Here is a 288,358-nt window from a genome sequence, read left to right on the forward strand (position 1 = left end):
TTTCTCTAAAACAGCTAGTTAAAAGCCGAACCCGAGGTGATCAAATTCTAAACCTAGTACTGACAAATGGGGATCAACTGTTATGTTGAGTTGGGAGAGAATTTGGGTTCTAGTGATCACCAAGGTCGTTGGTTTGATATTAAATCAAGAACTAAAAAATCATATACAAAAACAAAAGTTTTAGATTTTAAAAAGGACAAATTTTGCTGAAATGGGGACATTTCTAAAAAATGAACTTAAAGGTTGGAAAAAATGACAGGAATAATCAGTGGACACTATTAACGTCTACCAACCTGGAAGCAATTTGATTATAGGCAAGTTAGTAAGAATAAAACGGAAGAAAAAAACAATATGGTTCCATAAAGAGGTAAGAAAGATGGTAAAGGAAAAAAATAGCATATAGAAGATTCAAGGAAACGGGAGGTGTAGCTGACAGAGAGGAGTATAAAAATAACCAAACACATTATCAGTGCTGCAAAAGCACAGAAAGGAGGAAATTGCTAAGTCTATTAAGAAAGGAGATAAAATCTTTTTTTAGGTACATCACATCGCTAAAATGAAAACTGGGCACAACACATATGTTGAGGGAGACCGTGATGTAGCAAAGCATTTAACCACTTCAGTATCAGGCACATTCACCCCTTCCTGCCCAGGACAATTTTTAGCACTCAGCGCTGTCGCACTTTGAATGACAATTGTGCGGTTATGCAACACTGCACCCAAACTAAATTTTTATCATTTTCTTCCCACAAATAGAGATTTCTTTTAGTGGTATTTGCTCACCACTGGGGCTTTTATTTTCTGTTAAACAAACTAAAAAAGACCCAAATTTTTGAAAAAAAAAAAAAGTTTTTCTCCATTTCGGTTATAAAATTTAGTTTTCTCCTTCACTGACGGGCACTGATATGTAGAATTGATGGGCAGCTAGGTGGCACTGATAGCTGGCACTGACAGGCGATACTGATTGACACGACAGGTGGCAATGATGGGCAGCACTGATAGGTGTTACTGCTGGGCACTGACATCCATTTCTGATAGGGCACTGACTGGCAGCTGATGGGGCTGTACTGATTATCAGCACAGACTCCCTCTCTGACAGGGAGAGCCGCTGATCGTCTCTCTCTCAGCGAAAACTGAGGAATGCCTGGTTCACGCGATGATCAGCTGTGATTGGTCACAGCTGATCACGTGGCAAGGAGTCTCCGTCAGAGGCCCCATACCACAGAGATGCAGTGTGTCAGACTGACACACAGCACCTCCGATCGCCGCGGTGCGTGCCCCCCGCGGCCAGGTTATCCTTCTGGATGTCATATAACACCCAGTCAGGATAACAGAACCACCGCCTGGCCGTCATTCTGCTATAGGCCGGACAGGAAGTGGTTAAACATTTTCTTCTGTTCAGTCTTCTCAGAAATGTATTGTACTATCGATAACAAGCTGGAGAATCATATTGGTTCTAGTAATGATCGCTCATTTCTAGGATTTCTGGAGACAGAGGTACTGGCTAGGTTAAAGCTTAATAAAGCAATGAGCCCTGATGGTATTCATCCCAGAGTTCTAAGATAACTGAGATATAGTTGTTGGACCATTAACGGCTCTTTTTAGTCAATCTCTTCTAACAGAAGTTTCCCATGACTGGTGGACAGCAAATATACCTAACCGCAAGAAGGGCAACAAGGTAGAAACTGGAAATTACAGGCCAGTGAGTTTAACATTAATTGTAGTCAAGTTAATGGAATCACTCCTGAAAAGAAAGATAATTAATCACCTAAAAATACACAACTTGCTGGACACAAAGCAACATGGCTTTACTGAGGGCAGATCACGTCAGACTAATTTGTTTGAATTTTTTGGACTATATTACCAGTGTTTTGGACCAGGGTGGTGCTGTGGACATAGCATATCTTGATTTTAGCAGTGCCACATAATGATCTAATACAAAATTTGTACAAGCTAGGACTTAATCCTTGGGTGGTTCAGTAGATATGCAGCTGGCTAAAGGACAGATACCAGGTTCTGTTCTATTTAACCTATATGTAAGTGATATAACTAAAGGTTTGTTGGGTAAGGTATGTCTTTTTGCTGACGACACAAAGGTGTGCAATAGGGTTGATATCTCTGGAGGTGTCTAACATAGAACATGATTTGGCATTGCTGGGAGGTTGGTCAAAGCAATGGAGACTGCAGTTTACTATTTCTAGATGTAAAATAAAATATTATTTTACAGAAAGGGTAGTTGATGATTGGAATAAAACTACCAACAGAGGTAGTGAGACAGTAAACAGCTTCAAACATGGTTGGGTTAAACATAGATCTACAACCCCTGGCAAAAATTATGGAATCACCAGTCCCCGAGGATGTTCCTTCAGTTGTTTATTGTTGTAGAAAAAAAAGCAGATCACAGACATGGCCAAAAACTAAAGGCATTTCAAATGGAAACTTTCTGGCTTTAAGAAACACTAAAAGAAATCAAGAAAAATAATTGTGGTGGCCAGTAACAGTTAGATTTATAGAACAGGGAATAAATTATGGAATCACTCAATTCTGAGGAAAAAAATATGGAATCACCCTGTAAATTTTCATTACAAACACTAACACCTGCATCAGATTAAATCTGCTTGTTAGTATGTAGGTAAAAAGGAGTGATCACACCTTGGAGAGCTGTTGCAACAAGTGGACTGACATGAAGCATGGCTCCAACACCAGAGATGTCAATTGAAAAAAAGGAGAGGATTATCAAACTCCTTAAAGAGGATAAATCATCACGCAGTGTTGAACAAGATGTTGGTTGTTCACAGTCGGCTGTGTCTAAAACATGGACCAAATACAAACAACATGGGAAGGTGGTTAAAGGCAAGCATACTGGTAGACCAAGGAAGACATCAAAGCGTCAAGACAGAAATCCAATCATCCACAGTCCACGATTGCCTTTCCTTAGCCCATTGTAACCTTGTTTTTTTGTGTTTAGGCGTTAGAGATGGCTTTCTTTTAGCTTTTCTGTATGTAAATCCCATTACCTTTAGGCGGTTTCTTACAGTTCGGTCACAGATGTTGACTCCAGTTTCCTCCCATTTGTTCCTCATTTGTTTTGTTGTACATTTTCTGTTTTCAAGGCATATTGCTTTAAGTTTTCTGTCTTGACGCTTTGATGTCTTCCTTGGTCTACCAGTATGCTTGCCTTTAACCACCTTCCCATGTTGTTTGTATTTGGTCCATATTTTAGACACAGCCGACTGTGAACAACCAACATCTTGTTCAACACTGCGTGATGATTTACCCTCTTTAAGGAGTTTGATAATCCTCTCCTTTTTTTCAATTGACATCTCTGGTGTTGGAGCCATGCTTCATGTCAGTCCACTTGTTGCAACAGCTCTCCAAGGTGTGATCACTCCTTTTTACCTACATACTAACAAGCAGATTTAATCTGATGCAGGTGTTAGTGTTTGTAATGAAAATTTACAGGGCGATTCCATATTTTTTCCTTTCCGGATCAAAGAATGCGAAGCAAGCGGACGCTGAAACAATACTGATAAGGCTGAGACCTGGCCCTTGATAGTACTCAAGGCCAGTTTCAGCTCTAGCCCTATTTGCAGAAAGGCAATAATCCTACCTATGACATACTTCCTAGGATTCCAACCAAGAAACCTATGCCTTCCAGACTCTATAATAAATGACTCTGGGAGCTGGCTTCCTTGCATTAATCAAGGTAGGTATCACTGAGCCTGAAAGCCAAGCCCATGATTCCTTAGAATGTAGGTCTCAATAGCCAAACCGTCAAATTCAGCGCCTGTAAAGTAGGATGGAACACCGGTCCCTGCGGCAGCAGATCCGGACGTGGCGGTAGGGTCCACAAGGCCCCTACCACCATCTACTATTTCTGCATACCAAGATCTTCTGGGCCACAAGAACTACAGACTTCCTTTCCCGCTTGATCCTGCTAAGAAGTCGAGGTAGCAGCAGAATAGGAGGGAATGCAGAAATCAGTGAGAACTGATCCCATGCGGTCACCAACGCATCTGTTCCGAATGTGAGTGGATCCCTTGTTCTTGACACAAAGTTGTCAATCTTGTTGTTGAACCTGGACACAAACAGATCTACATCCGGGTTCCCCCATCTTTGGCCTATAGCCAGGAATATGTTTGGGTGAAGGGACCATTCCTCCGGGAACAGCTGCTGGCGACTTAAGTAGTCTGCCTGCCAGTTCTCTACCCCTAGAATGAAGATTGGCGAAATGCACGGCACGTTTTTCTGCCCTGGTTAGGATATGGTTTACCTCTCCCTAGGTTGCCTGACTTCTGGTGCCCCCTTGGTGATTGATATAAGCCACTGCTGTGGCATTGTCGGATTGAATCCGGACAGGAGAATTCTGCAACCTGAATGTCCAGGCCCTTAAGGCTAGACGCGCTGCCCGAATCTCTAGAACGTTGATGGGCAAGGTCCTTTCGGTTCTGGACCATTTCCCTTGGACAGACGCTTCTTCCAGGACTGCTCCCCAACCTGAAAGGCTGGCATCTGTTGTTACCACCTTCCAGGTAACCGGTAAGAAGGATTTCCCCTTCTGCAGATTCTCGGATATCCTCCACCAACTGAGGCTCTGGCGCACTTTTGGTGACAAACGCATTGGTAAATCTAGTGCCTGAACCTTCCTGTTCCAGGCTGATAGGATACTGTTTTGCAGCAGTCTTGAATGAAACCGAGCATAGGGAACTACTTCAAATGAAGCCACCATCTTCCCCAACAACCTCATAAAAAGGCAAATGGAAGGACCCTTCTTTGCCCTGACCCCTTGGACCAGCTCCTTTATGGCGCTGATCTTTGCCTGGGGTATAAACACCTTCTTCTGGGCTGTATCTATGACCACACCCAAGTACTCCAATCTTCTTACTGGCTTTAAAGAAGATTTCTCTAGGTTGATGACCCAACCTAGGTATTCCAGGTAGTTGACTGTGGTGACTACGCTTTAGTCCAAGCGGACTACCGACCGATCTATTAAGAGCAGGTCGTCCAGGTATGCTATTATTGTTGTAACCTGAGTCCTTAATCTGGCTAAAAGTTTTGTAAACACCCGAGGTGCAGTAGCTAGACCGAAAGGCAAGGCTACAAACTGAAAATGAAGTCCTTCTAATTTGAAATGCAGATACTTCTGGTGAGTGGGGAAAATAGGTACGTGCAGGTATGCATCCTTGATGTCGATTGATGCCAGAAGCTCTCCTCCTTCTAGGATGGAGACTACTGATTGGATTGATTCCATGCAAAAAGAGCGAATCTTCAGGAACCGGTTTAGATCTTTGAGATCCAGAATGGGTCTGACATCCACATTTGGCTTTGGTACTGTGAAAAGGTTTGAATAAAACCCTGAACGCTGCTCTTCCACAGGAACCACCATGATCACTTTTTGCGTCAAAAGTCGGTCTAACGCTAGAAACAGACTTCTTTTTATCTGGATCTTTGGGGACATTTGACCTGAGACAGGAATTCTCGGAACTCTAGTTTGTACCCTAGAGCTATTGTGGAAACCACCCATCTGTCCCGAAATTCTTCCTGCCAGACCTTTGAGAACTGCAGAAGTCTTCCCCCCACTCTAGCGAGCAGGAGCGCCCCTTCATAAAGAGGCTATAGGGTTCTGTCTTGCAGGTTTTTTCCCCCAGGACTTCTTTTGTCCCTGGGGTTGACCCTGAGGTTTACCTCTTGAACCCGACGGTGGAGGCCGTTGCGACTGCCTGGAGGCTGATGCCCCTGGCATTGGAGAAAGAGCCCGTTTAAATGAGGGACGTTTACTCTTTTTCTTAACTGGCAAAAGGGTACTTTTCCCGCTTGATGTTTTTTGGATATATTTGTCCAAATCCTCCCCAGCTTTTCACCGCAGAAAGGAAAACCAGCCAGGAGATTTTTGCATGACGCTTTGGCTGACCAACTTTTTAACCATAAGATTCTACGCATATGTACTAACCCAAGCGTAAGGTGAGAGGTTTGAAGAATAGAATCTCTGATTGCGTCAATTGCAAAGCACAAAGCTGCTGGCAGCTCAGCTAATTCCTGGGCCTGCTGTTCAGGTCACACCTTGAGTACCTGTTTCAAATGGTCTCTCAAGGACTGACATACCCTAATTGCCGCCACTGCAGGTTGAGCCACTGAACCTGCCAGGGAGAAAATGTTTAACAGGAATTCCAATTTTTTATCAGTTGGATCTCTAAGCATTTGCGCATTGTCAACTGGACAAGTCAAACTTTTATTTGCAGAGGATATAGCAGCATCAATTGCTGGTATACTCCACATCTTAGTAAATATTTCCTCCATAGGATAAAGTGTTAAGCATTTTTTACCTACTAAAAAGTTTTCATCTGGGTGATTCCACTCAGAATACATAAGCTTTTCTAGTAATGAATGAACAGGAAAGGCATGCAAGGCTTGCGGAGGCTTTAGTGAACCCAAACAGGAAGTGGGCTCTTCAACCGACTCCGTTAAGGGTAGCTTAAATGTGGAGCGGACCATTTCAGTAAGAAAATGCACCAGCAGCTTCTCAGCATGTGAAGCTGAAGAAGGTCCTTCCCCACTTGATTCTTTGGAAGAGGAATCATCAGCCTGTTCACAGTCCCATAAGGGGGATTCATCTTCCCCCTCCCACAGTTCCTCCGTTTGAGGATCCTGGGTGGTAGAAGGGGACCTAATGCGTTTTCTTCCACTCTGTTAAGATGTGATTAAAGCCACAAATCTTTCCTCTAAACCACTCATAGCTGAGGAGAAAACCTGTTCAGTTATATAGACAGGGGCTGAAGTGTTGGAAGCAATTGCAGCCCCCGATGACTCACTCTGACCAACCTCCTTAGTACGGGATGGTGTTGCAGAGGGAGGGTCCTTAGGACCTGAGGGTGACCCCTTTGTGTCCTTTGTCTTTGTGGCATTTGAACCACCTCCTCTGGTCATAGTGCTGAGCACAAACGCAGAGGTACCACCAAAAAATGCACCCACTGCTAAGCAATAGTCCAGCAACTGCCGCTGCTATTAAGCTTAGCCTGATGCTTTATTTAAATGTGCCTGGGAATGCCTGTGTCACCCACTCACATGCCACCGGTCCGCTCTGTGTCCATCCTAGCTGTATGCACCTGAAAAAGGTGCATTTTATAGCTATACAGCCCGCGTTGGACGCTGAAGCACACCAACGCCGATAAGCCCCGCCCCCTCCCTCATCTATTTTAAAATAGAAAGTTTTACTGCGTGAGCGGGCTCCAATCCTGACCGGACCTCATGGAGGAGGACTGCCGAACCTGGGAACCTCCATAATGGTGGCGGCGCGGCACACCGCCGTCTAATGCCATGCTCCCTCTGCCTGGAGGAAAGCTATCCAGGTGAGGGGACATTCCTGGGAGAAAAGAACCCCCCTTTCCCATGACTTTACCTGGAGCCTGGGCCGGAGGAAGCGTGCAGCTTGTACACAGAGCGGGACTGACAAGCATGGAATCAGGTACGTGCTCGACAGCCCCTGGTGGTGACTATAGGCATGACAACATTTACTTAACCACTTAAAGACCAGCCTCGTTTTGGATTTTAGGTGTTTACATGTTTAACCACTTCCCGCCCGCCCTATAGCGGATTGACGTCCGGGAAGTGGTTCTGTTTTCCTGACTGGACGTCATATGACGTCCAGCAGGATAACATGCCGCAGCGCGCCCCCGGGGGCGCGCATCGCGGAGATCGGTGGAGCGGTGTGTCAGTCTGACACACCGCTACACTGATCTTGGTAAAAAGCCTCCGGCGGAGGCTCTTTACCACGTGATCAGCCGTGTCCAATCACGGCTGATCACGCTGTCAATAGGAAGAGCCGTTGATCGGCTCTTCCTCACTCGCGTCTGACAGACGCGATTAGAGGAGAGCCGATCGGCGGCTCTCCTGGCAGGGGGGGTCTGCGCTGATTGTTTATCAGCGCAGCCCCCCCGCAGATCACCACACTGGACCACCAGGGATCGCCACTAGGACCACCAGGGAAGGGGCAACATGTGGATGGCCAGGTATGTACCCCATGGCCATCCACATGTGCCCAGTGTGCCAAATCTGTGCCAATCAGTGCCCACAAATGGGCACTGATTGGCACCATTATGTTGCAGTGATGCCCAGCAATGCCACCCTTAGGGGCATCACTGCAAACAAGCAGTGCCATCAGTGCCACCTATCAGTGTCCATTCATGCCACCTGTCAGTGCCCATCCGTGCCCATCTATCAGTGCCCATCCATGCCCATCTGTGCCAACTATCAGTGCCACCTATGAGTGCCCATCAATGCCACCTATGAGTGCCCATCAGTGCCGCCTATAAGTGCCCATCTGTGCCACCTATGAGTGCCCATCAGTGCCGCATACCAGTGCCACCTATCAGTGCCCATCAGTGCCGCCTATCAGTGCCCATCATCAGTGCCCGTCAGTGCCACCTCATCGGTGCCCATCAGTGCCGCCGTATCAGTGCAGCCATATCAGTGCCCGTCATTGAAGAAGAAAACGTACTTATTTACAAAAAAGTTTTAACAGAAACAAAGAAAAACTTGTTTTTTTTCAAAATTTTCGGTCTTTTTTTATTTGTTGCGCAAAAAATAAAAACCGCAGAGGTGATCAAATACCACCAAAAGAAAGCTCTATTTGTGGGAACAAAATGATAAAAAATTTGTTTGGGTACAGTGTTTACTTTATTTTACTTTATTTTATTTATTTTTTCACTGTTTAAAAAAAAAAAAAATTTGGATCACTTATTCCTATTACAAGGAATGTAAACATCCCTTGTAATAGAAAAAAAGCATGACAGGTCCTCTTAAATATGAGATCTGGGGTCAAAAAGTCCTCAGATCTCATATTTAGAAAAAAAAGTCGTTTAAAAAAAAAAAATGACACAAAAAAAATGTGCCTTTAAGAGAAGTGGGCGGAGCTGACGTAATGATGACGCTCCGGCCGTCCTATGGTATGGAGACGGGTGGGCGCCATCTTAGCCTCACTCGTCTCCATACTGAGGAAAGGAAAGGACCCGATCGCCTCCACCGCTACCGACGGCTCCGGTAAGCGGCGGAAGGCGCGGGAGAGCGGCGGCACCTCTCCCGCCGCCAAGAACGGTGATCTCGCGGCGAACCCGCTGCACAGACCACCATTATCGTGTACAGAACCGCCGGCCCTAAAGATGGATACCTCGGTTGTGGCAGCAGCTGCTGCCGTTACCGAGATATCCATCTTTAAAGTAATGACGTATATATACAGTGGCCAGTAAGTGGTTAAAAGGAGAAAACCCACAAGAATTAGAAAAATTCCTTAGGAATCTCCCTTACCTTATCCAGCTGCAGGGTTCTGTGGTAACAGACCCAATCTTCACCTCTCATGGTGGGCTCCGTTAAAAAACCTTCAGGGACTGGGACCCCCATTTTATCGGAGGATCCACAGCCCTGGGCCTGTAAAAAGCACCCCACCAGGAATATGGCTGAAAAAACCAAATACTGGATCCTGGCGTCCAGCTCTCTAAAAAGAGAAGCATTACAGGTAAAACCTCATTTCTTCAGATGCGAGACCCGGGTACCATCCAATTCGGTCTGGAAAAGACACTTTGAATGGATCTGGTTGCATGGCTTGCCCCAGTAAGGAATATTCCAGTGGAGCTCAGCAAAGCACATCTTTACTCGTGACCAACACCTAAGACACTGGCGAAAAAATTGGAGGTACTCCCGGTAAGGGGAGGGGTTGTAGGGGGAATTGAACTTCCTGTTTAGGGTGTGCCAGTTTCCATTACCTGAAGATGTCATAAAACCCATATTACTGTGGTTCTGTGTCCCGTGATGTACGCTAAAGAAAGCAAACTTTTTAATAAGGGCCTTATCAAACAGATATCTGTCTGGAAAACATTTAGGAGGTGTAAAAAAAGTTTGTTTTCCAGGCTCTGTTCAGAAAGCTTTGAACTAGGTGCGTGCTAGAAAGGTTTTGCCTTGGAGCCTCTCAAAGATCTTAGACTAATAACATCACTTGTTGAAGCAACATGCTGCACTTCCATACCTAAGATGGTACTAACCACATCAATAAGAACTGAAATCATCCAGTAAGGATTTGGGAGCCTTCACCGCAGAGAAGCTGCACAGCAGAAGGTTCATAGGGCTGCAGCTACACTATATTACCAAAAGTATTTGGATGCCTGCCTTTACACGCACATGAACTTTAATGGCATCTCACTATTAGTCCGTAGGGTTCATATTGGACCCTGTGACCCAGGTCCATATGGAGACTGCGAGCTAGGACTTCTCGTCCAACATCAGTGCCTGACCTCACAAATGCGCTTCTGGAAGAATGTTCAAACATTCCCATAGACACACTCCTAAACCTTGTGGACAGTCTTCTCAGAATACTTGAAGCTGTTATAGCTGCAAAGGGTGGGCCAATTCAATATTGAACCCTACAGACTAAGACTGGGATGCCATTAAAGTTCATGTGCATGTAAAGGCAGGTGTCCCAATATATTTGACAATATAGTGCAGCCACATATAAAAAAAAAAACCCCGAAACTCTTCACAATATACATATACACTTCTACATACACACAGAGGTAAGTCAGTAAATATTGCTACAGTTTACTTCTGCTCTTAATTGTTTGATGAAAAACAAGTCCACAAACCAAGACCAGTTAGAATATATATTTTTTTAATTTTTATAAATAACTTATCTGTTACAAAGACTGTTTACCCAGCTAAATCACAAAACCATAAACTCAAGATATCCAAATTAGGTTTTATTAATAAAACAAGTAAAAACGGATTTGTCAATCTTCACAGAAAACTGCAGATGAAGCTGAAAAATGGTCTTTTTAACAAAAAGTATTGCTTCTAAGTGCTTTGGTTCTGCTGTTTAGCCCCATTACAGTGCTGGAAGGCTTAAACTCATCACAAGCCATTTCAACACTCACGTTACCTAGAAATGTATTCTGCAACACAATGAAGAGCCTTAAAGAGTAAGGCATATCACATTATCGCTCAATGGTACAAAATATCATAACAACAATTTAAGGTGTTCAGTCATTTACAGTGGATGACTTTGGATGACATTTTCTATTAGAAGACTAAGCCACCAAAAACTGCTCATCTAATTGTTTGCTATTAACATTTAAATAAAAAGCAGCAAATATGTACAGGTTTTGAGATGCCAAGCAGTGAGTTTTCCTTTTCAAATAAGAGTGAAAAAACTATGAGATGTGTGGTATTCCTCAAGCTTTAGGGCTTTAAATCTGTATTAAATAAAGCTGTTCAATAAATTACAGCTTTAAAGCCCACAATTATTCTCGAAATGTCTTCAAAATCATAATTGACCATTTTGTTGGGGAAGGCTGAAATGGAATTGTGAATGTCTGTTTTCTAAGTGGCAACAATCTTCTAGAAAGAGGAATGCCACAGATTCCAGGCAATTAGTACAAAAAAAAAAAAAAGGAAAGACAATAATCTTTGTGCGTCCAACGCAACTTTTGAACAAAGCAGGCAGAGTCTCAATCGATCTTTTCAGCAAAATAGTTAATACTGAAAGTACAGTTCTATAAAAAAAAAATTAAAAAGTAACTATATCAATTGCAGCTTTGCAGAAACTGCCTGCATGAAAATTTTAAGTAGTCCATGATGTTGTGTTTGTCTATGATTTGTAATCAATTTAATTAAGGGATGCCATTATTGCACAGAATAATCTGAAGATCTTAAGCATGAAATATTTAGATGTGTGGTATAAAAACGTGAAAACAAACGATTTGGCTGCTGACAGTCAACCACTGTAAAATTCAATGTGTACAGAAAATGACTGGTATACCCTTACAAAGAGATGCCTTCTTAAATCCTTTTTTCACATGTCTTCACAGGACATCAGCATATACAGACATTTTTATGGGGGAGAGAGTGTATGGGAAATTATGCACAATGCTTTTCTCCCTCCTACTACTCATTTAAGGCACTTTTTTCTTAGAAAAGCTTTAGAAAAGGACATTAACTGTGCCAAAAGATTTAAAAGGATAAAAGAAAATGCTAACAAAAACCCTATTACACTATACATACAGAAGTACAGAAAAATAATAAAGGTGGGCAAAAGAAGGGACAACATATCACTTAAAGCAGGCTTCTGAGCTATGTACAATGGGGAGCAGGAGCTGTGGGTAATTTCACTGTATCGTACAGATAATGCATGCAGTCTTTTCTGGTTAGAAATTGATTGTACTGATGCTGGTTTCACAAGTGAAGGGAGGTTCCCAAGGAACCTAATCCACTGAACTCTGAAGTCCTTCCTCTGTTCAGGTGGTAGGAAGAGGCCACATAAAACTGCATTTCCTCCATTTTTTGTGTTTTCATTTGCCACCCGACGATGTTGCCTTGCTTCATGGAGACATAAAAAGCCGAGCCACTTTTGCATCTCCAAACCACTCCAGTAACATTAAGTAGTAAGGACCCAGAACACTGAGCACAGTGAGAATTCTTCTGAGAGGGTCAATTGTAATACTGTACATGGTACAGGTGGCAGCTGGTAACCAGGTTCATTAGTCTTACACCGATGAGAGGATTTAGGAGGAAAAAATCCAGCTGCACACAAAACAACACTGAGGTATTATTCCGTGGCTGACGTTTACCAGTGGTAAACAACCAGATGGTGCATATATTATGCACCATATTTTAAAATGATGCTTTTCTTCTTGAATTTTCTATGAAATTAGACCTACTGGCTCAGTAATGCCTTGGCATGTCGCACTGTTCACAACGGTTTAAGGCAGGATGGTTAAGAAAAGTACATGCAGTGCAATTCCAATGAGCTCCCTCATCTTCCTCCGTGTCTGGAACATTCTTTGGCGTTTTGACAGTGGACCTTTGATCTACAAGGGAATAAAATAGTGTCATTTAAGAAAACTTAAGGGCAATTTAGGGTTATTTTATCTTAACTGTGCAAAGATGATTACTAAAACAGAAAGAGGATGGAAAAGGAGGAAAAAAAAAATAAACGCATACATATGCAAGATCGCTGGAGATCTATCAATATCAGCTTCTAAAAGGTTAAACGGATAAGTTCACTTTTGGATCCCCTACAGCCTTCCTGTGACAGTAAGCCGGGGATCCTCTTTTCCTTGCACCCGCTGTCACTATTTGAAAACAGCGGCTGTGTGGGAGGTTTTCTGCACAGCCGCGTCATTCATTTTACAGTTTCCCATGAATGAATACCTACAAGTACCATCAGCCATTGCGGCTGATGGCTTGTAGTTCTCAATGAGCTGTGAGGATGCTGGTGAGCATAATCGTAGTTCATTGATCTTCCTGCTCTCAGGTAACTGTCAGGTCGCACGAGCAGAGAGCTGTGCTAAGAGTCTGCAGGAACTGGACATTGCATTGTGAGTGCAATGCTCTGCAGATTCCCTAGGAGAAAAAAATTAAATGCACTTTTTTTTACCTGCAAAAAAATGGGCATTTTTTTTTGTTTTTAATTAAAAGGAAAAAAACAACCAACATTCAATGCTATATTTTTAACTACAGAAACTCCAATGAAGATCCATTTATCTGTCTATCACTAGTCTTCAGTATGTTCCAAATTAGATTGGGATTCAGAAATTCTTGAAAATAAAGGTCTTTTAATACTTTGCATACAAAAAGTATTGCTAGGCCTTCTTCACACTATTTGCAGTTTTTTGGAACCTAGTTCTGCAAGGGCACAAATAACAAAATAATTGTTCACTATGTGCCCTGTTCACACCACAACACTGTTCTCATACTTCTACTTTTTCTGCACAGAAATCTGCAACACATATGTATTTCTTTATCGTACATCAAGGGACACAGAGCCTTAAGTAATTACTTAATGGGTTATAGGCCACCTTCAGGTGTTGACACTGGTAAACCCAATCAAAGGAAGTTTACTCCCTATATAACCCCTCCTCCTTCCAGAAGCACATCAGTTTTTTCGACAGTGTCTAAGGTGTTGGTCACGAGTGAAGAAGTACTCTGAGGAGCTCCAGGAGGGATCCATGCTGGATTTAAATAGCCTCCATAGAAAGAAACCAGATCCATCCAAAGTGCCACTGAGGCCCAAAATGGACGGTACCTGGGACCTTGTATCCAAAGCACAAGGTTTTGCCTGTAATGCCTCTCTTTGTAGGGCTGGACCCCAGGAACCCAGGGCTTAGGTCTTGTTACATTAACTAAAACTTCCTGATGGGGTGCTTTGTACAGGGCTCAAGGCAGTTGGAACCCCATTTTAGGGACCCGGTCCTTGAAGGTTTGCTAAACGCAGCTCGCCGTGATGGGTGAAGGTTGGATTGGGTCTGCTCATAGACACAGCCCAGGCAAAAATCAACTCCATAAGAGAACTGGTGCGGAGGGTCAGGTCAAATGGCAATCCCTCCATTCGCCTCTGCATGAGGTTGCTAGGAACCATGGTGGCTTCATTCTAAGCAGTTCCCTATGCCCAGTTCCATTCAAGACTGTTGCAAAACAGTATCATGTCTGCTTCGAACAAAACAATTCAAGCTTTAGACTTACCAATGCAGCTCTCCCCAAGAGTGTCCCAAAGCCTCACTTGGTGGTTACTAACCCAGAATCTGCTGAAAGGAAGATCCTTCAGACCAGTCATCTGGAAAGTGGTAACAACGGATGCCAGACTTTCAGGCTGGGGAGCAGTACTAGAAAAGACAACTGTCCAAGGACAGTGGTCAAAAACCAAAAGAATCTTGCCCATCAATATCCTAGAGATTCGTGAAGTACGTCTGGCTCTAAAAGCCTGGACCTTCGGGTTTGTCCTGTCAGGATTCAATCCGACAATGCCTCAGCTGTGGCCTATATCAATCACCAAGGGGGCACCAAAAGTCTCTCAGCACAGAGAGAGGTGAACCATATTCTAACTTGGCCAGAAAGGAATGTCCCATGCCTTTCAGCAGTCTTCATTCCGGGAGTAGAGAATTGGCAGGCGTTCTACTTAAGTCGCCAGAAGTTATTCCCAGGGGAACGGTCTCTTCACCCCGACATATTTCGGGCTGTTTGCTGAGATGGGGGACTCTGGACATGGATCTTCTACATGCAGTTGGTCAACTTTGTGGCCAGAACAAGGGATCCATTCGCATGCGGAACGGATGCGTTGGTAACCCCATGGGATCAGTTCTCACTGATCTATACATTCCCCCCTATTCAGCTGCTGCCTCAACTTCTTTGCAGGATCAAGCTGGAAAGAAAGCTGGTAATTCTGGTGGCATCAGCATGGCCCAGACGGTCATGGTACGCAGAAATAATAAAGATGGCAGTGAAGGGCCCATGATCCCTCCCACTACGGCCAGATCTGCTCTCTCAGGCACTGATATTCCATCCTTCCTTACGCTCTCAAAATTTAACGGCTTGGCTATTGAAGCCCACATTCTAAAGAAACGTGGGCTTTCCGGGTCAGTTATCTCTACCCTGATTAATGCAAGGAAACCAGCTTCCAGAACTGTAGATTATAGAGTCTGGAGGGCTTACGTTTCCTGGTGTGAATCCAAGGGTTGGCACCCTCGGAGATATATCATAGGCAGAATTCTTGCCTTTCTACAATTAGGGGTAGAAATGAAATTGGCCTTAAGTACTATTAAAGGCCAAGTCTCCACTTTATCGGTCTTATTTCAAAGACCGCTTGCTACTCATTTTTTAGTCCGGGGCTTTATACAAGGGGTGGCGCAGCTTAATCTGCCCGTCAAACCTCCCTTGAACCCTTGGGACTTGAACTTAGTTTTGTCTATGTTACAAAAACAGCCATTTGAACCGATACAACAGATTCCCCTAGTCCTTCTGAAAAGGAAGTTGGTATTTTTGGTTGCTATATCCTCAGTAAGGAGAGTTTCAGAATTGGCTGCTCTTTCTTGTAAAGAGCCATATTTGATTTTGCATGAGAACAGTGTGGTGTTACACCCTTGTCAAGGCTTTTTGCCAAAAGTGATTTCAGGTTTTCACCTGAACCAAGATATTGTTCTGCCATCGTTTTTTCCAAAACCATGTTCCAGGGAAGAAAAGTCACTACATTGTCTTGATAAAGTGAGAGCAGTGAAAATCTATTTAAAGAAAACTGCTCGAAATCCACTGTCGCTAAGTGGATTCGGCAAATAATTCAGACCTATGATTTAAGGGGTAAGATTTCCCCGTTTCAAGTTAAGGCGCACTCTACCAGGTCAGTTAGTGTTTCTTGGGCAGTGCGTCATCAGGCCTCCATGGCTCAGATCTGTAAGGCCGCAACTTGGTCTTCAGTGCATACATTTACAAAATTTTATCAGGTTGATGTAAAGAGGTATGAGGATATCGCCTTCGGGCGCAGTGTACTGCAAGCAGCAGTATAGATTCTCAAGTCTGGGTGTACCCTGCGGGTTGTTTCTCCCACCCCTCAAGTGGCATTGCTATGGGACATCCCGTTAAGTAATTACTCTGTGGCTCTGTGTCCCATGATGTACGATAAAGAAAATAGGATTTTTACTACAGCTTACCTGTAAAATCCTTTTCTTGGAGTACATCATGGGACACAGAGGTCCCGCCCCTCTTTTTTGGGATTTAAGTATATTGCTTTGCTACAAAAACCGATGTGCTCCTGGAAGGAGGAGGGGTTATACAGGGAGTAAACTTCCTTTGATTGGGTTTGCCAGTGTCAACACCTGAAGGTGGCTCATAACACATTACACTTAAGCCTGGGACCATTTTGCTAGCCAAAGACCAGAGCACTTTTTGCGATTTGGCACTGCGTCGCTTAACCGACAACTGCGTGGTTGTGCGACGTGGCTCCCAAACAAAATTTATGTCCTTTTTTTCCCACAAATAGAGCTTTCTTTTGGTGGTATTTGATCACCCCTGCGGTTTTTATTTTTTGCGCTATAAACAAAAATAGAGCGACAATTTTGAAAGAAAACGCATTACTTTTTACATTTTGCTATAATATATATCCCCCAAAAATGTATATAAAAAAAAAATTTTCTCCTCAGTTTAGGCCGATACGTATTCTTCTACATATTTTTGGTAAAAAAAAAAAAACGCAATAAGCGATTGATTGGTTTGTGCTAAAGTTATAGCGTTTACACAATAGGGGATAGTTTTATGGCATTTTTATTAATAATTTTTTTTTAGTAATGGTGGCGATCTGCGATTTTTATTGGGACTGCGACATTATGGCGGACACATCGACAATTTTGACACATTTTTGGGACCATTGTCATTTATACAGCAATCAGTGCTATACAAATGCACTGATTCCTGTGTAAATGACACTGGCAGTGAAGGGGTTAACCACTAGAGGGCAGTGTAGGGGTTAAGTGTGTCCTGGGGGCGTGGCTGTGTGTGACACGTCACTGATCTCTGCTCCGATCACAGGGAGCAGAGATCAGTGACACTGTCACTAGGCAGAATGGGGAGATGCCTGTTTACATTAGCATCTCCCCTTTCTTCCTCCCCGTGAGACGATCCGAGTCTGCGGGACCCATGATCCGACTGATAGAGGTCCCGGCTGGCGCGCATGCGATGGCATGGCGGCAAATTTAAAGGGACGTACCTGTACGCCCATTTGCCTGTCCATGCCATTCAGCCTAGGCACATCGGCGTGCGCCGGTCGGGAAGTGGTTAAGTAATTACTTAAGGCTCTGTGTCCCATGATGTACTCCAAGAAAAGGATTTTACAGGTAAGCTGTAATAAAAAATCCTATTTTTACTGCACAGAAGAAAAAAGTGACATCAACATTTTGGTGTGCACAGGGCACATAGAAAACAATTGTTTTCTCTGAGCCCTTGTAGAGAAGTTATGTTGCATATTTGCGCAGAAAAAAACGCTCATGTGACAGCAGTGTTATGGTGTGAACCAGGCACACAGACTTACGAAGTGAAATACACACATCTCTGCACATGGTGTGAACGAGCCCAAAATATTCTACGCAAGTCAAATCTGCATGGTTTTTCCATAAGTTTTTATGCAAATATGACGTGAACAAGTCCCCAGTCTGCCTCAGGCTCCTAAAGCACCTGTGCCTTCAGAATGCTGATAAGGGCCACATTGAGCATCAGCACAATTTAAAAATGTTTTTCCCAGGATACTAGTGAAAATATTGATCTAGCCATTTTTTCTAATTCAAAAAATTAAAATTGCAAAAAAATAAAATTAATTAAAAATTCTGCATAAAAAAAAAATAAATAAATAAATAAATAAATAAAAAAAGATTCATGCATAAATTGACAAATACAAATTCTTTGGCTGGCAAAAACTCTTGTATACATTTCATTTGTGCATTTTAGCTATCTGCTTTGTGTTCACCTTTCAAACTCTTTAGCAAAAAAGGTTAACAGCTATACTGAAGATGTTTCTGTTGTGGGTTTTAAATACAGAGATTCCATTTGTTTCTTTGTGCAATGGCAAATTGTGATCATAAGAATCATGCAAACACAATATACATTTTTAAATGGTTTGCTAATCTTCCACAATAAAATATTAATTTACATATTGAAAGCCATTTAATAGCAAAAAGTGTTCCACTGTAGTTTTTTTTTTTTTTTTTTTATTTATTGAAAGTGAAGTTGTGCCTGAACATTTCCACTGCAGTAAAAACCACAAGCAGGAGAGAAGAAAAACTGCCAGAGAGCAATGCCAAAACAGCAAGGACAAAGCCTGAGCAGAGAACTTTTCTTCAGTAGCAATACACCCTGTTACACATATTCCAAATATCAAGCTTGTGTAGTGTAAAATATATACAAACAAAATGCTGGTATTTTGGTATATAGAGAATAGAAACATCTTAATTTCTTCAATATTCTCTTAGATCCTGCTTTTTAGGCTGCAACTCCAGAATCAAAACTAAACTTTCACATTCTGAATGTATATATCACCCACGCTCACTTTTACCCAAAATTATCTGCAAATAATGGTACAATTGCAGGTTTAGCAAGTTGTAGTTCTAAGAGAGAAGGAAGGGATGTGGTGGTTCTAGCTGGTCTAAACCACACGGTAGATTTAATGATCCTCGCCCTCTACAGAATAAAACTATTTTCTGGAACTATGCCGCCACCGTCTTGGAAAGAAGTCAATTTGCCATTGCACAAAGAAACAAATGCAATCTCTGGAGGAACCCTATAGTTCCACAGAAGTCTTGTTAGGTAAAAAAAAACTGCTATGGGGCACCTCCTCCCATTTAGAACATTTCTCCCAACTTACGCTAAATAATATTAATTAAAAAAAAAAAAAAATCGCACTCCCAGCCCTTTTAGCCCAAAAATGCTCCAAAATTACAAAAATCATTTAAATAAATAACTAACCTACACATTTTCTGTATAGGACCTTGCACATCAAACCTTTTTTTTCATTTTGTTACCAAGAGCTTGAATTTCCAGCTAATCTCAAAAATTAGTTACTCTCACTGAATAAAAATAAAAAAAGGTTACTACTGTATGCAAAACAAACAAAAAGAGTGTATGTGGACAGCCAGCTGACAGACAAGCCACACTCAAATAAAATGCAGCGCTATCCAAAAAAATCTTTCAATAAAGAAGAATAAATAGTAAAAATGATTAATATGTGACATCTGAATACTATTGTACCGTGCATCAATCAAAACAAAAAATACAAATGTGGGAAAAACAGAGTGCAGTCAAAAAAAAACAAACAAAAAAACCACAAGAACAAATTCCCAGATTATGTATAAATAAAATTGCAATCCACACAATGATCTTATTTAACTTTTTCTGTGTCAGAAACGTGATATTCTTAAAATACTTTTGCTGTGCTCAGAACAGGTGCTCCACCCAACTCATGCCAATCAAACTGCTCACTTTAAGCATAGACCCCTGAAGTTATAGGAGGAGGTCTAATCTCACTTGATGTATAAAGGGGTGAAACTTTCACAGCCAGGTTCAGTTGCGGTTGTGAGATCAACCCCTTTTCTACCATGTATGTTAACACATCTGAACCTGACTGTGGAATTTGTTAACCCTTTATACACTCACCGGCCACTTTATTATGTACATCTGTTCAATTGCTTGGTAACAGAAATGACTAATCAGCCAATCACATGGCAGCAACTCAATGCATTTAGGCATCTAGGCGTGATGAAGACGACTTGCTGAAGTTCAAACCGAGCATAAGAATAAGGAAGAAAGGGGATTTAAGTGACTCTGAATATGGCATAGTTGTTGGTGCCAGACGGGCTGGTCTGAGTATTTCAAAAACTGCTGATCTACTGGGATTTTCACACACAACCATCTCTAGATTTTACAGAGAATGACCTGAAAAAGAGAAAATATCCAGTTAGCGGCAGTTGTGTGGACGAAAATGCCTTGTTGATGTCAGAGGAGAATGGGCAGACTGCTGTGAGATGATAGAGAGGCAACAGTAACTCAAATAACCACTCATTACAACCAAGGTATGCAGAATAGCATCTCTGAATGCACAACACATCGAACCTTGAAGCAGACAGGCTACAGCAGCAGAAGACCACACCAGGTGCCAATCCTATCAGCTAAGAACAGGAAACGGAGGCTACAAATCGCACAGCCTCACCAAGATTGGACAATAGAAGATTGGAAAAACATTGCCTGTTCTGATAAGTCTTGATTTCAGCTCGATTCAGATGGAAGGGTCAGAATTTGGCATAAACAACATCAAAGCTTGGATCCATCCTGCCTTGTATTAACGGTTCAAGCCGGTGGTGTAATGATGTGGGGGATATTTTCTTGGCACACTTTGGGCCCCTTAGTACCAATTGAGCATCGTTTAAAGCCAAGGCCTACCTGAGGATTGTTGTTGACCATGTCTATCCTTTTATGACTAGTGTGCCCATCTTCTGATGGCTAATTCCAGCAGAATAATGCACCATGTCACAAAGCTCAAATCATCTTAAACTGTTTTCTTGAACATGACAATGAGTTCACTGTACTCCATTGGCCTCCACAGTCACCAGACGCCAAACAAATAGAGCACCTTTGGGATGTGGTGGAATGGGAGATTCGTACCATGTATGTGCTGCCAACAAATCTGCAGTAACTGCATGATGCTATCATGTCAATATGGACCAAAAACTCTGAGGAATGATGCCAACACCTTGTTGAATCTATGCCAGGAAGAATTAAGGAAGTTTTGAAGGCAAAAGGGGGTCCAACCTGGTACTAGCAAGGTGTACTTAATAAAGTGGCCAGTGAGTGTATATCAAGTGATACAAGACCTCCTATAACTTAAAAGGGTTAGTTCACTTCTACAAAAAAAAAAAATGCCTATGCAGAAAAGGGACATCTATAGGATGAAAACAAACTGAGCAGCTTTGACCAACATTGGATAATGCCCTTGCTATAGGTGTAGGAAATGTATGTACCTCAAAGTCTGAACTGAAAACTCCCAGGATGTTGCTAAGTGAGCTCCTGCTATTACTGTTCATCTTCACCATCACAGGAGTGAGCTCTTTCTGATTCAAACCCCCTCACATGCGCTTTCTCTCCCCTCTGATGCAGTAGTTCTGAGCTCAGCCTTTGACAGCTCACTCCTGTGATGGTGAACAATAGCTAGGCCTCACTTAGCAACATCCTGGGAGTGTTAGGGTCAGGCTTTATGAGGTACGTAAAAAGTCAAGGCTGCACCATTTGTTTTTATTTTAAGACGTTACACTGCAGTTTGTGTTTTTTTTCTTTGTAAATGTGTGCATTCTTTCAGCATTTGCCACTAGTTTTTTCACATGGCAAAATGTGTGTTTGCTTCTATGTTTGGTGTACCATTACCAACCAATTAATGGCACTGAGAGCGCAACTAGTAATTTTAGGTGTATAAAAGGTGGCCATACACTATACAATCTGATTGTACAATCTCCTTTAGATTTACCAAATTTATACAATAGGAGGAAACACCTATCTAGCCAATCACTATATCCAATCAGGCATGCCCTTGCACTACTACATAATTGATAGTGGATCTAAAGGAGATTGTACAATCAGATTGTATAGTGTATGGCCACCTTAATACGCCTAAAATTACTAGTTGCGCTTTCAGTGCCATTAATTGTTAACAACATACCAAAAAGAAGCAAACACACATTTTGGCATGTGAAAAAATGAGTGGCAAATGCTGCAAAGTACGCACAGTAAAAAACACGCAACCCACAAAAAACGGCAAGATGTCCCATAAGCCACATATAGCACAGCCCATTTAAATTAGCAGGCTGCCCTATGCGTGTCACAGGAAAAACGAGACACAAAATGTTCACTCCCACTATGCTAGATGTGAATGGGGCCTGAAAGTGAAAGTGGTGCGATAACACAAGAACAATGAGGCTCCATTCACATCTGTGTGCTTCCTTGCTTTTCAGAAATAAGCTGCACCAAAAATCGCAGTAAAAAAAAAAAAAAAACACACACCAAGCTCCACTCTTAAAAAGAAAAAACCGCATGTGGGAATGAGAGTTCCTCCTATGTAGAGATGTGAACGGGGCTTGACAGCTGAGTGTTTCTGTCCACTCTCTTCTATGTACTTGTATAAAGATGACCATACACTATGCATTCTGATTGTATATTGTGTATTTAGTGAGAAGGGTGATCACTGATTGATTGCATCTCATTTAAAAAACATGCAGCTGGGTGGATGATGGTGTGTGTGTGTGTGTGTGTGTGTGTGTGTGTGTGTGTGTGTGTGTGTGCGAATGAGGTCAGCTGGTCAACTCCTTACTGTGTCATAACCTACAGTCTATGAGGACGTAAGACAGAAGCAATAGATACGTTTGGGATCATGGATGGAGGACAGTAAGGTCGATCTATGTCGATTTTATGAAAAGCTTTGATAATTTTTACATGAATGCTATATTGGTGCACAGGGGAGCTGGAATTTAGAAAAAAGAAGGTGACCTTAGCCTTTAAGGTGAGCAGAGCAGTTTTATTGCCATGAGATGGAGTCGGGAAAACCTCTGTTCTTCAGCAAATGTTTTAAGATGATCATGCGTTTCTGACAGAAAAAAAGATTACAAAGAAGATGATTACGTGGATTGCCCCATTTATACACGATCAGGGAACTTGGAGTTTTTTTGTTTTGTTGCACAGCACAATGGTTTAGGATGTTCTCTATAAAACTGCAAGTTTATGTTCAGATGTCACATATTACCACTTTAATACTGGGCACTTTCACCCCCTTCCTGCCCAGGCCAAATTTTCAGCTTTCAATACCGTCGCACTTTGAATGACAACTGTGCGGTCAGGCAACACTGTACCCATATGAAATTTGGATCATTTTTTGATACAGATAGAGCTTTCTTCTGGTGGTATTTAAAATCACCACTAGGTTATTTTATTTTTTGCTAAACAAATGAAAAGACCAAAAATTTTGCAAATCAGTAATTTTTCTTCACTGATGTGCGCTAATGAGGCTTCACTGATCATCAGTGCCCCGATCAGCGTAAATGTCCCCTGTAACTGGAAAGCCGGTAATTGGCTTTCCTTTCCACAGACACTGACAACTCTGTGGAAAGGAAATGCAGAATTTATTCTTCTCAGTCTTCACGAGGGAATCGGGGGGCTTCAGTAACCAAAACTGCAGTGTTTATCCTTTTGACACATCACAGGAAGCACCTCCTTGGTTAACAGAGGACAGAATTAGAATTAGACTTGGAAAACTTAACATTAATAAATCACAGGGACCAGATGGCTTGCACCCGAGAGTACTTAGGGAACTCAGTCAAGTAATTGCCAGATTGGCATTGTTCCTAATTTTTACTGATAGTCTACTGACTGGAATGGTACCAGCTGATTGGAGAAAAGCCTTGTAGTACCAATATTTAAAAAAAGGCCCAAAATACATCCCTGGGAATTACAGACCAGTTAGCTTAACATCAATAGTATGTAAACTCTTGGAGGGGATGATAAGGGACTATATACAAGATTTTAGTAATGAGAATGATATAATTAGCAGTAATTGGCATGGATTCATGAAGAATCGTTCTTGCCAAACCAATCTATTAACCTTTTATGAGGAGGTGAGTTGCCATCCAGATAAAGGAAGGCATGCAGACATAGTGTATCTGGATTTTGTCAAAAGCATTTGACACAGTCCCCCATAAATGTTTACTGTACAAAATAAGGTCCGTTGGCATGGACCATAGGGTGAGTACATGGATTGAAAACTGGCTACAAGGGCGAGTTCAGAGGGTGGCGAAAAATAGGGAGTACTCAGAATGGTCAGGAGTGGAAAGTGGGGTACCCCAAAGTTCTGTCCTGGGACCAATCCTATTTAATTTGTTCATAAACGACCTGGAGGATGGGATAAACAGTTCAATCTTTGTATTTGCAGACAATACTAAGCTAAGCAGGGCAATAACTTCTCCGCAGGATGTGGAAACCTTGCAAGAAGATCTGAACAAATTAATGGGGTGGGCAACTACATGGCAAATGAGGTTTAATGTAGAAAAATGTAAAATATTGCATTTGGGTGGCAAAAATATGAATGCAATCTACTGACTGGGGGGCGAACCTCTGGGGGAATCAAGGTGGGAAAACGACCTGGGGGTCCTAGTAGATGATAGGCTCAGCAGTGATATGCAATGCCAAGCTGCTGCTAATAAAGCAAACAGAATATTGGCATGCATTAAAAAGGGGATTAATTCCAGAGATAAAACGATAATTCTCCCGCTCTACAAGACTCTGGTCCGGCCGCACCTAAAGTATGCTGTCCAGTTCTGGGCACCAGTCCTCAGGAAGGATGTACTGGAAATGGAGAGAGTACAGAGAAGGGCAACAAAGCTAATAAAGGGTCTAGAGGATATTAGTTATGAGGAAAGGTTGAGAGCACTGAACTTATTCTTTCTGGAGAAGAGACGCTTGAGAGGAGATATGATTTCAATTCACAAATACCGTACTGGTGACCCCACAATAGGGATAAAACTTTTCTGTGGAAGGGAGGTTAACCCCTTCCCGACCAGCGCACGCCGATGTACGTCAGCAGAATGGCACGGATGGGCAAATGGACTTACAGGTACGTCCATTTGAATTCCCCGCCGTGCCATTGCGTGCGCGCGCCGGCTGGGAGCTCCGTGAGTCGGGTCGCGGGTCCCGCGGACTCGATCGCCGTGGGGATACCCGCGAACGCCTCACGGAGAGGATGAACGGGGAGATGCTGATGTAAACAGCATCTCACCGTTCTGCCTAGTGACAAGTGTCACTGATCACAGCTCCCCGTCATCGGGAGCAGTGATCAGAGTAATGACACTGCTAGCCCATCCCCCTACAGTTAGTAATCACTCCCCTAGGACATACTTAACCCCTCCCCACCCCCTAGTGGTTAACCCCTTCACTGCCAGTGTTATTTACACAGTAATCAGTGCATTTTTAATCGCACTGATCGCTGTATAAATGACAATGGTCCCAAAAATGTGTCAAAAATGTCTGACATGTCCGCCATAACGTCGCAGTGTCAATAAAAATCGCTGATCGCTGCCATTACTAGTTAAAAAAAAATTATTAATAAAAATGCCATAAAACTATCCCCTATTTTGTAAATGCTATAACTTTTGCGCAAACCTATCAATAAACGCTTATTGCGATTTTTTTTTACCAAAAATATGTAGAAGAATACGATCGGCCTAAACTGAAAAAAAAAAATGTTTTTTATATATTTTTGGGGGATATTTATTATAGCAAAATGTAAAAAATAATGCGTTTTTCAAAATTGTCGCTCTTATTTTGTTTATAGCGCAAAAAAAAAAAAAAATCACAGAGGTGATCAAATACCACCAAAAGAAAGCTCTATTTGTGGGAAAAAAAAGGACGTAAATTTCGTTTGGGAGACACGTCGCACGACCGCGCAATTGTCAGTTAAAGCGACGCAGTGCCGAATCACAAAGAACGTTCTGGTCAGGAAGGGGAAAAAATCTTCCGGGGCTGAAGCGGTTAATAAGACACGTGGCCACTTATTAAAATTAGCAGAAGAGAGGTTTAACCTTAAACTGCATAGAGCAGTGGTTCTCAACTCCAGTCCTCAGGACCCACCAACAGGCCAGATTTTAAGTATTACCTTGGGGAGATGCAGACTACAATACTGCAATCACTGCAAATGATATCACCTGTGATGTATTTCAGTTTTCTTGCAAACCTGGCCTGTTAGTGGGCCCTGAGGACAGGAGTTGAGAACCACTGGCATAGAGGGTTCTTTAGAGGCAAGGATGTGGAATTCGCTTCTACAGGCGGTGGTCTCAGCAGGGAGCATCGATAGTTTCATAAAACTATTAGATAAGCACATGAAGGACCACAACATACAGGGATATACAATATAATACTGACATATAATCACACACATAGGTTGGACTTGTGTCTTTTTTCAACCTCACCTACTATGTATATGTCTCTATATACAGTCAGGTCCATAAATATTGGGACGTTGACAGAATTCTAATCTTTTTGGCTCTATACACCACAATGGATTTGAAATGAAACGAACAAGATGTGCTTTAACTGCACACTTTCAGCTTTGAGGGTATTTACATCCAAATCAGGTGAACAGTGTAGGAATTACAACAGTTTGTATATGTGCCTCCCACATTTTAAGGGACCAAAAGTAATGGGACAGATTAACAATCATCCATCAAACTTTCACTTTTTAATACTTGGTTGCAAATCCTTTGCAATCGATTACAGCCTGAAGTCTGGAATGCATAGACATCACCAGACACTGGGTTTCATCCCTGGTGATGCTCTGCCAGGTCTCTACTGCAACGGTCTTCAGTTCCTGCTTGTTCTTGGGGCATTTACCCTTCAGTTTTGTCTTCTGCAAGTCAAATGCATGCTCAATCGGATTCAGGTCAGGTGATTGACTTGGCCATTGCATAACATTCCACTTCTTTCCCTTAAAAAACTCTTTGGTTGCTTTTGCAGTATGCTTCGGGTCATTGTCCATCTGCACTGTGAAGCGCCGTCCAATGAGTTCTGAAGTATTTTGCTGAATATGAGCAGATAATATTATCCGAAACACTTCAGAATTCATCCTGCTGCTTTTGTCAGCAGTCACATCATCAAAAAAAACAAGAGAACCAGTTCCATTGGCAGCCATACATGCCCACACCATGACACTACCACCACCACGCTTCACTGATGAGTTGGTATGCTTTGGATCATGAGCAGTTCCTTTCCTTCCTTTCCTTCTCCATACTCTTGTGGCGAACCCTCTGTATTCACTCTGGTGAAGTCTTCTCTTGATTGTTGACACACATACACCTACCTCCTGGAGAGTGTTCTTGATCTGGCCAACTGTTGTGAAGTGTGTTTTCTTCACCAGGGAAAGAATTCTTCGGTCATCCACCACAGTTGTTTTCCGTGGTCTTCCGGGTCTTTTGGTGTTGCTGAGCTCATCAGTGCGTTCTTTCTTTTTAAGGATGTTCCAAACAGTTGATTTAGCCGCACCTAATGTTTTTGCTATCTCTCTGATGGGTTTGTTTTGTTTTTTCAGCCTAATGATGGCTTGCTTCACTGATAGTGACAGCTCCTTGGATCTCATATTGTTGACAGCAAGAGATTCCAAATGCAAATAGCACACCTGAAATGAACTCTGGACCTTTTATCTGCTCCCTGTAAATGGGATAATGAGGGAATAACACACCTGGCCATGGAACAGCTGAGCAGCCAACTGTCCCATAACTTTTGGTCCCTTAGAAAGAGGGAGGCACATATACAAACTGTTGCAATTCCTACACCGTTCCGTTCACCTGATTTGGATGTAAATACCCTCAAATTAAAGCTGAAAGTCTGCAGTTAAAGCACATCTTGTTCGTTTCATTTCAAATCCATTGTGGTGGTGTATAGAGCCACAAAGATTAGAATTGTGTTGATGTCCCAATATTTATGGACCTGTGTGTATATTATATTAATATATATATATATATATATATATATATATATATATATATATATATATATATATATATATATATATAAAATAACCGGCATTTGTTTACATGTGATCAGCTGTGAGGGACATAGCTCACCACTGATCACCGCGTGCGTCCCCAGGGACGAGCAGTGCAATGTAAACAGTAAGGTGTTAATAATCTTTGCTATTTAGTGAGACTGCTTTAGCAGTCCCACTATTGTTATTCGATTTTATTTATTTTTATTTCTTTATTCTGTACGTTTTTTGGCTCTGCGTAACTTCTGCATACTTTCAGCTATTAAAACCATTCAACTATAATATTCGTCTCTTTCAGCTGATGGACTTTTTCAACTTTTTTTTCTACTATTTATACTTTTTAAAATATTAAGCTTTTTAACACTTTTTTTTTAACATTGAATTTAATGGGAGCATGCTTCAAATCCTTAAAATCTTCTTCCGCTCCCAAAAGTTTCAGCTCCTTCATACTTTCACCTACAGACGCCAAACAAACTTTAAAATGTTCACAAAATACTCAGCTATCTGGCTATATCTTTTCAGTTTGATACCTTTTACAGTTTTTGTGAAAAAGCTGTTTGTTTAGTGGTCATTTCAGGAAATTTTAGCCATTAAACACAGTGTACTGTGCTGCTTATGTTGCCATGGTTACCAAAGCTTCTGTTATACACAGGGGGGGAGGTGGCTGGAGCATCTCAGCTCCGATTACAGAGCCCGGGGGAGGGGACAGACACACCATGTACTGATTTATAATAGAGGAATATGATGGGGGCAGTTTTGATGGTGGCAATATGATGGGGCAGTTTTGATGGCAATATGATGGGGGCAGTTTTGATGGCAATATGATGGGGGCAGTTTTGATGGTGGCAGTATGATGGGGCAGTTTTGACGGGGCAGTTTTGACGGGGCAATTTTGACGGGGGCAGTTTTAGCAATTCAGCTATTCAGCATTCCAACGCATTTTCCCCAGGAAATGCATTTTCTATTTACACTTGGAAAGATTTTTTTGGTCAGCGTTGCACTTGTTTTTTAATTTTATTTGCATCTTATTTCATATGCCAGAATACTTCTATAAGTCACAAAATTAAATACAGTCTATCAAGCATGGTGTTTGCTATTTTTTTTTTTTACTTTGGAAACCAAAGAAATGAAAACTAAAAAAAAGGTAAAGATTTTGTGGTGGTGGTGGTGGGGGGGGGGTCAGAAAAAGGAACAGGAAATTCAATTTCAGGGTTATGCCTTCTATAAAAAAGGGAACCTAAAAAAAAAAAAAAAAAAAAACACAACATTGATCCAAGAAATTGCATCATAACTAATTAAAAAATAATTAAATGTAACTGGAGTAATATATACATTTTTTTTCAAACTGTTAAAATTGTTTAATGGTTGCATGGGCAGTTTCAACGCTTTTTTGATGCGTTTTACCGCATGCCAGTAAAGTTCTGTGCAGGGAAAAAAAAAACGTCATGTTGCACTTTTTTTCTGGAACTGAAAAGCACTGCGCTGGTGTGAACTATACCATTGGAAGCCATATAATCTACTTTGCATGATTTTTTGATGCAAAAAAAACAAAACAAAAAACACTGTACTGCATGTGGTGTGAACAGGTCCTTTAAGTACATGCACACTTCAAAGTTTAGGTCAAAAGGAGTTTCTTTGTTTCACCATCCTGAACTACTACTTCAACGATGTTCAGCAGATTGCTGTTGATAGCCACACTAAGACCCCTTTCACACTGGGGCGGTTTGCAGGTGCTATTGTGCTAAAAATAGTGCCTGCAAACCGACCCGAAACAGTCGCTGCTGTGTCTCCAGTGTGCAATGCGCTAGCAGGACGGGAAAAAAAGTCCTGCTAGCAGCATCTTCGGAGCGGTGTATACACTGCTTGTGCCCATTGAAATAAATAGGGTAGCGCGGCTATATTTTTAACCCTTTCTTGGCCACTAGCAGGGGGTAAAACCGCCCGCTAGCGGCCAAATACCGCCACTAAAACGCTGCTAATAATAGCGCCACTTTACTGCCGACGCACCTCCCTCCCCAGTGTGAAAGGGGCCTAATGGCCATAGGCAGTTTGAATCTCGTTCAGTTCAGCAGGATCCAGCCAAGATTCAAACTGTGTATGGGCAGGCTGAATGTTGAATGAATTGATCGCTCTAACAACTTTGGTACAAACAGTCTGCCTGATTTTACCTGCAATTATCACTAGTGGCTGGTATTATTATTATTATACAGGATTTATATAGCGCCAACAGTTTACGCAGCGCTTATAGACACTAGCAATAATCACTGTCTCCCCCCCCCCCACTTGCACAACCTCCCACTGGGAGAAGACAATGGCTTGGCAGGAGGGATTCCCCTTTGCATATGACTTCAAGGCTCTATTTTCAGTAGCTATTTCTCCAGTGTCCTGATGATAAACACTTCTCTTTTACTAAGCAGAGTAATGGCTGGGTATTGCAGAAACTATTGTATTTGTGTTAGTACAGCTGATGAACAAAAAAGGGGCTAAAACTAAAAATAAACATCTTTCACAACAGGCACAGGACTATATCATTGTACTGAAAACTGAAGATAATTCCATGTGTCAGATTGCCAAGTCTTAGATTTCATACAAAGCGTTACCCACTACTGCCTTGAAAAAAACAATTAATCTAAGACAGAAAGAGAAGCAGAAGGCCCAGATAAGTGGATATGTACATCCCAAGGTCTGTTCTTTAACCCATTTTAGCGTTTTAATTTTTTTTTTTAAACTCTCCTTCTCAGGACCAAATTTACACTTCCCACACACTACTAAACAGCTGCAGTTTAGTGTGTGGGTAGCTGTTTCGGCTGGAGTGAGCCTCAGTGAGGGGCTGGTGTGATGCGCGTTTCAGTGCATCACACAGTTCTTTTATTTTCTTTCAATTTTATTTGAAGTGCACAATGCAGCCATTCATGTCAACGCACAGCAGCTTGGGGAGTTGTGCTGCTGTGTAGAGACAGGTGGTGCCATCCAGTGAGCTGCGATAACATTTTCAGGTGTGAATTAGGGAAATAGACAATTGTTTTCTATGTGCCCTAGAGGTAAATTGAGTTCTTACAGTGACTAGACACCAGTCATTGCATTATGTGTGAACGAGCCCTAAAAATACACTCCCGTGTCATCTTTTTACAGTTATAGAATTTGGTATTTAGTGTGAACTTTTTATAGCAACCAGAGGACCTGTAAGATGTCTGTTTTGCGCCTGCAGTTTCGTACCTCCAATACAAGGATTTTAACAAACTTTGTTGCAGATTCCTACCCGTTTCTGCTCTGAAAGAATAGCTCTTTGTTAGACAATGTCCTATGCACAGTAATTCTGAATGGGGGTACTCAATTCATTTTATTCAGCTGGTGAACTTTGAGTGTTTTGATGATAAAAGTTGTAGTGTCTGCATTCCCTTAGAAGGTAAGATTTTTTTTTGCTGATGCCTAGGACCTGACTTGTATCTTCGTGCAGAGTTCTTCACCCAAGCAGAAAATTACATTTTTAGGGCATTTAGCACAAGAGACTTTATGATCAAAGGGATGTGTTCCTTATGCTGTTGGCTCCTCGTTTAGTTGAAATCCTAATCTTTCAATAGCAGCCCCCTCCCCCACAATCTTCCAGTGTGGCAGGGATTAACAGAACCAAGCGTGCCAACTATGCCACCCTTTTCACCCCTTACGTACTATAGCTAGGCTGTAGGAGATGGGACTTTCATTCATCCGTCCTTTCACTATAGATTGTTCTTCATTAATAAAAACTACAGTACAGTTCTGCAGCCATGAGCTTGTTTTAACCACTTCACCTCTGGAAGGTTTTTTTTACCCCCTTCCTAACCAGAGCATTTTTGCTATTTGGCACTGCGCTACTTTTGTGCGGTCATGCAACACTGTATACAAATGTAATTTAAACAATTTTTTTTTCACAAAAACATAGCTTACGTCTGGTGGTATTTGATCAACACAGTTTTTTTTATTATATTAACAAAAAAAGACAGAAAATTCTGAAAAAAAAAAGATATTTATAAATATATATTTATAAAAAAAATGTAAAAAATAAAATTTAGGCCAAAATATATTCTGCTACATGTCTTTGGTGGAAAAAAAAAATCCCAATAAGTGTATGTTAATTGGTTTGTGCAAAAGTTATATCGCCTACAAACTATGGTCTACATACTGGAATATATGCGGCTATAGATGCCATACTGTAATGGCAGTGATTGGCAACATAGTGGGACTGTGATAGTGTGGCGTACAATCTGGTGCCAACAGACACTGGCTGGGAGGGTCACTAACCGACACTGCTAGTTACACTAATACAGTGATCAGCGATAATGCTGTACACTAATACTGTACTAATGACACTAGTTGGTAAGGGGTTAACATCTAGAGGTAATCAAGAGGTTAACTGTGTGCCTAACAAACGTAACGTATGCAATGTGTGCTGCTTTTACTTACCAATCTGACTGCTTTTTTCTCCCTGCTTTTCAGGGGAGAAAGCCAGATGGCTGTCCCCATTTACACAGAGTTTCAGCCAATTTCAGCTGAAATCACTGGCTGAAATCTGCTGCCATACTTGTGATGTGTTTAATCACAGCACAGGTCGGCAGGGGGTGCGCATGCCAAACCTGGAAGAAGGCCAGTCACGTACATGTACGTGCCTGTTCCCATTATATTTACAGTGAGCGGGCGGAAGGTGGTTATACCCCTCAGACTGAAAGTACATAGTATGTTTTAAAGTGTAAGTAGGTATAGAGATAGATATATATCTAGAGATAGATAGAGATATATACAGGTGCATCTCATGAAATTAGATCATCAAAAAGTTATTGTAAAGATTTGCGCGCCTTTTTTTTTTTTTTTTTTAAACAACATGTGTCATACTTCCCTCCACTATCAGTTCGTTTTGCACAGAGTGGCCCGAACATGACTTCTGGGGTCCCTCGGGGGCTCTTGTGGCTCCTCCTCTTAACAGATAACCCCGAAGAAGCGCTTTCCCGTGGGGTTACCTTGCGGGCAATTCAAAAAGTAAATCTCCTTTTATATATATTACTTTTCAGTAAGTCAACATTTCTGTATTAAAAATCCTTTTTTTTATTGGTCTTATGTAATATTCTAATTTTCTGAGATACTGCATTTTGGGTTTTCACTAGCTGTAAGCCATACTCATCAAAATTAAAAGAAAGAAATGCTTGAAATATATCACTGTGTGTAATGACTCTATATAAAATATAGGAGTTTCCCTTTTTGAATTGAATTCCTGAAATTAATTTACTTTTTGATGATATTCTAATTTTATGAGATCCACCTGTATAAATATCTATCTATATTTATATCTCTATATACATACATCTAACAGTTCCAAGGGTAGCCACGGCATAATGCTTTAAGTAAACGCCCAGGTGCACACCCACAAAGAAATCCATATAAATCCGTCAAGAATCTTTAGAAAGATGGACTAAGCTTCATCGCAATGTTGACAATAAAAACACTGCTGTTTTTGATCTTCCTCCTCTTCAAGACCCGTGAGTGCCACTAAACCAGTTTTGGATCTACAGATAGATATATTAAATTCTATATATAGATATGTATGTATATATATATATTTTAAATGCCCCCCCTCCCCAATAGGATTATAAAACCATAAAGCAAAAAACTTCACCACCACAGTGCCCTGCGCTCATCAATGATTGCTAAAGCACACTCTGCATTACTGATGATCACTAACAACTGAAGATCTTATAAGTGCCCTGCAAATCACGTGACCAGCAGGAAAAGTAAGTATATTACAAAAGAAAAAAAAAGAAAAAAATACACCTATGGAGCCTTAATATCTGTATATAAACATTTTCACTCCTTCAACTTACCAACTGATGCGGTACCTTTAGGTTTGGGTGGCACTGGGCCAAGAAATCCAATGTTATCATAGAAGTTATGAATGGCACTTGGATCGAAATGCGGCCCTAAAGAAGTAAAAGGAAGAAAGTTATTTCTTTGCGATCAAACCTTTCATTTAAAGATTAAACTTTTTTTATTTTTTGGATAGAGTGGTGCGGTATTAGAACCCCATTAGGGAAATTTACCTTCTCTACATGTCCTGCTTACCATGATCATTGAAAGTAAAATGAAATCACACATTTTGGGTTGTCCCCAGAACAGTAAAAAAGGGGAAATCTTCTAATAGGGACATTTGTTCTGGTGACAGTCTGGGATTCCCTCACTGTGGAGGAAATTCAGCTGACTTCCAGTTTTGGCTATGGGATAGGAAGTCAAGAAAAATCTCCCCAATGGGACACCAATAAAAAAAATTGCCTTTAGCTCTACTTTATTCTCCTCACATCTACATGACAGCATACACAGAATTTAAAGCATATCTAAAAGCAGGAACAAAACATATACATATATTGCAGCTTACAGGTCCTTAGATTTCGTAGTGGCTTCATTAATTTTCTTTATTTCAAACCTACAAACAATGTGCAGTGCTCCCCCTACATACTTCCTTTTCACTCAGAAGTGTTTTGAATATATGGTATAGTGTAGACATCCAATATATATATATATATATATATATATATATAACAACTGTATAAAATCTACTATAAATCTTCTATATATTGAAAGAAAAGGTGTCCTTTAAAAATAGTTAAATAATAAAAATAAAATTGTGTCCCTATGCATAAAACATAAGAAGAGATGAATACAAAAATATATAATAAACTTGGGTGTCCATGTTCATAAAATAAAAAAAGTGATGACTCCAGATACGTTTTTTTTTTTTTTTTAGCAAACAACCACCGGCACCCATGTAATTACAAATTGTATGCTTTCGCTGAAAAGGTTGACCTCTTAAATTACAAGAGGTCTGAATCTGCTCATTGAGGATATCATCAGTTCAAAGACCAGTGTAATGGAGGATATTCCACAGAAACTCTCCTCTGCCAGCACCACCTCTACTTAAATTTTTTTCTCAGATTATCTGTCTATCATAGGCGTGCGCACAGGGTGTGCCCAGGCACACCCTAATCACCCTGTGCAGCACAGATTTCCCCCTACTGCCCTGGCTCCCCCCTCCTTCCCTCTGCAGCACTGCCGGCTTTTCCTCCTCTCCTGCGGGGATGTTTTAGGATGAGTGAGGGAAGGGGCTGGTAAATATGTATTTATCAGCCACCTCTCTTTCTGAATGAACATCGTGCGTGATCGGTAGTGTGTGTTTGAGCTTTGGGGTGCACACCCTAATGCAATAGGCTGCGCACACCTATGCTGAGATTTTATATATATATATATATATATATATATACACATATACACATATATACATACACACACACACACACACACATACATACATACATACATACACACACACACACACACACACACTGTATCTCACAAAAGTGAGTACACCCCTCACAGCGCTGTTTCAGGGTCTTGGCAATCTTCTTATAGCCTAGGTCATCTTTATGTAGAGCAACAATTTTTTTTTCAGCTCTTCAGAGAGTTCTTTGCCATGAGGTACCATGTTGAACTTCCAGTGACCAGTATGAGAGAGCGAGAGCGATAACACCAAATTTAACACACCTGCTCCCCATTCACACCTGACACCTTGTAACACTAATAAGTCGCATGACACAGGGGAGGGAAAATGGCTAATTGGGCCCAATTTGGACATTTTCACTTCGTGGTGTACTCACTTTTGTTGGCAGCGATTTAAACATTATTGGCTGTGTGTTGAGTTATTTTGAGGGGACAGCAAATTTACACTGTTATACAAGCTGTACATTCACTACTTTACATTGTAGCAAAGTGTAATTTCTTCAGGGTTGTCACATGAAAAGGTATAATAAAATAATTACAAAAATGTGAGGGGTGTACTCACTTTTGTGAAATAATACACACACACACAAAAAAGTATTGGGACGCCTGCCTTTACATGAACATGAATGGCTTCCCAGTCTTAGTCCGTAGAGTTCAATATTGAGTTGGCCCACCCTTTGCAGCTATAACAGCTTCAACTCTTCTGGGAAGGCTGTCCACAAGGTTTAGGAATGTGTATGGGAATGTTTGACCATTCTTCCAAAAGCACATTTGTGAGGTCAGGCATTGATGTGGACGAGAAGGCCTGGCTCGCAGTCTCCACTCTAATTCATCCCAAAGGTGTTCTATGGGGTTGAGGTCAGGACTCTATGCAGGCCAGTCAAGTTCCTTCGCCCCAAACTCACTCATCCATGTCTTTATAGACCTTGTCTGTACACTGTTGAGCAGTCACATTGGAACAGGAAGGGGCCATCCCCAAACTGTTCCCACAAAGTTGGGAGCATGAAATTGTCCAAAATGTTTTGGTATGCTGACACCTTAATAGTTCCCTTCACTGGAACTAAAGGGCCAAGCCCAACGCCTGAAAAACAACCACACACTAATTCCCCCTCCACCAAATAATTTGGACCAGTACACAAAAGGAAGGTCCATAAAAGACATGGATGGGGGTGGAGAAACTTGACTGGCCTGCACAGAGTCCTGACCTCAACTCAATAGAACACCTTTGGGATGAATTAGAGCAGAGACTGTGAGCCAGGCCTTCTCGTTCAATATCAGTGCCTGACCTCACCCATGCGCTTCTGGAAGAATGGTCACCCTTCTAAACCTTGTGGACAGCCTTCCCAGAAGAGTTGAAGCGGATATAGTTCCAAAGGGTGGGCCAAGTCAATATTGAACCCTACGGACATAGACTAGGATGCCATAAAAGTTCATGCGCGTCTATATACAGTATCTCACAAAAGTGAGTACACCCCTCTCAATTTTGTAAATATTTTATTATATTTTTTTATGTGACAACACTGAAAAAATGACTTTGCTACAATGTAAAGTAGTGATTGTACAGCTTGTATAACATTGCATGCATGCTCTGAACGCGAGTTCTATAGCTACGCCCATCACTCTCCAGCGTTTGACATGCCCTGTGGACGTTACCTGCTGATGTGCCTGCCATGACATCCCTCAGCCTCGGAGCTAGACACCACTGGAGCGCCCGGGGACTGTAAAATCACCGCTGCCCAGCTCGGAACCGAAGGACCATCAAGGACAGCTGAAGCGACCCTAACTTCTATCCAATGCCTATCACCACGGTCAGAACGTGAGTGCATTGTAAAGATAATTAAAGTTGTAATTTTTTAACAATTTACTACACTAAAAACAAAGCTCTTTTTCTGCTTTGTTTCTCACACCCCTAAGTGAAAATATCCAAAATTAGCCATTTTCTCTCCCTGGTGTCATGTGACTCGTTAGTGTTACAAGGTCTCAGGTGTGAAAGGGGAGCAGGTATGTTAAATTTGGTGTTATAGCTCTCATTCTGGTCAATGGAAGTTCAACATGGCACCTCATGGCAAAGAACTCTTTGAGGATCTGAAAAAAAAAATTGTTGCTCTACATAGAGATGGACTAGGCTATAAGAAGATTGCCAAGACTCTGAAACTGAGCTGCAGCATGGTGGCCAAGACCATACAGCGGTTTAACAGGGCAGGTTCCACTCAGAACAGGCCTCGCCATGGTCGACCATAGAAGTTGAGTGTACGTGCTCAGCGTCATATCTTTGTTGTCTTTGGGAAATGGATGTATGAGTGCTGCCAGCAGTGCTGCAGAGGTTGAAGGGGTGGGGGGTCAGCCTGTCAGTGCTCAGACCATACACCGCACACTGCATCAAATTGGTCTGCATGGCTGTCATCCCAGAAGGAAGCCTCTTTTAAAGATGATGCACAAGAAAGCCCGCAAACAGTTTGCTGAAGACAAGCAGACTAAGGACATGGATTACTGGAACCATGTCCTGTGGTCTGAGGAGACCAAGATAAACTTATTTGGTTCAGATGGTGTCAAGTGTGTGTGACATAAAGACAAGTGTGTCTTGCCTACAGTCAAGCATGGTGGTGGGAATGTCATGGCCTGCGGCTGCATGAGTTTTGCCGATACTGGGAAGCTACAGTTCCCAAAATCCAATATCTCAGAAAATGTGATTATTACATAAGACCAATAAAAAAAAAAAGGATTTTTAATACAGAAATACTGGCTTACTGAAAAGTATGTAAATGTACAGTGCATACTATACTTAAAGTGGTGTTTCAGCCGAAATTATGCTTTTTAAATAAAAATATCCCTATAATACACAAGCTTAATGTATTCTAGTAAAGTTAGTCTGTAAACTAAGGTCTGTTTTGTTAGTTTATAGTAGTAGTTATTTTTGATAAACTTCCAGCAGGCCGTGGCCATCTTAAGTGTGGGCATCTGAAGCCAGACTGTATTTCTTCCTGGATCTCATCCTTGCAGATCTCGTACATGCTCAGTGCAGCACAAGCAGTGTAATAGGTTTCAGGTCAGGTTTCCACAGCAACGGCAGTGTCAGAGCAAGTTGCCGCCCCCCTTCCCAGAAGGCATTGCAAACAGGAAATGATGTGATGGGCCACGGCCAGGGAGGAGGAAGTGAAAAATGAATACAGCAGATATACAGTAGGTGCTGAGAAAAAAATAAAAAATATATTTTTTAATAATAATATATTCGTTTACAGTGCACAGTTTAGTGAGGGATGCTGAAGAGTTGTAAAAGTGGGTGGAACTCCACTTTAATACTAGGTCAGGGCTCCTTTTGCATGAATTACTGCATCAATGCAGTGTGGTTTGGAAGCGATCTGCCTGTGGCACTGCTGAGGTGTTACGGAAGCCCAGGTTGCTTTGATAGCAGCCTTCAGCTCGTCTGCATTGTTGGGTCTGGTGTGTCTCATCTTCCTCTTGACAATACCCCACAGATTCTCTATGGGGTTTAGGTCAGGCAAGTTTGCTGGCCAATGAATCAGAGATACAATGATCATTAAACCAGGTATTGGTACTTTTGGCAGTGTGGGCAGGTGCCAAGTTCTGCTGGAAAATGAAAGCAGCATCTCCATAAAGCTGGTCAGCAGAGCAAAGCTTGATGTGCTCTAGAATTTCCTGGTAGAGGGCTGTGCTGACTTTGGATTTGATAAAACACAGTGGGCAAACACCATGTGGAAACTTCACACTGGACCCAATTCTGTGCCTCTCCCCTCTTTCTCCAGACTCTGGGACCTCGATTTCCAAATGAAATGCAAAATTTACTTTTATCTGAAAAGAAGACTTTGGACCACTGAGCAACAGTCCAGTCCCTTTTCTCCTTAGCCGAGGTAAGACGCTTCTGATGTTGTCTCTGGTTCAGGAGTGGCTTGACACAAGGAATGCAACAGTTGTAGCCCATGTCCTGGATACGTCTGTGTAGTGGCTCTTTAAACACTGACACTAGGCATAATCCACTCCTTGTAAATTGCCCCCAAATTCTTGAATGGCCTTTGCTTCACAATCCTCTCAAGGCTGCAGTTACCCCTGTTGCTTGTACACTTTTTTTAACCACACTTTTTCCTTCCACTCAATCTTCCATTTCTGTGCTTGGATACAGCACTCTGAACAGCCAGCTTCTTTAGCAATGACCTTTTGTGACTTACCCTCCTCATGGAGGGTGTCAATGACGGTCCTCTGGACAACTGTCAAGTCAGCAGTCTTCCCCATGATTGTGTAACCTACTGAACCAGACAGAGACCATTTAAAGACTCAGGAAACCTTTACATGTGTTTGCATTATTTCGCTGATTAGAGTGGCACCATGGGGTTAATTTACTAAAGGCAAATCCACTTTGCACTGCAAGTGCACTTGGAAGTGCAGTCACTGTAGATAGCACAAAAAATAAAAACCACAGGAGGTGATCAAATACCACCAAAAGAAAGCCATTTGTGGGGGGGGGAAATGACTTTGGGTACAGCATCGCACGCCCACGCAATTGTCAGTTAAAGCGATGCAGTTCGCAAAAAATGGCCTGGTCAGGAAGTGGGTAAATCCTTCCGGGTTGAAGTGGTTAATTAGTATATTTGAATGTGTGACTTAGCACTATTTTATATCTCACAGTAGAGTTTGCGGCTGTTTGACAGTTTGTATTTTGATTATGAGCACAGTTTCTATCCTGAGATAGATATATACGCCTGGGGGGCTTATTCATACCCCAGCAGAAGCCTTTGGAGGCGAAACGCGTCGGGTCTCTATGACTACACCCCACCGCTACCCACTGCACTGTTTTTATACTGTTTTTTATTCTTTTTTTATATCAATTTTACTTTGAGCCGAGTTTTTAATGCCCTCGCTTGTAAAAAAATTTTTGGAGTGTACTCCTTAATAAAGTGCTCTAACGCTTTTTACAAAATAAGGATTTACACTATGTGGAAGCTTTTTTCTTTTCTTTGCCTATTGGTTCATATGACGGGCTTTTGAGGAAACGGTCATTCGGCGACCGAAACCGAATCCTGGGGGCCCCGGATCCTAATTTGGTACACCATCTGAGGACTTCTGACAAGATTCTACACAAGTCTTCCTACAGATCTTCACCCCATACCGCTTGACGGTGCAAGCTCGTTTGACTCACCACCAACGGCCTGTGAGTCCACCTTATCTGGTAAGGGCATCCTTTTGCTTTTCTTTCTCTGTGTTGAGACCACCCACGAGTCAAGAATCTGCTTGTACCTAAGGACCCTTCCTAAACAGCCTGTAATCATCTTATAGGAAGACGGCTTACGCCCAGATGGCTGTGGGACTAAATTAGGAGTACCCCATCCACCCATTAACCCTTTCATGACTAAGCCTATTTTTGAAATTTGGTGTTTACAAGTTAAAATCCGTATTTTTTGCTAGAAAATGACTTAGAACCCCCAAACATTATATATATTTTTTTAGCAGGAGAATCTAGAGAATAAAATGGCGATTGTTGCAATATTTTTTTATCACACGGTATTTGTGCAGCGGTGTTTTAAACGCAAATTTTTGGAAAAGTGACACTTTCATGTATTTTAAAAAATCCAAAAAATCCAAAAACAGTAAAGTTACCCCAATTTTTTTGTATAATGTGAAAGATGATGTTACGCCGAGTAAATAGATACCAAACATGTCACCCTTTATAATTGCACGCACTAGTGGAATGGCGACGAACTACGGTACCTTTGAATTTCCATAGGCGACGATTTAAAAAATGTTTACAGTTACCAGGTTTGAGCTACAGAGGAGGTCTAGGGCTAGAATTATTGCTCTCGCTCTGACGATCGCGGCGATACCTCACATGTGTGGTTTGAACACCGTTTACATATGCGGGCGCGACTTCCGTTTTTTTTTTTTTACTTTTATTGCTGTCACAAGCAATGTAAACATCCCTTGTGACAGTAATATGTGGTGACAGGTACTCTTTATGGAGGGATCGGGGGTCTAAAAGATCCCCGATCCCTCCTTTACACTTCAAAGTATTCAGATCGTCGAAAACGGCGATTCTGAATACTGTGTACTTTTTAAAATTCGGCGCCATTGGCAGCCGAGTAAACGGGAAGTGACGTCATGACGTCGCTTCCGCATTTACAAGAAGAAGGCTGGAACGAAGCCGCTCGCAGCTTCGTTCCAGTCCGCCCCCAGCCGCCGAAGGCAGCCGAACGGACACCGGGCCTCCCGATCGCACGGGAGGCCCGGTAACAGCGGCGGGAGGGGGGGATGTCCCCTCCCGCTCCTCCGGTATAACAACCGAGTGGCTTTTAGCCACATCGGTTGTTATACTCGGGTAGCTGATCGCCCGCTGAAAACAACGGTACCGGGATGATGCCTGCAGCTGCGGGCATCATCCCGGTATAACCCCGGAAAGCCGAGTACGCATATATGCGTTCGGTCGGCGGGAAGGGGTTAATAGACTTTGAGTATCCATATATGTTTACCCTTTTTAGGGATCTGGATGTCCTTTCTCTTGGCTTTTACCTTAATGAACATTATTTTTGTGGAGCTGCATACTTAGTATATTAAGATACCTTGCATCACTATTTTTCTGTATTATCTTTTTGGAATATGGTTCTGTATGCACGATTGTTTCTTAATTAACCTACAGGTTGTTACTGAGTATCCTACCCCCTTACACATCTAAGTATTCACTATTACTTTATACTCTACATTCCTTTGGGATATTTTATAAAACAATTACCTTTCACTTCATAAGTTTACACTTTAGCTTTATTACTCCTCTATAGAGATCACTACTACTTGACTAGTAGCATGTGTCTCACCACTCATTAGCGCCACACTTTTCATTATTATCTATATATATATATATATATATATATATATATATATATATATGATATAGCGCGAGAGAGAGAGAGAGAGAGAGAGAGAGAGAGAGAGAAATAAAATAGGAGTTTCACTTTTTGAATTGAAGTACTGAAATAAACGTTTTCATGATATTCACATTTGAGGTGTGTGTGTGTGTATACACACATACAGTTGTGCTCAAAAGTTTACATACCCTGGCAGAATTTATGATTTCTTAGCCATTTTTCAGAGAATATGAATGAGAACACAAACTTTTTTCACTCATGGTTAGTGTTTGACTGAAGCCATTTATTATCAATCAACTGTGTTTACTCTTTTTAAATCATAATAACAACAGAAACTACCCAAATGACCATGATCAAAAGTTTACATACCCTGGTGATTCTGGCCTGATAACATGCACACAAGTTTACACAAAGGAGTTTGAATGGCTATTAATCCTTTTGACGACGTAGAGACCTAACGGCGGGGGGGTATTGCACACAATCAGGTGGCTGCAGACACCGGGATTGTGTGTGAAACTGAAGGAAAGCGCCACTGTCGCCCGATCGCTCACACACCCCCGGTACCGGCGCTCTTGCATGTGTGTGTGTGTGTGTGTGTGTGTGTGTGTGTGTGTGTGTGTGTGTGTGTGTGTGTGTGTGTGTATATATATATATATATATATACTCTGAATGCCACGGTGGAACATAAGGTTTGTGACCACTAAGCAGTTTCATCCTAGTATAGTAGCTACCACGGTTTATGGGAAGCTGCATTATGTGCCTGTGCTTATGCTAGTAACTGAGCGTTAAGGTGAAGCTACAGTCTCTTTTTTTGCCTAAAAATAACAAACATGTCATACTTACCTGGGCAGTAGTTTTGCATAGAGTAGCCCTGATCCTCCTCTTCCCGGGTCCCTCTCCGACTCCTGGCGCCTCCCTCCTGTTGAGTGCCCCCACAGCAAGTAGCTTGCTATGGGGGCACACCAACTGTGTCCATTCAGACGTGGAGCCCTGGCTAGGCCCCGCCTCCTTTCCCCTCATTGGCTCTCTGACTTTGATTAACAGCAGCGGGAGCCAATGGCGCTCCGCTGCTGTCTCAACCAATGAGAAGGAGGGTCCCGGGCAGCTGAGTCTCTCGTGCAACATAGCTGGATAGGGATGGGCTCAGGTATTAGGGGGGCTGAGGGGGGAGGCTGCACACAGAAGGTTTTTTTATCTCAATGCATAGAATGCATGAAGATGAAAAAACCTTCTGCCTTCAATCACCTTAACAGGCTAGTGAATGTGCTCCAAGAGGGGCCTTTTATACATTTCTAGTAGGGCTGCGGAAATTAACGATTAATTCCTCGATTAATCGTTAATTTTTTTGATCGATCAAAATTTTTTGATCGGTACTCACCTCTCTGCCGGCTTCCGGGTCTTCAGGGAGTTCTGTCGGAGATCCGGTGACGTCACGGACATCGACGTCACCAGACTCCTCCCCCCTTCCCCAAGTGCCTCCATCTGCTAACGAAGGGAAGGGGGGAGGAGTCCGGTGACGTTGATGTACGTGACATCACCGGACAGCCTAGACAGTGATGGTAAATATGGATGTGGTTAATTAGGATCATTCAGTGAGCTAAGTGTAAGCAAATTTGATAACCTCCGTTTTTAACATTGTTGTCCTTAGAGGCTTATAAGCTGTGATATTTTTGCCATGTGGATCAGCTTCTGCTGTTGCCATGACAGCGGCGCTTGCTTTTGATTGACTGTTCAGTTCTTCAGGGTATATCAATAAAATGCGATCATGTCTGCTTCCAGAAAATGTAAACACTCTGTCTGCGTGACTGGCTAAAGTGATGCCTACTTGCCTACTATAAAGTGACTGACAGTCAATATACTAGATAAGTTTTATAATTAAAGTTAAACTAACTTTCTACGTTTTTCTTAAAGTTTAATAAAAAAAAATTACTTACGTCAGTGCTACAGTTTGAATTTAAAACGTATTTGTGTGAACTGTGAAGTTAAGTCATGGATTGTGAAAACGAACTAGTGTCGGGTGATTGTATATAGCATATACCACATTTACCACTGACTAATGCAGAGTTGCAATGCAAGGAGATCAGCTAAAAGTAGTTGGATTTGTATGTGCATTATAATTAATCAAAATTAGTCGATTAAAAAAAAAAAAAAATCGATTAATAGACCACGAAAATTTTAATCAGTAACAGCCCTAATTTCTAGGCATCAGAGTGGGATTTTTTTTGGCTGTGTTAAAGATGTAAACTATGAAATATTTTATGCCGAAACTCCAACCTATCTACATATCAATTCAAACCCTGCCCTATTCAAATTACATTGTATTAATGGCACTTGCAGAGATCATTTACATGTCATTACACACAAAAGTAGCTACAGCCACTGTCAAACCGAGATTGTCATGACAGTCATTTTGACATCCGGTATTTGGCCCTTGACAGCTGCTGCAGCTCCACTATTGCCAGCAGAGTGTAGGAGATACAACAGAGAAACATGGTTGAGGGTTTTTTTTTTTGTAGGCTGTATCTCCTATGCCCATAATCCTGAATTGGTCAAAATATACTTGTTCCTGCCAGCCAATCTGGTAACAGTGTAAAAAAAAAAAAAGTGGTAAAAAAGCTGATGTACTGGGTGACTACAGAAACATGGATAGCTCCCTCTCTTTCACCCGATTGCTACATAATGAACAATGCAAGATGAATAAAATCAGATCATCTAAATGTCAGCAACTCATTCCCAGCAAGTTGGAAAGGTAAGCAAAACATAAAATAATGCTGTGGATTGGGCATTAATGACTCTGTAGGAAACTCTCATACAACACTACCGCATATTACATTCATGACAGGTGCACTTTAAGCCATGTGCACTAGGCAGAAACTCTATGCACATTGGTATTTGCAATGAACAGACTCAAATACAAAAAAACGTGATACAACATTACACTGTATCCTAGCTACTTACCTCTTGCCTGAAAAAGGTCTATTTCTTTGGTGAGACAGTCTATATCAATCTGCAGCTGTCTGTTACAACTCCTTAACTGCTGCATTTCTTCCAGCTAAAAGAGATAAAGAACATTACTTTATACATAAAAACCATGATAGCACGTTATTGGCCACACAAATTGCTGGCACATGGATTCCACAGTAAATCAGGATTACAGATATCTAACAAGATTTAACATCTTTCTGAACATTTTTTTAAATCTCTCTATATTAAGTATTAGTATTTAGTCTAACTTCTCCGAAATAAAATAGATCATTAAATTATCTGTTCACTGAAAACACCACACCGTTTTTGCCCTTTGGCTTTCTTGAAGCTGTGTTTTGGAGTAAGCCCATATTGTGTTAATATAAGAGGCATATGCATTTAAACGTGAATATTGGTGTGCTTTTTTTTTTTTTTTTTTTTTTTGGGATGTGTGCAGTAATCCAGCATGAAAGAGCTCTTAATTTTACAGGGTGACTGGTCTTGTATACTCCTACCTCCTGTAGTTGTCTTCAGGCATCCTGTAGCCTGTGGGCCTGCTGACTCCTTTCCCACAGCTCTGCTCTCTGTACAGGCTACGTATAGCGCAGTAATAACATCATTACTTTTACAAAGGTAGTAAGTAGTATATTGATTTGCAAAGTCATTTGGTGGAAACAAAATAGATTTATATCATTTGTGGTTATTGGAGAATGCATCTGAATACATTTTTTTGTGCCTGAGTTATGCCCCGTACACACGGTTGGACATTGATCGGACATTCTGACAACAAAATCCATGGATTTTTTCCGACGGATGTTGGCTCAAACTTGTCTTGCATACACACGGTCGCACAAAGTTGTCGGAAAATCCAATCGTTCCAAACGCGGTGACGTAAAACAGGTACGTCGGGACTATAAACAGGGCAATAGCCAATAGCTTTCGTCTCTTAACTTATTCTGAGCATGCATGGCACTTTGTCCGTCGGATTTGTCCACACACGATCGGAAATTAAAGGATCGGATTTTGTTGTCGGAAAATTTTATAGCATGCTCTAACTTTGTGTGTTGGACATTCTGATGGAAAAAGTCAGATGGAGCCCACACATGGTCGGAATTTCCGACAACAAGCTCCGATCGCACATATTCCGTCGGAAAGTCCGACCGTGTGTACAGGGCATTAGGCTTTAAAGAGAGCCTTGTGAAATTTTACATCCATTTTTCTAGGAAAATTTTGCTCCCGCAAAGAAGAATAATGTTTTATGTTATGAATAAAGGGGGCATATAGAAGCCTCCAAAATACAACGGGTTATGCGAAAGAAGGAAATATTCTATTCTGGACTCAAATAGTGTAGCGCTCCATCGTCCTCTTTGATCCAAAGCACGGTCTTGTGGCACTTTCATTTATTTGAAGCAGCCTGGCCAGGGATATACTCTGTCACAAATTCACTTTATCCAAGAAGAACCCAACAGTGCTTGGATTCTCCCCTAATTAAGTGGTTCAAACACTTTATATGAAGTGTGCAGGCCTTAAAGAGGACATAAACCACAATGGGTTTTACTTCCTCTTTTACCCTGCATAGTAAAAGCACAGAGATTCTGCTCTATGCTGGTTCTCTGCCTATTTATCACAGCGCTCCTTCAGTGTCACCTACAACTGTCTCCTCCTCTCCATTGCCCCTTTCTGTGGGGGTCCCCCAAGGCTCGGTTCTTGCTCCCCTTCTCTATCTACACCTCCTCCCTTGGTCACTTAATAACTGCTCACGGCTTCCAATACCACTTATACGCTGATGACACCCAAATCTGTCTACTGCTCACCTCACTCCTTCAGTCTCCCCTCGCATTACTAACTGACATATCAGCATGGATGTCGCACCACTTCCTTAAACTAAATCTCTCTAAAACTGAGCTATTATTATTCCCCCCCGCCTGTGCCCCCCTCCATGACTTTTCCATCAAAATCAACAATGCAACCATCAGTCCCTCCCCTCACGCCAGGGTACTAGGTGTAATCCTAGACTCTGACCTGTCATTTCAGCCTCAAATCCAATCGTTGTCAAAAGTTTGTAGAATTCACCTCCGTAACATCTCTAAAATTCACCCCTTTTTAACAAATGAAACCACCAAGCTCCTCATTCACTCCCTTGTTATCTCTCGCCTTGACTATTGCAACTCTCTTCCCATTGGCTTACCTCTCCATAGGCTATCCCCTCTTCAGTCTATCATGAATGCTGCTGCCAGACTTATCCACCTTACCAACCGGTCAGTGTCTGCCAACCCTCTCCTCCAATCCCTACACTGGCTCCCAATCACCCAGCGAATTAAATTCAAAATTCTAACCACAACATACAAAGCCATTCACAACTCTGCCCCAAGCTACATCACTAATCTTGTCTCCAAATATCACCCAAATGGACCTCTCTGTGCTCTCTCATCTCCTCCTCCCATGCTCGTCTCCAGGATTTCTCCACAGCCTCCCCCATCCTCTGGAACTCGCTACCTCCATCTATCCAGCTATCCCCTACTCTTGCTACCTTCAGGCGATCCCTGAAAACTCATCTCTTCAGGAAAGCCTATCATGTCTCCAACTAATCTCCTACCACTTCCACCAGCTCATTCCCCACAGTTACAACCTTTTGTACCACCTGCCCCACCCCATTTGATTGTAAGCTCTTCTGAGCAGGGCCCTCTTAATCCCCTTGTATTTTATTGTATTATAACTGTATTGTCTCCCTTTTATATTGTAAAGCGCTGCGTAAACTGTTGGCGCTATATAAATCCTGAATAATAATAATAATAATGGGCTAGTATGCATCGCAAATAAGACCATTATGTTGCATTAACCTGCAAATGAAGCCCATGATGTCCCTGCTGGTGGCCGCATCCATCTTTACCCCTCTTTCTTCTGGGGCCGTGGCTCTGTGACTGGCCGGAGCCGCGTTAAGTCACTCCCATGCATGCGCACGAGAGCCGCCAGTCATGGCATGAGCCCCTTAGAGACGGCACGATTCTGCCCTTTCTTCAGTGTGCATGCGCAGACGACAGCACACGCGTATATGGTAAATATCACCTAAACCTGCACGGTTTAGGAGATATTTCCAGTACCTACAGGTAAGCCTTATTATAGGCTTATCTGTAGGTACAAGTGGTGTAACAAGGTTTACAGCCACTTTAAATCTGACATTTGTTACCCGTTAGCTGCCTGACCTCACTAACTGCACATTAAGATGGGAGACTTTGTGAGGTTAGGTAGTTAACTGACCAGCAACTCTCAGACTTCTGGTGACATCTGAGCCACAGAATAACTCAGCAAGGGTACATAAAAGGTCTTAATGAGATGACCACACAGGGAAAAAAATAGAATTTTTATAACAGCTTACCTGTAAAATCCTTTTCTTTGAGTACATCACGGAACACAGAGCACCATAGTATTCACTATGTGGGTATATAGGCACCTTCAGGTGATGGACACTGGTATACCCAATACAGGAAGTTCACTCCCTATATAACCCCTCTTCCTACCAGGGGTACCTTAGTTTTTGTAGCAAAGCAATATACCTAAACCCCAGAAAGAGTGGAGGGTCCTCTGTGTCCCGTGATGTACTCCAAGAAAAGGATTTTACAGGTAAGCTGTTATAAAAATCCTATTTTCTTTATCGTACTATGTGGGACGTCCCATAGCAATGCTATTTGAGGGCAGGGAGAGACAACCCCTAGGGCACCCCCAGACTTGAGGACCTATACTGCTGCCTGCAGCACACAGGCGATATCCTCATGCCTTCTTACATCCACCTGATAAAACTTGGTGAATGTATGTACTGAAGACCAAGTTGCGGCCTTACAGATCTGAGCCATGGAGGCCTGGTGATGCACTGCCCAAGAAGCACTAACCGCCCTGGTAGTGTGCTCTGACTTGAAAAGGTGGAATCTTACCCCTGAAATCATAAGTCTGAATTATAACTTGCCGAATACACTTAGTGACAGTCGATTTCAACGCTGCCTGTCCTTTTTTAGGACCCTCTGGCAGTACAAATAAGACATCAGTCTTCCGGATCTGAGCAGTCGTCTTTAAATAGACTTTGACCGCTCACATCAAGACAATGTAGTGACTTCTCTTCCCTGGAACATGGTTTTGGAAAAAACGATGGCAGGACAATATCTTGGTTCAGGTGAAAACCTAAGACCACTTTTGGCAGAAAACCTGGACGAGGGCGCAACACCACTCTGTCCTCGAGAATAATCAAATATGGCTCTTTACAAGCAAGAGCAGCCAATTAAAAAACCCTCCTTGCTGAGGATATAGCAACCAAGAACACAAACTTCCTTGTCAGAAGGACTAAGGGAATATGCTGTATCGGTTCAAATGGCTGTTTTTGTAACACTGACGAAACTAAGTTCAAGTCCCAAGGGTTCAAAGGTGATCTAACTGGCAGATTAAGCCGCATCACCCCTTGCATAAAACCCCGGAACAAAGAATGCGAAGCAAGCTGTCTTTGAAATAAGACCGATAAAGCTGAGACTTGGCCCTTAATAGTACTCAAGGCCAACTTCATCTCTACCCCTAATTGTAGAAAGGCATAAATTCTGCCTATGATATACCTCCGAGGGTGCCAACACATGGATTCACACCAGGAAACATAAGCCCTCCAGACTCTATAATATATAGTTCTGGAAGCTGGCTTCCTTGCATTAATCAAGGTAGAGATAACTGACCCGGAAAGCCCACGTTTCTTCAGAATGTGGGTTTAAATAGCCAAGCCGTTAAATTTAGAGTTTGTAAGGTAGGATGGAATATCGGGCCTTGTGAGAGTAGGTCTGGCCGTAGTGGGAGGGACCATGGATCCTCCACCACCATCTTTACGATTTCTACATACCAGGACCTTCTGGGCCATGCTGGAGCCACCAGAATTACCGGCTTTCTTTCCAGCTTGATCCTGCAAAGAAGTCGTGGCAGCAACTGAATTGGGGGGAATGCATAAATCAGTGAGAACTGATCGCACGGGGTCACCAACGCATCTGTTCAGCATGCGAGTGGATCCCTTGTCCCGGACACAAAGTTGACTAACTTCACGTTGAATCTGGACGCCAGAAGATCTACGTCCGGAGTCCCCCATCTTTGGCAAACAGCCCAAAAAATGTCGGGGTGAAGGGACTAACTGCTGGCGACTCAGGTAGTCCGCCTGCCAATTCTCTACTCCCGGAATGAAGACTGCCAACAGGCACGGAACATTCCTTTCTGCCCAAGTTAGAATATGGTTCACCTCTCTCTGCGTGACTCTTGGTGCCCCCTTAGTGATTGATATAGGCCACAGCTGCGACATTGTCGGATTGGACCCCGACAGGACAATCCCGTAAACTGAAAGTCCAGGCCTTCAGAGCCAGACACACTGCCCGAATCTCTAGGATATTGATGGGCAAGGCTCTTTCGGTTCTTGACCACTGACCCCGGACAGTTGTCTTCTCTAGCACTGCTCCCCAGCCTGAAAGGATGACATCTGCCGTTACCACCTTCTAGATAATTGATCTGAAGGATTTTCCTTTCAGCAGATTCTGGGTTAGTAACCACCAATTGAGGCTTTGGGACACCTTTGGGGACAGCCGCATAGGCAAATCTAGAGCTTGAACCCTTTTGTTCCATACAAACAGGATACTGTTTTGCAACAGTCTTGAATGGAACTGGGCATCGAATGAAGCCACCATCTTTCCTAACAACCTCATGCAAAGGCGAATGGAGGGATCTCCTTTCGACCTGACCATCCACACCAGCTCTCTTATGGAGTTGATCTTTGCCTGAGGCAAGATCACCTTTTTCTGGGCTGTGTCTATGATCAGGCCCAAGTACTCCAGCCTTTTTAGCGGTTTTAAGACAGACTTCACTTCTAGGCTGAGAATCCAACCCAGACTTTCCAGGTAACTGGTTGTAACGCGCATGCTTTGCTCCAAATGAGCCACCAACTGGTCCATTAGCAATAGATCGTCTAGGTACGCCAAGACTATTATGCCCTTAACCTGGCTAGAGGTGGGGCCAGCACCTTTGTAAACACCCGGGGTGCTGTAGCTAGCCCAAAGGGCAAAGCCACAAACTTAAAATGCTGCTGAACCGCAGAAATCTTTGGTGAGCGGGAAATACAGGGACATGCAGATATGCATCCCTGATGTCGATAGATGCCAGAAGTTCTCCTCCTTGTAAGATAGACACCACTGACCTGATCGACTCTATGCGAAAAGAGCGGATCTTCAGGAACAGATTCTTTAGATCTAGAATGGGTGACATCTCCATTTGGTTTTGGTACCATAAAGAGGTCTGAATAAAACCCCCAAACCTTCTGTGAGGATTTGTATGATCATCTCCTAAGCCAGTAATCGGTCTAGTGCCCAAAACAGAGATTGCCTTTTCCCTGGATCTTTGGGAACGTTTGACCTCAGAAAACGAGACGGTGGAAACTCCGGCGCAGGAATCTTCCCCCCACTCTGGCGCAGGAGAAAGCACGCGCTTAAATGAAAGGCGTTTATACTTTCTTTTGACTGGCAAAAGAGTACTTTTCCCATTAGAAATCATTTGGATGTATTTGTACAAATCATCCCCAAATAGCCGATCCCCATGAAAAGGAAAACCAGTCAGGAGCCTTTTGCACGGTGCTTCGGCTGACCAATTTTTTAACCACAGGATCCTACACATGTGTACTAGCACAAGTGCAAGGCGGGACACCTGGGGAATAGAATCTTTCATGGCGTCTACGGCAAAACATAATGCTTTTGGTAGTTCGGCCAAATCTAGAGCTTGTTTTGCAGGTACCTCCTTAAGGGCCTGTCTAAACTGGTCCTTTAGTTATTGACAGATGCCTATTGCAGCGACTGCAGGCTGAGTAACGGCACCTGCCAAGGAAAAAGAGGATTTTAACAGGAATTTCAACTATTTATCTGTTGGATCCTTAAGCATTTGTGCATTGTCTACTGGACAAGTTAGACTTTTATTCACACTGGAAATTGCTGCTGGTCCATTCCATTTTTTGGTGAATTTCTCCTCCATGGGATAGAGAACTGAGAATCTCTTTGGAGGGAGAAAATGCTTATCCGGGTGATCCCATTCAGCATAAATAAGCTGTTCTAGTAATGCATGGACAGGAAACGCATGTAAAGGCTGTGAAGGTTTTAAGGAACCCAATGAAGAAACAGAACTTTCAGCCGACTCCGTTAGGGGTAGCTTGAAAGTGGAACGAACCATCTCCGTAAGAGATTGTACCTGCAATTTTTCAGATCGCGAGGCTGAAAAAGGTTCATCCACCGTTGTCTCCTCCACAGAGGAGTAATCGGTTTGTCTTTCCTCCTGATCGCTTGAGGGTAACACCTCATCCTGTACCCACTGTTCCCTTGGTAAAGGGTCTGAGGTGGGGGAGGGGGATCTAACACACTTCCTATCCTTTTGAATGGAGGATGCGATTAAAACCGCTAATCGCCCTTCTAGGCCCTACAGGGCGGAGGAAAATGCATCCTCAGTCATGTATACAAGGGCTGAGATGTGAGAAGCAGCTGCACCACCAATTGGTTCCATAGACTCACCCTGGCTTGCCATATCTGGTATTTTTGGAGAGGATGACAGTGTGGAGGCATGACTGGAGTTCCCAGCGCCTGGGGATGGAATTTTTGGTACCTTTTTTTGTGGTGTCTTTTTTGGAAGCCATAGTGCTAAGCACAAAAGCAGAGGCACTAAGTAAATGCACTATTTGCTGAGCAATAGTCTAGCAGTACAATGCCACTATAAAGTTCAGCTTGGTGCAGAGTAAAAATTTATTTCCTGTACTGGAAATGCCTTCCTGCATCCCTTACGTACCCCAGCGCGCCTGTGTCCTGTGTGTCAGACCTCCGTCTCTTCAGTTGCATCTGCTAGAGATCTTGTGTTGATGAAAAGCGTCCGTTTAAAAAGCCTCAGGTGCAAGCTCTGCGTCCCCAGCACCTAAGCCACGCCCCCTCGCCACTAACCGCCCCCCCCTTGTTTCAAATTAACAGCAGTCCGCGCGCGCGGATGGCATTCGGGTCTGCCAGTGGAGACCCGTAGAAGGGGAGGCTATGTCCTTGTGAATAATCAAGTATGGACAAGGGCTGGAGAGTAATAAAGCTTTATGGCTATGTGGGGAATCTTTCAGCTGACTCCATTAGCGATAAATACAACATAGGGAAGCTGCAACTGCTATTGTACCTCCCAGCCCCTTAGTTCCCCCAGGGCGGAGAAGAACATGCAGCAAAACTTTGTTCAAAATTAAGAATCCCCCCGGCTGCTGAGACCACACACATGGTGTTTTAGCTGGACACTGAGCTGACTCTGAGAAGCAATGTACCAAGATATGTGCATTTACTCCCTCTAGTGGAGACTTTAAGACATGACAACATTTTACTCTTGGAAGAAAAAAAACCATAGGTGGACTTTTTACAGTTCCTAGGCTTCTTCCCTTACCTTATCCTCGCTGCAGGATACTGCTGTAACAGACAGATCCAAACTTCACCTATCACGGCGGGCTGTGTTAGCAAACCTTCAAGGACCGGGTCCCTTTTTATCGGGGTTCCACTCCCTTGCACCTATATTAGCACCCCGCCAGGAAAAACTTTAGGTAATGTAGGCATGACCAAAAAGCCCTGCAAGGAGAGGCGTTACAGGCAAAACCTTGTGCTTCGTATACGAGGCCTGGGGGTACCATCCACCTTGGCCTCAGTGGCACTTTGGATGGATCCGGTCTATGGAGGCTATTTAAATCCAGTCAGGATCCCTCCAGTGGAGCTCTTCAGAGCACATCTTCACTAGCAACCAACACTTTAGACACTGGCGAAAAAACTGGGGTACTCATGGTAGGAGGAGGGGTTATATAGGGAGTGAACTTCCTGTATTGAGTATACCACCTGAAGGTGCCTATATACCCACATAGTGATTAGTATGGTGCTGTGTGTCCCGTGATGTACGATAAAGGATGGTAACACAATTGTCTATTGGTAAGGCTGAGGATGTACTACACAGCCCCACACAAAGGAAAGGGTAGATCATGTTACAGATACTGAACAATGGACGTGCATGTGTGGGAGAAGGCAATTATATTTGGCTCCCCAATAAAGGCAGCTTTAGAATTACAAAATGACTAAACTGTCCCTTTTCATGGAACACTTCCGTGACTACTATTCCACAAAGTGCACATACAAGGCTCTGGGGATCACAAAGTATTACAATGACAGGAAAAACTTACGGATGGAACTTGGGAAAGGGAATTCGATCTATTAAGGCGTCTCCGAGTGAGATTGTTTTCCATTTCATTGACCTCAGTTTTAAGTTTATCCAGCTTTTTCTTTTGCACTTCAAGTTCCCGATGAAGTCGCTCCATTCTTGCCTTCTGATGTACCAGTAGAGCTGCAAAAGGAAAAGGAGACTCGATTGTTACCCATCTTTAAATCAACAGTGTTTTCATTACTGCAACTGATATTCAAATAAAACCGTCATCTTATAATTTACCCTAAAAGGCTAAGTGCTCTTTCACATTAAGATATAGACAAACTAGTTTCACCACCCCAGCAAAATGTTAAACTATTTCATTTTTTTTCCAAATAAACATTGATCATACTGCATAATGCACAGGATCAGTTTTAAATTTACATGAAACTTGGCTTGGTCTCTATGAGCTAGACAAGCTCTTGTGAAGAGACACGCTCCTTGCAGCTTCTTCCCCTGAAATGCGTTAATGATTTAATTTCTAGCTGCAAAACAAGTATGCAAACTAGATTTGCTGCATGTTTCTGCCCTGTCACAGTTGTGACAATGCTTTTCATCTAAGCAAGCTCCATTTACCTCTTCCAGTAGCCAAATCCAAAGTTCTCCAATCCAGCTAACCCCGATCGCTAGCCTTTCACATGCTGTAGCCTGTAAGCAGTCTTTCTATTCTATCAGACGCCGACAACTATTCAAACACTCTGCACCTTTATGCATTCCAAGATTTTCAGCTTCTGGACCTATGGTCTGAGCGGGAGTTAGCTGCACATACTTCCACAGGGACATGGCAGTGCTTTCTTGCTTTCTGCAGAAAAGGCAGAAGGACTCGGCACTGGTTTCTGATGATTTCTTACGTGCCTCGGAGTAGCATACTGTGGCTCTGAGACCACTGCGAAAGAGTGTCTAAGGTGGTCAAAAGGGAAGATAAATCAGTTGTTCCTTGACACCTCCTCAATGTTACACACATGTAAAGAGAGTTCCCTGCACATTTGTCTTCTCAAAGGGAAATGCTCTGGCAAAGTCTCAGGTGGGGCTCAGGATCTTTCAGGGCCTCTCCAGTCTGCAAAGAGCAAGACTCACACAATGTAGTAAAATGAGTTTTTACAGCTGCAGAAGATCTAAAAGACCCATGGCCTTTACCGGCAGGCTGTTCCTAAATGCAGGTTAATACACACAGTAAAATTTAAAACCACCCCTTGCATTTCCAATTTTACTGAAGGAGACTACAGTGACCCTAAAACAGTCTCTTTCAACTGTTTGGAACCTGAATCATTTTGGCTCACATTCACAGTAGGGTCAAAGACTCAGGAATGGTGGTGGTGCACATCTAGAACGCTTATGAACAGAATGATTCAGTACCTGGGAACAAACCGCATGTAAAAATCATTAGTAAGACCTCACCCAGAATATGCAGTTCAGTTTTGGACACCAGTTCACAAAAATAATGTTTTTGGGAAACTGGAGAAAGCGCAGAGAAGAGCAACCAAACTCATAAAGGGACACGGAGGAGTTCAGGTATAAGAAAAATTAGCTGAACTGAATTTATTCTACCTTGAGAGGGGGCAATTGGGGGGGGGGGGGGGAGAGAGACAACACATGATCACCATATATAAATAAAAGAGATCCATATAGTGAACCTGGTATAGAGATATTGAAGATATTGATTTTCAGGTCATTACAGAAGTTTTTTTTCCTCCGCTGGAACAAACTAGACCATTCTTTGTTTATTTTGCCTTCCTCTCGATCAACTGTGGGTATAGGCTTATGTATATGGAGGTTTTCTATTTTTTTGATGGGACTTATCATATAAACCTCACTATGTAACCATAAAGTCTCTAGTGGATATGGGGGAGGCCTCGGCACTGCCCAAGAAAGTTGAAATAGACTTCCAAGATTAAGACCTTCTAAAGATAGGGGTCCTAGGTTCCAGATTACAGGTGTTTCATCTGGGGATACTGGGAAAATGCCCCCAGAGGTATAAGGGAAGTATGGGTCGAGAATACCTGTAGCAGCAGGATTAATTTTCTGTGTGACTGAGGACCTGTTGCGCGGAATGTCAGCAACTAGGCCCAATGTGCAAGGCAAGGCCTTAAGTAAATCACAAACCTAGTGGTGATCAGTTTCAGGTGGCCAGAGGTGACCGAGTAGCTGAAGGACGGCAGAGGAACAGAACTGAATATTCGCTTGGTAGCAGTGGTATACAATGCTTCCTCTAGGCTGAATAGCTGGCAAGCAAAATATGAAAAAACACACAGCACTCCACCTCACAGATGACAGCCCCACACAATCCCATAGCCTTAAAGAAGAATTATAGGGCAAAGCTTTTTTGGCTATACATCTATGAATGACATGAGTGTAGCTCGTACTGCACTCGTGACCCGCTTTCAGTCGACAGCAGGCTAAAGCCCACTGTCAGCTGACGTCACTCAGCCGGCCAGGCTTGAGAAAGTTCCTGACTTAACAGTCTGGATCCACCCAGATGCCTGGATTGGCAGATAGCTTAGTCTCTCAGCTGCGCTGCTGGGAGCCCAAGATAGCCGCTTCTTCCCCTCCTCAGCGCTCCAGTGAGCGTTGCAGGGGCAGAGTAGAGAGCAGGTGACTGACCGTCACTGCTCTGTTCAAAACAGAAAAAAAAATAGCCACAACCAGTGCTGAATTGAAACTCCTGTTGAAGGGAAGCAATTCGTTGCTAAGTCACTCAAAACAATCTATGGTAGTGCCAATGTGGTTGAAAGCACAAGCAAATTTATTAAAACAACGATGTAGATTTATAAGAACCAACAAGCAAAGCTCTCCTCACACAGATGGAACGCTAACCAGCATGGATGACACTAATGCCTGTACATACGATAGGATTTTCCAACGGAAAATGTTCGATGGGAGCTTGTTTTCGGAAATTCCGATCGTGTGTAGGGTCCATCAGACTTTTTCCAACGGAATTTCCGACACACAAAATTTGAGACCTGGTTCTCAAATTTTCCGACAACAAAATCAGTTGTCGTAAATTCCGATCGTGTGTACACAATTCCGACGCACAAAGTTCCAAGCATGCTCGGAATCAAGCAGAAGAGTCGCACTGGCTATTGAACTTCATTTTTCTCGGCTCGTCGTACGTCTTGTACATCACCGCGTTCTTGAATTCTTCGGAATTTCCGGCAAGATTTGTGTGACCGCCTGTATGCAAGACAAGTTTGAGCCAACATCCGTCGGAAAAAAAACATGGATTTTGTTGTCGGAATGTCCGATCGTGTGTACAGGGCATAACAGAATCATGGCAAGCTATGAGATATGAACCAGCTGTATAGAGCAGTGCTGGTTAACTGGGCTCCTCATGTGCAGAACAAACTCCACTGTGGAAGGAGAGAAGATGAGTGCAGAGCCAGGTGGATGGAGCAGATCGTCGGGCTGTGAGCACCGGTGGTAGGCAGGGGAACAGCCGCTGGGGGGAAAAGAGCTGACCGGCAGCTGTGTGCACTGCTACGTGGATCGGCAGGTGGAATCGCCCGAGCGTGACGTCATCCGTCCGGGTAAACACAGATCCAAAACGAGGCTTGGTGCACGGGAGTGTAGATGAAGCTTAAACCAAAGGAGAGGAAGTAGAGGTGGTGGATGTCATCCTGACAAGGTGTTTCGGGCCGTGGCCATTCTTCAAAATCATGTGACTAAGACAGCCAATGGAGATTAAATAGGAGCTGGCCGTGGGAGAGATCAGGTTTTTAAAAGGAACCATAGCCTATTTCACCACCACAGCACAGTCTCCATTAACAAAATTTATATAACTATTGTTCCTTTATGATATCTCCTGCGGAAAGCCCCTATTTAATCTCCATTGGCTGTCCCTTTCACAGTGGAGTTCTCTGCACATGAGGATCCCAGTTGACCACCGCAGCACTGCTCTATACAGCTGGTTCATATCTCATCGCTTGCCAAGGTACTGTTACAGTGTCAACCATGCTGGTTAGCATTCCATCTGTGCAAGGAGAGCTTTGCTTGTTGGTTCTTCTCAATCCACATCATTGTTTTAATAAACTTGCTTGTGATTTCAACCACATCGGCACTACCGAGAGAGACTGTTTCCAGTGACTTAGCAACTAATTGCTTTCCTACAATAGGAGTTTCCATGCAGCGCTTCTGGTTGTGGCTGTTTTTTTTCTGAGTGTTATTGATATTTCAGACACCGCTCCTGGTGAGGAAGCTCCACACAGCTGCTTTTTGGTCTCCCACAGGGCACCATACATCGATCCCAAGGGAACCTGTGTCCCAGCCCCCTAGTGCCAGACTTGTCGTTTTATTGTTCTCTGTTCAGAGCAGAGGGAAAAACTGATCGATCGTCAGTGTTTAGTCGCTCAGTTCTCAATGCAGAGGCAGCTGGTGACAGAAGCAGCATCGGATTGATACTACATCCACCTAGGCGAGTATGATTTTAACTGATACTGTGCTAGGATGTTGCCCAATGGTACCAACTACAAGGTAGTCCCATAAGGCTTCAGCCCAACCGGCCTTACTAAGTGAGACAGGGGTCACACCAGAAACTGTGCTACAGCCCTGGATCCGAAAAGTGATCTGTGGCTAAAAGTAAATGAAGGTCTGCAAAAGACAACAATCCAAAGCCCAGTGCTGAAAAGTCACTGGGCAAGCGAGGCTAGCAACCCAGGTTAGCCTAGCAACATCCAGAGGCCTCCCTAGTACGCAAGCCTTCAGAGACTGGGCCGCAGCAGAGATTGTGTTGTGGCTCTATACCTGGACAGCGCTCACTGGCTAACCATATGCAAAGGTCTGAAAAGCCCCACAAAGCAAAGCCCAGTGCTGTGCAGCACTGAAGGTCACATTTCAGGCTAGCCCCTCGATCATCCAGTCCATTGTGATCCAGGTAAAGCTTCTGAAACTATTGCTGAGGATACACTGACCAAGACAGCTGTTGTGCAGAGGCAACATTCAGGAAGTCCATCATTCAAGACAGGGAACGGGGCATGGTTTTTGGACCAGATGCCAGAAAGGCCAACAGAAGACCCTCCGCTCTGACAAGTAGGGGCACACCATCATTAAGAAGAGGCCTTAGCATCAGACGCGGCTGGCTTGTAGGGCCAAGCCCTCTTATGAAAGAATGTTCAGGTCTTAAACTGATGTTGGAAGACTGAGGCACTAAAACTTTTTCCAACATCAGGAATAAAAGACCTACTGGTAGAAACGTGAACATTTTTCTTCTGGGAAATAGGAGTGCTTATAGCCTTGTGATCTCTCTGTACTTGTGCAAGGAGGGACCAAAGAAGCATTCACCCTCAAAAGGTAGCCTCTTAGGGTAGTTCTTGCATGGTAGTTAAGCTGACCAGCAAAGAATCATGTGCATGTGAATGGAGAGAACTATCCTGGAAATTTGGAGGAGAGTATTAGCCAAGGTAATCACATGATAGTGTTAAGGCTGTAGGCAACAGTTCCAGTTGGCTGTGGACAGATGCATCCAAAAACAACTGTACCAGGGTCATGGGCCATTTTATTGTTCAGACAGGGTGGCTTTAACTTTGTTTACTGCCTCCAGCATGTCTTATGTCGGCTGCTATAGCCGGAAATTTTTAAAAAACCTAAAAAGCCAACTGAAAGCTTTCAGATGGGAGAATGATGATTGTGCTCGACGTTACATTTAGCAACGCATAAAAGAAGTGAGAGCAATCTTTTTAGGGCTAGTATTTACAGTCAACTCTAAGATGATGAACTGTAAGGGCTTTGAAAGTGTTGCATATGAATACAATTTTGGGCACTGAAGTTAATTGCGGTTTCTTGGGCAGATACAACTTTAAAGCATGAGATGGTTATTTACTTGGTGCAACTCAATCTTAACATTTTACTGAAAAAACGGGTAATATATTGTGCGCGCTAAAATGAACGCGATTGGAAATGCTTATTAACGAACATGTTATTTTTATCTGCTTTGTGCAATGGTTTTGCACAAAGCAGCCTGACCTTCCTCTCAGGTTTTCCAACGGCTTGACGCTTGCTATTGGGGCACCAATGGCTCTCACTTCTGTCTTTGAGGCTAAGAGGATGGAGAGAGCTGAGAAAGCCGATGCTCTCATGCACAGCACTGAATTGAGAATCGGGTTCAAAGTAGAAGGGGGGCTGTATACAGAAGGTTTTTTACCTTAATGCAGAAAATGCTTTAATTGGGTTTCCTCAGTAGGCGTGGAGCCGAACCACCCGACCCTTAAGTGGCTTCCTCCATCTCTATAACATACACACACACATAATCTATCATGCGACTGCCAGAAGTGTAAATCGGGTTCGTTTACCTCCTATTCCTGGAAGCTTAAAATTACACTACCCTAGTGCAGGGAACACTTCTAAAAACGAAAAAAAAAAAAAAAAAAATATGTCCAAATTTCTGCTAGATATTAAGAGCTCCCAACCAGGCTCATAAAAGGCATTGTCTGCCAATTATTATAAAGCCCCTACTAATATAACTCCTTTGGATGCTGCACACTCATTAAATACATAAAACATTTAATAAAAATCTTAAGCTTCCAAAAACTAAAACCCATCAATTATTATTTCACCTACTACACCTACTTATTTACATAAAATATTTATTTCGACCGATTAACCACTTGCCTACTGGCCAATTTTCATCTTTGAGCACTGTCACACTTTAAATGACAATTGCGCGGTCATGCAACACTGTACGCATATGAAATTTTTATCATTTCACATAGAGATTTCTTTTGGTAGTATTTAATCACCACTGGGTTTTTTACTTTTTGCTATACAAACTAAAAAAACACAGACAATTTTGAACAAAAAAAAAAAAATTTTTCAAAGTTTGTTATAAAATTTTGCAAACAGGTAATGGTAATTTTTGTCCTTCACTGATGTGTGCTGATGAGGCTGCACTGATAACTGGCACTGATTGGCAGCACTGCTGTGACTATACTGAAAATCAGGACACCAGCCGGTTATTGGCTCTAGTCTTCTCTCCTCACACTGTCAGCGTGAGGAAAGACAAACCGATAACTGGCTTGTATTTACATCCTGTGATCAGCTGTCATTGGACACAGCTGATCACATGGTAAAGGCCTGCTGTGATTGGCCCTTAACCCCGATCTCTCATCAGCTGAGTATTATTCCAAGAGATGTGTATATAAGAAGGCCCCTAATCTTTGCCACTTGCTTACTGGGCACCTAAACCCCCCTCCTGTCCAGACCAATTTTTAGCTTTTAGCGCTATCACTGAATGCGGTTATACAACACTATACCCAAATTAAGTTTTTATCATTTTTTTCCCCACAAATAGAGCTTTTGTTTGGTGGTATTTGATCACCCCTGGGTTTTTGATTTTTTTGTAGAAAAATTAAAAAAAAAAAAAAATATGCAAAACCGATTTATATTTTGTTAATAAATTTTGCAAAACAGGTCATTTTTCTCCTTCATTGATGTACGCTGATGAGGCTACACTGATGGGCACTGATAGGCTGCACTGATGGGTACTGATAGGTGGCACTGAAGGGCACTGATAGGTGGCAGTGATAGGTGGCAGTGATGGGCACTGGTGGGCATTATTAGGTGGCACTTGTGGGGCACTGATTGCTGGCACTTACTACTGTGGCACTGATTGGGGCACTGATTTGCGGCACTGGCAGGCGGTACTTGTGGGCACATATGAGGCAACTTCGCCTCTTCCTCTTTGGGACCGATGTCCCTTAAAACAGAGACGGCGATCGGCTTTTTTTCTTCTCACACTGTCAGCGCGAGAAGAAAACAAAAATGATTACAGATCCTCTGTTTACATCACATGATCAGCTGTCATTGGCTGACAGCTGATCACATGGTAAGGGGCTGGGATCGGCCCCTTACTCGGATCTGTGATCACCTGAATCTCATTGACTCGGGTGATCACAGCGCACGCCCCTTCAGGGGGGCGTGGCCAGCTTTGAAAGGGGAGGACGTCAATAGACTGCCTCCCGGCAAAGCTGATCCACGCTGTAGCCGTCATTCAGCAATAGCGCAGATCTGAACAAGGTATAGTGGATCCACTGGAAGTAAAAAAGAATGGGCCGATTCCCCTTTTTGGCAGGATTTTCTGATCATGGCAAGTGTTTAGCTTGGAAAACCTCAAGAGTTAATAAGAGAATTCATAGCAACAGCAACGGGCAAGACTTATGCAATGAAGGATTTAATCTCTTGTTCCACAATAGGGTGGTATAAATGTTGGAGTGCCGTGCTCCATCCAGTATGTGGGACGTACATCCAGATTCATGCAGGTAAGGGAGCACATAAACAGTGTGTCCAAACACTTCAGGGAAGCTCATAATAGGAACCCAAGAGGCCTTACATTTTGGGGAATAGAAAGGGATCATAACAATTGGAGGGGGGCAATTGAGTCTTTTTGGATTTATGAGACCAAAGAGTTAGCCCCCAGAATTTTAAATATGGAGTTTGATTTAAACTGCTTCATTAGGAACGATTACATTAGACCCGTTATACCACTGCCTGGTTATGTGATTTATTTTAATTCACACAATTTAAATTAATTTACCTTACTTTATCAGTAGAAATAAATATTTTAAGTAAATAAAATAATCTGTATAACTGTAGTAGGTGAAATAATATTTGATATATGTGCTTTAGTTTTTGGAGGATTAAGAGATCTTTATTAATAAAATGTTTCATACATTTGAATGGGTGTGCGGCATTCAGGGGTGTGTGTTTTTTTTATAGAGGCTTTATATTATTTGGCAGGCAATTCCTTTTATAAGCCTAGTTGGGAGCTCTTCGTATCGAGCAGAGATTTTGACATGTTTATTTTCATCTTTGTTTTTATGTCCGCTTAGAAGTGTCCCCTGGAATAGGAGGTAATTGAGCGCGATTACACTTCCGGTTGCTGCATAATAGACTGTGCGTATATTTTATGGAGATGAAGGAGGAAGTGCTTGGGTTGTTCAGCTCCCTGCCTACTGAGGATGCCCAATTAAGGGGTGCAACGCATCTACAAGGGAGGAGCCAAGCTTGTGACATCACTGAAGATACAGGAGGAAGATACCGGAAACCACATAGCTGAGTTCTTGTTGGAAAACAATATTTTAAGCAACAGACAGCATGGATTCATGAAAGACAGAAGTTGTCAAACAAACCTGATTTCTTTTTATGAGGAAGTAAAACCTTGGATAGGGGGGTGGCTGTGGATGTAATATACTTGGATTTTGCAAAAGCGCTTCACATAGTTCCCCACACACGGCTAATGTGTAATTTAAAGTCTACAGGCTTGGAGAGATCAGTATGTAAATGGATAGAAAAATGGCTAAAAGACCGTATTTAGAGAGTAGTGGTTAATGATTCATACTCTAAATGGTCTAAGGTTATAAGTGGTATACCCCAAGGTTCAGCGTTAAGACCCTTACTTTCTAATATCTTTATAAAATTATCTAGGGTCTGGAATTAAAAGTACCATTTCAGTCTTTCCAGATGACACCAAGCTATGCAGTAGAATAACATCCTTACAGGATGTCTCCAACTTACAAGCCAACCTCAATGCACTGTTTAATTGGGCGACTAAGTAGCAAATGAGGTTTAGTGTTGATGAATCTAAAGTTATGCACTTGTGGGCCAAGAATATGCATGCATCATACATACTAGGGGGAGTACAACTGGGGGAATCCATAGTGGAGAAGGATCAGGGCATTTTGGTTGATCATAAGCTTAAGAATAGCATGCAATGCCAAGCTGTGGTTTCCAAAGCGAGCAAAGTCCTTTCTTGTATTAAGAGAAGCATGGACTGACTGCAGAGAGAAATATTTTGTCCCTGTACAAAACATTAGTAAGACCTCATCTGGAATATGCAGTTCAGTTGCGGGCACCAGTTCTCAAAAAGGATATCAGGGAACTGGAAAAAGTGCAGAGAAGGGCAACAAAACTGATAAGAGGCATGGAGGAGCTCAGCTATGAGGAAAGATTAGAGGAACTGAATTTATTCTCTCTTGAGAAGAGGAGATTGAGGGGGATATGATCAACATGTATAAATAAGGAGTCCATATAATGAACTTGGTGCGATTTAGTCACTTTAAGGTCATCACAGAGCACAAGGGGGCACTCTTTATGTCTAGAGGAAGAGAGATTTCATCTCCAAATACAAAAAGGTTTCTTCACAGTAAGAGCTGTGAAAATGTTGAATAGACTCCCTCCAGAGGTAGTTCTGGCCAGCTCAGTAGATTGCTTTAAAAAAAGGCATGGATTCTTTCCTAAATGTACATAATATAACTGGGTACTAACATTTATAGGCAAAGTTGATTCAGGGAAAATCTGATTATCTCTCGGGGGATCAGGAAGGACTTTTTCCCCCTGCTGTAGCATGGATTATGCTTTGCTGAGGTTTTTCACCTTCCTCTGGATCAACTGTGGGTATAGGAATGTGTATATGGGATTGTAGGATTTTTTTTTTATTAGTTGCACTAGATGGACTTGTGTCTTTTTCAACCTAACTTTGTCACGCCGAAGTCTCATCGAGTTCTGTGGTAAGCAGGCAGGTGACTGAATCTGGATAGCACTTTGAGAGTTGTTTTCTTGTAAGTGTAATGCTTTGCAGGGTGTTTAAATAAATGTGCAACACTGAGTACACTATTGTCTGTGCCTTTCTGTTCAATATGACATATGACTGGAGCCCTATGATTACATTTGGAAATGGATGATCAAATTGTCCTGTATAAGCTGAGAAGGATTGAGGTGGTGATCCCCGAGAAGTGTCAGTAGTGGGATAATATTAACCAGCGTGTTTTAATAATATTGAGGTGTGCAGGTTTTATCACCTGGTGGTGAAGACGTAGGGCGTTTCTTATTTATGGAAGCTAAACTTGATAAATTTGTGAACACAGGACTCTATATATATAATTTTTCAACCACTTATATTTATACAAGATTTATATGAATATATGAAAAAGTGTCGCGCTACACTTTTTTGCCTACAAGTGGAACAAGATCAGCTGCAGTGAGTTTATAGGAATACCGATGAATATTCTCATTTGCCCTCTGCTTGCTTTTTTGGCATAGCTTAGAGAGATTAGGTCATACAAAATGCATAATAAAGCATCAAATTAAAAGTGAGTTTCTTTACCTTGTGTATATGCTGCATCATCTGACCCCACACTTAGTTTCCTTGCATCGCTTATTCGATCATGTCCTACAACAGGGTCTGTTAAATGATGGATGCCGTCTGATTCTGCAAATGGAAGAAGATTTGTGTGCTCAAACGTTGGCGATACAACACCAGGGGAAACTGCAGGTGGTTTGTTCGGGGAGACGGTTATCTTAAAAGTATATTTTGTATTAGGCTGAGTCACTACAACGCGTGGAGAAGAAGCCGAGCTGTTATTTCCATGAGCTCGGCTTTTTGGTGGATGGTGGTGAATGAAAGCAGGCCCCATGCTTACTTGTCCCGAGACATTCCTTGCTGCACTTGCAGCCCCTGGATTTGTTGAAATGAAGAGGGTAGGCTGATTCCTAACAACCTGGTCATCACCACCAGGAGCTGAGATGTAGACTTTTGGTTGGTTCCGGCTAATCATCTCGTCTGTGCTTGGAGGGCTTGCAATGTAAACAGTGGGCTGGTTCCTTGTTGGGGTGTTCAAAGTAGAGGGATTAGTGGAACTTCGAGAACTTTGGGAACGCAGCATATTTGGATTGCTTCTTTGTGGAGGTTCAAGTTTAATTTCAATTTGATTTTTCCTGGGCCCAGTGGAGATATTTTGAATGTTGTACTGGGTGGAAGGTTGAGAGCCACCTGCTGATGAATGAAGCACTGGTGCTTGTGGAGTTGTGGGTGAACTAATAGGCATATACACATGAGAAGTCTGGTGACCGTGTTGATTAGATTGTGCTGAGGTATGTGACTGAGTATATGAAGAAGGAAGTGTTGTCCAGGGATTTGGTTGTGAGGGATGAAAAACCTGCTGTTGTGTGGGAATCTGAGACATCCAACCAGGTTGCTGGGGTGTTTGTCGTGTTGTGCCACTTTGAGACGTGAAATAAGGTCTAATATAGATAGAATTTCCATGTGGGCTGTTAAGCACAGGTTGTGGCCCGCCATGTATATGCAAAGATGTTGGAGTATTTCGAGTAGATTGAATATTTGGAGCCAAGGTAACCATGATGGGGTTAAATCTGGGAGTTTGTAAGCCAGATGAACTTTTGCTGCCTAAATGGAGTCCAAACTGATGACCAGGGTTTGAAGGGTTATTGGGAACCCCAAAAACATTAAAATTGGAAGGCACATTGGCAGGGGCAGTCTGTGGCTCATGCGGATACAGTTCATTGTTGGACTGCCCTTCTTGAAGATGGCCATCACTTATACTGTGAGTCAAAGTTCTACTGCTTCCATTCATTCTACTTCCATCCCTGACTTCATGGTACTGAGACTGTAAATCCAAATTGAGGGATGTCATGTGATTTCTTAAACCAGCAATGCCAGTTTCATCTGTGAGGGACAAGTCACCTTCACCATATAGGTATTTTGTGCTTTCTTGAGAAAGGACTGCACAGCAAGCATCCAAATTATTGTTGTGCTACAAAATAAAACACAAAACAGAAATTTAAAAAGTGTGGGAAAAAAATATGAAAGCTAAAAATGTTAATTCAAAAAAAAAAAAAAAAAAAAAAAAAAAACAACAAATCAATTAAAATAATTTCACTGTTCATTTCATACGGTAAATAGGCTTTGATCACTTGCTGAGAGACAAAGTAGATGTTCAGAATGATTTTCATTGATGCATTTTGTTCTTTAAAACCTGCTCAAGTTTTGGATGGATCTGACTTATAACATTGTCTGGATATTTGAATGAAAATGTGTATCTGTAACTCAACCTGTATTTCAGGTTTACCCAAATCTTGGGATTAGTTAGAATTTGGGTGAGTAAAAAATTAACGAGTATTAATAAATGTCAGATTATTTATATACTGTACTGGAATATTAATTTGTCGTCAGAAGCAGGTCAAATTTGGATGCATGATTCCTGCTTTGACCCAAATCGATCTGAGCTACTAATCAATAATGAGAAACAATTTGCAAATGGTCTCTCATGTGCACACTATCAAGTAGTTCATGGATTTTTTTTTTACAGTGCACCTAGTTAACATCAACATGGTAATGCAGAGAAATAGTGTTTTTTTTTACAAACGCCATTGCTTTTTTTGCAAGTACAGCTGTGCTCAAAAGTTTGCACCCTGGCAGAGATTGCAAAAAAATTGGCATTGATAATGAAAACATGACTGATCATGCCAAAAATAATGATCATATGAAGCCATGATCACATAGTTGCTTGGCTCCTTTTTAAAACAGAAATCACCCAAATGGCCCTGATCAAAAGTTTGCAAATGGCTAAGTTGCCAGAAAGTATTATTATATACTATTCTACCTTTATAACGTTCCATTACCTTGTTACGCATCTCTTTTGACAGTTTTTTTCTGCTCCCCATGGCTCAGTATCTAGCCTGCTCAATGCATTCACGTGAGAGCTAACAGACTCATTGACTATTTATACACAAATTATACATTGACTATTTACACAGAAACAAATTGCAATTTAAAAAGCCATAAATGTGGGAAATGAACCTTTAATTGCCATTTTAACCTGCATGTGTCACCTTGTGTGTCGGTACCTAGGTCAAACATTCCAGGGTATTTAACATTTTGATCAGGGACATTTGGGTGTTTTAGGTTTTCAATACGATTCAAAAATGAGCCAAACAACTATGTGCTAAAAATTTCTTTATATGATCACTATCCTTAAATAAAAGACATTTCATTGGCATGGTCATATTTTTTTAATATCAATGCCAAAATTTCACGATTTCTGCCAGGGTATGCAAACATTTGAGCACAATTGTATATAACTGATCAACACGCTACTGTGTAGCAGACCATTAAAAGCCAAAATGTCCTATCATACGGATTAAGTTGTGCAATATCCTGAAACTACATAAACTAGTAAGCTTGAAATACTAACCTGTAGCATGCACCGTGAAACAACTACTTCAGGCACCTCTGGGAATTTCTGTCGCAGGTCATTTAAAACCTGAAAGTCAACTTGCGAGCTTCCTTGGGCCATTCGTATATTGCCTGTGCAGAACTGTTCTTAATCGGACAGTTCTAGGTTGAGCCCAACCTCATCTCATTGTTGAAAGCATGCTCTGCTGAAAAAAAAAAAGGCAAAAAAATGCACATTAAGCAGATGAAAATGTATTAAAGAAAAAAAAAAAAAAAGGGGAAGACGACGACGAAGTAGAACAAAAATACATGCAAGGAATAAATTCAACATTTTGGCATTTAACCATTAAAATGCACTGACAACGCAAGCCATAGGCCCCTTAGTTGAGAAAACTGGTAAAATTAACCACTTGTTCTCCAAAATATTTACCCCCTTCATGACCAAGCCACCTTTTGTGATATGGCACTGCGTTATTTTAAACGGACAATTGCAATGCTCTACCTAAATAAAATTTATGTCATTTTTTCCCCCACGAATAGAGCTTTCATTTGATGCCATTTGAAAACCACTGCATTTTTTATTTGTTGCGCTATAACCAAAAAAAGACAGACAATGTTGAAAAAAAAAAAAAACCAACACACTATATTTTTTACTTTCCGCTATAAAACATATCCAATAAAATTGAAAAATTTCTTCATATAATTTAGTCCAATATGTATTCTGCTGCATGTTTTTGGTAAAAAAACCTTGTTAAAAAAAAAAAAAAAAAAAGGAGGCGCATGCGCGGCGCCAAAGGAAATGGACGCCTGACACAGTAGCTCCGCTCCACCCGGGTCTTTAACGGCTTCCCGAGGGCTATTAACAGCTCAAATAACTGCGATTCTTGCACCCTTCGAGCCACCCAACATTGGGGCATGCCGTCGAGGAGAAGGAAATACCGAAGCTCGGCTCAGAACACCCTAACCCACTATCTCCTCCGCATGCAGGAAACATACAGCATGTCTCAAGATGGCGCGGCGGGGAGAGGGGATTCTCCTGCTCCGGCTCCTGCGTCACGACCGAATCCCTCTCCAACCACAAGCAGCACGAGTGAGTACCACACCACCCTCTCTAAGGCTGATCTTGATATCAGTCTGGAAGCTATGTACACCAGACTGGCTACCAAATTCCAGACGGAACTACATAAAACTTCCCACACGCTATCACAAGAAATTGCGGCCTTAGGCTCAGGCACTGAGCTCCTTGAAACCAAGCATGATGAGCTCCCCCTGGCCTACAACGATCTCAGTCGAGAGCATGAAACTCTGGCTACGGCACTCTCTGCGATTCAAGCCCAAGTCGAAGATCTCGACAACAGAAACAGACACAATAACCTCCGTTTAAGAGGTATCCCGGAATCAGAGACTGAATTAATTCCTGCTGTAATGTTTATTTAAATCTCTACTCCCGGACTATGACTCCGCAGCTTTCAAGTGTGACCGCATCCACAGGGCACTTCGCCCAAAACCTCCGGATGATAAGCCCCCCAGGGATGTAGTCCTTTGCATGAAGGACTTTCTCATTAAAGAGGACATTCTGAGAGCTGCCCGAAACAAACAACGGATTACCCTGGATAATCATCCTATCCAGATATCTCCCCGACCACCCTGGATAGACACAGAGGCTTGAAGGAAATAACCACCGCACTCCAATCTGCTCACATTCGCTACAGATGGGGATTTCCATTTAAATAGCTGGGCCCCCACAATGGAACCACCTTCTCTGCTTCTTCCCTACACGAGGGCCAGGAAGTTCTGGTGAAACTTGGCCTCCTAGACGCAGCCGCAATCCGTTGGCCACCATCGACCCCTCGTCCGGCTCCCATCTGGCAAACCCCACCACCCAGGAGTGGGAGAAGGAGGATCCGATATGACATTGGAGAGGGACCCGCTGAGCATCCCCGATGACAGGTTTGCTGCCTATCACTCCACTGTTCCTTGAGACGCATTGCACCGAACTTTCCATCACCTTATTACAGGCGACTGTCCCACGGAGCCGTTGCATGTTCACCCCACCCAGCAAAGGTTCTCTTTGAAACTTCGGGCAATATACTTCTATTAGAATTTTTTTTTTTTTTTTTTTGTGTGTTTTTTTTTTTTACCTTTTGTCAGCCCCACAGGTTTCTCACCCTGCAATCCCACAAGTGGGATTTTGCAGTCCGGCTGGGTACGAGACCTAGTTGTCTCACGCATAAGTTTTCTTGTCGTTTTTTTTTCAGGTAACGTTCTTTACTTTTTACTCGACCTGATCCACTTTTGAAGTTGGACTTCATGTCTATTTACAGTACTTTACAAATTTCTCTTTTTTTGGTTTTGTGCATTTGTACAGCTTTTTTCCTTTTTATTGGTCAGTCAATATATAGTCTGGAATATTTGCTCTCCCTATACTATACTTGCGAGATTTGTATGTTCTTCCTTTATTACCGACTTAATAAGATCAATCTGTACCATATTTACCATTGGTTGTTTGGTGTAATGGCAGCGTCCTTGCTGGGCCTAATATGCTTAGTACTAATTCCTTCCTGCATGGTCAGTTCTGTACCTTTTCTGCCTGATAGTGCTGTATTAACTTAACATGGTAATCACCTGTATTTCACATAATGTGAAAGGATTTAACTCCCCTGCTAAAAGGTGTAAAGCTTTTGATCTTTATGGCCAGATAGGCGCCAAGATTCTTTTACTTCAGGAGACTCACTTCTCTCATTCCTCACACCCAAAATTTTTTCATAGAAATTTTCCTCAATTATTTTACTCCCTTCACTCATCCAAAAGCAGGGGTGCTGCCATTCTGTTACATTCCTCCATTCCTATGGAGATTAAGCAAAGCTATAAAGATAAGGATAGCAGATTTGTCATTATCAAAGGAGTAATGCATAATAGGGAAGTTACTATAGCCAGCATATACGCCCCTAATGACGCACCTGCATCCTTTTTTAAGTCTTTTTTTGACAGATTGGCCTCCTTGGAATCCCCCCATATGATTATAGGGAGGGGGGGATTTCAACCTAGTGGCTAACCCCACACTTGATAGATCCTCCTCCACAACTGCTACCAAAGCCTTCCCCAAGTCGCTAACCCATGGCCTTTTAAACCACCAGCTGGTGGACACCTAGAGAAAGCACAATATGGGCTGTAAGGAATTTACCTTTTATTCACATCCCCATAACAGCTATGCCAGGTTGGATTATATTTACACTACCCCCATCATATTAGCTAATTCCACTGGCAGCACGATCCACCCCTGTGTTTGGTCGGATCATCACGTTACCTCCTTTACAACAGATTTGATAAGACTGGCCCCCATCCCCTACACCTGGAGACTAAATGAGGCTTTGCTATCAGATTTAGTGTCAGAATCTGAGACAGCTAAGTCCATTGAGGAATATTTTTCGCTTAATGCCCTCCCTGAAACCCCGCCCCCGATTGTTTGGACGGCTCATAAGGCGGTTTTGAGGGGCAAATTAATTAGCGTCGCCTCCTCCCATAACAAAAACGCATACACAAAAAATCTATGACCTCACAACGGACTTTGACCGTCTATATAAAAATACTAATTCTTTGGGCTTGGAGTCCACCAGAAAACTGATCGATCAGAAGAGCCTAGAATTAGACTCACTTCTTTCTTCTAAGACCAAAAAGGCTCTCAGATGGTCTAAAGCCAAATTTCTACTTCATAATAACACTGCCTCAACCTCATTTGCCAGAAGGCTCAATCAGTCCTCTCGCCCCCCACATGTTTATAAACTAGCACTGGGAGCAGGCTTATCCACATCCCATCCCAAAGAGGTACTTCGAATTTTTGAACAATTCTACTCTTCCCTACTGGCACCTGTCCAGAAGCCACCCACACTGGCTGAAGATGAGTGGCTCCAAGGGATATCTATACCCTCCCTTTCCCCAGCACAATTAGAGAAACTCAACGCTCCTATCACTACCTCAGAGGTACTCAATGTGATCAAATCTCTGAAGACGGGCTCAGCCCCGGGCCCAGATGGCTTTTCGGTCATATACTACAAAAAATTTGCAAGCCTTCTCTCACCTAGTTTAGTGCAACTATTTAATTGGGTTCTGCAAGGGGGGAGTTTCCCTGAGGAAATGCTGCTGGCCAATATGTCCTTGATCCCGAAACCAAACAAAAACCACTTACTCCCTCAGAATTATAGACCAATATCGGTCATGAATAATGATCTGAAAAATTTTAGTAGAATCCTAGCAGACAGATTGGCGTCCATTATCTCCTCGCTTATTTCTCCCTACCAATCTGGATTTATACCTCACAGATTCATTACAGATAACATACGGTTAGCTACGAATATTATACAAGACGCCAATCTGTCCTCCCGTAAACTCCTTAGCCTAGACATACACAAGGCGTTTGATAGCGTCTCCTGGAGTTATCTTTCTACCATCTTACAACGAATGGGCTTTCGGGACAAATTTTTACATGCTTTCCAGGCCCTTTATCTAAACCCCAAAACCCGCGTTAAGATTCCGGGATGTAGCTCTGACTTCTTCTCCATTGGACGGGGCACTAGGCAGGGGTGCCCACTATCCACCTTAATCTTCGCTCTTGCCCTAGAACCTCTAGCGTTCGCAATACTCAACAACCTAGATATATCCGGCCACACTAAAGGTCCCTCTTCCTACAAATTTTGTATGTATGCAGACGATGTCCTCATGTTTTTAACTAACCCCCACATTTCTCTACCCAACCTACCCAACCTCTTACAGACTCTGTCGAGGTTTGCGGGAGTCTCTGGCCTCAAGATTAATGCCTCGAATTCGGTTGCTCTCCCGGTAGGTTTTTCCCCTTAAGAGTGCCTTCCACTTTGTTTGGGCCGAAACTCACCTATCATATTTAGGCATTGATCTGACTGGTGACTTCTGCAAACTTTTTGAGGCTAACTATCCTCCCATGATCTCTAAATTGAAAAAAAACCTTAAACTCTGGAATCAGCTTCACATTTCCTTCTTGGGTAGGATCATAGCTCTAAAAATGACAATACTCCCCAGGTTACTTTACCTGTTCCGTTCCCTCCCAATTAGAGTTTCTAAATCTTACTTACTTACCCTTCAAGCACATTTCAATAAATTTATTTGGCAGGACAAATCCCCGAAATTCGCTAGGGAGATCCTTTACCGCTCCCCAAAGAGGGGGGGGGGGGTCTGGGTGTCCCCCATATTTGGCTATACTATATAGCCAGTAGACTCGCACAACAAGCACAATGGAACATTAGGGACTCCAGGGTCCCATGGGTCAGGTTTGAACAGGATTCCATTGCTCCCCTATATCTTCCTGGGTTAATGTGGTCCTTGATCCCCTCCTCCCCAGACATTTCTACCAAAAACCAAGTAGTGTCAATAGGATTGAAACTCTGGAAGACTTATAAGTCTAGATACAATCTCTCCTCTCAAATACCCCTTGGACCCGCCTATCTTGGTGATCCTAGATTCCCCCCGGCATATGACCACCCGGAGTCCTTCATGGCGTGGACCCAACAAAATCCAATTACTCTGGGGGATTTTCTGGTTGACTCCAAATTTATCACATTCTCAACACTTAAAACTCGATATCATTTTCCAGATGGAGAATTTTACCGTTTCCTTCAAATCAGACATTTTTTTCAGCAACACTAACCCAACCCCCCAGCAGACACTACAACACTCTATGAGGATCTGTGCCACACAGCTCCTCGTCAAAAGGGTCTTATCTCACATATTTATAGCTCTTTGGAATCAGCTGATGAAATACCTACCTTGAAGTATAGATCACAATGGGAACAAGAATTAGCCTTAGACCAGGAGGATTTAGACTGGGATAAAGGTTGGCAAAACATACGCAAATGCACAAAATCCTTGACAATCAGGGAGACAGCCATTAAACTTACAACTAGATGGTACTATACCCCGGCCCGTCTCCACAGGATTTATCCGCAGGTTTCTCCCAGATGCTTCAGAGGTTGTTCCCACATAGGCACCTACACATACACGTATTCTGGAATGTGAAAAGCTACAACCCACCTGGAAAGAGGTTTTAAAACTGATTGATAAATTGGCTGGAAATTCTATTAATCTCACTTTCCACCATTGCATCCTATTTCAAGACATCCCTGATATAGCCAAACCCCTTATGAGATTAATCCATTCTATTTGTGTAGCTATGCTTTGGGTCATTGCATTGCACTGGAAATCCTCTACGTTCCCGTTTGCTCTAATTATCTCACGTATAGACAGTACGATGGTAGCTGAGAAAATATTCCACACCCTACACGATTCCATTCCGGTATTTGATGCCAAATGGAATCCGTGGTTTCTATTCAGACTTCAAGACTGACCGTTTATAGATTACATTGGATAATACTTTGTTATTTACTTTTTGTTTCTCTTACTTGTATTTTTTCTTTTCACCAGTATAACCACCCTTCAGGGTTGTGGAGTTTAGCTAATTCTGAGTGTAATACAGAGGGCCACTGTATGGTCAAGGTGGTCTTATTGCTTAACATGACTGCACATCTTTATATTGTTCTAAATGACATTCCTATAACTCTGAAGGATGTATATTCTTATCTTTTTGTATACTGACTTTGTTACCTTTAATAAAATTTTTTGAAAACAAAAAAAAAAAAAACAAAAAAAAAAGAGAGCAGAGATCTCCCTGTGTCACAGAGCTGAATTGTCTGGCCGGCCATAGAAACATTGTCCCATCTCCTGTGATGGACGGCACACTGATCCAATGCCGGGAAGTTGAATCATTGTGACATGATCACAGGAGGTGGGACATTGTTACTGCGGCCAGGAAATTTTGCCAATACTATTAGCAGTGTGTTTAAGAGATTGCAGACATGATACAAGAGATGGTTAGGCCTCATGTAGACTGCTGCTGCTAAACGGATGTTTAGGAGCAATTGGGCATTTTTTTCAACTGCTCCGGAACTCTCCTCTATGTTATTTTATCAGTACACGTACACAGGGTCGTTTATAGCCGTTTCTAGGCAGTTGAGTTTAGAGGCCTTTTTTAGAAAACAAAAAAAAAATTAGTTCAAAAGCTGAGCTTAGAGGCATTTCAAGCTCCAAACGTGGCTAAACGTGGTATATATATAATTTTTTTTTTTTTTAAATAGCCAAAAAAAATATTTTTTTTCAAATGCTTCTAAATGCACACGCGGCAAAACAGGCGTTTTAAATGTAGGTTACTGAGGACATGATACAAGAAATGGTTAGAGACTGCAGACTGCATTTTTCTAGAGCTTTTCTTGCACTAAAAAGGTGCCAATAACGGCCAACAATAAATTAATATGAATTTAAATTGATATTAATTAAAAAAATCTAATACAAATATATATAAAAATATAAATATTTTTTAAAAACTGTCATTTTTGGACTTGGTTTCAGTCTTCGGCTAAGTGCATCCTGCATTTTCGTCACCAAAATTTCCATTTGGTGCACCCCTAGTCAGTCAGCACCATACGCACCACAGAGGTGGTGAGTGTACACCTCATCTGGGATGTTTGAGCGAATGGTGTAATGACTGGTTGGTGTTTTCTAAGTAAGGAATCGATTCTCATTTATGTAGGAACCCTTGTGGGCATTGTCAGATAGATGCAATATCCCCGTTATACAATTTACCAGGTAGGTTGATCAATTATATTGAAAATGGAGAATGTTGGCATATATACAGTATCTCACAAAAGTGAGTACACCCCTCACATTTTTGTAAATATTTTATATCTTTTCACGTGACAACACTGAAGAAATTACACTTTGCTACAATGTAAAGTAGTGAGTGTACAGCTTGTATAACAGTGTTAATTTGCTGTCCCCTCAAAATAACTCAACACACAGCCATTAATGTCTAAACTGCTGGCAACAAAAGTGAGTACACCCCTAAGTGAAAATGTCTAAAATTGGGCCCAAAGTGTCAATATTTTGTGTGGCCACCATTATTTTCCAGCACTGCCTTAACCCTTTTGGGCATGGAGTTCACCAGAGCTTTACAGGTTGCCACTGGAGTCCTCTTCCACTCCTCCATGACAACATCACGGAGCTGGGGGATGTTCGAGACCTTGCGTTCCTCCACCTTTCATTTGAGGATGCTCCACAGATGCTCAATAGGGTTTAGGTCTGTAGACATGCTTGGCCAGTCCATCACTATTATCCTCAGCTTCTTTAACAAGGCAGTGGTCATCTTGGAGGTGTGTTTGGGGTCATTATGCGGTCCAGAGACTGCGGTCCAGTCTCTGAAGAGAGGGGATCATGCTCGGCTTCAGTAAAGTGGGGACGGAAAGTATTCAGACCCCCTAAAATTTTTCACTCTTTGTTATATTGCAGCCATTTGCTAAAATCATTTAAGTTCATTTTTTTCCCTCATTATTGTACACACAGCACCCCATATTGACAGAAAAACACAGAATTGTTGACATTTTTGTAGATTTATTAAAAAAGAAAAACTGAAATATCACATGGTCCTAAGTATTCAGACCCTTTGCTCAGTATTTAGTAGAAAGCACCCTTTTGATCTAATACAGCCATGAGTCTTTTTGGGAAAGATGCAACAAGTTTTTCACACCTGGATTTGGGGATCCTCTGCCATTCCTCCTTGCAGATCCTCTCCAGTTCTGTCAGGTTGGATGGTAAACGTTGGTGGACAGTTTTCTCCCCCGATAGCTCAGTTTGGCCGGACGGCCAGCTCTAGGAAGGGTTCTGGTCATCCCAAACGTCTTCCATTTAAGGATTATGGAGGCCACTGTGCTCTTAGGAACCTTAAGTGCAGCAGAATTTTTTTTGTAACCTTGGCCAGATCTGTGCCTTGCCACAATTCTGTCTCTAAGCTCTTCAGGCAGTTCCTTTGACCTCATGATTCTCATTTGCTCTGACATGCACTGTGAGCTGCAAGGTCTTATTTAGACAGGTGTGTGGCATTCCTAATCAAGTCCAATCAGTATAATCAAACACTGCTGGACTCAAATGAAGGTGTAGAACCATCTCAAGGACGATCAGAAGAAATGGTCAGCACCTGAGTTAAATACCGTACTTATCGGCGTATAACACGCACTTTTTTCCCCTTAAAATCAGGGGAAAATCGTGGGTGCGTGTTATACGCCGATACCAGCTATTTTGTGATCTATCGGAGCGATCGCCGCCGACATTCACATAGCGTGTATTTTTAAATATGGCGCCGCGGAGTTCGAAGGGACTCGGCGGTGCTCGTTCAGCTGAACGAGCTCCGCCGAGAACACAGTGACTGGGCGGAGCCAAGATACACATAGCCGAGGGTTCTCGGCTCTTCTCGGCGCCGTTCACAGTCCCGCCATTAGACCTGTGTTATGTCCATCATAGGGACTGGGCGTGACTGTGAACGGCGCCGAGAAGAGCCGAGAACCCTCGGCTATGTGTATCTCGGCTCCGCCCAGTCACTGTGTTCTCGGCGGCGCTCGTTCAGCGCCGCCGAGTCCCTCCGAACTCCGCGGCGCCATATTTAAAAATACAAACTAAACTTGTGTATGTCGGCGGCGATCATGTAATGTACACTGGGGACAAGGCTGCACTGACCACTGGGGACAAGGCTGCACTGGGGCAAAGCTGCACTGACAAGGCTGCACTGGGGCAAAGCTGCACTGACAAGGCTGCACTGGACACTGGGGCAAGGCTGCACTGACAAGGCTGCAGATGGACACGATAACGCTGCATTGATGGGCATTTAAATGTAAGTTTTTTTCCCTTAAACTTCCCTCCTAAACTTGGGGTGCGTGTTATACGCCGGCGCGTGTTATACGCCGATAAATACGGTATATGTGTCACAGCAAAGGGTCTGAATACTTAGGACCATGTGATATTTCAGTTTTTCTGAATCTGCAAAAATGTCAACAATTCTGTGTTTTTTTGTCAATATGGGGTGCTGTGTGTACATTAATGAGGAAAAAATGAACGTAAATGATTTTAGCAAATGGCTGCAATATAACAGAGTGAAAAATGTAAGGGGGTCTGAATACTTTCCGTCCCCACTGTATGTCACAGTACATGTTGGCATTTCATGGTTCCCTCAATGAACTGTAGCTCCCCAGTGCCAGCAACTCATGCAGCCCCAGACAATGACACTCTTACCATCATGCTTGACTGAAGCCAAGACACACTTGTCTTTGTACTCCTCACCTGGTTGCCACCACACACACTTGACACCATCTGAACTAAATACGTTTATCTTGGTCTCATCAGACCACAGGACATGGGTCCAGTAATCCATGTCCTTAGTCTGCAGCAAACTGTTTGCGGGCTTTCTTGTGCATCATCTTTAGAAGAGGCTTCCTTCGAGGACGACAGCCATTCAGACTAATTTTATGCAGTGTGTGGCGTATGGTCTGAGCACTGACAGGCTGACCCCCCACAACCTCTGCAGCAATGCTGGCAGCACTTATAAGTCTATTTCCCAAAGAAAAACTCTGGATATGACGCTGAGCATGTGCACTCAACATCTTTGGTCGACCATGGCGAAGCCTGTTCTGAGTGGAACCTGTCCTGTTAAACCACTGTATGGTCTTGGCCACCGTGCTGCAGCTCAGTTTCAGGGTCTTGGCAATCTTCTTATAGCCTTAGCCATCTTTATGTAGAACAACAATTCTTTTTTTCAGATCCTCAGATAGGTCTTTGCCATGAGGTTCCAGGTTAAATTTCCAGTGACCAGTATGAGAGAGAGAGATCACACCAAATTTAACACATCTGCTCCCCATGCACACCTGAGTCACATGACACAGGGGAGGGAAAATGGCCAATTGAACCCAATTTGGACATTTTCACTTAGGGGTGTACTCTTGTTGCCAGCGGTTTAGAAATTAATGGCTGTGTGTTGAGTTATTTTGAGGGGACAGCAAATTTACACTGTTAAAGTGGTTGTAAACCCTTTACAACCACTTTAACCTACAGGTAAGCCTAGATTAAGGCTTACCTGTAGGTGCTTGAAATATCTCCCAGACCTGCACGGTCTAAGAGATATTTGCAAATCGCCATAGGGCGATTTCTTCTGCGCATGCGACCGGAGTAGGAAAGGGCACGCTGTGCCGTTTCTAGCTGGGGTCATGTCGTTAAAGGCGGCTCCCGCGCGCATGCCAGTCACAGTGCCAGAGTTCGCGGCCCCTGAAGGTAGAGGGGTGAAGAATGGACGCTCGCTACTAGTGAGGAAGACGGGGACATTGTGGGCTTCTCCTGCAGGTAAGTGTCACATAATGGGCTACTATGCGATGCATAGTAGCCTATTATGCTTTACCTTTGCAGGGAAACAAAGAGGAAGTAACACCCATCAGGATTTACTTCCTCTTTAAACAAGCTGCACACTCACTACTTTACATTGTAGAAAAGTGTAATTTCTTCAGTGTTGTCACATGAAAAGATATAATAAAATATTTACAAAAATGTAAGGGGTATACTCACTTTTGTGAGATACTGTAGATATAATGTTTGGGAGTTCCACTTAGTTTTCTAGCAAAAAATACAGATTTTAACTTGTAAGCAACAAGAAAAAGGTTTAGTCTTTAAGTGGTTAAACTGCCCTCATTTACAGACTGAAAGGAGAACTCCGGGAAAAAACTTTTTTCCATGTCCTTGTTGCTGATCTCCTACCTTCACAAAATATGCCATCCATGTTCTTCTGAGCTGTGTAGTTCCTCTAATGGCCTGCTAATTTTCAGATAAAACTGTTACTGCCTGCTGATATCCTTTTTGTAAGACTGTCAGCTGCTATTCCACCTGTACTCCCAGCCAGCGGTCTTGTCACTGCCCAGTTGTAGTTCTATACAGCAAGCAGGGACTTGTGCTTCCATCGCTGCATGCTGTAGTGGGCGGAGGGGTCTCACACACCCTGGTCTGTACCACCCATGGAGGTGGTGTCTTCCTCTGCTCCTGCCAGCTCCGCCCTGCCCGCTTGCCATCTGTCAGTGCAGAGTGGGTATCGTAGGAGACAAGCCGGGTGACAGAGTGGAGATCTTGGGCTGTGACAGATCTTGTAAAAAAATACCGCTCGCCATAATATCCCACCTCCCAGACCGGTGAGCTATCACAATGCTGGTCCACGAGGTGGGACATTATGGCAATCGGTGTCCATATACAAGATCTATCACAGCCCAAGATCTCTGCTCTGTCACTCGGCTTGTGTCTCCTATGATCCTTGCTGCACATTTGGGCACTGATGAGACCGCACATTTGGGCACTGATGAGGCTGAACTCATGGGCACTGATAGGCTGTATTAATAAGCAGTGGACACCATCCACTGCTTTACTGACACTGTTCACTGCCAAACATCTGTAGGAGAGGTTTCCACCATCCCTGCAAAGTTTGCAGTCATATTTTATGACTTATTTTCAGTATGATGTGTTTTATATGTGACGTTACATATCAGAGACCAGTATTGTGGGGATATTGATGTTTATTTAGATCTCCATACATTAGCGGGTTCCACCATTATTGTGTTATTGATTAGTAAGTTAGTGCTGCGCTTTTTTGTTTTTCTCTCATGCCAACATTTACTTGTGCAACATGCTGATGTAAACCAGCATGTCACGACTCTGTGTTGCGGCTAGGGATGTTCTCACATACACCATACAAGCACTGATTGCTGTTAGAAAGATCTCAAAGCTACAGCAGAAGGAGAAATGTTTCTAATACTGAATTACAGTAGTATGTATAATATAATTATGGGAATGTGTCTACAGTTCAGTATTGATTACATAAAGCATGTAAAGGTAATATGTTTATCTCCTGCTGTGGCTGGAGGGGGAGAGCACAAACATGCTTTGCATTTATAATGCTGTAACCTACCTATCCTGCTGTGTGTTACTGAGTAGCATAGCTGGCTGCAGAATGAGGGAGTGTGATTTATGTTGAAGTGGGCTTGTCCTATTTAACATGTACAGGCCTCCCACATTTAAAGCAAAGCGCATTCCCCAACTTAGTTGGGGTAGACGGTCACTTTGGTGGGGGTGGGGTAGCCATGCCTCTTGACCTTTGACCTCTGGGGACACGCCTCCTTTGGAGGAGGTCCCTATTCCAGTCCCTGAGTCCTAACCTTGTTCTTAAAGGGGAAACCCTTACCCCCCTATCCTTAACCTCCCACATTCACAAAGCATTGGGTGGCACAGTGGTGTAGTGGGTAGCACTTACAAAGGGTCAGGGTCGCTGGTTCGAATCCCAACCATGACACTACCTGCCTGGAGTTTGCATATGTTCTCCCTGTGCCTGCGTGGGTTTCCTCCGGTTTCCTCCCATCTTAATGGTTTCATCTAAATTGGCTCTAGTATATGAATGTGAGTTAGGGACCTTAGATTGTAAGTTCCTTGAGGGTAGGGATTGTGTACAAAGTATATGTAAAGCGCTGCATAAATTGACAGCGCAGATATAGATATATATATATATGAATATGAGAGAGAGAGAGAGAGAGAGAGAGAGAGAGAGAGAGAGAGAGAGAGAGAGAGAGAGAGAGAGAGAGAGAGAGATCTATATATATATATATCTCTAAAATGGGAAATGTAGTTTGATTACAGTGTAGAGAGAGAGGATAGGATGTAATCCCTGTGCTAAGAGCTCCTCCTTGGCAGAATACATGCAGCATTTTAGACCTTTGTCAATTAGACCTCTCTTTTCAATGGTAATAACTGTTTAGTGTTTTTTGTAGGGGGTATACTAATGGGGGATTTTTTTGCAGATCCCAGAGTTCATCCCTTTGACCCAAGAACGAAATGTTACTTTGTTTATAATTATCTCCGATGTTGAAATAAAGTTGGCAAGCTGCCTGAATTTTTAATTTTTTTGTCAGCTGTCAGAAGTGAGCAGAGAACTCTCTGCACTTGTTACATAGAATTGGGGAAATGCTGTTTTAGGCCCCTTTCACACATGTGGACCGTTCAGATCCGCCTGTGAGTTTTTTCAGGCGGACCTGAACGGTCGCTCCATACCGCTCTGATCCGCTCCGCAAAATCCAGACGGATGGATGTCCTATTTTCCATCTATCTGGCAGATCAGATGAAAACGGATGGGCGGTCCGTAATCATCCAATCCCCCCATAGGGAAGAGCGGACTCTCTGACAGGTCCGTCCATGCACAGAGTGCAGAGACGGACTTGTCATCCGCCGGCTCAGCGGGGATCAACGGAGTGATCCCCGCTGTGCAAGCGGAGTAGTGAAAACGGACAGCCCCCTGTAAAAGGTGCCTTAAGATCGGGAGGGGGGGTAGAATCACAATTTTGATTCTTTAACAATTAATCGTGCAGCTCTAATACACATGTATACACACACAGTGCCTTGAAAAAATATTCATACACCTTGAAATTTTCCACATTTTGTCATGTTACAACAAAAAATGTAAAATGTGGGATTTTATGTGATAGACCAACACAAAGTAGCACATAATTGTGAAGTGGAAGGAAAATTATAACTGGTTTGTTTTTATTTACAAATAAATATCAGAAAAGTGTAGTGTGCATTAGCATCCCCCCCCCCCCCCGTGTAAATACTTTGTAGAACCACCTTTCGCTGCAATTACAGCTGCAAGTCTTTTTGGGTAGGTCTCTACCTGCTTTGCACATCTAAAGAGTGAAATTTTTGCCCATTCTTTGCAAAATAGGTCAAGCTCTGTCAGAATGGATTGAGAGCATCTATGAACAAGAATTTTCAAGTCTTGCCACAGATTCTCAATTGAATTTAGGTCTGGACTTTGAGTGGGCCATTCTAAACACATGAATAGGCTTTGATCTAAACCATTCCATTGTAGCTCTGGCTGTAGGTTTAGTGTTGTTGTCCTGCTCGAAGGTGAAACTCTGCCCCAGTCTCAAGTCTTTTGCAGACTCTCATGCCCTGTACACATGAAGGGAATGTCCGACAGAAAAAGTCAGACGGAAGCTTTTCATCGTCTATTCTTATGATGTGTGTGCCTCATTGGACTTCTTTTTTCTAAAATTCTGACGGACCTAGAAATGGAACATGTTCTAAATATTCCTGCTGTGAAGCAAGTACGAGACGGAAGCTATTGGCTACTGAACTTCCTTTTTCTAGTCCCGTCGTGTTGTACGTCACGGCGTTCTGGACGGGCGGACTTTGGGTTGACCTTGTGCAGGCAAGACCGTTTAAATGGAATCACGTCGGAGAAACCTTTGGAATTTATTCCGAAGGCAAAAACGATTGTGTGTACACGGCATAACAGGTTTTCTTCTAAGATTACCCTGTATTTGGCTCCTTACATCTTCCCATCAACTCTGACCAGCTTCCCTGTCCCTGCTGAAGAAAAACATTACCACAATATGATGCTGCCACCACCAGGTTTCACGATGGGGATGGTGTGTTCAGGGTGATGTGCAGCGTTATTTTTCCGCCACACATAACGTTTTGCTTTTAGGCCAAAAAGTTCAATTTTGGTTTCATCTGACCAGAGCCCCTTCTTCCACATGTTTGCTGTGTCCACATGGCTACTCGCAAACTGCAAATGGGACTTCTGGCTTTCTTTCAACAACGGCTTTCTTCTGGCCACTCTTCCATGAAGGCCAGATTTTGAGTGCACGGCTAATAGTTGTCCTGTGGACAGATTCTTCCAAGTGAGCTGTGGATCTCTGCAGCTCCTCCAGAGTTACCATAGGCCTCTTGGCTGCTTCTCTGATTAATTCTCTCCTTGCCCGGCCTGTCAGTGTAGGTGGACGGCCATGTCTTGGTAGGTTTGCAGTCGTGCCATACTCTTTCCATTTCTGGATGATGTATTTAACAGTGCTCCGTGAGATGTTCAAAGCTTGTTTTTTTTTTTTTTTTTTTTTTTTTTTATAACCTAACCCTGCTTTAACTGGTTGCTGACCAGCCGCCAGTTTTACTGCGGCAGAATGGCACGGCTGGTCGAAACGACGTTACCTTATGTCGCTTAGCCTTTTGGCTACTAGGGACGCACGCACAGCCAGGTACCCGCGATCGCTTGTGACAGAGCGAGAACCGGGACCTGTGTGTGTAAACACACAGATCCCGGTTCTCTCAGGGAAGAGGAGAGAGATTGGTGTTCATACTATGTATGAACACCAATCTCTCTCCTCCTAGACAGTCCCATCCCCCCTACAGTTAGAACACACTGAGGGAACACATTTAACCCCCTGATCTCCCCTAGTGTTAAGTCCTTCCCTGCCAGTGACATTTATACAGTAATCAGTGCATTTTTATAGCAATGATTGCTGTATATTTGTCAGTGGTCCCAAAAATGTGTCTAGAGTGTCCAATTTGTTCACCGCAATATCGTAGTCCCAAGGAAAAAAAAAAAAAAAAAAAAAAAAAAAAGGATATAAAAAAATACCATAAATCTACCCCTATTTTGTAGGCGCTATAACTTTTGCGCAAACCAATCAATATACATTTATTGCGATTTTTTACCAAAAATATGTAGTATACATAATCGGCCTAAACGTAGGGAAAAATGTTTTTTGAAAATAAAAAAAAACCCATGGGATATTTATTATAGCAAAAAGTAAAAGATATTGTATTTTTCAAAAAATTGTTGCTCTTCTTTTGTTTATAAACACAAAAAATAAAAACCGCAGAGATGATCAAATACCACCTAAAGAAAGCTTTATTTGTGTGGGAAAAAAAAAAGAACATCAATTTTGTTTGGGTACAGCGTCGTACGACCGTGCAATTGTCAGTTAAAGCTACGCAGGGGCCGTATCCATTTGGCAATAGTGGATTTCGATGCTGCCTGTCCTTTCTTAGGACCTTCAGGCAACACGAACAAAACATCTGTTTTTCCGAATCTGAGCAGTCGCCTTCAAATAGATCTTGACTGCTCTCACTACAGCCAAAGAGTGTAGTAACTTTTCTTTCTTAGAACAGGGTTCTGGAAAAAATGAAGGTAAAACAATATCCTGGTTTAGATGAAAACCTGAAACCACCTTCGGTAAAAAGCTAAGATGAGGATGCAATACTACTCTATGCTTGTGATTCATTAAACATGGCTCTTTATACGAAAGAGCCGCCAATTCCGATACCCTTCTTGCAGAGGAAATGGCTACCAGAAAAACTAGCTTCCGTCAAAAGGACCAAATTAATATGTCGTATCGGCTCAAAAGGCTGTTTCTGTAATGCCGACAGAACTAAATTTTAGTCCCAAGGGTTCAGGGGTGCTCTAACCGGTGGATTAAGCTGCGTTACTCCCTGTATAAAGCTTTGGATCAAAGAATGCGAAGCAAGCGGACATTGAAACAATACCGATAGGGCCGAGACCTGGCCCTTGATAGTACTCAAGGCCAGCTTCATCTCTAACCCCATTTGCAGAAAGGCAAGAATTCTCCCAATGACATACTTTCTGGGATGCCAACCCCTGGATTCACACCAGGAAACATATGCCTTCCAGACTCTATAATAAATGACTCTGGAAGCTGGCTTCCTTGCATTAATCAAGGTATATATATATCACTGAGCCTGAATGCCAGCGATTCTTCAGAATGTGGGTTTCAAAAGCCAAACCATTAAATTTAGCGTTTGTAAGGTAGGATGGAACACTGGTCCCTGTGATAGCAGGTCTGGGCGTGGTGGTAGGGTCCATGGGGGCCTTACCACCATATTTACTATTTCTGCATACCAAGATCTTCTGGACCATGCTGGAGCCACCAGAAGCACAGACTTCTTTTCCTGCAAAGAAGACGTGGTAGCAGCAGAATAGGAGGGATTGCATAAATCAGTGAGAACTGATCCCACGGGGTCACCAACGCATCTGTCCCGCATGCAAGTGGATCCCTTGTTCTTGACACAAAGTTGTCGATCTTGTTGTTAAACCTGGACGCAAACAGATCTACATCCGGGATCCCCCATCTTTAGCATAAAGCCAGGAAGATATCGGGGTGAAGAGACCATTCCCCCGGGAACAACTGCTGGCGACTTAGGTAGTCCACCTGCCAGTTCTCTACCCCTGGAATGAAGATTGCCAATATGCACGACACATGCTTTTCTGCCCAGGTTAGGATCTGGTTTACCTCTCCCTAGGCTGCATGACCCCTGGTGCCCCCTTGGTGATTGAAATAAGCCACTGCTGTGGCATTGTTGGATTGGATCCTGACAGGACAACCCTGCAACCTGACTGTCCAGGCTTTTAGGGCTAGGTACGCTGCCCGAATCTCTAGAATGTTGATGGGTAAGGTCCTCTCGGTTTTGTACCATTCCCCTTTGACAGTTGTCTCTTCCAGAACTGCTCCCCTACCCGAAAGGCTGGCATCTGTTACTACCTTCCAGGTAACTGGTAAGGAGGATTTCCCTTTCTGCAGTTTCTCGGGTATCAACCACCAACTGAGGCTCTGACACACTATTGGCGACAAATGCATCGGAAAATCTAGCGCCTGGACTTTCTTGTTCTAGGCAGACAGGATACTGTTTTGCAGCAGTCTCGAATGAAACTAAGCATAGGGAACCGCTTTGAAAGAAGCCAACATCTTTCCCAACAACCTCATACAAAGGTGAATAGAAGGACCCTTCTTTGCCCTGACTACCTGAACCAGCTCCTATATAGCGCCAATTTTTGCCTGGGGTAAAAACACCGTCTTCTGGGTTGTATTTATAACCAGACCCAAGTACTCTAGTCTTCTTACTGGTTTTAAAGAAGAGTTCTCTCTTTGTTGAGGACCAAACCTAGGTATTCCAGGTAGTTGACTGTGGTGACCAAGCTTTGGTCTAAGCGGGCTACCGACTGGTCTATTAAGAGCAGGTCGTCTAGGCAAGCTATAATCGTTAAACCCTGGGCCCTTAATCAGGCCAGAACCTTTGTAAACACCCGAGGTGCAGTAGCTAGACCGAAAGGTAGAGCTACAAACTGAAAATTAAGTTTTTCTACTTCGAAGTGCAGATATTTCTGATGAGCGGGGAAATTAGGTACATGCAGGTATGTATCCCTGATGTCGATTGACGCCAGAAGTTCTCCTCCTTGTAGGATGGAGACTACTGATCGGATTGATTTCATGCGAAAAATTTTTAGGTACCGATTTAGATCTTTGAGATCTAGAATGGGTCTGACATCTCCATTTAGTTTTGGCACCGTGAAAAGGTCTGAATAAAACCCCAACCCCTGCTCTTCCATGGGAACCACCATGATCACTTTTTGCGACATAAGTCGGTCTAAAGCTTGAAGGAGAGACTTCTTTTTCTCTGGGTCTTTGGGAACATTTGATCTGAGGGAACGAGGAGACGGGAATTCTCGGAACTCTAGTTTGTAACCTAGAGTTATTGTAGAGACCACCCATCTGTCCTGAAAATCCTCCTGCCAGACCTTTGAGAACTGTAGCAGCCTTCCCCCCATTTGAATGAGCGGGGGCGCCCCCTTCATAAAGAGGCTTTAGCGTTCTGTCTTGTAGGTTTCCTCCCCCAGGACTTCTTTTGTCCCTGGGGTTGACTCTGAGTTTTACCTCTTGAACCTGACGGTGGAGGCCATCGCGAATGTCTGGAGGCTGATGCCCCTGGCACTGGAGAAGGAGCCAGTTTAAATGAGGGACGTTTACTCCTTTTCTTAATTGGCAAAGGGGTACTTTTCCCACTTGAGATTTTTTGGATATAAATTGTCCAAATCATCCCCAACAGCCTTACACCACGGAAGGGAAAACCAGCCAGGAGCTTTTTGCATGGTGCTTTTCAACCATAAGATTCTACGCATATGCACCAACCCAAGCGTAAGGCGAGAGATCTGAAGGATAGAATCTCTGATTGCGTCAACTGCAAAAAACACAAAGGTGCTGGCAGCTCAGCTAACTCCTGGGCCTGCTATTCAGGGAAAACCTTGAGCACCTGTTACAAGTGGTCTCTCAAGTGGCCGCCACTGCAGGTTGAGCTACTGAACCTGCCAAGGAAAAAATGTTCTTTAACAGGAATTCCAACTTTTTATCGGTTGGATCCCTAAGCATTTGAGCGTTGTCAACAGGACAAGTAGAGGTCGACCGATATATCGGCCGATATTTGGCGTTTTTTAATTAATCGGCATCGGCCGATTGTGCTGATAAAAAAAGGCTGATTATAACTTCAGCGTGACTTGCAGATGACTTCTGTAATAGAAGTCAATGCAAGTTGCCTGAAGTCTTCTGTGGAGCGACTTCTCTCCTCTCTGGACAGCCTGCCAAATCTGATAAAAGAAACTAAAAAGATACAATGTTTCTAATTCAATTAACTGAACTCCCTGTGTAGGAGTTCTCAGTTTAACCATTTAAAGACTAAATCTTTTCTGACATTTGTTGCTTACAAGTAAAAATCCTGTATTTTCTGCTAGAAATTCACTTAGAACCCCCAAAAATTGTATATATATTTTTTTTTAGCAGAGACCCTAGGGAATAAAAAAACGGTTGCTGCAATATTTTATGTCACACGGTATTTGCGCAGCGGTCTTTTAAAACGCAATTTTTTTGGGAAAAAATACACTAATGAATTAAAAAAAACAAAAACTAAGCAGCAAAGTTAACCCCTTTTTTTTTTCGTCCAAAAGTTTTGGATTACCTGTTTAAATGTAAAAAAATTTCTGTATCACTTATTAATTAAGGCTGCTTTCACACTGGAGCAGGCAGGCGTTGACGGTGAAACGCTGCTAGTTTTAGCGGCGTTTTACCATAATTTTAGCGGCACTATTCGGCTGCTAGCGGGGCGCTTATAACCCAGCTAGCGCCCGAGGAAGGGGTTGAATGCGCCCGTGAAGCACAGCTGTGAATCGCTTTGCAGGCGCTTCGGCAGCGGTGCGCATTCATTTCAATGGGCAGGAGTGGTGGAGGAGCGGTATACACCGCTCCAAAGATGCTGCTTGCAAGACTTTAACATCCTGCCAGCGCATCGCTTCAGTGTGAAAGTACTCGGGCTTTCACACCGAGACTGCAAGGGAGCTGTTTTGCAGGCACCTTACAGGCACTATTTTTAGCCCAAAAGCGCCTGAAAAACGCCCCATTGGGAAAAGGGTCTAACTGTTAGATTTTATGAGATGAAGGGGAAAAAAAAAAAAAAAAAAAAAAACGGCATCATATATCGCCGGGATTTCTGAATATTGGCATTGGCCAGAGAAAAACCCATATCGGTCACTCTCTAAGGACAAGTCAAACTTTTATTTACAGAGGATATAGCAACGTCAATTGCTGGTATACCCCACATCTTTGTAAATTTTTCTTCCATAGGATAAAGTGTTGAACTTTACTTAGGAGGGAAAAAAAATGTTTATCTGGGTGATCCCACTCAGAATAAATAAGCTTTTCCAGCAATGAATGAACAGGAAAAGCATGTACAGCTTGAGGAGGCTTCAGTGAACCCAAAGAAGAAGTGGGCTTTTCAACCGATTCAGTTACGGGCAACTTAAATGTGGAGCATACCATTTCAGTAAGAGAATGCACCAGCAATTTCTCAGCCTGTGAAGCTGAAGAGGGTCCTTCCCCACTTGATTCCTCAGAAGACTAGTCATCAGTCTCATCCCGGTCCCCTGAGGGGGATTCGTCTCCCCTTTCCCAGAGTTCCTCTGTTTGCGGGTCCTGGCTGGTAGAAGGGGACCTAATGCCTTTTCTACCACTTTGTGAAGATGTGATTAAGGCTACCAATCTTTCCTCCAATCCACTCATGGCTGAGGAAAAAAACCTCCTGAGTAATATATACAGGGGCTGAAATGCCAGAAGCATTTGCAGCCCCTAACCCCGACAGCTCACTCTGACCAGCCTCCCTAGGTCTTTCAGGGGGAGGGGGGTCCTCAGAGTCTGAGGGAGATACCTTTGAGCTCCTATTTCTAGGGGTATTTGTACCTCCCCTTCTGCCCATAGTGCCAAGCACAAATGCAGAGGTACTACCAGAAATGCACCCACTGCTGAGCAAAATAGTTCAGCAACTGCCGCTGCTATCAAGGCTCAGTCTGATGCTAAGTAAACGTGCCTGTGAATGCCTGTGTCACCCACACTCACATGCCATCCATCTGCTCTGTGTCCCTCCTTTAGCTGTGTGCACCTGCAAAATATGCACCTCTATAGCTATGCATAGCCCGCGTTGTGGGCGTTGAGCCACGCCGAGGCTGATGCTCCGCCCCCCTTCCTCTGACCACCCCTTAGGCCCCCCCATCTCTTTTTTCAAAAACAGTTTTTTCACGTGAGCTCTGATCCGACCGGATCACACGTGGAGGGGGGCTGGGGTGGAGGAGAGAGGAGGGCAGGTGGATGGAGAGTTGCCGTAATGGCGGCGGCAGTGGGAGTGGTACGGCATACCGCCATCTGATCCATGGCCTCTAGCCTGGAAAGAAGCTGTGGGGGGACATTCCTGAAAAGAGAAAACCCCCCCTTCCCACATCCTACCTGGAGCTTGGGCTCGGAGGAAGCATGCAGCTTGTGACACAGAGCAAAACTGACAAGCATGGAACAGCCCCCCCGGTGGCGACTTTAGGCATAGCAACATTTACTTAAAGGAGAAATCCCACAAAAATTAGAAAAATTCCTTAGGAATCTCCCTTACCTTATCCGGCTGCAGGGTTCTGTGGTAAACCAAACAGACCCAATCTTCACCACTCACGATGGGCTCCGTTAAACCTTCAGGAACTGGGGCCCCTTGTTATCGGGGGATCCACACTCCTGGGCCTGTAAAGCACCCCGCCAGGAAAATATAGCTGAAAAAAAAACAAACACTGGATCCTGGGGTTCAGCTCTCTAAAAAGAGAAGAGTTACACACAAGGCCCGGGTACCATTCAATGGATCCGGTTGCATGGCTTGCGCCAGCAAAGATTTCTTTGCGGAGCTCAGTACAGCACGTCTTTACTCGTGACCAATACCTTAGACACTGGCGAAAAAACTGAGGTACTCCCAGTAAGTGGAGGGGTTATATAAGGAGCTAAACTTCCTGTCTAGGGTGTGCCAGTGTCCATCACCTAAAGGTGCCTATATAACCCATTCAGTAAATACTGTGCCTCTGTGCCCCGTGATGTACGAAAAAGAAATATATATATATATACACATATACACACATATACACACACACATAAATATAAACTGTACATATACCTTTTAAGTAATAAAAATGAGTGATGTTTTATTAGCTATTTATAATCACAGCTGACAGGGAAAAAACACAAAACTAAAATCAGAAAAGCACTGGAACGGAAATATATAACTGCGCTTACATGCCAGAAGAGCAGACATCACTTAAACAACCTCTGCATCGTACGGGTAGTTTTATGAGTAGTACAAGTAGTTTGGGAATGAAGCCAAACACATAACAAATGAGCATTTCACACCAATATTTAGGTTACAGAAGTTACCTCAAGTGCCCTTACAGACTTTCAGAACTGTACCCTCACCGCATTCTCTGTGGAAGACAAAAGAGAAATTGTAATAATATTACCAAATGAATATAGACAGAACAATACTACAAAACTAGCTAAAAAGGTGAAATACTGTAGTGTATTTAAACAAAAGAACAGCATTCTTTTTTTTTTTTTCCAAAGAAGAACAGCATTCTTAATTAAAGAACTAACAAAGAGGAAACAGACGGTAAATAAAACCACATTCAAATATCACAGATATAATTTTAATCAACGGGGTTTGTTTATTATATGTTTGTGTAAATTCTATGGGGTGTGCAAATTACATAAAATGTTGCACTGGGAAAAATTACTGAAATTTTTTTCTATTACTATTTATTTCCAAAAAACAAACAAGAAAATAGATGTATCCAAATGTTCAACCTAAATTAAATCCCTATTTGCCCTAAAAAAACAACATGGATAAAAAACTGATAACTTTATAAAATATATAATCTCAGATAGTTAGACTGATCTAAAAAGGAAAAGCAGCAACTATATAGGTTATCATATTACTTTCCATCACACCTTTTCACCAGCAGCTTCAAAGACTTTCTACAAGTTGGGAAGCTGCAGAGAAGCCTACATCATCTGCATCTACAATCATCACCTATCAGAAAGGTCCAACACTGCCCAACTTCTATACCAACCTACCATTTGGAAATCAGTTTGAGAAAGGACATGGTGAAATTAAAGGCAATTAAAAAAAAAAAAAAAGTAAGGTAAAATTCCACAAAAAAGTTACTATTTTAACCCTAGTAGGGTTTGTATTTTCCTCAAGCTTAAGGTGATTATAGTTTTATTAGTCCACTGCAACAACACAGATGAGTATCCTTACTGATATCTGCATTACCGAAAAACATTTTCAGAAGCTTTGAGGGGTCTACTGAATTCTGGAGGAGGTTATGCGCCCTGGCAGCTATACGTTATGGTGGGAACGCCACCTTAAAGCTGCCCAGACTATGCTCCTGATCCAACTGCACTCCACGTCAAACTTATCACTATTGACTCTAGAAGTACTAGATATCCACCCTTGTCCTCACTCATTTGTAACCCACCATGTTTATATTCTACAATTCTCAACATGATCTTAACTCATACTGTCTGTCTGCGACTCCAAATAGCCAAATGTATTTGTCCTACCCTGTTTCAGGCTGGCGATATGCTTTATATTTGGTGGTCTTGTCTGTGTGGCATTTGTGGATGAGCGTACAGCCCTGGCCAAAAGTTTTGAGAATTCCACAAATATTTTTCACAGTCTGCTGCCTCAGTTTTTATGACAATGGCAATTTGCATATACTCCAGAATGTTATGAAGAGTGATCAGATAAATTGCAAAATCCCTCTTTGCAATGAAAATTAACTTAATCCCAAGGAAAAAAAAAACAAAAAAAAACAAACAAACATCTCCACTGCATTTCAGCCCTGCCACAAAAGGACCAGCTGACATGTCAGTGATTCTCTTATTAACATAGGTGGCAATGTTGATGAGGACAAGGCTGGAAATCACTTTGCAATGCTGATTGAGCTGGAATAACAGTCTGAAAGCTTTAAAATTAGGGTGGTGCTTGAAATCATTGTTCTTCCTCTGTTAACCATGGTTACCTGCAAGGAAACACGTGCAGTCATAATTGCTTTGCACAAAAAGGGATTCACAGGCAAAGATATTTGCTGCTACTAAGATCGCACCTAAATCAGCCATTTATCGGATCATCAAGAACTTCAAGGACAGAGGTTCAATTGCTACGAAGAAGGCTTCAGGGCACACAAGTCCAGCAAGCGCCAGGACCATTTCCTACAGTTGATTCAGCTGCGGAATCGGGGGACCACCGGCGCAGAGCTTGCTCAGAATTGGCAGCAGGCAGGTGTGAGTGCATCTGTATGCACAGTGAGGCAAAGACTTTTGGAGGATGGCCTTGGTGAAGTGGCAAAGAAGCCACTTCTCTCCAGGAAAATCATCAGGGACAAGTTGATGTTTTTCAAATGCTACAGGAATTGGACTGCTGAAGATTGGGGTAAAATCATTTTCTCGGATGAATTCCCTTTGATTGTTTGGGGCATCCGGGATAAAACCTTGTTTGGAGAAGAAAAGGTGAGCGCTACCATCAGTTCTGTGTCATGCCAACAGTAAAGCATCCTGAGACCATTCACGTGTGGGGTTGCTCTTCAGCCAAGGGAGTGAGCTCACTCACAAGAACACAGCCCTGAATAAAGAATGGTACAAAAACATCCTCCGAGAGCAACTTTTAGCCCAATTTTTTTCTATATTGCGAAAGATAATGTTACGGCAAGTAAATTGATACCCAACATGTCATGCTTCAAAATTGTGCCCGCTTGTGGAATGGCGGGCACATAAAAATCTCCATAGGCGATGTTTAAAAATTTCTACAGGTTGCCAGTTTTGAGTTAGAGGAGGGGTCTTTGGCTAGAATTATTGCTCTCGCTCTAATGATCGCTGTGATACCTCACATGTGTGGTTTGAACACTGTTTACATATGTGGGCGTGACTTGCGTATGCGTTCGCTTCTGCGTGCAAGCTCAGGGAGGGGGCGCTTTAAATTATTTTTTTTTTCTGATTTAGTTTTTTTATACTGTCCTTTAAAAAGTAATAGAAATAAGTAGGACAGGGCCTCTTTAATGTGAGATCTGGGGTCAAAAAGGCCTCAGGATCTAACATTTACACTTAAAAAGAAAAAAAAAAATTGTCTCAAGGCTAGAGGGCAAAAGTGATGTTTGACGTCGCTCCGGTCCGCCAGGGGCATAGAGTCGACTGGGGGCCATCTTGCCCTCACCCGACTTCCTGCCCATCAGGCCACTGGACCGGATCGTTTCCGTCGCCTCCACCAGCTCCGGTAGGCAGCGGAGATGCCTGGAATGCGGCAGGAGGGGGTCACCTCTCCTGCCATCCATAAAAGTGATCTCTCGGCGAATCCGCTGCCGAGACCACTTTTATGTGAAAGAGGATCGCCAGCCATGAATAGAAGTACCTGGGTTATGGCAGCTATCTGCTGTCATAACAATGGTATTTAACATCAAAGTAGCGGCGTATAGCCCCGGTGGGCAGTTTGGAAGAAGTTAAAGTGTGGGGTTTTTTCTGTTTTTTTTTTAGCATTTACAAATCAAACATGTTGTACTTACCTGCTCTGTACAATGGAATTGCACAGAGTGGCCCCAAGCCTCTTCTCGGGTCCTCCGTAGACGCTCCTGGCTCCTCCCCACCACTGAGTCTCAGAGTCTATGGGGGCACTTGTGCTCACATGCTCCCAAACCTTGCTGTTTGCGTCTAATGACAGACAGTGGGATTCTGCCCAGTCCCTTCGTGACTGGTTTTGATTTACAGCAGCATTAATGTAAAAAATGTTTAGGCTTTATAACCACAGGATTTTTGTCATTTTTACTATGCAAATTTAAACAGATTTGGCCAATATCATGGGATATGCGCCTAAAGCAATGCACCCTGTACGTATGGATATTCCCTTCTACAACTTTCTCATACCTCATGCTTTACATATATTTATAATGAACAACAGTTATAACTGCCTACTGTAAATCTAAGCTCTTGGCATCCAATTTATCCTTATACCCTTGCAAGCTCTCTGTAATGATACACTACAGTTACTCCTACTGTATTTCAACCCAGCAATGTATATTATGATCTGCATTTTTGGAACCAAATAGGGTTTTGTTATATCTGTTCGATAAGTACAAAAGCAAAAAAACAACAGATCCCCACAAACTATGAAGAGGAGAAGGGAAGGTATTCTGTAGTCCTAACACTTCCTGTCCTAAGTTAACACTGCTACTCCACAGATACTATCCTAGGGTGACAACTTTCACTTGCCTTACTGTTAAGTGTGTTAGCTGGCAGGATAACCAGATGAATATAAAAAGAAAAAACACATAAGATGAGAAATCTACTGCAGACTCCGCATCTAATGACTGGTAAGCTGCAAGACACTAAATTGTGTTTAGTTTTACTTTAAAGCTCAACTCCAGCATTTTTAGGCCACTTGCTCAGCAGAGACTTCCAGCTGCCATAAAAAACTTCAGAGATAAGGATTTTGCTACATGTCAGATTTCCTTTAAAATAGCCGAAGAAATCTGAGATGGACAAAAAAAAAAAAAAAAAAAATTTAAAAGCTAGAAAATATTTTTTGTAACATTTGTGTACCTTCCTAGCTGACTGTAAGCTTGATGCCAGGGTGAGAACTACACTTTCTGAATACAGCTTGCAGAATTCAGAATTTAATTTGTGTTGGCAAGAGCTACACTATTCACAGAAGGCAACTGGAACGCAAATATGGTCTGCACAGTTGTACTGGCTCAGTAACACAGAAGCTCGATTAGAAGCTAGGATAACTGCCCGTGGCCTGCTTCATCATGAAAGCATGCTCACTGCCAGGATTCTTTATTTACAGTTCTCAGGTACTCCTAGGCATGGTTATGTTAAACTAAAAACAAGCACAGGACAAAATAGAAGGACCTAAAGCAAAAAATGGTCACAAGCATAGGCAACTCAATGATCAGTAAATCAAGAAAGTCAAAACGTTACATGCAAATTTTTACTTTCCACTAAAAATAGAGCTTGGCCCTGTCCTCACATTCTGAGCCTTCCATCCCATTAAAGGACCAAAAAGGAGGAGGAGATTTAACTGACTAGGCAAAAGGTCAATTAACATATTCAGCATGCTGCATAGTTGCCAACAGTCCCGATTTTCCCGGGACAATCCCGATTTTGGGACCCTCGTCCCGATTGGAGAGTGTCCCGAATCGGGATTTTCCATAAGGAAAATCGGGAATGTTGGTTTTTTTTTTTTTTTTTTTTTTTTTTTTTTTGGAGCAGCGGGCTCCAGCAAAATGGCGGCCGGCGCTGCCGCTCTAGCTGCCTCTAGTGGAGAGGGGAAGGGGGCTCGATCCGTGCAGCCAATGAAGCGGCTTCTTTGGCTGCACGGCCCCTCCCCTCTCCACTGAAGCGAGCAGAAGACACGGCGCCGGCGCCGTGTCTTCCTGAAAGTTCCCCAGCCCCGTACTGCGCAAGCGCTGCGCCTGCGCAGTACAGGGGGTCCGCCATTGCCGAGGGGAACTTTCTCGGCAGAACACCGGCCGCTCCTCCACTGAGCGGGGGCCGGGCTGCATTGAGGGGGGGAGGCTGCACTAACTGAGGGGGGGCTGCAATAACTGAGGGGGGGGCTGCACTAACTGAGGGGGGGGCTGCAGTGAGGGGGGGCTGCACTAACTGAGGGAGGGCTGCAGTGAGTGGGGCTGCACTAACTGAGGGGGGGCTGCAATAACTGAGGGGGGGCTGCACTAACTGAGGGGGGGGCTGCACTGAGGGGAGGCTGCACTGAGGGGGGCTGCACTAACTGAGGGGGGGGCTGCACTGAGGGGGGAGGCTGTACTAACTGGGGGGGGCTGCACTGAGGGGAGGCTGCACTAACTGGGGGGGCTGCACTAAGGGGGGGAGGCTGCACTAACTGAGTGGGGCTGCACTGAGGGTGGGCTGCACTAACTGAAGGGGGGCTGCACTGAGGGGGGGCTGCATTAACTGAGGGGGGGGCTGCATTAACTGAGGGGGGGCTTCACTGAGGGGGGGGCTGCACTGAGGGGGGGCTGCACTAACTGAGGGGGGGCTGCATTGGCGGGGGCACCTGATGCAAGGACAGACTCTGGCGGGGGCACCTGATGCAAGGACAGACTCTGCTGGTGGCAGGCGACGTGGCTAGTGACACGCTCAGGGATCCCACTGATTCGGCATTATGGTGAGTTGAATGATTTAATTTTATATTACAATGTAATAATAGAAATAATGCGCTTCAATCATCCTGACACCATAACAACCATGGTGCCGGGATGATTGAAGCGTTAACACCAGGTGTTTGGAGTATCTTTATCTGCTGATTGTTAAACTTTCTAGAATACACATATTTCTATTGTTGTGTAGGACCTGGGGCTGCTGTCCCGTCATTCCCCTCTCCCCCTTTCCCTCTCCCCCTTTCCCTCCCCCATTCATCTCAGACTCTAACCATACCCTCTTGAGCCACGCCCACTTTCCACGTAAGCCACGCCCACTTTCCGCGTAAGCCACGCCCACTTTCCGCGTAAACCACGCCCATTTTTCGCCGCGGCGCGCCGCAACTATTATTTTTTACTAGGCCACGCCTACAAACGAATGCCCCGCCTCCTAATTATTGATTGGCTCCGCCTACAGCAAAAAAAAGTGTCCCACATATTTTTTTTTCAATGTTGGCAACTATGATGCTGCTGACCAAATAATAAGTAATCATCATCCCCCACCCCTTCTCCAATTATTTTTAATGCTGTATGAGAAAATAGTACAGTTCAGAAAAACTATAAATTGTATTGCTTATAATAAAATAGGGGCTTAAAGCAAGACTGCTGTACTCGTGGCCTGGTTCAATTTGTCAGGAAGCTAAAAAAACGAAGGGGGCAGAGATAGCTCTCGTTGGAAAAGTAATGCTAAGTGTGCAGCACAGGAAGGGGCTATGCAGAAAAAGCCCTGGCCATTACCCAAAGCTACAAACTAAACTAATTAGGGGAGAGGAGACCACTCAACAGAGAGAAATTATGCTGGAGCGACCAGTTGCCTAGGAGGGGGGGAGAAGGCGCCTGCAGTCACCCAAAAGCTAACTCATTAACAGGCTCTTATCACAACAGGGACAGCCTAGGGGAAGAGGAACAGAAAAACTCTTAAAAAGGTATCTAGACAGCTACAAATATTCACGATTTTTTATTTTTTTTACCCTGAGATGACTGATGAGACCATCAGTCGACAGCTAGACAAATGGTCTATACAGTTATAAAATTTTGTATATATATATATATATATATATATATATATATATATATATATATATATATATATATATATATATATATATATATATATATATATATATTTATTTGACCTAACACATATACATAAACATATATACACACAGACAGACAAAATTTTAGTCTTTCTCCCAAAACATATTCAAGCAAATTGGAGGAAGGTTTAGGAAATACAGCTCTTAAGAAAAACAAGAAGTAATTGGACAGTTATATCAAAAGCTGTTTCATGGCCAGATGTGGGCTACTCTTTCGCTATTTCTTCATTAATCAAGCAGGTAAAAGGTCTGGAGTTGATTCTAAGCATGGTATTTATATTCGGAATCTATTGCTGTGAATCTACATTGTGCGTTCAAAGGAGCTGTCCATGCAAGTGAAACAGGCCATTGTAAGGCTTCAAAAACTAAAATCCATTAGAGAGATAGCAGCAACATTAGGAGTGGCCAAATCAACAGTTTGAAACATTCTGAGGAAAGACCACACTGGTGAGCTCAGCAACATAAAAAGGCCTGGACATCCACAGAAGACAACAGTGGTGGATGATTGCAGGATCCTCTCTATGGTTAAGAAAAACCCATTCACAACATCCAGACAAGTGAAGGACACTCTCCAGGAGGTGGGTGCATCATCGTCAAAGTCTACAATCAAGAGAAGACTTCATGAGAGCAAATACAGAGGGTTCACCACAAGGTGCAAACCATTCATAATCCTGAATAATAGAAAAGCCAGATTAGAGTTTGCCAAAAAAAAAAAAATCTAAAAAAAGCCAGACCAGTTCTGGAAAAGCATTCTTTGGATGGATGAAATTAAGAAATAATCTGTACCAGAACTACGGGAAGAAAAAAAAAAAAAAAAAAAATGGAGGAGGTGGTTTGGAACAGCTCATGATCCAAAGCATACGTCATCTGTAAAACATGGTGGAGGCAGTGTGATGGCATGGGCATGCAGGGCTTCCAGAGGCACTGGGTCATTGGTGTTTTTTGATGTGACAGAAGACAGAAGCAGCCGGATGAATTCTGCAGTGTTTAGAGATATACTGTCAGTCCAGATTCAGCCAAATGCAACAAAGTTGATTAGACGGCGCTTCACAGTACAGATGGACAATGATCCAAAACACACTGCAAAAAGCAACCTAGGAGCTTTAAGGAAAATAAGTGGAATATTCTGCAATTGGCGAGTCAATCACCTGATCTCAACCCAATTGAGCATACATTTTACTTGTTGAAGGCAAAACTAAATGCAGAAAGACCCACAAACTAAGAACTGTAGACAGCTGCAGTTAGAGTTTGGCAAAACATCAGAAAGGAGGACACAGTCTTTGGCAATGTCCATGGGTTCCAGACTTCAGGCAGTCATTGCCAGTAAAGGATTCACAAAAAAAAAAATTAAAAATTAAAATTTTACTTCCGATTATATTTGAGCCCCTGAAAATGGGGAAGCTGTGTATAAAAAAAATGGTTGTAGCTCCCAAAATTTGTAATTGAGAGTCTGCACTTCAAATGCAGTTGGATTGTTTCATTTTAACTTTATTCTGGTGGCATACAGAGCCAAAAGTATGAAAATTGTGCCTGTGTCCAAATATATATGGACCTAACTGTACATGGGGATAAAGTAGTACTTGCAGTACTAAAAACTTTCTACAAATGGGGGCCTCTAAGGCACAACAAAGAATACTCAGTGAGGTAAAGAACCCAAAAGTAAATGGCTAAAGGCTTGAATTCATCACTGAAACTGAAAAACATCCTTTTTCATGTGTTTACCATGTACAGTGGGGACGGAAAGTATTCAGACCCCCTTAATTTTTTTCACTCTGTTATATTGCAGTCATTTGCTAAAATCATTTAACTTCATTTTTTTTCCCCCTCATTAATGTACACACAGCACCCCATCTTGACAGTAAAACACAGAATTGTTGACATTTTTTGCAGATTTATTAAAAAGAAAAAATGAAATATCACATGGTCCTAAGTATTCAGACCCTTTGCTGTGACACTTATATTTAACTGAGGTGCTGTCCATTTCTTCTGATCATCCTTGAGATGGTTCTACACCTTCATTTGAGTCCAGCTGTGTCTGGTTATACTGATTGGAGTTGATTAGGAAAGCCACACACCTGTCTATATAAGACCTTACAGCTCACAGTGCATGTCAGAGCAAATGAGAATCATGAGGTCAAAGGAATTGCCTGAAGAGCTCAGAGACAGAATTGTGGCAAGGCACAGATCTGGCCAAGGTTACCAAAAATTTCTGCTGCATATAAGGTTCCTAAGAGCACAGTGGCCTCCATAATCCTTAAATGGAAGACGTTTGGGATAACCAGAACCCTACCTAGAGCTGGCCGTCCGGCCAAACCAAACTGAGCTATCGAGGGAGAAGAGCCTTGGTGAGAGAGGTAAATAAGAACCCAAAGATCACTGTGGCTGAGCTCCAGAGATGCAGTCGGGAGATGGGAGAAAGTTGTAGAAAGTCTACCATCACTGCAGCCCTCCACCAGTCGGGGCTTTATGGCAGAGTGGCCCGACGGAAGCCTCTCTTTAATGCAAGACACATGAAAGCCTGCATGGAGTTTGCTAAAAAAAAAAAAACACCTGAAGGACTCCAAGATGGTGAGAAATAAGATTCTTTGGTCTGATGAGATCCAGACAGAACTTTTTGGCCTTGTTTTTCAGCTGCAGGGACAGGACGACTGGTTGCAATCGAGGGAAAGATGAATGTGGCCAAGTACAGGGATATCCTGGACAAAAACCTTCTCCAGAGTGCTCAGGATCTCAGACTGGGCAGAAGGTTTACCTTCCAAGACAATGACCCTAAGCACACAGCTAAAATAACGAAGGAGTGGCTTCACAACAACTCCGTGACTGTTCTTGAATGGCCCAGCCAGAGCCCTGACTTAAACCCAATTGAGCATCTCTGAAGTGACCTAAAAATGGCTGTCCACCAATGTTTACCATCCAACCTGACAGAACTGGAAAGGATCTGCAAGGAGGAATGGCAGAGGATCCCCAAATCCAGGTGTGAAAAACTTGTTGCATCTTTCCCAAAAAGACTCATGGCTGTATTAGATCAAAAGGGTGCTTCTACTAAATACTGAGCAAAGGGTCTGAATACTTAGGACCATGTGATATTTCAGTTTTTCTTTTTTAATAAATCTGCAAAAATGTCAACAATTCTGTGTTTTTCTGTCAATATGGGGGTGCTGTGTGTACATTAATGAGGAAAAAAATGAACTTAAATGATTTTAGCAAATGGCTGCAATATAACAAAGAGTGAAAAATTTAAGGGGTTCTGAATACTTTCCATCCCATCCCCACTATACATCTTTGAACAAGCAGGGTGTCCATAGCAGAATACCACAAATGAAGCCACTGATCTCAAGGAAAAAAACATTGCTGCGTGCCTCAATTTTGTCAAAGAGCACCTCGGCAAGTCACAGCGCTACTGGGAATATGTTTTGTAGACTGAAACAAAAGTTGAATTGTTGGATTATGTATGGCTCAAAAGGGCACAGCTTAGCAACATCAAAACATCATCCCCACAGTGAAGTATGGTGGACAGAACATCATGATTTGGGCTTGCTTCAATGCCTCAGGGCCTGAACCACCTACCAAAATATCCTACAGAATAATGTCAGTGAAGCTGTCCGCCAGCTGAAGCTTAGTAGAAGTTGGGTGATGCAGCAGGACAATGACCCTAGGCATTGAGGTAAATCAACCACAGACTAGCTTCAGAAAAAGAAAATGTGCCTTTTGGAGTGGCCCAGACAGAGCCCAGAGTTTAACCCCATAAAGATGTTGTGGAATGACCTCAAGAGAGCCGTTCACACCAGACATCCAACAAAAATTTCCTCCTGAACGTTGTGCAGGTCTGATTCAGAGCTACCAAAAGTGCTTGCCTGAAGTCATTGCTGCCAAAAGGTGGTTTGACCAGCTATTAACACAAAGGGTTCACTTACTTTTTCCTCCAGCGCTGTGAATGTTTAATGGGCATGTTCAATAAAGAATTGTTGTGTGTTATCAGTTTAGGCACATTCGTTGAAATTCAATAAAGCTGCTGCAAAACTTTTGTCGGTAATCCTTCTGGTTAATGTATTGTGCCAAATTCATGAAGCATTTGCGACACTTTTGGATCTGAGAGCGACTCGTGCACCAAATTCAGAGATAGTTCTAAAATGTGCCACTTTTACATTGTGTAGCATTGAATTTGTCACTTTTACATTACGTTGCAATAAATGGGCCAAATGTAAAAGTGGAGCTAATTAAGACTAACTCTCTTTTGGCATACAGAGAAAAAATGTCTCAAGACAGATTTTGCAAACATGCATTCTAAATGCGGTGCAGCATGAGCCCAATTCAAGTTCTAGACAGTGTAAAAATAAAGAGTTTTTTAATAAAGTAAATAATGATCAAAAAATATGTTTAAAATGTGCCAACGTCCCGTCCCCCCCATGCTCTCGTGGGTCAAGCACTCATACGTAAACTGTGTTGTGTGAGGTATCGCTGCAAACTTTATAAGAAGAGCAAAAATTCTAGCTCTAGACATCCTTTGTAACTCCAAACTGGTAACCTATAAAAAATGTATAGTGTCACCTATATAGATGTTTAAATATAGTCTATCGCCATTCCACGGGCATGTGCAATCTTAAAGCATGACAGGTTAGGTGTCCATTTACTCAGCATAACATCTTTTATATCTTAAATTATTATTTTATTCTGGCAGAACAAAGAAAAAAAAAAAAACACACCTGAACTATGAATGGCCAAGCTTTACACAGGTTAGACAGATTACAGTGGATATACAAAGTCTACACACCCTTGTGAAAATGTCATGTTTCTGTGATTTCAAAGAAAAAAAAAAAATAAGACAAAGAAATAATTTCAGAATTTTTTCCACCTTTAGTGCCGGTTCACACTGGGGCGACTTGTCAGGCGACTTAGCCGCCTGACAAGTAGCATCCCGTTCTGTACAATGGAACAGTTCTAATCAGAGTGACGCAAGTCGCTCCGACTTAGAAAAAGGTTCCTGTACAACTTTGGGGGCGACTTGCATTGACTTCTATACAGAAGTCGTTTTGCAAGTCGCCGCTCCTGCCGTGTCCAGGTCACCTGAGGCAGTCGCGCTGCAAGTCGTGCTGCCTCAGTGTGAACCGACACTTAACCTAGGTTCAGACTAGTGCGATGTGGGAACCAGCACGATTACAGCGCCGATTCCCGCATCGCTCCTCTCCCGCAGGCAGTTCACACTGCCTTCTGCGAACCACTGCAGGTGTCAATACAATGTTAATGACACCCCAGATCGGTTTACAGGTCGCAGTGCGAACTGTGAACTCGCACAGGAATCGGATCACATAGGTGAGAACACCCATGCGATCCGATTCTAGTGCAGGGAAAAAAACAAGTCCCTGCACCTTTTTCTGTGTGAATCCAATGCGAGTTCAGCTATACAACTGTATGGCTGAACTCGCATTGCTAAGATATCGCATGTGATCGGCACCTGCGGTGCAGGTGCGAAGCACATGCAATGTCAGAGATCGCACTAGTATGAACCCAGGCTCAATGTGACATATAAACTGTACAACTCAACTCAAAATAAAAAATATAATAATGTGGTTGTACAAGTGTGCACACACCCTCTTATAACTGGAGATGTAACTGTGTTCAGAATTAAGCAATAACATTCAAAACTCATGTTAAAAATAGGAGTCAGTACACACCCATCATTTAAAGTGCCTCAGATTAACCCCAAATAAAGATCAGCTGTTCTAGTAGGTCTTTCCTGACATTGTCTTAGTCGCATTCTACAGCAAAAGCCATGGTCTGCAGAGAGCACCAAAGCATCAGAGGGATCTCATTGTTAAAAGGTATCAGTCAGGAGAAGGGTACAAAAGAATTTCCGAGGCATTAGAACAACCATGGAAAACAGTGAAGACAATCATTGGCAAGTGGAGAAAATATGGCACAACAGTGAAATTACCAAAAACTGGACGTCCCTCCAAAATTGATGAAAAGACGAGAAGAAAACTGGTCAGGGAAGCTACCAAGAGGCCTACAGCAACATTAAAGGAGCTGCAGGTATATCTGGCAAGTACTGGCTGTGTGGTACATGTGACAACAATCTCCTGTATTCTTCACATGTCTGGGCTATGGGGTAGAGTGGCAAGATGGAAGCCTTTTCTTACCAAGAAAAACATCCAAGCCCAGCTAAATTTTGCAAAAACAAATCTGAAGTCTCCCAAAAGCATGTGGGAAAATGTGTTATGGTCTGATGAAACCAAAGTTGAACTCCTTGGCCATAATTTGGTGTTTGGTGTGGTGTTTGGCGCAAAAACACTGCACATCACCAAAATAACACCATACCCACACTGAAGCATGGTGGTGGCAGCATCATGCTTTGGAGCTGTTTTTTTCTTCAGCTGGAACAGGGGCCTTAGTCAAGGTAGAGGGAATTTTGAACAGTTCCAAATACCAGTCAAAATTGGCACAAAACCTTCAGGCATTCTGAAAGAAAGCTGAACATGAAGAGGAACTTCTTCCAGCATGACAACGACCCAAAGCATACATCCAAATCAACAAAGAAATAGAAGAAGATTAAAGTTTTGAAATTGCCCAGGCAGAGCCCAGACCTGAATCCCATTGAAAATCTGTGGGGGGATCTGAAGAGGGCTGTGCACAGGAGATGCCATCGCAATCTGACAGATTTGGAGTGTTTTTGCAAAGAGTGGGCAAATATTGCCAAGTCAAGGTGTGCCATGCCGATACTCATACTCAAAAAGACTGAGTGCTGTAATAAAATCAAAAGGTACTTCAACAAAGTATTAGTTTAAGGGTGTGAACATCTATGCAACCATATTTTAGTTTTTTATATTTACTTCCCTCCACCTAAAAGATTTCAGTTTGTTGTTCAACTGAGTTTTACAGTTTATAGGTCACACTGAAGGTGGAAAATGTTCTGAAATTAATTATCGTTGTCTCATTTTTTTTTTTTACATCACAGAAACCTGACATTTTAACAGGGGTGTGTAGACTTTTTATATCCACTGTAGGTGTTGGAAGAGGGGAGGGAACATTTTTAAGAATAGTTAGGTAGAGCCTGGGATTCTAATTCTACTTTAAGCACCAGGAAAGCTAACAGGATGACAATATGGTTTACTGGAAAAAAAAAACACCACTGAAGAGGCAAGTTAAACATGTTTCTACCAGCTTTTTTTGAAAGTCAAACTGCTCAACATTCAAGTGAAACTTGATCTGCCTGAATCTGGAAGAGGAGAGAGCTATTGTGTTTTCCATATACTTGTCAAAAGCAGGCCACATGAGCTACAGTTAAAAATTAAAACATTTAGAAAAGCAATGTATTTCTAGCTGTAAAATAGTTTATTACAGGTTCAAAAGTGTATCAACAATACTAGGGCAGACAACTGATCTGTTCCTTTTCTTCAAACGAATCAATGTCTGAAAAGAACCCCATATTTTTGACTTGTATTCAAGTTGAGATTAAAGCCCAATTGAAGTCAGAGAGATACATAAAACATTTTCATAATTTATTTTGTGTGCGTTTGAGGCCATGCACCTGTGCGACTGTCAAAATGGGAGCAACAGCTATGTCCGACATGAATTAACTGCATGAACACCTGTGCAGGCAAAAATGGCCAGAGCATGGGTGTATGCTGTAGTATGCTCGAATGAACGAGGCTGAGAACATCTTAGCTTTATAAAAGTACTGTCAAAGATGATTGGCAAACTGCAGTCTGCACAGGAGAGTAGCAGTTTGCCAACACTATGAAAAGATTATTATTATTATTTTACAAGATTCATATATCGGCAACAGCTTACGCATTGCTTTACAACATGAGACTAAACAGTACAGTTACAATACAGGACATCATAGTCATCAACTCGGCAGCTGTAATAATGCTTTCTAAGTAACAAACATGTTACACTTACCTGCTCTGTGCAATGGTTTTGCACAGAGCATCCCTGGATTTCCTCTTCTAGGGTACCCCACTGGCGCCCCTGGATCCTTCTCTTTGGTAAATGCCCACCATGGGAATCTGCTTCCAATGAGGGCACTTGTGCAGGCTTGATCCCTGAAGCCCGCAGCCTGTGTCTATAGACCCACCCCCTTGTCATAGGATTTGATATTCAGCAGCGGGAGCCAATAGCTACCACTGCTATCAATCAGCCCTGTGAGGAAGGAGAGAGTAGAGAACGTGAGTGCTGGATCGATCGGGTCAGGTATGTTTAGGGGGGTGTAGGCTCCTAGATAAAGGTGGTTTTTTACCTTTATGCAGAGAACACATTAAAAGGTTTGTTAACCCACTAGGTTAAAATTATATAATCGGCTCTATGCATTATTGTAATGTGTCCTGTGTCTATGTCTTATGGAAATAATGCTGCAATATACCCGTTTCAGAGCTCTGATCAGCAGTCACGTGATCCACGGTCTCTCCTCTCTCAGCCTGACAGCTGTAATGGAAGGGGCCAAGTATTCTCCGCTGACATCAGCCAGGAGGGGAGGAGGAGAGGGAGAGGAGGAGAGATATGGCCCCACCCACTGCAGCTGTCATGCGAGAGGAAAGAGAAGACGGATCACGTGACCACCGATCAGAGCTCAGAAACAGGTATATTGCAGCATTATTTTTATAGGCATAGACACAGGGCACATTACAATAATACATAGAGAGGATTCTGTAATTTTAACCATGATTTGAGCAGCAGCAGGGGAGAGGACTGGGAAGCAGAGCAGCAGGGACACAGAGCCGACAGGCAGGGAGGGGGGAAGAGAGCACAGAGGAGAGCATGGCTGCGGATGACGGAGGCACGTAAACGGACCAGGGTGTCAGGGCTCAGCAGCAATGATATACCGTGGTCAGTTTACAGTGGGAAGGGTATAGCCAGGCAGGATCAGCCAGGTATTGCAGGTGATAGAGGGGTCCAAATGACACAGCACACTAACTGTGCTGTATAGCATGCTTTAACCACTTAACGACCACCCACTGTATATATACGTCAGCAGCTGCTGCCACAACCGAGGTATCCATCTTTTCAGTGGGCGGTTCAGTTTACGATAATGGTGGTCTCTGCGGCGGATTCGCCGTGAAATCACCGTTATCGGTGGCGGGAGAGGGGCCCCCCATCCCGCTGCTTACCCGAGCCGTCAGTAGTGGCGAAGGCAATTCCTTGGTATGGATACGAGTGAGGGCAAGATGGCCCACACCTGACTCCATACCATAGCAGGGCGGAAGCAACATCAAAACTTCACTTCCGCCCATACCTCTTAAAGGGCCATTTTTTGTTGTCATTTTTTCAAATGACAATTTTTTTATTTTTTTTTTTATTGCATTTAAGTCCAAATATGAGCTCTGAGTACTTTTTGACCCCAGATCTCATATTTAAGGTGACCTGTCATGCTTTTTTCTATTATAAGGGATGTTTACATTCTTTGTAATAGGAATAAAAGTGATTTTTTATTTGATTATTTTTTTTTTCTTTTAAACAGTTTTAAAATCAATAAAAGTAAAATAAAAAAAAAAAAAAAAAAAATTAAAAGCGCCCTGTCCCGACGAGCTCACACACAGAAGCGAACGCATACATGAGCAGCGCCCGCATATGAAAACGGTGTTCAAACCACACGTGAGAGCAATAATTCTAGCCCTAGACCTCCTCTAACTCAAAAACATGCAACCTGTAGAATTTTTTAAACGTCGCCTATGGAGATTTTTAAGGGTAATTTTGCAGCGTGACATGTTGGGTATCAATTTACTCAGCGTAACATTATCTTTCACAATATGAACAAAAACTGGGCTAACTTTACTGTTGTCTTTTTTAATTCAAAAAAGTGAATTTTTTTCCAAAAAAAGTGCACTTGTAAGACTGCTGTGCAAATACGGTGTGACAAAGTATTGGCCGCCATTTTATTCTCTAGGGTTTTAGAAGAAAAAAAAAAAAATGTATAAATGTTTCTACCTTTAGAACCACTTTAAAAAGGTAAATTACATGTTAAACAAATGAACCAAAAGATTAAAACTCAACTGAAGCCATTTAGCTAGCATGATAAAATGTATTGAATCTGTCAGGTTTTCATCATTGTCGTGTACCACCATTTCTTGCCCAACGGCAACAGTAAAATAAAGCCAGGAACCGAGCATGCTGGTAAAAAAATTTGGCATTTTGCCTATTCTGAATTCAGTGACTTGTGCAAAAACCACTACACATGAAGCATAAAAGTACCATTCTATTCTAAAGACCCATGTTAAAAGTGGATATAAACCCTCAACATATACCCAGTGAAGTGAAAAGAAGAGTGTGCAAATATTGCCAAGTCTCAAGATGTGCCATGCTGATAGACTCATACCCAAAAAAAAAAAAAAAGAATGAGTGCTGTAATAAAACCAAAAGGTGCTTCAACAAAGTATTAGTTTAAGGGTGTGTCTGCAAATCTTTTAGTGTCTCCACCTAAAATATTTCAGATTGTTGTTCAACTGGGTTGAACAGTTTATAGGTCACATTAAAAAGGTGGAAAAAGTCCTGAAATTATTTAGCTTTGTCTCATTTTTTACATCACAGAAACCTGACATTTTAAAAGGGGTGTGTAGATTTATTTATTATATCCACTGTATAAGCTCAGACACTTTCAGTACCCTTTCTGGGACATGTACGATATCTCAAGCTTCAGTACCTACTCATGTGGCCCAGTGTAGCTTAACCGCCTGACATCTGGCCGTAGCCGAATGACGGCTACAGAGCGGATGTCAATTCCCGGGAGGCCGTCATATGACGGCCTCCCCTTTCCTCGCTCCCTGAGCGCGCAACAGGGAAATTCTTTGTTGGCCGTGTCCCTTGGACACAGCCAATCACAGATCGCTGTAAATGGCCAATCACAGCAGCCATTTACAGCGCGATCGCCATGGCCAATGTGCGATGATCTCAAATGTAAACATTTGAGATCATCTCTCATTGCCGGCTCTCTCTCCTCACACAGAGACAGCGTGCGAGGAAAGAGAAACTGTCAGCGATCTGTGAGTTTTCAATAACATTTATACAGTGCCTATCAGTACGGTGCCCACCTGTGCCAATCGGTGCCCACCTGTGCCAATCGGTGCCCACCTGTCTGCCCAGCGGTGATCAGTGTCCATCTGCACAATCAGTGCCCACCTGTGCCACCTCATCAGTGCCCACCAGTGCCACCCCATCAGTGCCCACCTGTGCCGCCTCATCAGTGCCCATCTGTTCCGCTTCATCAGTGCCCCTCTGTGCCACCTCAGTGCCGCCTCATCAGTGCAGGCTTAGCAACCATGTCCAAAAGAAGCTTTTCCGCCGAGGAGGCATACCAAATACTGTCCCAGGCCGACGAGAGCAACGGGGAGCTCTCTTTTTCGGATTCCCTTTCCGACTCCAATTCTGAGTCGGACATAAATTATGAGCCAGTCCTCAGTAGTGGAACACTGAGTGACTCAGAGGAGGAAGATATTCGGCCCGCCAAACGAAGGCGTTCTGGTGAGGAGGCAGTGGCATCTACCAGCACCGCAGTGCCATCCACCAGCACGGCAGTCCCATCCACCAGCACCGCAGTGCCTCGGCAAGAAAGGCCAAGGACCAATGCCAGCCTTCCCTATGCCCTGCAGAACCCCTTGTGGCTTCCGCCTAATTCAGGAGAAGCCAACATTCCCCTTTTCACTGCCCAGCCAGGAGTCCAGGTGAACACGGAGAATTTTTCCCCAATAGATTTTTTTAATTTAATTTTTACCGAGGACATGCTGTCAAATATTGTGGCCCAGTGAGACCTTTATGCACAGCAATTTATTTTGAATAATCCAACGTCCTACTATGCCCGTCCCTATGAGTGGAGAGACCTAACGGTGGAGGAGCTGAAGGTTTTTTTAGGGCTCACATTTAATATGGGACTCACAAAAAAAAAAAAAACACTTTGATGTCCTATTGGTCAACCCACCCCCTCCACCACATGCCAGTATTCTCCAAGGTAATGACCAGAAACAGATACCTCATGATATTGAGGTTTCTTCATTTCAATGACAATACCCAGTGCCCTCCCGAAATGACCCAAACTATGACAGACTTTTCAAAATTCGGCCACTTTTAAATTATTTTTCTGCACTATTCCCCCTGCTGTTTACCCCTGACCAAAACATATGTGTGGAGGAGTCCCTTGTTAAGTTTAGTGGCAGGCTTAAAATAAAACAATATATTCCCAGTAAAAGGGCCCGCTATGGGGTGAAGGTATACAAATTATGTGACTGAGTCACAGGTTACATGTATGCCTTCAAAGTGTACGAAGGGAAGGACACCCAGCTGCAACCCCCTAATTGCCCAGACTACTTGGGATCAAGCGGGAAAATTGTTTGGGACCTCACATACCCCCTACTGGAGAAAGGCAACTACAACTTCTACACATCTCTACCCCTGTTCCACAACCTTCATCGGAAGAAGACGCCTGCATGTGGTACCGTAAAAAAGAACCGGAAGGGCTTTCCTCAAAGTCTGGTCAATAAGAAATTGAGAAAAGGAGAAACGGCAAGTCTACGAAACAACGAGATTTTGGCAGTTAAGTGGAGAGACAAAAGAGATGTGTACATGTTGTCTTTAATCCACGATGATACCTTCATGGAAATCCCCAGAAGAAATGGCCCCATACAGAAACCTAAATGCATCTATGATTATAATTTGTTTATGGGGGGAGTCGACTTGAATGACCAGATGCTGGAACCGTACCTTGCTACAAGACGGACATACCATTGGTATAAGAAAGTCGCAATTTATTTTTTTCATTTGGCCATCTACAATTCATATGTCATTTATCGTAACTCCACCGAAAACCCCAAACGCTTCCTTGGCTACCAGGAGGACGTTTTCACTGCCCTTATATTCCCGAACGGCCCCCAGAAAATATCCGATCAGATATTCTAAGTCGACTCTCCGAACGCCACTTTCCCGATAAAATCCCTCCCAAACCAACAGGCCGACGACGGCAAAAAAAATGTAAGGTGTGTACCAGAGCAGGATTCAGAAGAGACATTTTTATTGTGCACAATGTCCTTCTGAACCAGGCCTCTGCGTAGGTGAATTTTTTCGCTGTTACCATACTTCACTAAATTATTAGTGAAGCATGGTAAACGTAAGCCTCCGTTCCTGCAATTTACCCTCACACCCCTTATGCCACTGCCTCCTCTGTAAATGACCCTGGCTTGTTATTTGACCACGCTTCTGCCTAACGATTCTGCATATACCTCTGCCTGATCTGGAACTGACCCTGGACTGTTATTCAACCATGCTTCTGCCTAACGATTCTGTACATACATCTGCCTGATCTGGAACTGACCTTGGACTGTTTGACCACGATATTTGCCTGCCTCTTGGACTGATCTTGTACCCTGATACTGGACTAGTGGGATTCAACACAGGGGTCTCACATATGTGAGGGGCTCCAGAATTGTTTTTCTGGATGAAGAAAACAATTTTTTTGTTTTCTCAATCCTAGATTAGGGTCTGGAGACTCGGAGGCTTCAAAGAGATTTGGGTGGGAGAAGCCTCTACCCCTGTCCCCCTTCTATCCTGAACGAGGCCCTACTTCTGCCTGTAGGACTTACTGCCGTCATGCCTCTGCCTGTCGCACTGACCACACCACATGGACCTGCCTACTACCAGGACCAATATTTTTGCCACTGCGGACAATATCTCTGCCTGCACTGACCCTGGACTTTATATGGACAGTAACCCTGCCTGCTGCCTGGACAATTGTGTTCGCTGCTGCTGACCAAGTCCCTGCCTGCTGCCTGGACCAGTGCTATCCTCCTGTGTACAACTGCGCTACTACAACCACAGGTAATCTTTTGTTTACGCTTTGCTCAGCATAATGTATATTGGGGGTGTAATTCTTGGTATGTGCATGCTATGTGTCCTTGGAACACCTGACGGAGTTTCTTGCATGTTGGATCTCTGTATGTGGCCAGGCTGTGTAGAAGTCTCACACATGTGGTATCGCCATACTCAGGAGGAGTAGCAGAATGTATTTTGGGGTGTCATTTTTGCTATCCAAATGCTATGTGTTGGAAATATCTTATAAACGGACAACTTTGTGTAAAAAAAAAAAATGCGTTTTCATTTTTTTCCCACATTTTTCAAAAACTTCTGGAAAAAAATGAACCATTTAAAAGACTCATTATGCCTCATAGATTATACGTTGGAGTGTTAGCTTTCCAAAATGGGGCCATTTTGTGGGTGTTTCCATTGTCCTGGTGCTCCAGGGGCTTCAAAAGTGTAATAGGTGGATGAGAAATGTGATGTGTAATTTATGCTCCTAGAACACCTGATGGTGCTCCATGCATGTTGGGCCTCTGTATGTGGCCAGGCAGTGAAAGTCACACACATGTGGTATCGTAATACTCAGGAGGAGTAGCAGAATGTATTTTGGGGTGTCATTTGTGGTATACACATGCCATGTGAGAGAAATAAGCTATTACAATGACAATTTTGTGGGGAGAAAAAAAAAATAATAATAATCTCAATTTTGCAAAGAATTGTGGGAAGAAATTACAACTTCAAATAACTCACCATGCCTCTAACTAAATACATTGAAATGTCTACTTTCCAAAAAGGGGTTATTTGGGGGGCATTTGTACTTTCCTGGCTTGTTAGAGCCTCAGGAAATGAGATAGGCCACCAGTACATCAGATGGGATAATTTTTTTATGATTTGCACCATAGCTTGTAGACTCTAAAACTTTCACACAGACCAAATAATTTCCACAAATTTTTAGTTATTTTTACCAAAGATATGTAGCAGTATAAATTGTGGCCAAAATTTATGAAGAAAAATTACTAATTTGCAAAATTTTATCACAGAAATTAAGAAAAATTTGTTTTCTTTTCAAAATTTTCGGTCTTTTTTCATTTATAGTGCAAAAAATAAAAAACCCAGATGTGATCAAATACCACCAAAATAAAGCTCTATTTGTATGAAAAAAAGGACAAAAAAAATCATTTGGGTACAGTGTTGCACGACTGAGTAATTGTCATTCAAAGTGTGAGAACACTGAAAGCTGAAAATTGGTCTGGATAGGAGGGGGGTTTAAGTGCCCAGTAAGCAAGTGGTTAAGCATGAATATGTAATGGGTCCATCTAGAATTTTCTGCAAGAAATCAGATTTTTAGCTGCAACAAAGTACCTGTGTGAACTGGCCCTGAAGCTAGAACATGGTTTTGCCTTACTACAGAGGAAAAGTGATTACCACTGGGCTAGCAGTGCACCCTTCTCTACAATGTCATTCAGTCTACATTGGGAACATTCAAAATAGATTGCTATGTTATGACTTTGAACTCTGCTGATGTTGATTGAATAACACTGGACTGAAGTCTAAGGACCATTTCCTGCAACAAATAGAGGAAGCCATTCACAACCACAAAGTGACTAAAGCATTTATACAGACTTAGAATTCTAGCATTTACCATCAACATATTTTGACCATTATCAAAAACGCTTTTAAAGTGTTATTAAATGCACAACAGTAAAATCAGTCTGTTTATGCAGTAAAGCATGCTTGTTATACTCATTGTGGAACTTAAGGGGTTAATCCTCTGCATTGTGTAAAAAGGCTGTTTGATCCTGTCTTCTCTGATCCTCCCCTTCTTTCACATCCACCAATCCATTTCCTGACAGAACAGAGACTTGGAGGCATTCTGCACATGCTCAGTTTGGTGTGCATTGCTAAAGTGTTTTTTTTTTTTTGGAGAGTGCATGTGATTGGCACAGGGACCACTGACAGAGGTTCAGTGGTCCTGCAGCCTCATAGGACAGGCAGAGGAGAATGAAAACTTCTACAAGCTTTAACTAGACTCTGATAAAAGTCACAACACTGCTATATACTGCTGATGAGAAAAAGGTATTTAGCAGTTTATATTTACTAAAACTATTGTATTTCCATGTTCTGTGTGAAGCCAGATATAGTGAATGCAGGGTCCTGCATTTAGTAACATTTTAAATAGCATTACGAAATGCAGCGGGAGAAAAAAAATAAATCTGAGGATTTTTAGTCATCAAAGAATAACGACCTAGTAACTTTTCAGATATAACCTCTTGCTCTTGTTGTTTCTTTCTCTGTACCCATACAGTTTTTATGGCAGACCCAGGCCAGTGTAAATGTCTCTAACATGTTGACTGTCTGCATAGATCATTAAAAAGAACAAGATCTCTTTATTGATAGGTTAAGGATGAAAGCATCAGGGATCCCTGTAGGTGGTCACCCTACTTTCCAAAATTAGCAACTGTCAGTGAGTGAGCAGAGGGCAGTGCTGGAGATCATGTGAGTATAGCAGCCAGAGCTACTTTTTAAAGTTTATCCATTGCTGGGGAAATGCATTTAACCACTTCAGGCCCGGACCATTTGGCTGGCAAAAAAACAGAGCACTGTTTGCGATTTGGACAATGGCGTGGTCGTGCGACGTGGCTCCCAAACAAAAATTGACATCCTTTTTTTCCCCCACAAATAGAGTGTTCTTTTTGTGGTATTTGATCACCTCTGTGTTTTTTTTTTTTTTTTTGCGCTATAAAACAAAAAAATAGCGACAATTTTGAAAAAAAAAACAAAAAAAAAACCACATTTTTTACTTTTTGCTATAATAAATATCACCCCTAAAAAAAAAAAAAAAAAAAAGAAAAAAAATATAGAAATTTTATATATTTTTTTTCCCCTCAGTTTAGGCCAATACATATTTTTCTACATAGTTGTGGTAAAAAAAAAAAAAAACGCAATAAGCGTTTGATTGGTTTGCGCAAAAGTTATAGTGTCTACAAAATAGGGAATAGCTTTATGGCATTTTTATTTTTTTACTAGTAATGGCGGCGATCAGCGATTTTTATCGTGACTGCGACATTATGGTGGACACATCGGACCATTTTGAGACCATTCACATTTATACAGCGATCAGTGCGATTAAAAATGCATTACTGTGAAAATGTAACAGGCAGTGAAGGGGTTAACCACTAGGGGGCAGTGGAGGGGTTAAGTGTGTCCTAGGGAGTGATTCTAACTGAGGGGCTGGGCTATGTGTGACACGACACTGATCACTGCTCCCGATTACAGAGAGCTGTGATCAGGGTCATTAGGCAGAACGGGGAAATGCTTGTTTACATCAGCATTTCCCCGTTCTTCCTCTCCGTGAGACGACCGCGGGTATCCTCACGGACATAAAGTCCGCGGGACCCGCGATCACACTCACGGAGCTCGCGGCGGCAGGCCTGCAAACTGCTTCTTAAAGGGTAACGTACAGGTACGTTACTATGCCTGTACGTACCCTTATGTCGACGTATATCGGCGTGAGCCAGTCAGCACGCGGTTAATATTTGTTTATATTTTGGCCAAAGATGAATCTGGGGTTTAAAGTGTCCCCGTCACTACAAGGCCACTTTTACAAACAAGCTCACCTGTAAAAGAAGCGTTTACTTACCTTTCGGGGGCCATTGTAAGAAAAAGCTGCCGTTTCTCCACCTCCTAGCCGTTCAACTCCAACGGCTGAATGCTTTAACCACTTCCCGCCCGCCCTATAGCGGATTGACGTCCGGGAAGTGGTTCTGTTATCCTGACTGGGCGTCATATGACGTCCAGCAGGATAACATGCCGCAGCGCGCCCCCGGGGGCGCGCATCGCGGCGATCGGTGGAGCGGTGTGTCAGTCTGACACACCGCTCCACCGATCTTGGTAAAGAGCCTCCGGCGGAGGCTCTTTACCACGTGATCAGCCGTGTCCAATCACGGCTGATCACGCTGTCAATAGGAAGAGCCGTTGATCGGCTCTTCCTCACTCGCGTCTGACAGACGCGATTAGAGGAGAGCCGATCGGAGGCTCTCCTGGCAGGGGGGGTCTGCGCTGATTGTTTATCAGCGCAGCCCCCCCGCAGATCACCACACTGGACCACCAGGGATCGCCACTAGGACCACCAGGGAAGGGGCAACATGTGGATGGCCAGGTATGTACCCCATGGCCATCCACATGTGCCCAATGTGCCAAATCTGTGCCAATCAGTGCCCACAAATGGGCACTGATTGGCAGCATTATGTTGCAGTGATGCCCAGCAATGCCACCCTTAGGGGCATCACTGCAAACAAGCAGTGCCATCAGTGCCACCCATCATTGTCCATTCATGCCACCTGTCAGTGCCCATCCATGCCCATCAGTGCCCATCTATCAGTGCCCATCCATGCCCATCTGTGCCAACTATCAGTGCCACCTATGAGTGCCCATCAATGCCACCTATGAGTGCCCATCAGTGCCACCTATGAGTGCCCATCAGTGCCGCCTATAAGTGCCCATCTGTGCCACCTATGAGTGCCCATCAGTGCCGCATACCAGTGCCACCTATCAGTGCCCATCAGTGCCGCCTATCAGTGCCCATCAGTGCCGCCTATCAGTGCCCATCAGTGCCGCCTATCAGTGCCCATCATCAGTGCCCGTCAGTGCCACCTCATCAGTGCCCGTCAGTGCCACCTCATCAGTGCCTGTCAGTGCCACCTCATTGGTGCCACCTCATCGGTGCCCATCAGTGCCGCCGTATCAGTGCCCGTCTGTGCAGCCATATCAGTGCCCGTCATTGAAGAAGAAAACCTACTTATTTACAAAAAAGTTTTAACAGGAACAAAGAAAAACTTGTTTTTTTTCAAAATTTTCGGTCTTTTTTTATTTGTTGCGCAAAAAATAAAAACCGCAGAGGTGATCAAATACCACCAAAAGAAAGCTCTATTTGTGGGAACAAAATGATAAAAAATTTGTTTGGGTACAGTGTAGCATGACCGCGCAATTGTCATTCAAATTGCGACAGCGCTGAAAGCTGAAAATTGGTCTGGGCGGGAAGGTGTCTAAGTGCCTGGTATTGAAGTGGTTAAGCAGAGTGGAAACAGAGCAGCAATGGCTTTTCCTCACATGAGCCACCAGCAAGCCAAGTAAATAAATGATTCTTATACCGGTGAACTTAAGTCAAACTGGAATAAGCATGTACCAATTAAAAAAAGCCTCATCAGCATCCTCACTTGCCATTCCAAATGTGCTAGAACCAAAGGATCAAAATGACAGAAAGGGAATTAGTGGGTCAGCAATAACAGCCCTCACATTTTAGTAATGAAAGTATTTTTTTTAAGGATGCATCTAGTTGAAGTTAATTCTACCCAAAGCATATGAATATCATACCTTTGATAGAACTGAGGTAAAAAGAAGCCGCAGAAAGGTATGTATATGCAAAAACTATTAGTTGTACCTATGGTAACAAACTGTTCTAAATTATGTTGTAACCATGCACACATGAATGATACAAGTGAGAGAATAGTATATACTGTATATTGTCTTAATCCAATGGACAGCATTTTTAACCACTTAAGGACCAGCCTCGTTTTGGATTTTAGGTGTTTACATGTTTAAAACAGGTTTTTTTGCTAGAAAATTACTTAGAACCCCCAAACATTAAATATTGTTTTTTTTGTAACACCCTAGAGAATAAAATGGCGGTCATTGCAATACATTTTTTCACACCGTATTTGCGCAGCGGTCTTACAAGCGCGTTTTTTTGGAAAAAAAAATTTTTTTTTTTATATTCAAAAAAGTGAGACAACAATAAAGTTAGCCCAATTTTTTTTTTTATTGCAAAAGATAATGTTACATTGAATAAATTGTTACCCAACATGTCACGCTTCAAAATTGCACCCACTCGTGGAATGGCGTCAAACTTTTACCCTCAAAAATCTCCATAGGCGACGTTTAAAAAATTCTACAGGTTGCATATTTTGCGGTACAGAGGAGATCTAGGACTAGAATTATTGCTCTCGATCTAACGATTGCGGCGATACCTCACATGTGTGGTTTGACCACCGTTTTCATATGCGGGCGCTACTCACGTATGCGTTCGCTTCTGCGCGCGAGCTCGTCGGGACGGGGGGGGGGGTGTTTAAAAAAAAAATATATATTATTTTTATTTTACATGATTTTATTTCTTTTTACACTGTTTAAAAAAAAAAAAAAAAAATTGTGTCACTTTTATTCCTATTACAAGGAATGTAAACATCCCTTGTAATAGAAAAAAGCATGACAGGACCTCATAAATATGAGATCTGGGGTCAAAAAGACCTCAGATCTCATATTTACACTAAAACGCAATAAAAAAAAAAAAAAAAAAAAAAAAAAAAGAAGACAGACATAAAAAAAATGGCCCTTTAAGACGTATGGGCGGAAGTGACGTTTTGACGTCACTTCTGCCCACCAATGTCATGGAGACGAGTGGGCGCCATCATAGACTCACTCGTCTCCAGGCACAGCAAGGAGACAGACACTATCGCCTCCGCCGCTACCGACGGCTCCAGTAAGCGACGGAGGGCACCGGATCGCGGCGGGAGGGGGGGGCCCCCCTCCCGCCACCGATAAAAGTGATCTCACGGCGAATCCGCCGCAGAGGCCACTTATCTGAAAGCCGACCGACGCACGAAAACAGGGTACCGGGGTAATGACAGCTAGCTGCTGCCATAACAACGATATCCGCCGCCAAACTTTGGACGTACATCGGCGTATGGCGGTCGGCAAGTGGTTAAGAAAAGCACTTTAGTTCAATAAAGATTTTGTTACCAATCTATACACACACACACACACACACACAAGATTAAAGAGAAGTTTCAGTCCGTGAAAAAAATAAAATAAAAATTAACAGTCAGCAGCTACAAATACTGTAGCTGCTGATTTTTACATTAAAAAAAAGACACTACAGGGATATCACAATGTCGGCACCCCTAGCCAATTCGCCAATCGGCTTCGGGTGCAGGCGCCTGCATCTGTAGTAAGGAAAACAGGAAGTGAAGCCTTGCAGCTTTAAAGTCTGTTTCCTACTGCGCATGCGCAAGTAACGCTGTGTTTTCTGAATGGTACCGTTCCCTTCTGGGACCTCTTTGTGTCCCAGAAGGGAGGGGGAAATGTTGTAGATCGCCGTACAGCAATACTACCCAGAATTGGGTACCTGCCTGGAGAAAGTGCAGAGAAGAGTAACCAAACTGATAAGAGGCATGGAGGAGCTCAGCTATGAGGAAAGATTAGAGGAACTGAATTTATTCTCTCTTGAGAAGAGGAGATTAATTCCGCGTACAAACGGTCGGACTTGCCAACGGGATAACCTCCGTTGGCATTTCCGACAGAAAAATTTAGAACATGTTCTCCAAGTCCGTCAGAAATGCTGACAGAAAAAGTCTGATGGGGCATACACACGGTCGGAATATCCGACCAAAAGCTCCCATTGGACTTATTCTGTCGGAAATTCCGACCGTGTGCACGCGGCATAAAGGGGATATGATCAACCTGTACAAATACATAAGTGGTCCATATCATGAACTTCGTGTTGAGTTACTCACTTTAAGGTCATCACAGGAGGACAAGGGGGCACTCTTTAAGTCTAGAGGAAAAAAGATTTAATCTCCAAATACGGAAAGGTTTCTTCACAGTAAGAGCTGTGAAAATGTGGAATAGACTCCCTCCAGAGGTGGTTCTGGCAAGCTCAGTCGATTGCTTTAAAAAAGGCCTGGATTCTTTCCTAAATGTACAGGATAGAACAGGGTACTAACATTTATAGGTAAAGTTGATCCAGGGAAAATCTGCTTGCCTCTCGGGGGATCAGGAAGGAATTTTTTCCCCTGCTGTAGCAATTTGGATCATGCTTTGCTGGGGTTTTTGCCTTCCTCTGGATCAACTGTGGGTGAAGGATTGTGTACATGGAATTGTATTTTTTTTTATTTTTGGTTAAACTTGATGGACTTGTCTATTTTTTCAACCTGATTAACTATGTACCTGTCAAACCCAGGTACCCGCTTCACCCCCCCCCCCCCCCAAGAAAAAGTGTCAAATGTGGCAGGGGGGGGGCAAACAAGTGGAGCTTCCCTTTTTGGGTGGAGCTCTGCTTTAAACAACTGATGGAGACACAGAGATATTTGTGTGCAAAGGAGGAGCAGTTATCTAAACTTCTAAACTCATACGGCACAGGTGCTACTATACAACTTTAGAAATACAAAACACCAAGTTTACCATTCTGTGTTCTTGAATAGTTATCACTAGCCAGTCATGACATTTTGAATAAACTGGAATATTTTTAGATTTAAATGCTATGTAAGAATGTACTTTTGCTTTACCTAGAGGCACTAAAATATGCACCTAGGGGTGGTAGCATGTACAAAGTAACAGGCCAGGGGCAGAGCAATTGCTCCCCCAGAGAAAATGGTGAGCGGGCCGGCGGGTGAGCAGGCAGGCAGTCATGCTAGTAAGCGGGCACACTCAGGGCTCCCACTGATTCTGCATTCTTAGGAGTTGAACGATTTTGTTTTATATTACAATATTACAATATATATTAATAATAGAAACAATGCGCTTCAATCATCCTGACACCATATCAACCACGGTGCCGTGATGATTGAAGCACCAACACCAACCATTGCCCCAAAAAATTGCCAGACAAAAACCTTATTTTCTGGCAGTGCATCTCTCAAGACTACACTCTGGGACTGCCACTGCATCAGGCTAAAAGGAGCTGTTGCGGTTTGTGTGTATCTACACACCTAGGGGTTAACTGCAGTTCCGGACAGATGTCTGAACCTGGACGCATCTGACAGCATCCAGTCACTGAGATCTGTCCCTAACTGTGGGCAACCACAGATATACTGTACGTGAACAGCTACGGCTCTCAATCTGTCATTACTTTGTAAGCTATTTGCATACATCACCGTACCTCCAGGTTTTTTTCTTGAGCAGAAGTATGAACACCAGGCAATAGATAAGGTTGCCTACACAGATAATTAGCTGCTTAACTTAAAGAGGAAGTAAAGTGCCGATTTTTTTTGGTATTCTTCTGGCCTGCAAAAGTAAAAGGCATTATGTGCTAGTATGCAGCGCAACCGAAGCCCTCGTCGTCCCGCTGGAGGCCGCATCCATCTTCGCCTGTCTTTCTTTTAGGTGACTGGTCAGAGCCACCGGTTACGGCACAAGGTTCTGAAGGAACGGCACGGGTCGCTGTTCCTTCAGATCGCATGCGCCAATGACATAATCGGCTGCATATACAGTAAATTTCTCCTAAATGGCACATATTTAAGATATATTTACAGTACCTAGAGGTAAGCCTTATTATAGGCTTACCTCTGGGTACAAATAATACAGGGAGGTTTACTTCCTCTTGAATATACGTTCTAGCTCGTAGCCTGGAAAGGGACACATATACCATGTACCTGGTGGTTCAGTGTACCTGTTTTGCAAACAAGTGAAAAAATAAAAAAATAAAGTGGAACAGCACATTTAAAATAATGTAAGCTTGTAAATTGCCTGTGACCAGATATGGCTGTTTCTTAGCTGTTGCTGTCATTTTTAATAACATCTTTTAGATACACACAAATTAAATTTGAATAAAGACACCAGGTTCAACATGTGTGTGTCACTAGCATCTTCCATCTCTCTGTACATTGTGTTTACTAAGAAATATATCTAAAAGTTCTTTGATCTACACTCTCCATTGACACCACCAACTGTGGAAGGGAGTTCCACATCAACCGGTACTAACGAGTTAGCAGGAACAGCTGCTCGATGCTATTTATCCAGTGCTGTTTATAAGCACAGTTTTAAAATATACACTGGTAGAAAAGGGGTTAAACCAAACCTGTAAGGATAAGAATCTGGAAGCTGCTATAACATACTTGTCCTTTTACTTGTTCCAAGCTCTGCAGCAATAGTAGTCAACATGGCTTCACCACCTAGCAGGTCACTTACCCAGAACAAGCATGCAGCCAGTGAAGCTTGAGAAAAAAAAAAAAAAAAAAAAAAAACTAAAAGTTTAACTTGCATCCTGCAAGCTTGTTTTATGTCATGGACCCACTACCCTGAGAATTTAGGGGACCTTGACACCTTTTAAAAAGACAATTATGCATTTCTGTTTTGCAAGCTCACTTTAAATAGTACAACCCTGTAAAGCAGTGGTTCTCAACTCCTGCCCTCAGGACCCACTAACAGGTCAGGTTTGCAAGATAACTGAAAACACACGGGTGATATAATTTGCTGCTCAGTGATTGCAGTATTCTACTCTGCATTTCCCCAAGGTAATACTTAAAATCTGGCCTGTTAGTGGGCCCTGAGGTCAGGAGTTGAGAACCACTGCTGTAAAAGTGACTCATTTTAAAGTAATGCATTTTCATACTTGGGTTGCTATGTCTTTAGGACAAAGTGGTTAACTGTAGGAGGTTGCTTCTCATAATGGCACATTATAACACTGCTTTTTACAACGAGATTTTCTAGTCAGACACCATGCCAGCTTCTTACTGTGAATAGAGGTCACTTGGCCCAGTTTCAAAAAGTGCTTCCTGTTTTCTGTGTTTTTACTCATGTTCCTTTTAGGTCTAGAAAGGGAAATTATAAAATAGATGTATGTGAATAAGCTAATTAAATGGTTTCTTCAATTTCATGTGTGTTATTTTTAGCTGCACATATTGAGTTACTTCTTTCATAGTCTACTTTTCTAATATTGTTGCAATTATAATCCTATACTTATTATAAAATAGGAATACAGGAAGCACATCAGCATTTAATCCCCCTCCCTTAGCTCCAGCCTGATATAGAGATTGCATGTTCAAAATAGTAATATAGAAGGTTCAATGGTTTAGGAGGGAGGAGTGATGAAAAGTGATCGGGAGTATAATGATATAACGGCACTTCTGTTAGTATCTCCTAAAACAAATTTTAAGAAATTCCCTTCTAAAATAAATCACCGTGTCTCCATACCCAGCTAATGGCCACAAGGGATCATTCCTGGGCTTCACCGATGGGTCAGGTAAGTCCAGTAACAACCGGGAAGCAGCGGGGGGCGAACTGCTTTTATCTTACTGAGAATCGCCAATAGTAAAAGGGGGAAAAAAAAAACAAAAACAAAAAAAACACAACACTAGCTAGTGCTAGCTGCTGCAATAACACCGGAATTTAATGTAATGGCATATTTTTACTATTTTACTATTGGCCAGTCGGCAAGTGGTTCTAAAGCCTAAACATTTTTACCTTAAAGAGGAAGTAAACACTAATGGGTTTTACTTCCTCTTTTTTTCCCTGCAAAGTAAAAGCATAAATGGGCCAATTATGTGCCACTTACCTGCAAATGAAGCTGCATCCATCTTCACCCCTCTTCCTTCCGGGGCCATGGACTCCAGCTCTGTGACTGGCCTGAGTCACGGGACGTCACTCCCTCGCGTGTGCGCTGGAGCCGCCAGTCACGGCATGAGCCCCTTAGAAATGGCACGATCTCGCCCTTACTTTAGTGCGCATGTGCTGATGACGTCGGTGCAAGCGTATATGGTAAATATCTCCTAAATCGTGCAAGTTTAGGAGATATTTCCAGAACCTACAGGTAAGCCTTATTATAGGCTTACCTGTAGGTTTAAAGTGTTGTTTAAGGGTTTACAACCACTTTAAAGTGTTACTAAACCCAGGACCCTGCATTCACTATAAATGGTCTCCCACAGTACACAGAACATGGAAATGCAATTATGTTAGTTAGGCCCCTTTCACACGGACGGATAGAATGGATTTTCTAATTTTCTACCGCAGCTAAAAGCACACAATGCTTTCCTATGGCCCCATTCACACACCGCGTTTAGCTGCGAATTAGATACATGCGGTTCTGTGCGGATAGAAAAAAATAGAATTGACTGCGTCCAGGATCGATTTAGCACAGCTATCCACACATAACCGCAGGTAATCGCAGTGCACTGTGTCAGTTGCAGATAACAGCTCCGAGCTGCTCATCGAGAAAGGAAAAATGTTTTTTCCTTTCCCAATGTGCGACAAGCACGGGGATCCGACTCGGATCCCCGCCAATGCCCGGCACTGTTTGGTATGAATCTTGAGGGGGAACTCCACATCAATTTTTAAATAAAAATATGGCGTGGGTTCCCCCCCCCCCCAGGGGCATACCAGGCCCTTCGGTCTGGTATGGATTTTAAGAGGAACCCCTGCGCCGAAAAAACGGCGTGGGGTCCCCCCCCAAAGTCCATACCAGACCCTTATCCGAGCACGCAGCCCGGTCGGTCAGGAAAGGGGGTGGGGACGGGTGAGAAGCCCCCCCCTCCTGAGCCATACCAGGCCGCATGCCCTTAACATGGGGGGGTGGGTGCTTGCTTGCTTTAGGGGAGAGGGCGCTCTGCGGCCCCCCCCACCCCAAAGCACCTTGTCCCCATGTTGATGAGGACAAGGGCCTCTTCCCGACAACCCTGGCCGTTGGTTGTCGGGGTCTGCGGGCGGAGGGCTTATCGGAATCCGGGAGCCCCCTTTAATAAGGGGGCCCCCAGATCCCGGCCCCCCACCCTATGTGAATGAGTATGGGGTACATGGTACCCCTACCCATTCACCTAGGGAAAAAGTGTCAATAAAAAAAAAACACTACACAGATTTTTAAAGTAATTTATTAGACAGATCCGGGGGTCTTCCTCCTGCTTCGAGGGTCTGTCCGGTTCTTCTCCGCACTCTGATGACCCGATGACCACGCCCCCTAAAACATCACAGTCCCAGCATGCCCAGGGCCTGTGACGGCATAAGGGGGCGGGGTCACCGCCTATATAAGTCAGAGCGGAGCGCCCAGAGTGCATTCCAGCCGGAGAGAGCTTCGTGTCAACATCAGAAGAAGAGAAGAGGGAAGAAGGCAGCAGACCGGGCTCCTCCGCTAGCAAAAGAGCGGCAAAATAGCAGAAGATAGCGGAGGAGCCCGGCAGAAGATCTGGAGAAGAACCGGAGAGACCCCCGAAGCCGGAAGAAGACCCCCGAAGCCGGAAGAGGACCCCCGAAGCCGGAAGAAGACCCCCGAAGCTGTCTAATAAATTACTTTAAAAATCTGTGTAGTGTTTTTTTTATTGACACTTTTTCCCTAGGTGAATGGGTAGGGGTACCATGTACCCCATACTCATTCACATAGGGTGGGGGGCCGGGATCTGGGGGCCCCCTTATTAAAGGGGGCTCCCGGATTCCGATAAGCCCTCCACCCGCAGACCCCGACAACCAATGGCCAGGGTTGTCAGGAAGAGGGCCTTGTCCTCATCAACATGGGGACAAGGTGCTTTGGGGTCCGCCCCCTCCCCAAAGCACCCACCCCCCATGTTGAGGGCATGGTATGGCTCAGGAAGGGGGGGGCGCTCGCCCGTCCCCACCCACTTTCCTGACCGACCGGGCTGCGTGCTCGGATAAGGGTCTGGTATGGATATTGGGGGGGGACCCCACGCCATTGTTTCGGCGTAGGGGTCCCTCTTAAAATCCATACCAGACCGAAGGGCCTGGCATGCCCCTGGGGGGCAACCCACGCCATTTTTTTATTTAAAATTTGGCGTGGAGTTCCCCCTCAAGATTCATACCAAACAGTGCAAGTCGGCACCTTGTCGGGTTGCCATGGAAATGGCAAACCGCAGCCAAACGCGACCACAGCTAATCGCACTGTGCAAATGCAGCTGATCGCAGTGCCTGGAGTCTTGAACTTGAAGTATAAACAAAAGGAAGGCTTCGATAATCAAGCCTGTCAAATTGGTTAGGGGATTTACAGAAGATCTAGACTGTCATCCCCTTTCTTACATTCCTATCAGTCCCCTTAACATATCAGATGGCCTGATCCAATAAATAAGGAAAAAATAAAAAACGTGGGAAGTGCCAAGGCCACAAAATGTGTTTTTAGTAGTGTTTATTTGCATATCTATGAAAGCAGTATTAAACCTAAACTATGTGATGGCTGCATTTGTTTTCTTTTTTTAGGCCTTCTTTCCCTTAATTCCACCTGGTGATCTGGCCAGGAAGTCTGTTGTTCATCAGACAAAGCTGCAGATGTAGCAGTTAGAGGGTTGAGACAAGTCATTTACCACTGACAGGGGTGCTTACAATGATCAGTTTTTATTTTGTTTATTTAAACCTTTATGCCAAAAGCAAAAACTTTGCTGTAACTGCTTTAAAGTGTGAGCTGGACTTTAGTCTCCGTTTGTTAGTACATCTAAATCTGTTGGATGTACTAACACTCTATTCTCCCCAGACTGACAATTAAGACCATTGTGGTGCTGTCCAAATGTGCCCCTTCATCTGGAGCGAGGGCACTTTAATACCAGAGGCGAGTTACAGGCCAGGTGAAAATACTCTAAAGATGATAATATATTAAAATGTTTTGTGTTGGGTTTAATACAACCTACACATTTTGACATGTAGTTTTCACTACCATTAACCTAGCAGAAGTTGCTCCACACTCACGCGCAGATAAAAACTTGCCCCTGGTTTTCTACCCAATCTCATTACCAAATATTGGACTGAGTGGGATAAGAGTATATAGTTATCCCACAACTGCAGGTGGAACAAAAGATCTTGTAGTTAAAGCATTGCTGTCACAAGCAAGATAGGCTTATTCCATTCACCTCTGCTGAACTTTGCCTTATCCCACTGCACAAAGTACATATTCAAGAAAACAAGTCAAAGATCAAACTAGTTGTAGGTTTATGGTTAACATAAGAAGTACAAACACTCAAGAAATCAACACTGACTTGTCGTCTTGGATATATACTGTAGGCCTCATGCACACAGACATTTGCTCTGCAGTCTTGTAGCTTAAAATTTCTGGCACTTTCCTGTGCCCAGGGAGCTGCAGCGCAACATGCACTGCCCATAGCAAATAAATGGCTGTGTGCTTAAATGCTTATGGCTTCTGCATTGATGCCTATAGCATTTCCCAGATGTCCTGCAGAAATATGCCAGGGTAGATGTATGCTGCACCACAGCTCCCTAGGAGCATAAAAACACCCAGGGGTGTAGATAAGGGGGGGGGTGTTTAAACCCCCCCAGAGCAAATTGTCAGTGGCACGGTGACAGCAACTAGGCTGGTGGAGCTGTTGGAATATCAGCTCCAGGAGCCGCGCAGCCTGTCTCCTGTCACCGCTGCAACCTGTCCTACACTTTAATAACAAAAGAAACCCGGGAATCCCGGGTGATGACAGGAAGGAGGGACTTTTGAGGAAGCTTCAGCTACTTGTTGGCTGAGGAGGCAGCAGGGGGCAGTGTAACCTGTACAGGCTGCACTGCCCCCTGCTGCCTCCTCAGCCAATAAGCAGCTGAAATTTCCTCAAAAGTCCCTCCCTCCTGTCATTATCCGAGATCCCCCAATGCTGGCGGGCGGCTGCATGTTTTTTTTGTTTTTTTTTCCCTGCTGCCTTCTCATCCAAAATGCACGGTCCCACACTGCTACACTGGAAAAGACTTATACCATCCCGCACCGGCATTACAGGAAACCCGCGGGATTAGAGGCAGCTCTGATGAAGAAGGGAGAACTGCACGGAAGTGCCTGAACTGCCTGCCATGAAGTTCCTCCACTGATCGAGGTGAGAGAGGAGGAGAGAAATGTTTTGCCCAATAGAAATGAAGGCAACACAGAGCTTTTAGAAGTGCCTGTACCATCCCCCCTTTAAATACAGCCAGTGTAATGCCACCAATATTCCTGTCCTTTACAACAGGGTAAAAGTAACCCGACACCTGTGCAGTATACAAGTCAGCTTACTGTCACCATGTTAAAAAGGACAGAAATATTGGTGGCATTTCAATGGCTGTTATTAGGCTGGGTTCACACTAGCCAAAACTCTGAAACGCAGTCCACAGTGGATCACTTTTCAGAGTACAGTTAAGTGGATGCTGTCAGGTGTTCAGGAGGTGATCCTTTTTTTTTTTTTTCCCAGAATGGAAGTTTGTAATGATGTTAATGCACCACAATCACAGGCCAAGTGTTTGGTTCACAGTTGTGGCACAGCCCCATTGACTTGAGTGGCTTAATCAACTCAACATGTAGTGTTTAATTTTTTTGCAGCTAACCATGGCATGTGAACAGCACTCTTCCACCTAACGTCTAAAATACAGCTGGGTGGCCGGCAGTAGTATAACTGGGGCTCAGCCACCTGTTTTTACTGCCCCACAACAGCCCACACATGCTGTTAACACAATTTTGCCACACTCATGCAATGCCTCATACGTCTCTGGGTGTCCAAGAGGGATCCCTGCCAGGTAGTCTGTGCAGGGCCTCGAGATTGCAAACTACATGCCTGCTGATAGGACACTGCAGGGGGAGAGAACAACTCTGATTCGCTGCATTGGCAGTCTGATTTGGCCTCGTCCACTGGCAAAAAAGAAAGGTCTGGAGGGGAAGTGTTAGAAAGTAGAGGTCATAAATGGGGCCCACAGGAGCGAATGCTTATGGGAGCCAGCGGTGGGGAGATTGATCATCATCAGCATCAGTGTATTGAGAGGCCTTCGACCACCCTTTTTTGTTTCATACAATTTTGCTGTTATAGGGATTAGCTACCACTAGTAGAGTTTTGCCTAAAGGGGAATGCCTCATATGACATATTTGTGACCCCTGTAATATTTATGCTATAATGTACAGATGCTGGTTGCTCAGTAGTCACTGTTAATGAAGTTCTTCTTCAAGGTAGGCTGTGCGTAGGAAAGCATATGCAATGGGAACATTTTACAAACCAATATGCTGAAGTCTGTTAGACTCCTGGTTGTAGCATAGTAATTAAAGCATATTTTTGGGGTACAAGGGCTGTGATATATGCTATTGTATACACAGTGAGTAGGGTTTTAAGCCCCTCTCACTGTTAGCACAATTTTCCCCACACACCCACAATTTCTTACTGGGTACCCAAGGCTGAACCCCCCCCAGGAATAAAAATTATCTACGGCCCTGAAAACACCATATGTGTTAGGCTACAAGACTCAAAAGCATGTAAACATCTGTAAGCATGAGGCAAAAAAAAAAAACTCTTCATGCACAAGACCCAGTAGGGTCAGGTGGTGCTGAGATTTTTTACATTTCGCATTTTCAAAATAGCAATATATACACACACACAATACAATCTCCTACTGGGGATTTTTTTTTGGGGGGGGGGGGGGGGGGGGGGATTTCCCTTACCGTCTCTCAGCACACACTCACTGGTTTATGCTTTCATCCTTTTGAAATTTTAAACAGAGTGTGAAATATAAGTACTACAATACCCCAAACTGTAAGCAGGTAACACATTAAGGCCCCTTTCACACATGCGGACCGTTCAGGTCCGCCTGTCAGTTTTTTTTTTAGATGGACCTGGACGGACGTTCCATGCAAGTCTATGGAGCGACGGATGTCAGCGGTGACATGTCCGCTGACATCCGATCCGCTGAAACCAGACAGAAAGAAACCCGATTTTCCATCAGTCTGGCGGATCGGATGAAAAACGGACAGGCGGATCCGTTTTCATCCGATCCCCCATAGAGGATTGGAGTATTCAGAGCTGGTCAGCTGCAGGCAACAGACACCAGAGCAATATGTCCTACATCTGTTTTGCCACTGGGGGGGGCGGACGGACGGACTGAAACTTTGCCCATTTCTGCTCCCCCACTGACAAAACGGAAGGCATTTTCTTTATATTTTAAGTGGATGCAGACAGGCTATGTAATGCTGCTCATACATAGGTCACAGCTGCCCACTAGCATGCAGTCAATGCTCAACCAACGCCCACAACGCCCCAGTCTGAAAGTAGCCCAAGACAGTGTTTCCCCAACAGGTCACGTTTTCAAGATTTCCCTCAGATGAAAACAGCTGTGGTAATTACTAAGGCAGTGAAACTGATCAAATCACCGGTGCAAAATAATGAAAAGCCTGAAAACATGACCTGTTGGGGCACCTTGAGGACTGGAGTTGAGAAACACTGTCCAATGGCCTGCCATACATGGTCGAATTTCGAAAGAATTTTCTTTTGTAAATCAGAAAATGTGTGCGTTTTGTGATCCGATGATGCCACCATTCATTTTGAAATTCGACCAACCAAGCCTTCAATTTCACCTTCTGTTGCTACAGAAAATACAATTTCCGTGGCTGGGAATTTTCTTTTCTTGCACATGCGCATTTATTTTTCAATTACATTTCTTGCACGATTCTCCCATCATTGATTAGAAAATCGTTTGTTTTTCATGAAATTTCCAACATGTCCGATTACTCCATTTCGATGGCCACACGAAAGACGGCTGTTGCTGCAGCCCACTAATGGTGTGAAATTTGAACGAAATATCTTAGAAAAGCTTTTCAAAAGAATATTCTTTCGAAATTCGACCCACGTATGGCCTGCCCTATGCTGGCGATACACTATAAGAAAAATCGGCAGAACCCATTTTCGAAAAATGAACATTCGGCCATGAGAACAAACGATAGTGCAATCATGTAATGACCGATAAATCGTTAAGTGGACATAAATGAATTCATTTTTTGTTCATTTTTTTTACATATACCTAGTGTAAACAGTTTGGACGGCAAACAATTAACCTTTCAATTTCCAAACTTGTCCTTCGTTTTTTCGGCTCAAAAAGTCCCAACGATTATCGATTTTGTGCCTATTAACTGGCCGAAAAACTGTTGGTAAGTGTACATTTTGTACACTTTGTGGTAGAGCACTTATATAAAAAGGTGCATCTGAGGCACTTTTACAGTGATTGTAAGGGTTCACTTTTTTTTTTGTTTAAAATAACAAACATATCATATTTGCCTCCATTGTGCAGCTTATTTTGCACAGAGTGGCCCCGAACCTGCTCTTCTGGGGTCCCCCGGCGGCTCTCGCAGCTCCTCCCCACATCAGATAACCCCCTCAGAGAAGTGCTTCCCCGAAGGGGATTACCTTGCGGGCATGCTCCTGAGTTCAGCATTCGGCGTCCATCGAATGTATGACTCGCACCCGCCCCCCCCCCCCCCCCCCCGGGTCATTGGATTTGATTGACAGCAGCGGGAGTCAATGGCTGCGCTGTTATAAATCTAGCCAATCAGGACACGAGACAACAGCTAGAGCTAGTGTGCTTGTCCCCGGTGCAAGAAAAAGAGGGTTCAGGTAGGTAAAGCAGGGGCACTGGGGGGCTGCTGCACCGCAAGAGGTTTTTCACCTCAATGCATAGAATGCATTGAGGTGAAAAACCAAAGATTTACAACCCTTTTAAGATCAAGAGCATGTGCGATTGGAGCTTTCTCCAGCTAGATTCTATGGATTTTTTTGGACTGCGTAATATATATCTTTTTTAATTAACCATTTTTTTTCCCCACTTCGGGACTTAAAGTGGATATAAACCCAATGTCATCCTTTCTAAACTACTGCCATAGTGGTTATCTATAAGGATATACATGTCTCCTGCATGTATCTTTACCTGTCAAATGTCTCCCCTCTGTCTGTTATGAGAGCCGAAAAACTGCATATTCTGTGGGTGGGTCTGTTGTCTGGAGCTCGGTGGGTGGAGTCGTGATGTCAGTAGACTCCCCGCCCACCTCTACACTCCCCTTGTCAATATGCATTTTCTCCTGTGTATTTCTTACACTGAACTTCTGATGAACTTCTGCTATGATCTCTAACATCCAGTGAAAAGATAGGAAAGTAACCACATGACTTCAGCATGCCAAATCATGCTGAGGTGTGGAACAGCCAATCCTTGCAGAGCTGCTGAAGAAAGGAGTGGGGGAGGGAATTAAAAAATACTGCATGTGTCTTAGGCTGGTGCACGAGATATGTAAATCACCTGTCACTCACAGCAAGGGGGAGGATTTGACAAAGTTTTTCTCAGTCAAGATTTCTCTCACTGAACAATAAAAGAGGATTGCTCAGGAGATAGATTAACTGTGTGGCAAGATTGGGCTCAAATGATAGGAAATCTTATACTCTACAGTATGATATATAAAAAAAAAAAAATAAATACATTTTCGGGTTTACATCCACTTTAAGTATGTTTGTATTGTTATTTATTCTTTGTTCACATGTAATCTACAGTGTGGACAACTCAAGGGCACATTCACACAGGTGGCAGAAGCTTCTGCCCCTCTGAAAAGCGGTTTGCAGTGGATCATTTTATCAAAAGGCACTTTACAGCAAGTTTACAAGCATCCAGGAGGCAATACTGTCAACTTCTGAAAGCCAGTTTTTTGTCCCCCCAATCCCTCAGGGGTTTTATAATGAACTCCTGCGCCACATCCACCATAGCATTGCCAGATTCTCACTGACTTCAGTGGAGGTGGCCGACAGGTGGTGCCACTGGTCAAAGCGACAAGCCAAGTTAAAATTGTCACACTACAAAATATCACAGCCACAGCATGTAAACATACCCAAGCATCCACCATGCCTGCATGTAGTTGGGCTATCGGAGAGGACATAAAAACGTGGACCACATTTTACCACCCTCAGGCCGACGCTACTCAAAAGTATAACACTGTGCAGTGGTCTGATGATAAAAATACTAAACTATTTGGCTGCAGCCAGAACAATGGTTTCTTTGAGTACTAAACTGTGGAAGTTCAATCCAACGAAATGCAGCTGCAATAGAGGTTGGGTAATCTAAGGCAACCATCCGAAGTACACCTCAAACACAAACTGAAACTAATCACTTCAGCCCTGGAAGGATTTACCCCCTTAATGACCAGGCCATTTTTTTGTGATACGGCACTGCGTCGCTTTAACTGACAATTGCAAGGTCGTGTGATGCTGTACCCAAACAAACTTGATGTCCTTTTTTACCCACAAATAGAGCTTTTTCTTTTGGTGGTATTTGATCACCTCTGCGGTTTTTATTTTTTGCGCTATAAACAAAACAAAAAAAAAAAAAAAAAGACAATTTTGATAAAAAAATTTTTTTTTTAACTTTCTGCTATAAAACATTTCCACTTTTTGAAACCACTGACATTTGTACAGCGATCAGTGCTATAAATAGCTGATTACTGTATAAATGTCATTGGCAGAGGAGTTAACACTAGGGGGCGATCAATGGGTTAAATGTGTTCCCTCACCGTGTGATGGGACTGACTGGGGAAGGAGACCGATCGGTGTTCCTATATACTAGGAACACAAGATCTGCCTCCTATACCCTGGCAGAATGTGGATTTGTGCGTTTACACACACAGATCCACATTCCTGCTCTGTCAGGAGCGATCACGGTTGCCCGGCAAACATCGCGGTCGCAGGGCACGCGCATCAGTTGGGAGATCCCATCTGCGGACGTCATTTGACAATACGCCGGGAAGGAAGTTGTAAACACCTTATTAGGATTTTTTTTTTCTACCAAAGACATGTAGCAGAATACATGTTTGCCCAATTTTATGAAGAAATGTGATATTATTGGATATGTTTTATAACAGAAGGTAGAAAATATATATTTTTTCAAATTTTTGGGTCTTTTTTCGTTTATAAACAGGGATGCACAAATCAGATCGCCCAACACCGAGTTCCGGGCACATTCATGACGAGCACCCAATCGGTGCTCGTCACACTGCAAGGTCTCTCTCCTTCCTGTTAGTCCCCGGGTGCAGTGCTGGAGACAAACAGGGAGATGAGTAGGAGATAAACAGCTCTATGTTAAAAACATTAAAAGCTTAAGTCGCCATAAAGCCTCTTTATTTTTTAAAAGGCGCCAGACATTCCTAAAAGCACTTCTACCTAATAAAAACATCAACCATTCACCTGATTTAAATATGGTTTTAGTTAAAATTAATATATATTTTTTGTTTCCTATCGGGACATGTAGAATGGGACCCCCGATTTAGTCCCTTGGACAAGTACTTTTTAATTTTTTTTTTTAAATCCACACCACTGATGTAATAATAGCACACACACCCCAGTGGTAATCAAATACAACCAAAAGAAAGATACTTGTGTGAAAAAATTTTTTTTATATAAAATGTAATTTGTGTACAGTATTGCATGACCAAGCATTTGCCAGTTAAAGTAGCGCAGTGCTGAATAGCTTAATCTGGTAATGAAGGGGGTAAATTCAGCCATCCCTAAAATTAGGCAAAAAAGGCACAGTAGGTAAAAATGGACTTTGATGTAAATAAGACCAAGTAAACAAACAGTATTTTACAGTGCTGGTGTTCTGGGTTCAAGAGCCTGCAAAGATTGTATCTGAATTAAGTTTGTATCTGCTCCTTATGTGTGTTTCCACTTATCCAAAAAAATGTGGTAGGTTAGGAGAGTCCAGCAATCAAAAACTAAAATGTTTCTGTTAATGCTGGAGAGTTAACTACCTGTTCTTTTTGCGCTAAGAGCGCTGCTGGAGACTTCAGGGGAAATGAGAAGATGAGAAGTTGCATATTTCTGGAAAAATACTCAGCAAACAAAATGTTTAAAAAGCTTAAGCCTCGTACACATGATCCGATTGTTGGCCAACCAAGCGTCTGATTTGTGTCCAAAGGGCGCGTGCCAGAAACTTGTCTTGCATACCAACGGTACACAATTGCTGGCCAACAAACACGAACGTAATGACATACTACGAGGAATTTTGAGCGCCACCCTTTGGGCCCCTCCAGTTAATTTTGTATTTGAAGAGCATTGATTCCGAGCATGCGTGTTTGTACGACAGACTTGTGTACTGACGATACGAAAATCACAGACCGTTGTCCGCCGAAAATTTACTAGCCTGCCATCCAATATTTGTTGGCCAAAAGTTGGACAACAATTGTCACAAGGAGCGTAATAAAGGTCAGATTTTAGGACAACAGTCTGTCAACAGACAATCCCCTGCCAACAATCTGATCGTGTGTAACGAGGCTTTAGGCTGGATTCACAACTTTGCAGTTTTGGTGCTTTCTGCATTTTGCAGATTTGCTCTACACAGTCTATTTAATATGGTTTCCTATGGAACATGTTCTGCAGTGCAAATCTGCAAAAAGCACTAAAATTGCAAAGGCATGAATCCAGGCTTAGGAAGCATATGGCACGAAAGTTACCATTTTTTTTCTTTGAATGTTTGTGCGGTTTGTATTGAGATATTCACTCTGCATACTTTGTCATTTTCTAGTTAGCAAGTATTCAAGGGAATTTTCTAGCCTGTTTAAAATATTTTTATATAATGTAATATCACAGTTATGGTCTTCCCTATAGCTTGCGGCTCCGGTACTAGGCAAACACAGCACTACAACCTGTTATGCAATTATCGTGGTCAGAGCTGCTATTTCTACACAGGATGTCCTTTGAACTCCTGACTGGTGTTTCCTGTATACAGACTGTGGCTCTGACCAAAGTATTAGCACAGCACGTACAGTTGTGCTCATAAGTTTACATACCCTGGCAAGAATTTATGATTTCTTGGCCAATTTTCAGAGAACATGAATGATAAAAACACAAAAAAAAAAACATTTTTTTTTTTCACTCATGGTTGGCGTTTGCCTGAAGCCATTTATTTTATCAACGGTGTTTACTCTTTTTAAATCATAATGGCAGAAACTAGCCAAATGACCATGATCAAAAATTTACATACCCCAGTTCTTAACCTCCCTGACGGTATGATTATTTCAGATTTTTGATGCTGAAAGCGGTACAATTATTTTGCATGGAAATTTGGCGTTTTATACTGTAGGCCTGTAATTCTTAGGAATAACTCACCTAAATCTGTCCAAACAAGAGAGTCTAGTAGACATCCCTGGTATGATAAAGTTTGAAAAACTAAATCATAAATTATAATCAAATAAATAACTATAAATAATTATAACAAACAATAATATAATAAAAATGATTCAATAATGTAATCAAATCAAAAACACTGAAATTTGCTCAATTACAGAATTGTCACTGTCATTACTTTCAGCGTTTGATGACGGATTTCCCCACAAATCACTATCGCTCAATTCTGCAAGTGATTCTAATTTATTATCGCTGTTTTCTAGCTGGTGTAAAAGCACTTTTGACCTAAACGGACATTTTTTGGTTGCTATGGACAATCTCCAGTTTCCTGGCAGAAAGAATAGTATTTATAATATAAAATTGCATGCAGGACACTGGACAAACCACTAGGGACAAAGGGGATGTGTAATTATTTGATTACAGTAGTGTATCTATTCTGTTTTTACTTTTTAAATTTGGCGCCAAACGCCGTCCCCATGCGTTGCAACGCTCGCAGGGAACGGAACTCGGCACTGTGAATCGAGCGAGACACAGCGGCTCGCAGATCACAGCGTGGAAACATCGCAGGATCCAGGGGAGAAGGTAAGTAACCTCTACATGGCTCCTGCGATGCGATCCCGAGTCTGGCTCGGGGTTACCGCTTTTGGTTCTGAAATTCCACCCCGAGCCAGACTCGGGAATACCGGCAGGGAGGTTAATACCATGTATTGCCCCGTTTAACATCAATGACAGCTTGAAGTCTTTTGTGGATGAGGCTCTTTATCTTCTCAGATGGTAAAATTGCCCATTCCTCTTGGCAAAAAGCCTCCAGTTCCTGTAAATTCTTGGGCAGTCTTGCATGAACTGCACGTTTGAGATCTCCCCAGAGTGGCTCAATGATATTAAGGTCAGGAGACTGAGATGGCCACTCCAGAACCTTCACTTTATTCTGCTGTAACCAATGACAGGTCAACTTGGCCTTGTGTTTTGGATCATTGTCACGTGGGAATGTCCAAGTACGTCCCATGCGCAGCTTCCTGGCTGATAAATGCAAATGTTCCTCCAGTATTTTTTGATAACCTACTGCGTTCATCTTGCCATCAATTGTGACCAAATTTCCTCTGCCTTTGTAGCTCACACATCCCCAAAACATTAGTGATCCACCTCCGTACCTTTCATCATAGGCCTTGTTGACTCCTCTCCAAATGTAGCATTTATGGTGGTGGCCAAAAAGCTCAATTTTGGTTTCATCACTTCAAATGACTTTGTGCCAGAAGGTTTGAGGCTTGTCTCTGTGCTGTTTGGCGTATTGTAAGCGGGATACCGTGTGGCATTTGCGTAGTAATGGCTTTCTTCTGACGACTCGACCATGCAGCCCATCTCTCTTCAAGTGCCTCCTTAATGTGCATCTTGAAACGGCCACACCACATGTTTTCAGAGCATCCTGTATTTCATCTGAAGTTATTTGTGGGCTTTTCTTTGCAACCCGGAACAATTTTCCTGGCAGTTGTGGCTGAAATTTTAGTTGGTCTAGCTGACCATGGTTCAGTTTCAACAGAACCCCTTATTTTCCACTTCTTGATTAGAGTTTGCACACGGTCAATTGGCATTCTCAATTCCTTGGATATCTTTTATATCCCTTTCCTGTTTTATACAGTTCAACTTCGTTTTCCCACAGATCCTTTGACAATTCTTTGCTTTCCCCATGACTCAGAATCCAGAAACGTCAGTGCAGTACTAGATGAAAGATGCAAGGGTCTGTCAGGAGTCCAGAAACTCATTGACCTTTTATACACACATACACTAATTACAAGAAAACAGATCAGAGGTGAGGGTGGTTACCTTTAATAGCCATTCAAACCCCTTTGTGTCAACTTGGGTGCATGTTATCAGGCCAAAATCACCAGGGTATGTAAACTTTTGATCAGGGTCATTTGGGTAGTTTGTCGTCATTGGGATTTAAAAAAAGAGTAAACACAGTTAATTGATAATAAATGGCTTCAGCCAAACACTAACCATGAGTGAAAAATGTTTTTTGTTATCATTCATATTCTCTGAAGAATGGCCAAGAAATCAAATTCTGCCAGGATATGTAAAGTTATGAGCACAACTGTATCACCAACACAGAAATCACCTTCACTACCTATAAGATATTAAGGTAAAGGCAAAACTTTTTTTTAATAGAGTAAGGAAAGGTTATAGCTCCAGTCAGTACTAAGATTAGGTTAGGAGGTTTTTTTCTTAAATTTATTTTCCATAATTGTACTTACCTAGGTGGATGCAGCATTGGTCCGATGCTGTATCTGTCCCCCACCGCCTCTCCACTAAGAACTGAGCCATCGAACACAGCCGATGGCTCAGTTCTCACAGCTCCCCAAGCAGAGAGCTGACTGTCAATCTGCCTCCCCCCCCCCCCCCCCCCCCGCGCTCACTGGAGCGCTGAGCTGTGGAGGGGCGTGGAGCAGCCGTCTCAGCGACTCACTGAGAGGCAGACAGGTATCAGTCCAGGCACCTGGCAGATCCAGACTAGGTCGTAATGATGCGGTGCCTTGATTGATTCCTGTGACGTCAGCAGACAGCGGACTTCAGACCACTCTCTGCTAAAAACTGGTCACCGGAGTGCAAAACGAATTGCACTTCTGTGACCCATAGGAGAAGCCCAGCCAAACAAGCTCAGGCTGGACTTCTCCTTTAAAAAGGCCATGTTTTCATGTCAAAAGAAGTTTGGGATTATAAACATACATACTAACCTCCAAGCTGCAGCATCATTCTGATGCTGCAGCTGTCCCCCGCTGGCTCTAAGCCCAAGAACTGAGTGATCACCTGATTGCTCAGTTCTTGTCAGCTCTGAGCAGAGAGCCACCACTCTTATCTTTGCTCCTCCAGCAATCACTGGAGCACTGGGTTGGGGAGGGGCTGGCTCTGGCTTTCAGCCACACACAGAGGCAGAGCCAGCTGCCTTTAAGGTGTCTGCATGGATTCTGCTAATGTGGTCAGGATCCTTCCAGAGCCTGGAGCAGCTCTGTGACATCAGCCAACAGCGGACTCTGGACTATTGTCGGTTGATTCTGAGTCACAGGAGAGCACACGTAAGTGGACTCCTGTGACTAACAAGAGAACTATGCCATATTTCTCTTTTAATAGACGATTTTAAAACATATATAGTTTCAACTTTTTTTTTTTTTCTTTCTACTACACTTGGGGCCAGATCACACTTTTGCCTTGCGGTAAGGGGCACATTATCACAATGCATGGTCACCGTGTAAATGATGTGCCTTTGATGCCATTCATTTAAGACAATGCAGCTCTGACGCAATTGTTACAATGCACCACAAAACACAGTGGGCAATCCACTAAAGCATATTGCATGGGGTATTTGGGTCACGTGACATATTTTGCCCCAAAATATTGCATGCGATACCGAACATGTCAATGTACTATCCCCTTTATGCGGTATTTACCTAAAAAAAACCCAAAAAAACACAAACACACTCGATAAATACCGCATAAGACAGCATTAAAGTCAATTCACTAAAATATATAAACGCATGCGTTAAGTAGTGGTCCGGGAACGAAAAATGTAAGGACTGTATGAACATTTAGCTTGAACGCCAATTTCTTTTTTTTTTTTGACGCGAGGAATCCCCCTAAAATCTATATCAGACCCAGTGGATGTCCGCTCCCTAAGAACCATCTAATCACTGGTAATTACGGATGCTGGCATGTCCCAGGATTAAAACACTGCAAGTTTTCACTACTAAAATACCGCAAGAAATAGAGCATGCTGTAATTCAGAAGTGTTTAATGAACTGCAAAAAAAAAAAAAAAAAAATTAAAAAAAAAAAAAAAAGCTACGAGCCATTTTACGGTGGTAGATAATGTTTCGTTAATTAAGCCCAGTAACACTACTATGTGTTGTGGTGTACTGCATTGAAAAAAAATGTTCTACGTACTTTTTTTTTTTGTCCATTTCCAAATGAGCTGGCTGCCATAAAGCAAAAATACATTAAAAAAACAAATACACAAGAATGGTGAATGGGCTCCAAGAAGTATGGAGGTGGTCACTGCAGACCTCGCCTGAAAATGCTAACTTCCTGAATGCAATGCTGATGCATTCGTTTCCATTGATCCACTATCAGAAACTCAGTGGAATGTTCCCTCAATCTGAGCAATAATCATAACCACAGGGTTAATGTAAACTTGTCGCAAACAATCAAAACAGAGTTAAAGCATACATTTGACAGAAGTTACTGTCAGTAGAAACAGCATGTTTAAACAATCTGTAGATCTGCAAAAATAGCTGAATTTACATGCCATGCCAATTAATTTTAGTATTTGGTACCAGATTAAGGAACAGATTAGGGATCTAAAGTTAAAGGAAACCGGTCATAATAAAAATCTGTTGGCTGCTACTACTTTCCTAAAATGCTAGTTTCCTGACCATCACTATGAGGCTTAAGGTTCAAATATTTTCTGAACTGGAACAAGAATACAGGAGTTCTATATTTTCCCCCCACTTTCATTTGAAGCTTGCATGTTCAGGGCCCATGCCGTCAAAGTACTGAACCCACTTCAGAGACAGGATTTTAGCAGGGATGATTTCAGCACAGGAGGTCAGAATACACAGCCAAGGATAGAAAGTTATCAGCTGTGATGTTGCTCCCCAGTTATAGAAGCCGTTTGTCCCTTCTGTTGGGTACCTGTTACCTGCTGCATTGTGGTTCCTCTCATCAGCTTGTACTTCCTATGAAGACCTACAAGCTTGGTGGAGTGAACAATATGGCGGGGACGCAAGTATTCCATCCACACTAATGCCCCGTACACACGGTCGGATTTTCCGACGGAAAATGTGTGATAGGACCTTGTTGTCGGAAATTCCGACCATGTGTAGGCTCCATCACACATTTTCCATCAGATTTTCCAACACACAAAGTTTGAGAGCTTGCTATTAAATTTTCCAACAACAAAATCCGTTGTCGGAATTTCCGATCGTGTGTTCACCAAAATCTGACGCACAAAGTGCCACACATGCTCAGAATAAATAAAGAGATGAAAGCTATTGGCTACTGCCCCGTTTATAGTCCCGACGTACGTGTTTTACGTCACCGCGTTCAGAATGATCCGATTTTCCGACAACTTTGTGTGACCGTGTGTATGCAAGACAAGTTTGAGCCAACATCAGTCGGAAAAAATCCTAGGATTTTGTTGTCAGACTGTCCAATCAATGTCCGACCGTGTGTACGGGGCATAAGTATGGATAAATGCAGCAGCTAAGGAACAGCAAAGCAGCAGCAATTCAATGCACTATAGGGCCAGATAGAGAAGCAAAATGCTTCTATTCTTTCAGGCTTGGTATTATGTACAAGTGACCCTGTGGTGACAAGATAAATTTATCCACTTGCTGTCCAGGAGCATTTTTTCATAAATGTTAAAATCAACATTTTTTGTTTTTCTTTTTTGGGCTAGAAAATTACTTGGAATCCCCAAACACTACATATTTCTGAAAGCAGAGGTCCTGGAGAATAAAATCATGTCTGTTGCAATTCTTTTATGTCATGTGACAATTTATCAAGTGCATATTTTCCAGAAAAAAAAAAAACATACTCAAAGTGATCGTAAAGGCTTGTTTATTTATTTTTTTTAAATAACAAACATATTATACTTACCTCCACTGTGCAGCTCTTTTTGCACAGAGTGGCCACCGATCGTCCATTTCTGGGGGTCCCTTGGCGGCTCCTCCCCGCATCAGATAACCCCTAGAAGCACACTCCCAGAGAGTTACGTTGCGGGTGCCCTCCTGAGTCCAGCATTTGCGTCCATAGACACGAATGTCGGACCTGGCCCTGCCCCCCAGTGCCCGCGTCATTCGATTTGATTGACAGCAGCAGGAGCCAATGGCTGCGCTGCCATCAATCTATCCAATCAAGAGCAGGGACCCCGTGGAGAGAGAGAGAGAGACAGTGCGTCCTCGCCGAGTTTACGTGCCTCCGTAATCCGCAGCCCTGCTCTCCATCTCCTGTGTCCTCTCCTCCATGCATTCACATTTTTTACCTTCATGCATTATTTGCCCCCCCCCCCCGTGTGAAGCGCTGTGCAGGGTTGCAACTTTTCTCCCCTTACTTCCTCTTTACGCTGCATTTGAGCAACAGCAGGAGCCACTGGCTCTTGCTGCTGTCAGAGGAAGTGGGGGCGGGACTAAGTCCCGCTGTGTATGTCTATGAAGCCCGGCTCTATAGATGCACAGCTCGGGAACTACCTCTCCCCACAGCCAGCGGCTGGCAATGGTAGTCCCGGAGAAGAGGAGGAGCCAAGATCGTTGCCGGGAACCCCAGAAGAGGAGGAACGGGGCTGCGATGAGCAATACCACTGCACAGAGCAGGCAAGTATAACATGTTTGTCATTTTAATTAAAAAAAAAAATAATTAATAAAAATAATTGGAGTTTAGTAACACGTCAAGCGCTGGCACTAGAATTATTGTTCTCACACTAACATGTCAAATCGCATGCCAAATCGGCAGCTATTGCCGGCAATGGCACCATCCGAATCGATGCGCCACCAACTTTGCAGCTAGTTCCTGTACTACTTTTGGCAACTTCAGGGGCGATTTGAATAGACATTTGTGCAGGAACCCGCACAGATGTCTCTGAAATCGCTCCCGAAGTCGGACTGACATGAGGGTTGGAAATCGTGCGAGGATGAACTTGCACGATTTCTAACCCTCAGCAGTGTGAACCTAGGCTAAAGGGAGTGCTCCTAATCTCAGCTTATTACCTGTATAAAAGACACCTGTCCACAGAAGCAACCAGTCAATCAGATTCAAATCTCTCCACTATGGCCAAGACCAAAGAGCTGCTCAAGGATGTAAGGGATAAGATTGTAGACCTACAAAAGGCTGGAATGGACTACAAGACCACCGCCAAGCAGCTTGGTGAGAGGGTTTACAACAGTTTGTGCGATTATTTGCAAAAGGAAGAAATACAAAATAACCTTCAATCTCCCTCGGTCTGGGGCTCCATGCAAGGTCTCACCTCGTGGAGTTTCAACCATCATGAGAGTGGTGAGGAATCAGCCCAGAACTACACGGAAGAATCTTGTCAATGATCTCAAGGCAGCTGGGACCATAGTCACTAAGAAAACAATTGGTAACACACTGAGCCGTGAAGGACTTAAATCCTGCAGCGCCCGCAAAGTCCCCCTGCTCAAGAAAATACATGTACAGGCCCGTCTGAAGTTTGTGAATGAACATCTGAATGATTCAGAGAACTGGGTGAAAGTGTTGTGGTCAGATGAGATCAAAATCTAACTCTTTGGTATCAACTCAACTCGCAGTGTTTGGAGGAAGAGGAATGCTGCCTATGACCCCAAGAACACCATCCCCACCATCAAACATCGAGGTGGAAACATTTCTTTGGAGGCGTTTCTCTGCTAAAGGGGACAGGAGAACTTAACTGCATCAAAAGGGACGATGGACGGGGCCATGTACCATCAAATCTTGGGTGAGAACCTTCTTCCCTCAGCCAGGGCTATGCAAAAATGAAGGTTCAAGTTATCAAACATCAGCCTCAAAACCTTAATGACTTAGAGAGGCGCTACAAAGAGGAGTGAAACAAAATCCCTCCTGAGATGTATGCAAACCTGGTGGCCAACTAAAAGAAACGTCTCACCTCTAATTGCCAACAATGGTTTTGCCACCAAGTACCAAGTCACGTTTTGCGAAGTGGGTCAAATACTTATTTCACTCATTAAAATGCAAATCAAATTTATAACCTTTTGGAAATGCATTTTTCTGGATTTTTTTGGTTATTGTGTATCTCACTGTTAAAATAATCCTACCAATAAAATTATTAACTGATCATTTCTTTGTCAGTGGGCAAATGTACAAAATCAGCAGGGGATCAAACACTTTTTTTTCCACCTCGTAATTGCCATCACAAGGGAGGAACATCATCCCTTGTAATTGCCGTGACAGGTATTCTTTAGGAAGTGATTCTATTCAGGGATTGGCAAATCATATCGCCCTATATCTCCCGGACATGCAGTTGCAGGCACCGGGAAGGCGGTTTCTCTTTTATATTTAGCCCAGCTGTGGGGAAACAGCAGGGTTTACTTTTTTTTTTTGCCCCTTAACGGAGCGGACACTAGAGCTTGATTTGGCTGCTCAGCCTACGCTTGTACCGAGTTCCCATGTTCTTCTGTGTGCGAGCCTGAAGGAATAACGTTTTTTTTCTCATTGAGGCCGGTGCCTCATTTACTGTTGTGGGTTTAGTAACACTAAGTAAATTTGGGCTTTTTTTGTAAAAATGAGGCAACTGTCTTAATTATAATGCTATTGAAAGAGACAGTTTTATCACTAGGTATTTTCAAGGGATGAAAAATCAAGTTAAAAACTTACCGGTAACATGTTTTCCAGGAGTCTTTCAGGACAGCTGGGGCTCCATGCAAGGTCTCACCTCGTGGAGTTTCAATCATCATGAGAGTGGTCAGGAATCAGCCCAGAACTACATGGAAGAATCTTGTCAATGATCTCAAGACAGCTGGGACCATAGTCACCAAGAAAACAATTGGTAACACACTAAGCCGTGAAGGACTTAAATCCTGCAGCGCCCGCAAAGTCCTCCTGCTCAAGAAAATACATGTACAGGCCCGTCTGAAGTTTGTGAATGAAGGGTTTGAGCAAAAGGTTGGTAGGATGATCTCCTGCGACCTGTTGTGGGCTGACACTACCTTCGGCAAAAACCCCGGATCGGTTTTGAGTATAATCCTATCTGTGTAGATGGATAAAAAGGGTTTTTTTAACAGATAGGGCGTGCAGCTCACTAATCCTCCTTGCTGATGTTATTGCAACCAAAAATAAAGCCTTAAGAGTAAGAGCTGGCTGACAGCTGATCATGTGGTAAGGGGCCAGGATCGACCCCTTACTCCGATCTGTAATCAGGCGAGTCTCAGACTCGCTGAGCACAGAGCGCACCGCACGCGCCCTGCAGGGGGCGCGCAGGCCGCTCGGGCACGGGACGACGTCAATGGACGTAGTCCCGGCAAAGCAGGTCCACGCTGTAGCTGTCATTCGGCTATAGCGTGGATCTCTAGTGGTTAAGGTTGCCCATAATGGATTGCCAAGCCCTCTTTAGTTGTTGATCCATCTTTTTATCCACGGGGCCTTTTAAAATCCCCATGTCCTCAAATGCTAGATCAGCTGATCTCGACACCTGAGAAAAGGCTGCATTGAGTTTTGGAACCTTATTCCAGAGAGCCGCTGGGTCTTCATCAAAAAGGGAACCTTCTCTTATGAGCCCTTGAGAAGAATGGTTTTCTTTCAGGATCAGTCCATTCTTTGTCGTCTCAGAAATCACTGCGTGGACTGGAAAGGTATGTGTTTTGGGCTCGCTGAGCCCTGCATACATCTTGTCATGTAAAGACAATTCTTTACGCTCTTCCTTCAAGCCTAAAGTAGCATAAATTGCCCTCAAGAGGCCGTCCACTTGATCCAAAGACAATTTATATTTGGAAGGCATATTCTCCAGCTCATCCCCATCCTCATCTGATTCTTCATTAGAATGAGAGGGGGAAGCCCTTTCTGGTTCAGAGGACCCACTTCTGCCTCCACTTCCGGGACTAACAGTGAGCCATGAGAGGACTGTGAGGTAGTAGGCTGACTCGCGGATGGATTTGTAAGTGAGGATCTAAAGGATTGAATGGTAGCATCTAATTCCTTTTTGACAGATGCTATCAGATCGCTGCATGCGGAAGCAGCTTCTTCCTTCACCAAGGAGTCAATGCATGCCTGACAAAGTCTTTTTCCAGCATTCAGGTAACTTAGTTTTGCATGAAGGACATTTCTTTTTAATCCCTGGGTCAGAGCTCTTGGTCTGCCATGAGAAGGGAAAAAAGAGAGAAAGACAAACCATCCTGAAACCATTCAAGATGCTCACCACAGGTGCACAGTGAGAAACAGCAGACTCATGTGCCCAGACAGGCCCCCGCCACCAGGGGGGAAACACACTCAAGCCCCACTAAGAACTAGGGAGAAGAGAGCTAGAGAGACCCCCCAGTAAAATAGAGCAGAATCTAGTCTGCTCCTTACCTGGGCCTTTGCTGGTGCCTGTCCCACTTGCTGCGGTTCCCGAGTCCATTCTGAGGAAGCAGCGTGATGCTTGTGGCGAAAACGCCGGTTCCAGACTCCATTAGCGCCTCTCCGCCAGATCGGAACTGGAAATAGACACCAGACCTATTCCTCCCTCCTCCCCCTGCGCTTTCCGGCTGAAATGACGCCCAGCACCTGCTCATTGGATGCCGCCCCACTTCCGGCGGAGGCAGTCCCCTGACTGCCTTTCCCAAGATGGCGGCAGCGGCGTCAGGAAAAGGAACATGTCCTGGCCAAAAAAAGAGCGCCCGACATGCCTAACACCCCCACCTGGGAGCGGCGACTCCTGGAGCAGTCCTGGCTCTCCCCGAGCACTGACGAGGGAGAAGGAGCCCATCCACTCGGCACTATATCAGCCTGTGGAGATGGGAGGAACCGGCTCTCTTGAGGTAAATAAAAAATAGATAGTGGAGTGGGGAGCCTGGCCTCTCAGGACAGTACCTTGAGAGCTCCTAACTCCCCCATATGTTCCCTCCGGTGGAAACACAAAAACTGATGAGTGGGAAGGAGCCTCCTTTTAAAGATCGGTGGAGGTGTGTTTCCTGACAAGTGGGTGGAGCCACGCTCTCAAGCTGCTGTCCTGAAAGACGTTAAGGGAAAATCCCTTTAATCGTGTCCCTAATGCATGATTTCCTGAAAGGTGACCATTTGCATGTATTGTTAAAATGTGCGCATGTATGGGTAAATGACTGTGTAAAATGAGTGTTTTATATTTAGTTTAACCACTTCAATACCAGGCACTTTCGCCCCTTCCTGCCCAGGACAATTTTCAGCGCTGTCACACTTTGAATGACAATTGCGCGGTCATGTAACACTGTACCCAAACAAAAATATTTATCATTTTCTTCACACAAGTAGAGCTTTCTTTTGGTGGTATTTGATCACCTCTGGGGTTTTTATTTTTTGACAAACTAAAAAAAGACCAAAATTTAAAAAAAAAAAAAAAAAAAGTTTTTCTTTGTTTGTCATTTGGCACTGATGAGGCGGCACTGATATGTAGAATTGATGGGTACTGATATGCAGCACTGATGGGCACCAATAGGCGGCACTGATATGCAGCACTGACAGGCAGCACTGATGATTAGGTACAGATGTGTTACTGACAGGCGTTACTGCTGGGCACTGAAAGGCTTTTTTATTGGGGGAATGCTGGGCACTGATTGGTAGCCTTTTTTGCACATCTGAGGGGGCTGTGCTCATAATCAACATGCTGATTATCAGCACAGACCCCCCCTCTGACAGGGAGAGACGCCGATCGGCTCCCCCTGTCAGCGGGAACCGAGGAATGCCGTTAACTGGCACTTCCTGGTTCACGCTGTGATCGGTCACAGCTGATCACGTCGTAAGAAGCCTCTTACAGAGGCTTCTTATCATGATCGGAGATGCGGGATGTCAGACTGACAGGCCTCGATCGCCATGCGCCCTCAAGGGCGCGTGCATGTTATCCTGCTGGACGTCATATGATGCCCAGGCAGGATAACAGAACCACTTCCCAGAAGTTATTCTGCTATAGGCCGGGCAGGAAGTGGTTAAAAAGGATAAGTTCACCTTTCTTAATATGTTACACCCATATTCAAAGTGCAACGTGTTACGAAAGGACAGGCCCTCGCTACAACCCCCCCCCCCCCTCCCTTTGACAACTAGCAGGGACCTCCCCCCCGCACCTGCTGTCAACTCATTTAGTGTTCTGTGAGTGGAAAACTACACGCCCCGACAGGCTTGGCAGCTGTCAGCTTGTAGTTCTCAATAAACTACAATAAGCTTACAGCGCCGTGGTAGTTCATTGATTCTTCTTGTCGGAGTGTATCAGCTTGCCCGTCCAAGGTACAAGCAAGCAAATACACCGATTTACAGGCTCCTACAACAACAAAAATAAATGCACTTTTTTTTCCTACAAAAGAATGTGCATTTATTATTTTTTGTAAAAAAGGTGAACTTGTCCTTTAAACACATCTAATGTAACCAAGCATGTCCAAGGATATAAATAGCCTCATGAGGTTGCCTCTGTTAAGTTTATTTTTTTTTTTTGATAAAATAAGCTACAAGTTGAAAAACTGTTCTGTTTAAGATCTTTATCTGCTGGTATTGTTTGATTGCCCTAAAGTATTTTTAGCTCTGTCTCCTAGTTGCGCTCAATAAAGAACCCCCTTTTTTCTTTTTTTTTTTTTTAAATCAGGTCAAGTAGATCGGGACCCCGGTTTAATCCCTTGGACAAGTAGGTTTTTGTTTTTTTCCACGCCACTGTCTATTAAACCCCTGATCCCTCCCTTGCCCATCAAAGCATCTTCTCAAGAACAGCACCAAAACCAAGTAACAAAATCATCATCACTTTCAGCTTCATTTGTTCATTCATCTCCTCTGATTGCATCTGAACTGACCACTTGCAGCAGTCCTGAGCTCTCTGGTGGAACTATGGCGGGAGGGGGGCCTTCTGAGCCCCGTAAAAGTGATATTGAGCGCCTTCATAGCTGCCCAATCACTGTTACCTGAAAGTGGATCGCTGGATGTAAAAATTGATATCCCGACTTCAGCTGCAGCCATTAAAAATATGCTGTACAGGAAGTGGTTAAAGATGATTCAAGATTGGTTTAGTGTCAGGCGCATGTCATTCTAGCATTCCTTTTACTGGAAGCAAACTTGCCAGTGACACAACTAGGAATGCACATGAACCACTTATATGGCCAAACCAACAAGTTGCCCCTTTGCTGACAAGGAAGCTTTTGCAACATATTGACCAGCATGCAAGAACGTGGCAGTGCTTCAAAAGTGGTTCCCATTTTTGCACTGAAAAAAAATAAATCTTGCAGGACATTTGAAAAGCACTGCTTGCTGTGTTTTTCTACCTTCTTGTAACATTCTCTGTGAGCTCCCGAAACTTTCCTATTATCCCTCACATTTGTTTGGAACAAGCAGTACATGTAAGCTACGGTCATATGCACTGGTCTAGGCACAGTACACATACCATGGTTCACAATTCTTAGGTCATCTCGGGATAACAAAAAAAGACATACAGCAAGACCATGGAGAATGAAAGTAGCCCCCTTTAACAGAAAGTCAGATCACGGCAGCAAAAATCAAGAGAATTTGGATTAGGCCAAGAACAACAGAAGGTACTTTTTAAGTCAATATGGAACCAATCGGCATCTGAGCACCACACACCAAAAACACTATTTAATGCATTTTTAATATTCAAAGCAAAAGTCACCCATCCATCCAAGTCTCCATGCTTTATTTTGCTGTAAAATCACTTTGAAAAACATCCCCTAGCATTTCTGGCTGTGGCCATCTTGAGTAAGGGCTGATGACTCACATAGCATTTACTTCTGGAAATCCATATGCCCTTAGCTCAGGCATGCATGTTGGAGAATGTACTTAGCTGAGGAAATCCCTCCTCCCTTCATGAAGGCCCATGTACGACATTTGCCTAGGCCTGGAAACCAGGTAGTAACCGAAGAAATTGTAAAAAGTTTAAAATATTATATACTTTCCTATATTTACTAATGCTCAATGATGACAGAGTGAAGTTCTACTTTACAAACACATACGTGAGTAGGTTTTTTTTAGGAGTTTAGGAGTGTTTATGCGCACTAAAGGCTGCTTTAAAATGCCACACCTGGGTGAACTTGGCGTTAGAATGAGCATTAGGATTGTGTGGGGGTTACCAGTTGTGCAGCCTCAAAGCCTCAGTATCTCCAGGCTTCTAAAGATCACAGTGCCAGAAAACTATGGAACAACAAAATATAAACTAAAAGCTGTATAGTAAACCCTATAAACGTTGCAGCAAGCTGGACTTTTGCCAATGCATCACACCCCACCTAAACATCACAGGGCTCATGCTTGTCCAGTTCAAAAAGAATGGAGATGCTGCAGTGTCTCATTTTAACATTGGGATGGTCTCAGATGATTTTAATAAAAGGCTGATTTTCTAATTTTTAAACCAATTTGAGAAATGACATGGTACAATAGAAAGAAGGAAGATATAGGGCCGGTTTACATCTATGAGGTGCATTTTACATGCGTTTTTCATGGCAAAATATCAAAAATGTGGCAGGCAGGATTTTTTTTTTAATAAAATACACCCAAAAAACACAGGTGTAAATGGGGCCATAAAACGTGTTTACATTAAAAAGCAGAAGGAAGACTGGGAGAAAATGGAAGCACTCAGTACTGTCAGGAGTGCTGACACTGCACCACTGGAGGGGATCAACTGCCAGGTGTAAATCTGTCATAACGTGCCATTGTGGTTAAAAGCTCCTAAGGGCCCAGTTTCATTTTTTTTAAAGGTTTAATGCCACTTTAAGCCCTTCTCCCTTCTAATACTAAACTGCACTATGTGATTCAAAATCATATGCGAGAGCCTCAGAAGTTCTGGAATTTGACAACTGAATGATTGGAGGTGACCCTTAAAACAGATCTAAACCAAAATATTGGTATGCTGCAGCTTACCATCATTATGGTGGCTCCATTAGATGTCAATTTCCAAAATAAGAACATTTAAAGCAAGTACAGAAAATACCTGTTGATCTTGCCAGAAATGCCATGTCCTGTCACTCCCTATGAGCTTTAACCACTTGACCAGACCACTGGGCACTTAAACCACTTTAATAACCAGACCAATTTTCAGCTTTCAGTGCTCTCACAATTTGAATGACAAATTACTCAGGCATGCAACACTGTACCCAGTGCTGTGTTTTGGCCTAGGCCAACAAGGCCCAGGGCGGCACTTTGTGGGGGGCGGCAAAAAGCCGCCCCCCCCCCCCCAAAACGGCACCCGCTCTCCTCCCGCACAGCAGGGCACATCAAGAGAGTACAGCTTGGGAGTGCAGCGGCTGCAGATGGGGCCAGGAAGCAGTTAAATCAGGAGCTGTCAAGCTGCCCCTGTAAAGCTGTGATTCTCTCTCTCTGATGTGGCCAATCATGGGGAGGGAAACAGCAGGGAGGAAGCTGGGCGGCGGCATGGCAAAATCAATTAGAGCCGCTCTCTCTCTTTCTTCTCTCTTCTCTGTTCAGCTGACAGAAAGGGGAGGGGGGGCGAGCGGGGGAGTTCTCTGGTAAATGGAGCAGCGCTGTGACAGGGAGAGGAGAGACGCGGGTTGTCTGTGTATCTCCCCCGCTCGCCCCCCCTCCTCTGTCAGCAGAAGAGAGAGAGAGCGGCTCTAATTGGTTTCCCTGTGCCACTGCCCAGCTTCCTGACTGCTGTTTCTCACCCCATAATTGGCCACAGCAGAGGGCCAATCAGAAGACTCTGGGGGGCATCATGGGAAGAGTAATCCCTGAAGAATGGCAGCCCTGTGTGTCCACAGACATCATGCTACAGCCTCCAGCATGAATGCACTCTGCTGGGGGGGGGGGGGGGTTACAGGAGAAAAAGAGAGTACTGTGCTGGGGGAAGCCAGATAGGGAGCCACGCTGTACCCGCACCACCAGAAAGCCACGCTGTACCCGCACCACCAGAAAGCCACGTTGTACCCGCACCACCAGAAAGCCACGCTGTACCTGCACCACCAGAACCACGCTGTACCCGCACCACCAGAAAGCCACGCTGTACCCGCACCACCAGAAAGCCACGCTGTACCCGCACCACCAGAAAGCCACGCTGTACCCACACCACCAGAAAGCCACGCTGTACCCACACCACCAGAAAGCCACGCTGTACCCGCACCACCAGAAAGCCACGCTGTACCCGCACCACCAGAAAGCCACGCTGTACCCGCACCACCAGAAAGCCACGCTGTACCCGCACCACCAGAGCGCCACGCTGTACCCGCACCACCAGAGCCACGCTGTACCCGCACCACCAGAGCCACGCTGTACCCGCACCACCAGAGCCACGCTGTACCCGCACCACCAGAGCCACGCTGTACCCGCACCACCAGAAAGCCACGCTGTACCCGCACCACCAGAGCCACGCTGTACCTGCACCACAGAGCCACGCTGTACCCGCACCACCAGAGAGAGAGCCACGTTGTTCCCGCACCACCAGAGAGACGTTGTTCCCACAACCCCAGAGCCATGCTGTACCTGCACCACCAGAGAGCCATGCTGTACCCGCACCACCAGAGAGCCACGCTGTACCCGCACCACCAGAGAGCCACGCTGTACCCGCACCAACAGAGGGGAAGAAAGATGAAGCCACTGCCAGGGTAGAGATGCTACACTACTGACTAGAGTTGGCCTGGGCAACCCAGAGTGAGTGAACGTCCAGCCGGAGGGATCACTGTTGCAGTTTCACCGGATCTGGTAAGAGAGCCTGTTGGCCATTATACATTACTGTTCCCAGGAACTGAGCCATTAGGAAGTACCTAATCTGATATCCTCTAGGCCAACCCTAGTGACACCACTGTCCCAGAGCCCAAAACAAGTTACGGCACTGAGTTTCGGTAACTGGCCAGACAGGGATGCGCCAGCGTGGACACCCAGGACATCTGCCGCCCGGAGTCCCACAAGCGTCGATGGGCTTTCAGTAGCAGCCCACACCTCTCTCCCCACTGTCAGCCACACACACTCAGTACACAGCCAGGAGGAGGAGGAGCCACAGAGGAGGGACACGACTTCAGTGCAAGAACCTCCCAAAGCACCCAGCACATATCCCCTTACCCCCAAATGAAAAGATGCTGTATCGCTCACTGTCCTCCTCCCGCGGCGTCCCTTTGTCCTCTTCCCGTGGCGTCCCTCTGTCCTCCCATGAAGATGACAGGGCGGATCTTAAAAAGGAAGGGGTGTGGCCTTGACAGGAAGGGGTGGGTCATAGTTAAATTAGGGGGGTGCCCGAGCTTAGTCAGGCCTAGGGCAGCACAAAACCTAAATACACCACTGACTGTACCCATATGAAATTTTCGTCCTTTTCACCACACAAATAGAGCTTTCTTTTGGTGGTATTTGATCATCTCTGGGTTTTTTATTTTTTGTGCTATAAATGAAAAAAGACCGAAAATTTTGTAAAAAAAAATGCATTTTTCTTCATTTCTATTAAAATTTTTTGCAAATAAGTAATTTTTCTTCATAAATTTGGCCAAAAATGTATACGGCTACATATCTTTGGTAAAAAATAACCCAAATTAGTGGGTATTATTTAGTCTGTGTGAAAGTTATAGGGTCTACAAGCTATGGTGCCACTCACTGAAAATTTATCATTTTGATCACACCTTATGTACTGAGAGCCTATCTCATTTCTTGAGACCCTAACAAGCCAGTGAAGTACAAACACCCCCCAAATGACCCCTTTTTGGAAAGTAGACATTCCAAGGTAGTTAGTACAAGGCACAGATAGTTTTTTTAAGTTGTCATTTTTTCCCACAATTCTTTGCAAAATGAAGATTTTTTTTTTATTTTTATTTTTTTCCACTCCAAATTGTCATTATAACAGGTTACTTCTCTCACATGGCATGTACAGTCCACAAATGAAACCCCAAACTATATTCTGCTACTCCTCCTGAGTATGGCGATACCCACATGTGTAAGACTTTTACACAGCCTGGCCACATACAGAGTCCCAACATTGAAGTAGCAACTTCAGGCGTTCTAGGAGCATAAATTACACATCTAATCTCTCAACCACCTATTACACTTTTGAAGGCCCTGGAGCACCAGGACAATGGAAATGCCCACAAAGTGACCCCATTTTGGAAAGCAAACACCCCAACGTATAATCTAGGAGGCATAATAAGTCTTTGGAATGGTTCATTTTTTTCCAGAAGTTTTTGGAAAATGTGGAAAAAAAAAATGAAAAGTTTTCCATTTATAAGATATTTCCAACACATAGCATGTACATAGCAAAAATGACACCCCAAAATATATTCTGATATTCCTCCTGAGTATGGCGATACCACATATGTGAGACTTTTACACAGCCTGGCCACATAGAGGCCCAACATCCAAGAAGCACCATCAGGTGTTCTAGGGACATAAATTACGCATCCAATTTCCTTACAAATCTATCACATTTTTGAAGGCCCTTCATATTTCTAACACAGCATGTACATACCAAGAATTACACCCTAAAATACATTCTGCTGAGTAAAAGGGTAAACCAAAGATTACCTGTGATTTTAGTAGTGCAATTGCCCACAGGAGGAGAGCCCTGATTCAGGCAGCAGGCAGGGACGTGGTCAGCGACAGTGAATGGAATTGTCCAGGCAGCAGGCAGGAATATTGTCCATAGTCAGTGCAGGCAGGGATACTGTCCATATACAGTCCAGGGTCAGTGCAAGCAGTGACGTTGCCAGCAGTGCCAAAACATTGGTCCTGGTAGTAAGCAGGAATATGGTCCAAGTAGCAGGCCAGGAAAGAATGGGGACAGGGGTAGAGGCTTCTCCCACCCAAATCTCTTTGAAGCCTCCGAGTCTCCAGACCCTAATCCGGGAATGAGAAAACTAAAAAAATCAGTTTTCTTCATCCAGAAAAACAATTCTGGAGCTCCTCACATATGTGAGACCCCTGTGTTCCCACTAGCATAGCAGGGTAAAAGATCAATCCAAGAGGCAGGCAAAAAACGTGGTCAAACAGTCCAGGGTCAGTTCCAGAGCAGGCAGAGGTAGGTACAGTTTAGCGTTAGGCAGAAGCGTGGTCGTATAACAGGCCAGGGTCAGTTCCGGAGAAGGCAGAGGTATGTTTATCGTTAGGCAGAAGCTTGGTCGTATAACAGGCCAGGGTCGGTTCCGGAGAAGGCAGAGGTATGTACATTTCAGTGCAGTGGCATAAGGGGTGTGGAGGAAAATGACAGGAAATGAGAATTACGTTTACCATACTTCCCTAATAATGTAGAGAAGTATGGTAATGGCAGAAACATCCAACTATACAGAGGCCTGTTTGGGAAGGACAATCGGGACAATAATACGTGGTGTCTCTTCTAATTTCTCCACTGGACCACACCCGGCATTTCTTTTGACGTCTGCGGCCTGTTTCACGGGGGGGGGGGGGGGATTTTGTCAGGAAAGTGGCGCTCGTGCAGTCTGCTCACGGAATCAGAGCGAATAGTTTCTGGTGGGCTTTCAGGGTACAAAAGGGCGGAAATAACTTCTTCTTGGTAGTGGAGATAGGATACGGGGTTCTCTGTAGATTTTTGGTAAATAACATAAGTGTTATACATGGCCAAACTGAAAAAATAAATGGACACTTTTTTATACCAGTGGCGGGATTTTCTTGTGGGAAGGTAGGGTTCAATCATCTGATCGTTGAAGTCCACTCCCCCCATAAACATAAACACAAGCTGGTTTCTGGACTGGGCCGTTTCTTCTGGGGACTTCCACGTAGGTGTTATTATGAATTGTCGTCAGCATGTGGACGTTTCGTCTGTCCCTCCACTTGACAGCCAATAGCTCCCGGTTTTGCAAAGATGCCGTCTCCCCTTGTTGTAGCCCTTCATTGACAAGTTTTTGCGGGAAGCCCTTTCTATTGGCTCTTACTGTACCGCATGCTGGGTGTCCCTCCGGTGAAAATTGCAGAAGAGGGGCAAGCTGGTATAAAAATTATCCACATAAAGATGGTATCCCTTTCCAAGGAGTGGATAGACAAGCTCCCAGACCACTCTTTCGCTGGCTCCAATGTACTCTGGGCATTCAGGGGGATGCAGCTGGGAGTCCTTCCCTTCGTAAACCCGGAAGGCGTAGATGTACCCCCGTGGCTCGGTCGCAAAGTTTGTACGTTTTTACCCCGTATTGGGCCCTTTTGCTGGGGATGAATTGTTTGATGCCCAGCCTGCCTGAAAATTTTACAAGGGACTCATCCACAGAAATATTCTGTTCGGGGGTGTATAACTGGGGAAATTTTTCAGAGAAATAATTTAGGAGTGGCCGAATTTTAAATAGTTTGTCAAAAGCTGGGTCATTTCGGGCAGTGGGAACTGGGTGTTGTCACTGTAGTGGAGGAACCGCATAATCATTAGGTATCTGGATCTTGGCATAAGGGATGAGAAGAGTGGCATGTGGTGGATGGGTTTGGTAGACCAATAGGAGTACAATTGTTTTTTTTTTTGTGAGTCCCATAGCAAAAGTTAGGCCTAAGAAAATTTTGAATTTCTCTACGCTTAGTTCTCCCCACTCAAAGGGACGGGCGTAACTAGAGCCAGGGTTGCTTACTATGTGCTGCTGTGCGTAGAGGTTGCACTGGGCCACGATAGTAAGTCTTCAGTGAAAATCAAATGAAAAAAAAAAAATCAAGCATGGCAAAATCATCAGTGTTCACCTGGACACCTGGCTGGGCAGTGAAAGGGGGGATATTTGCTGCTCCGGAATTAGGGGGAAGCCACAGGGGGTTTTGAAGGGCATAGGGAAGGCTAGCATGGCACCTATCCCTTTGGGGCTGAGATGACACCCTACTGGTGCCTGGCCTTTGTTGTAGTGGCTCTGCTCGCGAGGCGGACAGCGCTGCGCTGCTGGTAGTAGGCTGCTGCTCCACGCCAGAACGCCTTCTTTTCACGGGCACACATTCCTCTTCCAATTCTGTATCAGAACCGCTGCTTATCACGGGTTCGTAGGCCGAATACGAATTGGAATTGGACTGAGACTCAGAGAGCTCCCCACTGCTCTCATCGGTCATGCTTAGACGCTGGTAGGCCTCCTCGGTAGTAAAATATTTTTTTGCCATACTGGTGGCTGATGAGGCTGCACTGCAGAGCACTGTGGTGGAACTGGTGGGCACAGGCGGCACTGGTGCTGGTGGGCACAGATGGCACTGATGTGGCACTTCAGTGGCGCAGGTAGCACTGGTGACACTGTAGTGGCACTGGTGTGGCTCTGGTGGCACTGATTAGCACACAGGCGGCACTGGTGGGCACAGGTGGCATTGGTGGGCACAGGCAGCACTGGTGTGGCACTGCAGTGGCGCAGATGAGCACAGGTGTGGCACTATTGGGGCACTGCTAGAATGATAAAACTCACAGCTTGGCACACGATCTCCTCTCCTCTCGCGCTGCATCGGTGTGAGGAGAGGAGAGCAATGAACTTGTGATGACCCAGTTTGACAGTTTTGTTGACATCTGCGATTGCGTCATTGGACGGAGCGATCACGTGGTAAAGGGCCGCTGTCATTGGCCCTTTACCGCGATCCGTATAGCGCCGGATCCCGTGAACCCGGCAAACACGGATGTTCCCGTGTGCGCGCGGGAACGATTCTCCGGGAGGACGTCCCTGGACACCCTCCCAGAGTTAACAAACCGCCCTGTAGCCTTCATTTGGCTATGGGCCGGTTATTAAGTGGTTAAGGCTGGGTTCACACTAGAGCACGGAGCGGCTTACAGCATCGTCTCCATTCACCATTTCAGCCCAAATTCGGACCTGAAACTGACCAAAAGACACACAGGACTTCTGTGCAATTCGCACTTGAGCCGCTCCAGAGATGTGTGAACCGGCTCCATAGAGAGCCGGACACAATCTCATGCTATGCGAATTGGATGCGGGGAAAACCGCATCCAATTCCCATATGTGTGAACCCAGCCAAAAAGTAAGCACAAACAATATTAATTACTGTGCAAACTACCAGTCCCATCAATCCACTATGCAATGAAGAGACATATTTGAAGTCCACCCTATGTGACAACCATGCCTTCCTTCATAGATCGTGGAGAAGAGAAAAAAAAAAAAAAAAAAAAAAGTACACACGAAAGGATCAGGAAATGTGTTATTTGCAGGATCACCAAGTGAAAATAAAGAAAAAAAAAAAAAAAAAAAAAACAAATGCAGTCACCTCATATGGCAGCTGGAAAGCTGCCATATATTACAATAATCAGCTGTCACAATAAACCTTCTGTTCATGTCCCTTATTCAGCTAGAGATTTTGCAGCTGTGGTGGCAACTCTGCACGTGCTCAGTTTTCAGTGAGTTTCTATGCTGAGCAATTCCTCCCTATCACTTTTGAGCAGCCCATGTGAACGTATACAGTCACACATCTGGGTGTATACAGTGGTAAAAAAATAAATAAAATTTTTTTTACATATGACCAGCAGCAAAGGACTAGAAGCTCCTTTATGATGTGGGTTTAGTGACATTTTGCTTTTTCCCGTGTTTTCACCTGATCTGGAGAGTAACACACCTCCTGTATTAGCGTGTCCCCAATCTGGATGAAGGAGGAGCACAGAGACGTCTTTGAACAGCAGCAATGTCAATTGGGGGGAGGGGGGGTGTAAAATGTACTAGTAGATTTAAGTACAAATTTAAAACAAATGGAAGCCAAACTCCAACTAATACTTTATACAGCATTTTTTTCCTTCTTTTGGGATAAATCTTTTACATAAATAAGAGCCGATTATTGTAAGCACCCCTTGTTAAATGGTTTGTCTCAACCCTGTAAACGGATCCATCTGGAAGTGCGCTTGTTCATTTGAACAACAACAACAACTTACTGGCTGGATCACAAGATGAACATTGAAGGAAGCATGAAAAACAGAAAGAATGCAGCCATCACATCTAAGAAATGTTACGCTGCAATAAAATGTTTACTCTTGGGTTTAAAGTGGTAATAAAGCCAAAACTGAAAACGTATTATTGTCCCATAAACAGAACGTATAACTATATATTAGGATATAAATTAATAAAATTAGATGTGCATTCATTTTTCTTTTTGGCCCCTTTCACACGAGGGTCCGCCATCCGCCGTCAAAACTAACAGGTGGACCTGAACGGTCCGATCGTGTGAAAGGGGCCTTAGGCTTTTTCTTCTGTTTTCACCTGGTGATCTGGCCAATAACACACCTCATGTATTAGGGTGCCCCCACTCTGGATGAATAAGTACAGGGGCACCTTTGGACAGCAGTATTGTTAGTCTGGGGGAGGGGAGTGTTAGCAGTACTAGCCGATTTAAATATGCTAAAGCTAAACACCAACTAATGCTTTATAAGCAGTTACAGTATCCCTTGGGATAAAAGTTTTACATCAATAAAAACTGATCATTATGGAGACCCCTGTCAGTGCCAAATGGTCTGTCTCATCCCCATAAGTGCAAGAGAGACTGCTCTGTTGAAAAACAGACTTACTGGCCAGATCACCAGATGAAGAAAGCCTTAAAAAAAAAAAAAAAAAAAAAAATTTAAAAAGGAAAAATGAATGCAGCCATCACATCAGATACTTCTTTTATACCACTTTAAGTTGAAGCTGCTACCAGTATATAACACTTTATTGCTGATGCACAATTTTTAACCTAAATTAATAAAAAGCAGAAGTAAAAAAATACTGCACACACAATGGCACATTTCAGACAATTTTAATTGTCAACCAGCTTTGTGGTTGCAAAAATGACTCCACAAAACAACCAGCCACCAACATTTCTGTTGCCAGCATGGGATGCTCTAAATGTGATGGCGATAGTTTCCTGGGTTATTGTTTTCTTTTTGTGCCGGTGTTCCATCAGATTAGGCGACCCATCAGAATGTGTAACGGAAATGACGTTTCATCGCTGCCATCTTGCTACACCCCGCACCCGTCCACAGTAAGAATACAGTGAAAAGGGGGCAAGCAGACATTGTTACACACATTGGAGTTTTGCATTTTACACTATTTAGAACAGTAAACTGAGGTTATATAGTGAAATACAGTACTAGTTAGAAATCCGTCTGAATGTTTAGATGTTGAATTTTAAAAGCAGCCAACTTCTGTCAGATTAGCAAACCTGTGAGATGAGCAGGCTTGCCGCTGCTCTTAAAATTCAACATCTAAACAGTCAGACAGAGTTCCAAGTACTGTATTTCACTATACAACCTCGGTATATTGTTACAAATAAGTGTAAAATGCAAAACTCTGGTGCGTGTAACAATATGTCCGCTTTACCCCTTCTCACTGTATTTTTACTGTGGCAGCGACTAAACGTCACTTCTGTTACACATTCTGACGGGTCACCTAATCTGACGGAACACCTGCAGAGTGAAGCTAGCCTATGGCCAGCATAACTGAGGGCTCCTGAATTCTACATATGCAAGCCCCCTATGATGACAACAGAGTAGAAATATCTACTGCATGCATCACAAAGACAAGAATCAAAAGGTGGAATATCAAGAATGTAAAAACCACATCTTATCAAATCATCTTTAATGTAAACATATTTGTATTCAGTGGAACATAAGTAACCAAAAATCTATTAAAGCGGAACTACACTACACCTGAGCACCACAAACCAAACACACCATTTAATTCAATTTTAATATTTATAGCAAATTCACCCATTCATTCATGTCTCCGTGCTTTATTTCACTAGCAAATCACTTTGAAAAAACATCCCCTAGTATTTCTGCCTGTGGCCATCTTGAGTAAGGGCAGATGATTCATGCAGCATTTACTTTCTGGAATCCATCTGCCCAAGCCCAGATATGCAGACAGGAGGGTGTTCTTAGCTGAGAAAACCCCTCTGCCTCTCCTGAAGACTTCTGGGATGTATGACATCATTTACCTAGGCCTGGGAAAAAGGAAGCAACTGAAGAGATGGGAAAAAAAAAAAAAAGTTTAACAAGTAAATACAGTGCCTTGAAAAAGTATTCATACCCCTTTAAAATTTTCCACATTTTTTGTCATGTTACAACTAAAAACGTAAATGTATTTCATTGGAATTTTATGTGATCGATCCACACAAGGTGGCACATAATTCTGAAGTGGAAGGAAAACGATAAATGGTTTTTAAAATGTTTTACAAATAAATATGTGAAAAGTGTGGCGTACATTTGTATTCAGCCCCGCTGAGTCAATACTTTGTAGAACCACCTTTCACTGCAATTACAGCTACATGTCTTTTTGGGGATGTCTCTACCAGCTTTGCACATCTACAGAATGACATTTTTGCCCATTGTTTGCAAAATAGCTCAAGCTCTGTCAGATTGCATGGAGAGCATCTGTGAACAGCAATTTTCAAGTCTTGCCACAGATTCTCAATTGGATTTAGGTCTGGACTTTGACTGGACCATTCTTGTCAAAGTCAGGCTTTGATCTAAACCATTCCATTGTAGCTTTGGCTGTATGTTTAGGGTCCTTGTCCTGCTGGAAGGTGAACCTCCATCTCAGTCTCAAGCTGCAGACTAAGGCCCCTTTCACACGGGCACCATCACTTTAGCCACGTTAAAAACGTATCAGTTCTTATCCGTTGCTTCATCCGTCTTCTGTTCCGTTAATCTCCGTTTTCATCCGTCTTCCGTATTCATCAGTTTACAGCAGTTTCTGTGCCTTTAAGGAAATTACACAGAAAGCATTGCTCCTCCCATCCTACATTGCCATGCATGAACAATTTGCAGACTACTTTCTATCTCCATCAGGAGAAGATCCATGGCAATATAAATATTATATATATGTGAAAAATTTAAATATATTAATTAATTTGGTTATTTCCTTGTGTTTTGATAGCATAAAAAGACACAAAAGCACATGATATGTTCAAAACCGTTTTAGTTTTATTATTCTGAATAACCCTTTTAAAAGATAAAGGTTTTTTCACTTTGTTTTTTCATTTGTCAAAGTATGAACTTTGAATTATTTCTTCAAAATGGATCTTAACTGATCGGATGTTGATGGACATTGTCAGTTAATATCTGTTTTGACGGATCTGGACGTAGCCTCGTACGTTAAAAAAAAAAAACGGATAAAAACGGAAGTGGAGGTTAACGGATGGTAACGGATGGTAACGGTCATCCGTTTGCCCATAGGAATGCATTGTCGTCCATCGACGGATGGAAGAAAAACGGATAGACGGTCCATCCGTGTGAAAGGGGCCTAACAGGTTTTCTTCTAAGATTGTCCCGCATTTGGCTCCATCCATCTTCCCATCAACTCTGACCAGCTTCCCTGTCCCTGCTGAAGAAAAGCATCCCCACAACATGATGCTGCCAACACCATGTTTCACTGTGGATATGGTATGTTCAGGGTGTTGTGCAGTGTAAAGCTTCGTACACACGGTACAATTGTTGGCAGGGGATTGTCTGTTGATAAACTGTAAATCTTACCGTTAGTACACTCCTTTTGACAATTGTTGTCCAATTTTCCACCAACAAATGTTGGATGACAGGCTAGTAAATTTTCGGCAAACGGTTTGACGTCAGATTTTCGTATGGTCAGTACACAAATCCGTCACACAAAAGTCGAAAGTACAAAACACACATGCTCGGAATCAATGCTCAAAAACGAAATTAGCAGAAGAGGCCCAAAGGGTGGCGTCAAGAGCTGAAATTCCTTATAGTACGTCACTACGTTCTTGTTAGTGGCACGACAACTGTGTACCGTTAGTATGCAAGGCAAGATCCTTTTGACAAAAAAGTCAGACACTTTGGTTGGCCAACAATCATACCATGTGTATGAGGCTTCAGTTTTCTACCACATAGCATTTTGCTTTTAGACCAAAAAGGTTTAATTTTGGTCTCATCTCACTAGAGCACCTTCTTCCACATGTTTGCTGTGACATGGCTTCTCGCAAATAAAATGGCACTTCTTATGGCTTTCTTCTTGCCACTCTTCCATAAAGGCCAGATTTGTGGAGTGCACGACTAATAGTTGTCCTGTGGATCTCTGCAGCCAAGAGGCCCATAGTAATTCTGGAGGAGTCCAAAATTAGTATGGGCCTCTTGGCTGCTTCTCCGATTAAAGCTCTCCTTGCTAGGCCTGTCAGTATAGGTGGACGGCCATGTCTTGGTAGGTTTGCAGTTGTGCCATACTCTTTCCATTGTCAGATGATGGATTGAACAGTGCTCTGTGAGATGTTCAGAGCTTGGGATATTTATTTATAACCTAATCCTGCTTTAAACTTCTCCACAACTTTATCCCCAAACTGTCTGGTATGTTCCTTGGCCTTCATGATGCTGTTTTTTCACTAATGTTCTCTAACAAACCTCTAAGGGCTTCACAGAACAGCTGCATTTATACTTAGATTAAATTACACACAGGTGGAATATTTACTAATTAGAGGACTTCTGAAGGCAATTGGTTCCACTAGATTTTAGTTAGGGGCATCAGAGTAAAGGGGGCTGAATACAAATGCACACCACACTTTTCAGATATTGATTTGTAAAAAATTTGGAATACCATTTATCATTTTCTTTCCACTCCACAATTATTTGCCACTCTGTGTTTGTCTATCATTTAAAATCCATTTACATTTTTGGTTGTAACATGACAAAATATGGAAAATGTCAAGGGGTGTGAATACTTTTTCAAGGCACTGTATAACCACTTGCCCTCCGAAAGATTTACCTCCTTCGTGGCCATTTTTTGCTTTTTGGCACTGCGTTACTCTGACAATTGCGCGGTCATACAATGCTGTAACCCAATGAACTTACATAATTTTATTCCCACAAATAGAGCTTTATTTTGATGGTACTTGATCACTAGTGGGTTTTTTAATTTTGCTAGGAAACATATCCAAAAAAAAAAAAAACCCCCAATAAGCCTATATTGACTGGTTTACAGGAACGTTATAGCTTCTACAAACTATGGTGTACATATACTGGAATTGTAATTTTTTTTTTATACCAGTAATGGCAGCGATCAGCGAATTATAGTGGGACTGCGATATTGTGACGGACAATCTAATAATTTGTAGAAACCAGTGACACCAATACAGCGATCAGTGCTAAAAATATGCACTATCACAGTACTAATGACACTGGCTGGGAAGGGGTTAAACATCTAGGTTGAGCAAAAGGTTAAATGTGTGCCTAACTGTGTTCGTGTGTGCTGTGAGATGCTTTTATTCCCTGCTTTGCAGGGAAATAAGAACTGGCACATCCTCACTGATATGCAGAGCTCTGTCCTGTCCTTCTCACCAATCAGTGGGTGCCAGTGGACAGTACCCCCCTGGACCTATAATCACAGCAGGCACACCAGCAACGCAGAATTTATATATACTATATATACCCCACGAGAATATAATGTCTTGGCAGCAGGCATTCCACTGCCTGCACTGTCTGTGTTGATTGGGGGGGGGATCATGCTAATTTTTTTCCTGCAACCCATGGCTGCAGGAAAGAAAATTTGAAACGTCTATGGCCTGCCTAAGGGTTAAAAATAGTCAATGTTGATTGAGAGTGAAGTTCTGCTTTAGGGATAAAACATTTTGAAGAAAAACAAACCGCACTGGACAGTGCAAAATTTAGTGCAGCTCTGCATAGAATCAGCTACCAGGTTTTAGCTTAGGTTCACACTGAGAGAGGGTTTGAAATCGTGCGAGTTCACCTGAACTCGCACGATTTCAAACTGGCATTTCAGTCCGACTTCAGGGGTGATTTGACAGACATCTGTGCGGGTTCATGCACAGATGTCTATTGAAATCGCCCCTGAAGTTGCCAAAAGTAGTGCACAAACTTCTTTTGAGAATCAAAATGATGCCATTCGGATGATGCCATTGCCGGCCATAGGCTTCGATTTGGCCCAATGTGAACGTGGGCTTATGGTCAAAAGCTTAACTGAACAAGCTGAAGTCAGAACCTGATTGACTACCATGCACAGCTGCATCAGATTTTGCACTCTTCAGTTTTAGAAAATTAACCCTTATATTTCTTCTGCAAAAAAGCGTCCAACCAGACAATGTACGCTAAGCCTCGTATCTGCAGCTCAGTGTACAATCCCAGGATCTGCAAAGTTCTAGGATGACTTAAAGCTGACCTCCAGGGAAAACAAAAAAAAAAAAAAAATCTTCTTTTAGTAGTGCACCCAACACACTACAAGGGTCAAATACTTATTTATGCCTAGGGTACCAGTAAAAAAAACCCCTTTGCTCCAGCAGGCTCCCTCCACACTCTAAGTCCAGGTCCCCGCAGCCTTTTCTTTGAGCTGTTTTGTTGGTTGCACGTACTCTGACATCTTCAAGTACAACGCAGGGCTAATAGCCCTGCATTGCAGGTGAGAATGCCAAGGTACCAGCCACAACCTGGAGTGTCAGGGAGAAGAGCCGATCGCCGCCTGCCACGGTGGTGAAGAACATGGTGAATAAAAATCCTTTTTGGGGGTTTTCCCCATGTATGAGCATTTAACCCTTTTGATGTAGGGGAAGCGCCACTGTAAGGGCCCTTTCACACCGGGGCGATTTGCAGGCGCTATTGCACTAATAATAACCGACCCGAAAAACCGACCCGAAAGTTCCGCTGCTTTGTCTCCAGCGTGAAAGCCCCGAGGGCTTTCACACTGGAGCGGAGCACTAGCAGGGCGGGAAAAAAACTCCTGCTAGCAGCATCTTCGGAGCAGTGAAGGAGCGGAGTATATACCGCTCCTGCCCATTGAAATCAATGGGACAGCGCGGCTATACCACCGGCAAAGCGCCTCTGCAGAGGTGCTTTGCGGTGGTTTTTAACCATTTCTCGGCCGCTAGTGGGGGGTAAAACTGCCCCCGCTAGCGGCCGAATACCGACGGTAAACGCCGCTTACAGTAGTGGCGCTTTACCGCCGCCCCCGCCCCAGTGTGAAAGGGCCCTAAGTGAATGTATTGTTTTCTTCAGAGTTGAGCTTTAACTCCCAAGTGTATGCAAGGAAGCTATGTCATCCAAAACCAGGAAAACTACTAGATGAAGACACCAGTGGCAAGGAAGGAGGACACTGTGGCTGCTGCAGCAGTAGAGGGGTTGCTTTGGCAGGCAAGTCTGCCCTAATATGCAGCGCAAATTTACACAGTATGGCAAAACCCTATGAGCAGGTTTGATTCACGGATACAGGCAACTACAAGATATAATACCACATACTGTGCAGAGGTTTCAGCCTCACTGCAAGCAGAACACAAAAGTAAGCATTTGGAACATTTAAAGGGTAAGTTTACTTTCAGAGAAGACAAATTGTACACTGCACAGGCAGCTCTCGAGTCTGAAAGCATTAAGCTCCATGCACACTGAAGCTCATAAAACTGACATTTTTGGGAGTGTGAGCGTTTTGTTTTTTTAACAGCCCATAAACTCTCCTCTATGTTATCCTATGTGTCCATGCACACATGGACGTTTTTTCAGCAGGGGAGTTTATGAGCGGTTGTCTGAATGCCCTAAAATCGCGTTCAAGAGCAGTCCTGAAAATGCCAGTCGCCGGTAAAAGCTGTTAAACGCGGCTTAATGCTGTATACACAGCGTTAAGCCTCGTCAGGCGTTTCTCTGCCTCTATTCAAAATCAATGGTTCCCTATGGGAGACTATTGATTTGAATAAAAGTCGCATCATGATGATCCGACTTGCAGTGCGACTTGTGTGCTTTATTAGGGCAGCTCTGGCGTCTTTTCCGATTTCTTCTACTCTCTGTGCTGTCTTCTCCCTTTGTTCTTCTTCCGATGTTGAATCAACGCAATCTTCCAGTGTAATGCTGGGTCTGCCATGTACAATGAATTATATTGGCATGGGGCGGAGCCACCCGCTGACGTCATCTGGAGCCCCGCCATCTCATGAGGTCACCACCCGGGGCATGATGGGACAATGACATTACAAGCAGTCAGGCCTCCAGATGACGTCAGCGGGTGGCTCCGCCCTATGCCAATGTAAGTCATTGCACACGGCAGACCCAGCATTACACGGGTAGATTGCGTTGAATCAATATAGAAAGAACAGAACAGAGGGAGAAGACAGTGGCAAAAGAGCGAGAAGACAACGGAGAGAGAGTGCCTGGCAGAAGAGGGAGAAGACAGCGCAGAGAGGAGAAGAAAATCGGAAGAGATGCCGGAGCTGCCTTAATAAAATACTTTACAAACCTGTGTACTGTGTTTATTTCTACACTTTTTTTTTTTTTTTTTTTTTTTTTTTTTTTAGGTGAATAGGTAGGGGTACAATGAACCCCATACTCATTCACATAGGGTGGGGGGCCAGGATCTGGGGGTCCCTTGTTAAAGGGGGCTTCCAGATTCCGATAAGCCACCCACAGACCCCGACAACCACCGGCAAGTGTTTTCGGGAAGAGGCCCTTGTCCTCATCAACATGGGGACAAGGTGATTTGGGGTGTTGAGGGCATGTAGCCTGGTATGGTCCAGGAGGCAGGGGCCGCCCGTTCGCCCCCCCCCCCCCCCCCCCCTCCTGACATGCCGGGCTGTGTGCTCGGATAAGGGTTTGGTATGGATTTTGGGGGGGACCCTACCCCATTTTCTTGGCGTGGGGTTTCCCCTTAAAAACCATACCAGACCGGAGGGTCTGGTATCGTCCAAAGGGGGAACCCCACACCAATTTTTTTTCATTTTTGGTGGGGGTTCCCCTTCATCCTCAGCACAAGTCGCACCGCAAGTCGGATCACCACAATCTGACTTCTGGTGTGACTCCTATTCAAATCAATGGGCTCCCATAGGGAACTATTGATTTTGAATAGAGGCAGAGAAACGCTGCTAAAAGCCAGTGTGGCTAAACGCGCATTGACGCCAATGCAAAACGCTGATAAAATAGCGTTTTTCTAAGCAGCGGTTTCCTGACAGGAATCCGACCTCCAGAACTACTTTTTTGAGCGTCCTGTGTGCATGGAGCATTATAATGCTCACAACGGCGAACAATCATTGAACAGCGGGATTACATGGACCAATAAAAATCTCTTCTGAGCCTTTCTTTCAGAATAGAATCCAGGAAGAAAGAAGATATTCTCAATGCTCAGCATAGTCACATGGCTGTGCTGACCAATGACCCCTCAACATTGCAAGCATCATGATGCTTACAGGCTCTGGAGCCGCTAGTGCAGTCTACAGTTTGTCTTCTCAAAAAGTAAAAACGTACCCTTTAAACAATCAAGATGTGTTATACATAGCAAAGGTTTATTCAAAGAACTGGCTAAATTAATCAAGCTGGACTCCAGGGATGATATGTGTTGCATACCGACATTGGGCCAGCTTGGCATATAAGTATTCATGCAATACCTGATCAGCCTCTGCAGAAGCTGTAAATCACTGTAGTAGCCTGAGCTACTACAGTAATGGGAGCAATCTTCTTGGTTCCGTGGCAAGAGGAGGGGTGGTGACATGTTGATCTCCATTTTGCCCAATCAGAGAAGGTGTTAAATTCATAAAAAAAAAAAACACAAGGTGCTCTCTGAACAGCAGCCCTACCAAGTATAGCACACAGAAGATCACACCTCTGACTGTATTAGTACAGGCTACTACAGTGATCTACAGCTTCCACAAAGGTTGATCAGATATCAAACACGCACATTGTGACAAGCTGGCCCAACTCACATATGTGAAATAGATAATCCTTGGAGTTCAGCTTTAATAACATTCACATGCCAAAATAACACAGCTCCAAACCCAAAGCTTTAATATGGTAACACTGAACTCTGGGAAAACTAAAAGTCATCCCTTTCAGGGGGCAGTGGAGCTGGGTTCTTTCGCATGGGCAGCTGAGGGGCAGGAAAAACAGATGGCAGAGCTAGTGTTTTACGGACACCTGGCTGCCCACCCAAATCCCAACAATACAGGTGGACAGGGTAGTACACATGCCACGCCCATGATGTTTTACAGCATTTTAAGTTGGGCTGCAGAGTTTGACAAGCAGCCAAACTCATTGCACAAGATTACATTGTGGTACTGTGACATTACAGGGTTATATTAGGCTGTCAAATGCCCTCTGAAAATCGATCTGATTGCTCTTTAGAGGGCATTGCAACTGTGAAAGAGCCCTTACATGATCCTCGCCTCTGCAAACATCGCTCCTCTCCACTCCAGCAGTGGACAGATCCTCATATCCAATCCAGGGCTATATTCCCTGCACCAGTCCTGATGTAGTCAGAGGAGCGGCAACGGCCGGAGCGCAGGGGAGAAGAGGTTGCAGGGAATGGTCCAGCAGCTCTGAGGAACCTGCAGACGTGGAAGTTTATGTAAATGAAAGCATAAACCAGCAGTTAACCTTAGAAATGTAGATGCTATGCCATCCCACTACAAGAGGACTTTTAGTTTTCTTGGAGTTCAGCTTAAAATTCAGTCCAAAAGCATTTTAACCCTTTTACTGCCAGGTTGGTATGTCGCACATACAGCTGGGGGTTTTTACACATACGCAACACACTAAACAGCAGATATCACTTCCTACTTGGTGTTACCCCTCTGGCAGGTGTCACCTGAGTGCAGTCCGCACCCCCATAACGACTCCACTGAGTGCATGCAAATTTTAAGGTTTGACATGTTGGGCATCTGTTTACTTGACGCAACCCCATCATTTATATTTTTCCAAACAATTGGTCAATTTATGGCATTTATGTACCCTAACATTAATTTTAGTGTTTTTACTGAAATTTTCCTAGACCTTTGCACCAACATATACTGTAGAAAATTAGAACCGCCACTATTTTATTTTCTAGGCTGTCTGCTTTCAGGTCATAAGGGTTTGGGGGGGGTTTATGCAATCTTTTAGGGCTGAAATTATTATTTTTTTAAATTCGAACAAAAAACACGCCAAAACAGCTCTGGCAGCAAAAGGGTTAAATTAGCACTTTTCAAGAAGGGTTCAGTCACACAGGCCTAGTAAATTCCATTCATTTCAATGGGGAGGTGTGCTTTTGGTGCACCAAACATGCAACGTCCAAGATTTTTAAAAACCCGACTGGTGTGAAGAGTTCCGTAGGATTTGATGGTCATGCATCTTTAATCTGCTTTTATAAGGCAAAAACGGAAGAAACTCTGATCAGTGTGAAAAGGCCCTTAGGCCTGGTTCACACCTATGCGTTTTTCAATTTTACAGAAACGCACTACAGTCCATTTAACATGGTTTCCTATGGGTCACAATCACATCTGAGCGTTTTTTGGAAAGGGCCAGGGACTTTTTTCCCTGCAGCAAGTTGTGTTCTTGGTTTCAAAGACTTCATTGGAAACATCAAAAACAATGTTTTGATGCGCTTCTGATAAATTTTTGCTGGTTTCTCCCAAAAGATAACAGATGCAAAAAGACTCCCAGAACGCATGAAAATGCATTTAAAATGTGTGTGCAAAAAAAAGCACTGGCAAAATGCATCAATTGCAACCTGCATAGATGTAAACCAGGCCTTAAAGCAGAACTACGCTGCATCTGAGCACCCCAAACCAAAAAAAGTTTTAGAATTAATTTTTAATATTCAAAGCAAACTCCCCTATCCATCCATGTCTCCATGCATTATTTTGTTGAGAAATCACTTTGAAAAACTCCCTCTAGCATGGCTGTGGCCATCTTGCGTAAGGGCACATGATTCATGTAGCACTTACTTCCTGGAATCCATTTGCCCTTAGCTCTGGTACACAAGCAGGAGGCAGTGCTTAGCTGAGGAAACCCCTCCTCCTCTCCTGAAGACTCCTGGGATTTATGAAATCATTTGCCTAGGCCTGGAAACCAGGAAGTAACTGAAGAAATGTAAAAAAAAAAGGTTTAACAAATGTAAACATGATATACTTTCCTATCTATTTACTAATGCTAGCAGCATAAGGATTAAAAGTAATCAATGTTGACAGAGAGTGAAGCTCTGCTTTAATTAGGCTGGCCATACATTATATAATTTTCTTCAATTTCCTTGAAATTTACCTACAACTACGTAGTGCAAGGGCCTGCCCAAATGCATACAAATTGAAAAAGTGTTTAGGTTTTCCCTGATATTATATGATTTGCGTAAATCTAAAGGAAAACTGCACAAGAAAATTGTATAATGTATAGCCAGCCTTAGGCCCCTTTCACACTGCCAGACCGTTCAGGTCTGCCTGTCAGTTTTGACGGCGGACCTGAACGGGTGCTCCATACTAGTCTATGGAGTGACGGATGTCAGCAGTGACATGTCCACTCCCCCAAAAGCAGACGGATGCCCCTACGTTCGCATCCGTCCCTGGCAGATCGGATGAGATCTGGTGAAAATGGACATGCTGTCCGTTTTCGTCCGATCTCTCCATAGGAAGCAGCGGCGCTCGACAGGCCCCTCCCCGCTCAATGAGCAGAGAGGGACCTGTCATCCGCCGGCTCAGCGGAGATCAACAGAGAGATCTCAAGCTGAGCTGGCGGACAGAGGCAGACTCCGAGGCAGCGGATTCGCCTCGTGAGAATGATGCCTTAGAGGCAACACACCAAAGCTGTGTTTTGGGAGGAGCGTATGACCATAATTTACATGTGTAAATGTATGCAAATGGGTAGAATAAATGAATATTATGGCCAGCAGAATGCATTTATTCTCAATGTCATACCGGCAGGCCATGGACGGTGCAAATTTCTTTCCTGCATCCACGGGTTGTAGGAAAGAAATTTGCATGATTCCCCCATCAGCACAGGCAGCGCTGACAGTGGAATCCCTTCCGAGACATTGTCTTCTCAATGGGAGGACAGTGATTATCGCTAGCAGCCACTTGCGATAGGGCTCTTTCACACGGGGCGGATCAGTGATGATCCGCCCCGTGAACACCCGCTGGCTCAGCGGGGATCGCTCCGCCGATCCCCGCTGAGCAGAAAGATGACAGGTCCATCGCTGCACGCTGTGCAGCTACGGACCTGTCAGAGCGCCGCTCTCCCCTATGGGGGGGGATCGGATGATGACGGACCGTAGTGTCCGTCGTCACCCGATCCGATCCGAAAACGGATGGAAAAGTAGGTTTTTCCTCCGTTACACTTTTCGGATCGGAGCGGCGTCGGATGTCAGCGGACATGTCACCGCTGACATCCGACGCTCCATAGGGATACATGTATGTCCGTTTTTCATCCGAAAACGGAAGGATGAAAAACGGACATACGGATCCCCCGTGTGAAAGAGCCCTTAATCGGAAAGCAAATCCAGCAGACTGGTTGAACCCAAGTTCATCGATCCACTTGGTACATTCAGCCTGCCCATCAATGGTTTGAATCAAGATTTGATGCATGTGTGGCTGACCTCAGAGGCATTTTGTCAGCTGGCAGAAAAATTCCAGCGTATATTGCGCATAAAATCACACACCCGTGTGCATGACACCTCAAAGAATATGCAGTGATCCCACCATGAAGGCCTTGTTCAAGCACTTCCTATGACGAAGTGACAACTGCCTCCAATTGATCTCCGGTGTTGACACCCTGCCACAATTGCTCCTGATGGTACAGGCGGTGTGTGCCGACACACACACGGGGCACAGTTCATTGCTGTCTCTGGAAGGGGAGCCAGTACAGAGCAATAAGGCTTGGGCAAGTGCATGGTACAGAATTGGCTGAAGGAAATCAAAAGCACAGAAGTACAAAAGCAATCCCGAAGAGAATATTTTATGGGGGAAATGGGAAATGATCTACAATCCAGGGTGCTTTACCAAATGACATGTCATCCAGGTAAGGTTTCCGGATGTAGATGGAAGATCTGAATACAGTGTGATTTCGAAGTAGCACAGACTTGGTGAGTGTGTGAATTCCTGGAGCTGGTGGGTGGGGAGGTCAGTCACACCTCCACTCCAGGTGACCAGTAGTCCCCCCCTAGGGTTAGTGACAGGCCTGACCATGGGGCCTACACTACTCTCTACGCCCACCCTTCCCCAAGTAGGCCCGGCCTCAAGTTGCTCCCCTTTTCCTCCCAGGCCCCGCACTTCCCCTCCCCCTCTTACCTTTTTTTTTTTCCTCCGCCGCCAGCCTGGACTAGGGGCCGGCGTGGTGGCTGCGACACCCGTCAGTCAGCCTGCCTGGAGTAGCCGACTGGGTCCAGCGGGGGGGAGGGGACAAGCGCTGCTTCTGCTGCCCCGGCAATCACACCGCCACCTCCCCCCCTTTCCTCCACACTGCAGCGGTTCCGGCCTCACGGTCTCCGCACGGCCCAGTCGCCCCCAGCGTCCCGCCGGCGGAACCAAGCTTCTCTGACGTCACGAGACCCGAAACGTAACGGTCCCTCCTCTCCCAGGCAGCAGCAGAGCTTTCTATGGGACGAGGATGATGACTCCTCTTTACTTCTAGGCAGGAGACGAAACCAAAATACTGGCAGGGCGAAATATGGCGGACGAGAGCCAAGCGAGATCCCGCGAGAGGATGATGGTGCGCGGTGCTTGCGGTGGCCGGGGGGTTCCAGTGTGTGTGACGCGCTGCTTCCCTCCCATTAGAGACCGTTACTGGGAGACCGCCGAGGGAGGGACGGGCTGAGGGGAACGCTCACCTCACACCGACTGGGAACGAACTCACTCACCTCACACCGACTGGGAACGAACACACTCACCTCACGCCGACTGGGAACGAACACACTCACCTCACACCGACTGGGAACACACTCACTCACCTCACACCGACTGGGAACGAACACACTCACCCCACACCGACTGGGAACGAACACACTCACCCCACACCGACTGGGAACACACTCACCTCACACCGACTGGGAACACACTCGCCTCACACCGACTGGGAACGAACAAACTCGCCCCACACCGACTGGGAACGAACACACTCGCCCCACACCGACTGGGAACGAACACACTCGCCCCACACCGACTGGGAACGAACACACTCGCCCCACACCGACTGGGAACGAACACACTCGCCCCACACCGACTGGGAACGAACACACTCGCCCCACACCGACTGGGAACGAACACACTCGCCCCACACCGACTGGGAACGAACACACTCGCCCCACACCGACTGGGAACGAACACACTCGCCCCACACCGCCTGGGAACGAACACACTCGCCCCACACCGCCTGGGAACACACTCACACACTCGCCCCACACCGCCTGGGAACACACTCACACACTCGCCCCACACCGCCTGGGAACACACTCACACACTCGCCCCACACCGCCTGGGAACACACTCACACACTCGCCCCACACCGCCTGGGAACACACTCACACACTCGCCCCACACCGCCTGGGAACACACTCACTCACTCGCCCCACACCGCCTGGGAACACACTCGCCTGACACTGCCCTGGGAACACGCTTACCTTACACTGCCTGGCTGCTGGGAACACACTCGCCTTACACTGCCTGGCTGCTGACACTCACGGGCTGGGAACACACTCGCTTACACTGCCTGGCTGCTGACACTCACGGGCCGGAAACACTCACCTTACACTGCCTGTACTACATGTCAGAAGCTGCCCATGGCACAAGGGGGACAGTCTACTGCTCACAGGAATCTCCTAATTGTCTACACTCTGAGTCACCTCAGGCCACCAATTGTCCATAGCTTCCTTCCAACTAAATCATATCATTGGTTGCTATGAGTAACGGTTATGTTCTCTTTGTGTTGGTTATAGTAGTTCTAGGGGAAACATGTTTAAACAAATTACATATTTAATGCATACCTCCCAACTTTTGAACTTGAGAATGAGGGACATTTAGGAGAGACACAGTGACGTGTGCCACAGCAAAAAGTGGGAGGGGTTTACCAGCCATGGTTAAACAAAACCTGGGTTTCCTTGTACTTATAAAGTATGCTTTGATTGCTGTGCCACAAGCTGGAGTCTCAGGGATACATCTACACTCACTGGCCACTTTATTAGGTACACCTGTTCAATTGCTTGGTAGCACAAATTGCTAATCAGCCAATCACAAAGCAGCAATCTAATGCATTTAGGCATCTAGATGTGGTGAAGACGAATTAAAGTTTAAACAGAGCATCAGAATTGGGAAGAAAAGGGAATTTAAGTGACTTTGAATGTGACATGGTTGTTGGTGTCAGATGAGCTGGTCTGAGTATTTAAAAAACTGCTGATCTACTGGGATTTTTACACACAACCATCTCTAGGGTTTACATAAAATGGCCGCAAAGAGAAAATATCCAGTGAGCGACAGTTGTGTGGACAAAAAGGTCTTGTTGATGCCAGAGGAGAATGGGCAGACTGGCTCGAGATGATAGAGAGGCAACAGTAACTCAAATAACCACTTGTTACAACCAAGGTGGGCAGAATACCATCTCTGAATGCACAACACATCAAACCTTGATGGGCTACAGCAGCAGAAGACCACACCAGGTGCCACTCCTGTCAGCCAAGAATAGGAAACTGAGGCTACAATTTACACAGGCTCACCAAAATTGGACAATAGAAGGCTGGGAAAACGTTGCCTGGTCGGATGAGTCTCAATTTCAGTTGTGAAATTCAGATGGAAGGGTCAGAATTTGGCATAAGCAACATGAAAGTATGGATCCATCCTGCCTTGTATCAATGGTTTAGGCTGGTGGTGGTGGAGTAATGGTGTGGGGGATATTTACTTGGCACACTTTGGGCCCCTTAGTACCAATTGAGCATCATATAAACAACACAGCCTACCTGAGTATTGTTGCTGACCATGTCCATCCCTTAATGACTACAGTGTACCCATCTGATGGCTACTTCCAGCAGGATAATGCACCATGTCACAAAGTTTAAATAATCTCAAACTGGTTTCTTGAACATGACAATGAGTTCACTATATTCCAATGGCCCCCACAGTTACCAGACCTCAATCAAATAGAGCACTTTTGGGATGTAGTGGAACGTGAGATTTGCATTACAGATGTGCATCCGACAAATCTGCAGCACCTGCATGATGCTATCATGTCGACATGGACCAAAATCTTGGAGGAATGTTTCCAACACCTTGTTGAATATATGCCACAAAGAATTAAGGCAGTTCTGAAGACAAAAGGGGGTCCAACCCAGTACTAGCAAGGTGTACCTTAGAAAATAGACAAAGAGCTTAAAAGAGAAGTATGGGTTTGGGGGTTTGTCCTCTATTATACTTAGGTGGATGCAGCATTGGTCCAATGCTACATCTGTCCCCCGGCGCCTCTACACTGAGAACCAAGCGATCAAACATCGCTGATTGCTTGGTTCTCACAACTCCCCGAGCAGAGAGCTGCTGACTGTTAATCAACAGCTCTCCGCTCTGCTCCCCCACGCTTGCTGGAGCACTGAGCTGTGGCCAGCAGCTCGCTGAGACGGGTGTCAGTCCAGGCACCTGGCGGATCCAGACTTTATTGTCACAATGACACGGTGCCTGGACTGATATCCGTGATGTCAGCAGAGAACAGGCTTTCGTCCGCTCTCTGCTGAAAAACAGGTCACAGGAGTGTAAAACAAATTTGTGCTCCTGTGACCCATAGGAGAAGCCCAGCCAAATGAGCTTAGGCTGGACTTCTTTAAAACAGAGCATTATGAAGGACCAGAGGAACCCAGGGATCTAGCCAAAAAATAAGTACCGCAGTACGTGCAGCACATAGTAGCAAATGATGGTCATGGTCAAGCTGTGCCTAACAGAGGGAGTGGCTTAAAGCGTTTGTTACCCTAAAAAAACTGTAAACTGACCACGGGTTATCATGGCTGCTGAGCCCTAACACTGTGGTCAGTTTACGTGCCTCCATCATCCATAGCTCTCCTCTGTCTCCCCCCCCCCCCCCTGCTTGTGACAGTGCCATTCCTGCTGCTATAAAGCTATTATACTATCATGCCATCCCCCTCTGTTAAATAAGGACACGTGCCGCACAGTATGTGTTTTATAAAAAAGATGCAGATTTTTATCTTCTTTCAGAGCGTCGCCTGGTGCTCACATGGCTCCTCGGCTCTCTCCTCCCAGTTGACATCAGCAGGACTTAGCCCTGCCCATTGGAGCTGTCAGGAGAGAAGAGGGCCGAAGAGTCACATGAGCACTGGGAGAAGCTCTGAAATCGGCATCTTTTTTTTTATAAAACTGCAGTGAGCATGAGGGGAGGGGGAAGCAGAGCCGTGTTCATGATCTACCGGTCGGCTGCCTGCGGTCGACCGGTAGATCACGATTAACGGCTTGCAGACCCACGCACTAGTGACTAGTGTGATGGTTAGTGGGAAGAATCTCCCCTTAAAGAAAGATAAAAAAAAGATCACTGGTGTCAGTGAGAACCTATGTGAGATGCAGTAATTGCTCAAGGAACCCCTAGCAACCTCTGGAGGAACTCTAGGATTCCAGAGAATACTGGTTGAGAAACCCTGATATAAAGAGAGATTGTACTATCAGTGGCGGCCTGTCCATTAGGGGAGCCGCCCTCCTAATCCATGCGTCCGGCCCCTAATCTACATGAACGGGCTCTGGACGCATGGATTCCAATGGGTTTTTTTTTAAGCACTTGATTAGGGCCAGAGGCTCTAACAGGCTTAACCTCCCTGGCGGTTTTCCCGAGTGTGGCTCGGGGTTAAATTTCAGTACCATTAGCGGTAACCCCGAGCCACGCTCGGGATTGCATTACAGGATCCTGGTGTGGTATACTTACCTTGTCCCCAGGATCCTGCGATGTTCCCCCACTGTGTCCGCGGCTCTGTCCTCCGCCTGAAGCCTCTGTGCCGGGCACCGTTCCCTGCAAGCGTCGCGACGCATGGGGGCGGAACCTGGCGGCAAATTAAAAAAACTGTAAAAATCATAATACATACATACATACAATACATGCATCTTACAGATTACATTACCGTATGAAATTATTTCACATCCCTTTTGTCCCTAGTGGTTTGTCCAGTACCCTGCATGCAGTTTTATATGATATATACTGTTCTTTTCCAAGTCATTTTCCAGGACGGCTTACAGAGAGATAGGCTCCTCCCACCTAGCACAGGATCCACATCATAAAATCAGCACACATGTATTAGCTCTTCAGTATGTGTGTTTCCTCCGGCCAGTCAGGAACTCCAAACAGATGTTTGTTAGTTTTCCGGCCTTCGTGCTAGGTGGCAGGGGCCTCCCGATGTCCATACCCAGGGCAAACAGAGGTAGTACTCCTGGGGTATGAGTCAGTTTGGGCCACCCAGAGACCTGACAGAGCAGTCTGGGGTGAAAGTAAGGGACCCCCTCTCCCGATTGAGTTGTAGCCTCAGTGAGGTACCTGTGAGGAGTGGAGGAGGTGATCCAGTGGGTCCATCTGAAATGGCACAGCAGGGTGTTCTCCTAGTGGAGGCGCAGGCCGCCGCATGGTCCAGGTACCTTTTTTCTGCTGTTTACAGAGCTCTCCATGTGCAGGGCTTCTCTTTCCCCAGCATGTGGATCGTGCTGGTGGCGCAGAGTGATGAGGTAACTTCCAGGGCTGGTGACAGGAAGTGACATGGCAGGAAGTACAGCGGCGGCCATTTTAGTACACCCAGACACCGGGAAGTGAAGCCCTAGCTGGGGATAACAGGGCTGTGCAGAAGGGCGGCGTCGGATCCACAGCACCACCCCGGATTCTCGACACCTCGTTATATAAAGGCCCGAATAGCAAAATGGCGCCAAAGGCTTCCAGGAGCATAGAGACACCAGGATCCATGGAAGCAGGTCTGGAGGTGCCATCCGTTGATTCGGGCCCCTAGGTAAAAAAATAGGGGGCAGGCTGCTCCTTCCCTTTTCTTATCCTCCTGTGGGGGGGCACAGGGGGCGTTGTGTTTCAGAGCTTGTTTTTGTTATGCTTAGTGTGGACAGGTGTCGCACATACTAGCATAGGCTCCGGTGATGGGTACTTTTAAAAAGGTTCTTAGATAAGAATTTTTGTTATCCACAGAGTGTTTTTGTTACAGGTATTGTCTTCAGTGGAAGTAATGTGCTGGCATTTGTCATTTGATTCATTTCAGGACAAAGCCCATGAGCTCAGAGATAGCAAAACAGAGACACCCAGAAAAAGGTGCCCGATGTACACCAAGAAAAATGCCTTATGGGTGAAAGAAAAGTGCATGTCAGGACTGTATAGACAAGCTCATCAAAGTAGAAACAGACTTTACAGTCCTTTAAACCCAGAGAGCAGGAGGCTCTTGCTGAACCTATCCCCTGTACTTCCGGCATCAGTACTAGTGTTAGGCCAATGGTCCTGACCCAGGCACGGCAGACCACCAGCACGGAGTACTGGAGGAGAGCTCAGAGTCAGCCTCAGAGCTTGAAGAGGGAGTCCCGCAAAAAATTTTTTCTTAAAAGTCAGCAGCTACAAATACTGCAGCTGCTGACTTTTAAAATAAGGACACTTATCTGTCACAGGGTCCAGCGATGTCGAGGCCGAACCGTCCCTCAGTCCTCGGATGCTGCCGCCGCCATCTTCGGTATGGGAATCAGGAAAGCTTCACTTCCCGGTTCCCTACTGCGCATGCGCGAGTCCCAGTAGACAGCACGGCAGGACGAAAGACGGGAGTCTATGCCCGGAAGTGGGTGCAAATACCTGTCTTAGGTATCTGCACCCCCCTCCCCCCTGAAAGGTGCCAAATGTGACACCGGGGGGGAGGGTTCTGAAAAGCGGAGGTTCAATTTTTGTGTGAACCTCCGCTTTGAGGAGGGAGACTGTAATGAGGAAGACCCAGCAAGGTTCAAAGATCCCTTTTTCCTGCAGAAGAAACAGAGGAAGTATTAAAGGCTATATATGACACCCTGGAGCTGGAGGAGCCAGAGGACAAGGAGTTGTCTGTACATGACCTTTTATATGCAGATCTTCAGCCTAAGCAGAGCAGAACCTTTCCGGTACATATGTCCCTAAAAGAGACTGTACTTCAGGAATGGAAGAAACCGGAAAAGGGAGTCTTCTTCCCTAAAAATTTGAAAAGAAGAGGAAGATACAATGTTGTGGGAAAAGTGCCCCAGACTGGACGCCTCCCTATCTAAGGTTTCAAATGGTTCAGAGCTTTCCTTTGAGGACTCGGGCACCCTAAAGTTGCCAATGGACAGAAAGGCGGAAGGATAGTTAAAGAAAGCGTGGGAAGCCTGCTCCGCTAACGTTAAGCCAGCACTAGCCACTACATGCGTGGCTCGTACGCTTGATTTATGGCTTAAACAGCTCCACACTCTTCTGGAGTCAGAAACTCCCAGGGAAGAAATTTTGGATGCTCTACCAACGCTAAATAAGGCAGTACCCTAAATAGCAGATGCGTCCACTGAGTCTGTAATATGTAATACTCGGCCAGGTCTACAGCATTAATTAATGAAGCCAAGAGGGCTATCTGTCTGAAGTCCTGGGAGGGGACAGTGTCAAAGGTCAAACTGTTCCCTCTCCTTTAATGGAGATTTGCTCTTTGGTAAAGAGCTGGAATCTGTCCTAGAGAGGTCGGCCGATAAAAAGAAAGGGTTTCCTTTCCCCAAAAAACAACAGCAAAAAAAAAAAAAAAAAAAAGGAATTTTCGTCCCTTCCAGAGATCAGGTGAAAGGAACTATTGTCAGGGGGACAAAAGACAGCATAACAAGGGTTTTGCAGTCACGCAGGACCAGAAAAGAGGGTGGCAATACAGGAGGGGTAGGGACAGAGGTGGCTTCCTTTTTAAACCCCTCCAGCCTAAAGTCCCTTCCCAGTGACTCAGTCAGCCATGTGGGAGGAAGGTTGGGGTCGTTCCTCCCACAGTGGCAGACCATTTCCAGCAGCAGCTTTATCCTGGATCTGATAAAATCAGGGTACAGGATAGAGCTCTTGGGCTGCCCCCCTCAAAAATTTTACACAAGCATTCTCCCGAAAGATGTGGAGAAGGCAACAGCTATGTCTTCCCTCCTACAGAGTATGCTGGAAGAGAAGGTGATAAGCTTCATCCCCGCAACCCTAAGAAAAGGGGGGTTTTATGCCCCGTACACATGGTCGAACTTTGTTCGGACATTCCGACAACAAAATCCTAGGATTTTTTCCGACGGATGTTGGCTCAAACTTGTCTTGCATACACACGGTCACACAAAGTTGTCGGAAAATCCGATCGTTCTAAACGCGGTGACGGTGGTGGTAAATCCCTACAAATCTCTCTGCAGGTCGACTTTGGTCCCAATTCAACCCTCTGGCGGTCACCACGGACGCCAGCGGTCAGGGGTGGGGAGCCCATTCAGGCGCACAGATGGCCCAAGGGGTCTGGAACTGGCAGGGAGCCAGCCTCTCCTCCAATGCAAGGGAGCTGAGCGCAGTTCTAAACGCTCTAGTAGCCTTTGGTCCGACTCTGAGGGGAAGACATGTGCAGGTCCTTTCGGACAATATTACCACAGTAAGTGGGGAATCCCACAAATAGACCTTTTTGCTACAAGGCAGAACAGGCAGGTGGAACAATTTTTCTCCCTACAGAGAGATCATCTCAGTCTTGGCCTAGATGCCCTATCCCAGTCCTGGGAGGCAAATGTGGTGTAGGCATTTCCACCTTTTGCCCTCATTCCAAAGATTATCCGGAAGATAAGAGTGTCGAGCACAGAGCTTATCCTGATCGCACCATTCTGGCCAAGGAGGTCTTGGTTCTCAGGACTACTAAGACTCATCATCACGGAACATTGGAGACTGCCTTACAGGACAGACCTCATATATCAGGGAGAGGTGAATCATCCAGAAGTGAGTTCTCTTTCTCTGACGGCCTGGCTTCTGAGAGGGAGCTGTTAGAGCAGAAAGGGTTATCGGCAAAAGTAATCGATACCATTCTTAGCAGCCGGAAGCCATCCACTAACGCAATTTACTATAAAATCTGGAAAAAATTTGGGGCCTGGTGCTGGTCAATAACAGAGTGTCAGGAGCCATGATCCCAGCGGTCCTAGATTTTCTCCAAGCCGGAGCAGATCTAAATCTGGCAGTCAGTACCCTTAAAGTGCAGGTATCGGCTCTATCTAGCTTTTTAAATCAAAGACTGTCAGAATAGCCACTGGTCAAGAGATTTCTTGCATCCATCAGCCGTAAGCGGGTCCCCAAGTCAAGGAGGTTCCCTCCCTGGGACTTATCCACTGTGTTGCAAAGTCTTTGTAAAACACCTTTTGAGCCAATAGATGAACTGCCAATAAAGCTCTTAACCTTGAAAACAGTGGTTTTGGTGGCCCTAGTCTCCCCTAGGAGGGTTGGGGAGATACAGGCGCTTTCAATGATTGAGCCCTTCTGCATCATCTTGCAAGACAAGATTATCCTCTCGCTGGACCCGGCATTTCTCCCCAAAGTACCATCTAACTTCCATAGGTCGGAAGAGATCGTGGTTTTGCGGAGATCCTAAAAACGACAAGGAGGTAGCATTTAATAAGATAGATGTCAGGAGATGCTTGATCGCTTACATAGCGCGCACCAAGGAATGGCGACGTTCCACCAGACTGTTTGTGTTGTTTGCAGGTTCAAACAGGGGTAAAAGGCCATCTAAAAATACCATCGCAAGGTGGAGGAAGTCGGCCATCGCGGAGGCATACAAAGCAGCATCCCAGGCACCTCCGTTAGGAATAAATGCTCATTCCACAAGAGCGGTTTCTACTTCTTGGGATGAAAGGGCAGGAGCGTCTCCCCTCCAGATTTGCAAGGCAGCAACCTTGTCCAGGTTCCAGACGTTCGTAAAGCATTACAGACTGGATCTGCTTGCCAGCCAAGACCAGTCTTTCGGCAGGAAAGTGCTGCAGGCTGTGGTCCCGCCCTGATCAGGTAGTCCTGTTTTGTCCTCTCTGTAAGCCGTCCTGGAAGATGACTTGGAAAAACAGTGTTATTACCTGTTAACTACTTTTTCCAGGAATCTTCCAGGATGGCGTCAGTTCCCTCCCTTCTTGGTTGGTGATTAGCAATGTAAAACATAGAGTAAAGATGAAGCTACGCTAATGAAGGTTTAATGATTGCTAATTCTGTAGCCTTCGGTTATTTGTTAATACTGAGGGGCTAATACATGTGTGCTGCTTTTATGATGTGGATCATGTGTTTCCTGTGCTAGGTGGGAGGAGCCTATCTCTCTGTAAGCCGTCCTGGAAAAAGTAGTTAACAGGTAATAACACTGTTTTCTGCCTGGAAACTGGAGATTGTCCATAGCCACCAAAAAGTGTCCCTTTACTTTAAAAGTGGTTTTAGACCAGCTAGAAAACAGCGATAGTAAATTAGAACACTTGCAGAATTGAGGGATAGTGAATCATGGGGAAATTAACTTTATTATTATATTATTATTTTTTATATTTATTTATTATATTATAATTTATGATTTTGTGTTTCAAACTTTATCATACCATATATATACATATATCTACTAGACTCTTGTTTGGACAGATTTAGGTGTGTTATTGCTAAGAATTACAGTCCTACAATATAAAACACCAAATTTCTATGCAAAATAATTTGCATAGAATTACCACTTTGTGACGCAAAAATCTGACATAATCATACCACCAGGGAGGTTAAACGAAATGGTGGTCTCGGGGCGCAGAGCACTGCACCCTGAGCCCACACAATTGTGTGACAATATCGAATTAATATTAGCTATTATCTTCCTGCTTCTCCTCCCTGCCAATCAGGAAGTGGGTCGACCTGATTGGCCGAGAGGAGAAGTGATCGTATTGGCCACCGAGGGAAGCCGCCACCATGGAGGAAAGGGAGACGCAAGAAGGAGCCGAAGCTGCTAGGGGTAAGTGGGTTGGTGAGGGGACAGATAAGCAAATGATGGACGGACCGACCGGAGGAGGGGGGGGGTGGCGACAGGTGTCTTGTTTGCTACCCCCCAAAATATACAGCACTGGCCACCATGGAGTATGATTACAATAGAGTTCAATACAGAAGGAATAGGAGGGCCCTGCTCATGGCGCTTACAGGGCCAGCTTTAGCAATAGGCAGGTCAGGTGGCTGCCTAGGGCGCCAGGGTAGGAGGGGCGGCAAAAATCTGGATCCTCACTCGCTGGGTATTCAAAATTGTAAAATACCTGCAGGGCCAGAGTCACCATCCATAAGACAGCATAGGCGACAGGCTAGGGGTGGTAAAATGCGCCTGTGAAAATATCCCTGGACTTTGTGCATTGACAATTCCACCTCTCCATCCCTCATTCCGCCAGCCTGCTTTTTTTGAGCTCTCTGGGACCACTCTATCCCCAGCCTGCAATGTCGCCCTAGCAGTGGCAGTGAGAAGAGGAGGGGAGAGAGCTGGGACACAGAGCAGCCGGCCAGAAGTGCTGCATGATGAGATGGAAGCCCTGCATGTTAGGTCCGAGCTTGCCGCAATTTCCCCTCCCTTCTCCTGGACAGTCGGAGATCTGTGGTGGGAGGACAGGCAGCAGCATCGCTCTGGTCGAGGTGAGGCCACCACTATCGTTGCAGGGGAACAGATTTGGGGGGGGTACAGAGGGGAACTAATGTGTGTGGGAGGGTACAGAGGAGAACTAATATGTGTGTGGGGGAGGGGGAACAGATTTGGGGGGGTATAGAGGGGAACTAATGAGGGGGGGTACAGAGGAGAACAGATTTGGGGGGGGGGGGTTATTTGAGGTGTGGAGGTTCAAGTTTAGCTTTGTAAAAAAATAATAAATGCAGATATTTTTGCTGTCTAAAAAAAATGTGCATTTATTATTATTATTTACTAGTAGCCCGTAAAGCATTGTCAGTGTATCTGCCTGCTCATACAGACAGGCAGTTGCATAGTTAGCCTGTCCATATACTACCCTAGCATGTCCGTATAGTACCCTAGCCTGTCCCTATACTATCCTAGCCCACCGTATACATGGACAGGGAAAAAGGGGTAGAGCCAATGGTGGTGGGGGGCGGCGGCAGAATGAGGTTTCGCCTAGGGTGTCAAAAATCCTTGCACTAGCCCTGGACGCTTACAATCTAAAGCCCTGGTGTCCAACCTGTGGCCCTTTGGCACTTGCTGTGTGCCCTTTACAGACTAGAACTCATGGGAGCATTCAGCGTAACGTCAGCGATCTCTAGCTATCTTATGTTGCATATCCCTAGTTTTTGACAGTGTGTCTTTAGTCGCTATGCACACCTGTTACATGTCCATAATCTCTGGCCATCTCCTCCTAATATGTTTAAAATCTTCTGTTATATACTGAATATTATGTGTGGCCCTTTGGAGCTGTCAGGGGCCACAGTTTTGTCCCCCTATGTCTCATAAGTTCACAACCATTGATCTAAAGGGTTGTTATGCTTAGGAGTGCCTGAATAAGGAAAAATACTTAACCACTTGCCGACCAACTGCCTGCATTTTACTGTGGGTGGGTGGCCCGCACAGGCACAATCACGTACTTGTATGTTGGCAGTGTCTTCTGGGTTCAGGGTGTGTGTGGGGTGAAGGAACAAATAGATATTTACTAAAAAGCAGCATACATTACACATTGTTAGGCACACAGTTCATCCTTTGATCACCCCTGGATGTTAACCTCTTCCCAGCCAGTGTCATTAGTACAGTGGCAGTGTATAGTTATAACTGTATAATGTCAGATTGCCTACTACACCATCACAGCCCCATTATAAGTCGCTGATCACTGCCATTACAAGTATAAAAAATAAATAAATAAAAATTCCAGTATACTGTATATAGTAGTTTGTAGATGCTATGGGGTTGATTTACTAAAACTGCATGGTGCAAAATCTGGTGCACCTCTGCATAGAAACCAATCAGCTTCCAGGGTTATTTTTGGCAACGCTTAATTGAACAAGCTGAAGATAGAAGCTGATTGGCTACCATGCACCATGCCATACCATGCAGATTTTGCACTCTCCAGTTTTAGTATTTCAACCCCTAAAACTTTCACACAAAACCAATCTATATACTGTATACTTAGTGGAATTTTTTTTTTTTTTTATCAAATACATTTAGCAGAATACATTTTGGCCTACATATATGAAGACTATAGATTTTTAAATTTTTTTATTGGGTATAATATATTAATGGTGGGCTTTTTCTTCAACATTTTTGGTCTTTTTTTTCTGTTAATATAATACAAAAAAACACTGGGAGACACTGACAATACATATTAAATACATCTTAATAAAATTTCCACAATAGTCCCTTCTCTTTTGTCATATGCTCCCATGTGTCCCTCGATGAACCTTGATCTTCTTACACCTGGAAATGAATCAGTCCATAAAAAGCAAAACACGGCTTGACTTGTAGACTCTGTTCTTCAGGAGGGATGACTTAAAGGAGGACATGAAGGCTGGTCGGTCTGGGCTTCAGGGCGTCTCATCTCAGCGAGGAAGATGTGGTCATCTGCTCGAGCTCTGTTCACTCATCCAATAAGGCAACAGTAGCACCTCATCATGGTATATAGAAGGAATAGAAACAAAAACAACATGAATATATGTACCCTTACTTCCTTCAACCATGATCCTCTGAAAAATAAAAAATAAAAATCCCCAAAGATTCCCAGACCCTTAAAAGGATTCCAACCTTCACTAGCTATAGCTTTGGCTTTGCCTTGCAGGGAGCTAACCTTATCCATATGGGCCTGATCTTTGTCACTAGTATCCCCGATTCAGGTACAACAATCTTTACCTATGAACTCACAGAACCCCCCCCCCTTGGATGCCAACAGATAATCATGGGCCATCTTTTACTAGAAGGGTCTTGATCTGCTGTTGTCCCTGTGGGATCTTCCTTGCAGCTTCAACAGTTTCATTGAACATCTTATCCACAATGGATGAGAAATTGTTCAAACGTTTCATAAACTCAAGCCCCAACCCTGTACAAGCAGGAAACCATGCCCAGACCTGGTCGGGGTTGGTGAACAATTCCCTTCTAGCTGTTCCTGCCATTCTTACCTTCTCTCGCGCCATCAGATCCTTGTGATCTGCCGCGACATGAGATGCTGGGACAAGTTTCACCAGGACGCATGAACCTCTTGCATTAGGGGGAGTTACTGTATAAGCTGTAGGCCTGCATATGTACCAAACTAAAGTTGAAGCACACTTGTGGGCTACTTAGTTGTCCGATACTCAAACTGGCAAAAACTAGAGCTATTGTTAAAACTATAACAAATTTTACCCTCTAGAAATGTATCGTTAAGTTCTATTGACAAGTGTCTGTTTGGAGTTTTTACTAGTTTGTCAAAACTCCTCATACCAATATGAACATCATATATAGCATGTACTGCTGTCATCGCTGGGGTACTAAAGCTTGGTGGAGATTCAGAGTAGACACAGCAATTGGTCCTGTTCGCTTTCTTAGCTAGTTGGAGAATACACTAAACTAAAAATATAAATAAACAAAGATACCCATTATTCTTTGGTGTGGTTGAGCAGCTTCTTGCAGTGGCCGGCGTGGATCCAGTTGTCTCGTACATCAAGCTTCTTTACAATGACCCAGCCACTTGGTTGGAAAGAATGTAAACGGGTTATTGTGTCAGGGTCCAGGAAGGACTCATGAACCCTGCGGTGGACCTTTTGAAGTTCACGTTACAGTGACTGCACCCACCCCATCAGCTGAGAATGTAGGCGACAGCTGCTGAGGAAAGTACAACCCTGTTTTTGGTTGACCTCCAAACAAACTTCATATGGTGATAACCCAGACATGTGGGAACTCATTGACTGAGGTCACTGCATAACCTGTGTGTGGCTTACCATCTGGCATGTAATAACTAGAACCATTGACAAAATGATTCTTAGCATCTGGGATGGGAGCCTCCTTCACTGGACAGCTGCGTGCTGATTCAAATTCCATCAAGGAAAGACAGTCGTGGAACATGTCATCCAACTAGGTCACAAACTTGGTTAGCATTAGAAAGGTTAGTATTATTGATTTGAAAATTTTCATTCTTACCTTTATCCCCCCCCCCCCCATTTTCTTCCTCATTACCAACCAGAGGAAGAGACGCAGGGTATGGAATGGTGCAGAAAAAAACAATGAAACAGCCTATTATACTTTTACCTTCTTTTAGGTGTGTGTATTTCTGCATGTGTACAGCTATCTACATACACCTGCTTTCTATGTACATACACTTTCAGAAACTCACTGGACCTGAAAAAGATACTTATAAACAGGAGTTATTACTCTATCCTTCATTTTTAACCTGCAAAGAATGGTTACATCGGTAAATTGTCACTGACATTCCTCAAAACCGACAACAACGAAACCCTTTAACTCTTATGCCTCGTACACACGATCGGATTGTTCGCCAACAAAACCGTGGAATTTTGTTCGAAGGGCGTTGGCTCCAACTTGTCTTGCATACACACGGCCACACAAATGTTGGCCAACAATTACGAACGTAGTACTAGACGTACTACGAGCCGATAAAAAGGGAGTTCAGTAGTCATGCACCACACTTGGGGCTCCTTCTGCTAATCTCGTGTTAGTAGAAGTTTGGTGAATGTCGATTCGCGCTTTTCAGCCTCGTGCTTTTCAGTTCGTTTCTGCTTTTCAGGTTGTGCTTGTCGATTCGTATCTGTTTTTCAGTGCGTGCTTGTCAGTTCATTTCTGGGTTTCAGTGCGTTCTTTTTAGTTTGTTTCTGATTTTCAGTGCGTGCTTGTCAGATCCTATACTAGCCATGTGGTGTTCTTGTCAGAGAGATCGTGCTATTGTCGGGCTTGGAGTTATTGCTTTGACCCAAGTCCAGTCCAGGAACAGGGGGGAGGAGGAATTCTTGGACCAAGAACCCGTTGCTTAATCATGACCAATTCTCTCATATGCCTTTGCTGCGGGAGCTCCAGGAGAATAATCCTGATGATTTCAGGAATTATCTCTGGATGACGGACCCCCTGCTTTCACGTCTATTGGCTTTGCTGTCCCCCTATATTAGTAAGCAGGACACATGCATGCGGTAAGCCATCACTCCCGAGCAAAGGCTTGTCACCACCTTGCAGTACTTGGCGACGGGGAGAAGGCTCTAGGACCTCAAGTTCATTACTGGGATCTCCCCCCAGGCTCTGAGAATCATTATTCCAGAGACCTGTTCTGCCATCATCAGTCCTGCAGAAGGACTATATTCCGGTAAGTTTTAGCCTTTAACATCACATTCTATGTATTTAATGTTTGCTAATGTATTGGATTCATTTCTTTATTCCATAATGACCATTATTGTAATATGCTGTGAATGTCCCCTTTGTCCTCATGCATGCTGTAAGCTTTTAATGCTCCTTTTTTGTCCTTCATGCATATTTGCCTTCACTAACCTCCCCAGCATGCTATCCTGTGCCCATACACACCTAGCCTAGTAGCTTAACAATGTATTTTGTCAGCTCCATTTTAGTGCTTACCCTAAACACCCCCTAAAATGTGTTCAAATGTTATTGTGGTCCTTAAATTCAGGCAGAGTGCAAGAGGCTATTTTTTTGGGACCCAAACTCATTTGGAACCCCCCCCCCCAACTGCTAAGTCAACCGATACCAATACTCTATTTGCTGACTTTTCCAAACCCATACACACTATACCTCTTTTGTGGTCATATTTATGGATGAATTCACCAAAGCATGTAATGAACCTGCCTTTATTCTTTCAAATGGTACTGTTGAAAGTTTTGGTCTCCTATTATCTTGATAGGTAAAAAAACAATGTGAAAATGTGCTTCAATTTGGACAGTGTGTATCCATATTTTTGTATTATGACACTTCTTACCTGTCCAGTGGGCTGCCAATAGTGTAAGTAAAGGGGGGCTGGCCAAAGTAACACACATTATTTATGCATCCAGCTCTCAATGAAGTGGAGAGGGTTACCTGTCCAAAACATCTACCCATCCCCCCACCATTACATTTTTCCAATGGGCCACCAGAGGGGGTGAGGAATCTGACAAGTTGACCTTATACTTTTGTCTTTAAATACTAATTTCAATAAATGTTATACTTATCTTGGCCAAGAATGTTTGTGTCCAATCTGCTTGCAATGATATGTGCAAAAGTACTAATTATTTTTTTCTTGTTTAAATCCACAGTTTCCTCCAAACCCACAGGAATGGCAGACTGTGGCTTCCCAGTTTCACCACCACTGGGATTTTCCCAATTTTTCCTTCAAACCCACAGGAATGGCAGACTGTGGCTTCCCAGTTTCACCACCAGTGGGATTTTCCCAATTGTGGTGGTGCTATTGACCGGAAGCATGTGAGGATTGTCCCACTACCCAACTCTTGCTCTTATTAATACAACTACAAGGGCTTTTGTAGTATTGTTATGTTGGTGGTGGTGTCGGCCAATTATGAGTTTCTCTACCTGGACGTTGGGAAGAACGGCAGAAACTCTGACGGAGGAGTGATAGCCCAGAGTTCTACCGGCGGCTACAAAATTGCACATTGTAGTTACCACCTCCTGAGGAGAATGTGGAGGGCCTCAGCTTTGTTTTTGTAGCGGATGAGGCCTTTGCCCTGGGGGAACATCTCATGAGGCCGTTCCCCATGAGGAACACGACCCCAGAGCAGATGTTTTTCAATTACCGGCTGTCTTGTGCCAGAAGAGTGGTGGAGAATGCCTTTGGCATAATGGCAAGCCGGTTCCGTCTCTTCCGTCTCAAGCCGGCCATAAACCAGGCTGAATTTAAACTGAACCACGTGGTGTTGTGCTGCTGCATTCTACACAAGGACATAAGGAAGGATGCAGCCAGCTATCTGGCCTCAGTTTCGACTGAGGCCATTTTTTCATCTGAAACTGCAATGATGATGGCTCTCAAAAGTGACTGTGCTGGCTTACCCGCCCCACAAAGTCAGACAAAAATATGTGGATTACTTTGTGGGTAGAGGGGCAATTGCTTTACAGCAAAATGTGGCGGATGGCCAATAAAAGTTTTTTAAAAAACTAAACTAATAATTCATTTGAATTACTGTTTGTGTTTCTTATCTGTCTCCTAGGTTCTCAAATGGCCTTTTAATTTTGGTCATTTTCTTCAATAGTGCAAACGTACTATTTCCCCCTGAAGTAGATGCGTAAACCCTGCATCGATACGTATTGGGAAGTGGTCAGGATGGCACGGCAGGCATCTTGTGCACTGAGGAGGAAGGGGAAGGGGTTACTATAGAGCGGTGCACTGACGCACCTAATCTGTGTGAGTACCCCTGAAGGGGATCTTTTTTGCTTTATTTAATAAACGGTTCAAACTGTACTTGCACAATATATATATTTATAATTGTTTTTGCACGATATATGTGACGTGTGTAACGCTAGCAGCTTTAGGTATTTTATTTACGTTTTAGCATCTAGGAATTGGTGGCTCACAGGATTGTCTTTCTATGTTTGTGCAAATGTAACTTATTGGATACATGAGGTGACAATCTCTTCTTCAGCTTACTATTATGTTGTGCTGTGGGTCTGCTACACACACAATGTTATTGTTGTTAATGTATGTAATGCATTAATGATAAAAATATTCATCCTTTTCAACTCCAAGAATTATTGTATTTATCGGCGTATAACACACACTTTTTTCCCCTTAAAATCAGGGGAAAATCATGGGTGCGTGTTATACGGCGATCCCCACTGTCTGTGAGCCGAAAAAGAGCGAGCGCCACCGAAAAAGACTGAGCGCCGCCGAAAAAGACCGAGCCGAGTGCTCAGCTCCGCTCGCAGTCCCGCCGTCCCGCCTCCCTGCTGTCTCTGAGAGGATGAGGAGCGAGTGCTGCCGAAAAAGACAGAGCTGAGTGCTTGGCTCCGCTCGCAGTCCCGCCCAGTCCCGCCCAGCTCCTATGATGGACATAACACTCCATCCAATGGTGGGACTGCCAGCCGAGCCGAGTGCACAGTACACTCGGCTCGGTCTTTTTCGGCAGCGCTTGCTCCTCATCCTCTCAGAGACAGCAGGGAGGTGGGGCGGCGTGACGAGCTGAGTACACAGGCTCTGTCTATCTTGGCGGCAAATTTAAACAATTAAATGCTGCAAACGGCACACTGCACTGGGCAAGGCTGCATATGACAATGGGCAAGACTGCACTGGGCAAGGCTGCATATGATAATGGGCAAGGCTGCACTGGGCAAGGCTGCATTTGACAATGGGCAAGGCTGCAAATGGCACTTAGCAAGGCTGCAAACGGCACTGGACAAGGCTGCAGATGGACACTGATAAGGCTGCATTGATTGGCATTTAAATGTAAGTTTTTTTCCTTAACATGCCCTCCTAAACTTGGGGTGCGTGTTATAAGCCGACGTGTGTTATACGCCGATAAATACGTTAATTGCTTGGAGTCCCTAAAATGGCCTGATTTTGGCACATTTTATGGCACATTGTCAATGTAACTACACCAATTTAACAAATACACTGGTATTGAGCATTGAAATAAGAAGCCACACGTTAAGTATAAAACGTTTTACTCCAAGCACATTCACATGTGCGTTATAAACGGTTTTTGAACAAACCAACATCTTGGTGTATAGCATGTAGGTTTGACATTAATTTTTGGGGCTAAACAGGCATGTTTAAAAACATAACATACACATTCCCAACTCAGGAACTTACAAAGTTCGACTTTGCTAAAGTGAAGGCCATATGAGATATTAGTATGTCAAAACTGTGTTGATCTTGCCTTCATCAGATGGGGTGATCTCACCCCTCTAAAAGCCAATTTGTGAAGATGCACACAAATTGGGACTCCAAATTTAAATTTCCCTCATGATCTCATGCCTAAAATGTGTGTCTTTTCCCTACATCTATTTTGCTAAAGCCCCAAAAACATACAGCGTGTCAACATGTGCTATCTCCCATCATGGGGTATCAATGTATGCATTTTGTGGGTGCAACCCCTTCCTCCAAACTAAAGTAGGTGAGAGGAAGGGGTTGCACCCCCGAAACACGTCCATTGATCCCCCATGATGGGAGCTAGCACATGTTCACACACTGGGGCTTATTTGAGAAAGGCCAATCCACTTTGGCCTACAAGTGCACTTTCAAGTGCACTTGCATTGCACTTGTAGTGCAAAGTGGTTTTGCCTTTTTGAAATAAGCCCCAGTGTGTCAACATGTGCTAGCTCCCATCATGGGGGATCAATGGACGTTTTTTAAGGGTGCAACCCCTTCCTCTCAACTACTTTAGTTTGGAGGAAGGGGTTGCACCCACAAAACGCATACGTTGATATCCCATGATGGGAGATAGCACATGTTGACACACTGTGTGCGCATCTTCAAAATTTGGCTTTGTGATTCATTTAAAACTGTAAAAACATGCACAACATAACGTCAACTATAAAATGTTATTTTTGTTTAGATTTTTCCTAAAATATCTATGATGTTGCTCAGTCTTTTTTGAACATCATGGATGTTTTGTTTCATTTGTTCCAAATCACGATTACAAACCATGATCTCACTGATCAGGATTTGTGCAGTTGCACTGCTGAAGTGAGTTTCTTCTTCCACAACATCCACATCACCTAAAAATAAAAAAAAAACACACCATGTATTAAAAATATACAGGCATCCATCTATTACCTGAAGCTGTGGTCTCAGACACTGACCTGTGGTCGACACCATTTCTACAACTTCACCCAGTACTTCCTGCACATCAGCATCCACATCTTCAGGGTGTGTGGTGAGTTGCCTTTCTTCAGGATGTTCAGTAGGTGCTGGGTTACTGGTGTCCCCAGATGTCCCTCTTCTTTTCTCCCCTATGCGAATACAAAAAAGGTATACTTAGTAGACAGATATGTTAGGCTAGAAATAGTAATATGAAACTTTGCTTGGGAGTGTCTTCCAATTGTCTGTTTTGGCAGAGTTCCAATCTGAATACATGATTTTTTCAGTTTCAAAAGCTGGAATACTTACCTGTTTTGTGCAAGTTTCACACATGGAGAGACCCCTAGTATCCTGCGTGGGACACCATAACAAGGGTGTTATGGTGTCCCACACTAGTGCTCCTGCATCCAGATGCGTAAACAGCTGCTGAGTGTCCTCTCCTGACATTTCATTATAGTTTCAAACACATCTAGACAACAATGTAATAAACTTATTTTAATCAAAATAGGCCTGAACAAATGTAGTTAACCTGCATATCCCAAAAACGACGTATTAGTGGTCGAATGAATGATGTTTAATGTCCCACAAACGATTCCTGTGTCCACAAACCTCAAACTTGGCATTTTAAACTGTACAACAGTAAAGAAAAGTACATGGACCAGCACGAAAGTAATAATAATATTAATAATAATAATAACCGCTCAGCGTCTGCTATACCCCTCTGCCAATCCCTTCATTGGCTGCCACTCAGTCACTGAATTAAATTCAAGATACTAACTATAACTTACAAAGCCATCCACAACCTGGCCCCCAGCTACATCTCTAACCTAGTCTCAAAATACCAACCTAATCGTTGTCTTCGCTCCTGCTCTCAAACTCCCTTGTCACCTCATCCCATGCTCGCCTTCAGGACCTCTCCAGAGCCTCTCCCATCCTCTGGAATGCTCTACCCCAATCTGTACGATTTTCTCCTACTTTATCCACTTTCAGACGATCCCTGAAAACTCATCTCTTCAGAGAAGCCTATCTGGCCCCCACCTAACAACTGTACATTTATCTTCTCAATCAGCACATCACCCACAGTTATTACCTTTTGTATGTCTTGACCTTGACTCTTGGATTGTAAGCTCTAAGGAGCAGGGCCCTCTGATTCCTACTGTATTAAAGTGTATTGTATTTGTACTGTCTACCCTCAAGTTGTAAAGCGTTACGTAAACTGTTGGCGCTATATAAATCCTGTATAATAATAATAATAATAACACATGACAAATACTTACTTTTTTGCAGCACTTTCTTTGATCTGATCTTTCTAATACTGATCTTGCTCTCTCAATTTAAGATCTGACCAGCATTTGATCCTTGGATCGTCGTACCCCAAAATTCCTGTGCAGAATTCTCACAACTTTAGCCATGATCTTGGCCTTTCTGACATTTGGGTTTCTGTAAGGCCCATGCTTCCCATCATAGTCTGTCCTCTTTAAGATGTCCACCATCTCCACCATTTCTTCAAAAGACATATTTGGGGCCTTATATCTCCTCCTGGATGTGGACATTTCTTGCTCTGGGCTTTCATCGTTGCTGCTATCAGCACACACCTGCTGTCTCGCCGCCATTTGCTCTCCCACTGCCCTGGAAGAGAAAAGGCGGGGAATACACTAGAAAGAAGGACATAGGCGGAGTTTCACGCATGCGCAGTGTATATAAAGCCATAACACGCGGTCAGTGTAATGAACGTAGGTACGATCTGTGAGTGGAGGACGGAAGATCGTTGTCACGCAAAGGAACGTTGAAACGAAGGTACAATTGTAAATTGGGGCATCAGTGGTTAGTGACCTATACTGCTTATAGATTGAGGCCTATATTGGGACAAGATTATGAGAGTTTAGCCTGACATTAGGGTTTGTGTTGTGTCTTGCAGAAAAAATGGTGGATACATTTACTGCCCCTGACTTCCTCCCAGACTTCATCAAACAATACCGGGAGCTGCCATGTCTATGGCAAGTTAAATGCAAGGATTACTTAAATAAAATCAAGAGTATGGCAGCGATGGAGAAACTGTTGGAATTGGTGAAGCCTGAGTATCCCACGGCAGACATCAATTATTTGAATGACAAAATTGGTAGCCAGCAGAGCACATATAATAGGGAGCGCAAGAAGATCCAGGATTCCCAGAGATCTGGAGCATCAGCAGATGACCTATATGGCCCCAGGCTGTGGTACTAAAACAGCCTGCGATTTTTGTCAGACCAGACCAAACCCAGGCCATCACTCTCAACACTTCCTTCCACATCAGCTGAGGCTCCTGAGGTCCACCCTGGGCCTTCCACACAGGAAGAAGATGTGGAGGAGCCCAGGTATAGCATTTTGAACATATTTGTTGTCAAAAATTGAATGAGGTTAACTATATGTTATTGATCTCAAATTTCTGCTTTAACAAAGTGGTTTACATATCAATAGACAGTAGAGGCCAAAAATGTTTGGGACAAGAATGAAAAATGCTGGGGTCAGAATGATAGTCATTTCTATTTGTTAACATTCAATTTGCAACAGTCATGAGCTCAAAATTGTGTGCCATTGATGACCAAAAACCTAAAACTATATACCATTTTCCTACACAGGAAAGTCTCAACCAAAGCCAAGAGGAGGCCATGCCAAGCAGCCTGACTGAATGCCAGGTTCCTCCCCTTGGCCCTCCAACAAAAAGTGCCAGGAAGTCCAGGAACCTGGATGAGGCCACAGCTGCATTTCTATGGCATGCAACAACTGCGATTAGCAAGGCCCCTGATTCCCAGGAGGCTTTTGGCTGCATGACGGGCAACAAACTAAAAGAGATGGAGGAGGACCAGCACATTATGTGTGAAGAAATAATCCTTAAGGTCCTGGACAAGGGGAAGAAGGGCCAAATCAACCCTAAAATGCACTTATGAGAATTTGACCATCCTCCTCCACCACCTCCACCAACAACACAGCCACCCCACCCACCACAGCAGCATGGCGGACTGTGGCCAATGCAGCATCAACACCCCCAACAAGGCCACTGGGCTGGGGATTATCCCCAATATCATTTATAATTTTCTTTTTGTTTAATTTGAGTTTATCTTTTTTTTTGGGGGGGGGGGGGTGCAGAGAATGCATTTTTGATTTAATTTCTTTCATTTGTGTGGAAGGAAGTGTTGAGAGCAATGGCCTGGGTTCAGTATGGTCTGGCAAAAAACGCAAACTTTTGGAAGACCACAGCCTCGGGACATATGTCATCTGCTGCTGCTCCCGATCTCTCGGAGTCCAGGACCATATTGTGCTCCCTATTAAATGGACTCCTTAGGTTACCAATTTTGACAGTCAAATAATTGATGTCTGCCTTGGGGTACAAATGCTTCACCAATTCCAACTGTTTCTCCATCGTTGCCTTCCTCTTGATTTTGATATGACCTTGTGCTCCCTATTGAATAAAAAATTTTGATTTTGCAAAATTCTTGGCTATATGTTTTACTTAAAAAAGGACAGTTTGTGCGTAGGCAGGTACATTTCAAAAATACAATATCATATTAACAAGGGACATCAACATAGTTGTATCTTTAAGGTTAAAAAATACGAGATAATAATGGTGTTGTGGTAACTTGACACACACAAAAAAATATTACTCTGGAGATCACTAGAAAAAAAATATATATATTATTCTGGAGATCACTAGAAAAAAATAAGTAAATACGTTTGTCAGAACTCTGTGAATATCACCAGCAAAGCAGCTTCATTATTGTACCATTATAAATAAGAAGAGAATGCGCTGCATTGAGAGATTTCATAATTTGCCATGTCACAAATGTGATATCTCCATTATGAACGCTAGTTTTACAAGACAGAGCGCTTCTGGCTCATCCTTGCTTCCGAGCATGCGTGTTTGTACTTTGGACTTTTGTCCAGCGGACTTGTGTACACACGATTGGAAAATCCAACAATACACATTTGTTGGCGGAAAATTTGAAAACATGCTAGCCAACATTTGTTGGCGGAAAGTCCGACATCAATTGTCCGATGGAGCATACACACGGTCGGATTTTCCGCCAACAGCCTGACATCCAACATTTCCTGTCGGAAAGTCTGATCGTGTGTACGGGCCTTTAGTTTCACGTTCCTACATAAATACAACAGACGTGACACGCAGAAGGGTGGGTTCTAACATATTGCTACATACAAACAATGAGAAGACTAAAACATGAGACAAACATTTAGATACAAATGTGAGGGAGATATTTCATAGTTTCCAAAACAAAAATAAAAAAAACAACCAGATGTAATGCTGCATTCACTCTTTTAACAATAGCAAAAAATACAATGGGAAAAAAACGAGAGCAGCTTGAAAACCTTGCATGGGCCAGCCACACAAAGTTGAAAAACAGGCGTGAGAATTTTAACCACACAAGCGTGTACTACACATCCAACCCACTCATTACAGATTTATGAAGCCACAGCTGAGCTACTTCCAAGGTATTTTTGTTCTGGAGTCGCATACCTCCAGACATCAAAAGCACCTTCCAAAGGAATACACCTTACTGTACCCTCTGACCATGTATGCCAATCTTTAAGGGGTCTAATGGCCTTAGCCCCATACCCAAATTTCATGTACTATGCAGCTGTCTGACTGGAGTACCTGGTTCCCACCATGGTGTCAGAAACCATGAAATTTCACCAATTCCAACTGTTTCTCCATCGTTGCCTTGAAGTACAGTTAAATCACACTTGTTTAATAATAAAAGTAAATAGAACAAATGTAGTCAAAACATAGCCAGAGTTCAGGAACCGGAACGGATAGTCAGACAAGCCAAACGTCAGGGAGCCGGAGATGAGCATAGTAAAACAGCAAGCAGGATCTGGAGCCAGAAGGATGTCAGCCAAGCAAGTCTTTAAACAGGAATGCAGAAGAGTGTCTCTGTGATGTTGACAAAGGCGAAGGTAGAGATCCTCTGGGCTGGACAGCAGGTAGGCAGGACTGACGAGCAAGATATCATCAAGAGCTGGGTATCTGTGGAGAGATAGGAGCTGGCAATTAGCCGATAGCTAAGCGGCCAGCTCAGAGAAGGAAAGGCTGAGCCCAGCCCTGACACATGGATGGCTCATTACCCATACGATTCAAAACGTTTTTTTTGGCAGACTCTGTGCCTAGAGAACCCTGCTCTTTACTTTCGGAACGGTTATTGCTTGTGCCTTTATAACTATAACCGGCCCACGGAATTCCGATTATTATACAAGGCCTGACTGGGCTGCTAGAAACTACTCCTCACATTATGCTAATACAATCGCGCACCGGATTTCCGATTATTATACCTGGCCCGACCGGTCTCACGATTTACAGCCCTATAACGTGTTTGTCAGACAACTACAAAGCATGATGAAATCCTCCACTATTCAAAACAATATTATGGCTTTTATCTATATCTAGATGTTACAACAATAATGTGGATGCCTCCCGTTTACTCTCTACCCAAAACTGTATTACAGTATGAAACTTCGCAAAACAACAGGAATTAAATTTAAAAACCAAAGTGATTTCCATGGTCCTTCCAAACACAAGTCCCTTTGTTCACATGCTTGTTCCAAAAGACCCCAAGACCCTCCCACCAACTTCCTGTTGATACATCACATCCTGCAAAGAACTTCCTGTTCTCTGCTCAGCTCTAAAAAAAACTATCAAACTGGCTTATTTACATATCAATGGACAGGAAGGGGAAGGAGGAGGGGAAGCCTGGCTTCAGTGAACTTTTATGTCTATCAAGACACTAAAAAAATAGTTATGGCAACACATACCACCTCTGGACTTTATAACATAATATAGGAAACTTCAACATTTCTAAAAAAAAAAAAAAAAACTTTTGTCCAGGAAAGGGTGAAATAAACCCCCCATATTGCAAATGGGAGGGAATCCCCCTCAACTCCCTTATCCCCACAGAAGTACAGTTAAATCACACTTGTTTAATAATAAAAGTAAATAGAACAAATGTAGTCAAAACATAGCCAGAGTTCAGGAACCGGAACGGATAGTCAGACAAGCCAAACGTCAGGGAGCCGGAGATGAGCATAGTAAAACAGCAAGCAGGATCTGGAGCCAGAAGGATGTCAGCCAAGCAAGTCTTTAAACAGGAATGCAGAAGAGTGTCTCTGTGATGTTGACAAAGGCGAAGGTAGAGATCTTCTGGGCTGGACAGCAGGTAGGCAGGACTGACGAGCAAGATATCATCAAGAGCTGGGTATCTGTGGAGAGATAGGAGCTGGCAATTAGCCGATAGCTAAGCGGCCAGCTCAGAGAAGGAAAGGCTGAGCCCAGCCCTGACACATGGATGGCTCATTACCCATACGATTCAAAACGTTTTTTTTGGCAGACTCTGTGCCTAGAGAACCCTGCTCTTTACTTTCGGAACGGTTATTGCTTGTGCCTTTATAACTATAACCGGCCCACGGAATTCCGATTATTATACAAGGCCTGACTGGGCTGCTAGAAACTACTCCTCACATTATGCTAATACAATCGCGCACCGGATTTCCGATTATTATACCTGGCCCGACCGGTCTCACGATTTACAGCCCTATAACGTGTTTGTCAGACAACTACAAAGCATGATGAAATCCTCCACTATTCAAAACAATATTATGGCTTTTATCTATATCTAGATGTTACAACAATAATGTGGATGCCTCCCGTTTACTCTCTACCCAAAACTGTATTACAGTATGAAACTTCGCAAAACAACAGGAATTAAATTTAAAAACCAAAGTGATTTCCATGGTCCTTCCAAACACAAGTCCCTTTGTTCACATGCTTGTTCCAAAAGACCCCAAGACCCTCCCACCAACTTCCTGTTGATACATCACATCCTGCAAAGAACTTCCTGTTCTCTGCTCAGCTCTAAAAAAAACTATCAAACTGGCTTATTTACATATCAATGGACAGGAAGGGGAAGGAGGAGGGGAAGCCTGGCTTCAGTGAACTTTTATGTCTATCAAGACACTAAAAAAATAGTTATGGCAACACATACCACCTCTGGACTTTATAACATAATATAGGAAACTTCAACATTTCTAAAAAAAAAAAAAAAACTTTTGTCCAGGAAAGGGTGAAATAAACCCCCCATATTGCAAATGGGAGGGAATCCCCCTCAACTCCCTTATCCCCATGGGCAGTCAGACCACAAGTTTTGAGACCGAAATACTGCACAACGCAACCAAAGCCAAAAACTGAAACCCCTGCAAAAAGATGACTCAACCTTACTAAACGCTGAAACCTGGCCCAAAAGCAGAGCAATTCCACCCAGAACCAAAACTCAGCAGAAACAAAATGGCAGTTGCAACAATCGAAAATCGGACCACGACAACATGGTGGATGAAATCCGGACTACAACGAAATGGCCGACATTAAAGGAAAAAAAAAAAAAAAAAGTCGCTGATCCTGCCAAAACCAACACAAACTGAGATTTTTTCACTAGAAAACCGAAATTTCTCCCCACAAAAACTGACTACACAATTGAGACACCGAATAAACACTTAACCGTAGACATACACTTTAGGCTACATCAACTGGGGCCCATAGGAGGACCAAAACATAGGCTAACCAACCAAACAACAAATTCAAAAATGCCAAAGTTACATAAAACACGAAATAACACGCTTTAAAACATACTCTCCCAAATACAAACAATACTTAACTCTGGCATTAGCTTCCACAGGAACAAGACATTGAGAAATACAAACAGCGATGGTTGCATGCATGATCTTTTCATCTCAAAACAATAGAGCTCCCCCATGCTGTTGCCCAGAAACCTGAGACCACCCACAGGGCATAGTCCTTTCAACAAACAGCTCCTATTGTAAGTGATTTCCCAGCAATGCATGGCCATCCTTCCCCCCTCAGCCACATGGCCACTTGAATATGTGGCAGCCATTTTCAAAGGACTTTCTACAAGATCATTTCAAAACGACTTCAATACAAACCATCTGTGCCTTGAGTCATTTAAACAATCTTCACAACTGATGCAATCTACTTGTCCCATACATAGGGAATAGTCACAATTCATACATTTCTCTTTCTCATATACATCACAAACTTATTACACAACATAGAGTTACTTACACAAACATTTTAGGTTGTATTAAATGTGTCCTATAGAGGAGGTAAGTATCCCAAACAATAGACCCATCTACAATGACAATCGTACAATTAAAATTCTGCCATTATACCAAAAGATGAAAAATTAGTTATTTTGCAAAGCAGAACCTACCTAACACAGCGGAGAGAGAAAACAAACCCCTTTGCCTCAGGACAACAAAGGATTTCAAATGGTTTGATGTCCTGGACTGGGATCTGCTCTCCCCCTCCTCTTCTGGTGTGTAGGAGGTTCTGTTTGCTCCATAAAAGGCTCGCCATCTGACGTGGAACATTTCTCTATACGCTATGCGTAATCCATGTCTCCTGCGCTAATAAAGCGCCCTTTCAGGCTTTTGGTATAATGCATCTGTGTACACCTGTATCTTCCTAAGTAACACAGACATAACAACCGTCCTCACATCCTTAGCTCCACAGGCAGACTTGTTTCTGGAGAGCCTGTGTTTATTTATAATAATAATGACAATAGAGCTTGATGAATAAAATTGTGTTTGAAGCGCTTCACAATGTGATTAAATAGATGAAAAATTGGCTCTTAAAACACTGGTAGCCATATACTAAAAATAATTCAGCAGTGAAATAAATGCAATATAAAAAATTGTGACACCATGTGCATAAATAAATACAAATAAATAAATAAATAAATTCTAATGTGTTAAATATTAAGTCACTTCTAGTGATATTCCAAAAAGCGTGAATAAATATATCGGATGATATTCCAAAAAGCGTGAATAAATATATCAGATAACCAAATCCACATAAAGATTAGCTTTAGTCCCAATAACACAGTTCTTCAATAGCACACAATTGCTTAATTGGGGTGCTCATTGGCAGTTTTAAATGACAATGTTCCTTTGCTTTAGTTACATCAGATGTAATGATCACCGTCAGACATCATATGTAAAGCAGATAAAAGAAAGATATCATTGCGCAATCCTTGAAAAAGGATCCTTGAAAAAGTCACGTGACCGTGACGCAACGCGCGGGAGGAGCCAAGGACGCACTGTGCAGACTGTCAGTATCTAGCTGTGTACGGCAGCAATTCTGCTCTTGTCCGAGGCGGCTGACTGCTCTATACACCTGCATATGCTTTTTACTATTGGGCGCACGTGAGTGGATCTAAAACATGTTTGCTTGTGTACCTGTTATTAAGAGCATTGCGCAATGATATCTTTCTTTTATCTGCTTTACATATGATGTCTGACGGTGATCATTACATCTGATGTGACTAAAGCAAAGGAACATTGTCGTTTAAAACTGCCAATGAGCACCCCAATTGTGTGCTATTGAAGAACTGTGTTATTGGGACTAAAGCTAATCTTTATGTGGATTTGGTTATCTGATATATTTATTCACGCTTTTTGGAATATCATCCAATATATTTATTCACGCTTTTTGGAATATCACTAGAAGTGACTTAATATTTAACACATTTATTTATTTATTTATTTATTTGTATTTATTTATGCACATGGTGTCACAATTTTTTATATTGCATTTGTTTCACTGCTGGATTATTTTTAGTATATGGCAACCAGTGTTTTAAGAGCCAATTTTTCATCTATTTAATCACATTGTGAAGCGCTTCAAACACAATTTTATTTATATATTTTCAGTGATTCTGAACACTTCTTTTTTGATAGCAGCCTCACTTTTTTGATGTGTATATTTATTAGTTAATCATCACAGCGCTTTGTGTTTTTATTTATTAATAGAGCTTGATGGCTTCACAATCGGCCAATCAAGCACAGGCATTCCTTCAAACAGGAGGAGTTATACAAAATCTCAACCAATGAACAAAGACTAGGGTAGTGTATGAGTGTGTATATGCCGGGGCAGTGTGTATAATTTCCCGCCCCCTGTACCTGTAAGCCATGCTCTCCATTAAGACAAAGAAAGCCACATGGCTGACCTTGAAATCATGAACACTGCCCCCAACCACAACGCACACAAAGACTCCCGTTTTTACTGTTGGCGTGAATCCTTATTCTGCATTGTTCAGAGAACAGTGCATACCCAGATTATTCTACCATTCCTGCTGATGGGAGATTATCTGCAGGAACACGCTAAAGCCCCTCCTCGTGCTGATCAGACACACAGAGCGACACGAGCGTACATCCTCGCATAACCGATAATGTCTTCACAGAGTGAACACATCCCCCCAGATGATCGTTTGTGCATTGCACAGGGGCCCTTCGCTGGCGGACATATCCCCACTCTGCAAACACCTCTCTGCAACCTCAGGAAGCTTTCCACTATCAAACAGGTCTCAACTGTTGTCAGTCTTCCCCAGTCCGCTCTTTAGAACACTGGGAGACACTGTGACAATACATATTAAATACATCTTAATACAATTTCCACAACATGCAGAATGCAGGGATCAGGTGTGCATCACGCTCACAACACAGGGATCAGTTGTGCGTCATGCTCAGAATACAGGGATTAGGTGTGCGCTAGGCTCAGAATGCAGGGATCAGAAGGGGTGGGTAATGATGTGAGGGGTGGCAGAGGACACTGCTATGGGGGTGGTCCTGCCCACGACAGTGTCCTCTGTCCTCTTCACATCACCTCCCCCCCACACACATAGTGGTGTCCTCTGCTCTGCCCCCCTTTCCCCTATAACAGTGACCTCTGCCCCCCCGCCTTTTACCTCCCATAGCTGTGTCCTACCAGCCGAGAGCAGAGGGCGGTGCAGTTCTGGATGGAGGCTGGCAGTGGGAGCTGGCAGAGTGACCATTCACATTGGCAAGCTGGTGATTGGTTTCCCTATGTCCTGGCAACCAATCAACTGCAGGTTTCACATCAGAGGTTAGTTTGGGCGACTCCTCCTCCTGCCCTGCGTCCTGGGCTGCCTCCTGCTTGCCACTGTTCACTAATGACAGCGGCGGAGGAGGCTTGCGGGAGCGAGACCCATGGTAGGGCCGGCCCTAACGAGCAGGCCGGGTAAATGACTTTGGCGGGCCGTAGTTTGAGGACCTCTGTCCTGGAGCAAGGGTAGGCACCCTTTGAGAGGTGGAGATCTATCTGAACAACATGAAAGAGATCAAAGATCAACAGGGTGAGGATAGTGTCAAATTCAGGCTGTGCCCCATCAAATGCAGCCTGTGCCCCATCAAATGCAGCCTGTGTCCCATCAAATGCAGCTTTTGTCCCATCAAATGCAGCCTGTGTCCCATCAAATGCAGCCTGTGTCCCATCAAATCCCCCCCTCCCTCTGTGGGAGGTCCGGACCGGCACTTACCATGCTGTGGTGTCCTCTCCTGCGGTGTATCCTTCAGATAGGCACTGGCAGCGGCGATGGAGGAGTCCGCTCCTCATACTCCAGTTTTCTCTCTCGGGCACGATAGGAGAGAGAAAACCGGAAGTGACATCTAACTTGGATGTCAATCAAACCACCCGGCCATAGTAGTAATAGATACTACGGGCGCCAGGCGGAAGCTAGTTGGAGCTTCGGAATGCGCCGCAAGGTGGGACAAAAGCCCGCAAATGAAGCGGCGCGTCTGCAATCTTGTGATTGCATAGACGTGGCGCTTCCCATAAGAGCACTGTGTCTGGTGTCTGAACGCAGTGCACTTATAGACCTTTTTTTTATTTTTTATTTTTTTTAAAGGGCCAGTTTTACATTTTTTTTTGTGACTGCCTGGAGGCAGTCCCTTCCCCACTGTCCATCCTGAAACATCCCCTGCATCAACCAGCAGGTGAGGATGGAAATTGGCAGCACTACCGGGGGCGGTCAGGGGAGCACAAAGGGGGCCCAGCCAGCAGAGATGAGTAACCTGGACAGGAGGGGGCAGAATATACAGGAACTGATCCTCTCCATTTCCCTCCTGCAGTCCCTGAATGCAGGAGGGAGGAGAAGAAGCATGCTTTCAGAGGGCGCAGAAGGAAAATGGATGGTTCGTTCTTTTATATACCCCCCGGTGTAAAACAAAATGTGGCAGGGAGGCTGCACAGGCCCAGGCCCCTGAACAGATATAGAAAAGAGAAGACTGCAGATAAACAAGCACAACTTATGCAGAATGACACGATGAGGCCAAGGGACTGCCCATAGACTGAAGCTTAAAGTGGATGTAAACCCACTCTCATCAATTCTAAAGTACTGCCATAGTGGTGATCTATAAGGATATACATGCCTCCTGCATGTATCCTAACCTGTCAAATGTCCCCCCTTTAGCTGTTTGAAACCCCAAAAAAGTTCAGATTCAGTGGGCGGGTCTGTTGTTCGGCATTCGGTGGGGCGAGTCATGATATCAGCAGACTCCCCACTCACCTCTACACTCCCCTTGGCCAGAGCGTGCACAGGAGAGGCAGATCGCGTTCTGGGTAAAAGCAGAGCGCGCTCACATCCCCTGTCATTTCAGTAAACACACATTGATGTCCCGTGACAGTCGGGGATGATCGGTGAGATGGGACAGCTGTGAGCACCGACCCCCCCCGCATGCTTTTCATCATCTGCTTCTCCTCCTCCCTCCCGCAGCTTTCACCTGAAAAGCCAAGCAGGGGGGATCAGTGCTCTCAGCTGTCCCCGTCACACCGATCATCCCTGACTGTCCCCCATGTCTTCCTGCTCCTCCAGCACCCTGTTCTCCTCCGTCCCCCATGTCATTCCCCAATCCTGGGAGAGCTGGGGGGGAGGGGAGGGGGATGTGTATTGTGAACTTTTTACACAGGATGTGCCTGTCTCAGGCTAGTGCATGAGATATGTAAATAACCTGTCAATCACACCAAGGGGGAGGATTTGACAATGTTTTCCCTATTTCATCTTTCAGGACAGCACACTTGAGAGACCTCGGCTCCTCCCCTCTTAGGAAACAGCGCCTCCACCAGACCTTTAAGTCGCTCCTTCCCTCCAGCCCGTCAGTTTTGGTGTTTCCTCTAGCAAGTAGACATCACTAGGAACCTGGGCTAATTCAGCTGGGGAGGCTGAGGCCGGTGTAATCCTGGAAAGAGAGACAGAGGTCTCATACACAGCAGGATGGATGGGGAGTCTAGTTACTTGCGGTGGCATTGCGCTCCCTGTCCTCCCTTGGGGAATGTGGAGGCCTGGGCATTCGTCTCTCCGCAGCCTGGGGAGGGCGATGTGGAGGTGTCCAGATCCCCCTCGCTCTGGGGAGTCAGCATGGAGCTCAACGGGCAACGTCATTTCCGGCAGGGCGGGCACTTCCGTTTGGCCCGCGGCTTCCGGTTCCGGCCTGCGGGACGGAAAACAAATGGCGCGACGGCTGGTGCGGGCTCTGTTAAGGCTGTAGTGACAGCCAAAGGAACATCCTGAGGCGGACCACTCCTCTGGCCAGAGGGATGTCGGAGACTGATGGTTCCCGTTCTGTGCCGGGTGACGCCAGCACCAGCCACACTAAGGTAAGTGGAACCCTGGGGTGGTGTTCCCTTACCATGTTCCCACTTAGCTCCACGGGTGAACCCCCCTCCTAGTGGTCAGAGGGGAGGAGAGGCACGTTTGGGACCCTGGTGGTGGTTGGTCCTGGGGGGTGCACTCCTGGTGTTGGTCACATAATATTTTTTTTTAAAAGAGACTGTTGCTGATGCTGGCGGGGCTTGTTTTGTGGTTTCAGGACAAATCTGCAGAAAAAAACAAACACCTTGCATGTGTGCAAAAGAAAGTGCCCATCATGTAGGAGTACTTTAGGGGAGTCCTGGGGGAAGGTTTTGTGCAATAAATGCATTGAAGAAATCTCTGTCTTTACATGACCAAATGTACGTGGATCTTGGAGAGCAGAAGAAAAAGGTATTTCCGGTACATGAGGTCCTAGTAGACACCATTAAAAAGGAATGGCGGGACCCAGAAAGGAAACCTTTCTTTTCTAGAGCCTTAAAGCGCAGATTCCCTTTTTCAGAGGATGAAGCTGCTGTTTGGAACAAGTCACCTAGACTGGATGCAGCCTTCTCTCAGGTATCCAGAAAAACAGACTTGGCGTTTGAAGATATGGGGGTGCTTGCAGACCCCATTGACAAGCGGATGGATTCTCTACTTAAAAAGTCCTGGGATTCCTCTCTAGGCAACCTTAAGCCTGCCATGGCCGTCACAGTGGTGGCACGTAACATGGAGCACTGGCTAACACATATAAAAGCTCATATTGAAGCTGGGACTGCTAAGGAGACGATTCTCTCCTCCTTCCCAATGCTTTTGAAGGGGATCGCATACATTGCTGACACCTCAGCGGAGTCTTTCCACATGTCTGCTAGATCTTCTGCTTTGGCCAATTCAGCCAGGAGAGCTCTTTGGTTAAAGACCTGGCAAGGGGACAATGCTTCAAAAATCAAGCTTTGCGGAGTCCCTTTCACGGGGACTTACTGTTCGGTCCGGATCTGGAGGCTGTTCTTGATCGAACGGCTGATAAAAAGAAGGTCTTCCCCTTAAAGAAATAGTTGGGGGAACAGCCTAAAAAGAAAACTCGCTCACAAAGGAAGTTTAATTTTCCGAGAGCAGAGTCTCAGAAAACAGTTTGGACCAACAAGGGCAGAGGGAGCGGGGGGAGCGATTTTTCGCCCTCATGAACAGCCCCGAAAACCCCAATGACAGGTTAACCCCAGTGGGAGGAAGACTGGGGGCCTTCCTCTCACAGTGGGAGTCAGTTACCTCCAATCTGTTTATTCTAGGGATTGTAAGGAGGGGGTACAGATTAGAATTCTCAAGCCCCCCCACACAGGCTGCTAGTTACGGACTTGCCAACGTGTGCGGAGAAGGCGGCGGCATTACTAGCCTCACTGGAGGATCTAGAACAGCAGGATGTAATATCACGTGTCCCATCCGGAGGAATAGGCAGGGGTTTCTATTCCCACATCTTTGTGGTTCTGAAGCCTTCGGGGAAATTCAGGCTCATCCTGAACTTGAAACCCCTGAACCTATCAATCTTTGGATGGATTCGATTTTTTCTGTGAAAACACTACTTCCTCCGAATTGCTACATGGCACCCATAGATCTAAGGGACGCCTATCTGCACATTCCGATCACAGAGGACAGTCAGAAATTCCCCAGACTGGCAGTAAGGTGCGGGGAGGAAGTAGTGCATCTTCAGTTCCAAGCCCTCCCCTTTGGGCTATCCTCTTCGCCCCGGATATGGTTATGGTGGAGGCTCTGGCTTTTCTGCGTCTTCAGGGAATATCGGTAGTCGCATACCTGGACGACCTGCTCCTTTTTGCTCCTTCGCCGGAGCAGCTGGTCCAGGATTTGCAGATGGCAATGGGTATGTTGGAACATCTGGGATGGTTCTTAAATTTGGAGAAATCCAGCCTGGTTCCATCCCAGGGGATTACCTTCCTAGGTTACATCCTGGACTCAACCCAACTGAGAGTTTTTCTTCCTGAAGAAAAAAATTGCAAAATAGACAGAGCCTTGGCAGTCTTGCAGGGCAATCAACAAATCTCCATAAGAAAGGCCATGTCAGCCTTGGGATTGCTGACAGCTGCCCTCCAAGCAGTAAGGTGGGCAGGATTGCACTTCCGCCCTTTACAGTTGTTCATTCTGGAAGTTTGGGACCGCACTCAGAAGTCCCTGAACTCGGCGGTTTTCATTCCAGTACGGGTAAAGAGATCCCTGTGGTGGTGGAGGAAGGCAGCAAACCTATCGCAGGGTCTGGAATATGTACTGCCTGTGTCCAAGATTGTTACAACAGACGCAAGCGGCACAGGTTGGGGAGCACACCTGGGGTCGAGTCTGGCGCAGGGCTCCTGGGGAGTCGAGGACGCAAGACAGTCCTCGACCTGAAGAGAACTGAGGGCCATTTTTCTGGCTCTCAGAGCTTTCCAACAGGAGCTCCGGGGACATCATGTGCAGATCCGCTCAGACAATTCCTCAGCTGTTGCTTACGTCAACCGATGGAGAGGCACCAGAAACGGTTCCCTTTGGGCTCTGACGGAAACAAATTTCAGTTGGGCCGAGGTCACGGTGCCCTCACTATCAGCAGTTCACTTAAAGGGGGAGTTAAACCAGAGAGCAGACTTCCTCAGGAGGAAGTTGAGGGAGAGCGACTGGGTCCTCAGTCAAGTCATCTACAAGATGATTATCCAAAAGTGGGGGGGTCCCATGTGTGGACCTTTTCGCTTCAGGAGAGAACACAAAAGCTCCCCTCTTCTTCTCCCTAAACCGGTGGTCTGGGGCGATAGGGGTAGACGCTCTGTCTCAGAGTTGGCATTTTTCCAAATGCTATGCCTTCCCCCCTCCTGTTCTGTTGCCTGCGGTCTTGAGGAAATTACAGTTAGAGGACACGACCCTGATCTTGATAGCGCCACACTGGCCCAGGAGGCCATGGTTCTCTGTCCTAAAGAAGCTGGCGGTGGAACCACCCTGCATATTGCCAGTCAGGGAAGATCTACTCTATCAAGGCGCAATCTGCTGCCCTCAGGTGGAGAGGTGGAATCTGGCTGCCTGGCTACTGAAGAGGACATGCTGAGAAGTAAGGGGTTTTCCGAAGGATTGGTAACAACACAGTTAATTCTAGGAAAGAAGAGACGCGCAAGATCTATTTGAAGGTCTGGAAGAAATTAAATTCTTGGTGTGCAGAGAGCTCCTTTAGTAGAAATCTTATACTCTACATTATGACATAAAAAAAAAAAAATTCGGGTTTTCATCCACTTTAAAGACGTTATGATTACAATTCCTAAGCCAGGAAAGGATCCAACGCCACCTTCTAATTACAGACCCATTTCATTATTGAATACAGACCTAAAAATTCACTCTAAAGTCTTAGCCAACCGTTTAATAGAAATAACACCCTAACTTATTGGTCCAGATCAAGTGGGATTTGTCAAAGTCCCGATAGCACTAGAAGAATGCTTAACTTGATCAATCACAAAGAACACAAACAAATGCCTTTTCTGCTACTTGGTTTGGACACAGAGAAGGCATTCGATAGGGTCCATTGGAATTACATTGCAGAAACCCTAAAGAAATTTGGCTTTTCCGGTTTCATTTATGAAGCCACAATGTCCCTTTACATGGTACCATCGGCTAAAGTATTCACGTTAGGAAGTATTTCAAGCACTTTTAAACTATCGAACGGAACCAAACAAGGTTGCCCCTTATCGCCTATCAATTTTTCATTAATGACAGAACCCCTTGTAGAAACTATCAGAACCAATTCTAAAATTAGTGGTATAAAATTGGACAAATAGAACATAAACTGGGACTATTGGCGGATGACATCATATTGACACTTTCATCTCCAGTTACTTCTCTGAGCGAAGTCAAGAATACTTTAGAGGCCTTTGGAATAGTATCCTATTATAAAATAAATCCTAGCAAATGTTACGCCTTGCCAATGAATATTCCACCAGATCAAGCTAACGATTTGTGTCAAAACTATATATATATCTGGGATAAGCCATCTATCTCATATTTAGGGATCCACCTCACTTATCCCACTAAGAAGTTGTATGAGGTCAATTACACTATTTTGCTAAAACAAATCACTCAAGACCTCCAATTCATCCAAAAAAATAATTTATCCTGGATCGGTAGAATATCGGCATTCAAGATGCAAATACTACCAAAAATTTTATATTACTTCTGATCCCTTCCAATTCCATTACCGGTAAAGTTTTTTTGGCCAATTCAACTCGAAATGAAATAACTTGATCTGGGAAGGAAAAAAACCTAGGGTTACATTCTCGATTATGACCTTGACGAAAGCGAAAGGAGGCATGAATCTTCCTGATGCTTATACTACTATGCATCATTACTTGATCACATGAGGCATTGCTTTACTTATTCAAATGATAAGTTATGGTTAAATATTGAACGTGAATTAGTTAAAGGTAATGATCTATGTTCTTTAGCTTTCACTTATTATCTACTCCATAAAGTGAATATACCTAATTGCCTAATGCCCCGTACACACGGTCGGACTTTGTTCGGACATTCCGACAACAAAATCCTCGGATTTTTTCCGACGGATGTTGGCTCAAACTTGTTTTGCCTACACACGGTCGCACAAAGTTGTCGGAATTTCCGATCGCCAAGAACGCGGTGACGTCAAGCACGTACGACGAGACTAGAAAAGGCCAGTTCAGAACCAAGCGCGGCACCCTTTGGGCTCCTTTTGCTAATCTCGTGTTAGTAAAAGTTTGGTGAGAGACGATTCGCGCTTTTTCAGACTCGTGGCTTTCAGATCGTTTTCTGATGTTCAGTTTGTGCTTGTGGGTTTGTATCTGCTCTTCAGTGCGTGCAGTGAGTTCGTATCAGAGTTTTCTGTGTGATCTTGCCCGCTCGTTGCTGTTTTTCAGGTCGCTCTTCACAGGCCTTGCTGTTCTTCAGTGCGTTCTGTTACTTCGTTCTGAGCAGCCGACCGTTTTCTAGCCATGTTGCGTATGCGTACTCCTCGTAGAGTTCGTGCTGTGCGGGGGCTTGGTGTTGGGGTCCTGACCTTGACACAAGTCCAGTCCACGAACAGGGTGGGGAGGAGTTCATGGACCAAGAATTGGTTGCTTCAGCGTGACCAGTTCTGTCATATGCCTTTGCTCCGTGAGATCCGTGAGAATAGATTTTTATCCTTTTATATCCCATTTTATTGTATTTAATGTTTGATAATATATTGTATTTCTTCCCTCATTCCCCAATTACCATGATTGTAATATGCTGTGAATGTCCCCTTTGTCCTCATGCATGCAGGATTTTTATGTAATTATTATTTTAGGTCCTTCATACATATTTGCCCTTCAATAACCTCTCCAGCATGGTGTTTCCTGGCCTATATTCACCTCATGTAGTCACTTAACAATGTATTTTATCAGCTCCATAGTAGTGCTTTACCCCAAACACCCCCTAAAATGTTTGGAAATGTTATTTTTGATTTAAATTCAGGCAGAGTGGCAGAGGCTTTTTTTTGTGGTGTCCCCAAATTTTTAGTAACCCTCCCTCCCCCCAACTGCTAAGTCAGCTGATCCCAATTCTCTATCTTCAATCATCTATCTGCTGACTTTGCCAAACCCATACACACTATACCCACCTCTTTACTGGTCAGATTTATGGATGAATTCCCCAAAGCATGTAGTGCAAGGGCCTGCCTGTATACTTTCCAATGGTACTGTTTAAAGTTTTTGTATCCTATTATTATCTTGATAAGTAATAGCAGAATGTCCAAATGTCCTGAAATGTGTACAGTGTGTATTTATATCTTTGTATTATGACACTTCTTACCTGTCCAGTGGGCTGCCAATAGTGTAACTAAGGAGGGGCTGTTCCAAGTAATACCCTGTATTTAGGCATTCATCTCTCAATGTCAATGAAGTGAAGAGGGTTACCTGTCCAAGAGTCCCCCCCCCCTATAATGTTAGAAATGGCCCATGAGGGGGGGAGGGGGAATATGATAGGTGTACCTTATACTTTGGCCTTGTTAAATTCCCCTATTAAATGCTATCTGGAGGTTGCTCCATAATGTTTGTGTATAATCTGCTTGCCAGGTTTCTGTGAAAAAATAGTAATGTTTATTGTTTTTTCCTCAACAGTTTCCTTCCACGCCACAGGAATGGCAGACTGTGGCCTCCCACTTTGCCCAGCGGTGGGACTTTCCTAACTGCGGAGGGGCAATTGATGGGAAACACGTCCACATCGTCCCACCACCCAACTCGGGGTCGTACTATTACAACTATAAGGGGTTCAATAGTATAGTGATGTTGGCGGTGGTGTCGGCTAATTACGACTTCTTGTATGTGGACGTGGGGAAGAATGGCCGGATGTCCGATGGTGGAGTGATCGCCCAGACGGAGTTCTACAGGCGTCTCCAGAATGGCAGCTTGGACTTGCCACCTCCAGAGGACAATGTTGAAGGTCTCCCATTTGTGTTCGTCGCTGATGAAGCGTTTGCGCTGGGGGACCACCTGATGCGGCCATTCCGGATGAGGACCCTCACCCCGGAACAGAGGGTTTTTAATTACCGGCTGGCCAGAGCCCGAAGAGTGGTGGAGAACACATTTGGAATCCTGGCCAGCCGGTTCCGATTATTTATGACACCCATCCATATGGCGGAGTATAAACTGAACCATATTATACTTTCCTGCTGTGTTCTCCATAATTTTCTACAAAAACATTCAGCCAACTATGCTGGCTCAGTTGGGCCTGAGGCCGGAATCCCAAATACATCCACAATGACGGCACTTGAAAGCGGCCGTCCTGGCTTGCCCTCCCTGAATGCCGTGATGTCCGGTTACGATACCTGGAGTTCTTTGCGGGTAGGGGGGCTATCAATATGCCAGACAATATGTGACACCTTTTTCAAATAAAAAACAACCCAAAGAAATTATTGGTGGACATTTACTGCTTGTGTTTGTTTTAGCTGACCCTGACAGAAATGTGTTGAGTGCAGAAAATGTCGTGATTGGGTAACCTTATAGAAAACAGTGTTGGCTGATACTTCCTAAATGCAAAAACACATTTCACTACAAGTGCACTTGCAACTGCACTGAACCTGCACTTGTAGTGCAAAGAGGATTTGCCCTTAGGAAATAACCCCCATTTGTGCATAAAACAACAATTACATCACCCCAAAAGTGTTGTAGTGTTGAGACAATAATCCACACATTCTTGAGTAAGGCACTTTTTTATACCTGCACAATCACATGCGCATTTACCAAAGGTTTTTAAAACAAACCAACATGTTTGTTGTATAACAATGTTTGCAGTAGCATTATCAAAAATCGAAATATCCATTTCAGATAAAACAGGCCTGTGTAAAACCAACAAGAAAGCCAAAAAACTTGAACTTACAAAGTTCACATATGGTAAAGCCTGAAGGCTAGATCAGACATCAGTATTTAGGAACTGGGTTTGATCTAGCGTTCAGATGGGGGGAAATCACCCCTTGAAAAGCCAAATTTGGAAGATGCACACCAATTTACGAATGTCAACATGTGCTATCTGCCATCAGGGGGGATCAAGGGACGTGTTTTGGGGGAGCAAGCCTTTCCTCAATGCGACTTTATAATTGAGGAAGGTGTTGCACCCCCAAAACGCGTCCATTGATCTCCCGTGATGGCAGATAGCACATGTTGGCACACTGTGTGCATCCTCCAAATTTGGCTTTTCTAAACATTTTAAAACATTTTGAAAGATTGGACCACATTAATAAAACAGGTGATTTTGTGGGGTTTAAATTCGCCCCAAAACATCAATGATGTTATTATTTTTTTTAATAACATCATTGATTTGGTTCTGGATGTTATGCAATTGGAGATTACACCCCATGATCTCCCCGATAAGTATCTGGGCACTTTCTGAAGTAAAGCGTTCAGGATCCCTCACATCACGATCACCTAAAAAGAGATAAAGAACAAAAAAAAAGATCTCAAAAAACTGCCACCATCCATCTCTTTTACCTGAGCCTGTGGTCGCAGACACTCACCTGTTGTGGTGCCAATCTCCACCACGTCTTCTTCTTCCTCCTGCTCTTCTTCTTCGTTTGGGGGTATTTCACCTTCTTCCATAGGTGGGGGGTCTGTGGTCTCCTCGGATGAGGGCTGTCCTCCGAGTCTTTTCTCCCCTATGTAAAACAAAAATGGTATAATTAGCACACAGATATTTGATGGCAGAACTAGAAATAGGAAACATTGCTCGGAAGTGGGGTACAATTGTCTATTTTAGCCGAGTTCCAAGATGTATATTTTTTTTATTGCCCTTTGTCAAGCTGCAATACTTTACCTGTTTGGTAGAAGCTTCACAGATGGAGACCCCCCTATAGTATACACTGGAGCACCTGTGTGGCCCCCTAATAAAAATGGTGTTCTTGTGTCCCACACTAGTGCTCCAGTGTCCAGATGTGAAAACAGCTGCTCAGTGTCCTCTCCTTACACACAATCTAGTTGTCATTTCATTCTAGTAACAAACCCATCTACACAAACTAATCTTTGGCATCCAAGTAGGCCCAAAAAAATGTGTGAAAATGCATATGGCCTAAACAATGGTGTTCTAGAGGCCGAAATAAAAATGTTTGATACGAACGAATAATGGGCCCATGAACATTAAAGTTGCCCTTTTAAACGTTACAATTAATAAAAGCATATGGAGCAGAACGAACGTAATAAAGACAGAAAGAATATGAACACAGCACAACTACTTACTTTTTTGCAGCACTCTCCGGATCTTTCGGTACTGCTCGGGCTCTCTCAACTTCAGGTCCGACCACCGCTTCCTGAGCTGATCTTTAGACCTTCGTACCCCGAAATTCCACTCTATACTCCTGACCACTTTACCAATGATTTTGGCCTTTCGGATGTTGGGGTTGGGGTAAGGCCCATATTTTCCGTCATAGTCGGACTTCCTCATGATGTGTACCATCTCCAACATCTCCCCAAACGACATATTTGTGGCCTTAAAACGTCTCCTTCTGGATCGGGACGTGCCTGGATCCGGCCTTTCCTCCTCCTCCTCCTCATTGCTACAATTAGCCCGCACCTGCTGTAACTCCGCCATGTGCTCTTCACCCACTGCGCCGAACGAAAAGGGGCGGGGAATACACTAGAAAGAACGTCAGGGGCGGGCGGAGTTACATGCATGCGCAGTGTGTATAAAGCGTAACACGCGTGCGTATTACGTACGATCTGTGAGCGGAGGAAGGAGCATTGGACGCGCCGATCGTAAGAACGAAGGTAAGAGACAAACTTGTGCCTATACAGCTTCTAGATTGAGGCCTATATTGTAACAAGATTAGGAGAGTTTGGTCTGACATTAGGCTTTGTCTTGTGTTGTGTCTTGCAGTGAACATGGATATCTTAATGAGAGATACTGACTTCATGTCACTATTCATCGATATGCTAAGGGAGCTGCCCTGTCTGTGGGAGATTACCCACCCCCATTTCAAGAACCAAGCAAAGAGGAAGGCAGCACTGGAGCAATTGTGTGAAATTGTGAAGCAGGTGATCCCCACGGCAGACATCACCTATTTAAAGATTTTCATTGGTGGCCTGAGGAGCACATATCTGAGGGAGCGCAAGAAAGTCCTGGATTCACAGAGACCCGGAGCAGCAGATGACATCTATGTCCCCAGGATGTTGTACTATGACAGGCTGCACTTTCTGGCAGGCCAGACTGAACCCAGGCCATCCCTCTCCAGTCTTCCTTCCACGCTTCCTTCCCCCCCGGCTGAGGCTTCTGACGCCCAACCTGGGCCTTCCAGGCCACATGTGGAGGAGCCCAGATTGAGCCAGGTATAGCATTCCTCTAAATATTTCTGCTTGTCCAATCAATGATGTTAACTAGATGTTATTTGGGAGTACTAATTAAGGATTGTGATTGATGATGCAAAAACTAAAACCATGTCCCTTTTTCATACACAGGGAAGTCTCAGCCAGGAGGTGGCCGGGCCGAGCCGGCTGGCTGATCTGCAGGTCCCTCCCCTACACCTGAAAACAGAAAGTGGCAGTAGGACGAGTGCCCTAGAGGTGGCGGCTATCAGATTCTTTTGGAGGGCTACAGAGGTCCTGGGAGCACCACACACCAGGCAGGAGAGCATTGCTGCATTCATAGCATATAAAATGCAGAGGATGGAGGAGGGCCAAAAAGCCTTGTGTCAGGCCCTCATATCAGAGGCTCTGGAGAAAGGTGTGAGGGGCCAAATTACACCTCACACACAGCTTTGGGATGGTCCTCCTTCTCCTCCTGCAGGTCCTCCTCCTCCTCCTCCCTCTCCTCCAGGTCCTCCCAGTCCTCCTCCAGGTCCCCCCAGTCCTCCTCCTCCTCCTCCTCCTCCAGGTCCTACTCCTCCTCCTGCCACATCTCCACCTGCACAGCCACAGCCCGGAAGGAAGCGTGAAAGGAAGACCAGATAGTGATTGCCCTGGATCCAGTCTGGTCGGCCAAAAGATGCAGCCTCTTGTGGTACCACATCCTGGGGACACAGATGTCATCTGCTGCTATCCGAGTCTCTGTGAATCCCGGACCAGACTGCCCTCCCTTACATATGGACTCCTCAGGCCACCAATTTTGAGGTTTAAGAATTGATGTCTGCCGTGGGGGTCCCAGGCTTCACTAATTTCTCCTGTTGATCCAGTGTTGCCTCCCTCTTTGTTTGGTTCTGATCCCTTAATAAAGGATTTTTGTTTTGAATTATACTCTCCTATGTGTTTTACTTCAAAAAGGACAGTTTGTTTGTGAGGATTCAGGTACATTTCAAATATACAATGTGAAATGAACAAGGGACACCAACACCAAACAATCTCCTGGAGATTAAATAATAAAAGATATCAATGGTGTTGGGGTAACTTGACACACAAAACACACACAAAAATATTCTGGAGTAAAAATAAAAATAACATTGAACAAAGATCAGCCTTGGAAAAAATCCAAACATTTAAAAAAAAAAGGCTTAAAAACAAAAAAAAAAAAAAAACCTAAAAAATCTAAAACTGTCAGATGTGACAACTAATAACAATATATTGAGGGAAGCCCACTAAAAAAACACAAATAAAACTTTGTGAGAAGTGTGTGTGAATATGAGCAGCAAAACTACTTAATTCTTGTCACATTATAAATAAGAAGCGCTGTATTAAACCATTTTTTACATTGCAGCGTGACGAAAGTGCTGTATCCATTGCGAACGCTAAGTTTACCAGAACGAGCTGTCCCGTGTCGGAATTTCTTCTGAGCATGCGTGGCACTTTGTGCGTCGGAACAGGCCACACACGGTCGGAATTGACGCGATCGGATTTTGTTGTCGGAAAATTTTATCTCCTGCTGTCCAACTTTGTGTGTCGGAAAATCCGATGGAAAATGTCCGATGGCGCCCACACACGGTCGGAATTTCCGACAACACGCTCCGATCGGACATTGTCCATCGGAAAATCCGACCGTGTGTACGGGGCATAACACTTAAAGCTACCTTAACAGCCTGAAAGTTTATTTTAACCTAGTTGCAACCTATAAATGACCCAGTCTAGGTTCCATTACCAATGCGAACTATTGAATATTGCAAAGTAAGGCTTAATGTGACTCCCTGGATTAAACAAGGAATACATTTTTTTCATCACCTGCCAGATACTCAAAAGACCCATTTCTCGGGTAAGCTTAATTCCAAACCACACCTTAAGAATTTTAATCCTAATAGGACCATGGAGATTCCAAAGGTGATCTGGAATTTCTTCACCTCTAGCGAAATCAATAATAAAAGAGGCATATCACTATTTTATAAAGTCATCTCCTCCTTTCCCCCAAATACAAAGACTTCTAATATGCTTAAATGGGAGAGTGATCTTTCCCAATCATTTTCATGGGAAACATGGTACAAAGCCATAAGAATTAATAACTCAGCATCCTCCTGCATGGAACACTGGGAAAACTCCCAAAAAATACCAAATCGTTGGTATTTAACACCATACAGACTTTCCAAAATGTTCCCATCTTCATCTTCCCTATGTTGGAGATGTAATACCCAAATAGGTAATTTATTACATACATTATGGGGATGTAAAGCTTTGTCCAGTTTTTGGAAGTCAATTTCCTCATTTATAGCGTCGCTTACAGGAAATCTAATAGCACTCACACCAGCAATGGCCTTATTAGGTCTAAACTTAGATATTTACCCAATCAATTATAGGAGTATAGTAGCCAATATGAGACTCACCATAACCAGATTATGGAAATCCACTTTAGCTCCGAACCTATCAGATGTCATACTAAAACTCAATTCTATAGCCCATTTTGAACTAATGCTAGCGCATAAAAATGATGCTATAGCTAAATTTACAAAAGTTTGGCTTGCATGGACTTTACATCCTAGAGCTTCAAATTTCCTGAAAAATAACGAGAACTACTAATATTGTGTTTCAGGTAGATCATATAACTAAGAGATTGAACTGATGCGGTAACTTCCTCTCCATTTCCTTCCTTTCCTCCTTTTCTAATGTTTAGCAACCTACCCTTGTTTACAGAATGTTCCCGTTTGGGGTAAACAAGGATTCATTTATTATTCAAGAGTAATACACTATTAGTTGTATTGTATTGTACTACGAACAAATCATAATAGATACTGGTAAGGTATTTTGGTCACTTATATAAGTCTTATATATGTGTAGGATGAAATTATTGAACCAAAATGTTGATGTATTACTTTGTTATATATCTGAAAAAACCCAATAAAAATATTTGAATTAAAAAAAAATGATGTTCTTTAGCAAGAAACATACATTCCACTTTAATAATTATGCTACCAAAATGAGTGTGTGCTGTAAATTGCCTCCAGCTTTCCTCCTGTTTCTTCTTGCCAGAGGCATAAATGATACAAGGTCTGGTGTCACCCCAACATCACCTCCATCCCTAATTCATTACATGTATACATGGGGTTTGCCCTGGGACTTTGAGTGAGGTGAATATGGTTATTCAAAAAACATGTCATGTAAAAAAATGTAGATTTATTACAATTGTTGCGCATCTGAAACACAACTGCAATAAATACAAGCCGATAAAATATGCATACAATGCGAACATGAGTCAATCCACATACATGGTAAAACAGTGTATACCAATATACAAACATCAGAGAAATGTGCAAGCATAAGTAGTGCCCGACAACGTTTCACGAGACCACGCTCGCTCTTCAGGGGTAAATGCTTTGCTAAATCTGTAATACAAGTAGTAAATCAAATGAATGTGTATGAGTGTATGTTGCATCAAATAGGCAGGAAGGTGAGTAATCATCGGGGTCAGGCTGTGGGACCCCATATTCTCCAATGGGCTGGGCCAGGCCATTAGCCGCTGACCCCACCGGCGGTGGCAGCAACAAACACCCAGCACGGGAGCTGAGAAGGCAGAGCAAAAGGTAACCCCAACAGGGGAACAACCGGAGCACCGACATGGCTTTGATAGATACAAGTGCAAGTATCCCTAGAGGTCTCCCCTTGTCCATGATCATGAACTGTAAAGATGGTAAAAAATTATACAGTGGAACCTTGGTTCACGAGCATAATTTGTTCCAGAACCAGGCTTGTAATCCAAAGCACTCTTATATCAAAGCGAAATAATGGAAACTCAGATGATTCGTTCCACAACCATTTATTCTTATAAAAATGATTACGGCAAAACAAAAATATAGTATAAAGTTTACTGTAAACATAAAACAAATTAAACAGTTTGAGATAAGGGAGAGGAGAGAGGAGAGGAGGAAGGTGGTTATTGTGCAGGACGTCCTTCACTAACTTTAATAAGGAACCTATCCAATGACACTTGCTTTTGTCTCCTTTTGAGGATTTGGCGTAAATGTGACATTGCATTGTCGTTAAACAGATTAATCGCTCGCACTGCTACAGCCTTATTCGGGTGGTGCCTTTCTACAAAAGTTTGTACTGTTTCCCACATTGTCCACATCTCCCTAATCTCATTTGAAGTGATGGATTCGTCTGCCGTTTTATCCTCCTCTTCAGACGAGATCTCCTCCATAACCTCTTGCTGTTGCTCGCAATGCAGATCCATCAGTTCGTCGGTGGTCAGCTCCTGGGCATGTTCGTCCACTAGGTCTTGAATGTCGTCCTCATTCACCTCCAGACCGATAGTCTGCCCCAAGGACACAATTTCATTGACAACTGGTGGCTCCTGTTCCTGACCAAACCCCTATATGTCTTGTCCAAGAACACAATCAGACCACCGTTTTCTCCAAGCAGAATTAAGGGTTCTCTTGGTGACCCCATCCCAGGCTTTATCGATGATCTTAAGGCAGCTCACAATGTGGAAATGATTTTTCCAAAACTCTCGGAGGCTAAGGTTTGGTCCTTCTGTAACCTCAACGCATAGCTGAAATAGTGCTTTGGTGTAAAGCTTCTTAAAGTTGGAAATAACCTGCTGATCCATGGGCTGGATTAGTAGAGTGGTATTGGGAGGACCTTAATGAACGTGAACTCCTCCACAAGACCTCGTTGATCCACTCAACAAACAAGATACGAGTGACCCAAGCCTTGCTGTTGGACCTCCACATAACGTTTAACTGGCTCTTCTGCACCTTGTATTTCTTGAAGGCTTGTGGATTCTCAGAATGATACACAAGCAGGGGCTTGATTTTGAAATCTGCGCTTGCATTAGCACAAAACAAGAGGGTGAGACAGTCTTTCATGGGCTTGTGACCGGGCATTGCATTCTCTTCTGCTGTAATGTAGGTCCTCTTTGGCATTTTTTTCCAAAAAAACCCTATCTCATCGCAGTTAAAAACTTGTTGTGGCAGGTAACACTCAGGATCCATGAGATTTTAGAACTCGGTAATGAATTCCTCAGCTGCCTTAGTGTCAGAACTTGCAGCCTCTCCATGCCTCACAACACTATGGATACCACTTCTCCTCTTATGCCGCGTACACACAATAGGGATTTCCGTCCGAAAAAACTTGGATGTTTTTTCCGACGGAATTCTGCTCAAGCTTGCCTTGCATACACACGGTCACACCAAATTCCGACCATCAAGAACGAGGTGACGTACAACGCGTATGACGGGACTAGAAAATGGAAGTTCAATAGCCAGTGCGCCACCCTTTGGGCTCCTTCTGCTAATCTTGTGTTTATCTCGTGTTAGTAGAAGTTTGGTGAGAGACGATTCACGCTTTTCAGCTTTCGTGTTTTTTAGTCCGTTACTGCTCTTCAGTTTCTGCTTGTGGGTTTGTATCTGGTTTTCATCATTATTCCAGAGACCTGTTCTGCGATCATTCAGGTCCTGCAGAAGGACTATATTAGGGTAAGTTTTCTCCTTTAACATCACATTCTATGTATTTCAAATCATCATTTGTATCATTATTCCAGAGACCTGTTCTGCGATCATTCAGGTCCTGCAGAAGGACTATATTAGGGTAAGTTTTCTCCTTTAACATCACATTCTATGTATTTAATGTATGCTAATGTATTGTATTTCTTTCATCATTCCCTAATTACCATGATTGTAATATGCTGTGAATGTCCCCTTTTTCCTCATGCATGCTGGAAGCTTTTAATGCTCCTTTTTTGTCCTTCATGCATATTTGCCTTCACTAACCTCCCCAGCATGCTATCCTGGGCCCATATACACCTAGCCTAGTCGCTTAACAATGTATTTTGTCAGCTCCAGTGTAGTGCTTTACACTAAAAACCCCCTAAAATGTGTCCAAATGTTATTGTTGTCCTTAAATTCAGGCAGAGTGCCAGAGGCTTTTTTTGGGGTCCAAAACTCATTTATAACCCCCCAAAATGTTTCCAATGGGCCATCAGAGGGGGTGAGGAATCTGATAAGTGGACCTTATATTTTTGTCTTTAAATACTCCTTAAAATAAATGTTATACTGATGTTGGCCAAGAATGTTTGTGTCTAATCTGCTTGCAATGTTATGTGCAAAAGTACTAATAATTATTTTTTCTTTTTTGACTCCACAGTATCCTTCAATGCCACAGGAATGGCAGACTGTGGCTTCCCAATTTGCTCATCATTGGGACTTTCCCAACTGCGGAGGGGCAATCGATGGGAAGCACGACCCACCACCCCACTCGGGGTCATACTATTTTAACTATAAGGGGTTACATAGTATTGTGTTGATGGCGGTGGTGTCGGCAACATACGAGTTTCTCTATGTGGACATGGGGAAGAATGGCCGGATGTCGGATGGTGGAGTCTTTGCCCAGAGTTCTACCGACGTTTCCAGAGTGGTGGCTTGGGATTGCCGCCTGCGGAAGAGAATGTGGAAGGACTCCCATTTGTTTTTATCGCTGATGAAGCATTTGGTCAGCTTGACCTGATGAGGCCATTCCCCCAGAGGACCCTCACCCCGGAGAAGAGGGTTTTTAATTACCGGCTGGCCAGAGCCAGAAGAGTCGTGGAGAATGCCTTTGGGATAATGGCCAGCCGGTTCCGCCTATTTCTTACGGCTATTAATATGGCGGAGTACAAACTTAACCACATAGTTCTAGCATGCTGCATACTTCACAACTTTTTGAAGAGAAATGCTCCGAATTATGTTGCCTCAGTTGGGCCTGAGGCCGGACTTCCAGAAAATCCACTGACGGTCCTCAAAACTGGCCGTCCTGGCTTGCCCCCCCAAAGCGCCCCTGAAGTGCGTCAAAAATATGTAGATTATTTTATGGGTAGGGGGGCCATTGCTATGCCAGAAAATTTTTAATTATTTTAGATATTAAAAAAAAATAGATCTGATCAAATCTTGATTTTTATTTACTGCTTGTGTTTCTTTGAGCTGTCTCCTAGGTTCTCCTAGTGCACTTGTAGTGCCAAGTGGTTTTTCCATTATTAAATAACACCCATTGTCTCTGTATCACCGACTTAATACAAAAAATGGTATTGAGCATTGAAAGAAGAAGCCACACATTGTTGAGTATAAAACCTTTTACTCCGTGCACATTCACATGTGCGTTGTAAATTTTTTTTTTTTTTTTTAAAACATTTGTTTTTTAAAGTTTTACCTTGAAAATATTTTTTTAGTACATAAACAGGCATGTTTCAAAACATAACATACACAACTCAGGAACTTACAAAGTTCAACATTGAAAAACTGAAAGCAATATCAGACATTATAGTGTCAAAAATGTGTTGATATTGCCTTCATGAGATGGGGTGATGTCTCCCTGTAAAAGCCAAATTTTAAAGATGCACACAAATTGGCAGTCAAACTGGGGATTTCCCTCTTGATCCCATGTCTAATGTCAACATATGCTAACTTGCGTCATGAGGGATCAATGGACGTGTTTTGGGGGTGCAACCACTTCCTCTCACCTACTTGAGTTACGAGGAAGGGGTTGCACCCACAAAATGCATACATTGATATCCCCTGATGGCAGATAGCACATGTTGACAAAGTGTGTGCATCTTCAAAATTTGGCTTTTAAAATACGTAAAAAATTTTTTAAAAAATTGGACTCCAAAAATTGAAAATGGTGTCATTTTGGTGTTCTTTAGATTCTTCCTAGTACATCAATCTTTTTCTTCAGTTTTTGTTCTATGTCATTTGTTTTTTGCTTGATGAGGTCTAAATCCTGACTACAAAACATGATGTCCCGGATTAGCCTTTGTGCACTGTCAGTCCTGAAATGAGTAGATTGTTCTTCCACAACATGCACATCACCTAAAAGAAAAAATACACCCCATGTATTATAAATATGCAGGCATACATCTATTACCTGAATCTGTGGTGTCAGACACTCACCTGTTGTGACAATCTCAACCACCTCTCCTTCCTCCACAACCTCAGGTTGTGGTGTCCTCTGTTCCCCTTCTTCAGGAGGTGGGGGTTTCCTGGTGTCCTCAGACGTCCGGAGTCTTTTCTCCCCTATGAGAATGAAACAAAAGGTATACTTAGCACACAGATATTTGAGGCCAGAAATAGGAATATGAAACATTGTTTGGAAGTGGCATACAATTGTCTTTTTTGGCAGAGTTTCAAGCTGAAGAGATGATTTTTTTCACTTACCAAAGCTGGAATACTTACCTTTTTTGGACAAGTTTCACACATGAAGACACCCTAAGTATCCACTGGAGTACCTGTGTGGGACACCCTAAAAAGTTTGTTCTTGTGTCCCACACTAGTGCTCCAGATGCGTAAACAGCTGCTGAGTGTCCTCTCCTTACATTACACTGAATCAAGTTTGCAATTCTTTCTAGTTTCAAACACATCTAGACAACAATGTCCTAAACTTCTTTTAATGCAAATTAGCATGACCAAATGTAGTTAAACCTGTATCTGCCCAAAACATTGTATTTAGTTGGCAAACGAACAATGTTTCCTACGACCGATTACTGTGCCCATGAACATGAAAGTAGCCATTTTAAACTGTACAGCAGTAAAGAAAAACACATGGAGCAGCATGCAAGTAATAATAATAATCGGAACACACGACAAGTACTTACTTTTTAGAAGCACTTTCTTGATCCTTCTGTACTGATCCTGCTCCCTCAATTTTAGGTCTGGCCAGCGTTTCCTCAATTGCTCCTTGGATCATCATACCCCAAAATTCCTGTGCAGACTCTTCACAACTTTAGTCATGATCTTGGCCTTTCTCACATTTGGGTTTAGGTACGATCCATACTTCCCGTCATAGTCAGCCCTCTTCAAGATGTCCACCATCTCCACCATCTCTACAAAGGCCATATTTGAGGCCTTAAATCTCCTGCGGGATTGGGACGTTTCGGGCTCCGTGCTTTCCTCCTCCTCGTTACTGCTATTATCACGCACCTGCTGTGTCTCCGCCATATTCCTCTCCCACTGCGACGAAGGGGCGGGGAATATTCGAGAAAGAACGCCAGGGGCGGGTGACGCAGGCGCAGTTTCACGCATGCGCAGTGTATGTAATGCTAACGCGCGTGTGTCGTACGTACGATCTGTGAGTGGAGGAAACGCCGAACGTTATAACGAAGGTAACATTTTAACTTGGGACATCAGTGGCCTATACTGATTCGAGATTGAGGCCTATATTGGGATAAGATTAGGAGAGTTTAGCCTGATATTAGTGTTTTTGTCTTGTGTTTTGTCTTGCAGCAAATATGAAACAATTCAAAGACCCTGAATACATGGCCCAGTTCATAGACAGATACAGGGATATGAGAAATTTGTAGGAGGTTAAAAACCCCTTATATTGAAATAAACCAGCTAGGAAGGCATCGCTGGAGAAACTGCTGCAATTTGTGAAGACGCAGGTCCCTGAAGCAGACATCGAGTTTGTGGATAAGAAAATTGGTAGCTTGAGAAGCACATATAGGAAGGAGCTTAATAAGGTCCAGGCTTCCATGAGATCAGGAGCAGCAGCAAAGGATGTGTATGTACCCAGTCTGTAGTACTACAACAGGATGCGGTTTCTGGAAGACCAGATTGAAGTCAGGGAATCACTTTCTACGCTTCCATCCACCCTTCCCTCAACCCCAGCTGAGGCTTCTGAGAACCAACCTGGCCCTTCCATCCTGGAAGAAGTTGAGGAGCCCAGCTGGAGCCAGGTATAGTATTTTTGAACATATTTATTGTCTGAAAATTATTGTTGTTAACTAGATGTTATTATTGCTAACAAATGAATGATTGAAGAAAAAGTGTTTGACATATCAATAGACAGTAGGGGCCAAAAATGATTGGGACAAGAATGAAAAATGCTGGGCTCAGAATGATAGTCTTTTCTATTTATTAACATTCAATTTGCAACAGTCATAAGGCTGAAAATTGTGTGTGATTGATGAACCAAAAACTACAACGATGTCCCTTTTTCATACACAGGAAGACCTCAGCCACGAGGCTCTGGAATGTGGCAGCCAGGAGGAGGCGGGGGTAAGTGTCAGCCAGGAGGAGGGGAGGTTAAGTGTCAGCCAGGTGGTGGCCAGGCCCAGTAGCCTCACCCAATCCCAGGTGCCTCCCCTCCACCTTACAACAAAAAGGGCCAGGAAGGGGAGTAATGTGGAGGAGGCAGCACTGAGCCTCATTAAGGGGGCTAATGCGGCCCTGAAAACACCCCCCGATGCTGAAGAGGTCTATGGCTGCTATGTAGCTGCAAAATTGCAGCGATGGAGGAGGGCCAATGCTTCACGTGTGAGAATCTTATTTTTTAGTCCCTTCAGAAAGGGTTGAGGGGCCAAATTAGTGAGAACATGCACTTACGTGCGCTCGCCCGTCCTCCTCCTCCTCCTCCTGCCACAAGCCCACCTCCAGAGCCACAGGCTCTGAGGAAGGCTGCAGGGAAGGCTGCAGGGAAGCGTGGAGGGAAGGCTGCAGGGAAGACAAGAAAGTGATGGCCTGAGTTCAGTCTGGTCTGACAGAAGACGCAGGTTGTTGTAGTACCAGAGCCTGGGGACATATATGTCATCTGCTGCTGTTCATGATTTCTGGGAGTCCTGGACCAGATTGTGCTCCCTATTATATGGACTTCTCAGGCTACCAATTTTTAGTTACAAAAAGTTGATGTGTGCCCTGGGGTACAAGGGCTTCGCAAATGCAAGCAGTTTCTCCAGCTTTGCCTTCCTCTTTATTTTGTTATGAGCCAGAATAAATGTAGATTTTTTTTATATGAAAATACTTGCCTATGTTTTTTGCTTCAAAAAGGACAGTTTGTTTGTGAGTAGGCAGTTACAGTTCAAAAATACAATGTCAAATTAACAAGGGACAACAACCATCCTCCTTGAGCTTTAAAAATACAAGATAATAATGTTGTTGTGGAAACTTGACACACACAAAAAAAAACATATGGAGATCACTAGAAAATAATTTAAAAATAATCAAAAAAGCAGGAGATCTTGATTAAAAAAAATGACTATAAAAAATAATTCTAAACATTATTATGGAGATCTGGCTTTAAAAACAAAAAAGATTATTCAGGAGATCACAAGAAATAATAAAGAAATAGGTTTGTGAGAACTCTGTGTGAATAACAGCAGCAAAACAAATTCATTCTTCTAGCATTATAAAGACCAAAAGAATGCGCTGCATTAAAAGATCCAAAAATTGACAGCGTGACGAATGTGCTATCTCCATTACGAACGCTCGTTTTACCAGCATAGCGCTTCCGTCTTGTACTTGATTCTGCGCATGCGTGATTTTTTGGGCGTCCGAATTGCATACAGACGATCGCATTTTCGAATAGGAACTTTCTCCGACCAAAATATAGAGAACATGCTCTCAATCTTTTGCTGGCTGGAATTCCGCCAGCAAAAGACCGATGGAGCATACACACGGTCACATTTTCCGACAAAAAGCTCTCATTGGAGTTTTGCTAGCAGCTTTTCCGATCGTGTGTACGCGGCATTAAAGTTATCAAACCATCCCCTGCTTGCCTTGAAAACGTCTTTGTTTTCTTGCAACGTACCTGGCAGTTTACTTACAAGGTCAGCGTACAAGGCCTTTGCTTTCTCACAGATAATGTTCTCAGACACAGTATCACCTGCTAGTTGCTTCTCATTTATCCAGACAAGAAGCAACTTTTCTACATCTTCCAGAAGACGTGGCCATTGCTTTGAAACTCTTGAGACTCCTTTTGCTGCATTCAGCCTCCTTAATTCTCTTTTCTTCTTCAATATTGTTCAAATTGTGGAAGTAGCCTTATTACAAAATCTTGCGATGTCGGCCACTCGCATACCTTGTTCATGCTTCTCGATGATTTTCTTTTTAATTTCCACTGTAATCACTCCCTTCTTCTTAACACCTTCCTTTTCCACCTTTTGTTTCTAACTTGGGGCCATTGTTGGTGAGACAATTACCCACAATCCTGCATCCAGAAAGAGAAAGATTGGCTCAGTTATAACGTGTATAGTGAAGAGCATATTAATACTTTACAGTACTGTACAGTAGTAGGAATACTGTACTGTACTGTAGCTCTGTGTTGCAAAAGTTTTAAGTTAAAAAAAAGAATGTGCACAGTGTTAAGGAGTCTAGTGCTCACCTATTTAAAGCCTGTATGTACTGTAGAGTGAAGCTGCTGGTGTACAGCATACAGCTCTGTATGTGGCCAGAGAGGTTGTGGCTCATCCATTTAAACTGTACTGTATGTTCAGTAAAGCTGGTGTACAGTACACTGTATTCAGCTCACAGCGCTTCCTGGCCGCCCCTGCTGGGAGTGTCTGTGTGTCTCCAGGAAGCGCTGTGAGCCTTCATCGCTCTCAAATCTCTGGCCACATAGTGCACAAAGCTATACTGTATAATGTACTGTGCACCAGCGGCTTAACTGGTCATATACACATCGGCTTTGCACGGATGACCAGCGGACTCCTTCAAATTGTGAGTGTGATTCTTTTTTTAACATTAAAAAAAGCTTGTATTTCCAGACAGCGCTCGCAGATCAAAGCAAATATTTATGTATGCAGTGTAGGGTATGCATATTGCAAAAATAGTAAAAGAGTATATATATGTAAGTATCAGAAGGACCCTGCAGATGCAGGTGAGCTTCCTGCAATGTTTCATATACATATAAATGTATAGAGACCAGCATTAAGTAAGTGCTGGTATATGTTGAGAGACTAAAAGGGCATAACTAAAGAATGTTGCGGAGTAAGAAAATGTTGGGCCAGTAGGTGTGCAAGTGCACATTGAGTGGAATAGAGTAGGGGTTGAAGGAAAAAGCAAACAAATGTGCTGAAATGTCAACTAAGCTAAAAAGAAAAACAAATTACCTGGGTGTAATGTGAGACCATCCCCTTGTAGAAGTACAACTGGTGTGTGTAAACTCATGATGTGAGTGAGAAAAGATGCCATGTCAGGTTCCAATTATACCCCCGAGGAGGGGAGGGACCAAATGCTCTGCCCCAACGTCATGTGTGAACAGGGCAGCGTACGAGCACTGAAGACACTTGTCGCCGCTGGGGCAGAAGGTGCGTGGTGTCCACCATTGTTAGGGATGTTAAACATAGCCCAAGGGTGACGACGCCAGGATTTGCGCCCCCGATGGGCATAGAAAACATGGCGTCGAGATGTGGTAGGCCCCCCCAAAGTCACAGGGGCGGGAGGGGACAGTAGGAGGTCTAGGAAGACCCCCTTTGACAACATATTGCAGCTCCTGAACTGGACAGAGAAAACCGCCGCCGACAGGGAACAGCAAGAGAGGACAGGGCCAGCCCAAAGATCAACTGCCCATCTGTGTATGGCCAGTAGTAGATGTGTACTGACATAATGGCTAGTAGTGATAACAGACCAGGTTGTGGGCTAAATGGGTGTTCTTCTTGCCAGAGGATGCCATTTTGCTGAAGCCCAGAGCCCCTGAATAGCAGTAAATCTTTAGGCTGTCAGCAGATCGACCTCTACAAATTCGGCACATTGCCCAAAAATATAGAGCAACTCAGCATGTGCAGAGCAGGGTGAGACAGTGTATTACTGGATTTTAAACAGTATAGGCACTTATTTTTTATGTTTTACATACAGATATATATACCTGCAAAAGGGGCCAGCCTGAAAATCTAGAAGGACCTCATTTTCTGACTAAATTTCATTTTTAAAGGATAAGTTCACGTTTGTAAAAAAAATAAATAAAAATCTTTGCAGGAAAAAATCGTTCATTTATTTTTATTTTTTTTACTATGAGCCTGCAAAGCTTTTTACCCACGATCAGCAGATTGCGGGTGCTATGCAGGGCTCTTGCAGACATTTTGTGCAACCTCATACGTGCAGGCAGTTACATACTGCCAAGAAGACTCAATGAACTACCTAGAGCGCTCAACAGCTCAGTACTTGTAGTTTTACATGCACAGAACTCTGTGAATGAATGACACGGCTGGGTGGGTGGAGCCCCTGCTCACTGTCACAACAGGAGATCACTGGGGGAGGAGAGGTCTGGGGTGTGGGGACCGGTGCTACAGTTACATGTTACACCCTAAATGTGAATTTTCTTTATTATGCGGACACCTTGTGACCATTTATTGTATTCCAGATTATTTCATCTATTTCATTTCCCCTTCTTATGAGAACATTTTCTTTTCCTTGTGTTTGAGCTTCCTTATCTTTCCCTACAAGGCACACACGGCTCACTGAGATAAAACAATACTCCTTTTTGACCACTTAAAACATTTCTATGTAGGCTACAGCATCTTATTGTATTGCCTCAGCCTTCTGCACAAAATACAGACATTTGTGGATTTCAAGTGTTTGGTGAATCCAGCTATCTGACAAAGATTGTCTGCTCTGAGTGTCTCTGCTATATTCAGGCCAGGCATAGAGGTCTTAGAAAGGAATAGTAATTAGTACAATGATTTCATTCAGAATAGTCAATCTAGCCTTCTGTATGTGTATGTAGCCCTGTTATAGGGGGGTCCTATGAGGTTGCCCTCTCCACACAGGCTATGGCGCTAACTTGCAGGTAACTAAATGAGCCAAGGCCTTCGCTAGAGGAAGAGTGGACTATGAATATATCATTGCCAGTGCCTCCACCTAGAACAGGGCCCAAGCGTATGTAGAGATAATCCCTTTCTAGGACAATAACTATTAACTTACCCAAAATAACTGACAGCAGTAATGCTAATACACTCAGCACAGATTTCTAAAAATAAAGCTATGCAGACATACCAGCAGGTGATTAGTGTAAGTTTATATATGATGGCAATACATACAACCAAAGCAATAACAGGAAGAATGTACGTATGTCTGAGAACAGTGTATATACAGTATCTCACAAAAGTGAGTACACCCCTCATATTTTTGTAAATATTTTATTATATCTTTTCTTGTGACAACACTGAATAATCAACACTTTGTTACAATATAAAGTAGTGAGTGTACAGCTTGTATAACAGTGTAAATTTGTTGTCCCCTCAAAATAACTAAAAACACAGCCATTAATGTCTAAACTGCTGGCAACAAAAGTGAGTACACACCCTAAGTGAAAATGTCCAAATTGGGCCCAAAGTGTCAATATTTTGTGTGGCCACCAATATTTTCCAGCACTGCCTTAACCCTCTTGGGCATGGAGTTCACCAGAGCTTCACAGGTTGCCACTGGAGTCCTCTTCCACTTCTCCATGATGACATCACGGAGCTGGTGGATGTTAGAGACCATGTGCTCCTCCACCTTCCATTTGAGGATGCCCCACAGATGCTCAATATGGTTTAGGTCTGGAGAGATGCTTGGCCAGTCCACTATCTTTACCCTCAGCTTCTGTAGCAAGGCAGTGGTCATCTTGGAGGTGGATTTGAGGTCATTATCATGTTGGAATACTGCCCTGTGGTCCAGTCTTTGAAGGGAAAGGATCATGCTCTGCTTCAGTATGTCACAGTACATGTTGGCATTCATGATTCCCTCAATGAACTGTAGCTCCCCAGTGCCGGCAGCACTCATGCAGCCCCAGACAATGACACTCCAACCACCATGCTCAACTGTAGGCAAGACACACTTGTCTTTGTACTCCTCACCTGGTTGCCAACATACACGCTTGACACCATCTGAACCAAATAAGTTTATCTTAGTCTCATAAGACCACAGAACATGGTTCCAGTAATCCATGTCCTCAGTCTGCTTGTCTTCAGCAAATTGTTTGCGGACTTTCTTCTTCTTTCTGCATCATCCTTAGAAGAGGCTTCCTTCTGGGAAGACAGTGATGCAGACCAATTTCATGCAGTGTGCAGTGTATGGTCTGAGCACTGACAGGCTGACCCCCCCACCCCTTCAACCTCTGCAGCAATTCTGGCAGCACTCATACGTCTATTTCCCAAAGTCAACCTCTGGATATGCCGCTGAGCATGTGCACTCAACTTGGTCGACCATGGCGAGACCTGTTCTGAGTGTAACCTGCCCTGTTAAACTGTTGTATGGTCTTGGCCACCATGCTGCATCTCGGTTTCAGGGTCTTGACAATCTTTTTATAGCCTAGGCCAGGGGTCAGGAACCTTTTTGTCTGAGAGAGCCATGAACGCCACATATTTTAAAATGTAATTCCATGAGAGCCATACAATATGTTTAAAAGTAAATACAAGTAAATGTGTGCATTTTATGTAAGATCAACACTTTTAAAGTACAATAAGTCTCTGAATTCTTTTTAATAACGTTGTTATGCTGTTGATAACCAATGATGAATAAATTACTTCTTACCATTAATGCGACTTCTGGTGCTGCATGGTTTTGCTGATGGCTTTGTAGTCTGGTTGATATGTGGTGAGGACATCTCCCCACTGTAATATCCACATCTCCCCCACTGTAATATCCACATCTCCCCCCACTGTAATATCCACATCTCCCCCACTGTAATATCCACATCTCCCCCCACTGTAATATCCACATCTCCCCCACATCTCCCCCACTGTAATATCCACATCTACGAACTGTAATATCCACATCTCCCCCACTGTAATATCCACATCTCGCCCCACTGTAATATCCACATCTCCCCCACTGTAATATCCACATTTCCCCCAACTGTAATATCCACATCTCCCCCACTGTAATATCCACATCTCCCCCACTGTAATATCCACATCTACGAACTGTAATATCCACATCTCCCCCACTGTAATATCCACATCTCGCCTCACTGTAATATCCACATCTCCCCCCAATGTAATATCCACATCTCCCCCCCTGTAATATCCACATCTCCCCACTGTAATATCCACATTTCCCGCACATCTCCCCCACTGTAATATCCACATCTCCCCACTGTAATATCTACATCTCCCCCACTGTAATATCCACATCTCCCCCCACTGTAATATCCACATCTCCCCCCACTATAATATCCACATCTCCCCCACTGTAATATCCACATCTCCCCACTGTAATATCCACATCTCCCCCACTGTAATATCCATATCTCTCCACTGTAATATCCACATCTCCCCCACATCTCCCCCACTGTAATACCCACATCTCTCCCACTGTAATATCCACATCTCCCCACTGTAATATTCACATCTCCCCCACTGTAATATCCATATCTCCCCACTGTAATATCCACATCTCCCCCACATCTCCCCCACTGTAATATCCACATCTCTCCCACTGTAATATCCACATCTCCCCACTGTAATATCCACATCTCCCCCACTGTAATATCCACATCTCCCCCCACTGTAATATCCACATCTCCCCACTGTAATATCCACATCTCCCCTACGATTGTCTGCTTGCTTACCACTACACAAGCAGGCAGATCCACGAGCAGTTGAGGCAGGTGATGATGATGTCAGCACACCGCTCACCTAGGCCGCCGCCGGGTGTACCAAGATGGCCACCGCTCTGGAGCTAGGCCGAAGCTATGGCCTTTCCTATGGGCACACTACGCGATCCGTGGATTGAGAGGCGAGAGCCAGATGCGGCCATCAAAAGAGCCACATCTGGCTCTTCTGGCCCTATGGGCTCAATCCGCAGATCGGCACACCATGCGATCTGCGGATTGAGAGGTGAGAGCCAGATGCGGCCATCAAAAGAGCCACATCTGGCTCGCGAGCCATAGGTTCCTGACCCCTGGCCTAGGCCATCTTTATGTAGAGCAACAATTCTTTTGTTCAGATCCTCAGAGAGTTCTTTGCCATGAGGTGCAATGCTGAACTTCCAGTGACCAGTATGAGAGAGTGAGAGCGATAACACGAAATTTAACACACCTGCTCCCCATTTACACCTGAGACCTTGTAACACTAATGAGTCACATGACAACGGGGAGGGAAAATGGCTAATTGGGCCCAATTTGGACATTTTCACTTAGGGGTGTAGTCACTTTTGTTGCCAGCGGTTTAGACATTAATGGCTGTGTGCTGAGTTACTTTGAGGGGACAGCAAATTGACACCGTTGTACTGTGTTTTACATTGTAGCAAAGTGTAATTTCTTCAGTGTTGTCAGATGAAAAGATATAATAAAATATTTACAAAAAAGTGAGGGGCGTACTTACTTTTGTGAGATACTGTGTGTGTGTGTGTGTATATATATATATATATATATATATATATATATATATATATATATATATATATATATATATATATACACATGTATATATATACACAGTAATTGCTAAAAATATTGGCACCACTGCATTTTTGGCAGATAATGCACTACTTCGCCTAGGAAATTGGTGCAATTACAAATGTTTAAGCATTCTCATATTTATTTATTTTGTTTGTATTGGTATGACACAAAAAAGTGGAGAAACAAAAAGCCAAATCTGACACATTCCACGCAAAACTCCAAAAATGGACTGGACAAAATGATTGCCACCTTCTCAAAATTGTAAGAAATAATTGCATTCCAAGTTTGTGGTGCTCCTGTCATTTGTAATTAAACTAACCTGTATCAATTAGCACGTGCTGACAATATAGAAATCACACCAGCATCCAGTTAAAATGGTGAAAAATGGACTCAATCTTTCTGCTGTGTGTCTCTGCTTGCCACACAGAGCATGAAGAAGAAAAAGAGCAACAAATAATTGTCTATAGCCAAAAAGGGGGGGGGACGACTTTAAATGAGGCACAATATGTGCCTCCATCCCGGGTTCAAGTACATAAAAAGGGGAGTGTGGGACTTTAAATGAGGCAATTGACTTGTGGAGATAGAGTATATAGTAATCATTTTTATTTGTAACAATAGTATAAAAGTATTTTCATATATATGCATGCACAATGGCATAAACATAATAGATACATATACTTTAGCTTGGCAACACAAAAACATAAAAGATAGCAAATGTTAATAAATGTACTACAAGAGGTTTCATATTGGCAGGTATTGGTAAATCATTTGCAAAAGAGCTGCTATAAGATAGGTACACATACACATTGATAATTACATGGTACTCAATGAATTTTGGATGTATAAAAAAAGTATATATGGGCCAGTAAGTAGGTAATAAGCCAGACTTGTCTAAGCACCCCATGGAAACTCGATGCGTTTCATGGCTACATGCCATTCATCAGGAGTTGGGTACAAAAGTAAAATGTAAATATAAATAAATATATAATGTTAGCAAATATATTCTACCCCTTTAGAGGGAGAAAAGACCTCATGGGGAAAGAGCTATACTCACAGGTCAGCTGGAGCACTGTGCTTGGCTGGCATCGAGGAGCATGGGACCCCAAATGTTTGTCTGTTCCGGAGCTGAGGCCAGGAACCCCGCCCCAGCCAAGAAAACCTCCACATAGCATGCCCGATTGCTGCAACACATTCCACATGTGTGGGAATGATTGTAAGTGTGGTGTTCTGAAAAAAAATGTGTGAAAATGAGAAAAATATGTGTAAAAACAGTGAAAAAAAGTGAAAAAGTGAAAAAATGAAAAGTGAAAAAACATGTGTGTGAGAAGAGAAAAAAAAAAATTATAAAAAATATTTGGCATGTGTATAGCTTCATGAGTGTTGTGCATGTATGAAAATACACACATACACCAGTGGGTAGGTGTGTTGCATGAGTCAAAAGAAAAAGGGGAAAGGCTGAAAAAAGGAAAGCGGAAATGTGCATAACTTACGTGTGTCTGTATCCAGTGAATGGGCTGTGTGTGTTACTTCCCTGGTGTCAAACACACAGTGAAATGGTAGGCAATCAGGCTCACCTGCTTATGTAATCCAGGTATGGGGCGGGTCCCTGACCAACGTCATGCACACCATCGAATGAGTGTAAGAGTTGGCAGTGAAATCCAACACCGGCACAGGTATGTTGTTTTACACATATTTTTCTCATTTTTACACATTTTTTTTCAGAACACCACACTTACAATCATCCTCACACATGTGGAATGTGTTGCAGCAATCGGGAATGCTATGTGGAGGTTTTCTTGGCTGGGGTGGGGTTCCTGGCCTCTGTTCCGGAACAGACAAACATTTGGGGTCCCATGCTCCTCGATGCCAGCCAAGCACAGTGCTCCAGCCGACCTGTGAGTATAGATCTTTCCCCATGAGGTCTTTTCTCCCTCTAAAGGGGTAGAATATATTTGCTAACATTATATATTTATTTATATTTACAGTTTACTTCTGTACCCAACTCCTGATGAATGGCATGTAGCCATGAAACGCGTCGAGTTTCCATGGGGTGCTTAGACAAGTCTGGCTTATTACCTACTTACTGGCCCATATATACTTTTTTTATACATCCAAAATTCATTGAGTACCATGTAATTATCAATGTGTATGTGTACCTATCTTATAGCAGCTCTTTTGCATATGATTTACCAATGCCTGCCAATATGAAATCTCTTGTAGTACATTTATTAACATTTGCTATCTTTTATGTTTTTGTGTTGCCAAGCTAATGTATATGTATCCATTATGTTTATGCCATTGTGCATGCATATATATGAAAATACTTTTATATTATTGTTACAAATAAAAATGATTACTATATACTCTACCTCCACAAGTCAATTGCCTCATTTAAAGTCTCACACTCCCCTTTTTATGTACAAAGAATTGTCTGAGGAACAAAAATTGTGGAAAAGCATGGACAATCTCAAGATTACAAGTCCACCTCCAGAGATCTTAATGTTCTTGTGTCTACTGTGTGCAACATTGTCAAGAAGTTTACAGCTCATGGAACTGTAGCTAATCTACCTGGACGTGGACGAAAGAGAAAAATTGATCAAAGATTGCAACGAAGGATTGTTAGAATGGCATGTAAAGAACCTCGATCAACCTCCAGACAAATTCAAGCTGACCTTCAGGCACAGGGTACAACTGTATCAGCTCACACTATATGTTGCCATCTGAATGAAAAGGGACACCATGGTAGGAGACCCAGGAGGAACCCACTGCTAACACAGAAACATAAAAAAGCCAGATTGGAGTTTGCCAAAACTTACCTGAGGAAGCCAAAATCATTTTGGGAGAATGTGCTGTGGACAGAGGAAATAAAATTACAACTTTTTGGTAAAGCCCATTATTCTACTGTTTTCAGCAAAAGAAATGAGGCCTTTAAAGAAAAGACTATAGTTCCTGCAGTCAAACATGGTGGAGGTTCACTGATGTTGTAGGGTTGCTTTGCTGCTTTAGGCACTGGATGTCTTGACTGTGTGCATGGCATTATGAAATCTGAATCCAGATAAAACGTATGTCAAGGACGCTCAGAATGTCAGAACCCGGCAGTTAGTGTCTTTGTTGGATGGATAAAGTGGTCTTCAAACACTTAGGGCTGCACGCAAAGAGGGAAGCAATCTCTAATAGAAAACAAATAAAAGAAAAAAAGGTGCCTCTAAGTGCAGAATTAAAACTTTTAATATCCCCAAACAAGATTAAAAACACTTACAGAATCAAGGATAAGAAGAGGCATAACATGGATGCATGAAGCAGGTGATCCAGCATCAGGAGGTCCCAGTGTATCACACCTTTCCAGGATTAATGATATGCAGCAGCAGAAGGTCCCAATCAGTAGTTCCGAAACGCATCCCATTTTGATGACATATTTCCTGTTTGCGGTCCATGCTGGTTGTTGTCCCCTCCCTCTGATGTCATTTCCGGGATTCATGCTCCATGCTCACTCAGACGACGCGATTGCTTCACCAGTGTTCCCAGAGCATGGGGTGTTCACCTGCTGGTTATCCTGGGACCTTCTGCTGTTGCATATCATTATCCCTGGAAAGCTGTGATACACTGGGACCTCCTGATGCCGGATTACCTGCTTCATACATCCATGTTATGCCTCTTCTTACCCTTGATTCTGTAAGTGTTTTTAATCTTGTTTGGGGATATTAAAAGTTTTAATTCTGCACTTAGAGGCGCCTTTTTTTTCTTTTATTTGTTTATGAAATCTGAAGACTACCAAAGAATTCTGGGAAGCAATTTAAGGCCCAGTGTCAGAAACTTGGGTCTCTTTCAGAGGTCATGGGTCTTACAGCAGGACAATGACCCAAAGCACACGTCAAAAAGTACCCAGAAATGGTTTAAGACAAAGCTCTGGAGAGTACTGAACTGGCCAGCAATGGGTCCAGATCTAAATCGCATAGACCAACTGTGGAGAGATCTCAAAACAGCAGTTGGGAAAAAGAATCTTTCCAATCTTAGAGACCTGGAGCAGTTGACAAAAGTAGAGTGGTCCAAAATTCCAGTAGAGAGGTGTAAGAAAGTAATTGATGGTTACAAGAAGCCATTGATTTCCCTTATTTATTTATTTTTGGTGTGCTTCCAAATATTATATTGAGAGTGCCAATAATTTTGTCCAGCCAATTTTTTGAGTTTTGAGTGGAATGTGTCAGATTTGCCTTTTTGTTTCTCCGCTTTTTGTGCCATAGCAATACTAACAATAGAAATAAACATGAGAATGCCTAAACATTTGTAATTGCATCAATTTTCTGGGCAAAGTGGTGCATTATCTGACAGAACTGTAGGGGTGCCCATATTTTTGGCCATGACTGCATATATACCAGGCTGCTGTTAGAAATTACGGGGCTCAAAAGGGGTGATCGAGGGTGATGCTGACGTGACCCGCACTTGAGAGGGGAGGGGCCTGGCGGCCGCGCCTGTGTGTGTATGAAGGAGGCTCGGTGAACCAGCGAAAGCGGAGCAGGGTGAGAGACCGCTAAGCCCCGGCCGATGAAAGCCTCTGAAACCCACAGACCGTGAGGGACAGACCGGAGCAGGCTGGGAAGGCGGGCGGTGTACGTGAGGAGAGCGGAGGAGTGCACTGGGAGTCCGCCCGGATGGGCCCGAACCTGTTACCCCTCCTCCCCCTCCAAATACCCTGCTAACCCCCTGCATGATACAAGTCTGGGCTGGAATTAGGACAGCGGTAGCCATCTGAGGAGTTTGGGGATTGAGAAATGAGCAGGTCCAGGACTCCAGGACGTCCCGGGACCCACACATGTAAACCAGAAGCACCTGGAGAAGGAGTAGGAGTGTGAGCTTCTCCGGAGGACTGGAGATAAGCGACTGGACGGTGAATCGGTAAAGGTCATCTCTCCCCAGATAAATGATTTCTGAACTGTTAGTAACTAATTAACGCTCAGCCAGAGGGATATAATTCATATGCTTTTTTACCACACAAAGAAGGAATTGGCTGTTAGGCTGAGCGGCATATTATGAACTGATATTGAAGACTCCAAAAGAGAGAATAAAGTATTAGAATTTTCTTTCTCCCTTTTTTCCTGGGCCCTTTGAAATAACTGCATTATCCCTGTAGGGGAAAAGTAAAAATTGAAGCAGGAATAGGCAAGGACTAGAGGTCATGGCAAAGATTTTGAAAGACTGAGTTTTGCGTATCCCTGCGGATTAAATATACTTCTACTACTGTTTTTCCTTGGACCCTATATGAAATAGTGGACTTTGAGTTTGCATCGAGGTGCAGGTGGTCATATAAGTAGAGGCGAACTTTTGAAAGTATAAAAGCTGGGAGGAGGGGGGGATAAGGACTGTGTTTAAAGAGTGTATCCCCTTAATAAGTGTTTGGTAAAGCCATATATCCCCTTGTGTGCTCATATAAGAAGAGGTCAACCTAGGGAGAAAGAAAATAATAAAAGTGAATATGAGAGGCCGGACTCAAAGAGTGACGGAACCTAAGACCCCTAAAGAGAGTCTGCAGAGGCACTTTGCGGTGATTTTTAACCCTTTCTCCGTCGCTAGCGGGGGTAAAACCACCCCGCTAGCGGCCGAATACCGACGGTAAAGCGCCGCTAAAAATAGCGACGCTTTACCGCCGACGCCGCCCCCGCCCCAGTGTGAAAGGGGCCTAAGAGTCCCACTGAGGCCATAAAGGTCAATGGAACATTGTCAACCCCCTTTAGGATGTATAATGGGACGAGACAAAGTTGTCCTCTGTCACCGTTATTATTCATGTTGGCGTTGGAACCACTATTGGCTATGGTGAGGGGAAACGTGGACATAGGGGGCGTAAGGGTATTAGAGGAGACACACAAATTGGCTGCGTTTGCAGACGATATTTTATCTAATATCTCTAGCCCTTGTATCTCTATGCCCAACCTATTGAAAGTACTAAAGGAATATGGGGATCTATCCAATTTTAAGATTAACCCAGGCAAATCGGAGGTTTTAAATATAAATATAAACTTAAAAGAAGAACGTAGTCTCCAGCAGGAATTTCAATTTCCTTGGAGAAAGAAGGAAATAAAGTACTTTGGGATAAAGTTAACATCATCCTTGGGGAAAATTTACCAGGCAAATTATACACCATTGTTGGAAGATCTAAAAACAGAAATAAGTAGAATAGCAGCACGACCCTTGTCTTGGATCGGTCGGATTAATGCCCTAAAGATGATTGTCTTACCCAAAATATTGTATAAGTTTCAGATGCTCCCCATTTATATACCCCCAACGTATTTCAGGGTTATAAAAACCTTAATAACAAAATTAATTTGGCAAAATAAGAAACCCAGAATAGCCCTAGCAACTCTACAGAAAGGAAAAGTCCAGGGTGGACTAAGTGTACCAGATTTTAAAAAGTACTATGAAGCGGTTGTTTTGACATGCATGGTTGAATGGGCTAAGTTGAAGAGCGAGAAAAGATGGGTAAAAATAGAGCATACAATGGTGGACACAAATCTAGGGAGGAATATTTAGACTCCACCACAATATTGAGCACTAGGGGTAAAAACTCATACACTGACAAAGAATGTAATGAGGGTTTGGGATCTGTTGCACTAATAAAATAAATGGGAATATAACTCCCCACTAAAGACACTAAAAGAGAATATTTATTTTGCACCAGGTAAAACCTCGATAGTGGGAAATTGGATAAAAAAAGATAATGCACAATAGAGACACATAACACATAAGGGGAAAATTTGCTCACTTCAAGAATTAAAAATGAAAAAAGATTTGTTTGAAATAAATAAATGACGGTACCTCTAGCTCAAACACTTTGTAGCAGCGTTACAACATCCAGTGAGAGATGGGGAAGATCTGACTGCTATGGAGCGTTTATGTGACACGGAAACAGCGCGTGTGCTGGGGAGTATCTCACGGATCTATAAAATTCTTGCGGAGGGAAAAGAGCTGGATGTCCCGACATATATAAAAATTGGGAGAGGGAAATAGGACAATGAGGAAAGAACAAGGAGGTAGGGAAAATTTTGAGACTGGTACACGGATCATCAGTAAACACCAGAGTGGCGGAAATGAACTATTATGCCCCGTACACACGGTCGGACATTGATCGGACATTCCGACAACAAAATTCTAGGATATTTTCCGAGGGATGTTGGCTCAAACTTGTCTTGCATACACACGGTCACACAAAGTTGTCGGAAAATCCGATCATTCTGAACGCGGTGACGTAAAACACGTACATCGGGACTATAAACGGGGCAGTAGCCAATAGCTTTCATCTCTTTATTTATTCTGAGCATGTGTGGCACTTTGTGTGTCGGATTTGTGTACACACGATCGGAAATTCAGACAACGGATTTTGTTGTCGGAAAATTTTATAGCCTGCTCTCAAACATTGTGTGTCGAAAAATCAGATGGAAAATGTGTGATGGAGCCTACACACGGTCGGAATTTCCGACAACAAGGTCCTTTCACACATTTTCCGTTGGAAAATCTGACCGTATGTACGGGGCATAAGTGTTTAACTAGGTGGTATAGAACCCCTGACATAGTAAGGAAATATCAAACGGGGCAAACAATGGAATGCTGGAGGGGATGTAAACAAACAGGGACTATGGCCCATATTTGGTGGAGTTGCCTGAAGATCAAAACATATTGGAAGGCAATATTAAGGTACATAAAGGAGATTACTAGTATAGAGTTGCCCGAGGACCCCTGGATATGTTTATTCAATGGGGCAGACATCCCAATAAAAGAATACAGAAAGTCAATGACGATCGATCTGGTTAATGCTGCAAAGAGCCTTATCCCGAAAAAATGGAAAGAAGTCGACAGTCCAGAAATAAGAGAATGGTTCGAGAAAACAGATGAAATGTATAGTATGGAAGAACTTGGACAATGTGAAGGAGGAAGAGAGGGATTTAACACGAGGTGGGAAAAGTGGAAAATATTTAAACTAACGAAGGAGTATAGTGAGGTGAAAAGGTTGTAGTGATGGGGGGATGAGTGAGTATGGGTGGGAGGGGAGGTAAGGAGGGGTTTAGGGGGGGAGGATAAGGGGGGCGAAGAGGGAGCTTAGTAATGTAATACATTTGCATACTGTTACCCCTACTTTGTTGTTTTGGGGAAAAAGATGTTTGCTTCCTCTTTTTTGTATATGGAAAACATTTAAAAAAAAAAAAAATAAAGAATTATAAAAGAAAGAAATCACGGGTCTCTAACCCAGCAGACAGGGGAGGTCTCTGCCAAGGAGTCAGGTAGGCTCCACTTAGAAATGTGGTGGAGAGATTGGCTTTACATAACCAATCTCACCTGCGCTAACACGCGCCCCTTCACTATAATGGTATAATGCATCCCTAAATAACTCAAGTCTCCCCTGTTCCCGAGTAAACATACATCACCACCATCTCAGCTCCATCGTTCCTTCATCTGCTCTCCTGGGCAGAGAGCCTCTCGGCTTTTTATTCACACATAAACAGGAAGCCACAAACAGCATGTGACCTCACCACAGGATATGACCAAATAAGGATATGACAACACAGAAACTCATGGCCCCAACAGCCAATCGCTTCCTCAATACAAAATGACATCACAGGAAATGACAAACAGTAAAGGGGAGGGCACTCACAGGAAGGGAAAGGGGGGAGGGAAGCGCATACGTCCCATCTTAATCAGCATGGAGCCCACTCAATACTGGTCAAAGTAAACACTATCTAGTAAGATCATTCTACTTGTTCTTACAGGCTTGAGGCAATGTGAGGGGGATGTTGCTACTGGTGTTGTCAATATACGGTACGAGTATATTAACAAGGCAGATATCAATGTCCTCTTATTAAAGCAGATATGTATCCAAAAGGGATAGTGCAGCCACACAGAGATAAAATAATATGTTTCTCTCGTTATGCGGAGTTCGCTTCTCTAATGTGCATAGACATTTGAAGGCAAGAAGCCCAGCATATTGCGCTTGATACTTACAAACCAACAAACCTCCACACACAGAGAACACACCAAGCCCATGAGAAGGTTTTCATACTGATGGTCTTACCACTGGTCCCGATTCAACCCAAGCGCGCTCTGCTAGAGCGCTCCTTGGTTAAATCAGACACAGGGAGACAGATGACAATCTATAAAACACACATCCTAGAATAAAATGTCCACATGAGTCCATATAATAAAAATTTCCACAACAGGAGACAGGTGGAAGCAAGGTACTGTACATGCACTAAGTTTGGGTGAAAACTGTCTGGAGGATACAGACAAAAGGGCCTGAAGTGTGAGGCCAGAGCAGTAGTGCTGCATATGTAAACCAAGATGCTATTTTGTTTTGTTTTGTTTTTGTGAAATGCTGAAAAACCCCTGTGAGGGGATGATTTCTTGAAATTTCTTTTAATAAAAGTAAGTAAAAAAAACCCTAAAAAAGAAGCCCTTAAAAGGGAACTTCAGCCTTTCCCCTTTCATGATTTTTTTCCCCCTGCTTACCTTTTACTGTCTTCTGCACAAAGCTGCTGGGATCCTCCTCTCTGCAAGTGCTGCATAGGTCCAGTGCTGCCATGTTGCCTGTGACAACTGCCAGCTCTTGCAGGTGCAGGTGCTGCTAGGCTCGCCCCCCCTCCTCCTTACTGAATGGGATTGCAAGTCATGCATCCCAGGAGGCACCGGGGGCACCACATTGTTCGCCTAGGCGAAAAAAAAAAAAGGGTATGTAAACAAAAAAAACAAATTTGATATTGGCACTGTAAAAGGGGGTGGGTGGGATGGAGAGCAGGAGAATGCCTCGGGAGGGTGAAGGTCTGCTTTAATGTGCTATGGCGCAATGGCGCATAATTGTGAAGTAGAAGGAAAATGATAAATGGTTTTCCAAATTTTGTACAAATAAATATCTGAAAAGTGTAGCGTGTATTTGTATTTAGCCTCCTTTACTCTGATACCCCTAACTAAAATCTAGTGGAACCAATTGCCTTCAGAAGTCACCTAATTAGTAAAGTCCACCTGTGTGTAATTTATTCTCAGTATAAATACAGCTATTCTGTGAAGCCCTCAGAGGTTTGTTAGAGAACTTTAGTGAACAAACAGCATCATGAAGGCCAAGGAACACACCAGACAGGTCAGGGATAAAGTTGTAGAGAAGTTTAAAGCAGGGTTAGGTTATAAAAAAATATCCCGAGCTTTGAACATCTCACAGAGCACTGTTCAATCCATCATCCAAAAATGAAAAGAGTATGGCACAACTGCAAACCTACCAAGACATGGCCGTCAACCTAAACTGACAGGCAAGGAGAGCATTAATCAGGGAAGCAGCCAAAAGGCCCATGGTAACTCTGGAGGAGCTGCAGAGATCCACAGCTCAGGTGGGAGAATCTGTCCACAGGACCACTATTAGTCGTGTACTCCACAAATCTGGCCTTTATGGAAGAGTGGCAAGAAGAAAGCCATTGTTGAAAGGAAGCCATAAGAAGTCCCATTTCCAGTTTGTGAGGAGCCATGGGGTGAAACAGAAAACATGTGGAAGAAGATGCTCTGGTCAGATGAGACCAAAATTGAATTTTTTGGCCTAAAAGAAAAACTCTATGTGCAGAGGCGTGTCTAGTGAAAATGATGCCTATGGCAAGCACTGAAACTGTGCCTGTCAAAACATTTGAAACACATCTTTCAGATAACCTTAACAAAAAAAAACAGCTAACAAAACTACAAGTCAAGCTCTTTAAACTTTCAATTAACAAATTATGGATTGGCACTGATGAGCTGCACTAATGGGCACTGATAGGCAGCACTGAGGAGCTGCACTGATGGGCAGTGATAGGCAGCACTGATGAGCTGCACTGATGGGCATTGATTTGCGGCATTTATGGGCACTGATAAGGCAGCACTAACACTGATTGGCGGCACTGATGAGCTGCACTGATGGGCACTAATAGGTGACACTGGCACTGACAGGTGGCACTGACAGGTGACACTGACAGAGATAGGTGGCACTAATAGGCGACACTGGCACTGATTGGTGACACTGGCACTGACAGATGGCACTGATGAGCTGCACTGATAGGTGGCACTCATGAGCTTCACTGATATAGGTGGTACTGATAGGTGAGACTGGCACTGATAGGTGGCACTGATAGGTGGCACTGAGGAGCTGCACTGATATAGGTGGCACTGATAGGTGACACTGGCACTGATAGGTGGCACTAATGAGCTGCACTGATATAGGTGGCACTGATAGATGGCACTGGCACTGATAGGTGGCACTGTCTAGCCCTGTTTGGGTGGGCTTTGGTGACATATCAGGGTTCTAAACAGACCCCTAATATCTCACCTTTGAGACAGAGAAAGGGACTGATGACAGAGATTCCCTAGTCCCTTTCTCTGCAGCCTCAGCTGCACTGGACAGTGAATGAATGGGAAGTGGTCTGTGCTGAGCAGCTTACCATTCATTCACAAACTGAATCATAGCGCCCCCCCCTTTCCCCCGCAGCAGCTGAGGGAGAGGATAGAGGGAAGCTATCAGTGCTGCAGGGAGACATCGCAGAGTGAAACAAGACCGGTGGCAACTCTGTCTCCCTCCGCACCTGGTCCAGCTGACTTCTCCTACCTGGGGCCCGGGAACTGGGTGCAGTGCTCCTTCTGCAGCATTCTCCTGATTTAACCGAGAGCCAGGGACTGGTGGTGTCCCTTCCTCTTGAGAGCCGAGCTTGGCAACGGACCATGCAGTGTGGGACACTATCACTTTCACTTTCAAGTGCAGGCGTAGTGATCTACCGCACCGCGGCTCCCGACAATTAAATTAAAGCCCTAACCTGCCTCAGCATATTGATATAGAAGGGGCCGGGACTTTAATTTAATTGTCGGGAGCCACAGTGCAGTGGATTACTCTGCCTGCGCCCGAAAGTGGTGAAATAATCACTATTTCTGCCCATTATCGGCTCTGAGTTGCGTACACCAATGCTCCCAGTGCCAGTTTCATTTAATTGGGGGGCACATGGGAGGGGAACAGGATAATGTTGGGGGGATCATGGCACCCCCCTCACAAGCACCCTCTTCATATGGCGCCCATGGCACTTGCCATATGTGCCATACCCTGGATATGCCACTGGCTATGTGTGGTGGAAAACTAACACTGCATATAACCCTGAACACACCATCCCCACAATGTAACATGGTGGTGTCAGAGTTGATGGGAAGATGGATGGAGCCAAATACAGAGCAATCTTAGAAGAAAACTTGTTAGAGTCTGCAAAAGGCTTGAGACTGGGGCGGAGGTTCACCTTCCAGCAGGACAACGACCCTAAACATACAGCCAGAGCTACAATGGAATGATTTAGATCAAAGCATATTCATATGTTAGAATGGCCCAGTCAAAGTCCAGACCTAAATCCAATTGAGAATCTGTGGCAAGACTTGAAAATTGCTGTTCACAGACGCTCTCCATCCGATCTGACAGAGCTTGAGCTATTTTGTAAAGAAGAATGGGCAAAAATGTCACTCTGTAGATGTGCAAAGCTGGTAGAAATATCCCCAAAAAGACTTGCAGCTATAATTGCAGCCAAAGGTGGTTCTACAAAGTATTGACTCAGGGGGGCTGAATACAAATGCATGCCACACTTTTCACATATTTATTTGTAAAAAGATTTGAAAACCATTTTTCATTTTTCTCCCACTTCACAATTATGTGCCACTTTGTGTTGGTCTATCACAAAAAATGCCAATAAAATACATTTACGTTTTCGGTTGTAACATGACAAAATGTGGAAAATTTCAAGGAGCATATATATATATATATATATATATATATATATATATATATATATATATACACACACACATTCACTGGCCACTTTATTCGGTACACCTTGCTAGTACCAGGTTGGACCCCCTTTTGCCTTCAGAACTGCCTTAATTCTTCGTTATTTAAAAAAAAAAAAAAAACTGCACTGGTACAACAACAAATAACAAAAGCTGCACCTCAAAAGTGAAATACACACCAAAACAGAAATAAGAAAAAAGAAGCTGCGCTAATAATGAATAAGTGATAAAAAACCAGCACAATCTGATGAGCAGGTAATAGTCAATCCAATATATACATTATAATTGGAGCATAACCTGCAAAAAAAAAAAACAATACAGGTGGATGTAGTCCACTGAAGAAATACACATATGTGACTTAATGGATGAGCAAAACAACCAATATAATAAATGAATAAGTGATATAAAGGTAATCAGTGAAAAATATATAGCATGTAAAATTTAAATAAAAATAAAAAATAATCATTCAATGCATATAAAGTCTCTTCCATAAAAATTCCCAGTGGTGAACGAAGGTTAGGAACACCCTGTGAGGGATCGCCTATATTCAAGGACACTGTGAATCCACCACCACATAGACTGAAGGCTTACCAGCTAGACAAGCTGTAGAAGCTTGTGGCCAATACCTGGCCAGGGTCTTTGGGTCCTCCCGACATCTCCAGTGGCCAGACAAGTAGAATGTTCCTGCAGGTTTAGTGGATATCAGCACTCAAACGGGCAGGCACGAACTTAACATCAATGGGTAAGTTAAAGCCTATCTCTCCTATAGATTTGCTATGACACATCTATCGGAGAGATAGGCTTTAACTTACCCATTGATGTTACGCTCATGACTGTTCAAAGTTTAACACCGCTGTGATAATGAAAAATCATTTGTGATCCAAGGCTTCCAACACCCAAGTGCACTGTCACCTCAGATTAAGAGGACTCTTACCGGAACATTTAGACCCCTTTTATATAAAGAGTCAAATAGGCATGTGGATTAAGATTTCATCGGTAGGGGATCTGATTGGAGAACCATCTCCAGGGGACCCAGTAACATCCCCCAATCTCCAGAGTAGATCAGATTATTATGCCATCCAGTGGTCCCAAAATGATTCACCGTTGAATAAAAGCAAAGCAGGAAAAGTCACAGTGTAAAACTATAAATCTTTCATTGAATTAAAAGTGCTACACTACTCACAAGATTCAAGATTATAAGCGCTTAGTAAGAAATACCATTCCCAGGGATCGGTCAGTGGCGGCCGGTGGTAATTTTTGTTTGGCAGCGTCAAACAGTTTTTCATTAATGTAAAAACTTTATCCAAAAGGAAAAAAAAATTGCTTTATATGTGCTTAAAAGTGTTAGCTGAAGTTTGGCTTTAATTTGAAAGTCAAATCCATTAAAATCTGCTAGTCCATCTAACGCCACGTACACACAATCGGACATTCCGACAACAAAATCCTGGATTTATTTCCGATGGATGTTGGCTCAAACTTGTCTTGCATACACACGGTCGCACAAATGTTGTCGGAAATTCCGAACATCAAGAACGCGGTGACGTACAACACATACGATGAGCCGAGAAAAATGAAGTTCAATAGCCAGTGCGGCTCTTCTGCTTGATTCCCAGCATGCGTGGAATTTTGTGTGTTGGTATTGTGTACACATGATCGGAATTTTTGACAACGGATTTTGTTATTGGAAAATTTGAGAACCAGCTCTCAAATTTGTGTGTTTCGGAATTTCCGACAACAAATGTCAGATGGAGCCTACACACGGTTGGAATTTCCGACAAGAAGCTCATATTCCGACCGTGTGTACGCGGCATAACACTATCCTCTCCCCAGGTTGACAATGCTGCTGTCCAAAGGTGGCATTGTAAAACAGGAAATGTGCTACTGGCTGAATCAACAGATGAAAATATAGAAAACAAGCTGAAAAAAGAATAATAATGCAGCCACCACATTTAGGGATTGGTAAACTGAAATATATTACATTTTTGTTTTTTGGTTTATTACAACTTTAATGTTAGTATGCACACATGGCAGATTTACATTTTCATAATACATTTATATCAGTTAGTTCTTGTGTAGAACATAATTTATAGCAATTTTAACATTCCATGGAAACAGCAGAATAAGATGCATCAGAAGAGCAGCATGGTACCCAATTTTTAAGGAATTTGTGGTCCAAAAAAACAGTACTTGCTGTCCTCAGTTTTAAGCATTTCCTGTTTTGTGGCATTGGCAATTCAGAGTTGGTGTATTTTCAAGAAAGTTTCAGGCTTTATGATTATAATAGTTAAAGAAAAGCTGAAGGGAGAACCAATTGCTGGTTGTTTATGATAACTGTAACCAATATTATTTCACAGTGTCTAAAAATAATATACATAGATAACAGCAATATTTCATGTATTGTGTATAGGTAGATACATATACATAAAAAAGCAGTAATATTATAAAATGTACATGTAATGTACAGCAATAGTAAGGCCCCTTTTACACTTGTACGACTTGTCCTACGACTTGGGACTGCAAAGTCGTTCCCCATTCATATTAGTATGACTTCAAGTCGTGCCAACTTCAAAGTAGTCCCTGCACTACTTTGGTCCGACTTTTATCCTACTTCAGCCCATTGAATATCACTGAAGTCAGATCAGTTAAGAGGACTTGTGCTCTGATGATTTTGAAGGGAAACTCCGTGTAAGTTTGTAGACTCAATTTTAGCAGCTTAAAGTGTATAAAAGTGTTCCACTTCCTACCCGGTCAATGTATATATACAGCTGGGTAGGTGCTCTGCAGTTCCAGGAATACCTCACACGCTCTGGGGCGTGCAGCAGTGAGAGCTGTAATATGTCACAGCAATCACAATGATCGCAAGCTATCAAGTAAACAACTGTCATAAATGGCTTTCATTCATGACTATATTGCTTACTATTGTAATCTCCGTGATTAAGCACAGTGATCACATGGTACAAATACAGCAGCTCTATACCATGTGGAAGGTGTAGCCAATCACAGCAATCACAATGGTAAACAATGAGTCATGAATGAAAGCCATTCATGACAGTTAAAACTTTTGCTTTTACACTGATCGTCACTATAACAAGTAATCACAGTGTAAAAAAAATATATATATAAAAATCCTGCTCACCTGCCCAGAGTAGTACAGTCTCATTATGGTGACACTATTGTACACTTGTTGACAGTACATAAAAAAATAAAATAAAAAATGAAAATCATAAAAAAGACAGACATTATATCACCTCCTCACCACCACCACAAGCAACCCCATTCACTTGAATAGGTCACAGTTAATGGGTGTACAGAGGGTATAATTCCTTCCACAGCTATGAAACAAAGCATCACAGCCATGGCTTATTGATTGAGCTAGATGGACTTGTGTCTTTTTTTAAACCAAATTAACTATGTAACTATGGCAGGTGTATACCCTGGTCGCTGCCTTTGAAGCTAAAGGGGGTAGCGGTTAAGGTGTGGTAAAATCGTGGCTCAACCACAAGGCTTTACCGCCTGAAATAAATATGGGGCGGTTTAATGCCATGTACACACGAGCGGACTTTTCGACCGGACTGGTCCAACGGTCTATCCGACGGACTTTTGGTGGACTTCCAACGGACTTTCCTAACAAACGGACTTGCCTACACACGATCACACCAAAGTCCAAGGGATTCGTACATGATGACGTATGACCAGACTAAAATAAGGAAGTTGATAGCCAGTAGCCAATAGCTGCCCTAGCGTCGGTTTTAGCCCGTCGGACTAGCATACAGACGAGCGGATTTTTCGACCGGACTCGAATCCGTCGGAAAGATTTGAAACATGTTTTATTTCTAGGTCCGTCGGACTTTTGGGGAAAAAAAATCTGCTGGAGTCCACACACGATCGAATTGTCCGATGGTGTCCAGTCCGCCGGACCAAGTCTGCCGGAAAGTCTACGCACCATTAGATTTCCCCTATTTATTATAAATATGTATTATCTTGTCTATACCTATAGTAGCTAGTCTGTCAAAGCTCTGATAAGGTTAATTGTGGTGATATAATAACAATGTTAGCCATAAAATAAACACAATGCTCAAATAAGCAAAGGCCTCTTTTTTTTACAAAGAAAGTAGAAATGCTAACATAAAACACTAAAAGAATACTACAGAGCATATAAAACAAAAAGAACATAGATGATACTTTATATAAGGTTGTCCTCAGTATTCGGTATCTCTTGGCTGGGCTCAATGGGAAAATAGAGAGCCTCATCATTTGCCCTCACTTTTTAAAGCTCACTCAGACACAACCCACACAAACACCCTTTGCCCACCGTGTAGTCCTCTGTCCAATGAGAAGCTATAAGAGGTCGTTCTTCCTAATCACCAGGAAGTATATTATTCCCCCGAACATCTTCCAGGAAGCATGCTGTTGTCTCCACCAGGTGGCACTGCCATATCACCATCAAACATCTTGACCAAGGTCAGCATTCCAACAACAGCTGCACTTTTGATATTTTGATTGCAGACAAGGCAATTAGGCTCCTTAATCTTCCCATCACCCGGTGGTCTGAAGCAGAGCTCTCCTATTCCCATACCCCACTGCCAGGGGGTATGTGTGACTCCTTTTTAAAGATGTAAACAGTATACAAAAAGAGGATAAAAGAGAAAGGCTCCTACAGCATGCTAATCCTCCCTCCTACCTAACCCCTCAAACAGTCCCATGAGTATATACCTATCCACACCCACCCCCTACATTTCTTTAATCGTACATCACGGGACACAGAGCCATAGTAGTTACTATGTGGGTTATAGGCCACCTTCAGGTGCTGGACACTGGCACACCCTAAACAGGAAGTGGCCTCCCTATATAACCCTTCCCATACTGGGAGTGCCTCCTTTTTTCCCCCAGTGTCTAAAGTGTTGGTCACGAGTGAAGATGTGCTGTGCTGAACTCCACTGGAGCAATCCTTGCTGGGGCTAGCTTTGCAGCCGGATCCATTCAAGGTGTCTTTTCAGGCCAAATTGAATGGTACCCGGACCTCGTGGTGCAAGAAATTAGGTTTAGCCCGTAAAGCTTCTCTTTTTAGAGAGCTGGACCCCAGGTTCCAGTGCTTTGGTGTTTTCAGCCATAAAGTTTTTACTGGCGGGGTGCTATTACGGGTCCAGGAGTGTGGGTTCCCCTCAGGGTCCCCGGTTCCTGAAGGTTTTTGTAATGGAGCCCACCATGAGAGGTGAAGATTGGGTCTGTTGGTTTTACCACAGAAAACCCTGCGGCGGGAAAGGTAAGTGGAAGTTTCTAAGGAATTAAAAAAAATTTTTTTCTGAAATGTCTCCTTTAAAAAGTAAATGTTGTCATACCTAAGAGTCACCACTGGGGCTGTATAGAGCATGTACCTTGTCATGCTTCCTTAGAGATCACGCAGTGTCAGAAGCAGCAGGCTTTTCCTCCGGCGAGCAGCTCAGACCTCCGGTAAGATTGGGGGGATTTTCTTTCACTAAACACCCCCCATCTGGACAAAGCTCTCCCCCCTCCCTGGAAAGGGGGAAGTGAAATGATCGGCTCTGCCGCTCCATTTTTTTCACCGCCCCTGCACGGCGGCTGGTCACCAGGTCTCCTCCTAGCCATCCCCCCCACACACAGCTGATCCCGTCGGATCAGAGGCCCGCGCGGGAAAAGTTTCATTTGAAAAGAGGTGAGGCGATGTGCGGAAGGGGCGGGGCTTAGCATGGCGTTGGCGTGCAGCAACGCTTAGTGCGGGAGTATGTTTTAAAAAAAGCTCCTTAGCTGTCGGAGGGACACAAGAGCAAAAAGGAGCATGCAAGAGGTTGGTGACACAGGCATTTCCTTGGCATATTTGAGCGTTAATAGCAGCAACAGTGGCTGGACTATTGCTCAAACCAGTGGATGTGATTTCTTCTTGTAGTACCTCTGCATTTATGCATCGGGCTATGGTCAGAAGGGGAGGTAGTAACACCCCAAAAGAGGGCTAAAAGGGTCTCTCTCAAGCTCTGAAAGCCTAAAACTCATCTCTACAGTGGCATCCTCCCCTGAGAGGGGGTGGCTGGTCAGAGTAAGCCATCAGGGGCCATGGAATGTTCGCAACTGTTTACAAGACTACAGCCCCTGTCTATATTTCTAAAAAGATTTTTTTCCTCAGCCATGATAGGAATGGAAAAAGTTTAGAGGCTTTAATCGCATCCCAGATTGGGATTAAATGCGGCAGGTTCCATTCCATTACCCAAGGACCCTCAAACTGAGGATCTGGGGGCAGGAGAAGATGTTTTCTCTCAAGGAACCGTGAACAGGCTGATGACTCCTCTTCTGAGGGGTCAAATGCGGGATCAGCTTCACAATCTGAGATTGTGGGTGCAATTTCTTACCAAATTGGTCCGCTCCACATTTTATGCTACCCTTCTTGTTTTGGGTTTGCTAAAGCCTCCTCAAAGCTGTGCATGCTTTTCCTGTCCATTCATTGTTGGGAAAGCTTATGTATTCTGAGTGGGATCACCCAGATAAGCATTTTTTTTTTTTCTTCTGATTAAAAGTTTGACTTGTCCGGCACACAATGCTCAAATGCTTAGGGATCCAACGGATAAAGAGTTGGAATTCCTATTAGAAAAAAAAACATATTGTTTTCCTGACAGGTTGAGTGTCTCAGCCTGTGCTGTCAGTAATTGGTATATGTCAATCCTTGAGGTACCAGTTTAAACAGGTGCCCAAGGTTATCCCTGTTCAGCAGGCCCAGGATCTGGCAAGCTCCTAGTAGCTTTATGTTGGCAATAGACGCTATGAGAGATTCTATCTTCAGGCCTCACTCCCTTCGCTGGGCTGGTACATATGTATAGAATACTATAGTTGAAAAATTGGTCAGCCGGAACATCATGAAAAAATACAAAAAAAACAAAAAACAAACTCCTGGCTGGTTTTCCTTTTTGCAGTGAACAGCTGTTTGGGATATCTTGGATAATTCATCCAAAGAATTTCTAGTGGAAAGGTACCCCTTTGCCATTTAAGAAAAGGAGTAAATGTATTTTATTTAAACAAGCTCCTTCTCCAGTGCCAGGGGCATCAGCCTCCACGACTGCTTCCGCTGTAAAGTTCAAGAGGTAAACCTCAGCGTCAAGCCCAGGGACAAAGAAACCTACAAACAAGATATTAAAGCCTTCTTATGAGGGGGCGCCCCCGCTCGCTCAAGGGGGGAAAAGACTTCTGCAGTTCTCAAGGGTCTGGCAGAAAGAATGTTGAGTCAGATGGGTGGCTTCTTCAATAGCTCTAGAGTACAATCTGGGGTTTCAAGAGTTCCCGTCTCCTCGTTTTCTCAGATTAAACATTCCTAAAGATCCAGAGAAAAAGAGCAGTCCTGGAAGAGGCAACTGTCCAAGAGAAGTGGTCCAGATCAGAAATGACCTTGCCCGTTAACATTCTAGAGATTCGGGCAGAGCGCTTGGCCCTGAGGGCCTGGACGTTTAATTTACGGAGCTGTCCTGTCAGTATCCAATCCGACAATGCTACAGCAGTGATCTATATCATCCACCAAGGGGGCACAAGAAGTTGTGTGGCCCAGAGAAAGGTGAATCATATCTTGGGCAGAAAACAATGTACCTTGCCTATCGGCAATTTTCATTCTAGGGATTTGAGTCGCCAGCAGTTGTTCCCGGGAGAATGGTTCCTTTAAACCAATATCTTTCTGACAATAGGTCAAATATGGGGGATCCCAGACATAGATCTGTTTGCGCCCAGGTTCAACAGAGAGATCGACATCTTTATTTTAAGAACGGAGGATCCGCTAGCATGCGGAACAGGTGCCTTGGTGTTCCTGTGGAATCAGTTTTACTGTTTTATGCATACCCTCCTTTTCTGCGTGCATCCACAACTTCTTCGCAGGATCAAGCAGGAAGGGAAGTTGGTGATTCTTGTGGCATTCTTGGTATGCAGAGAACTTTTCTCGCAAGGTCCGGTATTCCATCTTACCTTACAAACGCTAAATTTAACAGTTTGGCTTTTGAAGCCGACACTCTGAAGAAGCGTGGGCTATTCAGTGGTATCTACCTTGGTTAATGCAAGAAAGCCGGCCTCCATCATTATATATTATGGAGTCTGGAAAGCATATGTCTCCTGGTGTGAAACCAGGGGTTGGCAACCCAGGAAATAGGTCATAGGTAGAATCCTTGACTTTCTGCAGATGGGGTGATAAATAAAGCTGGCCTTGAATACTTTCTAAGGACAGGTCTCGGCCTTATCGGTATTATTTCAATGACCACTTGCTTCGCATTCTTTGGTTCGTAACTTTATTCAGGGGCTTAATCTCCGGTTAGGTCACCCTGAACCCTTGGGACTTGAATTTAGTTTTGTTGGCATTACAAAAACAGCCTTTTTTTTGAGCCGATACAACATATTCCCTTGGTCCTTTTTTGACAAGGAACCTATTTTTTCTGGTAACCATATCTGCTGCAAGAGGGGTATCAGAATTGGCTGCTCTTTCTTGTAAACAACCATATTGTTATTGTTCACAAGGATAAGGTAGTATTGCGTCCTCATCCTAACTTTTTGCCTTCATTTTTTCCAGAACCCTGTTCTATAGAAGAAATATCACCACATTCTCTTGATGTGGTGAGAGCAGTCAAAGTCTACTTAAAGGCGACTGATCAGATTCGGAAAATGGATGTTTTGTTCGTATTGCCTGAAGGTCCTAGAAGAGGACAGGCAGCATCGAAATCTACTATTTCTAAATGGATTTGACAAGTAATCGTTCAAGCTTATGGTTTAAAGAGGTAGATTCCACCCTCTCAAATCAAAACGCACTCCTCTAGGGCTGCTAGTGCTCCGTGGGCAGTGCATCACCAAGCCTCCATGGCTCAAATCTGCAAAGCCCCAACCTGATCTTCAATCCATACAGTTACCAGATTCTATCAGGTGGATGTAAAAAGGCATGAGGATATTGCCTTTGGGCGTAGTGTGCTGCAGGCAGCAGTATAACTCCTATAGTCTCATGTTGCCCTAATTCTGTTGTGTCTCCCTCCCCTCAGTTGGCATTGCTATGGGACATCCCACATAGTAACTACTATGGCTCTGTGTCCCGTGATGTACAAGTAAAGAAAATAGGATTTTTATAATAGCTTACCTGTAAAATCCTTTTCTATTGAAGTACTTCACGGGACACAGTCTTTCTAGTATACACGTGTATTGCTTTGCTACAAAACTGAGGCACTCCCAGTATGGGAGGGGTTATATAGGGAGGCAACTTCCTGTTTAGGGTGTGCCAGTACTAACACACACTCCGAACCATATATCAGCCAGCTTTCAGATACAGAACTTTTAGGAGGGCCTTACCTAATACGTGTAGGTCAAACTATAAAAACCAACAAATATGTTACGCTAATAAATACGTATATATGCAACACACCAAACTAAGCATTCCACTCCCAACCTCCTATAACTCTTCATTGTATATACGGATCGGAATTAGGCAGGCTTGCTCAGTATGGCCTTTTATACTGCAATTTTGGCATGTTAAAGTGGTTGTAAACCCTTACAGACCACTTTTTGGTACAGGTAAGCCTATAATAAGGCTTACCTGTAGCTACCCAGGATATCGCCTAAACCTGCATGGGTTAGGAGATATCCCCTGTATTTACATGTGCCGACGTCATCTGCACATGCGCACTGACACAAACTGAAGCAATGGCACATAAGTGCCGTTGCTTCAGTAAGTGTGCTGTTACCGCACGCATGCGCGGGAGTGACGTCATTGTGGCTCCGGCCATTCATAGCGCCGGAGCCGCGATACCCGGAAGTAACTCCTGGGAGTGATGTCGCTGGCCAGTGCTGTGTATGGGCGCTGCAGTGAGGGCTTTAATCTCAGGTGAGTATTACATAATGAGCTAGTATGCTATGCATACTAGCTCATTATGCCTTTGTCTTGCAGGTGTTAGATTTTTTTTTAAAGTGGGTTTACAACCACTTTAAAGGTACTTCTGGGCAGCTAATTGGCAGCGAACCCTCTAACTTGCACGAAGAGACCTTACCGTCAATTCATCCCTCAACTCGCATAGACAAATGTGATACCTTCCTATATAAATGTCGGGTCCAAGAACACATGCAAACCTGAACCAATGCCAAAACCACAGCAAGAATGAGCAATGCTACAATGGGATGCATCACAACTCAAAATACTGTTGGCCTTACTGGAATGTCCAAATATTACCTCCCACCAATACCCTCTAGCATCATTCTCTAGGTAATGCACTACCTCTTTTATTTTATTCTGATCATGGTAGATCATGGTAGATGACTATAGTAGCATTAGCTCTCTTTTGCTGAAGTATCCTCATAAGGTACTCATCCCTATTCCAATCTGTCAACCATTCCTGTGCCTTCCTTCCCATATCCAGATTCAGGGCTCTCAGATTAACAGGGGGGTTATAGTTTTATGTCTACAGACAGATTGGCAATATGCAGTACCACGTAATTCCATCCCTGTGCCTGGATTTCAGAGACATTGCCCAGGGTACACCATGCACCTCTAGCTATTGTTAGATTCATGGAACATCCTAGTTTCATGACTAACGTTACATTGGTATCCTTTAGGACAAAGGAACAAACTCTTCTATGTCCCAAATAATACACAGGTACTTCCTTCCTGGCAATGATCTCCCCAACCAGAACACAGAAAATCTTCCCAACATTTCTCGTTCACCACTGCGTATTGACCTGGCATGCAAAGGACATCATGGTCATGACAAAGAGAAATATCAACCTGCCTCCAGCTTCCCTCCTCTCTGATTACATGTGGGTAATTTAGCCTTGGATGCAATAAGGTAGAATCCCCAGTCAGTAGGCCCATCGAAACCACCGAATATACAGACCGAGTCTGCACTTCTGTATATGGGATCAACGAGGAAGCATAACAACTCTCATAATCCAAACTTGCACAGCCCATCCAGGCATTCGACCACCACTCTGGATTAGTAAAAGCGATGTATTTAGGCAAAAGCTTACTGAGCTGGGATCCCAGCTCATAAGGCCACTGCCCCTCATACAGAGACTGCACAATCAGCTTGAGGTTGGTTGATAATTCTGCCTGTCCCTGCGTGCACGCCAAAGCCCATGATACATTTTTACTCTGTACTACCACACTCTCTACCAACCTCTTAAAATGGTGGGTAAAATATTGAGCCACTTTAACCTGGGTATTTATGTGACTTTGTTGGATGTTATTAAGGATGTCATTTATCTCTCTCTGAGTCACAAATCCCCGCTCACTGTCTGAAGCTATGGCCGAGAGTTTTTTCCTCAAGATACTGATGTCCGCCTCATTAATAACACCCATCCCCGCTCCTATTCCCCCCCTGTATAGTGCTGCATATAGTGCTCTCTTGGTTATTCCTCAGAAATATGCATCCTGAATGAACATCATTATGTGTCTGCCCACCTCTGGGAGTAAGCCTTTGGTACAATGACCACACTTGATTCAGTGTATATTCAGCACAAAAAGGGTGATAGGTTTTTATCAACCACTGTGGAATGTTGATGTGACACGTGGTGAAGGCATATTGTACCCTGGTAGCAGGGCCGGACTTGAAATAAAAACCAGCCCTGGAAAAAATTTCATACCGGCCCCATAGCATACCAGCCCAACATCAAACGTCATTATATCATTGTTCATGAAAGAGAAGACCATGCATTTCAACCATTTCCCACCCGCCCACCGGCCGTCATATGACATCCTTGACTTTGAGCGGGGATATCTGAATGATGCCTGCAGCTACCGGCATCATTCAGCTATCGTCTTTTTTCAGCCGGCGATTCCCTACACCGTAAGAATGATCATAGTGACTGTTCGCTTGATCGTTCTTACGGACGGCTAGAGGGGATGTCCCCCCTCCCCGCCGCCCTCTGGTACTTCTACCGACTCACCGCTGCCATCGCTGAGTCAGAGACAGGATTCGCTGGCCCTTGATGTTTACCATAGACATTTCCGGCAGACCAGATAGTCGTCGGAGTCTCTATGATTGCTCGGAGGCCAGGTCCGATGTTATGACGTCACGCCCAGCCCCTGCATTCAAACAAACGGCGCCGCCTCGGCTGGGAAGCCGAGATTGTTTTTTTTCTTTATTTCAGGCTTCCCAGCCTAGAAGTGAGATGTGGGGTCTTATTGACCCGATATCTCACTGTAAAGAGGACCTGTCATGCCATATTCCTATTACAAGGAATGTTTACATTCCTTATAATAGGAATAAAAGTGATCAAATTTTTTTTTCTTAAAAAGTGTCAAACTAAAAAAATTTAAGTAAAATTAACAATAAAAAAAAAAGTTTAAAGTGCCCCTCTCCCCGTGTGCTTGCACGCAGAAGCGAATGTATACGTAAGTCCCGCCCACATATGAAAACGGTGTTCAAACCACATATGTGAGGTATTGCCATGAAGGTTAGAGCGAGAGCAGTAATTGTAACCCTAGACCTCCTCCATAACTCAAAACATGTAACCAGTAAAAAATTTTAAAGCGTCGCCTATGGGGTTTTTAAGTACCCAAGTTTGGTGCCATTCCACGAGCGTGTGCAATTTTGAAGTGTGACATGTTAGGTATCTGTTTACTCGGCGTAACTTCATCTTTCACATTATGTAAAAAAAATTGGGCTAACTTTACTGCTTTGGTTTTTTTAAAGCATGAAACTGTTTTTTTTTCCAAAACAAAAACACGTTTGAAAAATTGCTGTGCAAATACTGTGCGAGATAAAAGGTTGCAAGGACCGCCATTGTATTCTCTAGGGTCTCTGCTAAAAAAACATATATAATATTTAGGGGTTCTATGTCATTTTCCAGCAAAAAAATTATGATTTTAACATGTAGGAGAGAAATGCCAGAATTGGCCTGGGTGGCAAGTGGTTAAAGCACATTTGAAGACTGTATTATATAGAGTATAGAGACGACAGATATGAAAGCACATAGGGCTATATATATATATATATATATATATATATATATATATATATATATATAAAGCAAATTCCAGTTAAAAGTGGTAAAAGTGGTCAATCATCAAGGGGTTGCTTGGTTGCTCTGGTTTTATCCTATAGTCTCCTCTCCACAGTCCACACATGTCTGACTTCTCCCATGACCCATCCTGGTGGCACTTCCACTCTTGACTCCTCTCCAGACTCCCTCAGAAACTGCAGACATGATATAAGACAAGAGATGGTCAGAGGTTGCGGATATGATAAAAGAGATGGTTAGAGGCTGCGGACATGGTACAGGAGGTGTTAGAGGCTGCGGGCATGATACAGGAGATGGTTATATACTGACGACATCATACTAAAAATGGTAAGAGAATGCAGACATGATACAAGAGATGGTCAGAGACTGCAGACATGGTAAAAGAGATGGTCAGAGACTGCAGACATGGTACAAGAAATGGTCAGAGACTGCAGACATGGTACAAGAGATGGTCAGAGACTTCGGACTTGATATAAGAGATGGTCAGAGACTGCAAACATGATACAAGAGATCAATGCAGCCCCACCAGTGCCTATCAAATGCAGCCTCATCAGAGCCCATCAAATGCAGCCTCCCTGTACCCATCAATGTAAATTTACTGTGCCCATCAATGCAGCCTCACTGTGCCCATCAATGCAGCCTCACTGTGCCCATCAAATGCAGCTTTACTGTGCCCATCAATGCAACCTCACTGTATCCATCAGTGCAGCCTAACTGTGCCCCTACAATGCAGCCAGACTGTGCATCAATGCAGCCTCACTGTGCCCATCAAATGCAGCCTCACTGTGCCCATCAAATGCAGCCTCACTGTGCCCATCAATTCAGCCTCGCTGTGCCCATGAATGCAGCCTCACTGTGCCCATGAATGCAGCCTCATTGCGGCATTGAATGTAGCCTCACTGTGCCCATGAATGCAGCCTCACTGTGCCCATCATTGCAGCCTCACTGTGCTCATAAATGCAGCCTCACTGTGCCCATGAATGCAGCCTCACTGTGCCCATCGATGCAGCCTCACTGTGCCCATCAATTGCAGCTTTACTGTACCCATCAATGCAGCCTCACTGTACTCATCAATGCAGCCTCACTGTGCCCCTACAATGCAGCCTGACTGTGCATCAATGCAGCCTCACTGTGCCCATCAAATGTAGCCTCACTGTGCCCATCAAATGCAGCCTCACTGTGCCAATCAATTCAGCCTCACTGTGCCCATCAATGCAGCCTCACTGGGCCCATCAATGCAGCCCATTGTGCTCATAAATGCAGCCTCACTGTGCACATGAATGCAGCCTCACTGCCCATGAATGCAGCATAAATGCCCATGAATGCAGCCTCACTGTGCCCATCAATGCAGGCTCACTGTGCTCATTATTGCAGCCTCACTGTACCCATCAATGTATCCTCACTGTGCCCATTAATGCAGCCTCACTGCACCCATCAAATGCAGCCTCACTGTGCCCATCAATGCAGCCTTACTGTGCCCATCAATGCAATCTCACTGTGCCCATGAATGCAGCCTTACTCTGCCCATAAATGCAGCATCACTGCCCATGAATGCAGCCTCACTGTGCCCATCAAATGCAGCCTCACTGTGCCCATCAATGCATCTGCACTGTGCCCATCAATGCAGCCTCACTGTACCCATCATTGCAGCCTCACTGTGCCCATCAAATGCAGCCTCACGGTGCCCATGAATGCAGCCTTACTGTGCCCATGAATGCAGTCTCACTGCCCATCAATGCAGCCTCACTGTGCCCATCAAATGCAGCCTCACTCTGCCCATCAATGCAGCCTCACTGTGCCCATCAACGAAGCCACATTTTGCCCATCAAATGCAGCCTCACTGTGCCCATCAATGCAGCCACATTTTGCCCATTAAATGCAGCCTCACTGTGCCCATCAGTGCAGCCTCATTGCCCATGAATGCAGCCTCACTGTGCCCATCAATGCAGCCTCACTGGGCACATGAATGCAGCCTCACTGTGCCCATGAATGCACCCTCACTGCCCATGAATGCAGCCTCACTGTGCCCATCAATGCAGCCTCACTGTTCTCACCATTGCAGCATCACTGTGCCCATCAATACAGCCTCACTGCCCATCAATGCAGCCTCATTGTACCCATCAATGCAACCTCACTGTGCCCATCAAATGCAGCCTCACTGTGCCCATCAATGCAGCCTCACTGTGCCCATCAATTCAGCCTCACTGTGCCAGTCAATGTAGCCTCACTGTGCCCATCAATGCAGCCTGACTGTGATCATCAATGCAGCCTCCCTGTGCCCATCGATGCAGCCTCACTGTGCCCATCATTGCATCATACTAAAGATGGTAAGAGAATGCAGACATGATACAAGAGATGGTCAGAGACTGCAGACATGGTACAGGAGATGGTCAAAGATAGCGGACATGATAAAAGAGATCAATGCAGCCTCACTAGTGCCCATCAAATGCAGCCTCATCAGTGCCCATCAAATGTAGCCTCACTGTGCCCATCAATGCTACCTCACTGTGCCCATGAATTCAACTTTACTGTGCCCATCAATGCAGCCTCACTGTGTCCATCAATGCAGCCTCCCTCTGCCCATCAATGCAGCCTCACTGTGCCCAAAAAATGCAGCCTCACTGTGCCCGTCAATGCAACCTCACTGTGCCCATCAATGCAGCCTCACTGCCCATCAATGCAGCCTCACTGTGCCCATCAAACGCAGCCTCACTGTGCCCATCAAATGCAGCCTCACTGTACCCATCAATGCAGCCACATTTTGCCCATCAAATGCAGCCTCACTGTGCTCATCAGTGCAGCCTCACTGCCAATGAATGCAGCCTCACTGTGCCCATCAATTGCAGCTTTACTGTGCCCATCAATGCAGCCTCACTGTGCCCCTACAATGCAGCCTGACTGTGCATCAATGCAGCCTCACTGTGCCCATCAAATGTAGCCTCACTGTGCCCATCAAATGCAGCCTCACTGTGCCGATCAATTCAGCCTCATTGTGCCCATCAATGCAGCCTCACTGTGCCCACCAATGCAGTCCATTGTGCCCATGAATGTAGCCTCACTGTGCCCATGAATGCAGCCTCACTGTGCCCATCATTGCAGCCTCACTGTGCTCATAAATGCAGCCTCACTGTGCACATGAATACAACCTCACTGTGCCCATCAATGCAGGCTCACTGTGCTCATTGTTGCAGCCTCACTGCACCCATCAATGCAACCTCACTGCCCATCAATGCAGCCTCACTGTGCCCATCAAACACAGCCTCACTGTGCCCATCAAATGCAGCCTCACTGTGCCCATCAATGCAGCCACATTTTGCCCATCAAATGCAGCCTCACTGTGCCCATCAGTGCAGCCTCACTGCCCATCAATACAGCCTCACTGTGCCCATCATTGCAGCCTCACTGGGCCTATGAATGCAGCCTCACTGTGCCCATGAATGCACCCTCACTGGCCATGAATGCAGCTTCACTGTGCTCACCAATGCAGCCTCACTATTCTCACCATTGCAGCCTCACTGTGCCCATCAATACAGCCTCACTGCCAATCAATGCAGCCTCACTGTACCCATCAATGCAGCCTTACTGTGCCCCTACAATGCAGCCTGACTGCGCATCAATGCAGCCTCACTGTGCCCATCAAATGCAACCTCACTGTGCCCATCAAATGCAGCCTCACTGTGCCCATCAATGCAGCCTCACTGTGCCCATCAATTCAGCCTCACTGTGCCAGTCAATGTAGCCTCACTGTGCCCATCAATGCAGCCTGACTGTGATCATCAATGCAGCCTCCCTGTGCCCATCGATGCAGCCTCACTGTGCCCATCATTGCATCATACTAAAGATGGTAAGAGAATGCAGACATGATACAAGAGATGGTCAGAGACTGCAGACATGGTACAGGAGATGGTCAAAGATAGCGGACATGATAAAAGAGATCAATGCAGCCTCACTAGTGCCCATCAAATGCAGCCTCATCAGTGCCCATCAAATGTAGCCTCACTGTGCCCATCAATGCAACCTCACTGTGCCCATGAATTCAACTTTACTGTGCCCATCAATGCAGCCTCACTGTGTCCATCAATGCAGCCTCCCTCTGCCCATCAATGCAGCCTCACTGTGCCCAAAAAATGCAGCCTCACTGTGCCCATCAATGCAACCTCACTGTGCCCATCAATGCAGCCTCACTGCCCATCAATGCAGCCTCACTGTGCCCATCAAACGCAGCCTCACTGTGCCCATCAAATGCAGCCTCACTGTACCCATCAATGCAGCCACATTTTGCCCATCAAATGCAGCCTCACTGTGCTCATCAGTGCAGCCTCACTGCCAATGAATGCAGCCTCACTGTGCCCATCAATTGCAGCTTTACTGTGCCCATCAATGCAGCCTCACTGTGCCCCTACAATGCAGCCTGACTGTGCATCAATGCAGCCTCACTGTGCCCATCAAATGTAGCCTCACTGTGCCCATCAAATGCAGCCTCACTGTGCCGATCAATTCAGCCTCATTGTGCCCATCAATGCAGCCTCACTGTGCCCACCAATGCAGTCCATTGTGCCCATGAATGTAGCCTCACTGTGCCCATGAATGCAGCCTCACTGTGCCCATCATTGCAGCCTCACTGTGCTCATAAATGCAGCCTCACTGTGCACATGAATACAACCTCACTGTGCCCATCAATGCAGGCTCACTGTGCTCATTGTTGCAGCCTCACTGCACCCATCAATGCAACCTCACTGCCCATCAATGCAGCCTCACTGTGCCCATCAAACACAGCCTCACTGTGCCCATCAAATGCAGCCTCACTGTGCCCATCAATGCAGCCACATTTTGCCCATCAAATGCAGCCTCACTGTGCCCATCAGTGCAGCCTCACTGCCCATCAATACAGCCTCACTGTGCCCATCATTGCAGCCTCACTGGGCCTATGAATGCAGCCTCACTGTGCCCATGAATGCACCCTCACTGGCCATGAATGCAGCTTCACTGTGCTCACCAATGCAGCCTCACTATTCTCACCATTGCAGCCTCACTGTGCCCATCAATACAGCCTCACTGCCAATCAATGCAGCCTCACTGTACCCATCAATGCAGCCTTACTGTGCCCCTACAATGCAGCCTGACTGCGCATCAATGCAGCCTCACTGTGCCCATCAAATGCAGCCTCACTGTGCCCATCAATTAAGCCTTATTGTGCCCATCAATGCAGCCTCACTGTGCCCATGAATGCAGTCTCATTTCACCCATGAATGCAGCCTCACTGTGCCCATGAATGCAGCCTCACTGTTCCCATAAAACTCAACCTCACTGTGCCCATCAACACAGCCTCACGGTGCCCATGAATGCAGTCTCACTTTGCCAATGAATACAGCCTCACTGCCCATCAATGCAGCCTCAATGTGCCCATCAAATGCAGCCTCACTGTGCCCATCAATGCAGCCTCACTGTGCCCATCAATGCAGCCTCACTGTGCCTATTAATGCAGCCTCGCTGTACCCATCAAATGCAGCCTCACTGTACCCATCAATGCAACCTCACTGTGTCCATCAATGCAGCCTCACTGTATCCATCAGTGCAGCCTCAATGTGCCCATCAAATGCAGCCTCCCTTTCCATGAATGCAGCCGCACTGCGCCCATGAATGCAGCCTCACTGTGCCCATCATTGTAGCCTCACTGTCCCCATCAATGCAGCCTCACTGTGGCCATGAATGCAGCCTCACTGTGCCATTAATGCAGCCTCACTGTACCCATCAATGCAACCTCACTGTATCCATCAATGCAGCCTCGCTGTAATCATCAATGCAGCCTCACTGTGCCCATCAAATGCAGCCTCACTGTGCCCATCAAATGCAGCTGCACTGTGAGCATCAATGCAGCCTCACTGCCCACGAATGCAGCCTCACTGCCCATCAATACACCCTCACTGCCCATCAATACAGCCTTTGCCCATCACTGCAGCCTCACTGTGCCCATCAATGCAGCCTCACTGTGCCCATCAATGCAGCCTCAATGTGCCCATCAATTCAACTTTAGTGTGCCCATCAATGCAGCCTCACTGTGCCTATCAAATGCAGATTCACTGTGCCTATCAATGCAGCCTTCCTCTGCCCATCAATGCAGCCTCTCTGTGCCCGTCAAATGCAGCCTTAGCTGTGCCCATCAATACAGCCTCACTGTGCCCATCAATGCAACCTCACTGTGCCCATCAATGCAGCCTCACTGTGCCCATCAAATGCAGCCTCACTGTGCCCATCAATGCAGCCTCACTGTGCCCATCAATGCAGCCTCACTGTGCCCATAAAATGCAACCTCACTGTGCCCATCAATGCAGCCTCACTGTTCCCATCAAATGCAGTCTCACTGTGCCCATCAATGCAGCCTCACTGTGCCCATCAATGCAGCTTCACTGTGCCCATAAAATGCAACCTCACTGTGCCCATAAAATGCAACCTCACTGTGCCCATCAATGCAGCCTCACTGTGCCCATCAATGCAGCCTCACTGTGCCCATCAAATGCAGCCTCACTGTACCCATCAGATTCAGCCTCACTGTGCCCATCAATGCAGCCACATTTTGCCCATCAAATGCAGCCTCACTGTGCCCATCAGTGCAGCCTCACTGCTCATGAATGCAGCCTCACTGTGACCCATCAATGCAGCCTCACTGTGCACGTCAATTCATCCTCCCTGTGCCCATAAATGCAGCCTCACTGTGCCCATCATTGCAGCCTCAATGTGCCCATGAATGCAGCCTCACTGTGCCCATAAATGCACCCTCACTGCCCATGAATGCAGCCTCACTGTGCCTATCAATGCAGCCTAATGCCCCGTACACACGGTCGGACTTTGTTCGGACATTCCGACAACAAAATCTTAGGATTTTTTCCAACGGATGTTGGCTCAAACTTGTCTTGCATACACACGGTCACACAAAGTTGTCGGAAAATCCGATCGTTCTAAACGCGGTGACGTAAAACACGTACATTGGGACTATAAACGGGGCAGTGGCCAATAGCTTTCATCTCTTTATTTATTCTGAGCATGCGTGGCACTTTGTCCGTCGGATTTGTGTACACACGATCGGAATTTCCGACAACGGATTTTGTTGTCGGAAAATTTTATAGCCTGCTCTCAAACTTTGTGTGTCGGAAAATCCGATGGAAAATGTGTGATGGAGCCTACACACGGTCAGAATTTCCGACAACTAGGTCCTATCACACATTTTCCATCGGAAAATCCGACCGTGTGTACGGGGCATTACTGTTCTCACCATTGCAGCCTCACTGTGCCCATCAATACAGCCTCACTGCCAATCAATGCAGCCTCACTGTACCCATCAATGCAGCCTTACTGTGCCCCTACAATGCAGCCTGACTGCGCATCAATGCAGCCTCACTGTGCCCATCAAATGCAGCCTCACTGTGCCCATCAATTAAGCCTTATTGTGCCCATCAATGCAGCCTTACTGTGCCCATGAATGCAGTCTCATTGCACCCATGAATGCAGCCTCACTGTGCCCATGAATGCAGCCTCACTGTTCCCATAAAACTCAACCTCACTGTGCCCATCAACACAGCCTCACGGTGCCCATGAATGCAGTCTCACTTTGCCAATGAATAGAGCCTCACTGCCCACCAATGCAGCCTCAATGTGCCCATCAAATGCAGCCTCACTGTGCCCATCAATGCAGCCTCACTGTGCCCATCAATGCAGCCTCACTGTGCCCATTAATGCAGCCTCACTGTACCCATCAAATGCAGCCTCACTGTGCCCATCAATGCAGCCTTACTGTGCCCATCAATGCAGCCTTACTGTACCCATCAAATGCAGCCTCACTGTGCCCATCAATGCAGCCTTGCTGTGCCCATCAATGCAGCCTTACTGTACCCCTCAATGCAATCTCACTGTGCCCATGATTGCATCCTTACTGTGCACATCAATGAAGCCTCACTGTGCTCATGAATGCAGCCTCACTGCCCATGAATGCAGCCTCACTGTGCCCATCAAACGCAGCCTCACGGTGCCCATGAATGCAGCCTCACAGTGCCCATGAATGCAGCCTCACTTTGCCCATGAATGCAGCCTCACTGTGCCCATCATTGTAGCCTCACTGTGGCCATGAATTCAGCCTCACTGTGCCATTAATGCAGCCTCACTGTATCCATCAATGCAACCTCACTGTGTCCATCAATGCAGCCTCACTGTAACCATCAATGCAGCCTCACGGTGCCCATGAAAGCAGCCTCTCTTTGCCCATGAATGCAGCCTCACTGCCCATCAATGCAGCTTCACTCTACCCATCAAATGCGGCCTCACTGTGCCCATCAATGCAGCCTTACTGTGCCCATCAATGCAGCTTCACTGTGCCCATCATTGCATCATACTAAAGATAGTAAAAGAATGGTAAGAGAGCCTCACAGTGCCATTAATGCAGCTTCACTGTGCCCATCATTGCATCATACTAAAGATGGTAAGAGAATGGTAAGAGAGCCTCACAGTGCCATTAATGCAGCCTCACTGTACCCATCAATGCAACCTCACAGTGTCCATCAATGCAGCCTCACTTTACCCTTTAAATGCAGCCTCACTGTGCCCATCAATGCAGCCTCACTGTGCCCATCAATGCAGCTTCACTGTGCCCATTATTGCAGCCTCACTGTGCCCATGAATGCAGCCTCACTGTGCCCATGAATGCAGCCTCACTGTGCCCATCAAACGCAGCCTCACGGCGCCCATGAATGCAGCCTCACTTTGCCCATGAATGCAGCCTCACTGTGCCCATCATTGTAGCCTCACTGTGCCCATGAATTCAGCCTCACTGTGGCCATGAATTGAGCCTCACTGTGCCATTAATGCAGCCTCACTGTATCCATCAATGCAACCTCACTGTGTCCATCAATGCAGCCTCACTGTAACCATCAATGCAGCTTCACGGTGCCCATGAAAGCAGCCTCACTTTGCCCATGAATGCAGCCTCACTGCCCATCAATGCAGCTTCACTCTACCCATCAAATGCGGCCTCAGTGTGCCCATCTGTGCAGCCTTACTGTGTCCATCAATGCAGCTTCACTGTGCCATCATTGCATCATACTAAAGTTGGTAAAAGAATGGTAAGAGAGCCTCACAGTGCCATTAATGCAGCTTCACTGTGCCCATCATTGCATCATACTAAAGATGGTAAGAGAATGGTAAGAGAGCCTCACAGTGCCATTAATGCAGCCTCACTGTACCCATCAATGCAACCTCACTGTGTCCATCAATGCAGCCTCACTGTACCCTTTAAATGGAGACTCACTGTGCCCATCAATGCAGCCACACTGTGCCCATCAATGCAGCTTCACTGTGCCCATTATTGCAGCCTCACTGTGCCCATGAATGCAGCCTCACTGTGCCCATGAATGCACCCTCACTGTGCCCATCAATGCTGCCTCACTGTGCCCATCAATGCAGCCTCACTGTTATCACCATTGCAGCCTCACTGTGCCCATCAATACAGTCTCACTGCCCATCAATGCAACCTCACTGTACCCATCAATGCAACCTCACTGTGCCCATCAAATGCAGCCTCACTGTGCCCATCAATGCAGCCTCACTGTGCCAATCAATGCAGCCTGACTGTGGTCATCAATGCAGCCTCCCTGTGCCCATTAATGCAGCCTCACTGTGCCCATGAATGCAGCCTCACTGTGCCCAATGAATGCAGCTTCACTGTGCCCATCATTGCAGACTCACTGTGCCCATCAATGCAGCCTCACTTTGCCCATGAATGCAGCCTCACTGCCCTTGAATGCAGCCTCACTGCCCTTGAATGCAGCCTTGCTGCCCATGAATGCAGCCTCACTGTGTCCATCAATGCAGCCTCACTGTGCCCATCAATGCAGCCTCACTGTGCCCATTATTGCAGCCTCACTGTGCCCATGAATGCAGCCTCACTGTACCCATCAATGCAACCTCACTGTGCCCATCAATGCAGCCTCACTGTGCCCATCAATGCAGCCTCACTGTGCCCAATGAATGCAGCCTCACTGTGCCCATCAATGCAGCCTGACTGTGCCCATGAATGCAGCCTCACTGTGCCCAATGAATGCAGCCTCACTGTGCCCATCATTGCAGTCTCACTGTGCCCATAAATGCAGCCTCACTGTGCCCATGAATGCAGCCTCACTGCCCTTGAATGCAGCCTTTCTGTCCATGAATGCAGCCTCACTGTGCTCATCATTGCAGCCTCACTGTACCCATCAATTCAGCCTCACTGTGCCCATTAACGCAGCCTCACTGTACCCATCAAATGCAGCCTCACTGTGCCCATCAATGTAGCCTTACTGTGCCCATCAATGCAGCCTTACTGTACCTATCAATACAATCTCACTGTGCCCATGAATGCAGCCTTACTGTGCCCATAAATGGAGCCTCACTGTGCCCATGAATGCAGCCTCACTGCTCATGAATGCAGCCTCACTGTGCCCATCAAACTCAGCCTCACTGTGCAAATCAACACAGCCTCACGGTGCCCATGAATGCAGCCTCACTTTGCCAATGAATACAGCCTCACTGCCCATCAATGCAGCCTCACTGTGCCCATCAAATGCAGCCTCACTGTGCCAATCAATGCAGCCTCACTGTGCCCATCAATGCAGCCTCACTGTGCCCATCATTGCATCATACTAAAGATGGTAAGAGAATGCAGACATGATACAAGAGATGGTCAGAGACAGCAGACATGATACAGGAGATGGTCAAAGACTGTGGACATGATACAAGAGATCAATGCAGCCTCAACATTGCCCATCAAATGCAGCCTCACTGTGCCCATCAATGCAACATCACTGTGCCCATTAATGCAGCTTCACTGTTCCCATCAATGCAGCCTCACTGCCCAACAATGCAGTCACACTGTGCCCATGAATGCACCCTCACTGTGATCATAAATGCAGCCTCACTGTAGCTATGAAAGCAGCCTCACTGCCCACGAATGCAGCCTCACTGCCCATCAATGCAGCCTCACTGTCCACCAATACAGCCTAAGCCCATCAATGCAGCCTCACTCTGTCCATCAAATGCAGTTTTACTGTGCCCGTGAATGCAGCCTCACTGTGCCCACGATTTCAGCCTCAATGTGCGCATGAATGCAGCCTCACTGTGCCCATGAATTCAGCCTCACTGTGCCCATCATTGTAGCCTCACTGTGCCCATGAATGCAGCCTCACTGTGCTCATGAATGCAGCCTCACTGTGCCATTAATGCAGCCTCACTGTACACATCAATGCAACCTTACTGTGTCCATCAATGCAGCCTCACTGTACCCATCAATGCAGCCTCACTGTGCCTATCAAATGCAGCCTCACTGTGCCCATGAATGCAGCCACAGTGTGCCCATCAATGCAGACTCACTGTGCCTATCATTGCAGCCTCACTGACTGTGGCCATTAAATGCAGCTTTACAGTGACCATAAATGCAGCCTCACTGTGCCCATGAATGCAGTCTCACTGTGCCCATTAATGCAGCCTCACTGCCCATCAGTGCAGCCTCACTGTGTCCTTTAAATGCAGCCTCACTGTGGCCATCAATACAGCCTCCCTTTGCCCATCATTGCATCATACTAAAGATGGTAAGAGAATGCAGACATGATACAAGAGATGGTAAGAAACCGCAGACATGGTACAAGAGATGGTCACAGACTGTGGACATGATACAAGAGATCAATGCACCCTCACCAGTGCCCAACAAATGCAGCCTCCTCAGTGCTCATCAAATGCAGCCTCACTGTGCCCATCAATGGAGCCTCACTGTACCCATCAATGCAGCCTCACTGTGCCCATGAATGCAGCCACACTGTGCCCATGAATGCAGCCTCACTGTAACCATCATTGTAGCCTCACTGTGCCCATCAAATGCAACCTCACTGTACCCATCAATGCAGCCTCAATGTGGCCATCAAATGCAGCCTCTGTGTGCCCATGAATGCAGCCACACTGTGCCCATGAATGCAGCCTCACTGTAACCATCATTGTAGCCTCACTGTGCCCATGAATGCAGCCTCACTGTGGCCATGAATACAGCCTCACTGTGGCCATGAATGCAGCCTCACTGTGCCATTAATGCAGCCTCACTGTACCCATCAATGTAACCTCACTGTGTCCATCAATGCAGCCTCAATGTAACCATCAATGCAGCCTCACTGTGCCCATCAAATGCATCCTCACAGCCCACGAATGCAGCCTCACTGCCCATCAATGCAGCCTCACTGCCCACCAATACAGTCTCAGCCCGTCAATGCAGCCTCACTTTGCGCATCAATGCAGCATCACTGTGCACATCAATGCAGCATCACTGTGCCCATGAATTCAACTTTACCGTGCCCATCAATGCAGCCTCACTGTGCCCATCAAACGCAGCCTCACTGTGCCCATCAAAGCAGCCTCCCTCTCCCCATCAATGCAGCCTCACTGTGCCCATCAAATGCAGCCTCACTGTGCCCATCAATATAGCCTCACTGTGCCCATCATTGCAGCCTCACTGTGCCCATCAATGCAGCCTCACTGCCCATCAATGCAGCCTCACTGTGCCTATCAAATGCAGCCTCACTGTGCCCATCAAAAGCAGCCTCACTGTGCCCATCAATGCAGCCCCACTGTGCCCATCAGTGCAGCCTCATTGCCCATGAATGCAGCCTCACTGTGCCCATCAATGCAGCCTCACTGTGCACGTCAATGCAGCCTCCCTGTGCCCATGAATGCAGCCTCACTGTGCCCATTATTGAAGCCTCACTGTGCCCATGAATGCAGCCTCACTGTGCCCATGAATGCACCCTCGCTGTGCCCATCAATGCAACCTCACTGTGCCCATCAATGCAGCCTCACTGTTCTCACCATTGCAGCCTCGCTGTGCACATCAATACAGCCTCACTGCCCATGAATGCAGCCTCACTGTACCCATCAATGCACCCTCACTGTGCCCATCAAATGCAGCCTCACTGTGCACATCAATACAGCCTCACTGCCCATGAATGCAGCCTCACTGTACCCATCAATGCACCCTCACTGTGCCCATCAAATGCAGCCTCACTGTGCAAATCAATGCAGCCTCACTGTGCCCATCAGTGCAGCCTCACTGTGCTCATCAATGCAGCCTCACTGTGCCCATCAATGCAACATCGCTGTGCCCATTAATGCAGCTTCACTGTTCCCATCAATGCAGCCTCACTGCCCATCAATGCAGTCACACTGTGCCCATGAATGCACCCTCACTGTGCCCATAAATGCAGCATCACTGTAGCTATGAAAGCAGCCTCACTGCCCACGAATGCAGCCTCACTGCCCATCAATGCAGCCTCACTGTCCACCAATACAGCCTAAGCCCATCAATGCAGCCTCACTCTGTCCATCAAATGCAGTTTTACTGTGCCCGTGAATGCAGCCTCACTGTGCCCATGATTTCAGCCTCAATGTGCGCATGAATGAAGCCTCACTGTGCAAATGAATGCAGCCTCACTGTGCCCATCATTGTAGCCTCACTGTGCCCAGGAATGCAGCCTCACTGTGCCCATGAATGCAGCCTCACTGTGCCATTAATGCAGCCTCACTGTACCCATCAATGCAACCTTACTGTGTCCATCAATGCAGCCTCACTGTACCCATCAATACAGCCTCACTGTGCCTATCATTGCAGCCTCACTGTGGCCATTAAATGCAGCTTTACAGTGACCATGAATGCAGCCTCACTGTGCCCATGAATGCAGTCTCACTGTGCCCATGAATGCAGCCTCACTGCCCATCAGTGCAGCCTCACTGTGTCCTTTAAATGCAGCCTCACTGTGGCCATCAATACAGCCTCCCTTTGCCCATCATTGCATCATACTAAAGATGGTAAGAGAATGCGGACATGATACAAGAGATGGTAAGAAACTGCAGACATGGTACAAGAGATGGTCACAGACTGTGGACATGATACAAGAGATCAATGCAGCCTCACCAGTGCCCAACAAATGCAGCCTCCTCAGTGCCCATCAAATGCAGCCTCACTGTGCCCATCAATTCAGCCTCACTGTACCCATCAATGCAGCCTCACTGTGCCCCTACATTTGCAGCCTGACTGTGCATCAATGCAGCCTCACTGTGCCCATCAAATGCAACCTCACTGTACCCATCAATGCAGCCACAACGTGGCCATCAAATGCAGCCTCTGTGTGCCCATGAATGCAGCCACACTGTGCCCATGAATGCAGCCTCACTGTACCCATCATTGTAGCCTTACTGTGCCCATGAATGCAGCCTCACTGTGGCCATGAATGCAGCCTCACTGTGCCATTAATGCAGCCTCACTGTACCCATCAATGCAACCTCACTGTGTCCATCAATGCAGCCTCAATGTAACCATTAATGCAGCCTCACTGTGCCCATCAAATGCATCCTCACTGCCCACGAATGCAGCCTCACTGCCCATCAATGCAGCCTCACTGCCCACCAATACAGTCTCAGCCTCACTGAATACAATCAATGCAACCTTACTGTGTCCATCATTGCATCATACTACAGATGGTAAGAGAATGTAGACATGATACAAGAGATGGTAAGCAACTGCAGACATGGTACAGGAGATGGTCACAGACTGTGGACATGATACAAGAGATCAATGCAGCCTCACCAGTGCCCAACAAATGCAGCCTCCTCAGTGCCCATCAAATGCAGCCTCACTGTGCCCATCAATGCAGCCTCACTGTACCCATCAATGCAGCCTCCCTGTGCCCATCAAATGCAGCCTCACTTTGCCCATGAATGCAGCTGCAGTGTGCCCATGAATGCAGCCTCACTGTGCACATCATTGCAGCCTCACTGCCCATTAAATGCAGCTTTACAGTGCCCATGAATGCAGCCTCACTGTGCCCATGAATGCAGTCTCAATGTGCCCATGAATGCAGCCTCTCTGCCCATCAGTGCAGCCTCACTGTGTCCTTTAAATGCAGCCTCACTGTGCCCATCAATACAGCCTCACTGTGCTCATCATTGCATCATACTACAGATGGTAAGAGAATGCAGACATGATACAAGAGATGGTAAGCAACTGCAGACATGGTACAGGAGATGGTCAGAGACTGTGGAAATGATACAAGAGATCAATGAAGCCTCACCAGTGCCCAATAAATGCAGCCTCCTCAGTGCCCATCAAATGCAGCCTCAATGTGCCCATCAATGAAGCCTCACTGTACCCATCAATGCAACCTCACTGTTCCCCTACAATTGCAGCCTGACTGCGCATCAATGCAGCCTCACTGTGCCCATCAAATGCAACCTTACTGTACCCATCAATGCTGCCTCAATGTGCCCATCAAATGCAGCTTCACTGTGCCCATGAATGCAGCCGCACTGTGCCCATGAATGCAGCCTCACTGTGCCCATCATTGTAGCCTCACTGTGCCCATGAATGCAGCCTCACTGTGGCCATGAATGCAGCCTCACTGTGCCATTAATCCAGCCTCACTGTACCCATCAATGCAACCTCACTGTGTCCATCAATGCAGCCTCACTGTAACCCTCAATGCAGCCTCACTGTGCCCATCAAATGCAGCCTCACTGCCCATGAATACAGCCTCACTGCCCATCAATGCAGCCTCGCTGCTCACCAATACAGCCTCAGCCCATGAATGCAGCCTCACTTTGCCCATCAATGCATCCTCACTGTGCACATCAATGCAACCTCACTGTGCCCATCAATGCAGCCTCATTGTGCCCATGAATTCAACTTTTCTGTGCCCATCAATGCAGCCTCACTGTGTGCATCAAACGCAGCCTCACTGTGCCCATCAATGCAGCCTCCCTCTCTCCATAAATGCAGCCTCACTGTGCCCATCAAATGCAGCCTCACTGTGCCCATCAATATAGCCTCACTGTGCCCATCAATGCAGCCTCACAGTGCCCATCAATGCAGCCTCACTGCCCATCAATGCAGCTTCACTGTGCCCATCAAATGCAGCCTAACTGTGCCCATCAAATGCAGCCTCTCTGTGCCCATCAATGCAGCCACATTCTGCCCATCAAATGCAGCCTCACTGTGCCCATCAATGCAGCCTCACTGTGCACGTCAATGCAGCCTCCCTGTGCCCATCAATGCAGCCTCACTGTGTCCATTATTGAAGCCTCACTGTCCCCATGAATGCACCCTCACAGTGCCCATCAATTCAACCTCACTGTGCCCATCAATGCAGCCTCACTGTTCTGACCATTGCAGCCTCACTGTGCACATCAATACAGCCTCACTGCCCATCAATGCAGCCTAACTGTACCCATCAATGCAACCTCACTGTGCCCATCAATAGCAGCCTCACTGTGCAAATCAATGCAGCCTCGCTGTGCCCATCAATGCAGCCTCACTGTGCCCATCAATGCAGCCTCACTGTGCCCGTCAATGCAGCCTGACTGTGACCATGAATGCACCCTCACTGTGCCCATCAATGCAACCTCACTGTGCCCATCAATGCAGCCTCACTGTTCTTACCATTGCAGCCTCACTGTGCACATCAATACAGCCTCACTGCCCATCAATGCAGCCTCACTGTACCCATCAATGCAACCTCACTGTGCCCATCAATAGCAGCCTCACTGTGCAAATCAATGCAGCCTCACTGTGCCCATCAATGCAGCCTCACTGTGCCCGTCAATGCAGCCTGACTGTGCCCATCAATGCAGCCTGACTGTGGACATCGATGCAGCCTCCCTGTGGCCTTCAATTCAGCCTCACTGTGCCCATGAATGCAGCCTCATTGTGCCCAATGAATGGATCATCACTGTGCCCATCATTGCAGTCTCACTGTGACCATAAATGCAGCCTTAATGGTCCTCTTAAGTGCAGCCTCACTGCCTTTGAATGTAGCCCCGCTGCCCCTGAATGCAGCCACACTGTGCCCATCATTGCAGCCTCACTGTACCCATCAAAGCAGCCTCACTGTGCCCATTAATGCAGCCTCACTGTACCCATCAATGCAGCCTCACTGTGCCCCTACAATGCAGCCTCACTGTGCCCATCAATTCAGCCTCACTGTGCCCATCGATGCAGCCTCACTGTGCCCATGAATGCAGCCTCATTGTGCCCATGAATGCAGCCTCAAGGTGTCCATGAATGCAGCCTCACTGTGCCCATCATTGTAGCTTCACTGTGCTCATAAATGCAGCCTCACTGTGCCCATGAATGCAGCTTCACTGCCCATGAATGCAGCCTCGCTGCCCATGAATGCAGCCTTACTGTGCCCATAAATGGAGTCTCACTGTGCCCATGAATGCAGCCTCACTGTCCATGAATGCAGCCTCACTGTGCCCATCAAACGCAGCCCCACTGTGCCCATCAACGCATCCTCACTGTGCCCATGAATGCAGCCTCACTTTGCCCATGAATGCAGCCTCACTGCCCATCAATGCAGCCTCACTGTGCCCATCAAATGCAGCCTCACTGTGCCCATCAATGCAGCCTCACTGTGCCCATCATTGCATCATATTAAAGATGGTAAGAGAATGCAGACATGATACAAGAGATGGTCAGAGACTGCAGACATGGTACAGGAGATGGTCAAAGACTGCGGACATGATATAAGAGATCAATGCAGCCTCACCAGTGCCCATCAAATGCAGCCTCATCAGTGCCCATCAAATGCAGCCTCACTGTGCTCATCAATGCAACCTCACTGTGCCCATTTATGCAGCTTCACTGTGCCCATCAATGTAGCCTCACTGTGCCCATGAATGCAGCCTCACTGTGCCCATGAATGCAGCCTCACTGCCCACCAATACAGCCTCAGCCCACCAATGTAGCCTCACTCTGTCCATCAAATGCAGTTTTACTGTCCCCATCAATGCAGCTTCACTGTACCCATCAATGCAGCCTCAATGTGCTCACCATCGCAGCCTCACTTTGCCCATCAATGCAGCCTCACTGTACCCATCAATGCAGTCTCACTGTGCCCATAAATTCAACTTTACTGTGCCCATCAATGCAGCCTCACTGTCCCCATCAAATGCAGCCTCACTGTGCCCATCAATGCAGCCTCCCTCTGCCCATCAATGTAGCCTCACTGTGCCCATCAAATGCAGCCTCACTGTGCCCATCAATGCAGCTTCACTGTGCCCATCAAAGCAACCTCACTGTGTCCATCAATTCAGCCTCACTGTCCATCAATGCAGCCTCACTGTGCCCATCAAATGCAGCCTCACTATGCCCATCAAATGCAGCCACATTGTGCCAATCAATTGCATCCTCTCTGTGCCCATCAGTGCAGCCTCTCTGCCCATCAATGCAGCCTCACTGTGCTCATCAACGCAGCCTCACTGTGTACGTAAATGCAGCCTCATTATGCCCATTATTGCAGCCTCACTGTGCCCATGAATGCAGCCTCACTGTGCCCATGAATGCACCCTCACTGTGCCCATCAATGCAGCCTCACTGTGCCCATCAATGCAGCCTCACTGTTCTCACCATTGCAGCCTCACTGTGCCCATCAATACAGCCCCACTGAATAAAGGGTTAATAGTGGGTGTGGCGCTGTCCTAAATAAAACTAATGGATACCATATGAATCGCATATAAACCAAATAACCATATGAAAGGTGATCCACTTGAGTGGGGGTGGAAGAGGGGGGGGAGGGGAAGTGGAAGGGATAGGGAAAATCTCAATTGGCCAAAGTGACTGTGCTACATATATTCAATAAAGTTTCAAAACCACATATAATACGTGACTTGTGCTCAGTGCGGTTGAAATAGTATATATATAGTACTTATAAATTGTTTGACATAAAAAATTAATTGACATAAAAAATTATTTATCAGACACTTGTAATAAACTGGATGAAATAAACCGTGACTGGTGCTCAGTGCAACATAAGTGATTTTAAACAGTCCTTGTAGAATTCTTGGTGTTTCTTTAGACCTAGGCAGGTGTAACCATACATGCATCTGCTGCCTGTATTAATTTTGGTGACCGGGTGCTCGTGTCTTGTGATCATGCAGACACTCACCAGCTTCTTTAACCCCTGAGGGGGTAACACGCAGTCACAGTGTATGCCACTGTGCAGCAGTCTTTAGCAATTTCCCCTCAGGAGATTTACAGCCTATATGGGGGAGTTTTCTGAATTGGGAGAGGCTGAACCCGGCAGGATGGATGGAGAAGAGAAAATAAATAAAAATAAACTTTAAAAGGTGTCTTGAGCGAGGTTCTTTTTTCGTTCTTTTTTCCTCCTCACTCAAGACACCTTTTAAAGTTTATTTTTATTTATTTTCTCTTCTCCATCCATCCTGTCGGGTTCAGCCTCTCCCAATCCAGAAGACCCCCCCATATAGGCTGTAAATCTCCTGAGGAGAAATTGCTAAGGACTGCCACACAGTGGCATACACTGTGACTGCGTATTACCCCCGCAGGGGTTAAAGAAGCTGGTGAGTGTCTGCATGATCACAAGACAAGACACGAGCACCCGGTCACCAAAATTAATACAGGCAGCAGATGCATGTATGGTTACACCTGCCTAGGTCTAAAGAAACACCAAGAATTTTACAAGGACTGTTTAAAATCACTTATGTTGCACTGAGCACCAGTCACGGTTTATTTCATCCAGTTGCAAGTGTCTGATAAATAATTTTTTATGTCAATTAATTTTTTATGTCAAACAATTTAAAAGTATTATATATATACTATTTCAACCGCACTGAGCACAAGTCACGTATTATATGTGGTTTTTGAAACTTTATTGAATATATATAGCACAGTCACTTTGGACTATGCCAATTGAGATTTTCCCTATCCCTTCCACATCCCCTCCCTCCCCCCCTCTTCCACCCCCACTCAAGTGGATCACCTTTCATATGGTTATTTGGTTTATATGCGATTCATATGGTATCCATTAGTTTTATTTAGGACAGCGCCACACCCAATATTAATCCTTTATTCACCATTTCGTTGTTTCCACTTCGGTGGAAATTACGTCTGTGGAGGCAGAAGTCCAGTACTTTATTCCAATTTATTTTCCGTTGCGTGGATATGCCACCTAATTCCGTTAATTAGCAGCCTTACTGTACCCATCAATGCAATCTCACTGTGCCCATGAATGTGCCCATGAATGCAGACTCACTGCCCATGAATGCAGCCTCACTGTGCCCATCAATGCAGCCTCACTATGCCCGTCAATGCAGCCTCACTGTGCCCGTCAATGCAGCCTCACTGTGCCCATGAATGCACCCTGACTGTGAACATCAATGCAGCCTCCCTGTGCCCATCAATGCAGCCTCACTGTGCCCATGAATGCAGCCTCATTGTGCCCATCATTGCAGTCTCACTGTGCCCATGAATGCAGCCTCACTGTGCCCATGAATGCAGCCTCACTGCCCTTGAATGCAGCCTCACTGCCCATGAATGCAGCCTCACTGTGCCCATCATTGCAGCCTCACTGTACCCATCAATGCAGCCTTACTGTGCCCATTAATGCAGCCTCACTGTACTCATTAAATGCAGCCTCACTGTGCCCATCAATGTAGCCTTACTGTGCCCATCAATGCAGCCTTACTGTACCCATCAATGCAATCTCACTGTGCCCATGAATGCAGACTCACTGCCCATGAATGCAGCCTCACTATGCCCATCAAACGCATCCTCACTGTGACCATAAACACAGCCTCACTGTGTCCATGAATGCAGCCTCACTGTGCCCATCATTGCAGTCTCACTGTGATCATCAATGCAGCCTCACTGTGCCCATGAATGCAGCCTTACTGCCCTTGAATGCAGCCTCACTGCCCATGAATGCAGCCTCACTGTGCCCATTAATGCAGCCTCACTGTGCCCATCAAATGCAGCCTCACTGTGCCCATCAAATGAAGCCTCACTGTGCCCATCAAATGAAGCCTCACTGTGCCCATCAAATGCAGCCTCACTGTGCCCATCAATGCATCCTCACTGTTCTCATTATTGCAGCCTCACTGTGCCCATCAATACAGCCTCACTGCTAATGAATGCAGCCTCCCTGCACCAATCAATGCAACCTCACTGTGAACATCAAATCCAGCCTCACTGTGCCCATCAAAGCAGCCTCACTGTGCCCATCAATACAGCCTCACTGTGCCCGTCAATGCAGCCTCACTGTGCCCATCAATGCACCCTTACTGTGATCATCAATTCAGCCTCCCTGTGCCCAAGAATGCAGTCTCACTGTGTCCGTGAATGCAGCCTCACTGTGCCCATCATTGCAGTCTCACTGTGATCATCAATGCAGCCTCACTGTGCCCATGAATGCAGCCTCACTGCCCTTGAATGCAGCTGCACTGCCCATGAGTGCAGCTTCACTGTGCCCATTAATGCAGCCTCACTGTACTCATCAAATGCAGCCTCACTGTGCCCATCAATGTAGCCTTACTGTGCCGATCAATGCAGCCTTACTGTACCCATCAATGCAATCTCACTGTGCCCATGAATGCAGACTCACTGCCCATGAATGCAGCCTCACTGTGCCCATCAAACGCAGCCTCACTGTGCCCATCAACACAGAGTCACGGTGCCCATGAATGCAGCCTCACTGTGGCCATGAATGCAGCCTCACTGTGGCCATAAATGCAGCCTCACTGTGGCCATAAATGCAGCCTCACTGTACCCATCAATGCAACCTCACTGTGCCCATCAAATGCAGCCTCACTGTGCCCATCAAATGCAGCCTCACTGTGCCCATCAAATGAAGCCTCACTGTGCCCATCAAATGCAGCCACACTGTACTCATCAATGCAGCCTAACTGTGCCCATCAAATGCAACTTTACGGTGACCATAAATCACTGTGCCCATGAATGCAGTCTCACTGTGCCCACGAATGCAGCCTCACTGTGTCCATCAGTGCAGCCTCACTGTGCCCATCAATGCAGCCTCACTGTGCCCATCAATGCAGCCTCACTGTGCCCATCAATGCAGCCTCACTGTGCCCATCATTGCATCATACTAAAGATGGTAAGATAATGCAGACATGATACAATAGAAGGTTGGAGAATGCAGACATGGTACAAGAGATGGTCAAAGACTGCAGATATGGTACAAAAGATGGCTAGAGACAGTGGACATGATAAAAGAAATCAAGGTAGCCTCACCAGTGCCCATCAAATGCAGCCTCATCAGTGCCCATCAAATGCAGCCTCACTGTGCCCATCAATGCAGCCTCACTGCGCCCATCAATGCAGCCTCACCATGCCTATCAAATGCAGCCTCGCTGTGCCCATCAAATGCAACATCACTGTGCCCATCAAATGCAGCCTCACTGTGCCCATCAAATGCAGCCTCACTTTGCCCATCAATGCAGCCTCACTGTGCCCATCAATGCAGCCCCACTGTGCCCATCAATGCAGCCCCACTGTGCCCATGAATGTAGCCTCACTGTGCCCATGAATGTAGCCTCACTGTGCCCATGAATGCAGCCTCACTGCCCATCAATGCAGCCATTACTGTGCCCATGAATGCAGCATCACTGTGCCCATGAATGCAGCCTTGCTGCCCATCAATGCAGCCTCAGTCCATCAATGCAGCCTCACCATGCCTGTGAATGCAGCCTCACTGTGCCCGTGACAGCAGCCTCACTGTGCCCATGAATGCAGCCTCACTGTGCCCATGAATGCAGCCTCATTGTTCCCATGAATACAGCCTCACTGTGCTCACCATTGTAGCCTCACTGTGCTCACCATTGTAGCCTCACTGTGCCCATCAATGCAGCCTCACTGTACCTATCAATGCAACCTCACTGTGCCCATCAATGCAGTCTCACTGCCCAATATTGTAGCCTCACTGTGCCCATCAATGCAGCCACACTGTGCCCATCAATGCAGCCTCACTGTGCCCATCAATGCAGCCTCACTGTTCCCATCAAACATAGACTCACTGTGCTCATCATTGCAGCCTCACTGTGCTCACCAAATGCAGCCTCACTGTGCCCATCAAATGCAACCTCACTGTGCCCATGAATGTAGCCTCACTGTGCCCATGAATGCAGCCTCACTCTGCTCATGAATGCAGCCTCACTGTGCTCATCAATGCTTCCTCACTGCCCACCAATGCAGCCACACTGTGCCCATGAATGCAGCATCACTGTGCCCATGAACGCAGCCTCACTGCCCATCAATGCAGCCTCAGTCCATCAATGCAGCCTCACTTTGTCCATCAAATGCAGGTTTACTGTTCCTGTGGATGCAGCCTCACTGTGCCCGTGAATGCAGCCTCACTGTTCCATTGACAGCAGCCTCACTGTGCCCATGAATGCAGCTTCATTGTGCCCATGAATTCAGCCTCACTGTGCTCACCATTGTAGCCTCACCGTGTCCATCAATGCAACCTCACTGTACCCATCAATGCAGCCTCACTGTGGCCATAAATGCAGCCTCACTGTACCCATCAATGCAACCTCACTGTGCCCATCAAATGCAGCCTCACTGTGCCCATCAAATGCAGCCTCACTGTGCCCATCAAATGCAGCCTCACTGTGCCCATCAAATGAAGCCTCACTGTGCCCATCAAATGCAGCCACACTGTACTCATCAATGCAGCCTAACTGTGCCCATCAAATGCAACTTTACGGTGACCATAAATCACTGTGCCCATGAACGCAGCCTCACTGTGCCTACGAATGCAGCTTCACTGTGTCCATCAGTGCAGCCTCACTGTGCCCATCAATGCAGCCTCACTGTGCCCATCAATGCAGCCTCACTGTGCCCATCATTGCATCATACTAAAGATGGTAAGATAATGCAGACATGATACAATAGAAGGTTGGAGAATGCAGACATGGTACAAGAGATGGTCAAAGACTGCAGATATGGTACAAAAGATGGCTAGAGACAGTGGACATGATAAAAGAAATCAAGGTAGCCTCACCAGTGCCCATCAAATGCGGCCTCATCAGTGCCCATCAAATGCAGCCTCACTGTGCCCATCAATGCAGCCTCACTGCGCCCATCAATGCAGCCTCACCATGCCTATCAAATGCAGCCTCGCTGTGCCCATCAAATGCAGCCTCGCTGTGCCCATCAAATGCAACATCACTGTGCCCATCAAATGCAGCCTCACTGTGCCCATCAAATGCAGCCTCACTTTGCCCATCAATGCAGCCTCACTGTGCCCATCAATGCAGCCCCACTGTGCCCATCAATGCAGCCCCACTGTGCCCATGAATGTAGCCTCACTGTGCTTATGAATGCAGCCTCACTGTGCCCATGAATGCAGCCTCATTGTTCCCATGAATACAGCTTCACTGTGCTCACCATTGTAGCCTCACTGTGCTCACCATTGTAGCCTCACTGTGCCCATCAATGCAGCCTCACTGTACCCATCAATGCAACCTCACTGTGCCCATCAATGCAGTCTCACTGCCCAATATTGTAGCCTCACTGTGCCCATCAATGCAGCCTCACTGTGCCCATCAATGCAGCCTCACTGTGCCCATCAATGCAGCCTCACTGTGCCCATGAATGTAGCCTCACTGTGCCCATGAATGCAGCCTCACTCTGCTCATGAATGCAGCCTCACTGTGCTCATCAATGCTTCCTCACTGCCCACCAATGCAGCCACACTGTGCCCATGAATGCAGCATCACTGTGCCCATGAACGCAGCCTCACTGCCCATCAATGCAGCCTCAGTCCATCAATGCAGCCTCACTTTGTCCATCAAATGCAGGTTTACTGTTCCTGTGGATGCAGCCTCACTGTGCCCGTGAATGCAGACTCACTGTTCCATTGACAGCAGCCTCACTGTGCCCATGAATGCAGCTTCATTGTGCCCATGAATTCAGCCTCACTGTGCTCACCATTGTAGCCTCATTGTGCTCACCATTGTAGCCTCACCGTGTCCATAATGCAACCTCACTGTACCCATCAATGCAGCCTCACTGTGCCCATCAATGCAGCCTCACTGTGCCTATCAATATAGCCTCACTGTGCCCATCAATGTAACCTCACTGTGCCCACCAAATGCAGCCTCACTGTGCCCATCAAATGCAACCTCACTGTGCCCATGAATGCAGCCTCACTGTGCCCATGAATGCAGCCTCACTGTGCCCATGAATGCAGCCTCACTGTGCTCATCAATGCAGCCTCACTGCCCACCAATGCAGCCACACTGTGCCCATCAATGCAGCATCACTGTGCCCATCAATGCAGCCTTACTTTGCCCATCAATGCAGCCTTACTGTACCCATCAAATGCAGCCTCACTGTGCCCATCAATGCAGCCTTGCTGTGCCCATCAATGCAGCCTTACTGTACCCCTCAATGCAATCTCACTGTGCCCATGATTGCATCCTTACTGTGCACATCAATGAAGCCTCACTGTGCTCATGAATGCAGCCTCACTGCCCATGAATGCAGCCTCACTGTGCCCATCAAACGCAGCCTCACGGTGCCCATGAATGCAGCCTCACAGTGCCCATGAATGCAGCCTCACTTTGCCCATGAATGCAGCCTCACTGTGCCCATCATTGTAGCCTCACTGTGGCCATGAATTCAGCCTCACTGTGCCATTAATGCAGCCTCACTGTATCCATCAATGCAACCTCACTGTGTCCATCAATGCAGCCTCACTGTAACCATCAATGCAGCCTCACGGTGCCCATGAAAGCAGCCTCTCTTTGCCCATGAATGCAGCCTCACTGCCCATCAATGCAGCTTCACTCTACCCATCAAATGCGGCCTCACTGTGCCCATCAATGCAGCCTTACTGTGCCCATCAATGCAGCTTCACTGTGCCCATCATTGCATCATACTAAAGATAGTAAAAGAATGGTAAGAGAGCCTCACAGTGCCATTAATGCAGCTTCACTGTGCCCATCATTGCATCATACTAAAGATGGTAAGAGAATGGTAAGAGAGCCTCACAGTGCCATTAATGCAGCCTCACTGTACCCATCAATGCAACCTCACAGTGTCCATCAATGCAGCCTCACTTTACCCTTTAAATGCAGCCTCACTGTGCCCATCAATGCAGCCTCACTGTGCCCATCAATGCAGCTTCACTGTGCCCATTATTGCAGCCTCACTGTGCCCATGAATGCAGCCTCACTGTGCCCATGAATGCAGCCTCACTGTGCCCATCAAACGCAGCCTCAAGGCGCCCATGAATGCAGCCTCACAGTGCCCATGAATGCAGCCTCACTTTGCCCATGAATGCAGCCTCACTGTGCCCATCATTGTAGCCTCACTGTGCCCATGAATTCAGCCTCACTGTGGCCATGAATTCAGCCTCACTGTGCCATTAATGCAGCCTCACTGTATCCATCAATGCAACCTCACTGTGTCCATCAATGCAGCCTCACTGTAACCATCAATGCAGCTTCACGGTGCCCATGAAAGCAGCCTCACTTTGCCCATGAATGCAGCCTCACTGCCCATCAATGCAGCTTCACTCTACCCATCAAATGCGGCCTCAGTGTGCCCATCTGTGCAGCCTTACTGTGTCCATCAATGCAGCTTCACTGTGCCATCATTGCATCATACTAAAGTTGGTAAAAGAATGGTAAGAGAGCCTCACAGTGCCATTAATGCAGCTTCACTGTGCCCATCATTGCATCATACTAAAGATGGTAAGAGAATGGTAAGAGAGCCTCACAGTGCCATTAATGCAGCCTCACTGTACCCATCAATGCAACCTCACAGTGTCCATCAATGCAGCCTCACTGTACCCTTTAAATGGAGACTCACTGTGCCCATCAATGCAGCCTCACTGTGCCCATCAATGCAGCTTCACTGTGCCCATTATTGCAGCCTCACTGTGCCCATGAATGCAGCCTCACTGTGCCCATGAATGCACCCTCACTGTGCCCATCAATGCTGCCTCACTGTGCCCATCAATGCAGCCTCACTGTTATCACCATTGCAGCCTCACTGTGCCCATCAATACAGTCTCACTGCCCATCAATGCAACCTCACTGTACCCATCAATGCAACCTCACTGTGCCCATCAAATGCAGCCTCACTGTGCCCATCAATGCAGCCTCACTGTGCCCATCAATGCAGCCTGACTGTGGTCATCAATGCAGCCTCCCTGTGCCCATTAATGCAGCCTCACTGTGCCCATGAATGCAGCCTCACTGTGCCCAATGAATGCAGCCTCACTGTGCCCATCATTACAGACTCACTGTGCCCATCAATGCAGCCTCACTTTGCCCATGAATGCAGCCTCACTGCCCTTGAATGCAGCCTCACTGCCCTTGAATGCAGCCTTGCTGCCCATGAATGCAGCCTCACTGTGTCCATCAATGCAGCCTCACTGTGCCCATCAATGCAGCCTCACTGTGCCCATTATTGCAGCCTCACTGAGCCCATGAATGCAGCCTCACTGTACCCATCAATGCAACCTCACTGTGCCCATCAATGCAGCCTCACTGTGCCCATCAATGCAGCCTCACTGTGCCCAATGAATGCAGCCTCACTGTGCCCATCAATGCAGCCTGACTGTGCCCATGAATGCAGCCTCACTGTGCCCAATGAATGCAGCCTCACTGTGCCCATCATTGCAGTCTCACTGTGCCCATGAATGCAGCCTCACTGTGCCATTAATGCAGCCTCACTGTACCCATCAATGCAACCTTACTGTGTCCATCAATGCAGCCTCACTGTACCCATCAATACAGCCTCACTGTGCCTATCATTGCAGCCTCACTGTGGCCATTAAATGCAGCTTTACAGTGACCATGAATGCAGCCTCACTGTGCCCATGAATGCAGTCTCACTGTGCCCATGAATGCAGCCTCACTGCCCATCAGTGCAGCCTCACTGTGTCCTTTAAATGCAGCCTCACTGTGGCCATCAATACAGCCTCCCTTTGCCCATCATTGCATCATACTAAAGATGGTAAGAGAATGCGGACATGATACAAGAGATGGTAAGAAACTGCAGACATGGTACAAGAGATGGTCACAGACTGTGGACATGATACAAGAGATCAATGCAGCCTCACCAGTGCCCAACAAATGCAGCCTCCTCAGTGCCCATCAAATGCAGCCTCACTGTGCCCATCAATTCAGCCTCACTGTACCCATCAATGCAGCCTCACTGTGCCCCTACATTTGCAGCCTGACTGTGCATCAATGCAGCCTCACTGTGCCCATCAAATGCAACCTCACTGTACCCATCAATGTAGCCTCAACGTGGCCATCAAATGCAGCCTCTGTGTGCCCATGAATGCAGCCACACTGTGCCCATGAATGCAGCCTCACTGTACCCATCATTGTAGCCTTACTGTGCCCATGAATGCAGCCTCACTGTGGCCATGAATGCAGCCTCACTGTGCCATTAATGCAGCCTCACTGTACCCATCAATGCAACCTCACTGTGTCCATCAATGCAGCCTCAATGTAACCATTAATGCAGCCTCACTGTGCCCATCAAATGCATCCTCACTGCCCACGAATGCAGCCTCACTGCCCATCAATGCAGCCTCACTGCCCA

General features: G+C 44.4%; 1 protein-coding gene across 2 annotated transcripts; it reads right to left on the reverse strand.

The window, feature by feature from the left end:
- Positions 1-10,727: 10,727 nt before the first annotated feature.
- TAB2 (TGF-beta activated kinase 1 (MAP3K7) binding protein 2) lies at positions 10,728-172,739 on the reverse strand. Of its 2 annotated transcripts, none has more exons than XM_073627441.1 (8): positions 172,320-172,739; positions 91,474-91,520; positions 68,214-68,397; positions 65,327-66,773; positions 54,218-54,378; positions 44,986-45,079; positions 33,712-33,807; positions 10,728-12,848 (listed from the first exon to the last, which is right to left on the reverse strand). In XM_073627441.1, the coding sequence occupies exons 3-8, from the start codon at positions 68,313-68,315 to the stop codon at positions 12,703-12,705; spliced, it is 2,046 nt and encodes a 681-aa protein (XP_073483542.1). In that variant the 5' UTR covers positions 68,316-68,397; positions 91,474-91,520; positions 172,320-172,739; the 3' UTR covers positions 10,728-12,702. The 2 variants fall into 2 exon arrangements, with proteins under 2 accessions (XP_073483542.1, XP_073483541.1); XM_073627440.1 differs by having other exon boundaries at positions 68,214-68,400.
- Positions 172,740-288,358: the final 115,619 nt, after the last annotated feature.

The sequence above is a fragment of the Aquarana catesbeiana genome, linkage group LG04, assembly GCF_042186555.1.
Source record: "Aquarana catesbeiana isolate 2022-GZ linkage group LG04, ASM4218655v1, whole genome shotgun sequence".
In the NCBI taxonomy this organism is placed as follows: domain Eukaryota; kingdom Metazoa; phylum Chordata; class Amphibia; order Anura; family Ranidae; genus Aquarana; species Aquarana catesbeiana.

Bases quoted from the DNA above. Each gene is read 5' to 3' on its own strand.
- TAB2 (XM_073627441.1), bottom strand. From the start codon at position 68,315: ATGGCCCAAGGAAGCTCGCAAGTTGACTTTCAGGTTTTAAATGACCTG. The intron at 66,774-68,213 runs GTTAGTATTTCA...TTTATTTTGTAG, and splicing joins TTTCACGGTGCATGCTACAG to CACAACAATAATTTGGATGC. The intron at 33,808-44,985 runs GTAAGTAGCTAG...TTACTTCTTTAG, and splicing joins AGACCTTTTTCAGGCAAGAG to GGCCGCATTTCGATCCAAGT.